Source organism: Molossus molossus, unplaced genomic scaffold, assembly GCF_014108415.1.
Source record: "Molossus molossus isolate mMolMol1 unplaced genomic scaffold, mMolMol1.p scaffold_m16_p_21, whole genome shotgun sequence".
NCBI lineage: Eukaryota > Metazoa > Chordata > Mammalia > Chiroptera > Molossidae > Molossus > Molossus molossus.
The window spans coordinates 42,873,949-43,087,894 of record NW_023425357.1 but is presented as its reverse complement, the minus strand read 5'-3'; the positions used below and the strand labels follow the sequence as shown (position 1 = coordinate 43,087,894).

The 213,946-nt window shown below is 45.9% G+C and overlaps 5 protein-coding genes, 1 long non-coding RNA gene and 1 pseudogene across 10 annotated transcripts; 6 read left to right on the top strand and 1 right to left on the bottom strand.

Moving 5' to 3' along the window:
* The first annotated feature begins 5,380 nt into the window (after positions 1 to 5,380).
* Positions 5,381 to 8,122, top strand: LOC118639159. The gene is made up of 3 exons (XR_004961151.1): positions 5,381 to 5,920; positions 6,152 to 6,217; positions 7,881 to 8,122. It is a non-coding gene; the product is annotated as an uncharacterized LOC118639159 (long non-coding RNA).
* A 9,008-nt stretch (positions 8,123 to 17,130) lies between these two features.
* On the top strand, positions 17,131 to 18,029 carry LOC118639026 (metallothionein-2A). Its single transcript, XM_036275190.1, has 3 exons — positions 17,131 to 17,276; positions 17,542 to 17,607; positions 17,796 to 18,029. Exons 1-3 carry the CDS (start codon positions 17,249 to 17,251, stop codon positions 17,885 to 17,887), a joined length of 186 nt encoding a protein of 61 aa, XP_036131083.1. The 5' UTR covers positions 17,131 to 17,248; the 3' UTR covers positions 17,888 to 18,029.
* Positions 18,030 to 22,002: 3,973 nt separating this feature from the next.
* LOC118639171 (metallothionein-1-like) lies at positions 22,003 to 23,287 on the top strand. The gene is made up of 3 exons (XM_036275432.1): positions 22,003 to 22,088; positions 22,676 to 22,741; positions 23,061 to 23,287. Exons 1-3 carry the CDS (start codon positions 22,052 to 22,054, stop codon positions 23,150 to 23,152), a joined length of 195 nt encoding a protein of 64 aa, XP_036131325.1. The 5' UTR covers positions 22,003 to 22,051; the 3' UTR covers positions 23,153 to 23,287.
* Positions 23,288 to 27,366: 4,079 nt separating this feature from the next.
* LOC118639017 (metallothionein-2A-like) lies at positions 27,367 to 29,053 on the top strand. Its single transcript, XM_036275179.1, has 3 exons — positions 27,367 to 27,477; positions 28,037 to 28,102; positions 28,817 to 29,053. Exons 1-3 carry the CDS (start codon positions 27,450 to 27,452, stop codon positions 28,906 to 28,908), a joined length of 186 nt encoding a protein of 61 aa, XP_036131072.1. The 5' UTR covers positions 27,367 to 27,449; the 3' UTR covers positions 28,909 to 29,053.
* A 3,203-nt stretch (positions 29,054 to 32,256) lies between these two features.
* Positions 32,257 to 32,693, bottom strand: LOC118639404 (annotated as a pseudogene).
* A 14,097-nt stretch (positions 32,694 to 46,790) lies between these two features.
* Positions 46,791 to 151,309, top strand: NUP93 (nucleoporin 93). Of its 3 annotated transcripts, XM_036275480.1 has the most exons (22): positions 46,791 to 46,863; positions 59,810 to 60,002; positions 66,936 to 67,053; positions 111,777 to 111,839; positions 119,182 to 119,310; positions 128,701 to 128,775; positions 130,769 to 130,858; positions 132,394 to 132,533; positions 136,000 to 136,132; positions 137,572 to 137,729; positions 138,641 to 138,806; positions 139,033 to 139,126; positions 140,300 to 140,491; positions 141,098 to 141,224; positions 141,310 to 141,382; positions 142,017 to 142,061; positions 143,808 to 143,924; positions 144,875 to 144,993; positions 145,863 to 145,980; positions 146,408 to 146,491; positions 148,269 to 148,397; positions 150,855 to 151,121. In XM_036275480.1, the coding sequence occupies exons 2-22, from the start codon at positions 59,824 to 59,826 to the stop codon at positions 150,963 to 150,965; spliced, it is 2,460 nt and encodes an 819-aa protein (XP_036131373.1). In that variant the 5' UTR covers positions 46,791 to 46,863; positions 59,810 to 59,823; the 3' UTR covers positions 150,966 to 151,121. The 3 variants fall into 3 exon arrangements, with proteins under 3 accessions (XP_036131373.1, XP_036131374.1, XP_036131375.1); XM_036275481.1 differs by lacking the exons at positions 46,791 to 46,863; positions 59,810 to 60,002; positions 66,936 to 67,053 and adding an exon at positions 93,993 to 94,371 and having other exon boundaries at positions 150,855 to 151,309; XM_036275482.1 differs by lacking the exons at positions 46,791 to 46,863; positions 59,810 to 60,002; positions 66,936 to 67,053; positions 111,777 to 111,839 and adding an exon at positions 111,870 to 111,955 and having other exon boundaries at positions 150,855 to 151,076.
* Positions 151,310 to 168,588: 17,279 nt separating this feature from the next.
* On the top strand, positions 168,589 to 213,657 carry SLC12A3 (solute carrier family 12 member 3). Of its 3 annotated transcripts, none has more exons than XM_036274466.1 (26): positions 168,589 to 168,891; positions 169,323 to 169,463; positions 170,768 to 170,843; positions 171,528 to 171,623; positions 171,933 to 172,072; positions 172,438 to 172,548; positions 173,525 to 173,636; positions 173,836 to 173,966; positions 176,469 to 176,553; positions 178,097 to 178,251; positions 178,502 to 178,609; positions 179,069 to 179,192; positions 181,240 to 181,341; positions 182,167 to 182,322; positions 182,968 to 183,067; positions 184,010 to 184,121; positions 184,321 to 184,461; positions 185,822 to 185,928; positions 187,228 to 187,310; positions 188,338 to 188,415; positions 188,951 to 189,052; positions 190,461 to 190,572; positions 192,361 to 192,447; positions 196,209 to 196,344; positions 197,647 to 197,714; positions 213,256 to 213,657. In XM_036274466.1, the coding sequence occupies exons 1-26, from the start codon at positions 168,610 to 168,612 to the stop codon at positions 213,395 to 213,397; spliced, it is 3,087 nt and encodes a 1,028-aa protein (XP_036130359.1). In that variant the 5' UTR covers positions 168,589 to 168,609; the 3' UTR covers positions 213,398 to 213,657. The 3 variants fall into 3 exon arrangements, with proteins under 3 accessions (XP_036130359.1, XP_036130360.1, XP_036130358.1); XM_036274467.1 differs by having other exon boundaries at positions 169,320 to 169,463; positions 188,338 to 188,388; XM_036274465.1 differs by having other exon boundaries at positions 169,320 to 169,463.
* Positions 213,658 to 213,946: the final 289 nt, after the last annotated feature.

The following is a 213,946-nucleotide window of genomic DNA, read 5'->3' as shown; positions in this document are numbered from 1 at the left end:
TAGCATAAGAGTCTGGCAGCAGCTAGGCAGCCATCACATCATGGAACAGTCTCTCCTCCACCGACTCCAATGCTCAGCTCTTTCATTAGTTTTTCTTTTTTTCCTCCCTGCCTTTTTAAAGTTTCTTTGGATAGATTTGAAGGAAGAAGGAACGGTAAATGCATGTTTTCAGTCTACCATCTTGAGCTGAAGTCTGGGCTAGGCTTTTTACTGGTATAATTGCTAATCTTTGTAATAATCCTGCAGGGTTATTCTACATTCTACAGGTGATGAAACAGACTCAGAGAAGACTCAGGCAGGACTAGTTCAGAGAGAAGCTTGGAGACCCTATGGGAAGATAGGGAGGTCGGGGGTAGCTAAAGTGAAAAATAAGCAGACTGGTTACAAGTGACCTTGAAGGGGTAAAACTTGAGCAGAGGAAACACCAAGGAAGCAGATGTGAGGTCAAGGAAAAAAAGAGCTTTCTCATGGCAGAGTTTCCTGGAGCAGTAAAGTGCTGTGTCAGAGGCTGGCATATCATGGATTGTGTTCCTGTGTTGCCTACGAAAGGCAATGGAGACCTCCTACAGGCTGTGACAGACTGTGCACCTGCTCAGGACATATTCCAGCTTGGATGGAGACCAGAGCTGGGCTTGGTGGGAAAGGAACGGAGCCCAGGTTCCAGGACGAGGAAGGAAGTTCCTCATGTGAACTGCAGGGGGCGCTTCAGGCCCAGAAGCAGCTGAGGCAGGAGTACCTTGAGCCCTTGGGAATTGTAGGAGGGTTGAGGAGGTTGTTCCTGCCACAGTCTGGCTGAGTTTGGGGCCCAAACATCCCAGAAAGGGCCTAGACTCCTCAGACACAAATGCTAGGATGATAAATCAAGACAAGCGTCCCAGGAGCCAATGAAGCCATAGGTATCAAAGACCTTATATGTAAACCACCCAGATTCACAGGGCATTCGGCTTTTAAAATAATCTGGCAATGCATATCACTGAACCACAGAAATGTTTCGTCCCATTTGACCCAATAGTTTCCCTTCTGGAAATCTATTTTAAGGAATTCACCACAAATTCAGGGGGGTGGGGGGAGCCTCACTCACAAAAAGATTCACTTCAGTACTATTTATGATTGTGAAAAACTGGAAACAACCTCTAGTCTAAGTCTATAAAGTTGTTCAAGTGAGCTGTGGTCTGTGCACATGATAAGCTATGACAAAGCCACTAAAAATGCACAGGAAATGATTATGGTAAAATCTTAAACAAATTATAGGCTACAAATGAGTTATACAGTAAATTTTTTCAAAAGAGAAGCCACATAGAATACAAAATGTGAAAATGAAATATACTAAAATGTTAACAATGGTTGTGTTCAAATCATAGGTATTTTTCTTTCTATTTTTTGGAATTTTCCAAATTTTACTGACATAGCCTTTATTAAAATAAATAAATACTGCTTGAAAAGAAAAAAATATGTATACTTTGAGCCAGAAATTCTCCTTTAAAAAATGTTGTCTCCTAAGGAAAAAATCATGAATTAACCCACACAAAAGCCTCTAAGATGTTTATCACAGTATGAATTATAATAGTGGAGATTTGGAAACAACAAAAAAGTCCCAGAGTAGGGGATTGGTTAAATAGACTGTGAAATGAATCTATTAAAATAAAATTGTAGAAGTGAAACGAATTTCAGGGACTGATATTTATAATCTGATAAATATTGGAAAAGGTCATTTATAAATCAGTGGGTATTATAGCCTTCTATTTTTATATTTGAAAGGATTATTTTGTATATTTTTAATTTTCCAAAAATTTATACAATAAAGAAAGAAGAGGGGGAGGGAGCTAGAACCGGGCACTTTTGAATCTGAGGCACACATGACCTGAATTGTCCAATTTACTTTTGAAGACAAGGAAAGGACAGAATACTTGAAATTGAATCCATCTTGGAAAATTTTGGCCATGTGACTACAATAGGCTAGATGGTGGTTTCCCTCCCCTCCATGCCCAGCCTCACCATCCACTTCCCCTGGCCAAGGGCTCTCGCTTTCTCAGATTTCAGGCCCCAGACACCTCTGTCAAGGAGGCAGGGCCAGCCCTGACTATCCGCTTCGCCAGACAACGAACCACAGGTCCACAGCTGCACGTTGGTGACAAGGCAGGGGCTGGAGAGCAGGCATTCTTGTTCTGGCTCTCTTCCCTACTTGTCTGAGTTGCTAAAAATCATCTTGGAGCTGTTCTAGGATAAGGTAAAACAGGGTTTCTCAACCTCAGCACTGTGGATGAAAAGGGGGTTCTATGGAAAGTAACTTCCCAGGATGATCTGATCATAAATTCCTAACTGGGCAGGTCATGTTGAGTAGCCATACCCCAGGCACATAACGTCTTTAGTAGAAGGCTTATCTTTGCCTTAAGCAAGCCCTGTCCATTGTTTCTGTACATCTAGGGTAACACACCTTTGAAATGCCCCCCTACCCCAACTCTTCCTTCTAAAGAGTGACCACCTTAAAGAGAGCACATAATCTTAGCTATTTTGTAATCTGATCCCTGCCTTGCTTTCTTTCACCTTCTTGGAACCTTCCTTACATTTGCTCCTTAATAAAAGAAACTTCAAACTGTTGTTCTAGGAAGCATTTCTTTCAGTCTGTTGAGGTCTTGCTTCCAGGCATATCCTCCATTTGGTTCAAATAAATTTGTGTAAAAATTCTCTACAGGTTTGGACATTTCTTACACCAATGGCACTTTTGACGTTTGGGGCAGACAATCCTGTCTGGAGAAGTTATCCTGTGCACTGCAGGATGTTTAACAGCATCCTTGGCCTCTACCTATCACGTGCCAGTAGCATCACTACAGCCCCCAAAACTACTTCCAGACATTGCCAAATGTCCCCCAGGGGGTAAAATCGCTCATGGCTGAGAATCCCTGAAATAAGGTGAAGTGTGAGAGAGAACTTTGATGCTAGGTAAAGCTGCCCCAGGGTCATTCCTAGAAGGGATGCAGTCTGGCCCCAGACCTGAGCAGGGTGGGGCTAATAAGGAAGGGAGCAAGCGAAGAGAGAATAGTTTATGTAAAAAGGCATGGGTGCTACCACTCTATGCATTCTCCTAGCTGCACTTATTTTACTATGTCTTGATATTTTATTAAATAACTCTGCTTCCTGGGCAAATCACTTACTCTCTCTGAGCCTCAGTTTCCTCACCTACAAAATGGGTTAATACAGACTACCATAAAGGTAATTGGAAGGAGTCAATGAGATAATATGTGAAGTGTTTAGCTCCAGATGGTGCTCAGTATGGTGCCTAGTACACAGTAAGTGCCCAGCAAGTGGTAGACGTTAACCACGTTAGCTACTAGCAGTCACCTGGTCGACCCATGTGAAACCTGGGGCACAAAGTTAGGAGAGACTCCCTTGAGTTCACAAAGCTAATTATTGGAAGAGCTGGAACTGGAAATCATGGGGTTCCTAGATCAGTGCCCCTTCTCCTACTTCCACTGCCCCGGTGAATAGAATTGCTCATTCAATATTCATTTTATGAATAAATCCAGACCCCTCCAAGAAATGACTTTATTTGCAGATAAGCATATTTGCAAACTCTTTTTGTCCACTACTGTTTACCCAGGCTTTTAAACTCCTTGCCAATTGTTCAGTCCCAGGCTAGTAAATCAGGAAACCTTTTGATGGTAACACAACAGTCTTAATCCTGCACTAGACCAATTTCAACTAGGGTGGGACTTGCTGGACTCTGCTTTTTTCTGAGATCATTTGGGGATCAGTCTATTAGCTGGTGTGACTCTGAGTGATCGCTGCCTACCTGGTCCCGCCTCCGGGCCCCAATCTAAATGAAAAGAGAAACAGTGTCTGTGTACTCCCTTCTCCCAGAGCGCACTAGGATTGGGTGTAGGATCCAGGGTGAGGACTGATGGCTGTGAATTAGCTGGTCCAACCTGACACCTGCAGTCCTGTGTCAGTCGGAGGCAGCTGCAATTCAGGGGACACAAAGCTGAGGCCAACAATGGAGCAGGGTGTCAGGTAGAAGCTATGGGGATCCCAGGCTCCCTGCAGAATTCTAATTTGATGCCGCCTCCAGGGCTCAGACTCACTTGTAAATGATTAAGAGCCAACATGGTTAGGGCCCTGCTCTGACAGCTTTCCAAGTGCCATGTCATTTAAGCCCCTGGCAAACCTATAAGGTAGGAACTACTAGTATTCCCATTTAGGAATAATAAATGAAACCCTTGAGCAACCCAAGGCATAGAAATGTTAATCAACTTGCTAGTAACTTACCACATTACTAGTAAGTGGAGAGTCAGACTGTGAACCCAGCCAGCTTGTCTTGAGAGCCATTCATTCATTCATTCATTCATTCATTCAATAAATGTGTCCTGAATGTCTCAGTGTACAGGACAGCACTCTAGGTGCTTCAGATGTGTCTGTGAACAAAGGCAATGATTCCTTATAAGATCTGGTGCTTATGTTCTAGCAGGAAAGACAGACACACATACACTTTACAAATGAAGTATTTAGTTTATCAGAAGGTGTTTTATGCTATGAAAAAAAAAAAAAGACAGAGCAAGATATGAGGGTCAGGAGTCTTGGAGGTTTCAGATGTGTGTTGCAATTTTAAATAGAGTGATCATGGTGGGCTTCACGGAGACAGTAAGATTTGAGCAAAGACATAGAAGCAAAGAAAGAAGGGAAGAGAATCACAGGCAGAGGGAACAAAGTACTTTTAGGTTGTGAGAATTAACAAGAAGTCAGAGGGGAATAAAGGTGGGGATGAGGAGGACCCTCTGGAGCAATACACCTATATGAAATGCCCTTCAGAGGTCATGGAAGCTGAGAACTGAAGGATGAGGGGCCCAGCCGTGTGAAGAATGGGGGGGGGGGCGGGTATTTCAGAAGGATGTTGTGGTTTTCAGACTCCTCAAGATCCTGGTTACCCTAGGGTGTGTGGGTTAGAGTATTAGGGTTCTCCACAGAAACAGAACCAGTAATTATATGGATCTTGATATGAGATACAGGGTGGTGTAAAATGAGTTTACAGTTGTTCGTATGGAAAATAATACAATAATTAATAAATAATAATACAAGAATAAACTGTTTTGAGCACTCACCACTGTAAAGCTACTTTTGCCTCACCGTGTGTGTGCGTGCGCGCGCGCGCCTGTATTAGCATGTATTCTAGATTTATTACAGGATTTGGCTCACATGCTTGTGGAGGCCAGGCCCCACCGTCCTCCACCTGCAAGCTGGAGAACCCTGACAGCAGGTGGTGTCATTCGGTCGGGGTTGGAACGGGAGAACCAGGAGGCGCCACTGTCGCCGGGAGAAGATGGAGGTGGCAGCTCCTGCAGAGAGGAAATTCGCCCTCCCTCAGCCTAGGCGGGCCCTCAACAGACTGGCTGTCACCCAGCCGCACTGGGGAGGCAATCTTTACCCAGACCAGCAATTCCAGTGCTAATCTCTTCTGGAAACATTCTCACCGACAGGGGCAGAAACGCTGTTTACCGGCTCTCTGGGCATCCCGCAGCCCAGTCAAATCACCCACACGGTGGGGCCCGGGGCGGGGGGTTCTGCTCCGCCAGCCCTGAAGCCCGGCTCGAGGACGCGGCCCCAGCCGTGCACACCGAGGCGTGCACCCGGGTGAGGAGTATCCTCCCCTGTGCACCCGGTGAGAAGTAGGGTGGCTGCACACCGGGAGGAGAGTGGGGAGCTCCGCGCGGGGGAGGGGGAGGGCCGCCGCCGCAATGCGCGCTTCCACCGGAACCTGCGAGCCCAGATGGAGTCAGGGCGCCGCGGGCTGTGCATGCGCGCCCCCGCCCGGGGCTATAAAAACCGCATCATCTGCTGCTACTAGAGCATCCAGTTGTCAGAAGCCAGTCACCCTCTCCTGCGGCATCTTTGCTCGACATGGACCCTGAGACCTGCCCCTGTCCTACTGGTGAGCCCCCCAACCCCATGCTGCGGCCCAGCGGCCCCCTCACTTGTAAAGAATCCCATGCCCTATGGCTTTGGTCAAGGACATTTGGCGGAAGAGACCTTTATTTCCTATTTTGAACCTCGTGAAGGGTAGGCATGGCTATATCCCAAAGGGCACTGAGGTTTGGTATCCCACCTCCTCCCTTTAGGCCTGGCCCCACCCAACCCATTCCGGTGATTTCTCCTTCTCTAGGTGGTTCCTGCACCTGTGCTGACTCCTGCAAATGCGAGGGATGCAAATGCACCTCCTGCAAGAAAAGTGAGTGTGCGGACCCCTCTGCCCTGCTCCCTCTGCTCCCCCAGTCTGTCCACGCAACATGGAGAGACCCTTAGGCCCCCTGTTCCAATGCTTCTGACTCTTGCTGGGACAGAAGCACCTGGGGAGGCCTTAAGATACAATTGCCCTGGCCCCACCCTCAGTGATTGATCCACTAGACCTGGGCAAGATGTTTTGGAAATTCCTGGAAGATTCTAATTAGCAGCTGGAACTGAGAACTATTACCCTGGTCCAACCCTTCCCCTTAAAACAACCAGTGCCTGGGGAAGCCATTGGTGAGGGTTTTAGCTCTGGAGTTCTTGTCCCTTGGTCCCCTCTCAGGCCTTTGTGGATTCCCCTCAATTTGACCTTCCTCAGATCTCCAGAGCCAGAAGCAGTGTAATGTGCATGGGGACTAGGTGGTGGGAGGAAAGCTCCCTCTTTCCATGGTGTGTAAGACTAGGGGCAGATGATCCCATAGGTCTCCTGGACCCCCACGCCTGTACCATCTCTGCTCCAAATTTATCTTTCAAAACTCTCCTCAGGGCCATTTACCCTGTGATGCTTTTTCCTTAAGGCCCAGCACTCCCCCAGCCTGGGCCTGACCCTACCATCCTGGACTCCCCTGTGTTACCAAAGGGAACTGGGCCTCTGGCCAGCTGGTAGAGTGTGGGTTCTTGACTTCCTTAAGGAAAGATTTTACGACCCAAGTCTAGGTGCTTTTGAGAGTGTGTTTATTAAAGCTGGGGACAGTGAAGCAGGAAGGGCCTCGGAGAGAAGAAGCAACAGGAGAGTCAAGGCAGGGCAGCTGGCGGCTCACTGGGAGTCAGAGAAGAGGAGCCTTGAGAACGGTCCAGGGGATTTGCCCACAATGAGCCGCTGCCCACTGCTCCTCTGGTTGCAGGTCCATGGGGACCCTCAGAGGTTAGGAGAAAGAGAATCCACTCACAAAGGAGATTTGAGTGGACATAACCCAAGGAGGGTCACACTGGCTTCTTTGTCTTGAGGGGTTTTATCTGCTTTCCAAAGGTGGGGCTTTTAGGAGAGGTCTCGGGGGAGATCTTAATAGTCCTCGGTTTTTCCAGGTGTGCCCTCTCAGGGTCATGATCTCCACTGATTGGCCAGTGCCAGGGCAGGGGGGTCATTAGTCACTGCCGCTTGGTGTTGCTGCTTTTCTGGGCCTGGAGCTGAAATTGAAACGAGGTCTAGATGCTATCTCTAAGGAGGAAAAGTCAGGGGAGGGTCTGAACCACATAACCAGTGATATGCCAGGGGAGGAAAGGCCACCATGGGTGAGGCCTGGCACGTTTTGCTTGTTGCTAGGCACCCACGGCTTTCCTCCCTCAGTGACCCGTATGTAACTGTAAAGTGCTCAGCCAGTTTGTTCAGCTATCTGTCTCAGTTTCCTCATTCCACTTGCCAAGGAATTTTCCTAGCTTCTTACCATCCTGCCTCACCTGCACTTACCTAAGGGGCTGGGGGCTAGTTGCTAGGTACCCCTCCCCTACAGGCAGCTGACACACCCTAGATGCTGAGTCAAACCAGGTGTGAGACTAGGAAGGGACAACGACCAACCTCCTGGCACCCCTCCTTTCCCTTCTCCCCTTTGATGGGAACAGATGTTGAGGGAGGCCATCAGACTGGCTGCCCCCTGTTTTATCTGCAGGCTGCTGCTCCTGCTGCCCCGCGGAGTGCGAGAAATGCGCCAAGGATTGTGTGTGCAAAGGTGGAGAGGGGGCAGAGGCTGAGGCTCAGAAGTGCAGCTGCTGCCAGTAAGATGAGGACCTGCCCCTCCTCGAACTATTGTAAATACTGCTGGGTGGTCCAGTGCCACCTCTCCCTGTGGGGAGGCTCAGCTGTGTGTCTATGATCCCTGCTAGCTACTGGCAAGTGACAATAAATTCTGTGAATGGCATAAGCCAAAGACTGGTCTCTTCTTAAAGGGGAAGGATGTGGCAGGGGGTAGGGTGAGGGGAGGGGATGCCTAACCTGAGGTGCCCAGTTGAAAAGTGAAACGTTGAGACTTGGCTGCAGTTCTATGGGGCTGAGATGGAGTGCGGAGTACATCCTCCCCACCCTCAGATGGCCCTTGAACCTCCTGCTAAGTCAAGACCAACTCTGAGGAAAGAGAGGAGACCAGACCCACATAGGTTTGTCTCCTCACCTCTCTCAACCTCACTTCATTTGTACAATGGGGTTGGGGGGAATTAAAACCAGTCCAGCCCCAAAGGATTGTAGTTTCTGGAATTTTCTAGTTGCTCCTACAAAGCTGTCTGTTTCCAGAGTCATTAAAGAAAGTCCAGGAGGCCCCAGGGCCTGTCTTGGCAACTGTCAGCTGAGTTTCCAGGGTCACAGACCTGAATAGCCTGTCTCCCTGAAACAGAGTGTTTAGCTCCTTTTTAAGTCTTCTCCTTTGGCAATTTGTCTCAGCTCCTTCTTTGTTCACAGGGAAGCAGGGCAATATGAGCTTTCATCCACAGGGGTTGTGATCCTTGGTAAACAAGACATCCAGCTCCACCTGGGTTGGCTGAGAAGGAAGAAATAGAATCTGGAGAGAAAGGTTTTCCAGTAGGAAGACGCAATGCTGTAAACACATTAGTTTTCCTCCAAGTTAGTTTTTCAGAACAGTCCATTCAAAAGTCCACCAGGGCCCTGGCCGGTTTAGCTCAGAGGTTAGAGCATCAGCCCACGGACCAGAAAGTTCCAGGTTTGGTTCCTGCTAAGGGCACGTATTTCGGTTGCAGTTTGTCCCCAGTCCCGGCCCCGGTTGGGGTCATGTGAGTGGCAACCAGTCGATGTGAGATGTTTCTCTCTTCCTCCCTCTCTCCTCTTGCTCAATCTGAAGATGAATGCAAAAATGTCCTCGGGTGAGGATAAAAAAAGTCCACCAGGATTTGTTTTTAACCTAACAGGCTGAGTTTAGAAAAAGAGTGCAAGAAAAGCCAAGCCAGTTTTGTAAAGAAACGACAAAAAAGTCTTGCTCTAACTTGCTAGCACTGCTTGTTCTAAAGCTCTAGGATGTGGTGTTGGCTCAGGAATAGATCGATTGGACAGAGAGTCCAAAACAGCCGCCTGACTACCCCCCCACCCCTCCATTTCACCCCACCACCCCACCACCACCACAACCACCATCCACCACAGTAAAAAGTTAAAAAAGAAAAAGAAAACAACAGACGCCTGTGTGGCTGGAAGATGTAGATGATCAAGTCAGTGGCAAAAGGATTCACTAGCCAGTGGAAAGTGTTGGAATAGTTGGTCACCCTTTTGTATATCATATGAAAAAAATCAAGAAGCAAAGCTCTAAAAGAATTTGGAAGAGGAGGATAGGAGAATGTTACTGTGGGGTGGAGATAATTCTTTTATTTTTATTTTATTTTTTTATAGTTTTATTTTTATTTATTTATTTTTTTTATCCTCACCCGAGGACATTTTTCCATTTTTTGTACAGATAGAGAGGAAGGGAGAGAGAGACAGAAACATCGACGTGAAGGGACACATCGAGTGGCTGCCACCCACACGACCAACCAGGGCCGGGGACAAACTGCAACCGAAGTACATGCCCTTAGCGGGAACCGAACCCGGGCCTCTCTGAACCGCAGGCCGACGCTCTACCCGCTGAGCCAAACCGGCCAGGGCGGAGATAATTCTTTTAAATAAGACACATAAAAGAAAAGATTAATAAACTTGAGATTACCTTGTGCTCATTCCCCTTAAGTACATTACCTTACTTGAGCCTTAAACTCTAGAAGATTAGTATGATTACTATAGATAGCCCTTTTATAAATGGGGCAATAGGGTAATTTGCATGAGGTCTGTTAAAAAATAAACTGAGACATAATAAAAATGTTAAGTTTATTTGAGCAAAAATCCATTAGAATTGGGCAGCTAGAAAGGAGCTCCAAGGAGCTGCACAAAATGAAAGACTTTCATAGGCAGAAAAGAGCAGGAGCAAGGACATTATAATAGGCTAAAACAAAACAAACCAAAAAAGTGGGTTGGTTATTGCCAAGTGACTTTCCCTTAGGGGGTGGCGGGGGTCAAACAGGCAGATTACCTAACTAGTGGGGCTCAGGTGATTCCTGATTGAATGGTTTAAGACCCCATTTCTGGGAGAGCCAAAACTATAATTAAGTCATTGATGAAGCCTGAGTGACTCCATTTTGGGCCTGTTGCTCGTTTTTAACAGATCACATAGCTAGAATGTGGTAAAGCCAGGATTTGAACCCAGACTGTCTGACTAAAGTCTAGGCCTTTAAACCTAGCCATGCTTGTTTTCTCTCTTCTGGCTTGCCTTATGTTACGAAAAAAAAAATATTTTAAAAAGCTAAAATCACTTTATACTTTTTTAAATGGGGGTCTTTGTACAGCTGGGCTGCCATAACAAAATATCACAGATTGGGTAGCTCATAAAAAATAGAAATTCATTTCTTATAGTTCTGGAAACTAGAAGTCTGAAATTAGAGTGCAAGCACGGTCAGAGGAAGGCCCTCCTCTAGGCTGAAGACTTACTCTGTCCTCACATGGTGGGAGGGACTAGGGAGCTCTGTGAGGTCTCTTTCATTAGGGCACTAACCCCATTTGTGAGAGCTCCACCCTGATGGCCTAAGCATCTTCCAAAGGCCCCAGGGGACACAAACATTCAGAACATAGCAGATGCCTGCTTATCAAAAACAAACAAACAAAAAAAAACAGAAAATAAGTGTTGGCAAGGATGTGAACTTGGGAACTTTGTGAAATGATGCAGCCACTCCCCAAACAGTATGGGGGTTCCTCAAAAAAATTAAAAATAGAATTACCATATCATCCAGCAATTCCACTTAGGGTACATACCCCAAAGAATTGAAAGCAAGTTCTCAGAGAGATATTTGTACACTCATGTTCATAGCAGCATTATTCACAACAGCCAAAAGGTAGAAGCAATCTAGGCATCCATTGACCAATGACTGGATACAAAATATGATCTATACCATGAGCTGGGCACTGTGCCAGGTGCCAGAGCTAGGATAATGAACACGACAGACACAGCCCACAGCCTTTGGGGAGAGGTACAGATTAAACAAAAAGCCGTACACATTGGCTATTGTCCCGGGCACCAAAAGGTTGCTGTTTCAGTTCCCAGTCAGGGCATATGCCAGGCTTGCAGGCTCGATCCCAGGAGGGGGCGTGCAGGAAGCAGCTGATCTATATTCACTCTCATACCAAACTTTCTCTCCGTCTCCCTTCTTCTCTCTCTAAAAAGCAATAAAGCCCGGCCAGTGTGGCTCAGTGGTTGAATGTCGAACCATGCACCAAGAGGTCGCTGGTTTCATTCCCAGTCAGGGCACATGCCCAGGTTGTGGACCCAATCCCCAGTGGGGGGCATGCAGTAGGCGGCCAGTTGATGTTCTCTCTCATCGATGTTTCTATATCTCTCTCTCCCTCTCCCTTCCTCTCTCTCTAAAAAGTAAAAAAATAAATAAAATAAAATAAAATAAAATATTTGAAAAGCCATACATAGCATTAGCTGCCCAGAGAGGCTGTGTAGCAGAGTGGCTAAGTGTACTAGCTCCGGAGCTAGACCGTCTGATTTGGCCCCTTACTGGCAAGTGGCTTTGAGCAATATTGCTTGACTTCTCTGAACCTCAGTTTCCCCTCTGTAAAATATGGATCATAATAGTCCCTATCTTATAGGGCTGTCAGAAGGATTAGGTGAATTCACACATGTGCTTACTGAGTTCCTGGCACAGGACATGGGCTTTGTAAGTTGAGCTGTTTAACTACTAGTAACTGTCATTGTCATAAGGGCTACAGAGAGGGGGTGCATTTACTGGTAATGGAAGGATTCAGCCTATTTTGGGGTCCAGGAAGGCTATTCTAAGGAAATGACCTTTAAACTGAGACTCAACAGAAGGGGAAGAGAAGGATGGGGAGAGTATTCTGGGCAAAGAGCCTGAAGTCAGACGACATACCATTGCCTTTACCCATGTAAATGGACTTTCAAGGTGGCCCTTAGTGATCCTGACCTCTGCTATCCATGCCCTAGTGTAACCCTTCCCCTTGAATGTGGCTTGGACCTAGTGATTTCTTCAACAAATAGAGCACTGCAAAGTGATGAGAGGCACTTCTGGGATTAGGTTACAAGCGACCGTGTCTTCTGTCTTGCTCACACTCTGTTGTTGGACTCTCTCTTGCCCTCTTGCCTGCTCACCATCAACTTGTGAGATGCTCTCTGCAGAGGCCCACGTGGTAAGGAACTGAGGGAGGCCTCTGGCCAACAACCTGGGAGGAAGCCAAGCCTCAGTGCGATGCCCACATGGACCCAAATTGTGCCAACAGCCACACGAGGGGGCTTGGAAGCAGATCATGTCCCACCCAGGTCATTCTTGCCATGACTGTAGTCCTGACTGACACCTGGCTTGTTGTGTGAGGGCCTGAGGGCCCACCTAAGCCTTATCTGGATTCCTGACCCACCGAAAATACATGAGTGTTGTCTTAGCTGCTCAGTTTTGGGGTGTTTGTTGTGCAACAATCAATAACTAATGCACCCCCTAAATTATGGCAAGGTCAGTAGGAGGAAGAATAATTAAGATCAGACAGATGATACCTGTGATGGAGACCAGAGAATCACACTCTTCTCCGAGGAAGAAAGGGCCTAACTTGTTTCTATTCCTATTACATACGTTACATTACTAATACTGGAATCCACCACCTCTGTTTTTATTGCTGTGGTGATGGGGTTATTTCTCAAGATGGTCCCCTCCAGTTGTAGCCAGCTCTAATGGCAAGAAGGGCCTTTCCAACCCAGAGCAAAATCTTTATTCCTGCAGCCCACACCCACTGGCCTGGTTCTGCCCTTGGACCACAGAGTACAAACCTAATTTTCTCTTTTCAGTGTGGCATAAATATGTAAGTGTAGAGTCAAAAAGTCCTGGGTTCAAATCCCAGAGCTGTCACTTATAGCTGTGAGATCCTGAGCAGGCCATGTAACTCTTCAGTGCCTCATCTGTAAATGGAGATAACAGCGTCTGCCTGGAGGGCTGTGCTGAAGTCTCGGGGAAATAAACTCAGAATGTCCTTAGCACAAGGCCTGGTGCATAGTAGGTGCTAAATATTATTCCCCATGACTACTGTTGCAGCTTAGAGATGGCTGCAAATTCATCAACTCCTTCCATCAAGACAGGGTGTCTTCATTCTTTCCCCTTGAATCTGGGCAGGCTCTGTGACTTCTTAACCAACAGAACGTATTTAAAGTGACCTGTGCTAGTGTCAGAGCCCAGGACTCAAGAAACTCACAGCTACCACTCCTATGCTTGGGGCTCTCACCTTTGGGGCTCTGAGCTGAATGTAAGGAGCATAATTGCCCTGAGGCCACCATGCTGAAGAGGCCACATGTGGGAGTTCTGGTCGATAGTTGCAGCTGAGCCCAGCTCTCCAGCCATTCCTGCCAGATATGGACTAAAGCTGTCTTAGATCCTCCAGACCGGCCCATCCACCTACTGAATGCCACCAAATGACCTCAGTCAATGACATATGAAACAAAAGAGTGCCCTAAATGAGCCCTGTTGGAATTCCTGACCCACAAAACCAGGAGAGACAGTAAAATGATTGTTGTTTTAAGCTTCTAAGTTTGGAGTAATTTGTTGCATAGCCACAGATAATTGGAGAAACCATGGTTGAAATATTTCAAGGTAACTATTTTTTTCCAGATTGAACCAGCCCACCCCTCTTGGCTGTTGCTCACATGATGGGGTTTCGAGTCTTAGGACTATTGTGATCAATAGTCTTCTGGAGGGTGGAAGCCCAATGATGAACACAGCCCTCAGGGTGGTCTGCCCAATTGTGCCAGTTAGGAATCTGTCCAGAATGATTTAACAAGAGGAAATGATTGACTCATAATGCCTTCAGGCATGGCTGGATCCAGATGCTCCAGCGGTGTTGTCATGCTCCATTTCCTTTGTGATGACTTTAGGTTTTCTCATGGGGATAAAAAGGCTTTAGAAATTCAACTTCACATTCTCTCAGGTTCATCTGGAAAGAGTAACTGCCATCTTCCCAGTATTCCCAGCAAAAGTTTCACTGACTCTTTGGTTTGTGGCTAGGTGACCCAATCAGAGCCAATGACTGTGGCCAAGGAGGTAGAATGGCCTGGGAGTTTACAGATGAGGCTTACTCCATCCAAATTATATGGACTAAGAATGGGGAGGAGTGATTGTCCAAAAGAAAACTAGAGTACAGTCACAGGGGAAAGGTGAATGAATCGCTGGGCAGCAGAACTATAAATATCCACCAAAGCAGTAAAAAGAGAGTAAAAAATCATCTCCTTGCCCTGGCTGGTTTGGCTCAGCGGTTAGAGCGTCAGCCTACGGTCCAGAGAGACTCTGGTTCGGTTCCCGCTAAGGGCATGTACCTCGGTTGTAGTTTGTCCCCGGCCCTGGTTGGTCATGCAGGTGGCAGCCACTCGATGTGTACCTTTCACATCGATATTTCTCTCTCTCTCTCTCTCTCTCTCTCTCTCTCTCTCTCTCTCTCTCTCCCTCTCTCTCTCCCCCTCCTGCTCTATCTGAACAAAAAATGAAAAAATGTCCTCGAGTGAGGATAAAAAAAAATCATCTCCTTGATTCCAGATAGCATACTTCTATTAATGCAGGCTAGTATTACTGCTTCACCCTGAAGAATCACATCAGATTTGCAGAGAGATGTTTTTCACCATCTAATGCTGCTTGGCTTCATCTCTCACGCCCTCTACCACGTCAGGGATGTAGACATTAGAAACTCTTCCCTCTCCATGTCTGTCCCAAGCACAGTGAAGCTTTCAGGGGTGTAGAGATGAGCAAGGCCCAGGCCCCCCTTCACCTTTGCTGATTTCTCATCCCTCTCCTTGCAGAGTCAAAATGATTCAAGAGAGATAGCTGAGTCTGGAAGCAAGTTTTACTGTTAACATGGATGGCCCAAACCCAGGGCTAGATTTAATATTTTCAGGGCAAAAACAAGCCAAATTTTCTCTTCATAGAGTTGGATTGTTTCCACTGAGTGGACAAATGGGCATCTGATTTATTAGAAAGCAGGAATTTTGCATATAATATATGTGCATATGTCAATATCAACAACACGACCGGCCCACTGCCAAAGAGCAGCCCCTCAGTACTCTCAGTCCCCAGGGCTGCCAGACACAATGAGGTTTCCAGGAACTTAGCTCTAAAATCAGAGAACATTTGCATGTGACCCTCAAATTTTAATACATTCTGACCATTTCACAGAGGAATATACTGAGGCTCAGAGGGGCCCTGGCATACAACTGACCCAGGTCACTCAGCAGAGTGACCATTAGAGTCCAGTCCCTCTGGCAGGCCAAATGTCCCTCCCTACTTGGTGTTTTCATTGGAGTTAGCACACAAGTCCCAGAGGCGTGGAAGAAAAGTTTTTACTTTAATTTTGCAATCAGCCCTAAGGCAAGGTGGAGGCTGGGAAGGGAGGAGCCCTCCAGGGAATTACCCCTAATAATTTACTTGACAAATATTATGAAGCACCTACTGCAAATGTGCTCTGTGCCGGGTGCTAGAGACACATTTCAGGGTCAATGACTGCTCTTGGAGTTTTCAATGGCACACTGGGTTGGGAAAGGACACCCATGCCAATCTGAGAACCACCCAAGTTCCTACATGTTACAGACATGGAAAGTTCCAGAGAGGAAAAGGACAGGATGTTTTCCAGCACATTCCACGGACATGGGGGTCAGGTCGGGCTCCTCAGAGAAAGTGACGTTTTGAGCTGTGATGACATTTCCACAGAATGGTACAGTGAATGCTGCAAGGACAGCCTGTTCCCTGACGCCTCCTCACTAAATTCCCTGCCCAGCAGCCAGCATCCCCTAAGCCTGCCAGGAACCCTCCAGTAACCCATTTCCTGACTCTTCCTCGTAGCATCAACTGGGGAAGAAAGCTCTTGCGGGGTTTTTCCCTTCCACGTGTTCCAGAACCTGCCAAGTTTCTAGCCGACTGCTTCCTCTGCTCCTTTTCCTCCCCTGCCTGGCAAGACCTTCTCACCCTCCTCGCCTGGCTGGCCCACTTCCTCCCAGGCTGGACTGGGCCTCCTCTCTGCTCCCCCTGCCCCAGAGGGTGCCTTCCATTCTCGCCATGACCCTGGGACCACTTTTCCCTGGACCCCTGTGACACTGCCCCTATAACCATGAGTTTCAGGAGCACAAGGCTTGAGGTTTCTTGATTTTTATTCTCCCCTGTCGTGGGTGATTCTACCCTTAGAAGGACTTCAGCATCTGCTGGGCCTTGTAATTTGAATCACTAGGTTCTGCCATTCCCTAGCTCTGTGACCTCGGGCAAGTTCCTTAACCTCCCTCTCCTCCTCTTTAAATGGGTGTAACAGACAGTCCTAACCTCACAGTGTTGATACAGAATGAAATGAAAGCTCACACACAACTCGATTACTACACTTGCTATTGCATATCAAAGCACTGTACTGTATATACAGTGGATAAGATATGCCAATAACTGACCCACGGGTTTAATTTGATGCTGCACAATTACTGAATCTTTTAAAGTACAAAGAGTTTTTTTGTAATCTGTTCTCACTTCCGGTGGATTATTTATCCCTAAGGCAGGCTTTCACCGGCTCTCTAACCATTCGGGTTCAAGTACGGAGCACGCGGGGGCGGGGGAAACTGTGCCCAAGGTCACAGCGGGAAGGCAGAGCCTGGGTGCTCGGCGCACGGCCCGACTGCGGCGAACACCTAGTCAGAGCTCTGCACCCGGCCCCACGTGCGCCGAGGTCGCCCCGAGCGCCTGTAGGGCTGCTTCTGGGAACTGTCACCCCGAGTCCGTGTGCACAGCCGGTGCGCTCGGCCCGGTGCGCCCACCCCCCGCCGCCACTGACTCATCGCCGGGCGTGTGCAGGCGGCGCCCGGCACCAGCGGGCTTTGCACTCGCGCGGCTCCTTCCCGCTATAAAGGAAGCCGCCCGCCTCCCGGCAGCACGCCTCCTCCAAGTCCTTGCGCCTGGTTTTTTCAGCTCTTCCCGGACTCCAGCTACCGCCTAGCTCGCCATGGATCCCAACTGCTCCTGCGCCACCGGTGAGTGGACCTGGTCCGGGCTGGGGACACCGTGTTGAGCTAGAGAAGCTATTTTCGAACCCTCTTGCTCTTCCCAATCACTGGGTTTCAGGGTACTAATGGCCCCGTTCTTAAAGCGTTTGGTCTAAGTTTCTCTACTGGCCTCTGTTTTAGTTGGTTGTTGAGCTGGGTTCATTGTGGATCTGGGACTCCAACCCAGGCTCCTAGCACCCCGTCACTCGTTCAGGTCTCCAGGGACTGTTCTCATCTGTCTGTCTTCTTGCAGGTGGCTCCTGCACCTGCGCCGGCTCCTGCACATGCAAAGACTGCAAATGCACCTCCTGCCAGAAGAGTGAGTGGAATCCTCTCTTCTCCCTAAGTGCCCCTCCCGCCCCTACCCTCTACTCCACCCTGAGGGGAATTTAAACAGCCCTTTAGGGAAGGTGGCACCTCCACAATGACCTCTGTCCGGTGGGACGGGATTTCTTATTAATCTTTTATGCCAAACGCTCATCACTGCCGCCTCCTCCCCTCCTCCAGGCTGCTGCTCCTGTTGCCCCGCGGGCTGTGCCAAGTGCGCCCAGGGCTGCGTCTGCAAAGGAGCATCGGACAAGTGCAGCTGCTGTGCGTGATGTGGGGGAGAGCCTGCTCCCCGGTGTAAATAGAGCAACATGTACAAACCTGCATTTTTTTGGTACCACCCTGACCAGTTTGCTACATTCCCCATCCCCCTCTTTTTTTTTCTATAAAATACATGAATGATAATAAAAGTTGTTGGCTTTATTCTGACTCTGTCTTCCTTGGTATACCCACCAGGGCTGGGATCCAGGATTGGATGGGAAATGCAGAGATCTGGGTTCCGGACTCTGAAATGTTGTTGTTCTCTAATTGAATTTAAAACTTGCAAGTAAATAAAGAGAGTGGAAAACAAACTCCCCACTTGCTTGCTTCCATCATGGGCTTTAAAATTCTAATAGTGAAGAATCAGTTTTTTGGTGTATTTTCCATATCCATCCCAGACCTAAATCTTGGTAAATGATAGTTACTATGACATGACCTAAAAGAACAATACAAGCCCACATTTAATTTTGACAATTTCAATATATAAAGAAAAAATAAGGGAGATTTAAAAATGCTGCACATGGCTCATCGGAAGTGTGTGTTGAACCCTAGAAACAATTCATAAAGCCCCCAAAGTATGAACCAAACACCTAGAGTACTACTGCCCTCAAGGACCCCATTACTCTTGGCTTGCCCAGTGACAGGCGCTACCCCTGAGAATCCCCAGTTTGAATTTGGCTATGAATCTTTGCAAGTTCTCCCTAAGGTAGGCTAAATCTGGCCCTCCTCCAAAATGCAGCTCATGGCTACTTGAACCCAGCCAAGTGCCTAGCGATTTGGAGGGAATTGCCAGGGCATTTCTCAGCAAGAGGGAGGGTGACGGAGAATTGGTTCCAGAGGAAGGACTTCCTATCAGCCTGTGCAGGAAGATGTCAGTTTCTGCAGTTTGGAGAGTTACTTGCAATTAATGACAACGGTTAGTACCCCCTGGCTTTTTGTGAAGAGGGTTGCTATTTGATGTAAAATCAAAGAGAAAGACAAGTCACTGGTGGACCAGGAGTCAGGACTATGCTTGCCCATAAGGATCTGTGTGAAGAGAGAATCAAAAAAACTAGCCTGCCCTGGCCGATTTGGCTCAGCAGTTGGAGTGTCGGCCTGCAGACCAGAGAGTCCCGGGTTTGGTTCCTGCTAGGGGCACGTACCAAAACAAACAAACAAACAAAACTTTATTTTCCCTGGCCAGTTTCGCTCAGTGGTTGGAGTGTCAGCCTGCGGACAAGAGAGTTCGGGTTTGGTTCCCGCTAGGGGCACGTACCAAAAAAAGAAAAAGAAAAAGTTAGCCTGTACCAAGTGCATGGGTTTTGGTGTCATGCATTCTGGTTCATAGCCTACTTTGCCACAAGTGGCATGTCCTGGGCAAGTCACTGAAACTCTCTGAGTCTCCATTTCCCCATTTGTAGAAAGGAGATTATATCTCTAAGTGAGGAATAAATGATGGCATCCTGGCTCCTAGCTAAGGCTTAATAAAGAGTGGCTGTTATGATTACTATGTCCACACCGACATTAGTGGGAAGAGAATCCCTTCTAGCTCCCAAGAAGTTCTTGGAGAAAAGCACATTGGTTTAGAAGCATTACTCTGGGTTGGACGTTAAAAATGGGATTGAAAATTTGCTGACTTGGTGCCAGGAAGATATAGATGACCTCCTGTAACAAGCACCCTGGGACAAGATACTGCCACAGCCTCTGGGTAGACACAAAAGCCTTCCCCACCCTTTATATTATTTTTTTCTACAAAGGAGCTAGTCAGAGTGAAAACGCAAGGGTTGAAATCATTGTGTCATTTTCCAGAGAGGTTAAAGAACCTTCCCCAGAAGTCACAGGTCTGAACCTAGGCTACAGTTGGCTTCACTCTCTGGTCACTGCCATCTGATTGTGATGGTCACTGGATGCTAAATCCTGCCTCTCACAATGAGAGCTAGAAGGGACGTTCGAGAACCATTTGTGCCCCTGGCTTGAGAGGTGGGAAACTGAAGCCCAGATAGCTCACAGAGCTGTGCAGATCGCCAGCTCTGTGTTCTTGCCACCGTAGCCTCTAAGCCAGGTTTCAGCATCCTCGTCTTCCGTGGGAAATCCGGGTGGAGGGTGGTGGGTGAGGGTGTGATGCTGCAGTCAACCTGCAGTGCATGTCCCACCTGTGTCACTTACCCTGCATTTGGCTCAGTCTTCTTCACCATAAAGGGGGGAAGTAAACCATATGGGTCATAGGAGAGGATGATCTTGTACATGTACAGAACCTACATGAGGTCTGGCACATGGTGAGTGGTCTATAATACTATTCCTTTATGATTATTCTACATTGCTGAGGGGAAATTTATTACTCTCCCAACAAATAAGCCAGGGCTGATGTGCCAGGTCGTGTGTCCTATGTTGTTCTCATCAACCCCATGAGGGTGTGACCAGCATTCACTCTTCCACCAAATTGTGACCGACACAAAAATGTCCAGTCGTGAGGAAAATGCCGTGTCTTGTCAGAAACCCAGAGAAACATGCCACTTTTCCTGCTACCTTCACCACATTGTACTTTGAAATGATTCATATTTTCCTAAATATATTTATATGGAAAGCAAACTATTTTACCAGACAGCAAGAATCTGTATTATGCAAGACATTGGAGAGAGCCAATTTTATTGTTATAACAATAATAACATTATATTACTACTATGGTTATAAATATTTATTTATATTATAATAGTTATTATATATAATTATAAATATATGTATGTTTTACTATGGTTCACTTGTATTGCCACCATGGTTGAGCTGGCAGCTTGCTCTTGTTTAAATGGCCTCAAGCAGCCCTGGCCGGTTTGGCTCAGTGGTTAGAACGTCGGCCCCGGACCAGAGAGCGGGTTTGGTTCCCGCTAAGGGCATGTACCCCGGTTGCGGTTTGTCCTGGCCCTGGTTGGGGTCGTGTGGGTGGTAACCACTTAATGTGTCTCTCTCACATTGATGTTTCTCTCTCTCTCTCCCTCCCGCTCTATCTGAGGATAAATGCAAAAATGTCCTCGGGTGAGGATAAAAATAAATAAATAAATAAATGGCCTCAAGCAGTAGAGAAGTATTGTCAACAGACCTTGGCCATAGACTGGCTATTCAGGGACTTTCTTCTCCTTCCCTTGGAAGCCTAACTGGATTCCACTGAATATACAAATTCCCAGCTATGTCACCTTGGGCAAATTTAGAGTCCTTGTGTTGAAGAGGTCCTATTAGCAAAAAGCGCTCATACATAAAAGTACTTCCCTTGTAGGGTTGTTGTCAGGGTACAAAGATCCAAAGTGATTAAAACATGACACTTACTAAATGCTATGTCATCATTAGGAGGTGAAGGGGGAAAACACTCTTCCTGCAGTGATATTCCAAACCAAGTCTTCCCATTACATAAAATGTGGCTTCCTTTGGGGTACCCCACGCTGCAGGCCCCCGCAGGCTGTGGGGAGCACTAGCATTTTCTGCAAAGGGCTCTGACAAATGTGTCCATGGATGCCGCAGGTAGATGGTGGAAGGGTGGAAGGAGGCAGGAAGGCTTGTGCAGGCCAAAGTGTGGTGTAGAGCAGAAAGGGGGCCGAAGGCCCCATGTGAGGGGACAGGGAGAAGAAATGCGGCTGGGAGGCCAAGGTCCCATTGCATCTGGTCCTCTGCACATAACTCCCTTTCCTTTCTCCCTCGTTCTTGCCAAGTCAAGGACATGAGTGGGAGGGGGAGTTGCTCCCCGGATTCTGGAAGGGGTAAACCTGAGGTCAGTGCCGCGGGTTCCAAGGTGGGAAAGATATCTAGGTCGCAGGGGCTGGGTTTCAGTAACAAGGGTCTGCAGATCAGAGTGACTGCCCTCTGTGGAAAACTGGGCAGGGTCAGGCCTGGAGCCTGGGTACCGTGTGCAACACGACACACAAGCCCTTCTGCGTCATTAGGCGCCAAAGGTGCGGCCCGCGCAGTGCGCACACAGTACAGTGGCGCTAGTGGAACAGTGCTCCCGGCCCCACCAAGGACACTGCGAGCGGCACGAATTCCGAAGGGCGAGATGCACGAGCCGAGCCCGAGTGCAAGGGCTGGGGCAGGGCCTCTGCGTCCGGGCCGCTTCCTCGGGCTATAAAGTGAGCACCCGGGTTCTCGGGCGCCACCACGCGGTGTACCAGCCCAATCGCCTCTTCTCTTGCTTTGGACCTCCTGTCTCATCTATGCTGGAGATGGACCCCGACTGCTCCTGTCCAACAGGTAGAGACCTCAGCACCCAACCTTAGGAGACCGTTTTCTAGCCCCACGGCAGTGTCCCTGGGGTGAGAAGAAAGAGTATTTTGAGCTTGAGAGAAAATGGACTTTTTAGAGAGATAGTAGATTGTGTGCTCTCTCCCTGGCCAAGGACCCTCATCCCAGGTTAGAACATTCCCAGCCTCCCAGCCATTCCTGTTGGAAGGGCTGAGGCTCAAGGCCGTCCTGCTTCACCTCATCAGGTGTGTATGTGGGGGGGTGCTGCTGGCCCAGGACTCTAAGTTGTCTGTGGTGGTTGGAGGCAGGGGACAGAGTATACTGTGCTGAGGACCTAAGATGCTGGAGCCCAGACTCAGCCTAACTGAACTGGGTCTGGAGCCTGGGACCATCCCTGGGGGGTAAATACAAGGACATGCACTGCCCTCTCCAACAGAAGAGCAGAGAAAGTGGGGTAGGCTCCCATCTGTTCTATGTGGGGACAGGGGTTCCCAGGGCTGGACCCCGCCCAGAGGAGGAGGTGTGGGGGAGCATAGTTGAGGACTGCTGTCTCTCCTGCATCACCCTCTCACTGCCTGTCTTTCTCCTCCTTGCAGAGGAATCCTGCACCTGCACCAGCTCCTGCACATGCAAAGACTGCAAATGCACCTCCTGCAAGCAGAGTGAGTGAGGGCCCTTCCTTGGAAATCTGGGGGCTTGGAAGTCAGAGGAGAAAGTGCAGTTGCGATTGTAAGTGGGTGGCTGGTCTTTTGCCCTTGGGAAACTGTCACTGCCTCTGCAGGCTCTCTGCCCTGTCCTGGGCTCAGATGGGGCAGGCCAGCCTTCTCCTGGGGAAACCGTTTTACTAGTTGTTTCACAACAGAGCATGCTGTTTCATACTAGGGGTCCTTGGGAGCTGAGGGCTTGTGCCTGGCCTGCTGTTGGGCAGGGAGGTGCCTGGTAAAGTCATCTCTGACCTCTCATTTTTCATGCTGTCCCCAGGCTGCTGCTCATGCTGCCCCGTGGGCTGTGCCGATTGTGCCCAGGGCTGCATCTGCAAGGGAGCATCGGATGAGTGCAGCTGCTGTGAGTGACGTCGGGGAGAGCCTGTTCCCAGGTGTAGAGCAACATGTTCAAACCTGCATTTTTTTCCCCATTCCACACTGACCCGTTTGCCACGTTCTTTTTTCTGTGAAATACATAAATGATAATAAAAGTTGTTGCCTTTACTCCGACTCTGGTTTCTTTCTTTCTTCTTTTTTTAATTCTCTCCCAAGGATATTTTTCCATTGATTTTCAGATAGAGAAAGAGCAAGGGAGGGTGGCAGACAGGGAGAGGGAGAGAGAGAGAGAGAGAGAGAGAGAGAGAGAGAGAGAGAGAGAAACATCCATGTGAGAGTGACACATCGATTGGCTGCCTTCTGCACTACCTCAACTAGGGCCTGGGATTAAACCGCAACCAAGGCATCGCCCTTCACCAGAATCCAACCCTTCATTCTTTGGTCTGCAGGCCATCGCTTCAACCACTGAGTCAAACCGGCCAGGGCTGACTCTGGTTTCTTTTCCAAGCATTAACTGGGCTGGAGAATGTGTAGAAGTGCAGAGAGTTGGTTTCTGCATGAAATTTTTTTTGTCCCCAAGAAACCAACTGTCTTAAGTCAAGCAGGTGACCTCACTGAGCTTCATCTTCTGTCAATTGCAAGAGCACTAGGGCATGAACTGTGAGGGTTTGCTTCTAAAACATTGGTGTTGAGAGTCCATTTTTTAGTTTCTAACATTGACAGATATCAACTATGGTAAAATAAAATTAATTATTAAGAAAGAGTTTGAGCCCTGGCTGTTTTGGCTCAGTTGTTAGAGTGTCAACCGGCAGACTGAAGGGTCTTGAGTTTGATTCCTGGTCAGGGGCACGTACCTGGGCTTCAGGTTCATTTGGGGGGGCAACCAAATGATGTGTTTCTCTCGCATCAATGTTTCTCTCTCTCTCTCTCTTCCTCCCTCCCTCCCTTCCACTCTCTCTGAAAGTCAATAGCAAAAAATATCTTTGGGTCAGGATTAACAAAACATTTGAAAGGACAGTATACAAAACCTCTTCTGAGATTCAATGCACATAATTGCAATAAGTATATGAAGGACCAATAAGAAAATTAGATATTTACAAGCGCTGTACCTATTTACATCAAAAGTGTGCACTGAGCACTTAAAACAAGTTACAAATGCCCCAGTGTATGGAGCACACAGCCTTAGAGCAATGCACACCTGAACCCCGATAACCCCAAAGGGAAATATCATTCTTGGCTTGCTCAGTGTCTCTGATGAGACACCTGCCACTCCCTGAGAGCTCCTAGCTGTGGCTTGGCTGTGAATCTCAGGAAGTTCCTCCTGAGTCAGACAGATATCTGCCCCTCCAAAATCCAGCCCTTGGCTACTTGAAACCAGCCAAGTGCATAAGGTTTTGGAGGAAATCACCTGGGCTTTTCTCATCAAGAGGGAGAGAGCCTTAGAATTTCCAGATGCAGAATTTTGAGTCTGCCCGTGCAGGATGACGGCGGGTTCTGCTGTTCGGAGGGGGTGGTGTTTATTAGACAGGAGTGAGGCCCAGAGTGAGTTGTAATTAATGACAACTGTTAGTCCCCCCTGGCTATTGTGGAAGGAGTTGCTATTTGATGTAAAATCAAAGACAAAGACAAGTACGTGGACCAGAGTCAGGACCATGCTTGCCCGCAGATGCCCTGTGTTGAAGAGGGTTTTAGCCGCCATCCTTGGCTGAGGGCATGGGTTCTGGTATTGGGCATCCTGGTTCACAGATCACACTATGCCACTTTCTGGCCATGTGACCCAAAGAAGTCCTTTTCCCCATTTGTAAAAAGGAAATTATATCTCTGTGTGAGGAATAAATGATAGTGTCCTGGCCCCAGGCTAGGGCATAATAAATAATGGCTGTTATGATCACTGTGTCCTTACTGATATTCATGTAGAGAGAATCCTTTTAACTCCCAACATGCTCTTGGTGAAGTGTTTGTTGATTTTGAGCATTACTCAAGGTCGGAGGGTAGAGATGGCATCAGAACCTTGCTGACCCAGTGCTATGGGGAGTGTGGATGACCTGCAATAAGCCTCCTGGGACATGATGTCTCTGTGTATTAAATCCTGCCTCTCATTATTCAGAGCTGGAAGGGTCCTTTGAGATAGTCCTGTTGTGCTCCCAGCTCGAGAGACTGGAGCCCAGAGAGGTCATAGGGCTACTCACAGGGATCTGGCTGCCACTTTGCTCTTCCCACTGCCTCTGGGTCAGGTGTACCGTGTCCTCCTCTTTCATGTGATGTCATGGTGCTGGGTGGTGGGTGAGGGCATGAGGCTGCAGGCAGCTGGCATGAGTGCCAATCCCACCTGTGCCACTGATAGCTGGGTGTCATTACCTGTCTGGCTCAGCCTCCTCCACTATGAAAAGGGAAAATAATAGCGTCTGGCTCTTAGGATTGCATGATTTAATACATGCAAAGAACTTAGAACAATGCCAGGCACACTGTGAGTAACCTATACTATTAGCTATTAATTTATATTTATCATTAATAGCATAGGAGACACTTTTCTACTTGCAGACAAATATACCAGGCCTAGCTCTGTGTCCTGTATTGTCCTCATCAACCATGTGAACATGACACCAGTGGCCCAGAGGTTAGTCTCTCTTCCCACCAAGAGAGATCAGCACTAGGGGGGTAAAGCATGTGCAAGACAGGCTGTGTCTCATCACAGATACAGGAGTCACCATTTCTGTTGTCACCTGCACCAGTAGTTTACGTAACAATTTTTAAACCATTCATATTTCTTTAAATATATTTATATGAAAAGCAAACTCCTTACCACTACTGAAAATGAGAGTCAGTTTACTTCCAGGCACAGAGAGTAGCCACAGAATCATACATACCTATATTCCTTTCGTAGGCATCACTTTTTCACTCCCAGGATTTAGGTGGACACAATAGAGTCGGCAAAGACATACCTCTGGGCCAAAGGGAAGGTTCTTTCTCTTTCTTTTGGGAAGTGACTGGAGTCAGACCCAGGCTACCACTTCCCAGCACCTGGCTGTGAGTTACCTATAAACTTCTTGTGTTGTGTGTAGTTCTAGGATTTCCCTTTAGAGTTGTTAGAGTTTAAAGAACCTTAAAGTGATTAACCAAGACTTTGCCCGCCAGTGTAGCTCACTGGTTGAGCATCGACCCATGCACCAAGAGGCCGCAGGTTTGATTCCCGGTCAGGTGTAGGCCAAATCCCCAGTGGGGGGCATGCAGGAGGGGGCCAATCAGTGTTCTCTCTCATGGATGTTTCTCTCTCTCCCTTCGTCTCTAAAATCAATACAGAAAGAATATTTTAGGGGGAAAAAGTGACTAACCAAGGCTAGCACAGACTAAATGTTATGTAATTGTCAGGAACACTGAAAAGGAAATAATTTCTCTTGTTTGTTATTTATGCCAGGTCAGCCTAGCGCTTACAGTGATCCCTTCCTTGGCGATTGGAAGGATTGCGTCCCAGGCTTTGGGGACCTCCATCATGGAGTGGGGTGGACCCCTAGGCTGAGGAAAGCCCTGGAAAGTTTAGGCAAAGGAGGACCAGGGCAATGTGCCCATTCATCCCTCTGGTGGTGGAAAATAGAAGAAAGGGGGAAGGGCCTCTATTCGCCTGTGTTGCTGTGAACAGGAGACAGGCAAGGACAGACATCAATGCGGGGGTGGGGGAAGGGAGTGAGGGGGTGAAGGTCACCTCTACTATTGGTCGCTGTACACAGCTCCGGGCCTCCTGTCAGGTCGGGGATGTGAGCACAAGGCTGGGCTTGCACACGGGCTCTGGTGAAGAGTGAACCTGACGACACAGACTAGGGGGCCGGGGAGTGGGGGGTGGGGGGAACTGGGCTAGGACTCAGGCACTGAGTTCCCGGAACACCCGGGAACAGGGGTGGCTGTCCCCTGGGGATAATTAGGAAGGGCCTGGGACTGGGACACCGTGTGCCGCACGGCACACAAGCTCCTCCACGCCATCAGGCGCCAAATGTGCAGCCAGCGCGGTGCGCACGGAATCCAAACCGTAGCGAAACTGCGCCCGGCGCTGCCGGCCCGCTGCGCTCAGCCCGGCAAGGGCGCTGCGGCCGGCACGGCTGCCGAGGGCGGGGTGCAAGGGCCGGGGCGGGGTGCAAGGGCCAGGGCGGGGTGCAAGGGCCGGGGCGGGGTGCAAGGGCCGGGGCGGGGTGCAAGGGCCGGGGCGGGGCCTCTGCGCCCGGGCCGCCTCCTCTGGCTATAAGTGAGCACGCGGGCTCCTGGACGCCAGCACGCAGTGGACAAGCACGAGTGTCTCTTCTTCTCTTGCTTTGGACTTCAAGCCTCACCTCTGATCGAAATGGACCCCAACTGCTCCTGCTCCACTGGTAAGGACCCCGGCGCTGGGCCTTAGGATGCCCCTTTCCTAGACGCAGGACAGAGTATCCTAGGGGTGGAGCAGGGAGTATTTTAATTATGGCTCTAGTGGACCCCTGTAGTTGGTCAGTGTGTCCTTCCTAACCAAGCTTCTGAGAGCACTTCCAGTCCCCCTTTGCCTCTGAGGCTTAGGACTATCATTCTCGAGGTCAACCGGTGGGCCAGGGGCTGCTGGACTGGGACCCAGTGCTCTGTCCAGGCCTCCGAGCTGCCAGGACTTGATGGGAGGTGGGGCATTGCCTATTTGCAGTTCAGAACATCAGACCCTGGCCCCAGCCCCAATCTGCCTGGGCTGTGACTGGAGCCTAGGACCTCCCTATGGGGTAAAGTCAGGAGGGGACCTACCTTCCTCCTACTAAAAGAGAGAAAGTGAGGCTTGTCTTGATCTGCCCTGATTGAGAAAGGAGCTCCCAGTGCCGGGTCCTGACAGGAGGTGCAGGGAGGGATTGTTGATTGACTGCTGCCTCTCCTGCATCACCCTCTTACTGCCTGTCTTTCTCCTCCTTGCAGGGGGATCCTGCACCTGCGCTGGCTCCTGCACATGCAAAGACTGCAAATGCACCTCCTGCAAGCAGAGTGAGTGAGGGCCTTCTCTACGAATGTGGGGTCGGAGCTAAGTCAGAGGAGGGAGCCCTGAGCTCAGCAGGCACCAGCAGACCAATGACCCGGTGTCTCTACCCCCCTTCCCTCAGCAACTGAGTCAGGATCAGCTGAGAGAGCCATAGAGGTGGTTCAGTCTAACCTCTCATTCTAGAACAGGGACACTAGGGTCCAGAGAAGTCACCAAACAGTGTCAAGGGTGGAGCCAGAACTAGAACCTGTCTCCTGATGCAGTGTTCTGGCCCCTCTAGTGTCCTGAGCACTTTACGCCCATGAACTTGGTTTCTGCCACCTGCTGGTGCAGTCCTTACCTATAGAATCAGCCCAAAGTTTTCTGGACCTCTTGGGCACTGCTGTGGCAGGGATTTGCCTCCCCCCCCCCCCCATCTTGACGTTCCTCACTTCATTGTATGGTTCTCGGAGGCTAGAGGCTGATTTCCATTGCCCCCGGAGGCCTTGATCCCTCCTCTTTAGACTTTCTGCCCTGTTTGGACTCAGAATGGCAGGGCAGTCTTTTCCTAGAGGGTGGAACTTTTTCCAAAGGTTCTAGCAATTGTCTCAGGACAGCACATGCTATCTCAAACTGAGGGTCGTCTGGGGTTGGTGGGGGAGCTTGTGCCAGGCCTGTTGTTGGGCAGGGAAGTGCCTGTAATGTGTGTTCTGACTTCTCCCTCTGCCCTTTCTCCTCAGGCTGCTGCACCTGCTGCCCGGTGGACTGTGCCAAGTGTGCCCAGGGCTGCATCTGCAAAGGAGCATCGGACAAGTGCAGCTGTTGTGCGTGATGTGGGGGAGAGCCTACTCCCCGTTGTAAATAGAGCAATGTCTACATACCTGCTTTTTAAAATGTTTTCGTAAACCCTGACCCGATTGCTATGTTCCTTTTTTGTATGAAATAATTTGAATGACAATAAACTTATGTAGACTCTTCTGGCTCCATGTTCCTGATGGTGTTCTGGGAATGTGGCACTTGGTTCTCCTTGGGCATAGGAGAACCTGCCCTGGGGGGTGGGGGTGGCTGGCACAGGACGTGGGGCCACAGAAACGCTTCCTGCTGTCTGGCCTGCCCTTGCCTCTCCTTTGTGAGCTTTTCCTCTACCGGCTTCTAGAATTAACTGGTCCTTGCCCTTTTTATGTATGTGTGTATTCACTTGGTACCCACCTATGCTGCACCTACTGTATGCACAGGCAGTTGCCTCTCGGTGGTGAGGTGACACGAAGCTTACAGACTGCTGGGGAGAGACAATCACCACATGGGAGAAACAGTGGCTAAGACACAATGTGTTGCGGTGAGCCTGAGTGGACAGACCTGGCACTGCAATCTGAGCTGCGTACCTGGCAGGACAGCTTGAGCGAAGGCCCTGAAGCGGAAGAGCTCGATGTGTTTAGGAAAGAGAAGGCCAGCGTGTCTGGGCCAGCGTGTGCGGGGCGTAGTTCAAGTACATTTGGAGTAGGGAGCAGAGGCTACATGCCTCACTCATCTGAATGACTCTCAACCTGGTTCGGAAGCTGAATCACTTGGTGAGGTAGGGTGCCAAGCCACCACCCCACAACCCCTCCTGGCCCCTTGTCTGATTTCTTAGGTTTAAGATGGGCCAGGGGGACCTGTATTTATAACAAGTACCTAAGTAAGGTTGCAACCCACTGTACACGATCACAAGGAATCATTTAGTAAATTGAAATGAGCTGCTAGGAAGTATTTCTACCCCAGTTGGTATTTGAAGCCAGTATCCTTTAACATGTGGCTGTCTGCACTGGTGGCTGCGGGAACCTGGAGGGACCCGGTTCCTGTCTGGCAGGCAGCCTTGCCATACAGGATGTGACAAGGGGCTTTGTAGAGAGCAAACCAGGCTGAGAAGGCAGTCCAAGCCTCCTTGGGGGTTCACACTGAAAACCACCACAGTGTTGCTGGGCTGGGTCCCAGCTGGTGTCCCAGCCACCTTTTCCTGGCGAGAGCACCTGGCATGGACCTTGTGGGGCTTGAGCAGAAGTGTGATGTGGCACTGCCCTGTTTGGTTTGGAAGTCCTGGTGCCAAGGTCATCAATGTGCCCAGTTTTTGCTCTTTCGTAGCTTTGCCCTTGGGAACTGCAGCTGCCAGAGAAGGGGACATAATGTTTTCACTGCTCTGACAAACGCTGTCACCTGACTTGCAGCTTTTTCTTTTGCAAGCCATTGTGAAGTGGCATCTTCACTCTGTCCCCGAGTCCCATCTCCCCAAGGGGAGATGACCGTTATGGATGTCTGTTGGAGAGATCAATTTATAAATAGTATTTTTTCTAATTTCACAAGGCTGCATCAGAATGCCTTGTTTAATTCCAGAAGTTAATACCCTGTTTAATTGGGAAAGCAGTTAAACGTGTCGTCTCTGGAGCCAGATTGCCTGGCTGGAACCATAGCTCCACTGCTTAGGCAAGTTCTGTGGTCTGTCTGTGCCTCGCATTTCTCCTCTGGAAAATGAGTATAATAACAGTGCCTACTTCATAGAGTTGCTGTGAGGTTACATGTGTCTAGCAGTCTCCGGCACAGTGCTTAGGGAGTGCTAGCTTCCTCTAGGCCAGGCATGGTGCCTGACCATCAGTGGGCAATCCATAAGTGCTCTGTATTTGACTCAGGGAGCATTTATTGGACCCATACTGTATGGAAATCACTGTGCTGGGCACAGAGAGGAAAGATAACATATAAATAATATCCAATCTCTTTGCTGGAGGAGGTCTTATTTCAAGGAGCATTTATTTATCACTGAGCTGGGGCAGCAAGTGACAGAGTCTGAACATTTCTATCTTCAGGAGAACAGCTCCATTTCACACCGACTCTGGGGTAGGCTGAGTGTGAGACAAGCTAAGATAGAAGTGTGGAAGCCTTGGGGAGAGGGTGTGCGTCAGTCTGTCCAGAAGGCTGGAGGCAAAAACCCTGTTCATTCATTCACATGGTCACCTCCTGGCCAGGACCGATGGGAGCACTGGTGGTGAGTGGGCTGGAAAACCGGAGGCTAACTCTTCAGGTGGAAGGGACAGTTCCCGGACAGCCCTGCCCAACGGCCGTGCTCGGATCCTCTCTCCGGAGAAGTGTCAGTTCAAGGTGCAGGTGGCAGGAACGAAGGGTACCTGGAACTCATGCTCTACCTGAAGTACGTCATGGGAACAGTAAAGAGTCCACCCTAAGTGGTAGTCACAAGGACAATTAGCCCAAGCCACAGACCTGTTTCTGAGAGAACGGTGGTGCATCCGTCTTCTAGGGACCCCCAGGGGAGGAACATCTGCTGAGCCCAGGTCCTTCCTGCCCCTTCCCTCCTCCAGGGTGGCCTTCCTCCCTCCTCTGCAGATTCTTCTATTTATCAGGGAGGGGAGGAGTTGGAGTATACTGTAAAGTTTGGCTAGTTTTGCCTTGAGGCCAGCACTAGGGACTTCTCAGGTCAGAGGTCCCTCTTCTGAGCCTGGGTTTGGACAGACTTGGTGATTCTTTACTTTTATTTTTTATAAAAATGTTAATTAGAAAAATTCTTTATTTCTGCTCCTTTCAGACACCTCACTGTCCAGGAAACATCCTCACATACACGTCTGAAATAAGGTATTGTCACACACGCTTTATTTTTTATTTTTATTTTTTGGTACGTGCCCCTGGGGGGAACCGAACCCGGGACTCTCTGGTCCGCAGGCCTTCGCTCCAACCACTGAGCCAAACCAGCCAGGGCCCACGCATGGTTTAAAGGCAAAGCACCACAGGTAATGCTGATCAGCTGTCCAGACTTCTCAGCTTATGGGATCTTGCTACCTCATTTTACATTAATTTCTCAAAGCCAGAAATGTCATCTCCAAAAAATGTTGACGGTTGTAAAAAATAATTACTTTATTCAATATTATAGGTGTAAAAATGGAGTATATTTTCTTTAAGAAATTAAAAACAGAAGAAAGTGCCACCCAGCATCATTGGTACGTCAGCAGGAAAAACACTGTGATGAGCTTGTCCCTTTGATATTCTGGTCCAAACTTTAATGCTTCCCATGTTTTCTACTACATGCTTCTCTGCTGCTTTTCATCCTTTCCATATTTTACATCAGAGGTTTGATACAGTCTTTAAAACTTCATTAGCAGGAACAAATCCAGTGTCCACAAATTTCTTCTCAAAAGGCACTCTAACCCAACAGATAGCCCAGCAATTGCATTCTCATGAATATTTAGCCATGAAAAAACTCAATAGACAAATCCAATGAATAGAAGAAGAAATCTATTGCGTTTTGGAATGTTTGGAGCATTGGATCGATCTAGGATTATGAAACCTAAACCTCCCATTGTAAATAGGAAGCTGGATGTGAGTCCTTCCATAATATATTGTCCACTTACTCTGTAGGCCAAGAAAGCCACTGGTCTTGATGCCCATGTTCATCAGTCATAGAGCCAACACTTGGAGGTTTGACAATAACATCCTAAATTATCCTTCCAGTGGTAAGGAAATGAGACACCACCAGAACGTACACCGTCATGGCTGAGGGCACGTGCACCCAGGGCGGCTCTTCAGCTTCAGGTTGGGGCATTCCAGCACTAAGAATGGGACTCAGTCCAGAGTCTCCATGTTGGTAGTGGCAGACTTGATGATTCTTGAGCTTTCCAGGGAGGGGCCTGAGACAGGGCTGGGGAGTTGGTGTTGTCATTGAGGTTTAGAGACTTGGTGCCCCTGGTATTTCAGAAGTTGCCTAGCAAATCTGGGGGATGGGATCTGGGTCCCATCACCAGACACCTGGCCTGCCTGATACATCATCACCATCACTGAGGGTAGGCGGACAGCCATAGCCAGACACCTGGATTCTGCTCTGTTGCCAAGATACCTCCCTCCCCACCTTCACCCCACCCCCAACAGCTAAGTCAGGACCTCCGCCAGCAGTTCAGTGATGTTGGCTCACCCCAGCCAGCAGAAGTTGCCAGCTTCACGCGGTCCTTCAGAGAGCAAGGGCAATGCTTCCCCCAGGGAAGTCACTCTCTGGGGGTGGGCTGCGGCTTGTGATGGGAATTAAGTTTGGCTCTCTGGCAAACATCTCTCAACTTCCTTTTTTGGGGAAGTCCCTCTGACCTCATTGTATACAGCCTTGGAGGGAGTGGGGACCCAGGGGTCCAGCTAAAAAAGCTAGAGTTTTGGACCCTTGCTTTCCAGGGAGCCTCAGCCAATCAGATGTTCCCCTTTGGAACTCAGATGTGGGCTAGAATGAGTTCCAAGGACATCTGTCACAGGCACATGCCCTGACCAGATTCTTTGGGGCCCCAAGTCCAGGCCTGTGGATCCTGCACCTCAACCCTATGCACCTCAATGCTCCTGCTCCTTTCCCATGCCCAGTCCCCCCCCCCCTCTTCCAACAAATCCTCAGCTTAATTCTGTTGCTTGTAACCAAGGAGTCTGGAGAAGATGTTGGTGGGGCAAGGGGCTTCCTTTATGGTATCATAGGACCACCCTGACGGCCTGAGACTCTGAGGGCAGAACAGGACAGCACCTGGATTTTACCTCCCATCCTGAGCCACATTTCTTTCTGCCTGGGCCCGTGAGACACACCCTTGGGTGAGGTTTTCTTTGGGTAATAAGGTGTTTCCAACGTGCCCCTACCGGGAACCTCTCTTAGGCCTGGGAAACTCACTTTCCTGGCAGGGATTCCAAGTTTGTGCCAGTCAGATAAGGGTCCCCATCACCCTGTGGATCACAGGATGTGGGATCCTGATACAGATGAAAAATCAAGGCAAAATCCCCAAAGGCCAGCTCCCCTAGAGGGAAACTGCCCAAAGAGCACATGTGCACAAGGCCCGTGGCTCCCCTGACTCTGCTTGCAGCATGCCCACCCCAAACCTGAAGGAGAGAAGACTATGAGAAAATGCTTGAGGATGGGAAAGAGCCTTGTCTGATCATTTCCCAGACAATGTGGAGCCATAGAGTGTTAAGGGGCAAGGGAACAATGATTGGGGCTGTTCATTTATTCATTCCTGGGTACCTCCACAGTGCTGGGCCTGTGATAAACACTGATTAGTAAAAATGAATTGTGCATTTATACACATGAGTACATAAACTTATGATAAATTATAATGTAGAGGACATTTAGAAAAAATGACACAATTTAGAAAGAATAACAAAATATGCAATCATCTTTATTGTACTTCTTACTGTCCCTATAGTCTATTGATTTTCACAGAATGCTCTCATTGATTTTTGCTCAACTGTTGTATCTGTAGCCGATCTATGGTTTGCAGTTGATGAATAAGCATCATTTATTTTCCTGTATTCTCATACACTTCAGTGCTGGAGCATGACTGAGTGATTCCTCCCCGCCAGACCGGGGCCAGGGGCCAGGGTGCGTGCTACCGAGAGAAGACACCCGAGGAGCCCCACCTCTCTTCATCGAGGGCAGGACTTTGGTGTTTGTTGGTTTAATCTGGGGTGTCTCAATGGTGTCTGGGCACCATTGACATTTTGGGTAAAAAACTCCTTGTCATGGGGACTGTCCTGCGTGCTCTGTAGGATATTTAGCAGCATCCCTGGCCTCTACCTACTGGGTACCAGTAGCACCCATTATTTGTGACAACCAGAAATATTTCCAGATATTGCCAAATGTCCCCAGGGTGTGGGGATAACCCCCAGTTGAGAACTGTTTTAACACATTGATTCATTTAGCTAGTAAGTGCTTTCTTAAAATCAAGATCCCAGATAAGGTGGAGAACATTGTAGGCAGGTTGAGAGATAGATCCATTTAAAAAAAAAATCAGCAGTGTAATTGAAATATGGTTACCCTTAATTCTAAGTACTCCTTCTCCCAGTGTTATAGATCCCAGCCCTCTGTTCAAATCTGCAAGCCTGAGCACTTCATATCTTTTTTATTTTTTTATCCTCACCTGAGGACATTTTTGCATTTATCTTCAGATAGAGCGGGAGAGAGAGAGAGAGGAAGAGAGAGAGCAACATTGATGTGAGAGAGACACATTGACTGGTTGTCACCCACACGACCCCAACCAGGGCCGGGGACAAACTGCAACCGAGGCACGTGCCCGTACCGGGAACCAAACCCAGGACTCTCTGGTCTGCAGGCCAACGCTCTAACCATTAAGCAAGACTGGCCAGGGCAGCACTTCATATTTTTAAAAAGATTGACTTTGCCCGCTGTTGTGGCTCAGTGGTTGAGCATTGACCTATGCACCAAGAGTTCGTTGGTTTGATTTCCGGTCAGGACACATGCCCAGGTTGTGGGCCAAATCCCCAGTGGGGGACATGCACGAGGCAGCCAGGATGTTCTCTCGCATAGATGTTTCTATTACTCTCTTCCTCTCTCTCTAAAATCAATAAAGAAGAAAAAATGAAAATAAAAAAAAATAAAAAGGTTGACTTTACTTACTGGATGTCTGCTGCTTCCTGGTGGTCATTTCATTTATTGCAAGCTACGTTTAGTTTCACTTGTCAGCCAACCAGTGTATCAGAAGGTTAGGACAACCAGCCTTGCTTTCCTCAGATGCTGGAAAGCAGTTCTAAGCTCGCGGCTACAAAAGCGACAGAGATATAGAGAGGCCCTCAGGAAAGTGGTTTGCAGTTAGCAGGAGCTGGTATTTGCAATGTTCTCCAATTTTCCTAGGGCCTTAGTTTGAATTTTTAGGGCACCAATTTTGCTCCCACCTTTTCTACCTATTCTAGGACTAAGGGTCCTGTTTGGACTGTGTTTATGATTTATGATAAAGTTTATTTGAATTCATTTTGTGGACATATTTTTGAGAATTTTGCAGTAGACTTGGGATTAATTACACACATTTAGGGTACTACAAAATGAGGGTATCTTGTATTAAAACAGTGTTTTCCAAATTTATCTGACATGAGAAATAGACAAAGTGACGCCATAGGCCTAAGGTTGGACCCCTCAGAGACTGTTCACAGCAAGGAGGACTGGGAACCTCAGTGTCACAGGGTGTCAGAGCAGTTGCTATGGTGACTTGGTGTTCTGGCTGACCTTGAGGATGGTAAATATTCCCGAGACTCAGTTTCCAGGCTCGTGCTACCTCCTGTCCTTCTGGACCCAGCCATTATATAATGGCTATTCAGAGCTCAATCTTGGGCCAAAGCCAAGCTCTGCCTCTGTTACTAATATGTGTAATATTTGATAGTAAGAACAAGGACGTTTGAAGAAACTTTGAGATAATTCAAGTGAGCCCTGGCTGGTTTGTCTCAGTGGTTAGAGCATTGGCCCTTGGACCAGAGAGACCCAGGTTTGGTTCTTGCTAAGGGCATGTACATTGGTTGGGGTTCATCCCCAGCCCCAGTTGGGGTTGTGTGGGTGGCAGCCAGTAGATGTGTTTCTCTCACATTGATGTTTCTCTCTTCCTTCCTCTCTCCCTCCATCTAAAGAAAAATGCAAAAATGTTCTCAAGTGAGGATAAAAAAATAAAAAGAGAGAATTCAAGTGAGTGCAGCCAGAACTTTGGTCTCTTCTCTACACAGCACTCAGAAGCATCCTGGTAGAATATGTCACTGCTCTGATTTAAACTTTCCAATGGCTCATTTCTCCTGGAGTAGAAGCCAAAGTCCTTATGTTGGCTCATAAGGCTGTGCATCACTCCCAGTCACCAGTACATTTGCCCAGTCCTGTTCTTCAGGATCATTAAGAATGTTTTGCCTCCGGGCCCTTGCACCTTCCAGTCCCTGTGGATACTACCAGTGGCTCCCCTCCTCGTCTCCCTCAAGTCTTCACTCAGCCCCTTCCGCTTTGGAAACTCACTCTAGCCCACTTCCCAGCTTTATTTTCTTCCTGACCACCTGTCATTATCTAACCCCCCATATTTGTGCTTGATCCTTTGTATGTCTCTCCCAACAGAATGTACATTCCATAAGGGCAGGGACTTTTTTTTAAATCCTCACCAGAGGATATTTTTACATTTTTATTAGATAGAGTGGGAAGGAGAGAGAGAGAGAAACATTGATGTGACAGGGACACATTGGTGGTTGCCTCATGCACGACCCTAGTCAGGGCCAGGGACAGATTGCAACTGAGGTATGTGCCCTTGACCGGAATCGAACCCACAACTCATTGGTCCACAGGCTGACACTCTAACAGCTGAGCAAAATTGTCCAGGGTGAGGACAGGGACTTTTTATTGAAAAAATTCTTGCTTACCACCGATGTTCAATGGCTACATAGGAAGTAAGTCAGACAAAGCAAACTTGCAAATTAAAGATTCCTCTCTTTGGAAATAGAAATATTATTTGAAGATCATTTATAAGCCATTGTGTAGTTACTATAAAATATGTCTCATAAATATGGTAAAAAATGTTCGATCATTTTTCCTTAGCCCAGGAAGCATGTAATAATCTCACATCTCGGTTTTATAGTCTCAGATGGGATCTGACCTATACTTCTTTATTTCCTCTGCTTGTTACCTTAAGTGTTCATTCAAGTCAAGGAAGAAATGAGAACAGTGAAAGGTATCTGTAGGGTATCTACCCTGGATTTCAGAACAATCACGCCGGAGAATAAGTACTGAGAAATGAACTGTGGTTGCTGTGATGGCTTTAAAAAAAACAAGAATTCAATCATTGATGGTTCTGGGTCAGTATCAGATGTGGCATCTGAAGGCCTTGGAACAAGCCCTGTCTCTACTACTTACTGGACATGTCACTATGGGCCCATCCAGTGCCCAAATAGTGCCCAGCACATAGTAGATGCTCGGTAAAGAAGCCGAAGTAGGTAATGTACCCTCGGAGGGCAGGGAGCAAAGACACTTCTTTGCCAAAATAGATTGCAGTGGGTTCTCCCTAAATGTTGCTGGCTAGTGAAATAAACAAAAACAAGGTAAGGTTTGGCCACACTACAGTTTCAGGAAAAGCTTCCAGTAATGTTACAGAACTACTCACCACCATGACAGGGCCACATATAGGAGCTGGCCCCGCCCTGCTATGCCACGTCACTGTTAACCGAGTTGGGACCAAATGCTGGGAGTGCCAATTTATTTGAGAGGTCCAGGCTCTGCCTTACAGCATAGTTGATAATTTGGGGGCTGGAACCTTCATTCTGAGAATCCCCTGGCAGGTGGGTCATGCAGGATCTTTTCCAACTAACACCGACTTAGCGCCACCTGGTGGACATAAAGCTGAACACTCCATGCCGCTGCCCTTAGGGCTTCCAACCTGGTGAAAATTTCTGAAAATTGCAATGTTTGGGGATGGGATAAGGAGTTGCTGGCAGCTTTGTTCTGATGAGTCAGAGAAGCCTCTACTCAATTCTAGAGTATTGTGGCAACAGGCCTTGCCAGAAATAAAAACAGTTAACATTTACCGAGTGTCTACTATATGCAAGACTGCTCTAAACCCTTAACGTGTATTAACTAATTTAATCCTTAGAACAACACTTTGTGGTAGGTTATCATTATTCCTACAAGAGTATCCACAATGTGAAAGAGGTAATCTCCCCAGTGTAAACAGGGGTATTCTTGGGTATAGTCACCACAAAAGGGAGAATGAATGGTGGAAAGCCCCAAAGCCACCCACGTCTATTGGCTGCCATACTTGTTTGCTGATAATTTTCTCCTGGGTTTTCAGGGAAGGGTTAAGTCCTCTGATTTCTAAGAGTGGGCATAACTAAAAATACGTTTTTGTTTTCTGCTTTCCCTCTTGAGGACACTTTTCTTGCATCGTTTAAGGTTGGGTTTATAATTTTTTCCCCTCCTGAATCTCCAGCTGCAAATACATTTAATAATCAACCACAACAGAGCCCCTGACAGATGGGCCTTGAAACAGATGGTTCCATTGAAAGTCTGCAATTGAAAACGTAGGGTAATTTGAACCAATCAAGAAGATGGGGTCTTTTGGAGGCAACGTTTCTACAGAAACTGAAGCCATATCCCCCACTCACATCCTCCACCAAGTTCCTTTGATACACTTTTCACCCGAAGATGAGCCTTCCAACTTGTTTTTTTTTTTTTAACATCTGGAACATTGAAAAGGAAGATAGAGAACCTGGGGACTTGTCAATCAAATTCACTTTTCATATGGCAGATTGAATGTCAGTGACAAATTGTGCAATTTGACATAAACAAAGTTGATAGATGTTGGTAAAGCTGTTTTTAAACAGCAGCAATGGAGAGATGTATAGCATGTGTGTGTGTGTGTGCGTGTGTGTGTGTGTTTTCACTCAATAGTCAGTTTGTTTAATAACAAATAAAACAACCAGATGTTTAAAAAATCCTACCAGCTTCACAATGTCTGATAGTTAGTTGTTGTGGATTAATAAGAACATGGGATTCACTCCAGGTCCAATTCAGAAAGTTGACAGTAAAGTTTTTTTTTAGGACTTCACAGGAGAGCTCTTATTATGGTTCATGAAGGCTTCTCAGTTCATCTCTGAGCCTTTCGTGGGCTACAGAACACTGGTCTCGATATCGGAAAGTTTGCACACAAGCCCTGGTCTGCCACCACTTTCCTGTGTCACCTTGGTAAATCATTTAATCCTCCCTAAATTTGGTTTCCTCATAGGATAAGTGGTGTTAATCAGCCCTGCCTACCTCTGGTTATTGTGGGTTCAAGTGTAAATTAGATGTGAATCACTTATTAAAAATTTGAAGTTCATTTATCTCTTTATTGAGGAATAATTTCATCTGGTAAACTGCACAAAACTTAAGTGGACATCTCAATACACTTTTACAAACACATTGCCACTCAGATCAAAATGCAGGGTATTTCTGGCACCCTGAAAAATTCCCAGTGCCTTTCTTCCCAATCAATACTTCCAAGGAACAATTATTCTCACCTCTATCACCATAGATTAGCTTTGCCTGTTATTGAACTTGATATGAATAGAATTACATAGCATGTATTCATTTATGTCTTTCCGTTGACATAGTGGTTTTCAAGATCCATTCATATTGATACAGAAATCAGTAGTTCATTCCCTTTTATTGCTGAATAGAAATCCATTGTACCGATAGATCACAGTTTATTCATTCTCCTGTTGATGGACACCTGGGCTGTTAACAGTTTTGGGTTATTCTGAATACAGCACTATGAGCATTTTTGTACAAGGGTTTTTGTGTAAATGTTTCAATTTCTCTTGGGTAAATACCTAGAAATAGAATGGCTGGGTCATAGGGTAGGTGTGTGTTTAACTTTTTTTAGAAATTGCTAGTTTTCCAAAGTGGTTGTATAAATTCATATTCCCTCTGGCAATGTATGAGAACTCTACTGCCTGTACAACCTTTGTCTTGCTTGTCACCTTTAAATTGTAGCGTCCTCTACAGTGTAGGGGGTATTAGTACTATTACCACGCAAGAGGAGACCATATAAAGCTTAGTGTAGAGTATGGGGTCTGGAGCCATATGTAAATCCTTGTTCTACACTGGGCTCACCATATAATTTTAAGTAAGCCAGTTAACCCCTCTAGCCTCATTTTCTGCATGTGTAAAATAGAACTGTCAATAGCACCTCTTTCCAGGGGTCATTATGAGGGTTAAATGAGAAAAATCTTGTAGACTTTATAATGGGGTATTGCACAGAGTGATTGCTCAGTTCATGATTGCTGTGGTCTTTGTGCATTTATTTACATATTTAGTCTACTCTTTAACAGATCCCAGTTGGAGAGACTATTATTAAATGTCACATGTCTGTCAGGAGTTCTGACAGAGCCCAAGGATTATGACCCGTTTAATAGGGTAAGAGCTATTTACCCTCTTTGACCAGAACCATCTTTATTTCCCCAAGATGATGTCTACATGGAGGATGGCAGGTCAAACAGATGGTAAGACCTGAGTCCCTGGAGGTTGTGAACTGCTGAACTTACCAACCCAACATTCTACTGCCAAACTTCTCATTAGGTTAGATAATAAAGTCCTTCTTTGTTAGGCTAATTTAGGTTACTTGGAGCTCAGACATCCTGACTGATACACCAAATGATCCCTGCATTCCTCCACTGAGCCTGGACTTGCTCTCAGCATCTTTAGCACAGGCCTGCTGGTAAACCTGACCAATGAATTGATAGTAGCTTGTGTTCTAGAGAAAGCCTGTTCGCCATCCCTGACAATGTCAAAGTCACCTTTTGTGCAGCTAAAATTAAACCCACCTGTAGTGCAAAGTAAGAAGCTTCCTTTTTAAGCTTTCAATGACTTTTAAAGAATATTGCTGATCACTCAACCGCATATCACAAAGCTTTATATAATTCGCTGCCACCCACTAAACACCCATCTCTGGCAGCAGCAGCTGAAGATAGGGGGCAATCACGGAGCTGGATTCTGTCTGTCATTTGAACTATGTCTCGCTTTCCTTCCATGTATCACATACTGGGGATTGTGGGAAAAACCAAAGAAGTACAATAGGGTTCCAGACTGCAAACAGTTGAGGGAAAAGAAGTGATATAAGTTCTGGGTAGCAAAAATATTTACTATTCCACAGTGTAGGGAATATTTTCCCCCCCCCTTTTTTTTTTAAGGAGGAAGTATATAATTTATTTTTATTTTTTAAAAATTATCTTTATTCTTGAAAATATTACAGATGTCCACCATTTTTCCCCCATTGACCCACCTCCTCCCTGCTCCCACCCCCCTTCTGCCTTCCCCATACTATTGTCTGTGTCCATTGGTTATGCATATATGCATATAAGTTCTTTGGTCTATCTCTTCCTGCACCCCCTTCTCTCTGAGGTTCATCAGTCTAACAACCAATTTGTACTTTTTAATCCCTTCAACTTTTTTGCTTATCCTCCCAACCCCCTCCCATCTGGCAACCATCAAAAAGTCCTCTGTATCTATGAGTTTGTTTCTGTTCTGCTGGTTCCTTTGGTTTATAGATTCAATTGTTGATAGATATGTATTTTATTGTTCATATTTTTTTCCTTTATTGATTTTTTTTTTTTTTTTTGTGGTACGTGCCCCTAGCAGGAACCGAACGTGGGACTCTCTAGTCCGCAGGTTGACGCTCAACCTCTGAGCCAAACTGGCCAGGGCTCTTTATTGATTTTTTTAGAGAGAGCGAGAAACATTGATGAGAGAGAACATTGACTGGCCACCTCTGCATGCCCCCACTTGGGATTGGCCCACAACCTGGGCATGTGCCCTGGCTGGGAATTGAACCAAAGACCTCTTGGTGCATGGGTCGACACTCAACCACTGAGCCACACCAGCCAGGCTGTTCAAATTTTTAATCTTCTTCTTTTTAAAAATGTTTTCTTTATTAATTTGAGAGAGAGAAGGGGAGAGAAAGAGAGAGAGAGAGAGAGAGAGAGAGAGAGAGAGAGAGAGAGAGAAACATAGATGAGAGAGAACATTGATTGGCTGCCTTCTATATGCCCCCCACTGGAGATTAAACCCACACAACCTGGGCATATGCCCTGACTGGGAATCGAACTGGTGACCTCTTGGTGTACTGAGCCACACCAGCTGGGCTTTATCTTCTTCTTCAAGAAGATCTGTCAACATTTCATATAATACTGGTTTGGTGGTGATGAACTCCTTTAGTTTTTACTTGTCTGGGAAGTTCTTTATATGCCCATCAATTCTAAATGCTAGCTCTGCAGGTAGAATAATCTTGGTTGTAGGTCCTTGCTTTCCATCTCTTTGAATATTTCTTGCTACTCCCTTCTGGCCTTCAGAGTTTCTCTTGAAAAATCAGCTGACAGTCTTATGGAAGCTCCCTTGTAGGTAACTAAATGCTTTTCTCTTGCTGCCTTTAAGATTCTCCCTTTGTCTTTAAACTTTTGCATTTTGATGATAATGTGGGCCTCTTTGGGTTCATGTTGCTTGGGACTCTCTGTACTTCCTGGACTTGTATATCTGTTTCCTTCACCAAGTTAGGGAAGTTTTCTGTCATTATTTTTTCAAAGAGATTTTCAATTTTTTTTTTCTTTTTTAAAGGGTAGGGAGATGCCTTTATTATTTATTTATTTATTTACTTGTTTTTATCCTCACCCAAGGACATTTTTCCAATTTTTGTTGTTGTTGTTGTTGTTCAGATAGACCGGGAGGGAGGGAGAGAGAGAGAGAGAGAGAGAGAGAGAGAGAGAGAGGTGAAAGGGACACATCGATGGCTGCCTCTGGCACGACCCCAACCCAGGTCTCTCTGGACTGCAGGCCAATGCTCTAACTACTGAGCAAAACTGGCCAGGGCGAGATTTTCTTGCTCTCTCTTTCTACTGGCACCCTCATGATGTTGTCCTAGAGGCTCCTGACACTATCCTCATTTTTTTTTTTTTTTTTATTCTTTTGTTTTTTTGCTGTTCTGATTGGGTGCTCTTTGCTACCTTATATTCCAAATCGATGGTTTGATTCTCGGCTTCACCTACTCTACTATTGATACCCTGTAAATTATTCTTTATTTCAGTTAGTGCATCCTTCATTTCTGACTGGTTCTTTATTATGTCCTTGAGGTCCTCACTGAGCTCCTTGAGCATCCTTATAACCAGTGTTTTGAACTCTGCATCTGTTAGATTGCTTATCTCTGTTTCGTTTAGTTCTTTTCCTGGAGTTTTGTTCTGTTCTTTCATTTGCGATATGTTTCTTTGACTCCTCATCATGGCTGCTTCCCTGTGTTTGTTTCTATGTATTAGGTAGAGTTGTTATGTCTCCTAGGCTTCCTAGAGTGTCCTATTGTAGTAGGTGTCTGATAAGGTCCAGTGGCACAGCCTCCATGATGACCCCTGCTGTGCACTCGAGGTGCAACCTTAGTGTGGACTGTCCACCCTTCTGTAATTGAGTCTTAAATGCTGTTGGCATGCCAATGGGAGAGATTTACTCAGGCTGACCAGCTGCAAGGACTGGCTGTGCCCATTGACCACTGACCTCTGACCATCTTGGAGAATCAGCTGTGCAGGGGCCCACCACACAGAGCAAGACTTACTTCAGCAGGGCTTTGGTACCCACTGAGTCCACCCTTTGAGTGTGTTGCTTGTGGAGGCGGTTGAAACATGGTTTTTTGATGTGGTCTGAAGATGTCCACTGGGGGTGTTGGCTCTGGGGCCTTCCAGGAGGCACAGGCCAAGGTCAGCCAGTGTCTATGTTCTACCCAGGGCCACCAAGCATAAGCTACAAAGCGATCTGCAGATGGTTGCTTCTTGTGCTGGGCTTGGAGGTGCCCAGGAGAGGCCAATCTGTGACCAAGGCTGGCTGCTGCTAGTGCCAGGCCCGGGGCCACTTAGAAAGAGGTATGGGGCTCACTGAAGCTAGATGCTCCTTGTTTGAGAGATTTTAGGAAAATCCAAAGCCATTCTTATGGAAAAGCCACTGGAAACAGCTTGGGTGGGCCTGGAAGTTAAGTGGGGCAGGGCCTCAGGGACTCACCAGGGCAAGGCAAACAATGTGAGCCAGGTACCGGAGTCCCAGATGCCGCCTGCCAGCGCTGTGGGGATGGGCTCACCAAAGGAACAATGGCCTCCACCAGCACCTTTGTCCAAGGGAAGGCTGCCCCTCCAGCTCCTGCTGCAATGCCAAACAGCTCAGTTCTTCCCTGTATGTCTCTGGTGCCTTTCAAGCTGCCTCCCAAGTGCTGGAGCCCTGGAGGGAGTGAGTCCGAGTAAGTCCATGAGTGGGCCCTTTAAGAGGAACTGCCTGAGACTCCAGAAACCTCAGCCTCCCTCAGCCTCAATTCCCGCTGGTTTTTTTTTTTTTTTTTTTTTTTTTGTGGTACGTGCCCCTAGCGGGAACCGAACCTGGGACTTTCTGGTCCGCAGGCCAACGGTCAACCGCTGAGCCAAACTGGCCGGGGCCCCGCTGGTTTTTATAGCCAGAAGTTGTGAGGACTTCTCTTCCTGGCACTGGAACCCTGAGCTGGGGGTTCTGGTGTGGGACAGGGATCCCTCACCCCTCAGAGAGGACCTTCCCAGTAGAGGTATTCTCCTGATTTTTATCTTCCACACGTGGATATGGGACCAGCCCAGCCTCGCCTCCCCACTCCTACCTGTCTCCAAGAGGCTGCTTCTTTCATTTTGTTGTTGTAGGACTTCCATTCAGCTTGATTTCGGGCAGTTCTTCTGAATGATGGTTGTTCTGTAGTTTAGTTGTAATTTTGATGTGGTTGTGGGAGGAGATGAGTTTGCCTATGCTGCCATCTTGACCAGAAGTATATTTTACTTTTTTATTATAGAATAATGAATAATACATGTGTAGTAAAGTGCACAAATCTTAAATGGGCAGCTCAATGAACTTTTTAAAAGTGAAAACACCCATGCACTAAGCATTCAGATTAAGAGAACATTAACAGACCTCAGAAGATTCTTACATTTCCCTACCTAGTCAACAACCCTCCCTCCCTTCAAAATAATCACTGTTCTGACATTTGTCACTACAGATTAGTTTTGTCTGATGTGAACTTGATATAAGTGGAGTTATACTTTTGTGTCTGGCTTCTTTTGCTTACCATTATGTCTATGATATTCATTCATGTCATTGTGAACATAGCCCATTGTTTTTGTTACTGAATTACTCTGTTAGATGACCACACCATAATTTATTTATCCATTCTTCTGTTAATAGATATTTGTTTTTGTTTTTGTTCTTTTCCCACTTTGGGGCTAGTATAAATAAGGGTTCTATGAACATTGTTGTACATGGGTTTTGGTAAAAATATGTACCTATTTATGCTGGAGGTAGAAAGACAGAGAGATAAAACATACACACATGCATACATGAAATTGTTGAGTCATAGAGAATGTGGGTTTTTAGCTTTAATATATTTTTCCAGTTTTCCAAAGTGGTTGTCCCTGTTTACAACCCCTTTGTAGTATGTGATGGTCCCAGTTGCTTCACAACCTTAAAAATAATTTTTTTATTGTGGCAAAATACACATTATATAAAATTCACCATCTGAACCATTTTCTTTTTTCCAATTTTATTAATTTATTTCAGTTACAGAATTTCTCCTTTCCCCCCCTAGACGCCTGAGCCATTTTCAAGTGTATATTTCAGTGGTATTAAATATTTCCATAATGTGCAACCATCACTACCATCTGTCTCCATAACTCTTTCACCAGTAAAAGTGATATTCTGTACCATTAATAACCCCCCTCCTGATCCCCAACTAGACCCTGGCAACCACCATTCTACTTTCTATAGCTATGATTTTGGCTACTCTAAGTACTTTAGGAATAAGTGGAATTGTACAGTATTTGTCTTTTTGAAACTGGCTTATTTCACTCAGTATAATGTCCTCAAGGTTCATCTATATTGCAGCATTTAACAGAATTTCTTTCTTTTTTAAGGCTAAATAAGTACACCCATTGTGTGTATATGACACATCTGCATATCCATTCGTCTGTTCATAAACACTTGGGTTGCTTCCATGTTTTGGTTGTTATGAATAATGCTGTTAGAAACATGGGTTTCCAGATAGTTTTTTGAGACCCTGCTTTCAATTCTTTGTGCTATACACTCAAGAATGGAATTGCTGGATCATACGGAAATTCAATTTTTAATTTTAAAAAATGTTTCTATCAAATTCAGAAAGTGGGAGAGGGCGAGAGATAGAAACATCCATGAGAGAGAAACATCCATCAACCGCCCCCCCTACGCCTCCCGCCTCCCGGGGAAGTGACCGCTCACTCAGCTCATCGAAGGCCCCGCCCCCGCCCCCGCCCCCGCCCCGCCCATGTCCTTGTGCTCCTCCATCGGTCTCCATAAAGTTCATTTGGCGGCGAGCTGCGCAGGGCCTTCTGGGAGCGGCGGCCCTGGGCCAATCAGGAAGCGTGGGCGAGCGGCGCGAGAAGCGGCGGCCGCGTTCTGCAGCCGGGACCTGAGCGGTGGAGACGGCTGCAGTGCCGGGTAAGGCTGTCTTGCGGCGTTCTGAGGCCCCGGGGTTTTGTCCTTGAACCCAGGCCCCGAGGCTGGGCGGAGCAGGGTCCCCACGCTCCGGAGTCATGCTGCTCACACTTCCCGTCGGCCTCGTGGCAGACGGGCTCGCCTGACTGACGCGGCCGACACAGCGCCCTGTCGAACCGCCCCCATTAGAGCGTCGGGCTGCGTCCCCGGAGGGCCTTCTGTCTGCCCTCTTTCGGAATGCGGGGCCGTGTCCTTTCAACTCACCACTCCGCCACTGGGGCGCGCCGCCGCGTCGCGCCACGCCCCCCCAGCCCAGCCCCCCCCAGCCCTTCGAGCTCACCTCCCGCGTGGGTGCCGCCTCCGCGCCACAGCTCCTCGGGTGTGCACCCTGTCGGGAGGCGTTGCCCTTCTAGAAAAGGGTCCTTGGGGCGAGGGTGACAACCCTGTGAGCCTCTCACGACCTTTGGTCTGTCTCCTCTACCGCATCTGGGGCAATTCTCCCCATCCAGGGAGGTACTAGTGATTAAAACCTGGAGATGGCTCGGATTTTCTCTGAGCTCACAGCACTCCATCCTCAGCAAGGCAATAGCAAAATTTAGGCGGTATCTAAGTTCATGGGGTCCCTTTTTCAGAATTACAGGGCCGGTCTTTGGTCCAAGTTTGGACGACCTGTTGACAGTCGGTGGTTCGGGTTCCTCTGTCAGGTGTGAGAAGGAAGTGTTTGTTTAACTGAAATGGCTTTCAGCATGCAAGGATCCCTTTTTTGTATTCCTTCTAAGAGGCGTGAGAGGGTATCCGTGGGCGTCATACGTTTTCTTTATTTCAACTATATTCTTTAAGCATTTGTGTTTGGAACATTTTCATTCATGGTAATCTCATCAGGGCTCAGTTTTTGTTTGTTTTTTTAAATTCTCACTTGAGGTTATTTTTTCATTGATTTTTTAGATAGAAGGGAAAGAGAGAGAGAGAGAGAGAAACATTCACGCGAGATACACACATTGATTGGCTGCCTACCTACCGATGGCGGGTGGGGGGTTCAAACCTGTAACAGGCACTGCCCTTGATCGTTAATAGAAAGACCTTTCCTTCTGTCAGGAGGCTGACGCTCTAACTGTTGAGCCAAACCCACCACAGTGAGGCTCAGTTTTAAATACCTATATATTAGGCTAACATCTCATGTTTATGTCTTCAGCCTGGGCCTTTCCACCTATATCCAGCTGCCTGAGATGGTTGATAGGGAACTCAGACTGAATATGTGTTGGCTTTTTTTTTTTTATCCTCACCCGAGGATATTTTTCTATTTTTTTGTACAGATAGAGTGGGAGGGAGAGAGAGGAAGGAGAGAGAGAGAGAAACATCGATGTCAAGGAACACATCGAGTGGCTGCCACCCGCACGACCAACCAGGGCTGGGGACAAACTGCAACCGAAGTACGTGCCCTTAGCGGGAACCGAACCCGGGTCTCTCCGGACCGCAGGCCGACGCTCTAACCGCTGAGCCAAACTGGCCAGGGCTGTGTTGACTTTTTAAAATATGTGTGTGTGTGTGTATATATATATATAGATAGATTTTTTTTTTTTTTTTTTTTTTTTTAGAGAGGAAGGAAGAGGGGGAGAGAGATTGAAACATCGATGAGAGAGAAACATCAATTGGCTGCCTCTTGCATGCTCCACACTGGGGATCAAGCCCAAAACCTGGGCATGTGCCCTGACCAGGAATCGAACTGGTGACCTCTTGGTGCATGGGACAACGCTCAATACACTGAGCCACACTGGCTGGGCTGAACATGGATTAAATATCAGTTCTATCTCAATAAAGCTAGAAAGAGGAAAAAATGCACAGAAGACACTGCAAAAATACAAGTATACTTTGCTATCTAAATTAGGTAATGAGAGCTTGGATAGCAAATTTGGAGAGTGAGGGGTATCATGTTCAGTGTATGATAATTTGGTTTCCTCAGTTTTTGTTAGAAAGTAGCTATAGTTTGGATAAGAAAAGTATATCTGCATCTGCTTTGTTTCTGAGGCTGGAGAGTGGAGAATACTTGTAAATGCACAGATTGGAAGGAGGTGGGTGAGTTAGGACCTGAGAGAGAAGAGCCAGGGGACAGAGGTGGAGGGAGGATTTGGGGAGTGTAGCAAACTCCAGGTTGCAGGCCGGGGGTGTGGATTTGACAGTCATTGTCTTCAAGGATTCAGGGGCAGGGGTAAAACAAACACTCTGAAGCAGAGTTTAGATTGATTTAAAAATTAACAAGTTATTGCCCTGGTTGGTTTGGCTTAGCAGTTAGAGCGTCGACCCGCTGACCAAAGAGTCATGGGTTCAATTCTGGTCAAGGGTGCATACCTCGATTGCGGTTTTGTCCTGACCCTGATCTGGGTTATGTGGGCAGCAACCAGTCGATGTGTCTCTCTCAAGTGGATGTTTCTCTCTCTCTCCCACTCTGTCTGAAGATAAATGGAAAAATATCCTCAGGTGAGGATTAAAAAAAAAATTAACAAGTTATTAAGAATTAGAAAAGGTCACATACACTCATGGAAAAGAAGTCAGACAAACGGTATAAAATGAAAACTCTCCCAACCCTTAGCTTTACTCTCCAGAGGTAATGAATGCTAAGTTAAGTTTCTTGCTATGCTAATGTTATGTTTCTAGCTATTTCTTCTAAAAACTATCTGCAAACAAACTGTAAATGTATAGTTCAGTGAATTTTTAAATATTTACTTACTCATGTGACCACCATCCATATTGGGATGTAGAACATTTCTAATACCCCTGTGTGTTAGCTCAGGCTTCCATAACAATAAACAACAGAAGTTTGTTTCTTAAACAACATAAGTTTGTCTTAAATAACTGAAGTTTGGTTTCTTACAGTTCTGGAGGTTGGAAGTTCGAGATCAGGGTGCCCTCCTGGTAGGGTTCTGGTGAAGACTTTCTTTTTGGCTTATAGATGGCCAGCATCTTACCATGTGCTCATATCTCTTTCCTCGGTGAAGGTGTGTGGGATGGGGGTCGGGAAGAGAGGAAGCAAGTTCTTCCATGTTTCTTCTTTGTAGGGCACTAATCCCATCACAAGAGTCCCATCTTCATGACCTCATCTAAACTTAATTGCCTCCCAAAGGCCTCTTCTCCAAATACCATCACCTTGGAGATCAGGGCTTCAACATATGAATTTTTTAGGACACATTTCAGTCCATAGCACCCAGAAAGTTCTGTTATACTCTATCCCAATCAATCCTCTCCCCTCCCAGAATAACCAGTGCTCTGATTTCTAGCACCATAGATCAGTATTTTTCTGTTCCTAAAATCCATATAAGTGGAATCATTCAGTATGCCCTTTTTGTATCTGGCTACTTTAACTCACAATTATGTCTGTAAAATTTATTCCTATTCCTCCATATAGCTGTAGTTTTATCTTTTCTATTGCTGTATGGGATGCCAGGGTATGAATATAATCATAAAAATCCCAGATGGGATAATACTGTATATAAAGTGGTTTTAACATTGTGTGGGGGGGGTGGGGGTGGGGGTCGTACTCAGGCTTTTGTTAGAATCTGATGAAAGCTGTAGTGCTTTTCTTATATTAAAAAAAAAAAATTGCATGTCTTTCCAGGAGTTCCTGGTGTCTTTGATGCTGGAGTCATGGCCCTCAGGACAGGAAGCCTTTCTTGGTTTACAACAGGGTTTCTCAAATTCAGCACTGTTGTTATTTGGGGCTAGATAATTATTTGTTGTGGGGTCTGTGCTGTGTATTGTGGGAAGTTAGCAACACCTTTGACCTCTATCTACTGTCTAGATATCAGGAGCACATCTTCCTCAGTTGTGACAAATAAAAATGTCTCCAGATATTACCAGTAACCCCTGGAGACAGACTTGCCCCCAATTGAGAATCATTGGTTTAAAGAGAAAAGCCAAAGCCAAAGACCTTTTGGAGGCAGACTTGGTGATCTGTTATATGCCAGGTGTAAGATGGGGTGGTTGTCACTGCTAAGGTTCTATATACAGATAGTTTCCATCACCACTAAAATGGAGCTGCTCCTTCTGAGGATACATTAAGTGAGTTTAAAGACTGAATTAAAATATCCCACATTTGCCAATTCTTCATGGTGGGCAGGCCCTTAGAAATCATCTGAGCCAACCTCCTGATCTTCATGGGTGTTGAAATGGTCCAGAGAGGGGGAAGGGCCAGCCCCAAAGTCAGAGGGCTGATGTGGGGCAAAGCCAGCCTGGCATCCATTGTTTTTCATCCCAAGCCTGGCTTCTACTAAACTGGACAGCTGAGTGATGCCAGGTTGCTTCTCTTGGCTCATTGAAGATGAAATAATACAAATGGCATTTTATGTGTCAGGAGGCTGATACTACACATTCCTTACTGCAAACATGGAGTCATCCAGGCCAGTACTAGTACTGAATCACCCAGTCTTTACTTTAAAATTTTTTTTGGTTAATCCTCACCTGAAGATACAATTTTTTAAAAAAAATGTATTCTTACTGATTTTTGAGAGAGAAAGAGAGAAAGAAAGAGAGAGAAACATCGATGTGAAAGAGAAACATTGATCAGCTACACGCCCCCTACTAAGGATTGAGCCTGCAACACAGGCATGTGCCCTGACTGGAAATCAAACCGGGACCTCTCAGTCCATGGGCCAACTCTGGGCGGAGAATACTTTTCCATTGATTTTTAAATGGAGTGGAAGGGAGGGAAGGCTAGAGAGGGAAAAACATTGATGTGAAAGAGGCAACCACATCAATTGGTTGCCTCCCACACAACTCTGACTGGGGCTGGGGAATCAAACCTGCAACCCAGGTTTGATCCCCATGCTCTTGCATGGGAATCGAACCCATGACTCTTTGGTCTGAGGGCTGATGCTCTTAACTGTTGAGCCAATTCGATCAGGGCTTAATCCCCCAGTCTTTAATTTCTCTTCTGTCTAGGGTAATTTATTTCAGTCCTTTGTTTTCTCCAGAAGTCTGCCTTCTGAATAATAATTACATCTAACTTTCTTTTTAGTCTTCAGGACTATGAAGAATTATTCAACAAATTTTTAAAAAAATTATTATTCTTGCCGTGGCCAGTTTGGCTCAGTGGTTGGAGCATTGGTCTTGGACCAGAGAGTCCCAGGTTCGGTTCCTGCTAGAAGCACGTACCCCCCCCTCCCCCCAAATCATTATTCTCTTACTGGAAGCCTCTGAAACAGTAGTATCTGTTAAGATGTAATTTTCTTTTTGGTTGTTGTAATTGACAGCTGACAGATAACAGTAAAAAGTGGGATGATATTGTCATCTAACCATAGTTTATATATTCAGAAGAAAGGACAGCAGAACCAGTCTTTGATATCCTGAGTGAGGCTTTACTCATTAATCTTTGGCATTGAATACTGAACACTGCTCTTGTTACAGTTTCATTAATAAGAAGGTTTGCAGGCAAGATTTCCACTTGAAATTATATGCTAAATTTCTTTTGAATCACACCTTCATTGTGGAAATTTGGATTCATAATAATAACCATATATATATTTTTAATGTTTTATTGATTTTTTTTTTGGAGAGAGTGGAAGGGAAAGAGAGATAGAAACATATGAGAGAGAGAATACATCGATTGGCTGCCTCCTGCATGCCCCCTACTAGGGATTGAGCCTGCAACTGGGGATGTGCCTTGACCAGGAATCAAACTGGGACCTCTCAGTCCCTGGGATGATGCTCAGTCCACTGAGCCACACTGGCCAGGCTGGATATTCTACAATTTAATTCCGTTCTGACACTAACTGGAGATAGCATCAGATCCCAAGGGTTCAGGGTTCAGTTCCACAAAATTGTACCCTCCCTCCCTCCAGAAGCCAATCACAAGTTCACATTGTTACCTTACTTCTGACCGATTGACTGTAGACCAGAAGTCCAGTTAATTTGCTAGAGCAGGATACAGAACTCAGAGAAATATTTACTTAAACTTACCAGTTTATTATAAAGGATATAGATGAACAGCAAGATAAAGAGGTACATATGTGGGCACCCTGGCCGGTTTGGCTCGGCGGTTAGAGCGTCGGCCTGCGGTCCAGAGAGACCCGGGTTCAGTTCCCGCTAAGGGTGCGTACCTTTATTGCAGTTTGTCCCTAGCCCTGGTTGGTCGTGCGGGTGGCAACTACTCGATGTGTCCCTTTCACATCGATGTTTCTCTCTCTCTCTCTCTCTCTCTCTCTTTCTTCTTCTCTCCCTCCCACTCTATCTGAACAAAAAATGTCCTCGGGTGAGGATTAAAAAAAAAAAGAGGTACATATGTGGGGTCTGGAAGGGTCCTGAGCACTGAAGCGTCTATCCCCGTGGAACTGCTGTGCACCACCCTTTTAGCATGTGGAAACATTCACCACCCAGAAGTTCATCAAATCTCATTGTTCAAGAGTTTTTATAGAGCCCAGCCAGTGTGACTCAGTGGTTGAGTGTTGACTCGTGCACGAAGAGGTCGCTGGTTCAATTCCCAGTCAGGGCACAGGCCCAGGTTGTGGGCCCAATCCCCAGTGGGGAGTGTGCAGAAGGCAGCCAATCGATGTTCTCTCTCATTGATGTTCTGTCTCTCTCTCCCTTTCCCTTCCTCTCTCTCTAAAATGAATAAAGAAAAAAAAAGTTTTTATAGATCTTAATTTGCAGCCCCTCTTCCCTTCCCAGAGGTTGGTGGGTGGGGCTGAAAGTTCAGCTTTCCAATCACTTGGTCTTTCTGGTGACCCATCCTGATCACCCTCCCCTTTCAGTCTAGCTCTGGATTTTCTCAAATTGAACAAACACACTGTTAAGCAGCACCCAGATTAAAAAAACAGACCCCTACCCCCATAGCTTCCCTTCTGTCATCCTCCTGCAAGGGTAACCAGTCTTGCCTTCTGACAGCAGTGGGGAATTCGCCCTTCATTTTAAGGCTTTCAGTTGCCTGGTAGTCAAGGAGGTCTGTGGAGGCTCAGTAGGACTTCTGCAGGGTGGCACCAGAGAGCAATTTGTTGCTCAGGGCCCTGTACCCTGCGATGCTCTCTGAAGCATCTGTCAGTGTTTCCAAAGGTCTCTCACAATCAGGCTGAGTCACTGCTGACAGAGAGGACTCCTAGTGCTGTGAGTCCATCCCTGCTGGCCTTTCCCCATCCAGTCCTGGTTTTGCTGCATTGTCTTTTCCACATCTCACTTCCAAGAGTTCTCTGGCTTCTTCCTGGCTCCTTTCTCTGTAGCTCCCTGAGGTTGCAGCTGGTGTCCAGTGTCTGCATGTGTCCTGGCCAGATTTTTGCAGCACAAATCTTGGACTTCATCCCTTTTCCACACCCATCATTTTAGTTATTTCTGTTGGACAAAGCTAGGAAGGCTAATTTCATGATAAGTTTGCAGTATGTTGGGTCAAAATTGATATTTGGTTGGCTTAACATATATTTTATGGCTAATTTGATATGTCTTCTGCATTGAGGACAAAAATTATCCTTAAATTGATTAAATTAACCACAGATTAAAACATTTTAATGAAATGGGATGATGACTACATCAGAGTACAGATTTGGAAACTTTAAAAACTTTTGTAAATTAATTTTCACTGGTCGATTTATATATAAAGCTGGATAGATCCAGTATTTCTCAAATATGGTAGTCTATACATGTATTTTCTGAGACATGGAACAAGTATATTTTCTATTCTGAAGTTATATCACAAATTTCTTTCTATATGAATATTCTTTTGGTTTGTAATTCTGTTTACCTCAAAATAGCTTTTTCTTCTAAAATACCACTGGTTTTGCCCCGGCCGGTTTGGCTCAGCGGTTATAGTGTGAGCCTGCGGACTGAAGGGTCTCGGGTTCGATTCCAGTCAAGGGCATATAACTGGGTTGCAGGTTTGATCCTGGACCTCGGTCTGGGTTGTATGAGAGGCAACCAATCGATGTGTCTCTCACATCAGTGTTTCTTTCTTTCTCTCTCTCTCTCTCTCTCTCTCCCCCCCCCCTTACCTCCCTCTCTTCCTTCCATTCTATCTTAAAAAATTCATGGAAAAATACCCTCGGGTGAGGATTAACAAAAAAATAAATAAAATACCACTGGTGTTTGTCTGGGTATATAGAGGGAAAGCATTAGTCTGGACCAAGTGTGATCTGAAATCATGCCATTTATACTGTCACTGCCTTATGCTCTGCAGCCTCAGAAATGTTAAGTATCAGTTGGTCGTCAGAAGGAGATGTTTTTGCTCTGGTCTTTGCTTGTCAGTGAGTGCCGATTTGGCAGGGGAGTGCAGGAAGCCTTTGAGAAGAACAGACCCACATACGGAAGGATAAAACTCCCTGTTCGTTCAACATATGATTACTTAACAATGTGCCAGGCACTGTCCTAGTAGCCTGGGGAACATCATTGAACAAAGCAGACAAATCTCTGTCCTTGTGCAACTTACATTTAGCTGGGGTGGCAAACAGTAAGAGAGATGGGGAAGTGTTAGGGGGGGTTGCAGGTTGCACTCTTAAGTATTTTGCTCTAGGTTGTCATCAAAGACAAGGTGACAGTTTAGCTGAAACCAAGATAGGGAATCTTCATGAGCATATCTGGGAGAGGAGCAATCCAAGTACACTCGTCCTTCGCCACTTCGCGCTTGAACTTTCTCGGCTTCACTCTATCGCGTTTTTTTCAAATACTATATAGATACTATACTATATCTGAAAAAACTGCGATAGAGTGAAGCCGGGAAAGTCGAAGCACGAAGTGGCGAGGGACGACTGTATTTAAATAAAGAATCCTACTTCGTGGAAATTCATTTATCGCGGTAGAGTCTGGAACTGACTAACCGTGATAAATGAGGGCTGACTGTAGAGGAAAAAGGGAGTACAAAGACTCTAGAGTGGGAATGTGCCTGACCGTTGGGGGCCCACAAGGAGGCTCCATAGTGGCTGGAGCTCAGGAAAGGAAGAGGGACAGGGTGAGAGTGAGGTAAGGAGAGTCTGGGAGGTAAGGGGAGGTGGGGCTGCTTCTATAGGGCTTCATTCTGTACTATAAGAGATTTAAGCAGAAGAGGGATGTGACCCGACTTTCAAAGGAGCGCTGGTTGCTGGGTTGAGAATAGATTGTAGGTGGCGAGGGCTGAAGCAGGGAGGTCAGGGAAGAGGTGATAGTGACTCAGATGGGTGGAAGTGGTGGGAAGAGATATTCTGGATGCATTTTGAAGGTAGATTTGAAAGGCTTGGTTGGCCTATTGGATATGAGGTGTGTGTCATGCAGGCCTCAAAAGATTCTGGCCAAAAACTGAGTGACGGTGTCTCTACACTGAGAAGGCCAAGGAACAAGTTTTGTAGACAAAGGTTAGAGCTCAGTTTGGGTCGAATTAAATTTAGGATGTTGTTTAGAGATTCAGGCTTTATTTTTACCATGGTCAAAAGAATTCTTTAAGTTTTAAAAGTCTTATTTATTGGACCATATTAAAGTAAATCATGACTTTTATTGGCCTTTATTATTTATACTCAAATCTATCACTCTAAATCTTTGTATGGGTAGGTCATTTGAGAAGTCGAGCATTTCCTTTGTCTGAATTTCTCTTACATGAATGTGAAATGTTATTTTTTTTTTCCTTTTTTAAACATAGAAAAGTTTTATTTCATTCAGTTCTTTATTCAGGAAGTTCCAAAATTTTCCTTATGAAAGAAAAATTGTATTTCCTTTGCCTTGGTGCTCTGTTAGACAAATTATTTTTATCTAAGAGTGAAAAAAACTATGGGGAAGAGGCAGCATATTACTTTTCTTTCCTCTTTCTGGCAAGCGACCATGTTTCTGTAGTAGAATGTCAATGTCACTGACCTTGTAGGTTTCTGAGGAAAAGCATTTCTCCATCAGGCAGAGCTGTTGTTTAAAAATACTCTTCTTCTTCTTGTCCTGGCCGGCTTGGCTCAGCAGTTAGAGCATTGGCCTGTGGTCTGGAGAGACCCGGGTTCGGTTCCCGCTAAGGGCACGTACCTCTGTTGCAGTTTGTCTTCGGCCCTGGTTGGGTCATGCGGGTGGCAGCCACTTGATGTGTCCCTTTCACATCAGTGTTTCTCTCTCTCTCTTCCTCTCCCTCCCACTCTATCTGAACAAAAATGGAAAGAATGTTCTCAGGTGAGGATAAAAATAATAAATAAATAAAAATAAAAATACTCTTCTTCTTCTGTTCCTGAGAATACCTCCTTCTTTTGCCATCCCCGTTTTCCCACAGGTAGAGATGGCCAGTTAGAGCCTGATTCTCTTGGGTCAAAAAAAAGAGATGATTATCTAGAAACTTTAGGTAAAAAGTTATTGTGTATATGACTTTTTGTCTAAAGATTGAACTCAGTTTATTTATTTATTTTCCTTTATTGATTTTAGAGAGAGGAAGTGAAAGGGAGAGAGAGATAGAAACATCGATGAGAGAGAACATCGATTGGCCGCCTCCCGCATGCCCCCCACTGGGGGTTGGGCCCACAACCTGAGCATGTGTCCTGACTGGGAATTGGACCAGTGACCTCTCTTTTTTCTTTTTAATCCTCAGCCGAGGACATTTTTCCATATTTTGTTCAGATAGAGTGGAAGGGAGGGAGGGAGGGAGGGAGGGAGGGAGAGAGAGAGAGAGAGAGAGAGAGAGAGAGAGAGAGAGAGAGAGAAACATCGACGTGAAAGGGACACATCGAGTGGTTGCCACCCACATGACCCAACCAGGACTGGGGACAAACTGCAACCGAAGTACATGCCCTTAGCGGGAACTGAACCCGGGTCTCTCTGGACTGCAGGCCGACGCTCTAATCGTTGAGCCAAACCGGCCGGACTGAACTCAGTTTAGCACTTCATAAAGAATACCAGTGTTTTCATGATTACTCCAGCTGAGCTATTTTTGTTTTAACCTTGTGCCCTTGCCTTTAAAGTTAATGTTCTTTAATGTTCACTTTTATTTTTTTATTTTTTATTTTTTTTTATCCTCACCCGAGGATATTTTTCCATTTTTTGTACAGATAGAGTGGGATGAGAGAGAGGAAGGGGGAGAGAGAGAGAGAGAGAGAGAGAGAGAGAGAAACATCGACGTGAAGGGACACATCAAGTGGCTGCCACCCGCACAACCAACCAGGGCCGGGGACAAACTGCAACCGAAGTACGTGCCCTTAGCGGGAACCGAACCCGGGTCTCTCCGGACCGCAGGCTGACGCTCTAACCGCTGAGCCAAACTGGCCAGGGCTAATGTTCACTTTTAAAAGTTCTTATTCTCCTGCCGTAGATTTATGGTGGTAATCATGCCCTTTTAACATTAACTGGTACTGAACAACTGAGATGTATATTTCATTAATGTTGTAACCACAATTCTAGACCAGTGGGATTTCAAAAGTGCAGTAGAAGCCCTGGGTTTAAAACAAAGTAGAAAAGTAAAATCAACAAGAGCTATTATGTGAGGAATTTTGTTGTATTTTAAATAAATAATTTTGTTATCCTTTAGCAATGCAAAATTTTTTTCTAATGATGGTGATACTATTTATCTTCTGCTCATTTAAATAGTGGTAGGAGTTAACATTGGCTTGGTCAAGAACCTTATACAGGGATAGTACAATATATATATAATTTATAAATATATTAATATCCATTAAATATCAACATTGTTCATAGGACTTTTCTTGATCACTTGGTGGAGAAACAGGTGGTCTTGTTAATAATAGCATGATCTAGAAACCAGTTGCTATTTATATTATTATAATTACTGTTAGCAATCGTATTTCTAAAAGTAGTAGGTATGTTACCCAGCCGCTGTGGCTCAGTAGTTGAGTGTTGACCCATGCACTAAGATGTCGCTGGTTCGATTGCCTGTCAGGGCACATGCCCAGGGCACATCCCTAGTGGGGGGCATGCAGGAGGGAGCCAATTGATGTTCTCTCTTTGATGTTTCTATCTCTCTCTTCCTCTCCCTCCCTCTCTCTCTAAAATCAATAAAGAAAAAAATTTTTTAAAAAGTAGTAGGTATATTAACAATTAAGTTTAATAGCCCTGGCTGGTTTGGTTCAGCGGTTAGAGTGTTGACCTGCGGTCCAGAGATACCCGGGTACGTACCTCTCGGTTGCAGTTTGTCCCCGGCCCTGGTTGGGTTGTGTGGGTGGCAACCACTGGATGTGTCCCTTTCACAATGTTTCTCTTCTCTTTCTCTCTCTCTCTCCCCCTCCCTCCCACTCTATCAACAACAACAAAAAATAATAAAAAGATGTCCTGGGGTGAGGATAAAAATAAATATGAAGTAATATTTTTAAAATAAAAAAATAAAGTTTAATATTTGAACATCATAACAAATAGACCTGGATCTCTGCTCTCAGTAAGCGAAAGAACATGTGAGTAGAGACTTGGACATGAATTTGAAGAGATGTCTTTTATGTTAGTGGAGGAGCAGGTGTGTGAAAAGAACATGAATTTAGTCAGAAGACCTGTCTTCTGGTCTTGGTTCAACGACTTTGTAGCAGAGGGTATTCTGGGCACTGAGCTGAGCTCTGTGGACTGGAATTGCTTCTCCTGTCTGCTCAGGAGTCTCACAGTTACTGAGAATCATGAGATAAGGGCCTTATAAGTTGCCCAGCACTCTGTGAGTAGTGGTAGTTTACTAAGACAGGCAGAGAAATAGGAGGTAGAGGGTGGTGGTTCTTTGAATCTCCCAGAGGTTGCCACCAGGGCTTCCATTTCCTTGTCGGCTTTGAGTCATAGAAGGAGGCAGGAATCCTGGTCTGTGGCTTAGTATCTCTGCATTTGTTCTGGTGGCCGAAGTCAATCTTGGGACTGTCAGTATGCACAGAAATGATCTATTTTTTCACAGTCTGACTTATTTGCTCTGTCAGGCCTATTCTTTGGGTATGGTCAGGAACAAATCCATTTGTCTGTTTATAAAAAGTCCTAATGTTTCATTAAGCTTGTAACACATTCAAGTAGTATTTGAAGCCAGTCTTTTCTTTGATTGAGGTCTCCTTTTTTCTCCCTCCTGTAGGATCTGTGTCTCCAATGGATACCGAGGGATTTGGTGAGCTCCTTCAACAAGCTGAACAGCTTGCTGCTGAGACTGAGGGCATCTCAGAGCTTCCCCATGTGGAACGGAACCTGCAGGAGATCCAGCAGGCAGGCGAGCGCCTGCGTTCCCGTACTCTCACACGCACGTCCCAGGAGACAGCAGATGTCAAGGCGTGAGTACTGGTGGGGAGGCAGCGTTGGTGCTGGGTGGCTGGGGACAGGATCCGTTTCTTTTTTCCTGTCTTGAATTTGGATGCAGGCTGTAAATGACACAAGACAGATTTTTGGGAACTCAGAGAAGTTTTGTAAACAGGTCAGCAGCCTTGTTTTGTCTCCCCGCCCGGATTTTCCAGCCTGTCTTTGTGACCAAGCTGTGAGCCCATATCACAAGCAAAGATGATCAGGATGGGAAGGGGTGAAGAATTTTGTCATGCAGAAACCAATAATAGTAATTCCTGCTTGGGTTCACTGACTGTGGGGTCATAATGGTTCCCTTTAAGTATATTAGCCACTGTGGGCCACACAGATAAGTGTTACCTCTGTGCCAGAGAGCACTCAGCAATGAGCAGTGTTTTTAAGAGCACTTGAAGAAATTGAAGCGCAGTCAGTGGCAAGAAGCCATCCAAGTGAGGAGTGATTCTGCCTGCTTATTGTCAGTGACCCCATAGGCTGCCTCTGAAAGACCTTGGCAATGCAGTGTCTGCCAGTGGATTGTAGAACAGGAAAGTGGGTGAGCGCCAGAGCGCGCAGCTGCACTAAAATGCTGACTGATGGCTGGACAGTGGCTGCTGCTGCTGCACAACATTGATTGGGCTCCCCACTGTGCCAGGCCTGGGCCTTCTGTGGGGCTCCAACCATTAATTAGACATAGTCCTTGCCCTCAAGAGCTTATAATTTTGGGAGGCAGAAAAGATCTTGCTGCTTTCCATAAGAAGTGTGATTTATTGATTACTTATTATGCATCAGAAACTTGGCTAGACTTAAGATTTTGCTTAATCCTTACAAGGCATATTAGTTCTGTTGTCCCCTTATTACAGTTAAGCAGCTGAGGCTCAGAGAGGGCAAGTAATTTTCAGATCACACAACTGCTGATTGGTGAGTCAGGATTCAAACCCAGACAGGCTGACTCTAGAGCGCATGTGAAGGTGGAGGGGTGTTGTTATTTGTGACCTTGGTGGGTCTGAAAAGTCATAGATTCTGTGTGGGAGATGTGGGAAAATAATCAGTTTCTGAATTGAACTTGAGAGAGACCTAAGTGCTGATGTACATTGTTTTGGGTACGTAATACAATGGCCCAGGAGTGAGTATAAGGGCTACATTCTGTTTCAACTAATCTTGAGAGCTGAATGTTTTAGCTGCTCTTCCAAGTCAGTTGTTATAGAGATTCTTCTGTAGGCCTCCCCAGAAATGTGTTTTTATTTATTTATTTATTTTATCCTCACCCAAGGACATTTTTCCATTTTTTGTTCAGGTAGAGTGGGAGGGAGAGAGAGGAACAGAGAGAGAGAGAGAAACATCGATGTGAAAGGAACACATCGAGTGGCTGCCACCCGCACAACCGACCAGGGCCGGGGACAAACTGCAACCGAAGTACGCGCCCTTAGCGGGAACCGAACCCGGGTCTCTCAGGACTGCAGGCCAACGCTCTAATCGCTGAGCCAAACTGGCCAGGGCCAGAAATGTGTTTTTAAAAATAATACTAGTGCCCTGGCCGGTTTGGCTCAGCATTGGCCCATGGACCAGAGTCCCAGGTTCGGTTTCCGCTAAGGGCATGTACCTGGGTTGCAGGTTTTCCCTGGCCCCGGTTGGGGTTGTGTGGGTGGCAACCACTCGATGTGTCTCTCTCACATGGATGTTTCTCTCTCTCTCCCCCCCTTCCCTATCTCCCTCCCGCTCTATCTGAAGATAAATGCAAAAATGTCCTTGGGTAAGGATAAAAAAAAATACTAGTTAGTTTTGGTTCTGTTGGTATTGGTAAAGGCAAGTCAGAGGAACCCTGGCAGGGATATTGAACTATCCAACCTTGCAACTACATGCAGCCAACTGCTCCCCTACACTGTTCCCCAATACCCCAGCCAGCTGTTAGACATTTCTTCTAACTTCCCCTCCCTGCAAGCTCCTTACTGCTGCTCCCCGTTGCCTGCAGTTCCCCCGGTCTTCAGTGTACAGACTCTGTGCTGCTGTGCAAGGATGCTGCTGGAGCCAAAGGACCGTGATGCCAACTGAGTTGCTATAGTTATAATTTAATTGCATCAACTTTATAGCCTATTAAGAGCAAAAAGGGAAAATGTTTTCTTGGTAACAATTATCAGTCATCGTCTCTTTCTTGTAAATTTCCATTCTTCCTCATCTCTTTCTACCTTAAATTCATTATTTTAGGGAGGAGGAAGTTAGAATATTGAAAGAATGGGTAGAGGGTGGGGCAGGTACTTAAAAAGAAACCAAAGGACCGATGACTGTATTTTTCCATCTTCTTGACAGACAATGATATAAAGCATACTGTGAATATTTTAGGACAGGAAGAGGGTAGAGGAGAGAACTGAGTAGGAAATTTTTCTTACATGAAATTAATTTTTGTTGTTAATCTTCACCTGAGAATATTTTTCCATTGATTTTTAGATAGAGTGGAAGGAAAGAAGGGAGGGAGGGAGGGAGAGAGTAACATCAGTGTGAGAGAGACACATCGATTGGTTGCCTCCTGCGTGACCCTGGCTAGGGCTGGGGATCTAACCTGCAACCCAGGTACATGCCCTTGACTGGGAATTGAACCCGAGACCCTTCGGTTTGCAGGCCGACTCTAACCACAGAGCCAAACTGACCAGGGCATGAAATAAATTTTGAAAGAGAATTCTGTCTTAAAGATTTTAGTTAAAATTAGATTATAGCCCAGTCAGGGCACATGCCCAGGTTTCAGGCCCAATCCCTAGTGCAGGGGTGTGCAGTAGTTAGCTGATCTATGTATCTTTCTCACATTGCTCTTTCTATCCCTCTCTCTAAAAAATTAATAAACACATTAAAAATATTGTTTTAATTAGATTATAGGTTTGAGATTGAATTGTTTGGTTCTAAATTCATTTGTTTAAATATACTTGGTTGGATTTTTTATTTTAGGGAACAGATTTGATAGCTTTTTGCTTCTGTTTAATATTTTTAAATTGTTGAATTTCTTCACACACGAAGAAGAATATGCATAACATATATAAAGGTGTTCATCAGGTGGGCAGGCTGTGACCTAGGAGCCATAGCCAGCACTGATTGTTGAATTTGTATTGGAACACAGCCATGCTTGTTTATGTGTTGTCTGTGCTGCTTTTATGCTACAGTTGCAGAGCTGAGTAGTTATGACAGAGGCTGTATGGCCTGCAAAGCCTGAAATATTTACTGTCGGCCTTTTAAAAATAAGCTGGCTGACTCTTGGTGTAAATAATAAAATGAATGAATACCCATGTGCGAATTGCACAGTGGAGATGTAGAACACCATCAGTAGCTGTGACGCCCTCCTTGGGTACCTGTCATCAATTGTATTCCCCCTGCCTCGCTTCTCTTCTCCAATCAGAGATGCCTCTCAGTGGATTTTTCCTTTCAAACTCCAAACAACCTAGAAGTGTACAAAGAAAAAGCCAGCAATCACTCTCCCTAATATTATACTCCAAGGTAACCAACATTATTAATTTACTTATTCTTTCACACTTTTCTCTATGTTTGTGCAAAGCATATAGAAACATTCCCAGAGTTACATAGCAAATTATAACTTTGCTTATGATACTACTACTAAGCTAGCATTTTAAGCACTTACTATTTCTGTGGCACTTTACATGCCTTATATAATTTTTTCTTAAAATAACCCTGTGAAATAAGTGTTATTATCTCCCTTTTATAATTGAGCAACAGCAGATAGCAAGTGGCCAAGCCAGAATTCAAATCCACCTTGGTCAGTAAGACTCCCTCATAGTCTCAGGGTACTTTTCAGTATTCAAAGGATTGTCATAGGCCTTCTTCTGGCTGACTGGTCTTCACAAGCCTGAGAGGTGGGAGAGGCAGGGGTTTTTGTCCCCATTTAACAGGAGAAATAAAGCTCGGAAAGGTGATGTGTCTCCGATTTTCAGGCAGTAAATGACAGGTGGAGCTTGAATGCAGGCCTTCTGACTTTTTTTCTGCTTTCCATGTATATGTGTGTGACTATCCTCTGTGGCTTTTTGATCAGGAGAAACTGCCTGGTTTATAGAAATTGGGTCATGTAAGGGGGTAGGAAACCTTTGGGTTTTTCTGCTCTTAGAATCTGAAAGTTTCTGGTACCTACCTTGGACTCCCTGGCTCCTTCATCAATCCTCCCCTCTCTTCCCATCAGGAATACACTGCACAGTTCTTGCAGGCACCACCCACTTAGATGGCCTTTCTCTTCTAACAATTCTAATAGCTAAATTTTAAATACCAAGGTTTTCAACACTGGTACACCTTAAAATCATCTGGGCACTGGGTACATTCTCACCTATCACTGGGGGAGATATAGTGCCTGTGGGACAGAATTTGGCTATAGCTGGCAAATTTTCCCTAAACCCAGCAATCACACTTCTGAGGATCTATCCTAAAGATATATTGGCAAAAGTATGGCAGGATGTGTAGACAAGGATATTTGTTGCAGCATTATTTGTAATAGCAAAAACCGAAAGACAGCCCTGGCCAGTTTGGCTCAGCGGTTAGAGCGTCGGCCTGCGGTCCGGAGAGACCCGGGTTCGGTTCCCGCTAGGGGCACGTACCTTGGTTGCAGTTTGTCCCCAGCCCTGGTTGGGTCGTGTGGGTGGCAGCCACTCGATGTGTCGCTTTCACGTCGATGTTTCTCTCTCTCTCTCTCCCTCTCACTCTATCTGAACAAAATATCGAAAAATGTCCTCGGGTGAGGATAAAAACACAAAAAACCGAAAGACAAACATTCATCAAAGGGAGCCGGTTGACTAATGTGGCATATCCATACAATGGAATACTATTTGGCAATAAAAAAGAACGAATTACTAAGACATGATGCAACATGGATGAACCTTGAAAACATTTGCTAAGTTGAAGAAACCTGACACCAAAAAGTACTTATTGTATAGTACCATTTATATGCAATGTTCAGAAAAGGTACATTTATACAAATAGAAAGTAGTGGGAGTGGGTTGATGGGGCGACGTGGGGAGTGACTGCTGATGGGTAGGGGGTTTATTTTGGAGGGTGATGAAAATGTTCTAAAATTGTGGTGATGGTTGTACAACTCTATGAATACACTAAAACCCATTGAATTGTACACTTTAAATGGATGAATTGTGTTGTATGTGAATTATATCTCAGTAAAGCTGTCATAAAAAGGGAAAGAGGGCATTATATCCTTGAGAGGAAAGTTGTCTAGGTGATTCTAATGAGCAACCAGAGCAGGAAATCACTGTATTAGAAAGTTAGCTGTTAAGGATTGTTAGGAGAGAGAAGCAAGATTATCTGTCTGACATGGTTACCTGGAGGGGAAGGCCCAGGGATGGCATTACAGATGACCTGTCTGCATGCAGGAGACAAATATCTACAGTGGGGAGTCCTCTGGGTGTGCATCATCTATTTCTGTAGTACTTATTAGAATAGAAATAAACACAAGAAGTCCTTTCTCTTCTCTATTAAGTCTGTTTAGGATTGGAAATTTTAGTTGTCCCACCCAAAGTGTTAGGTTACATATACTGCTAATGGTCTGGCACAGTCCTAAGTTACTCAGAATGCACACACATTTTGTCAGTGAGATTTTGGGTACTAAATCATAATCCAAAAGCAATAGTCTAAACAATTGATCTAATTCTTCTAAGTTTCTTTCTTTCAGAAAGTGTTCTAGATATCAATGAGAATCTGTGATTTTTAAAAAATTCTTTTATTGTTACATTGCCCCAATAAGTAAAAATAAAGCTAACTGTATTATTTTCATCTCTCTTCAAAAACATTTATTAATCAGGTGACAGCCTCCTATATTATTAGACTGGGCGGCAGAGAGAGAACTTGAAAACGTATGGCATGTGATTGGTTTTTGAAGAGAAGCTATGGAGAGCTGGTCTTGGATTCTGGTTTGACTGCCCTTTGTCAGTTATTGGTTGCCCTGGACTTTTAGTTTCCTCAATTAATGAATAAAGTTTAGACTAGGTTACTCCTGAATCTTCTAAAATTTTGTGGTTCACTGTTATGTCTTCACAGAAGAAATGTAGGAACTAGTGGTTAAGAGTTGTGCTCAGGAGCTTGACTGGCTCTGCTCTTTCCTGGCTCTGTCTGTGACTTTGGATTAGTTGGTTAACCTCTTTGCACCTTAGTTCCCGCATCTCTAAAATGGGGATTGAGAATATCATCTGTCTCATGATCATTTTTTTTAACTTTAATATTTTTTCTTTATTGATTTTAGAGGGAGAGGGAGAGAATAGAGACATTGATGAGAAAGAACATCAATTGGCCAACTCCCGAATGCCTCCCACCGGGGATTGGGTCCACAACCTGGGCATGTGCCCTGACTGGGAATCAAACCAGTGACCTCTTGGTGCAACAGAGGTTGGTGCTCAACCACTGAGCCATACCAGCTGGGCTCTCATGATCTTCTTTTTTTCCTTTATTGATTTTAGAGAGAGAGGAAGAGAGAGAGAACATGGAGGCCGCCTCCTGAATGCCCCCCACTGGGGATTTGGCCCACAACCTGGGCATGTGCTCAAACCGGGAATTGAACCAGTGACCTCTTGGTGCATTAGTCGACACTCAACCAGTAAGCCACACCGGCTAGGCTCATGATCTTTGCTGGAAAATGTTTGGAGCAGTCTGACCTATTTATTTATATATACACACACACACACTCTCTCTCTCTCTCATGTTATTCTCGACAGGTACCTTACTCTAGTTCAAGCACAGTCAAAACGAACTTTCCTGCTACCAAATGCAATGTTGTGTCTGTTACTTCAAGTGATAGATCTTTATAGAAGGGTATAAAACAACCGTGTAAAAGTGTCTAGGCAGTATATAGGAAGCTTTGGATAAAAAATTATCTCTTGTATTTTATGAAGGTTACTAGGTGTCTTAATCCTACTTTTTCCTCCCTGTCCTGTGTTCTCACATAGGTCAGTTCTCCTTGGGTCTCGGGGACTTGACATATCCCACATCTCCCAGCGCTTGGAGAGCCTGAGTGCAGCCACCACCTTCGAACCTCTCGAGCCTGTGAAGGACACAGACATTCAGGTAACAACTGCTAGGTGCCTGGAATGGTGCAGGTGGAACCCTTAGCATGCAACCCAGACTGAAGGTCCTGCCCTTTGTTGACCAGCTGATTTAGGAATTCCAGATTTCTTTGTTAAATCTCTTCTTCCTCGGATGTTCAGAGAATAGGAGACTCAGCTTTGGAGGTTTAGTGGGGAACATTGGGTTATTTTCAGAGTTCTCTTCAAGGCTGAATTTAAGGAAGCAATTCTGACCTGCACTTTTAGATTATTGTAATTGTGAGAACAGATTTCTCTTCCTTTCTTGGGCTTAATCCAAGGCACAGAGACATTAGTTGTATGTTTTTGTTGCTTTCTTTGCTAGATTTTAAGTAATTTTACTATTTGTCTTCCACATTTGTTTTCTACATCTTCCTTGCATTGGTTGGCAAAGACCTGGGGAAACTTATATACTAAAACCTACTTGTCAATTACTAGGAAGTATTTGGCTACATTAGTGGCACCAGGAAATTGTCTAGTAGAGCACTCCAGTCTCATTTAACCTAACATGCCACTGGTACAGTTGATTGCTATTTTCACCTAATCAGAAATGTGTGTGTGCGCGCACCAAAAATTGTTAAAGAAACAACTTGTGGTCCATTTAGTTTTGAGGAATTGGAACACTGCATTTGTGTTAGAGTAAAGGGACAGCAGGATACCATTTTTATTACTAATTTACCTTTGAATTGAATGGACCGAGGTCACCTGGCCAGTGTGGTTCAGTGGATTGAGCATCATCCCATGGACTAAGGTCCCAGTTCGATTCCTGGTCAGGGCACATGCCCGGATTATGGGCTCGATCCTCAGTGACGGGTGTACAGGAGGCAGCTGATCGATGTTTCTGTCTCACATCAATGTTTCTTTTTTTATTAATTAATTTTTGTTACAGATGTTTCTCTTTTTTTCCCCATTGACACCCTTCTCCTGATCTTGCCCCTCACATCGATGTTTCTCTCTCTCTCCTTTCCTTTCTCTAAAAAATCAATAAAAATTATATATATTAAAAAAAAGAAAGAAAGGACCCAGGTCCTACAAAGGCAAATCCAAGTACAAGTGGTTACTAATTGTGTTATTGTTTGGGTCCAATTTGAATTAATACTCTCTACTCTACTACCCTTTGTAAGAACTGTTTTACTCCATCTAATGGCCACAATTCTGTATTTATTCCACTTGAGAAACCTAAAATCCTGTTCTTTGAGTTGAGAATTGAATAGCTACATATTCATTATTTTTCCTGTTATTGATATGTTCCCAGAGTGTGGAAATCCAGTTTTTTCCAGTTTTATGTACTAAATCACATTTCCCTGTCACTTTATAAATACCTTCTTTCCATATAATCTTAAAATGCCATGTATACATACTTAACTTGTTTATTTTTTTTTTAGTTTAGCTCTTCCCCTCCCCTCCTTCTATTTCAACTGCTTGACGCTTTATAAACAAATACTTATAATAGGGATGAAATGGATGAATGGGATAGAGCTCAAATATTTTGGATAATCACCATATATTTTGGGGAGTACCCCAGTAGTTTGGAAAGATGTGCTGAAAAGTTGTTTTTTATTTGAGTGTTTTTGATATTTAAAATAACAAAAGTTTTTTTTTTAATACCTACTTTATTTTTAATATTTTTTTCTTTATTGATTTTAAAAAGAGAGGAAGGGAGAGGGAGAGATAGAAACATTGATGAGAGAGAAAATCAGTTGGCCGCCTCGTGCACACCTTGCTCGGGGGATCTAGCCCACGACCTGGGCATGTGCCCTGAACCGGAATTGAACCGACAACCTCTTGGTGCATGGGTAATGCTCAACCACTGAGCCACACAGGCAGGGCAAAAAGTTGTTTTTTTTTAAACTAGCTGCTCTTTAAGTTTCTTTGGCATATTTGCAATCTATATTTGGGATGCTCGGCTACATTTACTGATGTACTTTATGAATTCGCACTGATGTGGCACTCCATTTTTTCCTTTGAGATATGAATGGCAGACTCCTGCATGCATTGAGTCATAATGATAATTTTGATCTTTTACTTAATGCATGAACACAACCCTTCAATCCCCCCCCCCCATCAGATGGTTTTCTTTCTTTTTTTTTTATTCTCACCTGAGGACATTTTTCCATTTTTTGTTCAGATGGCGGGGGGGGGGGGGGGGGAGAGAAACATCGACGTGAAAGGGACACATCAAGTGGCTGCCACCTGCACGACCAACCAGGGCTGGGGACAAACTGCAACCGAGGTACGTGCCCTTAGCGGGAACCAAACCCGGATCTCTCTGGACCGCAGGCTGACGCTCTAACCGCTGAACCAAACCGACCAGGACCCATCAGATTGTTTTCTAGCAGTGCATACTTGGTCACATTAATGTTTCTTGATTTCAAATGAGCATGGCTAAGTGTTTTGGTCCTGACTACTGGGGAATCTTTGGATTTTGAGAGGAAGGTTGCTTCCATTTCAAAATTTTACCTCTCTTTTGGACTTTTCTGGAATATCTTCAGAAATGCAAAATGTCATTTCAAGTTAATTTTTTATTAATTGGGAATTGAGCATCTAGACCTGAAATAAAGACTTACTAATTTTGAAATAAGTCCTCTATTGACTTCTTCTTCTTGCCAGAAAGGCTTTAAGGGAGAAAATTTAACTTTTAAAGGGCTGAGGCTTTGACTTGATCTGAGATGGCTTTAGTTACTAGTACAGATTATAAGCTTTACATTGCATTGTGTGGCTCAGCTGGCCTATGCTCAAACTTCCTGCGTGCACAGTAGTGTCATGTCCTTGTCTGACTTTTTTTTTTAATCCTCACTCGAGGATATTTTTATATTTATCTTCAGACAGAGTGGGAGGGAGAGAGAGAGAGAGAGAAACATCGGTATGAGAGAGACATGTCAACTGATTGCCACCTGCACAACTCCAGCTGGGGCCGAGGATGAACTGCAACCGAGGTATGTGCCCTTGGCTGGAATCAGACCCAGGTCTCTCTGGTTCATGGGCTGATGCTCTAACCATTGAGCCAAACCGGCCAGGGCTATCTGACTTCTTTAGTAGTCAAATATAAGAAGAACCAAGCCAGCTTTCACCCTTAGTATGTAGTGGTCTTCCTTTTAATTCTTCTCATAATATGTTTGTTATCCAAGAAGAGTTGAAAATTTTCAGTGTTTTGTTTTTAGAAAGTCCAGATATACTTTTTGATGGACATATTTTTCTCATTTATTTTAACAGCTTTATTGAGCTGTAATTCACATACCAGAAATCTGATGGATCTTTGTGTATGAACTTTTGTTTTCTAGCCAATGCGGTTTTTAGGATGAGAGTGTATCTTAATCCCATGTGCTGAGTACCACTCAGAGTGAATTTATTATGTCAGTTCATAAATTCACAAAAGGAAATGCTGGAGGATCCTTTGACAGATGCTGTCCAAGACTTTATACCATCTATTGTTTGCATACTTATAGGTTTGCTTCTATAGACACGTGGATAGTTCTTTTCTGTTGATAAACATTAGTTATATTTATTTCTTTTTCTAATGGAACTTGAAATTAATGTGGGCTTTTTGTTCCTTTTTTGTTTATCATAATCAGTGATGTTGGTTGGCATGCACTGAGAATACATTTTTAAAAGACTGCTATGGCTAACCAAGGTAAATATTTCAAAAATCCACTTAAATATATGTATGGCTGATGCCAGTAGAATTTTTAAAAATGTTATTGATTTTATTTTTTGGAAATGGTCATAAAGAAGGCCTACACATTTGTGTAATAGAGGCAAAGAGCAAGAACTATTAACAGAACATGGTACCAAAATGACTATCCTGCTGTATTATAAGTGACATCAAGGTGCTTGCAAGCACAAGATCTCTCACAAAGACCTACTTGCTCACTTCTGTCTTTGGGAAAAATATTGAGGGCAGATTGCACATCTGTATTATGATCCAAACAGACCTAATATACCATGCCTGACGTGTACTGAATAGTAATAAAGTGCAGATTTACATAGTTCAGTTATATTCTGGGCTTTTTCACTAGGTTACATGTATTTTTCAAGAAGGTCAAGCAGAAGTAGCCTGAGTTGGTCATAAAAAGGGAGCTGCAGTTTCTCAGCATTAGGCCACAATATTTCCTAATGACATTAGATCAAAATATAATAATATTATTGCTAAACTTATTGCATTAGATTCCTAGGGCTGCCATAACAAATTACCACAAACTTAGTGGCTTAAACATTAGAAATTTACCTCTCACAGTTCTGGAATCAGAGTTTGAAATTAAGGTGTTGTCAGTGCTCTCTCTGAAGGCTCTAGAGCATTGGTTTGTGGCAGCATAACTCCAACCTCTGCCTCCATCTTCCCAGCTTTTTCCTTGGATTGTTCAAATCTACCCCTTCTTTCTTTTGTAAGGGCTCTACTAGTCACTGGTTTAGGGCCTACCCTAAATCCAGGATGATAGTGTGTTCAAGAGATTTCTGTAGAGACGCTTTTTTTTTTTATCCTCACCTGAGGACATTTTTGCATTTATCTTCAGATAGAGCGGGAGGGAGAGAGAGAGAAACATCCATGTGTCAGAGACGCATCGAGTGGTTGCCACCCATGCGACCCCAACCAGGGCCGGGGACAAACTGCAACCGAGGTACGTGCCCTTAGCAGGAACCGAACCCCGGACTCTCTGGTCCGTGGGCCGACACTAACCACTGAACCAAACCGGCCAGGGCTGTAGAGACACTTTTCAACTAGAAACAGTCTGCTTTGTAAAAGTATTAAATACCTAGTTTTTAGGGTAAATATAAGTAGGATTAAATCATACTTTTCTAAGGTAGGAAGAGCTAATATGCGCTGGTGCGCGTGAGCGCACGTGTGTATTTCTGCTTTAGCCAATCAGATGGTCTAACCTTTTCTCTTTTCTTTGATACATTAGGCCTTGGCTTACCATCTTCCTTTAGCTCCTTTGAAATGTCCAAGCCCTGATTTCAGTCTAACACTCTTAAGGCTTTCCTTAGATGCCACCCCTTTAATGGTCTTCTCAGATCTCTTTTCCCCATGACCAAATTTAGTATGTTGGTTTTACTGCTTAAGAAAAAAGCAAAACTTTTTGAATGTTCCCCCACAAAGTAAACAGAAATTTAGAATTTGTTTTTGGAATTGATTTAGCAGCCAGTTCAGATCTTAGATAAGTGAAAATTTAGCCTGTTCTTAAAAAAAAGATCTTATACCAAAGGTCTTCATAGTCTGTCTAAATTTCCAGATGGAAATCAATCCTGTGTGAGTAAAGAGAAAATGAAGTCTTAAACAGAGAATAAAATAACTGTAAGAAAATTGAAGTCAATCTATCACACGTAAGACTAATGGTGCAATAATAATTGACTTGTTAAAACCTTGCTTTGCTTACCACACCATGTCTATAATAAAATATTCATTATTTCCTTCCTTTTTCTGTTCTTGGCCTTGGAAATGTAGAACCTTGGAAATGTTCAAACCACTCTTAGCTTATCTTTTAAATAATCAGAAGAAACTAAATGGCTTTGGTAAGTATAAAAATGAATCACACTGGTAGCATAACCCCTTATTGTTATATAACCTAAATTGTTATTTTCACAGTTTATCTTTTAACTTTTTATCTTTGGAAATAAGATGCTTCTGCTTAAATGCAATTATAATAACAGCTATGAAGAAAAATGGTTGTGTTGCTTGCTAATTGTGTGTTTGTGGCACTGGCAAGTTTTTGGTGGGAATTAGTTTCAGAAATCCTGTGGCATTTTGTTGCCCAGAATGATTAGAGCGTGCTAATAGCAGGTCTTCAGGAAGATTACTGGCAAAATGTTAATATCGAGGAAAAAGCTCAGGAAACTTTCCCTTGCTTGAATCAGTTGAGGGAAAGTGCAGTCTGCATTGGTGAATGATAGCTTAATTCTCGGATTATTTTAAAAGAAATGTAGTTGTCATTTTTATCTGTTTCTAGAAATTGCAACTGCTAAGCATGTATGTGTACCAAGGAGAGGTCTTACCAGAGCTGTAAATTTAAGGAAGAGATGAGGTTCATTCATTCATAAGAGTTGCATCTATTTGCATACTGATAATTTGTACAACAATTCTGAGAAATGGTCTAAGTAGGAAAAACGTAGCTATCGTCCATATTGTTTCTGCTGTTAATATGCTTGAGCTGAATATTCTGCACTTAATGGTGACCAAGGCCAAATGACTATTAGAAATTAATGAATTGATGGACTCTGAAGGAATAAGACTTTGCTTTTTAAATGTTTTCACATAATGAAAAGATTAAGAGACAATTGCATGGTATCTAATAGTGTGAAGGTTTTTATTTAAGCAGGTGTGTTTATTGACTTCCTTTGTTATATTCCTCTTGCCCTAAGGGAACTTCATGGTAACCTTTCTCTTGAGGTTTTAAAGGACTTTATTGGATATTTGAATCTTGCCCTTTCCCAGCTTATAACAGCTACCTGTTCTGGACTTAACCCATAGTAAATGCTCTTGGGTTCACTAGCAGATGAATCCAGTTGTCACTGTATCCAGATTCTGTTAGAGAGAAACCCTTTCCTGGAACAAACACCAAGTACATTTTAGGCCAAGATTCCATTTTAGGCCAAGATTCCATTGTAGAAGTGCATGTGGAAAAGACACATCTTGCTGTGCCCGGTGTTCTTGCTAGGGCAGTAGTTGTGCCAGGCTTTGCCTCTTGTGTGAACACCACAGTGTCCACACTGTCCCCACATAATAAACATATTTGCTATTCCTTGTCATTAAATTCTGATCCAGTGTAAATCTCAGTGCTGGTTAATGTGCCATCCTGTTCTGTGTTTGTAATTAGGTAGTCTAATGCTGATTGCTGTTGTGAGTACTGAAATGATTTAAATTTTCTGCCTGTTTGTGATAAGGAAAAAGGTAGGTACTGTGGTCTGGTGGCAAAGTGTGCAATTACTTTAAAGTCTCTTTTGAATGGAATTAAAAATGGTATCTCTGAAAATAAAATGGGTGTTAAAGGCATTGTCTGTGGAAAATGTGAAAACCTGCTTTTAAGTGAGCCAAAGATATAAGATTTCAGTTTTTAACTTGTCCATTTACTCTTATCCTGAATGCAGGGCTCCCACAAAGCAAATAAATGGATGCTGAATGCATTTGAAACAAGTAGGAAATGATAGGCTGTTTTGTCTTCTCAGAGGTTTCTAATATCCTGTAGTGAGCAAGGGAGTTTCAATTACCAGCTTAAAGAACTTGGAATGGTTCTGTAAGAGTTTTTTTGGAGAAGCCCAGGGCTAAAGTATTTATCTAATAATTTAATAAAGCGCTTCAAATATTGGCCAGGCCCTGGTGCCTTTGAACTGGAGCTGAGTCATCCTGCCACTTTCACAAGGTGTCTCCTAACCTGCTGATATCTATTGATGCCCCAGCACTCCCGAGATGGAGAACATATGCTGTCATCTTCAGTCTGGTATCTTTAAATTGCTTGGTTTCAGGAAACCAGGAATGAGCATGTCTTTTTTTATCTGTGGGACTGTTTGAAACTGGAGTAGGTGTGATTTAAGTGAGGGTTAAAACCTCCATTGAATGCATTGCTGTAGACCAGTCTCTCATTCCGATGGCAGCCCTTGACCCTTTGTGCTACTTTGATCTGCTTGCCACAGTGCCCTGTGAACTATTTCCATTTTGGAATGTTCGATCCAAGCTTTTTAGACCTGCAACCTGATGTGGCTTCTTCCATTGGTGGTGGTTGCAAAGTGGCTCCTCAGTTACAAAACTTTGGGACCCAGGTTCCCACTATCTTCACTAAAAATCCACAATCTGTGAAGGAACTGAGAGAAGGGCTCCAACAGGGCAGGCTCTTGGTTTTGCTTTTTGGTTAGTTTGTGTGGTGGGGATTGGGAAAAGCAGCTGGGAGGTAGGATGGGCAGCATCCTCTACTGACAAGACCCGTGCTTAGAATTTTTCTTGCTGCAGAGCTCTCAGCCCCAGTGTGTATTGCTTTCTTTTTAAGTGTTTTCCTGTTTCACAAATGCTTGCTTCCATTTTGCACTCCAGACATGGAGAGGTTGAGCAAGTCCCCCAAGCTCAGGTTGCTGGCAGCCCCTGGTCTGCAGCACTAATGATAGGCAGCAATCCTTAGCCATGCATGCACCACCTTAATTATCTTGGAAGATGGAAGGGTGGGTCCTCACTTTTTCTGTAGGGTGGGCGTGAGGCGGGTGGGCGTGAGGCTGAGATGCCATCAGCAAAACCCTGCCTGTGCTTTCTAGAAAACATCAGCACTTGAAGCACTGCAGCCGGATCTGCAGAGCACGGCTGGGTGTGACACAGCTCCCAAAAAATTGTACAGAAAGAACCCTTGTCTTAGAAAACATCTTCACAACCAGGACTGGGCTATTTCATTTATAAAACAAAGGGGAGGATTAGGTCAGCAGAACATACGTGGGTAGTGTGGATTTACTGGCTGATTTTATTTTTACTACCCAATTTGGTTTATTTCTTTGAATGGCAAGAGCAAAAGGATATGGGGAGACAGACAGTAAGTATCCTCTACTCCTCTCTTTTCTTTAAAAAAAAAGTATTTATCTGTTTTTAAATGTTGTCACTATCTTAGGGACGGGTAGAAATGTCTGTGGAAGGTTAGAATATGCTTGATTTGCTCTAGTTACCAAAACACACTGGTGTGATATTATCTGGAAATACTTTCTCCTTTCTTATTAGGTCTCTCTTATCCACAGTGCATATCAGTCTGTCAGGGCCTGGCAGATCCTTGAAGGTTTACGGGCATTCAAAGTAGCACTTGATTGTGTGATGAGATCTCAAACTGTCCAGGTGTCTTCATGAAAGAGTGTGGTGCTGGGTGGTGTTCATTCAAAAAGTGTTTACTGAATTAGTGCTTCTCAAACAAGCTTCCCCCCCTCCCCCAATTTTATGTCAAACTGAGAAATAACTTTTATAAAATATAATAAAAAGTTAACCGGGAAAAAATGAAATAAATGACATGTAAAATCCAAGCCCTATTTTTTAAAATTAAATTCAATAGATGGTAAATTACTCTTTCAGATTGGGAGCAAGCTATTTGCAGACCGGTACTCCTTCAACCATATTTTGAGTAGCACTAGTTTATATAGCTGTTTTCTTCCTCCCTCCCTCCCCTTCTCCTTCTTTTGTTTAGTTTAAGTGTTCCCTTGCTGCTACAGTGAAACATGACACCAAAGACAAGTTTGAATTCCTGTCTTCTGTTTTATGGCAGCTAAAATCAGGGGGCAAAGCTTTACCGAGCATTGATTTTTATGTCCAGACACTGTACCAAACACTTTCTGGGGTTCCTCCTTTAATCCTTTCAGTGACCACTTGAGGCAGATACTAGTGTTAACTGCATTTCACTGACGAGGATCCTAAGGCTTCAGAGCCTTGGTGTGCCAGACTGGAACACCCTTCTGTTGATATGAATTTAGCCCCCTAGGTTTTAAATTTCATTTGTAGATTAAGAGTCTTTTAGTAAAGGAGTGAATTTTCAGAATGTATTTGAAGGAGAAAGGTAGTAGAAGTATGAGATATAAGTATAATTGAGTGTTCATTTAGAGCAAAATGGAGAGTAGAAAGCCCTCTCTGGGTGTGATAGACATTGCTCTTAATTCCATAAGCTTAGTAATGAAACAGTGTTGATTAGGGAAGAAGCTGGGCCATGCTTTTCAAACCTTGGTACAAACCCTTGTTGGTTTGGGGTGTCAGGGATGAGTTTTACTGGAAGGCCAAGCCTGCTTCATCCATTTACCTTCTCCAGTGCTTGCTTTTCTGCTATACTTTTCTGCTTTCTGAGCTGTCAGTTTAATTTACTGTCTAAAGCTCAGCCTGTTATGTCTCAGGTTTGCTGCCCTACAGGTACACAGTAAAGGATTTCTGTGGAATCCTGGAGCAGCTTTTAGTTTTGAAATACCAAGGCTTTGTGCTTTGAAAATAGGTTGTGTTCTGCTTCTGCTTGATCATATTTGTTTTGTTTTGCTTCTGAAGCTGAGCTTGAGTTAGAAGGATGATGCTAGAAGCAATTTAAAGGGCACATCAAATTTTTACTGTAATCCTGAACTATTGATTGTTGACTTATTTGTAGGTTTAATGCAGACCCATTTCCTTACTTAGCGTCTGACTGGCCATTAAGCTCTGGCAGTGTGCCGGAATGCTGAAATCTTGCATCTTATAATATGATTTGGTTGTCTAAGGGTATTATGTGTGTTTGGTTTTTAAAGATACAGACAAATCCCTCAACTTTGTGTTTGCCTAGAATACAGGAAAGACTTTTCCTATACAGCAAAATTAATTCATTTCTAGGAAACAGCATAGAAGTGAAGAGTTGACTTCCAACAGAATGCTAACACCTGAAGTCATACAAATTGGTACCCTTTGGATTAACTGGCTTTTTAAAATAAATGCCAACAGGCATAACAGAATTGCAAAGAGAAGACCAAGCAGGGAACCAAAAAGTCATGGTGGTTCTGGACTAGGTCCCAGTTAAGCACTCCTGCATAAGTGGCCCTCGTGTATCTGATGCCACTCTCCTAGCATGACATTGACAATAGAATCTAGTTGAGGGGCAGTACAGTGTGCTGCTTTCGGAGGGAGCTGGGCTCAGAGTGGTTGGAGGAGAAGTAATCATTGTCTATAACAGACTTTCAGCCTCTTTATTCACAGTCTGGATACCTCTTGTCCAGAACAGGGTGAGCTTCACTTCTTTCTTTTTCACATTTAAAAATGATATGTTTTTATTGATTTCAGAGAGAGGAAGGGAGAGGGAGAGAGAGAGCGAGCAAAACATCAATGAGAGAGAAATATTGATCTGCTGCCTCCTGCATGCCCCCTATTGGGGATTGATCCTGCAACCCAGGCATGTGCCTTGACTGAGAATTGAACTGGTAACCTCCTGGTGCACAGGATGGTGCTCAGTCAGCTGCGCCATACCACCAGGCGAACCTCACTTCTTGAGTGAGGGCTGAGGGAGTTAGATGGCAAGGAAACATTACATTTGGCATTTTGAGAGTGTGAATGAGGACTGAATGGCTTTAGGAGTAAAATTCATTTTTCTCCCTAATTACAAAACTAAGACATGCTTAAGTTAGAGAACTTGGATAATGGCTCCGTAGTGCTTTCTTGATGGCTATATTGCCCATCGGAGTTGCTGGACAGCTACCATTTTGGGAGTGTTAAATTGTATGGACTAGGTACTTGAGACTACAGAACATCTGTTTGATATGATAAGGAAGAGAGATTTATTTTTTATTTATTTTTTATTTTTATTTTTTTTCATAATTTTATTTTATTTATTTATTTTTTTTAAATCTTTACTGTTGGATGTAAAATGTATTACAGATGTTCCACATTTTTCCCCCATTGACCCCCTCCTCTCCACTCCCGCCCCCCTCCCACCTTTTCCCACACTATTGTCTGTGTCCATTGGTTATGCATATAAGTTCTTTGGTTTATTTCTTCCCACCCCCCCAACCCCTTTCCCTTTGAGTTTTGTCAGTCTAGCTATGAATTTGTACTTCTTAATCCCTTCACCTTTTTCACCCATTCCCCCAACCCCCCTCCCAACTGGCAACCAACAAAATGTTCTCTGTATCTATGAGAATGTTTCTGTTCTGCCTGTTCATTTTGTTTGTAGATTCCATTGTCGATAGATATGTATTCATTGCCATTTTGTTTGTTCATATATTTTATCTTTTTCTTCAAAAAGACCCTTCATCATTTCATATAATAACGGTTTGGTGGTGATGAACTCCTTTAACTTTTTCTTGTCTGGGAAAGTCTTTATATGTCCATCGATTCTAAATGACATGTTTGCAGGATAGAGTAATCTTGGTTGTGGGTTCTTGCTTTTCATCACTCTGAATATTTCTTGCCACTCCCTTCTGGCCTGCAAAGTTTCTTTTGAGAAATCAGCTGACAGCCTAATGGGAACTCCCTTGTAGGTAACTAGCTGCCTTTCTCTTGCTGCTTTTAAGGTTCTCTCTTTGTCTTGAACCTTTTGCATTTTGATGATGATGTGTCTTGGTGTGGGCCTCTTGGGGTTCATCTTGTTTGGGACTCTCTGTGCTTCCTAGACTTGTATGTCTGTTTCCTTCAACAAGTTAGGAAAGTTTTCTGCCATTATTGTTTCAAACAGGTTTTTGATTTCTTGTTCTCTCTCTTCTCCTTCTGGCACCCCCAAGATGCGAATGTTGGCACGCTTGAAGTTGTCCCAGAGGCTCCTTTTACACTATCCTCATTCTTTTGGATTCTTTTTTCTTTTTGCTGTTCTGATTGGGCATTTTTTGCTTCCTTATATTCCAAATAAATGGTTTGCTCCTTGGATTTACGTACTCTATTATTGAAGCTGTGTAAATTATTCTTTATTTCAGTTAATGCCTCCTTCAATTCTAACTGTGTATCCATGATTTCTGACTGGTCCTTTTTTATGCTCTTGAGGCCCTCCCTAAGTTCCCTGAGGTTCTCACTAAGTTCATTGAGCATCCTTATAAGCAGTATTTTGAACTCAGTATCTGTTAGGTTGCTTATCTCCATTTCGGTTAGTTCTTTTATTCGGATTTTGTTCTGTTCTTTCATTTGGGACCTGTTTCTTTGTCTTCTCATTTTGGCTGCCTCCTTGTGTTTGTTTCAGTGTATTACTTAATGAGAGGTATGGGGCTCGCTGAGACCATATGCTACTCATTTGAAAGAATTTAGGAAAAACCTGAAGCAGGATCCAAGACAGGCCAATCCCATGGTTAAGCAAGTGGCAACAGCTGGGGTGGGCTTGAAAGTTGGGTGGGGTGGGGCGGGGCCTCAGGGAGTCAGCAGGGCGGGGCTACCAGTGTGAGCCAGGTTGCTGGAGTCCCAGATATGGCGACTGTCTGCCGCCCCCGGGAAGGGCTCACCAAAGGAGCAAAGGCCTCTGACAGCACATTTGTCCTGGAGAAAGCCCCCTCTCCAGCCCTCGCTCCAGTGCCAAACAGCTCAGTTCTTCCCTGTGTGTCTCTGGTGCCCCTTGAGCTGCCTCCCCTCGAAGCTTAGAGGGAGAGAGTCCAATAAGTCCGTGCACGGGCCCTTTAGGGAGCTGCCTGGGGCTCCAGCCGCGTCAGCTTCTCTGAGCCTCAGTTCCCGCTGGTTTTTCCAGCCAGAAGTTATGGGGACTTCTCTTCCTGGCACTGGAACCCTGAGTGGGGCACCTGGTGTGGGACGGGGACCCCTCAGTCCTCAGGGAGGACCTTCCCAGCCGAGGTGTCCTCCTGATTTTTATCTGCCACACTTGGGTGTGGGACCTGCCCATCCGCCCCTCCTACCAGTCTGGATGTGGCTGCTGCTTTAATTTCATAGTTGTAGGACTTCCATTCAGCTTGATTTCAGGCGGTTTTGAATTATGGTTGTTCTGTAGTTTAGTTGTAACTTTGATGTGGTTGTGGGAGGACGAGATACTGCGTTTACCTACACCATCTTGACCGGAAGTCAGAGAGATTTATTTTAAAAGAGAGGTAAGGAATTAGTCCAAGAAGCATGTGTTAGAGATAGACTATAAAAGTGGCTGTTATTGTTCAGAATTGGTCAATTCCTATAAATGAAACTGCCTTTTCCTTTATTTTGTAATGGAGAAGCTTCCTAACATGTGAAAAGGGATCTGAGACATGCAGATTCTGTGAGCAGTCATTACATTATTTCACTATCCCCCTCAAACCATTTGGAAGAATGGTTATTGAGAAAGTTCTGTGATTTTGTCCTAATTTGGAATATTTAGGGGGAAGTAAGCAACAAGCTAAGAATTTTATGTGAAATAATGAGGGGCACACTATTATAATCCTTCCATTTGTCCATCACCATCTGCTTCCTCACTGCAGTGCCTGAGGTGGGTTGAAGGGGTTGTCATCATCTTTATTAGAAGGGGAAGAAGTTGAGACCAAGATAGAGAGATTAGTTACTAACTAAGGTGGAAATTGAACCCAGATAGTTCTAGTACCTTGCCCTATATCCTTATTATCATGCCTTGCTGCAGAAGACATCAAGGGGTGGACTAGTAGGGTAAATGCCACATTATTATTTTTTTGCAAAGGTAGTTTTTTGGCCACTGGTCAAGGTTCTTAATGTTTGGGTCCTTTTCTTTTCTCTCGGACCTTTTCTTACCTGTTTTCTTACAACTGACATTTCCATTTATTCCTTTCCACGTGAAAGGTTTGTTGGTTAATGAAAACAATTGAAGGGATGAAAATTCTACTTAGAAGAGTATTACTATAAACTGAGTAGTGACAGACCTCATTTTTTCCATTTCAGATACACTTTGAAACAATATGTGGTGCTGATGTGTGTTGCTGCTGCTGACATAGTTTACAGATGCTCTTTATGTGAAGGGGCCCAGGGCTTCCCGAGATTTGTCACCCTAGAGCCTTTCAGCTTGGTTTATGTTGTCTGAGTAGGTCATTGGTGCCAAGCAAATGCAAAGTGGCAAACCAGAACAAATGTCATATTTGAAATTTTAGATGAACTACACTGTCATGGTCTAGAGCAGATTTGTGGAGGGAGATTTTTTATTTGGTTTTGTTTTTGCCAGTTTTTTGCTTTCTATTTCACCTTCCCTGTTTTTCTTTCTCTGGCTATCCTCTCTTCTTCCATTTTTTTGGTCATTTCTCCTTTCTTCCTTTTATTCTTGTTTTCTGCATCTTTCTTTCTCTGCCTCTCTCTCCCAGCCTTTTAGACTGACTGTCATCCAGAGCAGCCATTGCTAATGGGAGTGTACCTCCTTTTTTCTGATCAGGTGTTAGCTGTGAAACCATAGCTGTTGGGATGATTCCTGCAGCCTGGCAGCATGTACCACTGAAGCTATCTTTGTAGAGTGAGCACTGTGTAGATGTAAGTTGTACTGATTCTGTGGGAGCCTGGCCTTGCTGGCTGCCAGAGGTGGACCTCTTCCTCATGTGCCCTCATTATTTGTGTTTTTTGCATTTGTGAATCCCAAAGAAGTAGAATTTAGTTTCTCCATCTAGCTAACCTGCTCAAGTTGGGCTCTTTTTAATGGTTGCCCTGAAGTTGCATTTCCTTGTTTTTGGCCCTTGCCCACAGCTTTTGCTTATACTCTACTTTTGTGTTTTTGGTGCCTGACTCAGCTTGATATTGAAGGTGTACAAGAGTTTTCTGTTATAGTACATAGCAAAAAGATCGATTATACATTAAAGACAAATCCTAAGTAGAGAGGATGATGGGGAAGAAAATGACCAAGGGATATTTAATTTTGTTTCTCATGTTTTAGGAATGAATTTATAAATTAATCTAGCTTCCAGCTTTATATTTGTTCTTTACCATTTGTTAACTATTCATCCTACTAGCTCATTTAGGGGACGAGGGGGTGTGTGATGGACTGGGGTTTATTTTGGAGCAGCAGACATATTGCAGAGCCCTTCAGGCATCTCAGTTGTTCTTTGGGAGTTCAGAAGGGAAAGGAGCTGCAAATCTCATCTGTCTTTGTATTAGCTTTCTACTTCTGGTTGGTTTTAATTTCCTTCTCCATTCTCCTCGTGCCCTCAATACCTTTGGCTACTGGAAAGAGGTTCTTTCTCAGTGATTCCAAAGTGTGGTGTCCAGACCAGCTTCAGCATCACTGGGGAACTTGTTAGAAATGCAGATTCTCAGGCTTCACACCAGACCTACTGGATCTAAATCTCTGGAGGGTGGGGTCCCAGAATCTGTGTTTTAACAAGCCCTGCAGTATGAGATCCACTAGATTAAGTGCTTATAGAAGTCTCGTGTAGATAAACTCTACTTTTCTAGCTGTCTGCCCACTTTTAAACTTACTCCACCCGTGTGTCTACACTGAACTTTCAGTCTGCAAAACAGTGTATTTATTGTTTGTTTGAGTCCATAAAGAATTTGTTACCATCCTTGTTTTTATCTTTGCTTCATCAAGGACACAGTGGACAATAAAATACATGTTTAAAACATATATATATATATATATATATATATATATGTATATATATTAAAAACTTATGACTTATAATTGGTCATTGATTATTTTTCACTATGGAGGTATTGACTCTGGTACTGAGACTGTAGCTCAAAATACACTGCCTAAAAAGCAGTCAGAGCCCAGAGGGGAATGAAGAGAGGGAGACAGAGGAAAGGGAAGTAGAGGGATTAATAATCTCATCGTCATTATCCTCTCTGATAACTGTGAGCGGATGTGCTGTTGCTTCTGCAAACATTAATAATTCATGGATGGACTATGCCAAAAGGAGGCCTTAAATCTGGTCTCTCAGCAGATTAAATATATCGTCTGCCATCAGTAGGAGCCAGGAGAGATGAAAGATGGACTTGTTTTTCTTCACTAACCCGATTTTCTTGGCCTTTCTCCTTGATTCCAAAGTGAGCTCCACTCATCCTCATTTTGATTCCCTTTTCATTACTTCTCTCTATAGTCCCCCGACTCCCACCCCTATTAAGTGAGTGCTGAGAATCTGGGGTCTATTGTTAATGACATTAGATTTTACTTTTCCTTAGCTGCTAGTAACAGCAGATGCCATGAGAGAAAGCAGAAAGGCAGAATCTAAGTATCTCCTTGGAAATGTCTAAATCAGCTTGCATATTTGGAAAATGTATTAAAATGTGCAGTCTATGTTTTATAAATCATTTGAAATGACTTCTCTTTGCTTTGAAGAGTAGTCCTGTTGTAGATACAGTCTTCATATATGTGTGATGACATTTTTACATTTTACAGATGAGAAAACTGAGGCATGAGGTGCCTGCTTTGTGTAGGGTTACCTAGAACTGAGTTCTTTTGACTCCAGCTTCAGTGTACTTTCCACTAGACTCGATTACCTCTTGCTTTTAGAAATCATATATAGGTAGCCTTATGAGGCATAATAGAATTTACTTAGATTAGACTCAAATAATATGTAGGTAGCTACACAGGAACACGCAGATTAAATGTAAATTTGCCAAGAAGCACCAGAGTCAGAGAAGGCTGATAACAATCTAATTGTGTAGACATTTCTACAGCTTCTGAATAAAAACCTTCAATAATTTATAGGTTAATCAATAAATATATGTTGACACTTAATCCTAGGCATGATGCTTGGTTAGGCACCCTAAGTGGGTATAATATAGTCCTACCTTCATTAGATTTTTCAGTGTTTTAGGTTTATCTGAGGGGATTCAGCTATTTGACATGCCCAGGATCTGAGATGGCAAAGTAGTAGAATGTTTGTTTTAGTCACCTCAGTAGTTTGCTGGGGGATGTAGTGGTAAGAAGCATGTTATTTTTTATTTTTTTTTATTTTTTATCCTCACCTGAGGACATTTTTCCATTTTTTGTACAGAGTGGGAGGGAGAGAGAGGAAAAGAGAGAGAGGGAAACATCGATGTGAAAGGGACACATTGAGTGGCTGCCACCCGCACGACCAACCAGGGCCGGGGACAAACTGCAACCAAGGTACATGCCCTTAGCGGGAACCGAACCCGGGTCTCTCCGGACCGCAGGTGGATGCTCTAACCGCTGAGCCAAACCAGCCAGGGCGGTAAGAAGCATGTTAATCAGACTGAACCACTGGTTTAGCCCTGGCCTGTTTGGCTCAGAGGTTAGAGCATCAGCCCATGAACTGAAGAGTCTCGGGTTCAATTCCGGGTCAAGGGCACGTACCTGGGTTGTAGGTTTGATCCCTGGCCCAGGTTAGGGCTGTGGGGGAAGCAACCAACCAATGTGTCTCTCTCTCTTCTTCCCTCCTCTCCACTCTATCTAAAAATCAGCGGAGCCCTGGCTGATTTGGCTCAGTGGGAAAAATATCCTCAGGTGAGGATTAACAAAAAAAAAAAAAAGATTTCTGCCCAAGTCACGGCTGGAAGACTGGCAGAAAGAAGAATGATGTGGGAGAAGCAGATTTAAAAATCAGCCTAATTTTCAAAAAACTGTTGTAGAATCGCAGATCCTTGTGTTCCAATTCTAAAGATGAGAAGGGTGCAGTACAGAGATGAAGGCCTGACCTGGTGTTTTATTATAAGGCAGCATAAGCTCCTGGGTTTAGACAAGGCCCCCCACCTCACTTGCCTTGGCTGTGAGGCCTGACCTGAGTGGTGGCTGATGCAAGGCTCTGCCTCCTCTCTCCTCTCTCCCCACTTCAGTAGGAGCAGCATCCTTTGGGCACTGCCATGTTTTCTGTTTCAAATTCACTTTGTTTTTATTTCTCATATAATTTTTACTTTTGTTCTTTTTTTAAGGCTGCATCCTTGAATATAATTTTATTATATTTTGATTTCAAATTTTATTTATTGCTTTGAGTAATGCCATATTCAACTTTATAATAGAGATTATTGAGAAAATAGAACCCTGCCTACAATTTTTCTTCATAGAAAATTTTCAGGTACCCATGTTTTGTATGTCAGTGAATCCGAAATTCTGACCAGATAACCGGACACAGATCCCCCTTCTTTTTTTAATTCATCTTTATTGTTGAATGTATCACAGATGTCCCCCTTTTTTCCACCATTGACCACCTCCGCCCCAATCCTGCCCCCCTCCTGCTTTCCCCACACTACTGTCAGTGTACTACTGGTTATGCATATATGCGTAGTTCTTTAGTTTATCTCATCCCACCTTCCCTCCCTCCCCCCTTCCCTTTGAGGTTCATCAGTCTAACAACCAATTTGTACTTCTTAATTTCTTCATCTTTTTCACCTATCCCTCCCGCCCCCGCCCATCTGGCAAGCAACAAAAAGTTCTCTGTATCTATGAGTCTGTTTCTATTCTGCTTGCTCATTTTGTTTATGGATTCATTTGTTGATAGATATGTATTAATTGCCAAAGACCCTTCAACATTTCATATAATACTGGTTTGGTGGCGATGAACTCCTTTAGCTTTTTCTTGTCTGGGAAACTCTTAATGTGGCCATCAATTCTAAATAATAGCTTTGCAGGATAGAGTAATCTTGGTTGTAGGTCGTTGGCTTTTCAATACCTTGAATATCTCTTACCACTCCTTTCTGGCCTGCAAAGTTTCTTTTGAGAAATCAGCTGACTGTCTTATGGGAGCTCCTTTGTAGGTAACGAACTGCTTTTCTCTTGCTGCTTTTAAGATTCTCTCTTTGTATTTAACCTTTGGCATTTTGATGATGATGTGTCTTGGTGTGGACCTCTTTGGGTTCATGTTGTTTGGGACTCTTTGTGCTTCCTGGACTTGTATGTCAGTTTCCTTCACCAACTTAGGGAAGTTTTCTGATATTATTTTTTTCAAATAGGTCTTCAAGTTCTTGCACGCTTCTCTTCTCCTTCTGGCACTCCTATGATGCAAATGTTGGCATGCTTGAAGTTGTCCCAGAGGCTCCTTACACCATCCTCATTTTTTTGGATTCTTTTTACTTTTTGTTGTTCTGATTGGAAATTTTTTGCTTCCTTATATTCCAAAATGATGACTTGCTTCTTGGCTTTACCTACTCTACTATTGAATTCCTGTAAATTATTCTTTATTTCAGTTAGTGTATCCTTCATTTCTAACTGGTCCTTTTTTATGTTGTTGATATTCTAAGTACCTTAGAGGTCTCCTTAAGTTCCTTGAAGGTCTCACTAAGTTCTTTGAATGTCTCTTTAAGTTCCTTGAGCATCCTTATAACCAGTGTTTTGAACTCTGCATCTGATTGATTGCTTATCTCCATTTTGTTTAGTTCTTTTCCTGAAGTTTTGTTCTTTTCTTTCATTTGGGACGTGTTTCTTTGTCTCCTCATTTTGGCTGCTTCCCTCTGATTGTTTCTGTGTATTAGGTGTTGCTATGTCTCCTAGGCTTCGTAGGGTGGCCTGTTGTTGTAGGTGTCCTGTAGGGTCCAGTGGCACTGCCTCCCTGATCAACCCAGCTGGGCCCTCGAGGTGCATCCCTAGTGTGGACTGTATACCCTTCTGTTGTAATTGAGTCTTGATTGCTTTTGGCACGTCAGTGGGAGGGATTTACTCAGGCTGATCAACTGCAGGGAAGGGCTGTGCCCACTCACCACTGGCCTCTGACTCCCTTGGAGGATCAGTGGTGTAGGGGCCACCACACAGAGCAAGACTTACTTCATCAGGGCTTTGGTACCCACTGAGTCCACTCATTGAGTGTGTCACTTATGGAGGTGGTTGGGTGGTGGTGTTTTGATGTGGTCTGAAACTGTCCACTAGGTGTGCTGGCTCTGGGGCAAGGTCAGCCACTGCTTGTGTTCTCTTCCGGGCCACCCGGCATAAACTACAAAGTGCTATGCTGATGGTTGTCTCTTGTGCTGGGTTTGGAGGTGCCCAGGAAAAGCCAAGTTTTGAATCAAGGCTGTCTACTTCTAGTGCCAGGCCTGGGGCCACTTAACGAGAGGTTTGGGGCTTGCTGAGACCAGATGCTGCTTGTTTGAAAGATTTTAGGAAACTCTGAAGCAGGATCCAAAACAGGCCAATCCTATAGTAAAGCCTTTGGGAACAGCTGGGGTAGGCCTAAAAGTTGGGTGGGGCGGTGCCTCAGGGAATCACCAGAGCAGGGCAAACAGTGTGAGCCAGGTGGCTGGAATCCCAGATATGGCGCCCGTCTGCTGCCCAGGGAAGGGCTCACCAAAGGATCGAAGGCCTCCACCAGCATGTCTGTCTAAGAGAAAGCTGCCTCTCCAGCTCTGGTCCCAAGGCCAAACAGCTCAGTCCTTCCCTGTATGTCTTTGGTGCCTTTCAAGCTGCCTCCCCTCCGAGCTTAGAGGGAGCAGCAAGTTCAAGTAAGTCCTGGTGTGGGCCCTTTAAGAGGAGCTGCCTGGGGCTCCAGCAGCCGCAGCCTCCCTTAGCCTCAGTTCCCACTGGTTTTTACAGCTAGAAATGATGGGGATTCTCTTCCTGGCACTGGAACCCTGAGCTGGGAGGTTGGTGTGGGACAGAGACCCCTCACTTCTCAGGGAGGACCTTCACAGCTGATTTTTATCTGCCACTCGTGGGTGTGGAACCAGCCTGTCTGTTCCTCTGCCCCTCCTATCAGTCTTGATGTGGCTACTTCTTTAATGTCGTAGTTGTAGGACTTCCATTCAGCTCGATTTCCAGGTGGTTCTGAATGATGGTTGTTCGGTAGTTTAGTTGTAATTTTGATGTAGTTGTGGGAGGAGATGAGTACCGTGTTTACCTACACCGCCGTCTTCCAGTTTTCCCCTTGTTTAAATCATTGAGGGTTAGATGATTTTAGCATTTTTTTCTTTCTATTGAGGAGTCCTTTTTTTAAATCAATTTTTTGCCACATCAGTGTTTTCTAGCCAGTAGCAGAAATAGTAAATATGTGCAGCAAAAAAATTACATGAAAAGTAAGGTTTTAAAGTTTTTAATCTAAAATAATGGTAATAAAAATAATACAATGGAGCCTGCTTTAATAAGCAAATCCAAACTCTCAATATCTGCATTTATAAAAGAAATCTTAAGGCCATATTGAGCTTTTGTACTCCTTCAAGTAACAGCTCCCTGCTCAGTTTAAAATAGAATTTGTTTAAAAGAATTCTATTTACAATCAACCTGGTAATAAATACATCTGTTGTGTAAAGTACATTGGTAACAAGAATTAGCAAGCTAGAAGCTGTTGTATTGTGTCCACATCCCTTTCTTCATGTAATAACTTAAGATTCCATGAAATTTGGGCTCAGGCGTCCACCGAAGCGGCTTTTCTTGGTACAGTGTCCTGTCGTGCTATGCCAAGAACCCTGTAAGCAGAAAACCCAGATCCCTCATGACCTTGACCAGAATCTGAGTTTCTCTGTGCCTTATTTTCTTAATCTATGCCACAAGGGAAATGAATTGCTCCTGAAAATTTATGGCTCTCTGATAAGTCTTCATATACTTTATTATTTTATTTATATTTATTAAAGTAGAACTTTATATAGTCTACAAGTTTTTGCCAAAATTATTTGTTTCCTCTATCTAAATATTAAGGCTTGATAGATTGTGTGTGTGAGAGAGAGTGTGTGCTCTAGCACTCTCTCCTCATTCTGAGTTTCTGAAACCTGGGACTGCAGTATGAATTACCCTGGAGGAATATTTGAGGATCCTCCTCCTCCTTTAGTCTGTTCCCATTAGTAACTGCATTTCCTGGGGAACTACTTTTTGAAAACATGTTCAAAGTGGAAACTTTACTTCTGAAATGACTTTTATCCACGTATGTTAAGCTTCTGGCCCACCTCTAAACCCTGCTCCCACCCTTTTTGGTTTGTGGGCGTACCTGGAGCAGAACCCTGCTCTGGGACAGCAGAAACTTCTCAGCTTCTCTGTGCAGAGAGAGCTTTCCTTTCCTGTTGTTTCTTGACCCCTGGATAGAGAAGTTTGCATATGAGCAACAAAGAATGACCATAATTTGCTTTTCTGCCAAATAAAGGCATGCAGAAATCGCTTGATTTTTACTGCTTGCCTAAGTCTAGTGGTCCTCACTTAAAACAGCACTCAAGGTGAAATGTCACTGATAAAATTAGCAGATTGCTTTTTCATTCTCAGCTGATTTTTCAGGACATATCAGCTATGACAAACACATTATTGACTTTGAGCCAGGACCATTTCGTTTTCCCTGAAACTCCTTGGCTCTAGATGCAACTGAGAAGGAAGCCGACTTTGAGAATTTAATACTATTGGTAATGATGCTTAGTCACAAAGAAGAGTTTGGTCTCTCTGCACATTGGCCAAGGACCACATCAGCATTTGTCTTACTACCTAAGGCTGCACTTATCTCAGGGAGTTGAAGAGATTTGGAAGAACAAACAACAAGCAAAAGTAATCTTTATATTTAGCTCCCCTTTAAGTAATTGCCTGCATCTGCCTTGGGTGGGGCCTGATGAACACTAATAAAAATCAATGAAGTGGTTTTGTTGAGTGCCCATAAGGACAGCACTGTGGTAGGCACTGATGATGATTAGAATAAACATACATTTTGGATACTACCTTCTGAAAGCTCATTGTCTTCTACCCGGAGAGCCAAGGCTAACATTCCTATAACTGGCTTAAACTGCCCAAGACCATGTAAAGTGACAGGCAGAATTGAATGGGGATGACATGAGACTTTAAATACTATGGGAGTTCAGGGAAGAGGGAGAGAGTGATGATAAGTGAATTTTGGGGTAGTTGAGGAAGACCCCCTGGAGTAGACAGGATCTGAATAGGCCTTAAAAGATTAAATGGGTTTAGCCTGTAGGAAGTGAACGAGGATATGAGAGTAATAACCTGACCAAAGGCAGGTTGTATACTAAGAAATAAAATCTATCAGGGAGGGGGCATCATATGTGGAAGGAGTGACTGCCAAGCAGTGGAGTGTAGGCAGTACTTACTCTTAAAAATTTTGGAGCAGATAAATGTCAAAAGGAAGGAGGGCGGGTGTAGAAACACTTATGGAAGTGGCTTGGTCAGTGGAAAGATACCCACTGAGGTGTCGTTCAGAGGCATTGTAGTAATCCAAGTACAATGATGATGGCCAGGACCAGGTTAATGGCCGAGGAAACTGAGAAAGCAACAGTGGTATGAGGGATGTTTGGAATAAAATATCTGTCACCCTTGGTGGGCTTAAGAAGGATGTTCAGAAACAACTCAAAGAGGAGGGTTGGTGTTACTGGTCAAGGCTGAGAAATTACGAAGATTAACTAGATTGAGGGTTGAGAGTTCATATCAGTTTGAGAGATGAGCTAAGAAACACTGTTCAGAGAGTAGCTCCAGAATTTTTCAGAGCCACTGGTCTAAAGGTAAGAGTTGTGGCAGTAAAAATTAATATATGGGTGAAGTCTATAGCATGGGGCAAGGGAGCCAGGTCTCAGCAAGGAGAGAGGAGCCAGGAGGAGGAGGAGGATGGTGGGCTGGGAAGGTAGCCAGAATCCAGCTATGCCTCTGAAGGCTAGAGACTAGGGGACGGTAATTGCCCAACCTCACATGGCCTCTCATTCTTACCTCTTAAAAGCACTTTCCCACCAGTGATATTACTTGATCTTCCCAGCAGCTCAGCAAACCTGGCAGAAGGCAGAACAGAGCTCACCAGGGATCTGTAAAAGTTTGGTTTCTGGGTAAAGCCTTGCATATTGTCAGTGCACTTTATAGCTTTACAGTTGTTCACTTGAACATAATTTCACTGGTGATTATTATAATTCTACTTGAACCACAGAATTTCAGTGGCTTTCTTTTTCTATTCTGTATTCTTGTGTATTCATGGTAACAGGTAAAAAAGGGGGGATATTAATGCCACACCTTCAAAAATGTCTTCTCATTCTTGTTGTGTTGTACAAGTTAACTGCTGTTATAGTTCAGAATGGTGTAGCACACGGAGGATTTAAAAAAGCTGGTATCGATCCCCTTGGGTAGAAAGGATTAGACGTCATCTCTGCAAGCCCATTTTTATTCTTTATATTAATAAATGCTGTCTCCACTAGTTCTCTCCCTTTTCTCTTTTAGTTTTTGGTGCTTAGGGCTGTATAACACAAAACTCAACAAGGGCCTACCAAATAGACATTTAGGAATGGACCACTTTGTGTTCAGCTGGGGATAAAACAAGTGGAGAGGCCCTGGCCGGTATGGCTCAGTGGTTGAGCTTCAGGCCACTGCACACAAAAGGGTTGGGGGTTGGATTACCAGTCAAGGGCATGTACTTGGGTTGCACATTCAATCCCATCCCTGGTTGGAGCGCTGGAGGCATCTAATCGATGTGTCTCTAAAAACACTAAAAAAAAAAGTGGAGGGGTACCTCCTTTGTAAGGTGGCTGCTTTTCAGCGTATTTATGACCTTCACATACATATTTAGGTATCTGGGTCTGAGGCAGGTTAACACTTATTAGTACCCTCTATTCCGAGGTCCTTTCAGCGAGAATCTGGTTTCCTTACTCATAGATTGGGGGAAGATGGAGTCTGAGCTGGTATACAATTTATTCTAGCATAAATATCATTTTAATTTATTTGTCGGCCATATGATGAAGAAAAATGTCTTAATAGTGAGTGATTCAACGAGCTATTTTTTGTTTTGTTTCTTAGTAACTAAAGGGGGTTTCTCATTCACCTATAATGAACTTCACAAGGCTCCCTCAGAGAATAGGTTTTAACCATTGGTGAAATGGTTTGATTGTAACCGCACTGGGGTCTGTGGGTTCTTTTTTCTTCTTGCTCCTTCCAGGCAGAGACTCTTATTGCTGCATATCCACTATGCTCCAATGCAGTATTTATTTGATCCCAAACAAGAGTTTGCTTCTTGGACTGGTTCAGAGACAGGTCCCTCAGAATTGTCTTTTATTGGAGCATAAACCAAGCCTGGTTAATTTCAAAGCTACCCCCAAAACACAGTTTTTCCCTCTTTGTGCAGTTTCTGAGCTGCTAGTGGTACCTCGTATTGGGTCTGGAACAAAAAAAAAAGCTTGAATTGTTGACTGTTTGGTTCAACTACTGTGACATCGAATAGCACTGTTGGTGCTGTTAATTTTAAGTTAGGGGAACAAACCAAAGTAGAAAGCTCTTGAGCTCAAAGCGCTTGTTAACACATGCTCCTCCAAATTATGCGTTTGGTGCTATTGCAATGAATAAAACAAAAGAAATCATGAGCTGATTTTTATGTTAGTAACATAAATTCTTTCATTGTTACTTTCAGACACCAATGTGTTCCTATGTTCATTTTCTTTCATACAGTTTTCTCTTTCTCTCTCTTTTTTTTTTTTTTTTTTTTATAAAACAAAAGTCTGAAACATCTCAACTCTCTGCACTTAATTGGCAAAAGTTCTGTTATAAGATATAAAGGTTAATAGCTTTTTCTTTTAAAGCAATGAAATCTGTAGCTTGGTTCTGCTTTAAATACCAAATCTATGATTGTACATGAATAAGAACCGTAAGTAGCCAAATTCTAGAAGCTAAGTAGCCAAGTTAATATTTGTATAAAATATTTTATGAAATTGGCAAACATCATGTGTAGGTGTTGGTTTTGCAACCATCAGATTGCAATTACAGGGTTTGTGGATTTTGTTTTTAAAGATGAAAAAGTCTTTCTCTTGATTTTTCTTTTGCAGTCTGCCCCATAATGACAGTCCACTACCTGCCTGGCTTGACTTGAGTCATATGGTGTCTGTTTCTTAGTGTGGTTTCGTCTTTGCTTCTTCACAAGCTTCCCTGTAATTACATAGTTATTTGCTGCACTGAATTCTTTTAGCGACAATGAAAAACACATGTTTGTATTTTAATGTAGTCTTTAATTTTCAGGTTGTACATTAAAACATGGAGAGAAAAACCTTTCTGAGGAATACTTTTAAAAACCATTATGGTATAATGGGAGTATTCACTACTTACACATAATATATTTTTCCTCTAAACATTGTACAAAGAAGTGACAGTTGAGCTGAGCATATGTTAATAAAAGGTCTGCATTTTCCTGTGTCACTGACAGTTTCATTGGCTGTATATTCCTGAGATGCAAATAACCTTGGTTCTGTTCAAAGCTGTAATTAATCTGAATAGTTATTTTAACTGTATCACAATCTTTTAACTACTGAGAAGCTAAACATTTAAGATGGTGAATTTACTGTTCTGTGTGAAGGATGGTGCAATTGACGAGGGCACAGTCATCTGAGATGCTTGTGTGTGTTGGAGCTACACATTCTGTAGGCTAAAAATGGCAGAATCTATTTGCTGCTGTGTAAAATCTTTTAACTACCATTTATTTTAGCATCATGGCATGTGCAAATTCTTGCTGCTCAGTTAAGGGACCAGCTTCACAACTGGAGTTACAGTCTGCTTACAGCACTGCATCACAATGCAGCAAATACATTTTCCACATTAACCAAACATGACAGCTGAAGCGATTTCTAACCATGCAAGATGTCGGAAGTCATCAAAAATTCACATCAGAGTAATTGCAGTAGCTTGGGTCAGGGAAAAAAGTATCATAGCATTCCTTGTCTACATGTTGTCTCTCCCCCTCTTAAATCTTAACTTGGTACAGTCCGTTAACAATAAAATACCCTTCTGTAACCTATAAACTGTTACTCCCATCAGTTTGTGCCTTCAAACTGATGGCTGACTTCTCTGAATTTGTGTAGTGCAGCAGGAATGGTGATGCTGTGCCCTGGGGGCTGCAAGGCACCCTTTTTCAGGGGGCCCTGCAATTTCATTGTCTAATTGGGACTCTTTAGTGCATCAGTCATATCAACATTTGCAGGGTGTTCTCTTTTCCTTTTTCTTTTCTCTCTCTCTCTCTCTCTCCTCTTTTCCTACCCATTTCTCCCCACTTCTGGCTGTTTGGAGTGGGAAAAACTTGAGCACTGGTTCTAACAGAGCTCATCCCATGTGGAAGGTATGGAAGAACTGCAGTGACCAACAGCATCCACCGGTCTGAAACTACCTAAATTTGAGAGCTGCAGGTAGGATTGCCTTTGCCTGTGTTTGCCTGTGTTTTGTAAAGAAATTAAGATAAATGCCGCTAGTAAATAGAATGGCAGTGTGTTGTTGCAGTACCTCTTACAGATGGGGTCTTGGGTTGTTTAAAATGTTGAGACAAATTCAGAGGCATTTAACTCGTTTGATAGAAAAAGTACTTGATTCTCCTGAGAATTGTTCAAATTTGTGCCTTGTCATTCTAATATTTTTCTTAAAATACAAAACAAAACTGTTGGGTAGGTCAGAGAGATATTTGCTTAAAGATTTAAATGTTTTTTTTAGGATTTTTGCAGACTTCTTTTAGTAGTACGTAGTGTGGACTTTCTTTAGGATTCTTTTAAAAAGATGCATATGAAGTGCAATTCTTATTTGAGGTAAAATATTAAAGTAGAATTTTTCTTTGCTAAAACCAGATCAGATGACTGTGTGTGTGTGTGTGTTTTTATTTGTGTATGTGTGTATGTAGCATACCTTACCAAATAATTCAGTCATTTATATTTTGTTACAGGGAAAAAGTACTATTAGAGATAACTGGAATTATCTCCCAGGAAATGCTTTCGCATAAGGCTTTACATGAAAAAGAACTAAATAGTAACACCAAAGACGTGGACTCTTAAAGTTTCTTTTCTTTTTAAAATTCATCCTCAAAAGAGTATGCTAGGAGTCCTTTAAGTGTATTTTAAATTTTTGGTGTGGAAAATGTGATTTGTATAAGTGAAATGAAAACTTCTAAGTCATGCAAGTGTTATCTGGAGGGTAATAAAATTGTAAATGTTGCCTATAACAATTCTTTTAATTCAGCATTAAAAAGCAGCTTACTAGTTGTATATGCTGCTTACAATGCTGTATAGCTTTTTATCCCAAGGAATGCATTTGTATCAGGAGACCCGTAGAGTCTGGACTTTTTCCTCAGTGGGGACTTGGAAATTGCTCACCTAGTTAAAAGATATAGCTCACTTCAGAGGTGTGGGACTTTTTGTACCCTTAACAATAGGAAGACTTGAGGAGCTGTCAAGTGGGAAATGGAGGAGGGCTGCTCAGGGAAGTGAGAGGAACTGTGAGAATTTCACTTGTCTAGGCATTAGAGGTCTGGATTTTCCCAAGACAAGGATTCCTTTAAAACTCTGACCCAGTGCAGCATTGCAAAGAATTGATTTCTGAGATGAGACAATGAGCTGTGGTTTGCATTTTGTAAAGATGGAGGAAACCTCTAACACTGACCCTGCATGGGAGATGACTCAATTATCCGTGCCTGGTACAGTTGCAAATTATTTTCCTTTGTCTGAAGTGGGTGGATGCCAGCGCCTTCATCAGAGCTCCTTAATTTAATGTATGGAAACTGTCTCAGCCACCATTTTTAACAATTAGCTGTATCACTGCTGAGGTGAGCTAGGTTCTGAAGGCAGCTGCAAGGCCATTTCATTTATATTAGGTTCTGAGGCATGAGAGCTTTGTTACTGTAAAACTCAGAAATGAATTTGCACACTGCATGCAAGAGTTCTCTAGGAGGGTGGAGAACATTCCCAGAAAGAAAATGGAATCCTTTTGTCTACAGTAAGTATTTCTCATACTCATATAGCGGTGAGAGGTTTGTCTTTGGTTGAATGGGCAAAAAAGACTTTAAAATGAGTGCTGCAAATGTTAAAGGCGTAACAAAGGTTCTTAGGTATGTATTTTTTATGTATGTGTTAGAAACCAAGTGTGTTATATATATGTGTATGTGTGTGTGTGTGTGTGTGTGTGTGTGTATATATATATATATATATATACTTGAACTATAGGTTTTGTGAATGATTTTAACACATGCTTTTAATTAATTTTGCATTTTTAATTTAAGGTAATGAGAGGTATGAATTTATCACTAGTCAGATTAAAATGACACTTGAGAGGAAAAAATAAATCTAAATATGGTATATTTGAAAGAGTCTTCTTTTCACTGTCTTTTCCAATCAGTTTATTTTCCATTTCTAAAGAAAATTGCCAGATTCTAGGTGTTTTTTTTTTTTTTTAGAAAGCACTTTCATGATCTGTAATAGCTGATTAAAATATATAAGAAAAAATGTTTTAACAAAACAAGATTTTGCCCTAAAAGATCAATATATTGGTTCTTTCACTCATTAATGAGGATAATTTTTAGTGCCTTCTGATTAATTAATAGTTGTGACTTCAAAGTTACTTGTGGAAAACTCTTGTTTGTGATTGTAAGCTTAGAAATCTTGATTCTTAAAATGAATTGGATTTGACTGAGCTAATTCCTTTGTTCCTTTATGCTGTTACTTAGAGGAAACAAGTGGATTTTAACTTTGATTTGTGTTTATCTTTTTAAAGGCACTTAACCCTGAAGAATTTATAGTAAGTGCATTTTACAGTAAACTGTACCATGAAGAATTTGCTCAAAATGCTTTAGTAGCCGTTCCAGGAGATGATTCTTCACAGAACTGGGTGCTGGGAAATCCTTTTTAACTTGGTATCAAATTTATAAAGCCAGCCCTTCTTCCAGGTCTGGATGTACTAGCTGTTGGCCATCCAATTCACTGAGCGTTGGTTTTTAATTAATAGATATTTTTGAAATTAGAGGAGAGGAGGATTTTCACATCAGTCTTTTCATTGAAATAGTTTCCTGTTTAGAATCCAAAAAGATTCCATAAAGCTTACAGAAATCTTATTTATGTTTGCAGCATATAAAAATCTAGATCTCTGTATAATATTTTTAATCCCGAGAAGAACATTTAATATATTAATTGCTTAGATATATGGTATATAGGTACATAGAATGCAAAGGGAGTCTTTTCCCTTCAGTTTTATAAGGCTTGTACTTGGAAATAAAAGAGTGTTAGGGCAGCAAATTAGAACTCCATTTTACTTGCAGCTTTGTGTGCACAAAATGTTTGGTTGGATGACATGAAATATGTCAGCCTTCCTTTGAAATGTTTACACTGAAACTGGGTTGAAGATTCTGGTCTGATTTTCTTTCTCTGGCTTTGTGTAAACTGTGTAGTAGGTACTCAGGGGAGACAGCAGAGGCCCAGTTGCTTCTCATTTTCTTTGCCTCCACCATGGTCTACTCAAGTTGGGCTACTGGGAAGAGACTCTCCTTTCTGATACTTGTAGGGGATTCTCAAATCTCTTCATTCTGAAATCTCTTCAGTTTTCTCATGAAATTTTAGTCTGACTGGAGGTAAAGAGTCGGGGGCTGGTTATTTTTGCTACAAAAAAAAAAAATGTATTCATGTCAAATGTTTGAATGCTCTGGCAGTGGGTGTCATAATGTAGATAAGCACGTCCGCCGGCCTGCTGGAATGCTTCTGCGGTGGCACTAAGATGGCAGTGAGGAGGAAGGGAAATGGCGGCACCAGGAGCTCTGTGATAAGAGGTGACCGCATGTGAGTTATTTTTTCCTTCAGTCAAGTTTGAAGTCACCCTAGTAACACTGTCGTGCCAGTTTACAATTCTTTTTTCCCCGTTAGAAGATAGACATTGTAAGATGTTCCTGAAGTAAAGACTTAATTAGCATTTATATCTAGATAGCTTCTGATTGATGCTTTTAAAAAATTGTTGACAAACACGAAAAATTTTAAATAGATACTTTATATCAATACTTCTGAAATTCCTTGCTTTGTGCTTCCTCCTTCCTTTTTTTAAATGTAGAAACTTACTCCTTCCAGTATAAGATGGATATTTAGAAAACAGAAGACAATATGCTTCTCCTTTATGGAAAGATGAAACTGGCATTGCTATGAGAATTTGTTCTTTGCATATTTGGTTCTGATTTTCATTCTTGTTCTTGTGGGCTTTGGTTATTTTATACATAAAATATGTCAGCTGCCTTCAGAAACATATCGTTTATTGTATTTCTTTTGTGGTTCAAGGTACGGGTTGTTTTGGAAGTGATCTACAGTTATAGTGATAGTGACTATGTTACTTTCTTACCTGTTCCCACCTGTCATGGAGTTAGAATTTCTGGAGCTGGCTTTTGAGTTTATGTAATACAGTCAGCTCATCTTACAGCTAAGCAGGGTTTACTGTAGTTAAACAACTTTCTCAAGGTCATACATGTAGAAAGCAGTCAATTTTGCTTTAAATCCAGGCCACCTGATTCCTGATCTGTGCTATGCCTTTATCTGCATTTGACCCCATCTCTTTTTTTTTTTTGTGGGCTTATTGGTGACTGATGGATCTAATAGGTTGAGCTTTTGGCAAAATTTTACCCAAAATGACTTAATTGAGCTGTGCATGGAGTCTTCCTAGGCCTGTATTATAGTAGATGGTATACATTTATAAATGTATTACTCATAAACAAACGTTTAAACATAAGATACATCCTGGAAAGCAAGCTTTTAGGTCCATTGTGTTGACTCGGTGTGAAGGGTGAAGACTCCTAGAATGGTTGCGGGCATCACATTCATCTCTTCTGAGCCAGGATGGAACTGGGTATTCTGACGGGTCTTTTAACTCTAGGTGTGAGGGGTCCCACAGTGCAAGGTTTCCCCTTCTCCTCTTGTATGTATGGGTGTGCTGGGTGAAAGATCTTAGCTCCCTGTAGGTTTGGGGCAATTTGTATTTGAAAAATGGTCTTGCCCTGGCTGGTTTGGCTCAGCTGTTAGAGCGTTGGCCTGCGGACCAGAGAGTCCTGGGTTCGGTTTCCACTAAGGGCACGTACCTCAGTTGCAGTTTTTCTCTGGCTCCGGTAGGTGTCGTATGGGTGGCAGCCACTCAGTGTGTCTCTCTCACGTCGATGTTTCTCTCTCTGTCTTCCTCCCCCTCTCCCTCCCGCTCTGTCTGAAGATAAGTGCAAAAATGTCCTCAGGTGAGGATAAAAAAAGAAAAAGAAAAATGGTCTTGCCCTGGCTGGTTTGGCTTAGCGTTTAGAGCATCGGCCTGCAGTCCAGAGAGACCCAGGTTCGGTTCCTGCTAAGGGCACGTCCCTCGGTTACAGTTTGTCCCTGGCCCTAGTTGGGTCGTGCGGGAGGCAGCCACTTGATGTGTCTCTTTCACGTTGATGTTTCTCTTTTCCTCTCTCTCCTTCCCACTCTATCTGAACAAAAAATGGAAAAATGTCCTCGAGTGAGGATTAAAAAAAGAAATGGTCTTTCTCTCTCCTCCTGTTGCTTGTATTTGTCACTCCAGCTAAGCAGTGTTTTTTGTTTTCTGTACCTATGGTGACAGTGGTGAGTGGTGCATCCTGCAATATGACACAGGGTAAAGTCAGCTCTGACAGGGTGAAGTCCCAATGTTTTCAAACTTAATTAAGGTTTTAGAGTGTGAAATCCCAAGTACTGTTAGCAGAGGAGTACCGTGACAAATTCCATTTAAGACAATGGGAAGTTATAAAAGAAGGTCTCTTGCTTGTTTTTCTTGTTTGTTTTACTGGTCTCCAGACAAATACACTTTTAAAAAAAAGAATTTCTAAACTAGAAGAAACTGCAGGAAAACCAAAGTGCCCTTTTCTGTGACAGCCATGATGATCAGTGCTCCAATCCCATCAGCATAAGCTGTGCTGCATAGCGGGAGGAACTGTGATTTTCGACTGCAGTGTACATGACTGACACCATGTACCAGCAGGGAATTAATATGGCACGTGGTGCCCAAACGTCATCTTGACTAATAGCGCTCCTTGTGCTTGCTAAATAGAACTTGAGCCTTAATCCTGAGCTCTGTAGAAAGCAGCCTGGCAAAAACCATTCAGCTCCCACCTGGTGGGCTCAGAGACACACCCTCTTTTATTTGTCCTTCTTACAGCCCCCAAATCTTGCTTTTGTTTCTTCTTTCCAAGGGGAAAGACATTAGATCTGACAAATCAGGGGATCTATGGGTTTGGTTTTGTTGTTTTTTTTAAATACAGGGTTGTTTTAATGGGTTGTGTTAGAGTGGGTTTGGGGAGCCGATGGGAAGGGATGTTAGCCATGATAAAGGCCATTGATGGATTTCCATTTTTTTAATACTGCAATGTGGTTTTAGTACCCAAAGTTCTTTGAATATGGACCAGTCCGTCTCCAAGATGGAAATCAGTTCCCCAAAGACATTTAAAGCATTTTTTATTGTCCCTTAATGTATCCTCCTTATCTTATCTTTCCATCACCTTAGAGTGGCTATGGCATTAATGTTTTTTTAGATCTGTTTATACCTTTGGGTGAGGAGAGGGTTCTGCTGCTGCCTTTTGAAGCCAAGCATACTTTGGCACACTGCCGTGTTCCATTTGCAAAGCTAGATCAGAAAGTTTTCTCTTCAGAATCTTTCCTCTTCTTGTGTCCCCAAAGGTTAGCCCTAGCAAATGTGCCAGGTTTGGGTGGGGGATGAGGTGGGGAGGAGATAAAATGCACGGAGTTGCTGTCCTTGCTTTCTCCCATGGGGCCACCTCAGCAGTCTGGGAGCAGTTGGCTAGCTGCCCTCCCTCTCCCTTTCTTGGTTTCTAGTGTTCCTGTCCACCGCACACCTCCCTTCTAGGAGTGGTGAGAGAGGATGGCCGGTACAGGCCCAGCCATTGCAGCCTGGTGCATCTGCTACATCACGGCCCCTCTCACTAGGGTGCAGGCTCTGGTTAATTTCTTATGGAAGTGGTGAGGTATCAGCATTGAGCATGTCTCATCCTCTCCCAGACCTGTGACCAACAGCGGAGAGCTGCTTACACAACCCTGGAAGGTTATTTCAGGGCTTCTGGGATTTAAGAGGATGAGAATTCTGCTGGAAAGCATTTTTTCTCACTAGTGCCTAAATGGCCATCATTTATTATTTTATTCATTTATACTGTGCCCTTACTACTTGCTCTTTCTCTATATGGATTCTCCTACCCAGTGACTGAGCTGAGCAGATTGCTTTTTTTTCCTGCATGGCCAAGGATAGGTAGCAGATAACAGGAATGCCCTGGGCCCCTTAAAAGGGCTTTGCAGCTTTAGCACAAGAGACTTAAATGTACCTCCCAGGGATGCAACCCTTGACCTTACTTTCCGAGTACAGCAACCTGGTGTGCTAAGCAGCCTTAGTTTGATGCCTTGGTGTAGAAATAGGAAGAGGCACCTAGTAGTTATGTGCCCACATTGTGTTGACAAGGAGGTGTGTCACCCACCCTTGCACCCCTTCCTACTGCACCGCAGGAATGGCATGTCCCCATTCTCAAAGATTACTTTCCCTTCTGGGTTATGGTGAGGTCTACCTCTTATATTCTTTATCCAATGCTGAAAACCTTGGAAGTTGGGGTTTTTTGTTTTATGATTCCTTCCTTCCTTCCTTCCTTCCTTCCTTCCTTCCTTCCTTCCTTCCTTCCTTCCTTCCTTCCTTCCTTCCTTCCGGTGAGGTCTACCTCTTATATTCTTTGTCCAATGCTGAAAACCTTGGAAGTTGGGGTTTTTTGTTTTATGATTCCTTCCTTCCTTCCTTCCTTCCTTCCTTCCTTCCTTCCTTCCTTCCTTCCTTCCATCCATCCATCCATCCATCCATCCATCCTTTTTTTTGGTGGGATCAGGAAGGGTTTGCAAAAGGCAGTTAGATAGACTTATACGAATAGCTGTCTCAAAGGCTGGTGGTCTTTCCAGAAGGCACAGGTGATATGGAATTGTATCATGGCTATATTGGCAGGTCCTTGAAGAGAACAGATGTGTTAGAATGCTGCCCATAAGGCCATAGGCAGGTCCCAGAAGAGGCATGGCTTGGAGCTGTGCATTCTATTTATTTATTTATTTATTTATTTATTTATTTATTTATTTTTATGGGTGCCTTTTTTTTTTTCTAAGAGAGAGAGAAGAGCATCGATTTGAGAGAAAAACATTGGTTAGCTGCCTTTTGCACACTCCCTACCAGGGATTGAGCCCACAACCTGGGCATGTACCCAGACCAAGAATCGAACCGGGACCTCTCAGTCCATGGGATGTTGCTCAGTCCACTGAGCCATACCTGCCAGGCAGGAGCTGTGTAATCTTGGGTGTAGAATCTTCTTGCACACTTTGAGTCCTCTTCAATCTATGAGAATTTGTAGACCATCCTGTAAACCAGTTTGAGTTATGGGAGCAAGTGATTTGTTTTGCCTTAATGGACCAAATACATCACATAATTGTGTGACCCTTTGTTTAGCCCAGTAGCAAAAATCATGTACAAAATGGGACCCTGCAGCCTGGCAGTGACAGATGGCCTGGTGCCCGTGCAGTGCCATTTTAGAGCCAAGGTATGCCACCTGTGGCTTCAGAGATGCCTGAAGGCCGATGGATGTACAGAGCTGGCAAATAGTGGGACTCCACAGCCACTCTCGCAGGGTCAGCTGCCACCTGCTGCATTGAGAGCAGCTAGGTTTTTGCATAAATGCACAGTGGGAAATCATACAACAGCATTAAAAATGGATTACAATGGGCGATGTCAGCTCTGCCGGCTTAACACTGCTTTCCATGGGGTAGTTTTTGAAGTGATATATATATATATATATATATATATATATATATATATATATATATATATATAATTTTTTAATGTAATCTATGAACAAATATTAAAATTATTGCAGAAAACAAGCAGTGGAACTTATTGTAAATATAAGTGGGAGAATAAAGCCTCCATTTGCTGTTTAGTCTGTATTCCTTGCAAAAGGAGATTCAGTCTCATTTTTTGTCTAAGAAAACAACCAAACATGCTATAAACAAAAGTTTGAAATTTCCTAATCCTGAAAATGTCCCAGTTTAAAAGTTTCTGTCTTCATCTTTTGGGTTTATCAATAATGTACATCTCTTTCGCTTGAGAAACTCCTCGAGGTACTCTCTGTAGGCACCACAAAGGGAGCTAATGAAGAGTGTTCACACCATCTGATAAGCCAAGGGGTCCAAGTACTGGCAGGATTTCTGTGTCCTCATCTGAAAACAGCATCTTGCTTTGTCCTTACTCACTTTCTCCTTAAGTAGCAGTTTTACCTTTATAAAAATTTCACCCAGGAGAAGGTTGCAGAAGAGGTCATTCATTCATTCAGAAATTGGGAAGGAGGTTTGGGGGAGGTTAAGAGAGTAGGTATTTTCCTCAGAAGGAGCTGAAGCAAAATAATGGGTACAGCTTACACTGTCTTGATAGAAATTGGACACTTCTCCATTCACCAACTAAAGTTCTAACAAGTACTTGCAGCACTTATTGGAATTCTTGTTTCCTCTTGGAGGAGACCCTTTTCATTATTTATTTATTTAAAAATTTTTTTTCTCCATTGATTTTAAGAGAGAGAGGAAGGGAAAAAGAGAGAGAAACATCAATGAGAGAGAACATTGATTCGCCGCCTCCTGCATGCCCCCCACTGGGGATCGGGCCCACAACCCAGGCATGTGCTCCAACTGGTAATTGAACCAGTGACCTCTTGGTGCATGGGTCGATGCTCAACCACTGAGTCACACTGACCAGGCCCCTCTTGATTATTTTTAAATTTAGTTTTTTAATCTGCTTATTTTTTGTTCCATCTTCATTGCCTTCCTAGCTATTGCTTGTATCTCAGCAAGGTTATTTTCAACCACTGTGATCATTGTCTACTGTTACTGCATTCATTTGTTAATATTATTTGATTTGGAATATTGGTTACAAGGTTCCTGTTTTTGTATATAGTTTATGTATTAAATAAAAGGATACGAGATTTTTATTGCACCCACCACGTGTTTTTGTCCTATGTCAGATTTCTTCTGGTACAAAGATGGTCTCTGGGTGCCTCACTTTCTGTTTTGACAGAGTGGATTGCCAGTTGGTCTGTTGAAGAGGAAAAGACATGAGATAGCCTTTTGTTTTTTGAGGGCCATGTAAACAGTGGCTTTTGCTTTGTGGGGCCACCTTAGACTAATTATTTTATCTTTTTTTATTTTATTACTTAACAATTAGGAAATGTGTCTTCTTCAATTTAAACCATTTGTGTAACTAACAAATCACTTATTTGTAGTAGGTGGGAAGCAAAGACCTGTGAAAGATCAGTTTCAGCTCTTTTTTTGTCATGTTACTTTCCTTACCAAAGTATATACTGAATTTTTCTCACAGAGACCCTTATTTCTTACAGTTTTTAGTTTGGAAAGCAAATAAGATAATTTGGTCCAGCCGGTGTGGCTCAGTGGTTGAGCATCGACATGCACCAAGAGGTCACAGGTTTGATTCCCGGTCAGGGCACATGCCCAGGTTGTGGACCAACTCCCCAGTGGGGGGCATGTAGGAAGTGGCCAGTTGATATTCTCTCATTGATGTTTCTATCTCTCTCTCTCTCTCCCTTTCCTTTCCTCTCTCTCTAAAATCAGTAAAGAAAAAAAAAAAGATAATTTGGCCATTTGACAAAAACAAATATCCCTTTGCTCATTCTCTTCTTCTATAGTAGGCATTAGCTGCTACTTGTATTCTGGAACCCAGAGTTGGCAAGATAATAAAAAATTGCATTTTCATGCCCATCTTTCTCAACCTGAGCCATTTAAAAGCCAGTTTGGTTGCCTGTGACCCATAGAAATACATTTTATACCATCACCTACTTCATACATACACATAAGTACATATAATTGAAAGAAAAGTTCCACAAAACATTTACCCATACCAAATATCTGTTTTATTGTATTTCACTTTTTAAAAATTGCTGGTTGATTTCATGACCCAAGTATGGGTTCTGACCCACATTTTGAAAAAACACAGTTCTAAATGAATGCCAAAAACTTGATATTTATTGTCTCATTCTTCCCCCACTAAGTGAAGTAGGGGGAAGAAAGGAATAAACATGCAAGCATAACATATCTGTTTATCCCTCTTTGAAAGGGGGCTAGTCTGAACTTTACTGCTTAAAAACCAGGTAACCTTAATATGGAATCTCAATATGAAGGTCTAGATGAAGGTCTAGCCCTGGCCAGTTTTGTTCAGTGGTTAGAGCATTGGCCCGCAGACCAGAGAGTCCCAGATTCGGTTCCCGCTAAGGGCACATACTTTGGTTGCAGTTTGTCCCCAGCCCTGGTTGAGGTCGTGTGGGTGGCAGCCACTCGATGTGTCTCTTTCATGTCGATGTTTCTCTCTCTCTCTCTTCTTCCCTCTCTCCCTCCAGCTCTATCTGAAGATAAATGCAAAAAATGTCCTCAGATGAGGATTCAAAAAAAAAAAGGAGTTGGTAGAAGGTCTAGAAACCAACTTGTACAACTTTTAAAATATTTAACCTATTTTAAATTTTTTAATTTTTCAGTTACAGTTGACATACAATATTTATTCGTTTCAGATGTACAATGTATTGATCAGACATTTTATAACTTACAAATTGATCACTCTGATAAATCTAGTGCGAACCTGTATTAAGAACACACTTTGAAATATGGTCCAGTTAACTAGTATTGGGAGAGTCTAGAATTGGTTTAAAAGTGAGGACTAGAACCAGATGTGTGTAATAAAGATGTAGAACACAGTAATCATCATACCCATGTGCAGTAGCTCGTATTAGTACTGGTTTAAGGATTAGTATTCTCTGAGCCTTTAACTTATATCATCATTAAAGGGGAACTAACATTAAACTTGATGAAGAAAACAAATTTAAAGATATTTTACTCCCCTCCTGGACTCTCCATTTAGAGATAAAAGGAGATTTTTCCTTTATTTCTTGATTTAGAAGTTTATTCCCTGAGTATCTCAGAAACAGTTGATCTCTTGAGAGTTAGAACTGTGTGTAATGAATTCTGCCTCTGCCTCGTCCTGGTGAGGAACCCTTGGTCCCATCAGTTAAATGCTGAAATCTGTTTTGTACCTATGAAATGGGGTGGAGATGGATGGGGGAGAAGTGGGAGTGATCATGTCAACTCTTACATATTTGTAAAAGATTAGCAATAATGTCTTTGAATTGCTTAAAGCCGTGTCTGGCCCTTAATTGCTTTCTGAGTGGGAGCTGTTATATGCTAGAGAAACCTCGAAACCATAACCCATTCAAGGAGCCAGCTAGAAGAGGGTCTGTTTCCAGGACTCTGGCAGTGAGGAACAGTATACAGATGGGGACGTCAGGAGTAGTTCTTTCACCTCCTAGGCCTATAGATATTTATGGAATGTTCCTTATTGTGTAGCAGGATGGGGTGGAAGCCTGTGAGCAATTAAAAAGTACTGTTAGCAAGAAGAAGGGGGATATTAGTGATGAGGAGCTCTGAGGGTCACAGACTCCTGGCATCTCTGAATGTAAGGTGAGTTGTTGGGCTTTCTCCATGACCAGGGGCCTTTAAGGTGGCAGGGAGCCCCAACCAAAGAGAGAAGGCACTACCCTTCCTGCCTAGCTCACCTCTCCAGAAAACCTATTTTCTAATAAGCTCTAAAAGTGTTTATCTGAAACAGAGAGCCCAAAAATTGACCCAAGACAATATGCCCAATTAATATCTGACAAAGGTGGCAAGAGCATAGGGTGGAGTCAAGACAGTCTCTTCAATAAATGGTGTTCGGAAAATTGGACAGCTACTTGCAAAAAAAATGAAGCTAGACCACCAACTTACACCATACACAAGAATAAACTCAAAATGGATAAAAGACTTAAATGTAACTCGTGAATCCATAAAAATTCTAGAAGAAAATGTAGGCAGCAAAATTTCAGACATATGCAGCAGAATTTTCTCTAATACCACACCTAAGGCAAGAGAAACAAAAGATAAAATGAACACATGGGACTACATCAAACTAAAAAGCTTCTGCACAGCAAAAGAAACAATCATCAAAATGGAAGGGGAATCCACCTTATGGGAGACCATAATTGCCAATGATGCGTCAGATAAGGGATTAATTTCCAAAATATATAGAGTACTCATACAGTTCAACAAAAGGAAGACACAGAACCCAGTCAAAAAATGGGCAGAGGACCTAAATAGAAACCTCTCCAAACAGGACATTCAAATGGCCAAGAGACATATGAAAACATGCTCAATGTTACTAATCATCCGAGAGATGCAAATTAAAACAACAATGAGGTGGTATCACCTCACACCTGTCAGAATGGCTGCCATCAACAAATCATCAAACAAGTGCTGGCGAGGGTGTGGAGAAAAGGGGACTCGACTACACTGCTGGTGGGAATGCAGACTGGTGCAGCCACTATGGAAAACACTATGGTGTTACCTTAAAAAGTTAAAAATTGAACTGCCATTTGACCCAATGATCCCACTTCTAGGAATATACCCCAAGAAGCCTGAAACCCCAATCAGAAAGAATATATATACTCCTATGTTCATAGCAGCACTGTTTATAATAGCTAAGATCTGGAAACAACCCATCAGTAAGTGAGTGGATAAAAAAGCAGTGGTACATGTACACAGTGGAATACTATGCAGCTGTAAGAAAGAAAGAAAGATCTCTTATCATTTGAGATGACATGGAGGGACCTGGAGAGTATTATGCTAAGCGAAACAAGCCAAGCAGGGAAAGACAAATATCATATGATCTCATTTATTTGTGGAATATAATGAACTAAACAAACTGATGAACAAAATTGACCCAGAGACATAGAGGTAGGGTACAGACTGACAAACCCCAGAAGGGATGGGGTGGGGGGTGAGATAAACCACAGAACGTATATGCATGTATGCTTAACCAGTGGACATAGACAACAGAGCTGGGGAATGGGTGGGGGAGATGGGGAGGAGGGTGTCAATGGGGGGGGGGACATCTGTAACAAAAACAAATTAATAAAAATAATTAATACAGCCCTGGCCGGTTTGGCTCAGCGGTTAGAGCGTCGGCCTGCGGTCCGGAGAGACCCGGGTTCGGTTCCCGCTAAGGGCACGTACTTCGGTTGCAGTTTGTCCCCAGCCCTGGTTGGTCGTGCGGGTGGCAGCCACTCGATGTGTCCCTTCACGTCGATGTTTCTCTCTCTCTCTCCCTCCCTCTCTATCTGTACAAAAAATGGAAAAATATCCTCGGGTGAGGATAAAAAAAAAAAAAATTAATACATATAACCAATGGACATGGACAACAAAGCTGGGGACAGGGCAGGGAGGGAGGGGGAGGAGGGTGTCAGTGAGGGAAAAAGGAGAAACATCTGTAACAAAAATAAATAAATAATAATTTAATAAATAAATAAAAGTATCTCTCTGGGATGAGAAGTGTCTCACAGGAAAGTTGGAAGGAAACACACACTCGGAAAAGGGAAGTCGAGGAAGAGATCCATGGGAAACTTGGGCTGAAGCAGGTATTTTTCTGCCCGACTTTTTATTTAATTTGTTATTTTTTCTTGCGTGTCCTTGAAAAGAAACTAACTGCCACTAGATGGCACACAGATCCAGCACTATTCTGACTGGATCCAGCACTAATCTATTGTTTCAAAGATTCTTTTCGAAAGATAGATCACCAGTAATATGTTGTTTTTAAAAATAAAATGTGACTGTAGCCCTAGTGCTTAATTTTTAGAAAAGAATAAAGGATGAAAATTCAAATTTAAAATCTGTATATTTTGTGGGCTCAGTTTGTGCTGTAGAGAAAGCCCAATTGTTGAAGTACATAATGGCAATAAATATTTTGAAGAAGAAAATAATCTGCTCAGAGCAATATTTTTTTCTTCTTTCTCTTTAACTATTGCTTGAAATTTTATTTTCTAAAAATTTTTTAGAATTGTATTTCTTAAAGAACAAGTAACATACTGTTACTTGTGTCTTCATCAATGTTTCTGTCTCCCTCTCCTTTCCACTCTATCTAAAAAGTTAATGGAAAATATCCTCAGGTGAGGATTAACAAAAAATAAAAAAAAAATTTTTTTAATGTGTTATTATTGCTTTGCATTTGGGCTTTAATTGTGTGTATGTGTATGTGAGTTATATGTAGACATGGGTACAGTCAAAAGAATGGGATAGGCTGGTCATTGATTGGAAAGAGCAGAGAAAGCCCAGTGAGGGGGTGGGGCACTTGGCACAGCCCCTCCTACCCAAACCAAAAAGAAAAAATAAGACAGGCATTGTCAGGTCCTGGCTATCACCCTCCTGGTGCCTTCCTCCAATGTGACAATCACTTCCCATAGCAGCAGCCATGAAAAGGTTCAACACAGCATTTGTATGCCCTTTGTTCAGGACCAGCATTCAAAGATAATAGCTCCATAGCTTTGTTTATAAACTGTGACACTAAAGCCTTTGCTTTAGCCATTGAAGACCACTCAAGAAAGGAAATTCATAATAAAGGTTTGTTGACTTGGTGTAATCATGTGCTATGAAGGGTATAAACAAAGTCCATTAAAATCCCTCCCATCACTTTGTGTCTGGTTCCCCTGCCATGGCCAGAAGCAGGCATTTGTTAATAAGCTGCCACCTTCTGCATGGACACATGGGGTCCTAGGTTTATGTGCTCTGGTTTATTGAGGCCATTGCAATAGTAAGCAAGTGACCAGTGCCACTCCCCACCCTACTTTATCACAAGTTACAGGTATTGGAGGAGTCTTCATGTGTGTCCTCAGCAACTGCCCTGGAGGAGCCTATTTCCTGGGCTGCTGCCACTGTCCCTGTCCATCTCAGTGTACCACCCAGGTTGGGATGTGACAGTGGGTGTGGGAAAATTGTGGGCCAATACATAAGAGATCCGGGGAATGTGTAATGATTAGTAATAGTGTATTTAAATTTGTATCCCCAGTCTTATCCAGACCTCCACCTGTTATCTCTCTTTTTTTTTTATCCTCACCCGAGGACATTTTTCCATTTTTTGTTCAGATAGAGTGGGAGGGAGAGAGAGGACGAGAGAGCGAAACATCGATGTGAAAGGGACACATCGAGTGGCTGCCACCCGCACAACCAACCAGGGCCGGGGACAAACTACAACAGAGGTACGCGCCCTTAGCGGGAACCGAACCTGGGTCTCTCTGGACCGCAGGCTGACGCTCTAACCGCTGAGCCAAACCAGCCAGGGCTCACCTGTTATCTCTTAACCAGCAGCCTCATATCTGGGACTGTTTGAACTAAATATACTAAAATGTACAGCTGGTAAATGTTAATAAATGATCAAAAATGAATTCTTTAACCATGATAGTAAGTTTTCAAGAAAACTGTCAAATAATGTTTTTGAGTTCAGCATGCCATTTTAAAAGCTTTATCCTAATTCTGTTTTGGATTACCTTCCCCAAAGAGTTTCTGAAAAAGAAAAAAGAGCAAAAACATGATTCTGGCAAAACAAGTCATTTTGGACAAATGCAACAGTACTGTGCTTGACATGCTTACCTTACATTACAGCGTATATAGGTGGATCTAATATATAGGGCAACTTAAATTCTTTCGTATTATGACTAAGACTTTGATCTTTACCTATTAGCAGATCATCTTCCTTTTTCCTTCTTGGGTCCCTTGTCTCAGCTATGCAAAAGAAACGTCACCCATGTGTGAGGGGCAAGGAGTTGGCATGGAGGCAGACCCCCAAAGCCCGCTCTGTCTGCATCTGTGGCCAGCTGTCAAGATGCCATCAGGACACAGACCTTCTCCTGCCTCCCCAAGACCTCAGCTTCAACAATGAGGACAGTGAATAGCAACAAAGAGATCATCCTGGGCATCTCTTTCTTTAATGTCACAAACAGATCTAAATCTAATTGATTCTAATAGTAAAGCTACATGTATTGAACCTTGGGCCAAGCACTTCAATACATTATCTCACTTAATACTCATTTTGCATATGAGTAAACTAAGGTTTAGAGAGTTTGGGTGTCTTGGCTAAAATCATGCCATTAGTAAATGGAGGCACTGTGATTTGAAATTAGGTCTGTCATTGTGTTATTGTATAGTTGCATTTTGATGTATTTAACCCTGTGCATATTAAACCAGACTGTGGACTGTCTCCTCCTCACCCCACCTGCATTAAACAAGTAGCAGATGTCATTAGGCCTGATATAGGCAGTGCATGTGGCAAAACCCCAGAAGCAGTGTATAAAGAAATGGGTTTTTTTACACATTGACAGCCATTGACAAACAGGTGAGAAATACCCAGACAAGTAGATGGCAATGGCGATGGTTTCCTGAATATCAGGAAGAAATTGAAGAATTCATTGAAAGCAACAGAGAAATAAGTAAAAAATAAATGTCCCAGCCATGAAATAAATGGCCTATTTGTTGAAAAAGAAAGCAACAGAGAAATAATAGACTAAGGAACAGTTTGAGGCTCTGTGACTGGCCACGTAGCCAAAGCTATATCTGTGTCTATAATATGAGCCATTTAGGAATTGAAGGGCTGTCCTGACTTCACTTTTTATGTCTATAAGACATGAGATTTTACTGCTTCCTGGTGACTTTACCTTCTGACAATCATCATGTGCTCCCAGAATGAAAGAAAATAGAACACGTTTATAATAACTATCTATTTTGATATTTTCAGGTTGAGAGTGTTTTGTGAGGGTGACGGTGGGCAGGGTAGAAGATATCCTTATGGTTTTTTCCCTACAGTGTACTTTTGATGTTTTGATGGTTAATTTGAACCTAAGTTGTGTCATTTCTCCCCCCTTTCTTAGGGCTTCCTAAAGAATGAGAAGGACAATGCCCTGCTGTCTGCTATCGAAGAGTCCCGGAAGAGGGTAAGAAACAAGCCTAGGTGTAGGTGTACAACCACGGTGAGGGCGGCCTTAGGGACCGGGAGCACAGGTTCTGGAAGCGAGCCTGTGCCCAAGGCCCAGCTCTCCTGCCTAGACAAGTGAGTTTACCAGAGGGAGTTCTGCAGGAACTTTTTCTGAGGAAAACATCCTGCTTATAACTATATGTTTGTTTAGTGACTGAAATGCATCTGAAACACTGGGCTGATCAACTAATTGTTAAATTATTAAAATGGAAGGGCCAGACAATCCTTTGGTTTCATTGTTATAGGTAAAAGTGGTATTTTGGTTTCTGAATCAGCAGTTCAGAGAGCAATTATGATCATTGATAATTTTCCTCAGTTTCTTTTTATCACCCAGGTTGACTTTCTATGCTACCTTTTATTTATTTATTTTATTTATTCCTCACCCAAAGATATTTTTCTGTTTATCATTAGATAGAGTGGGAGGAAGGGAGAGAGAGAAAAACATCAATGTGATAGAGCCACATTGACTGGTTGCCTCCTGCATGACCTGATCAGGGCCGGGGACGAACCACAGCTGAGATACCCACCCTTGACTGAAATCGAACCTGAGACTCATTGGTCCGTGGGCAGACGCTCTAACCACTGAGCAAAACCGGCCAGGGCTATTATTATTTTTTTATTAAAGTATAGGTGACATATATTATGTTAGTTTCAGGTATACAACCTAGTGATTCAACATTTATATTCCTTATTATGTGATCACCACAATAAATCTAGTAATCTGTCATCATACAAAATTATTATGGGTAGTGTTGACTATTTTCCCTGTGCTGTGCATTAACATCCTATGAGGTTTTTTATGTTTTTGTTTTTTTTAATAACTGGAGGTTTGTACCCTGTTCTCTGTGTCTGTGAGTCTGTTTTTATTTTGTTTCATTTGTTCATTTGTTTTGTTTTCTTAGATTCCACATATAAGTGAAATCATGTGGTATTTCTATATCTCTGCCTGACTTACTTTACTTAGTGTAATACCCTCTAGATCCATTCATGTTCTTGCAAATGGCAAGATCTCATTCTTTTTTTTTTTTTCTTTATTGATTTTAGAGAGAGAGGAAGGGAGAGGGAGAGAGAGATAGAAACATCGATGAGAGAGAACATCAATTGGCCGCCTCCTGCGTGCTCTTGACTGGGGATTGGGCCCACAACCTGGGCATGTGCTCTGACTGGGAATCGAACCAGCAGCCTCTTGGTGCATGGGTTGATGCTCAACCACTGAGCCACACCAGCCGGGCAAGATCTTATTCTTTATGCTGCCTTTTACATTAATAATTTCTCAAGCTCTTGAAGAAAACAAAAACAAGCTAGCTTGACCCTTAAAAGGGTAGTAAGTCAGCCAGAGCAGCTGTTATATGTGTAGCAATTCTTCCAAGAAAATCAAAGATCGCTTATTTTAATAATGTGAGTTATTGCTATTTGTTACAAGGATTAAAAAATCAAAATCTTTCCAAAACTTCCCATTATGGAGTAAGAGATTTTCAGGCCACCGGAGTCTTTGGAGGAGGAAGGTTAGCAATCATGTGGATTTGACTCTAAAAAGGCAGCTACTCTCCCAGCATCTGTAAAGGCCAGTAGGGGGTGAAGGGAGACCTCTGTTTTGCTGTTTACTTATATAATCTTGATATCAAGTGAAATATATTTCTATATTATTTATGTAAAAAATAATAAAGTATAAAAAAATGCTTTTCAGTGTGCTTTATTAGAATGTTCCATGCAGGTAGAAATGTCTCAGTAAGGCAGCAGGAGGCGTGTCAGCTCTAATTTATAAGAAAATGTTCCAAAGGACTGACATGTTTAATTCAGAGTAAAATGCCCTAAAATTTTATTAATTATATTTTTGGCAACAGTACTTATTTCTAGATGTAAAGAAATACACTTGATTCAGATTTGAAAATATTTTTTAAAAATATTTTTTGTTGTTCACACTTTGAATAAGTTACCAACTTTGATTCTCCTGCTGTAAAGGACTGATGAAATTAAATTAGGACTGTCGAATGCCACCAAGTCTTATTAATCCACTTACCCTTTGGAATGTGTTCTGGAATTGGCAGTCTCTGAACATTGTGCCATACTGAGACGAAATGTGCAGCCAGCCAAAACATTTAAGTGACATATCACAGTGCAAAATGTGTGCATATGTGTTTGAGGGAGGTATTCCAGTGTTGGGAGCCAGCCTGGGGGAGACCTTTCACCTGACCGGACACCAAGAGATTGCCACTGAGCAGGAGTCATTTTCAAACAAAGACTGAGTAGCTTCCTGGCATTTTGGTGGTAATTTTATGTTTGAATAACTTGCCAGTGTCCTGCTGAAATGCCAAGAAAAGCTACAAAACCACAAATGTGTCCTATCTTTCCCCATTTGGTGCCTCCCAGCAAAAACAGAACAACATTATCAGAACATATGTAGAGCTTCTAAATGCCAGCAACAGCTCAGTAATAAGCCGGTGTGAAGTCAAGGCATATTGCCCTCTTCCCTTTATGAAAACGGGGTTTGTTCTCAATACAGTTGCCCAGTTCGCTCCTTGCTTTCCTTTCTTAACTGTGTTCAAAGAACTATATTTCCACACATAATTTGAACGATTTTTATTTAATTTGTAAGTTTCTCCACTGCTTTGTCATTTTCTGTGGTTTGCCCTGTCTTTTCATTTTAGTCCTTCTCACCCTTACAGGTCATCTCTTCCTCTTCCCTTGGGTTTCTTTCCTTCTTTTTCCTACTATTCCCTGCCTCCCACCTCGCCTCCAACCCCTATCTGTACTCTTCTCATAGCTTTTAGTTGAGTAGCTGTGTTGACTCTTCATGAGCTCCTCTAGTTGACATCCTCCTCTGCACCTAATCTATCATGTGGGTCTAAAGGGAATAGACTGGAATAGGGCAGATGGGTGGGTGATCATTCCTGATTAGCCCACAAATTGGATGTTCCATTATCTCTAATGTAATTAAGATAAACTGGGGGTGGCATGGTCAAGGGAAGAGAATTTTAATGTTGGGCCATTCATTTGTATTTGAAGCTCCTTTTCACACTAATGATGAATGGAACCACAGTGCTGTTTATTCAGGTTGTGGGGTTGTTTCTAAATGAGTAGATGGCATAATTCTCAGATCTGTCTGAGGATTTGAGCCCAGAAAGCTGCCAGTTTCTTGGCGCACAGATAGACAGCCTGATTAACAAAATGGTTAATCCTCACTTCCTGTCACTCTGACCCTTACATAGTGCTGGAAGTCTGCCCCCACCGTCCTCAATCATCAATGTATCTGGATGGTATATTGTTTGTTTTATTCAATTTCCTGTGGTACTCTGCCACTCTTGTCCTTGAGAAAAACTTGGGACACTGTAGTGTCCTGGGTCAGTGCCCCAGCGCAGTGCCTCACTGGCTGTTGCAAGCTTAGAAAGCCTTGCCCATGGGCTCCTTATTTCTATATACCCTAGTCTTCATGCCACATAGCCCTTCATTTTCCCTTGCTGGGAGAGGCTCAAGGCTGAGGAGGTGGTTGGTCTGATCACTAAATAGGGAGAGTATTAGAAGAAATTGTTGTTCACTTGTATACTGTTTCTGGATACCTTCTAGGGAACTTCCCTGCCCCACCTTTCTGTTCTAACATACCTCTCTCTATTAAAAATGCATAGCTTGTTATTAATTTTTTAAAAACAATTACATAGCTTTCACATATAAGTTCACTAATATAACAAAAGAAACTTATTTTTCTCTAGGTACTTTTTCATTCCAGGCTAACTGACTGGAGTGGTCCATTCTGCCTGCCTCTCAGAAGAAAACTAGGTGGAAAATTGTTTTTAAAGTTTGTGATTGTAATTTTTCCTGTGTCTTTAGAATACATATTAAAAAAGGGATCCATTGATAGATGGACCAAAATCAGACTTGCAAGATGTGCCAGCCTTCTTCCTAATCATTTTTGTGTGTGTTTCATGTCTCTCTTTTTCACATTTTAGTAAGTATTGGTCCATAGTGAAACATCCCATTTGTAGGATGGGTATGTGATTTTTCTAAGAGTTTTCCAAAGCTCACTTGTATGGTTATTATCAGTATAAATTATCTGCATTGCCAAAAATAAAGCAGGCATTACTAATACTCATTCCCTTGGTGCTGCCTAATTAGATGCCAATCTGATTGTAATCAGATTGTAAATGAAAGGGCTTTTGAAAAGTGGGATTAAGCTGATGGAAACCTGGTCTGCCAGTTAAAGAATAATAGGCCAAGAATGGTCATGATTCAGTATATCTTTGTAAGTTTCTTTAATTTCTTCCTCAGGGGTTTTGTTTCTTTTCCCTCCTCCTCTCCTTTCCTCCCTCCCCCACTACTTTCCTCCCTTCCCCCTCCCTTCCTTTCTCCCTCCCTTCTTTCCTTTCTTTTCTCTTCCTTCTGTGTGCCTTTGTTTTGGTAGCAACTGTAGTCACCAGTAGACAGGAGTGAAGTTTGTCAGATATTTCAGTAGTGACTTTGAGTTAGACAGGTAGTAAACCTAACCATACAAGGCTCTGTTTTTCTTTTACTGATTTGCTTCTTCTATGAAAATATCACCTACTTAAAAAAATAAAGACAACCCAGCTGGTGTGGTTCAGTGGTTGAATGTCGACCCATGCACCAAAAGGTCACTGGTTTGATCCCAGTCAAGACACATGCCTAGGTTGTGGGCCTGATCCCCAGTGGGGGGCATGCAGGAGGCAGCCAGTCGATGTTCTCTCTCACTGGTGTTTCTATCTATCTGTCTCTCTCTAAAAAAAAAAAATTAATAAAGAAAAAAATTGGAAAATAAAGATACTGGGAGAACATTTGTTTTTCTGTTTTCTTAGATGCTTATTAAATCTTAAGATACCATTGATTTTATAATCCATCATTATTTTATGTACTGCAAAGAATAAACTGACATGCTGTCAGTTGTAATATGTAGCCTAATTTCAGAGGTTTTAAAAATAAACAGGGTGAGGCAAAAGTAGGTTTACAATTATGAGTACATGAAACACAGAGTTTATTGTATTGTATTATTTTTCACCCTGTATTTGTCTTTTTTTTTTTTTTGTTACAGATATTTTACCTTTTTACCCCATTGGCACCCCCACCCCACCCCCCCTCCACCCTTTCCCCGGCTTAGTTGTCCATGTCCATTGGTCATGCATACATGCATATAAGTTCTGTGGTTTATCTCTTCCCACCCCCCCACCTCCCATCCCCTCTTCTGAGGGATGTCAGTCTGTGCCCCACTTCCATGTGTCTGGGTCTACTGTATTCCTCAGACTGTTATGTTCATTATATTCCGTATATAAGTGAGATCATGTGGTATTTGTCTTTTTCTGCTTGGCTTCTTTCACTTAGGATAATACTTTCCAGGACCCTCCATGTCGTCTCAAAGGATAAGAGATCTTTCTTTCTTACCGCTGCATAGTACTCCATTGTGTATATGTACCACAACTTTTTTATCCATTCGTCTACTGGTGGACACTTGGGCTGTTTCCAGATCTTAGCTATTGTAAAAGTGCTGCTATGAACATGGGGGTACATATATTCTTCCTGATTGGTGTTTCAGGCTTCTTAGGGTATACTCCCAGCAGTGGGATCACTGGGTCAAATGGAAGTTCAATTTTTAATTTTTTGAGGTAGCACCACCCTGTATTTGTCTTAATAGGCACATGAAAAGATGTTCAACATCACTAATCATTAGGGAAATAAAAATTAAAACCACGCAATATCACCTAACACCCATTTAGGATGGCAGCTATTTAAAAAACACAAAACAACAAAATAGTAAGTATTGGAGAGGAGGTAGAGAAATTGGAACCTTTGTTCACTTTTTTTTTTCCCTCACCCGAGGACATTTTTTTATTTTTATTTTCAGATAGAGCAGGAGGGATAGAGGGAGGAAGAGAGAGAAAGAAACATCCACATGAGAGAGAGACACATCAACTGGTTGCCACTGCACGACCCCAAACGATTGCTGGGGACAAACTGCAATTGAGGTATGTGCCCTTAGCAGGAACCAAACCCAGGACTCTCTGGTCCACAGGCCGACGCTCTAACCACTGAGCAAAACTGGCCAGGGCCCTTTGTTCACTATTGATGGAATTGTAAAATGGTACAGTCTTGGTGGAAACAGTCCCTCAAAAATTAAGCAGAACTACCATGTGATCCAGCAATTCCACTCTGAATATATACCCCAAAGAACTGAAAGTAGGAACTTGAGATATTTGCATACCCATGTTTATAGCAGCATTATTCATAATAACCAGAAGGTAGAAGTAACTCAGGTGTCTATGGGTAGATAAGTGGATAAATACAATATGGTATATACATACAATGGAATATTATTATTCAGCCTGAAAAAGGAAGGAAATCTGTATATGCTACAACATGGATGATATTATGCTAAGTGAAATAAGCCAGTCACAAATGTTATATGATTCCACTTCTGTGAGGTAGCTAGAGTAGTCAGTCATAGAGAGAGAAAATAGAATGGTGGTTGCCAGGGGCTAGGGAGAAGAAGTAATGGCAAGTTATGGTTTAGTGGGTACAGAATTTCATTTTCGCAAGATGAAAAGAGTTATGGTGATGGTTGGTGGTGATGGTTGCACAACAGTGTACATGTACTTAATACCACTGACTGTACACTAAAAAATGGTTAAGATAGTATATTTTGTTAGGTGTATTTTACCACAATTAAATGTTAGATTTGCCCAGCCAGTGTGGTTTAGTGCTTGAGCGTTGACCCACACACCAAGAGGTCGCTGGTTTGGTTCCCAATCAGGGCACACGCCCACATTGTGGGCCCAATCCCCAGTGGGGGGCATGCTGGAGGCAGCTAATTGATGTTCTCTCTCATCAATGTTTCTCTCTCCCTCTCCCTTCCTCTCTAAAAAAAAATTTTTTTTTCTTTGCATTTATTTTCAGACAGAGCAGGAGGAAGAGAGAGAGAGAGACACATCAACCGGTTGGTATCCACACGACCCCAGCCAGGGCCAGGGACAAACTGCAACCGAGTTACATGCCCCCAGTGGGAACCAAACTCAGGACTCCATGGGCCATGGGCCGACGCTCTAACTGCTGAGCCAAACCGGCCAGGGCAAAAAAAATTTTTTTAAGAAAATAATATCCTCGGGTTAACAAAAATAAAAAAGTTAGACTTGATGAACTATGGTATGTTGTGAACAGTTGTCAGTGAATTCTTTAAGGATAATTTTTAAGTTGATTGCTTTTTCTCTACTTATAGAAAGATGGTAGATTTGGGGGGCTTAAAGGAAACCGTTTTCTTTGTGTGTTTTTCATTTGGGTCATCTCTTTCTGCTCTTCTCTGACAGACCTTTGGCATGGCTGAGGAGTACCATCGAGAGTCAATGCTGGTGGAGTGGGAGCAAGTGAAACAGCGAATTCTCCATACACTGCTGGCATCAGGAGAAGATGCCCTTGACTTTACTCAAGAAAATGAGGTAGGTTGAGTCCAAAAAATAAACCACTGTTAATAAAAATGTGAGGTCAAAGAATGCTTACCTTTTTGACTGCTGGCTCTCTTGGCACAGTTGATCACTCTCTTCCCCTTGGCTTCTAGGATGCCCACACTGCCTGAATTTTCTCCCAACATGTTGCTGCTTCTGCTCAGCCTCCTTTGCTGAATTTTCCTCATACTCCTTGACTTCCAGATGTTTGAGTGTCCTAGGGCTCCATCCTTAACCTATTGTTATTTTTCCCTCAGTCACTGCCCTGTTGCTCTTATCTGAGCTTGTGGCTTTAAATATTATCTATCTGCTGAAGACTCAAATACACATTGCAGCACCAAGCTCCAGATTCATTTATCTAATGGCTTCTTGGCTCTACTTGGACGCCTCAGAGCCATCTCAAACTACATATGTACAGAATTGGGTCAAGATAGCAACTGCCCCCTATGCCCTTGTCCTGGAGCCAGCCTTCTCTTCTAGAGTTAATCATCTTTATAAATGGCAGTTCCAGTTTTTCACTTGCTCAGATTAAAAAATACAGATTCATTTTTCTCCTCTCTTTCTACTTTGTCTCTCACACGCACATGTTGGTAAATGCAGTTAGCCCTACTTTCAAAATATACCCAGAATCCAACCATGTCTTACTACCTCCACTGTTAGCACTCATCCAAACCACCATTAGCTCTTGCTCCGATTATTGAACTCCCCTAAGTGGTGGTTTCAGTTATCTCTTGCCATGTAACTAATCTCTTCAAAATATAGTGGCTGAAAACAAGCATTAATTAAGCTTAGCTGGATAATTCTGGCTCAGGGTCTCTTGGGGCTGCCGTCAAGGTGTTGACTGGGGCTACACTCCTCTCAAGGCTTATTTCAGGACAGAGCCACTCCCAAGCTCACTCATGTGATTCTTGGCAAGCCTCAGGTTCTCTTTGGCTCTTGGATTAGGGATATCAGTTTCCTGTCATATGGGTCTCTTAATTGTACTAGTCACAACATAACTCGCTTCCCCAGAGCAAGAGTGAGGGATCCAAGGGAGAGCTAAAGTGACCCCAACACAAAAACCAGTGTTTATATAACAATCTTGAAAGTAATATTCTGTCTATCCCCTTTGTTCAAAGTAAGTCACTAAATCCAGCTACATTCAAGGGAAGAGGATTATACAAGGGCTTGACTCCCAGGAGGAGGGGATTATTGGGGACCATCTTAGAGGTAGTCGACCACACTGGTCTTCCTGCTTTTGCCCTTGTACAATCTCTTAACACAGCAGCCAGAGTAACACTATTAAAACACAGATTAGATTGAGTCTCTTCTCTGCTCAGGACCCTCACATCTCACTTGGAGTGAAAACCAGAGTCTTCACCATGGCCTGTAAGTCCCCACGGGACCCGGTCTTCTTGCTTCTCCAAGCTCCCCTTCTACTTCTCTCCCCTTCTACTTCTCTCCCCTTCTACTTCTCTTCCCGTTGCTCTCGCTGCTCCAACCACATGAGCTCCTTACAGGTGCCTGAACAAACCTGGCAGGCTTGCTCCTGCCTCGGGTGCTTTCTGTTCCTTCTGCCTAGAATGCTCTTCCCCCAAATACCTGCATGACGGTTTCCCTCAAATAGTTATTCCTTCAAATATTTACCCAGTGCCATTTCATTGAGGCCATCCAAGGTCTTGCTATCTGAAATCCAAGTCAGCCACTCCCCATTCATCACTTCTTATACCCCTTTTTTCCAGCACTTCTTCCCACATACCACTGTACATGTTTTATGTCTTTATATTGCTTATTGCCTGTTTCTCTCATTAAAGTGTATTTTGATGGTAGTACTAAGTTGAGGGTTTTCTCCTCTTGAAAATCTAATTTTTAAAATGGCAATGTATTTACATGATTCAAGAATTGAAGTACCCTGTCCCCAAAAATCTGTTCTCTCCCCCTTCTCCCTCTCCCGTAGGCATTCACTGTTATTACTTTCTTGTGCATATTTCTAAGATTTCTTTATATAAATACAAGTATGTAAGACTATAAATCTTATTCCCTCCCTTTATACAAAAGTTAGGTTACTCTATGCTCTGTTCTGTATTTTGCTTTTTTCACTTAATATATTCTGAGGGGAATTTTGAGGCTGCACCTTGGGATCAGCAGGAAGAGTGTCTTGCTTGATTAGTAATGTCTGCCCTGTGCTGGGAAACTGTCTTGCCACACATTCGCTGCTCTGCTGTTGAGGAGAGCACAGCCCTGAGTTCGAATTCTACCTCCACCGCTGACTAGTTCTGAGACCTTGTCCAAGTTATTTAATCCTGCAGACCTTCAGTGTCTCACTGGTGAAATATGTTTATTGGGAAGATTCATAATAATATAAAGCACCTGACCCATAATGGCCATTCCTTACTGTTATTTAAAACAGTTTCAAATATTTTAGAGTTGTAGATTAAAAATTATAATGTTATAAAATGTGTATTGTTAGACATTTTAAATACTTTTACCAGTGCTTCCCAATGAGTCTTTTGCTTTAAGTAGCTTTATGGTTAGCTAGCATTCTTTTCCCACGAGAGAGAGAACAACTGAGCTCAGAGAGACACTGATGACATCCAGGACTTTTGGCTTCTGGATCATTGTTCTGTTGAAGTCTGGGTCAAGGGTGGGTAGCTTGGCAGTTTGTCATGCCTGGAGGACAACTTGACACATCTCATATCTATAAATTTACTCCTGATTTAAAAGCCAGTTTTTCTAGTAAGTTAGCCCCCAAATAAATAGGTGCTAAAGTCATTTGATTAGGAAATTACTCTTTAAGCCTCCTGTTCCACATTTCTTAGACTCAAAGACTCAGATCAGAGTCTTTGGGAAAGAAGAACTAATGTATAATGTTTGGTCAGCCTAATGTTTTTTTCTCAATTTCTTGTGAGTCTGGGCAGGTAAATAGAACAGCTCGTGGTTTTATAAACTTCACTTTTTAAGATGGTGTTAATAGGTTGTGGTCTGTATTGGGATTTGGAAGTAATTATAAGCTGCTAATGAGATATTCTTTCTTGATTGTTCTCTTAAAAATAGACTAGTCTATTTAGCAGACTCTTCTTCCTTGACCTCGAATCCCCTTGGAAGGGAGTTACCAACACTGTTACTATTCTCTGTATGACACCTAGCAGAGTGGATAGCTTGGCTGTGAAAGCCAGTGACTGATACAGTGGTTCTCTCCAGGTTATCCAGGGAGTTCCCAGTTTATCGACCCCTGTGGATTTTGTTGTTTGTTGCTATTGTTTTGAACTTTTATTCCTGAAGTACAATGGGCACTGAAAAGCCCACGTCATAAGTATACAACGCAATGAATGATCACAGATGGAACACACCCAGAGGCAGAAACATTACCAGCAAACAGCCCTCCTTGTACACCTTTCTAGTCACTGCCCCTCACCACCTCCAACAAGGGAACACTCTTGTGACTTCTAATATCATAGATTAATTTTGCCTGTTTTTAATCCTTACCCGAGGATATTTTTCCATTGATTTTTAGAGTAGTGGGGGTGGATATCGATGTGTCTCACATTGATTGGTTGCCTCCCTCATGATCCCAGCTGGGCCAGGGATCAAACCTGCAACCCAGGTATATACCCTTGACTGGAACAGAACCAGTGCTCTTGGGTCCGAGGGCCGACACTTAAACTGCTGAGCCAAACTGGCCAGGGCAATTTTGCCTGTTTTTGAACTTTATGTAAATGGAGTCATCCAACATGTATTCTTGTTTCTGCTTAACACTCTTACATCGTTGCATGTAGTTGTAGGCCCGTTCATTCTCCTGACTGCACGGTGTGACTGCAATCTGTGCATCCATTCTGGTGTTGATGGACACTTGGACAGTTCCCAGTTTTGGGCTTTTATAAATAGCGCTATTGTGAACATTCTTGTACGTTTCTTTTCATGAACGTATGTTTGCCTCTCCGTTGGGGACATCTGAGAGGGGATTGCTGGGTCAGAGGGCATGCATATGTTCAGCTTTAGCAGCTACTGCCAAGTACTTGTCCAAAGTACCCTCCCACAGGCAGGATGTGAGAATTCCATTTGTTCCAAGTTGTTGCCACACTTGGTATTTTTTATCTTTAAATTTAACCATTCTGGTGGATGTGTGGAACAATGTGATTTTACAGGCTTTTCCCTTATAATTTTCTTCAAAGTGATATTACCTCCACTTGGGCAGGCACTTTCTCTACCCTCTTTATAGGAAACAGCGTAGTGTGCAGGCCAGAGACAGATTTTGAAATTCAGCAGGCCGAGACTCCCAGGCTGGGCTCACGCTGTAAAGGCCTGTCTTGAAGAGCTGTCGGAAGGGACGTAGGATGTGTGTCAAGCGCCTCGCCCAGTGCTGGCACAGAGCACACACTCAGCACAGCCTCGCGGCACTGATGGTGGCCGTTACTCTTCGGTGAGCTCCACACTGTTAAGTTTATTTTAGTCATCTGAATAGAATCTGTCCCTTTTTTAAGTGTGTTTTCTTTTTAATTTGTCAGGAATAAGGTTGGGAGTCCAAAGAGTCATTAGTTAGAAAGGAGGCTTCTAATCATTTTGAGCTGACCTTATATTTGAAGGAAAATATCCAAATTTGGATAATGTAATATAAAGAGAAGCTTGAGGCCTTTTTTTAAAATTTTAAAACATTTTTTTATTGATTTTTTTTTTTTTCTTTTTTTTAGAGGAAGGGAAAGGGAGAGAGAGACAGAAACATCGATGAGCGAGAACATGGATTGGCTGCATCCTGCATGCCCCGCACTGGGGATAGAGCCCACAACCTGGGCATGTGCCCTGACCGGGAATCAAACTGGCGATCTCTTGGTGCGTGGGTCGACACTTAACCAGTGAGTCACACCGGCAGGGTGAGGAGATATAGATAGAGAGATATATATATATATATATATATATATATTTTTTTTTTTAATCCTCACCCAAGGACATTTTTTCGATATTTTGTTCAGATAGAGTGGGAGAGAGAGAAACATCGAAGTGAAAGGGACACATCGACTGGTTGCCACCCACACACCCCAACCAGGGCCGGGGACAAGCTGCAGCTGAGGTACGCGCCCTTAGTGGGAACCCAACCCGGGTCTCTCCAGACCGCAGGCCAATGCTCCAACCGCTGAGCCAAACTGGCCAGGGCTGAGGCTATATTTTTAAAAGCAAAAATGAACTAGGATATGGTGGTTCGTGAAACACACCCCCCCCCCCCAAGCCTTCTTATACTAGAAGAGCAGTGACACATTGCTCATCTCTGTTCCCAGCAAGTTTTAATAGAGGAATGCTGTTTCAGTGGCATAAATTCAATTTGGGAAATTAATTTCCTTAGGATATCATTGAAGAAAGAAGTATAATTTTTAAAGGAAGGCAGGGATTGGAAGATTATTAATAATTTTCAGGTTGTGGGCAGAATAAAAATGATATGCTTTGAAACAAGAAAGACACTCCTGGCAAAGAACCCTTGTGCCCTACCTAGTCCTGCCTCCGGTTAGTGTGGTGCTGTTGGCGTGACAGCATGTGGGGTACAAGCAGTGTTTGGGAATCGATATTTCTTAGCCAATTTTAAAAACAGCATTGAGGGCAACTCACTTAGGTCCCCGCCCCGCTGCAGGGAGTCTGTCTGTTTTTCAAATAAATTTTGCTTTCACTTGGGGGTAGGGGTGGAGGGGAGCAACAACCAGCATTGAAAGGTAAATTTATCTCACCTTAGTGGAGTCTAGTGGCTGTTGGTATTGGACATAGTCAGTGGATAGTTCTTTAATGTATTGTCTGGAAAATGACTTAGCCTAGCAAGTAACAGGCTCAGTAGAGTAGCTAAATTGTAGCTTAAAAGTTATAGATAATGATGGTCACATTCCACACTGTGATGTGTGGACAGCATACATGGGCATAGTTTCTAATTTTTATAGCGGACTTAATGCCACTCTGGTTCAGTCTGGGCCCCATGCAGAGAAACCCAGAGGTCCGAGGAGTTTGGAATGTTATTCTCACAAAGTATACTGGTTTCCCAGCCCTCAAGCAGCCCCTGGCTTTGAAATTCCAGCAAACATTTGCTAGTTCCTCTGCTCAGGAATGTGCATGTACACATCCTGTTGATGGATAATTGACTTTATATGTGGTTATGTAGAAGCTTGGCCAAGGGCAAATGAAGGAAAGGTACTTTTGAAAACAAGAACATTAAGCAAAATTAATTTAAATGGAAATCTAGAGCCTGAAAACCAACTACTTTCTAAATGGATAATTTTAAAAATTGGGTTTTTAGTACTGGAAATTACTTCTCAAGGCTGTGTATGTATATTTAGCTGAAACATCTGTGTCCTTGCAGAAATGTTTTAGTGCTGTTCCCCTTTTCATCTCCCTATTCATTCCCCCCAATTAGGTTACATGAATTAAAAATAGGCCTAGTGCTCTATTCTTTAAAAAGACTTTGGGACCATCAGCTTTCAATGGTTAGTTCTGTTCCAGAAAGGTGGTAGTCTTATCGAACAGTCCTCAACTCAATGTTACTAGGAACTTTCTGAATTCATCTGAATATCGAAAATGAACTGATGGGGTGTCTATTCATATAGGAATGTATGTTTATTGTACAAAAATGAGATGAGACTTTCCAGCCAACACAAAAGAAAATATTTTAAGTTATGTCTCTGTACTTTCCATATCTGTCTATTGTTGTTCAATGTAGGATTTATTTCTGTGTTTGTTATGGTTGTTTATTTTTTGTTTAAAAAGTCATAACAGCTGGCTTTTATTGGCCAAGTGTTGGGCACTATGCTGAATTCTTTCTACTTATTCCCCACAATAGTGTTGTAAAAATGCATACTATTTTTCTCCCCATTTAATCTTCATCTCAGACCTATGAAATGCATCTCATCACTGCCCCTATTTTACAGCTTAAGAAACTGAAACTCAAAAGAAGCAATATAGCCCTGGCTGGTTTGGCTCAGTGGTTTGTGCATTGGCCCACAGACCAATGAGTCGCAGGTTTGATTTCAGTCAAGGGCACGTACCTCAATTGCGATTCATCCCCGGCCCTGGTCGGGTCATGTGGGAGGCAACCAATCGATGTGGCTCTATCACATCGATGTTTCTCTCTGTCTCTTTCTCTTTCTCTCTGTCCCTCCCATTCTATCTGGTGATAAATGGAAAAATCTCCTTGAGTGAGGAATGGAAAAAAAAAAAAAGGCAATATAGCCCCGCTGGTGTGGCTCAGTGGTTGAGCATTGACCCATGCACCAAAAGGTTGCTGGTTTGATCCCTGGTCAGGGCACATGCCCAGGTTGTGGGGGGCGCGCAGGAGGCAGATGATCCATCGATGTTCTCTCTTATCAATCTCTCCCTCTCCCTTCCTCTCTCCCTAAAATCAGTGAAATATATATTAAAAAACAAACAAACAAAGAAACACCTTAGCCAGTTTGACTCAATAGTTAGAGCATTGGCCCGCAGACCAAAGAATCACGGATTGGATAATGGTCAAGGGCACGCGTGCCTCAGTTGTGGTTCAGTCCCTGGCCCTGGTCGGGTCGTGCGAGAGACAACCAGTTGATGTGTGCCTCTCACATTAATGTTCCTCTCTTCCTCTCTCTCTCCCTCTCCCTCTCTCCACTCTATCTGAATATAAATAGAAAATTATCCTCAGGTGAGGATTAAAAAAAAAGAAGCAGCAGCAGCAATATACTTAATCAAGGTCACACAGCTAGTGAGTGGTGGAGCCAGGATTTCTAACTACTACTCTCTGTTCTTTGATGGCTGTCCTTGGAAAGTTGTCCCAAGCTGCCCTGAGAGCCAGTATGCTGTCGACTTTGGATCCAAACCATGGCTCCAATGCTTCGTATCAGAGTGACCTTGGGCAAGTTGCTTTCTGTGTGCTTTGGTGTCTTCCTCTGGTAAAATCGATACGGTGGAAGTACCTGTCTCATAGGGTTGTGGAGTTAATATATGGACATTAAGACATTGCTTGGCATACAGTAAGTGTTCAGTGAATGTAGGTATTATTATTATTATTATTGTAACCTGGCGGTTTTCAGTAATTCTTTGTTTCAGGTAGGAGTGACCATTGGGTATGTGTTTAACTCCATACGCCAGACTGAAAGGCAGCAGGAGGTAGAGATGACAGGTAGGGATTTGGAACAGTCATTGGGTCAGCCATCCAGCAGCATCTACCAAGGTTAGGAAAGTGTTTAAAGCTCTTTTAATACCAGTGCCTGCAGAAGGTGAGAGCTGAGGAGGACCTCTTAAGATAGTCTGGGACTGCCCTTCATTCTGCTGATGGGAACCAGAGGCTCCAAGAGAATGTGCCAGTTCCCAAAGCCAGGGAGAAAGTGGCTCTCCTCGAACCCAGGTGTCCTGACTGCGGTTCAGCCCCTCTTTCCTCTCTACCCTACTAGTGCAAGCTCACGCTTGTCTTCCTTTTACTAGCTTTGCTGGTACTAGGAAGTTTGTTGCTATTTTCCACTGGTTTCCTGGGAAGCCTAATTTATACTGCTTTGTTTTAGATTTTAGAGACTAGAGCATTGATTTTTTTTTTTGAAAACGAGAGTAGTGTATAAAAAATTTGGTTTCTGCTATAGTACAGTACAAACTAATATATTGGAAATTTAAGAATATACCTATAGGATACACCTAATTTTGATCCATATTTGTTTATAGTAGGGAATAAGCTTAGCTAAAGATTAACTTTAGTTTTTCTTTTAAAAAAAAGTACTACTAAACTTTTCCATGTATTTGGGACTAACTCTCTCCAATAGATGGTAAGGTCTTTGAATACAGACTCTGTGGCCTGGCTTGTTGTCATCCCTGTGGGGACAGATGTGCATACAGCTATGTGTGTGGCAGGCAGGCATTTAGATGTTTACTGAATGATTGAAGAACTGCCCAACCTAGACTGGCTTCATATCTTCAGATGCAGAAAACGAATCAGAGCTATTGTCTTAGTGTGAACTCTAGACTGGAAATGTCTGAATCCCAGTCCTGTGACTCTGTAAACTCCATTCCCTCTGCCATGGGATATGATTGCTGGAAACAGGGGGCCACACATAACAGTGATGGCCTCACTTCTGTGAAGCTATGGAGAGGGACGGCAAGGTGGAGAGGGGCCTTGGGATTGAAACCAAATGTTGGAGAAATGTGCATTTCTGGAATCGGTCATTGAGATCTCCTTATAGCTTATCCCGCCTCCCATTATTTTTTAGTTACTTGAGTCCCATGCCTGCCCCCTTCTCATGTTCATGGTAAGAAAGTTGCTTTCCAATGAAACCCCTGGAGTCATCATTTGGAAAAAGTCTGACTAGGAAGCAAACTCCTCAAAGCTTTGTTAAAGACAAGCATGTGTTTACATGATTTTTTTTGTTTATATGACTGAATACTGTTCATCACCAGTTCTGAATGTGTATTTATCTACAGCCAAGTTATATCAGTGATGTGGGACCCCCTGGTCGAAGCTCTCTGGATAGCATCGAGATGGCCTATGCCCGACAGGTGAGCACGCTTTGAGGAAGATCGCATCCAGGAAAGTCCTATGTGAGCCTCCTAGGGAGTGAAAGAGAACAATGACTTCATATGAAAGTCAAACCCTGAAAGCAAGTTGGGTTTTCATTCTGAGGACTAGTTAATATTTTACCATCTAAGTCACTGGAGAATTCCATCAAATTGGCTAATAGACTGACTTTGATTTGATTTAGGGAAATTGAACTCAGTCTCTACACTGACCGAGGCATCTCATTTTGCATTTGGCAATAGCCCATATACAGTAAAGCCTTGAGTAACTGCACTGCCTAGCAAATGAAGTTCTGTATTAACTGAATTACCTGGTAGGCTGATGGTATTCTCAGAAATCCTGAACCTTGTTGTTGAGAAATTTTCTAAATGCTTTTCTGCTTGGTAAGCATCATGTACTCAACACTACCTAATATTGTTGCCCTGGGTAAGCTCACCCTGTGTGGGGACTGTGGTTCTGCTTGTGTGTCATGACCATGGAATTGTATGGGTATGGACTGAGGTACTTTGCTGTGAGCACAGGGACTCATTGGACTGAAAAGGCCCTGAGAACAGTACGTACCTTGAACTGACTTTTTGAGTAAAGCAATGCTTGGCCACCTGTGTGTTTTATTCTAATTTGCCACTTCCCTGTACAAAGTATCAAGAAGGAAAAATGATCTTGCTTCGTGAATTGAGGGTGGCAGGCTTCCATCCCTCTTACACCTCTTGTTGAAAAGAACTCTAAACACTTTTAAAGTCTAACCAGGCAGCCAAAGCCAGCAACATCAGCTTCCTGCACACGAGTCTCCCTCCTTCGAAATCTCTCGGGCTTGCTTTACTACTGGACCTTCATTTCTTTTCCTCCACTCCAATTTTGAGGTCTCTCCCACACTACATCTATATTCTTTAAATTTCACCTTTCTTGTATAGCTGACTTCTTTCATTGCCACAGCCACCACCAGAGTTCAGGCCTAATAAATAAGGAGAGAAACTAGATGTCTTTTGTATGTGTGAAGACTAAGTCTTCATAAACTTAACATTTTCTAGTACTAAGGACGCCACAATGTCAGGCAGCTGTTTATTTGGCTGCCCCCTCCAGTGGAGAGTGAATCTTTATATCCCATGTTGAACATAGTACCTTGCGAAGAGAAGGCCCGGAAATGCTCATTGAATGAGTAAAGACCACCTTAGAGTTTAAAAACCTATTTTTATTTAATCTTTATAAAAGATTAATGTTACATGGTAACATTCCCTATTTATAGTAGAGGGAAGTAAGATTTGGTGGGTTCCAGGTTTGTCTGACATCACCACTACCTCGTTCAGTCCCTGGTAGAGCAAGGACTCCAGATGTAAAGACTAGAACTTAGTTTTTATTATTATTTTAGTTTTTTAAAATACAGTTCAAAGTAATAGTAGTTTTTCCATACCTTAAACATGACATAGTTCTTTTCTCTTAGGAACATTCACAAAGAGAAATGGGCACGCCAAACATGCAGCAACTGCTCTTCTACCAGCAATTGAGGGCTGGGACCACGTCCTCCTCACTCAGACCACAAGCCCTGGACCTGGCCCATTCCATCCATTTGCTGAAAGATTACCAGACTTTGCCTCGGGTTCTTAGGAAACAGCCACAGGAGTTCTTTTATTGTTCATCTCCCCCTTGCTCACTGGGCCTGAGGGTCTGCTGGGCAGAGAGGTGCAGAACGGCCTGTGGTACTCCCCCAAGACCACCCTGCTGCCATTCGTTAGGTGTCAGGAAGGCCGGGGTAGTAGTAAGCATTGGTGTGTTGATGCTGCTACACAAAGCTTAACCACAGACTTAGAAAGCGGGCCAGAGGTCTTGTCCACCAGGCAGTACAGATAGGAAGAAGGAAAGGTTGGCTGAAGCTCTTCTGACCACGAGGCAGGAGCTGGCCTCGGCACTACTTCAAGAGGTTTTAAAAAGGAGATGAAAGTAGAATCGTGCCATTGACTTTGCTTTTCGTTATTTCAGATTTATATCTATAATGAGAAGATTGTGAATGGGCACCTGCAGCCTAACCTCGTGGACCTCTGTGCTTCTGTCGCAGAGCTGGATGATAAGGTAGGGCCCAGAGCCAACCCCAGTAGAAACCTTGTGTCTGGTGTTCGGATGGGATTAGCAGCTTGCTGACTTGGCAGAAATGAGCTGAAGAGACACTCTGTCCCATGGAATAAAATGTTAACTGTTCTTCAGAGTTTAATTGTAAAAATTTTGGGGTGGTGTTTTGATGATGATGCTATGCATGTATTTTTAATGCATCTTCAGAAGGTTTAGCCAGGATCAATTATAGGCCACGAGAGGTGAACTTCAGCTGTATTCACTTTGAAGTCCTGTCAGGCTCCAACTCCTCCCTCACCGGTTTCCCTCCTGAGACAGACTCACGGGCCCTTTAATGGGAGCTGAGTTGTGAAGGTGATGTTTTCACACCCAAGAGCCCCTTGGACTTTATTCTGGTGGCGTCTTTATGAGCATTCTTCGTACACTGCTGGTTCTGTTACTCTCTGATTTCTCATCTTTATTCCCATCCCTCAGTTCTTACCCCTGGCCAGTTTTCTCCTCCAGGGGGAAATATAAGTTAAAAAGTAGACGGATGGATTGGTAGGTGGCCAGGAGGAAGGGGAAAAGAGGGAAGGGTATGAAAGAAGCAAGCACTCATACACAGATTTTTTTTTTTCTTCAAAAAATGTATCCACCTTTTTTTTACAATAGTAAAATATAAAGCAATACAAACAGATCTAGAAAGAAAGTAAGAATTCACCTACCATCTTACCAGCTAGAGTCACATTTGGATGGATTTTCTACAGTTTTAATTTTTGAGGGGACACTGAAAATAGGATTTTCTCTTTTCCGTTGGAAAAAGTGTAAACCTGCTTTTCTCTAATCGGTGCTGTTTTCCAAGGATTCTTAACTTTAGAACAGTGCAGAGGTCCGGGGAATACATTTTTAAGGAGGGATTCCCTGCCAGGAGGATTCTGGGGAAAAGGAGTCCCAGTTGTATGGTGGTAACAAAGGAGAGAATGCTCATTCCTGTCCTGGGTGGGAGGCCATCCCGGGAGGCAGCTTTTGAAGAGACTGAGTGGGAAGGAAAATGGGAGGCTCTGACACTATGAAAATGGGGTAAGAGCAGTGGCCCCTGGGAGGACAAAACATATCATTTAGGTTAAACTTTCATTTTAAGCCTTAAAAAATTGAAATGACCTTGTAAGGACTGAAATGCAGCTACTTGAGTTCAAACTTCTAGTGTGTTGGACGATTATAAATGTATTCACTCTCTCAAGGGATAACCCACTGAGATTCAGTGTTCTTGTTACTTCTGTGGTCTTAATTATGTAGGTGGTTATGTGAGACCTGGAATAGTCAATGATGTGAAAACCAGCTTGGGATGGGGTGCTTGTTGGAAGATGGAAGACTGGCAGGTAGCAGGGCAGAGATTCATCTTCTGTGCTGGGCATAGCCTGGGAACCTCAGACAGGAGACATTAACCTCTTCCCACCCCCACTCCGCCCCAACATCCTGCCTACCTGTGAGGCTGGAGTACCACGAAGAAGTTTCTCCAACCCCACAGCATTGTCACGTGCCGTCTCATTTATGTGCAGAACATCTCTGACATGTGGACCATGGTAAAACAAATGACAGACGTGCTGTTGGCACCAGCGACAGATGCCCTGAAGAGCCGCAGCAGTGTGGAAGTACGCATGGAGCTGGTCAGGCAGGCCCTGGGGTACCTGGAGCAGAGGTGAGGCAGCAACAGCACAGGGGGGCTGGCTTTAAAGTGCCCCGAAGTCACTTGTTTCTTCTGTGTCAAGTTGTCCTCAAGCTAAGTGCTCCATCGCTGGTACAATTTTAAAAAGCTCGAGCAAGTCCGAGAGGTGTGATCCTGTTGCAGAAGCACTTACCAGGACAAGTTCTGCAGCAATGTAAAATCGTGGTCAGTGGGGGCACTGTTAGACTTCTCTCTTTGTATCTACTCTCTGTCCCTCAGTATGGAGACAACATTATTAGACCACATTACCTTAGGTTAGGATCCTGTTCATGATGCACTTCAGCCATTACTTAGGCTCTTTTGTTTTCACTCAGCATTTTAATTTTTACTCCTGGCAATCTTGCCACCTTTAAACCATAGGAAGGCCCCTTGATTCTTTATTTTCCTTCTGGCTCTGTTCGGTTAATCCCGTGAATCCGATTCTTCCCAGCTGCTAATGCCTGTGATTTGTGCCTGGGTTTCTTTGCCACCCCCTTACTAATTGGTCTTGGTCACTGTGAGGGGGTTGTGGCTGTGTCCTTGTGCCTTGTTGTCCCCTCGGTTGTTAGGGCAGGGGCCATTCATCCCTCCCTGTGGACACTCCTGAATTGGCCAGCAGGGGTTACCATGAGTGTGCAACAGACCCTCTTTAGTTTAGAGACAGGGTGCTGGGCCTCTGCAGGCTTGAAGAAAAAAGCCACACTGAATATAGTTGCTCAATTCTTTGCCACTGGGTCTGTGCAGCTGCCGGTGGCCTTGCAGTGTGGTTTCCCTTAATCAACAAAATTATACTTCAGTAGGAACTCATAAGACTTCCTGTGTGTAACAGGTAATTCAGACTTGGTACAGCAGAGAGTAGATTTTTATACCAAGTACTGTATTAATTATACAGTAGCTACACGAGATGAACACCATCAGACATATTAAACTCACTAACCTCCATTCTCTTGTTAAGTAAAATCTGGAACTTCAGCTGGTTAGTTATCCCTCTGGCATGGGCCCAGAGAGTTTATAAAATATTTCATCAAGCTCTAGCTAAATTTTTGTAACATAGTTATTGAGTGTATTGCTCTAAAGTCATAAAGAACCTAATGTATTTAGTAGTATTTATTTGCTTTAAGTCCGCAAAATACAGGTCCGAATTTCTTACTATATAGGATTTTTTTAAATGGGTATATGAATATGACTGCTTGTGACTGCTTTTTTCTTAAACCTTATTCTTAACATTGGTGCTTGGCTTCACAAATGGTACCTGGCTTCATTCCTTGTTTTTTTTACCTGGTAAGCCATCCCTTTTATTTTTTTTAATTCATTTATTTATTTTTTAAAATTATTTTGTCCCATCAATTCCTTAAGCAGCACTTGGAGCTATTTGGGAGTTTCCTGTTCACAATTATTGTAACCTTATGTTCTTTTTCACTCAGTGGCATTGTTCCTTGCTGGCATTCTTTTTAAGGATTCACTGTCATCTTTTGATAAAAATGAATATTTTAGAATAATTATGCTCACTTTTAAAGTATTTTTGCTGATGTTAATCCACTGACAGTGGGGGATGGGGAGATGGATAAAATGGGTGAAGGGGGTCAAAAGGTACAAATTTCCAGTTATACAGTAAATAAGTCCTAGGATGTAATATATAGCACAATGACTCTAGTTAATAATAATGCCTATATATTTGAAAGTTGCTACGAGAGTAGAATCTTCAAAGTTCTCTTCACAATGCTCAGCCAGTGTGGCTCAGTGAATTGAGTGTTATCCATGAACTGAGAGATCCCGGTTCGATTCCCAGTTGGGGCACAAGCCTGGGTTGTGGGCTCGATCCCCAGTGGGGGGCATGCAAGAGGCAGCTGATCAGTGTTTCTCACTCACATTGATGTTTCTATCTCTCTTTCCCCCTTCCTCTCTCTAAAAAATTAGTAAAAACATAACATGTGTTTTAAAAGTTCTCATCACAAAAAATTCTGTAAGTATGGTGATGGATGTTAACTAGACTTATCAGTGATCATTTCGCGATATATACAAACATCGAATCATTATGTTGTACACCTAAAAGTAGTGTCATGTATATCAGTTATACCACAATTTTAAAAAGTTTGAATATGGCTTATATTTTTGATACTAACAGTTATTAATGTTGAATTTCTTGGTATCATAATAATATTGAGGTTAAGGAAGAGAATATCCTGGTTCTTAGGAGATACATGGTGAAATATTTACAGATATTCTATATTTCTAATAACATTTAAAAATAGTTCAACCTGGCTAGTGTGGCTCAGTGGATTGAGCATCGTCCCAGGGACTGAGAAGTCTCTGTTCGATTCCCCGTCAGGGCACTTGCCTGGGTTGTGGGCTCGATCCCCAGGGTGGGGCATGCAGGAAGCAGCCGATCAATGTTTCTCATGTCAATGTTTCTATCTCTCTCTCCCCCTCTCTCTCTAAAAAAAATCAATTAAAAAAAATATATATTATATATATAAGCAATAATAAGCAATTATTATTCTGCACATTAGCCCTAATGCATTTGAAGTCCACAGTTATATTCCTCCAGGGATTCTTTTGAGTATCTGCAGTGATGAGAAATCGTTACAACGATCCGCTGCCCACTGAATAATATATATATATATTTATATATATAAAAATATAAATTTTATATAAAAATATATATACACATATATATATATATTTTTTTTTATCCTCACCCAAGGACATTTTTGCATTTATCTTGAGCTAGAGCAGGAGGGGGAGAGGGAGGAAGAGAAAGAGAAACATTGATGTGAGACACGAGTGGTCACCACCCATACAACCCCAACCAGGGCCCGGGACAAACTGCAACTGAGGTATGTGCCCCTAGCAGGAACCGAACCTGGGACTCTCCGGTCTGTGGGCCAACGCTCTAACCGCTGAGCCAAACCGACCAGGGCAATAAAAATATATTTAAAAAATAAATAGAAATAGCTCAGAAAATATATGTATGTATATTTACATATATAAGTGTGTGTTTGTATATATTGAATGAGAGAAAACATTCCCATAGATTTAACAGTATATGAATCTAGATAAAAGGTGTATGAGCATTCTTTGGACTATTCTTTTAATTTTTCTGTAGGTTGAAATTTTTCCAAAAAAAAAAAGTTTAAAAGGAGTCCACTAAAACATTAAACTGTGAGCTGGAACAATTATTATTCTGCACATTAGCCCTAATGCATTTGAAGTCCACAGTTATATCCCCCCAGGGATTCTTTTGAGTATCTGCAGTGATGAGAAATCGTTACAGCGATCCACTGCCCACTGAATAAGTAATGCAGTTTGCTTCATTAAATATGCACTGTTTCCTCTTCTGTGCCAGGTCTGAAGTCCAGGTCCTGCCCTGCAGAGTTCACAATCTAATGCCATGGATATGAACATATATGTGTAATACGTGTTTTCAACCTCCTTCAGTTTTTCTTTTAATTTTTTTCAGTTATAAGAAGTACACCCTTGTGACTGTCTTTGGAAATTTGCATCAGGCCCAGCTGGGTGGCGTGCCTGGGACTTACCAGTTGGTTAGAAGTTTCCTGAACATTAAACTTCCAGCTCCCTTGCCTGGACTTCAGGTATTAGCAATTTTCTCTGTGTGATCATTTATACCTCCAGGTTTTTTGTTGTTGTTGTTTAAATGAGGTTATGTGTAGAAACTGCTGTGTAGAAAAGAGACCAGAGGGACAGAGGGGGAGAGGAAAGAAGCTGGGAGGCTAGTAGTACAGAAAGGATTACAGCTGATGATGTCACTAGCTCAGCTCAGTATGTGGGGGAGGCGGGTGTCTGGGTCCCGGACTTGTTTTGAAAGTACAGCCAATTGGACTTGTTGAAGCACCAGAAGTGGGTTTGAGAGGCAGTCAGGGATGACTTCTGAGATTGTTGGCTCTGATAACTGGAAGAATGGAGTTAGATAGGGTTCTTAGGATGTGGCCTCTCTTCTCAGCTCACAAACCAGTTGGGGAAATACAGTCATTTATCATACTGTGTGCAAAGGCCTGACGAGTGGTGGGGATGTATAGGAGGCTGGCTTCATTAAGGAGGTGAAGTTTATGTTGTGCTAGAAAAACGGGCTCACTAGCCTGAGACCTTGGAAAACAGTATTCCACAGGGAGGAAACAGCATGAACAAATGCATGGAGGGAGAAAAAAGTATGTAGAGTATTGGCTGTGTGGTAGGTCTAGGCAAGCTTGCAGCCAGCTGGTGAAGGCCTCTAGTGCCAGGCTAAGATTTAAACAGCTCAAAGGAGTTTAGGGCAGAGACATGATCAGATCTGGGTTTTAGAAAGAGTCCTAGGAGGTGATGAGAGGAGCCAGAAAGGAGGTCTGCAGTCCACTTCTCTGAAGGAGTTTTGCAAAAGCAGAGAAGAGTAACCACAGTAGTGCTCTGCAGATGAATGACAAAGCCAGATTCAGGGTAGATAAACTCCAGTTCTGGGAGAGTGGGAACAACTGCCTTCTCAGATCCCCAGCACCCAGCCCAGTGTCTGAAACAAAGATACTCAGTAAGTGTTTGAATGAATAACAAAAGAATGAATGAAAATGCCAGTATCTATTTGGTTAATCATTGGTAGTTAATGTTTTATAAATGGGAGAATGATAATGATGGTCTTTTATTGGTCAGTGACAGTCTTTAGCCCTCGCCTTGTGGGGGGGTTTCAGGAAATCATGTCTAAGTTGTCACAGAAGAGCATGTTAAGTGATTTCTGCAGACTACTGGGGTTCCGTGGAGAAACCACTGGCTGGCTCTGAATCGGGTGGGGCACACAGTGATTTGGAGGAAAAGCTTCAGAGCTAGGCTGCCAGCTTACCTTGAACAGATACTTAATGTTTCCATGCTCCAGTTTTTTCATTTGTAAAACAGGGAGGAGGAGGCCATTAATGGTCCCTGCCTAATGGGGTTGTGGTGAATACTAAGTGACTTAATACAAGAGAGAATTTAGCTGAGGATTAGCATATCAGAAAGCCATCGGTGGGCTTTTGTTTGTGTGTTTATTTGAGCATGTTTCCTCATTTAGGATGGAGAAGTGGAAGGCCATCCTGTGTGGGCATTAATTTATTACTGCATGCGCTGTGGAGACCTTCTTGCCGCTTCACAGGTGGTTAACCTCGCCCAGCACCAGCTGGGAGAGTTTAAAACCTGGTTCCAGGAATACATGAACAGCAAGGACAGAAGGTACAGTGAAAGAGATGGCACATCCAGAAGCATCACTCTCTTTTCTCTGCACATGGCTCAAAATATGTTTCTACTAGGGAAAAATAAAGTTTAGAGAACAAGTAGAAGTCTCTTGAGTATAAGAGTTGAAAACTTAGGTGAGCCCCATTCTGACATTAATGTCGAGACTGAAACTCATCTGTGTTTGGGGAAGTTTCTGTTCCAGTGTGGGAGAGGCTGTGGTGGGAACATGATTTGACTTATTCTGTAAATCCCAGGCACATCAGGATGCTTATAAAATGAAACTTTGTTGTACTACACTTTACTGATTAACATTTATTGCTTTTCTGGTCATGCTCTCCATAGCTCAAGGCTAGAATTAGAAGTTAGTTTAAATATACATACATATGGAGAAGAATGATCGTGAGCACCTAGTATTACCTATGAAGAGTAGGGATAATTTGTTTGGCAATGTTCCTGATTGTATCAGAGTCAAGCAGGTTAATGTCCTTGAGTTTCCCTCAGTGGGAGACTCCGAGGCAAGGATTTGCATGTAGGTGTTTATCTGGGATGTGATCCCACAAGGATAAGGGAGGGGGAGCCCAGCAGGAGGCCAGACAGTTAAAGGAAAGATCCACTCTTGTCAATATATCACTGCTTGAGGGATGCTGGAGAGTAGGAGGAGTATCAACTCCCCAGCCTTTCTGACCTGACCTGAAAACCTCTACTAGGGGAAGCTGGCAGACACGGAGGTGCTGGTGGTAGCCATCAGATTAAAGTGGTGGTACCTAGGGGGAATGGGCAGGACTGTGTCTGTTGCCCTCCGTGAAGGAAGGCTTCCTAACTCTGTTATGTCATTGGGGCTGGGTGCTTTCAGATGCCCTTAAGGATCTTTAGTGAGTCTAATTTCTGTTGTTCCCTTGTGTCTTTAGATTGTCCCCAGCTACAGAGAACAAGCTCCGACTGCATTACCGCAGGGCCCTCAGGAACAACACAGACCCCTACAAGCGGGCCGTGTACTGTATCATCGGCAGGTGCGATGTCACCGACAACCAGAGCGAAGTGGCTGACAAAACTGAGGACTACCTGTGGCTAAAGGCAGGCGCTGCTTTTCTTGCCTACACAAGGCTTTAACCTGTTCCCTCTGCTCACAGATTTTACCTGCTTACTGTATGACACCAATAAGGCAACTAGGCTAGTGGATTTATTGTGTAATTCCCAACCAGTAACCACAGCCATTAGCACAGCTGCTGAACAGCTACCTCTGCATGCCTGGCTCAGGATATACTTTGTACTAATGCACATGTTTCTCTTGGGGGTTTAGTTGAACCAAGTGTGTTTCGATGACGATGGCACCAGCTCCCCACAAGACAGACTTACTCTCTCACAGTTCCAGAAACAGCTGTTAGAAGACTATGGTAAGATACCCTGAACATAACCACCTTCCCTCTTGTTCACCTAAGGCAGCGGTTCTCAACCTGTGGGTCGCGACCCCTTTGGGGGTCGAACAAGCCTTTCACAGGGGTCGCCTAAGACATAACAGTAGCAAAATTATAGTTATGAAGTAGCAACGAAAATACTTTTATGGTTGGGGGTCACCACAACATGAGGAGCTGTATTACAGGGTCACGACATTAGGAAGGTTGAGAACCACTGACCTAAGGTCACTACTTACCTTTCCTCTGGGAAAATCCTTCACTTCTGAGCTCTGTGTCTCCTTCACAGCCCTGTGGATCTTCGAAACACAGCACACTACAACAGAGATTCAGATTTGAGTAGAGGTCATGTGGCCTTGGGCACTGTATATGACTTATGGTAAACTGTTTTCTTTGAACTGCTCTGATTGACATTTGCTCAGGGAGAGACGTAGAGGACTTGCCTATTGCTTCCTCATAGATCTCACAATGAATGTATCAGAGCACAAATGAGGGAAAAATAGCTCCCGCCACACATTGTTTAAGAATGCTGGGAAGAGCCCGGCCAGTGTGGCTCAGTGGTTGAGTGTCGACCCGTGCACCAAGAGGTCGCCAGTTTGATTCCCGGTCAGGGCACATGCCCAGGTTGTGGGCCCGATCCCCAGTGGGGAGCGTGCAGGAGGCGGCCAATCGATGTTCTCTCTCATCGATGTTTCTGTCTCTCCTTCTCACTTCCTCTCTCTAAAATCAATAAAGGAAGGGAAAAAAAGAAAAATATTTTTTAAAGAATTCTGGGAGGAAAAGATTCCAACTAGTGGTCAGCAGTTGTTGAATTCAGGTATCTGCAATTCTGAACCTAAGCACCTTTGAAATCTTTATTCCTCTCCTTACTGAGTGACTTTATCAGGATAAGGAGATCAACAGCCCCTTCTGTACTCTGTTTCAAGGTCCTGAACTCTGTTTCTCTCCCACCTAATGCAGTTTGGATTTTACAACGTGACTCCCTAGTTGCCAGTAGTGTTGTAAGCTCTAGAGAATGTTATGGAACCAGGTCAGGTTCATGTGGCAGTTCTCTGTATCTAAGGCCCCTCCATCCCACCAGCACACAGGGCTTCTGCCTGGGGTTAGGCGGCCAGAGGGCTGACCCCTCTGAGTGGGCTCTGTCTCCTCCCCTAGGCGAGTCCCACTTCACAGTGAACCAGCAGCCCTTCCTCTACTTCCAAGTGCTGTTCCTGACGGCACAGTTCGAGGCGGCCATTGCCTTTCTCTTCCGCATGGAGCGGCTGCGCTGCCACGCCATCCACGTGGCCCTGGTGCTCTTCGAGTTGAAGCTGCTTTTAAAGTCCTCGGGACAGAGTGCTCAACTTCGTGAGTATCTGTTGGTAGTAGCATAACCATGACTCATCCCCCATCGGGTGGCTATGGACACATCCCTGTAACCAATGAGGATGCGGGCAGATGGTACCAATCATGGTAACAGTGCCATGCAAGCAGTCGTTTTGTGACCAGTCAGGTAGCCTGGAGAATGGTGCAGGAGAAGCAGTCCCTCGAGTCATGAGTCTGGTTCGCATTTGGGCTCTAATTGGAAACCGCAGCCAGTCATCGTATGTGCAACCTGCATGAGGGTGGGAGAGTCAGAAGAGGGAGAGAAGATGAGTGTAGGTGAGTGACTGCAGCTTCCTTAGTAGTAAGTACAGCACAGTCACCCAGAGCACATCCCATAATGGTCATTTGTCTCCATATTTTCATTCAAAGACCAGCATACTAGTACTTTACCACAGAATGCCGTTATCTCCACTCTGTGCTTAGAAAGAAATTGAGGACAGGGTGGTGAAGGGGTTGACCAAAGGTGGCTGACCTTGCTGGGCTGCAGGACTAGGTGCTGCTGGGTCTTTGGACTCAGCCCCCAAGTTCCTGGTTGCGTGGGTCAGAAGAGCATTGTGGTTGTGACCATTTCTGTCCCCCATGGTGCAGTCAGCCATGAGCCTGGCGACCCCCCCTGCATGCGGCGGCTAAACTTTGTGCGGCTCCTCATGCTCTACACCCGGAAGTTCGAGTCCACAGACCCGAGGGAGGCCCTCCAGTACTTTTACTTCCTCAGGTAAAACTTGCTTTTGACCCTTCACTTCAGCTGGTTTTGACCGCCACTCTACACCAGAAACCACGTTGCCTTTGTCCCCATACAGGGACGAGAAAGATAGCCAAGGAGAAAACATGTTTTTACGCTGTGTGAGTGAGCTTGTGATAGAAAGTCGAGAGGTATGTCGATTTTCTTTTTTCTCCCACCTGTGATTGTCAGTATATGTGTTCTCATACTAACGGAATACCGTATGTCCCCTCAATATGGGTGGGCATGACCTAGGGGATTTTTTTTTTTTTAATTTTTTTTAAGCTTTAATATATTTTATTGAATTTATTGGGGTTTTACTAGTTACTGGTTTCAGGTGCCCAGTTCCACAACACATCATCTGTATACTGTATTGTGTGTTCACCATTCAAAGTCAATGACCTAGGGCAGTGGTTCTCAACCTTCCTGATGCCGCGACCCTTTAATACCGTTCCTCATGTTGTGATGACCCCCAACCATAAAATTATTTTCATTGCTTCTTCATAACTGTAATTTTGCTACTGTTATGTCTTAGGCGACCCCTGTGAAAGGGGTGTTCAACCCCCAAAGGGGTTGCGACCCACAGGTTGAGAACTGCTGATCTAGGGGATTTTTAGAGTTTTCTTTGGTTTCTGACAATGAGAGTGTTGATTCAGTGTATTTCCTAGTTGATGTTAAACTTCTCCCACCTCCCTTGTTTTCTTCCCTTCTTTTGTCCCCAAAGAATTGTGGATTATGGGTATATCTTGTCCAGTAAATTGTGTAAACTTTTTTTTGTCTCCACAGTTTGACATGATTCTTGGGAAACTAGAGAATGATGGAAGTAGAAAGGTGGGTTAGACACACCCCTAGAGATGTGTTAGTTTGCAGTTGGAGATTTATAATTGTCCAAAGATTACAGTTAGGTTTTAGGATTCAAGGTACTAAAGATACAAATATGAATGAAGTTGCTCAGTTTAAAACACAAAGAATGAATATTACAGGTCCCACATAATGACCTTGATTTTACATACATTTCTGTTTCTCCTTGAAATATGTAAATTGGTGAGTAGGTAACTTTTGCGATTTTGGAGCTGAGAAGGCTGCATTTCTATCATTCTTGGCCCAGAAAATATGCAAGAAAATAAATAGATTACTGAACCTACTCTCCCGAGATGGAAAAGTTAGAAATATGCTGACCTCTCTCACAAGGTAGTTTCTGAGGGCTCAGAACTTCACACTGACCCCGGAGATGCAGCTGTTTCCATGAGCCTTAGCAATTTCCTGAGACTAATCGTGTAGGAGAAGGGATAGAGGCTCTGGCATTAGAGACCAATCCTGAACCCACTCAAGCACATTTCCTATGGCTTTGAGAAAGTCACTTGCTTCTCTCTGAGACTCACTTTTCTCACTTGTAAAAATGGTGGCTTGGACCCAGTGATCTCAAGATGAACTCATACTGTTCACACCATCCAGCTTAGAAGTGAGGCCAGTGACAGTGCTGATGACAATGGCCATGCTTACTGAGCAATGACAATTGCCAGGCACTGTGCTGAATGCATTATATGTTTGTTTGTTTTATCTAATTGCCACAATAACTCAACAAGTTGGAATTATTGTTATCTGTTTTCAAGTGAGGAAATGGAGACAAGAGAGGTTAATTGTTTTCCTCAAGATCACACAGCTATAGTAAGAAGGAGAGCCCGGCCAGTGTAGCTCAACAGTTGAGTGTCGACCTATACACCAAGAGGTCACCAGTTTGATTCCCAGTCAGGGCACATGCCCAGGTTGTGGGCCCGATCCCTAGTGGGGAGCATGCAGAAGGCGGCCAATTGATGTTCTCTGTCATCAGTGTTTCTATTTCTCTCTCCCTCTCCCTTCCTCTCTCTCTAAAATCAATAAAGAAAAAAAAAAAAGAAGGAGAGCTGAAATTTGAACCCAGTCCTTCTTAACCCCAGAGCTCCTGCTCTTCACTGGTCTATGCTGCCTCTAGGGTGGCAGATGCAGGTCCCCTGATTTGGTCCAGTGTTGATGGAGAATCAAAACAGCCAATCACATGTCATTCCATCCACCCTAGCTCTTCCTAAGGCCTCTTTCATACTCTCTTGACCATTTGGTTGCCATTGAGTGATGATGGTGATTTTTAAAAAAATATTCTGTGTATATTTTGAGTACTTAGTTTCTTTTGCCATCTGTCTTAGAAAGCAAATCTAAAATCTCTCAAATATTTTTTCTAAGTTTCCTGATCCCCCGTCCCCCCCCTGTGCCTACTCATCAGCAAAGTTAAAATCATTGATGTTTTCACCCATGATCTGGGTCATCTTGGAAGATTAGAAAGCGCAGTCTTTCTGTTGACCCCCCCTGAACTGCCATCTCCCTCTGCATGTAGTTTCCTTGGTCCCTTTCATATGTTTAATAAACCTTTATATTTTCAAGAAAGCCAGAGCCTAGCCAATGAAATATATGCATTGCCCAGGGCAAGCATTTCAGTTAAAGTAGTTTTCAGATCCCAGTTGCTGCTCTGACTTTAAAATAATAGCTCTGTGCACCCATCTCTCTTTCTCTGTCTCCCTCCCTGTCCATAATTTGTCTTGTCAGCCTGGAGTCATAGATAAGTTTACTAGTGACACAAAGCCTATTATCAACAAAGTTGCGAACGTGGCCGAAAATAAAGGACTGTTCGAGGAAGCAGCAAAGCTTTACGACCTCGCCAAGGTAAAGTGCCCTCTTCCTGCACTTCATAGATCATTTCCTTTGGCATTAAATGAAAACATTCCGGGGATGCTGTGGTGGTGTGCTCCCCCTGCTGAGGCACCTTCCCCTGGTGCTTAGGCAGTCAGTGGTCCAGTCAGGGTCAAGCGCACGTTCTATAGAATTACTTCTGCCTGTGATGTGTTTCTGGCCAAACAACAGTGGCATACTATAAGGATATCCTGTGGGCATTGAGCAGTAGTCTCACTTGGCAGCTGAATAAGCATCCGTCACATTTTGATGGCGAAGCTGCTGGTTAAAAGGCCTGGTCTGCCCCTCTGGGCAGCCGCAGACATGCCAGTGATCAGAGTATGGCAGGAAATAGGCTGGCAGCTGAGGCATTCCGAGAGCTGGAATAAGCATTTCTACCGAAGAACATACGACAGCTGCTGCTGACCGCAGCCTTAAAAAGATTACATTCTCCCCTTTTATCAACTGAGAAGAGTGGACAAAAAGAGGGTTAAACTTCATTTTTTAAATTTAAAAATGTTTTTATTGAGATTTAATTAAGATGTAGAACATGCAGATATTAAGTGTACAGCTTGAAGAGTGTTCTGTAGATATAACCACCCCCCCAGATCAAGTTATAGAGTATCGACCCACGCATCAAGAGGTCACCAGTTTGATTCCCGGTCAGGGCACATGCCCAGGTTATGGGCCCGGTCCCCAGTGGAGACATGCGGGAGGCGGCCAATCCATGTTCTCTCTCAGTGATGTTTCTACCTCTCTCTCCCTCTCCCTTCCTCTCTCTCTCCCTCTCCCTTCCTCTCTCTCTAACATCAATAAAGGGAGGGAAAAAAAAGACACAGAGTGTTTCCACCCATCACCTTAGAAAGTCTCCTGTTTTGTTGGGTTATTTAGTTTCTCCTTTTACTGATTATTTGACTCCTTCATTAATTTATAATATCAAACAGAATGCTGACAAGGTGCTGGAACTGATGAACAAACTGCTCAGCCCAGTCGTCCCCCAGATCAGCGCCCCACAGTCCAACAAGGAGAGGCTGAAGAACATGGCCCTGTCCATCGCGGAACGGTAAGGTCGGACGCAGGCGCCAAGGCCAGACCCCCATTGCCCACCAAACGCGTCTTCTTCAGCTTTACTAGTAACAGTAGCCCCACTGACTCACCATCCCACCAGCCTCAGGGCTCCTCTTTCCTGCACCAGCACCAGCACTTGGTAACAGCAGACTTAATATTATTTCCCAAAAAGAAAGGTATGAATAGGTATCTCAGCATTTGAATCCTGCACATTAGGTTTAATTGTAGGCATTGTGTTCACCTCTCTACTGTTCTCAGCCATCTCAACAAGTTGATTGTTGGAACATATTTGGGAACAAAGCTAGTGATGTCTGGATGGGGTAATTCTTGAAGGGTAGTGGCCAGTGTTTTAGAATCCACCTTCCTTTATGTGAGCTAACTGAGTTATCAGATTAATCAGTCTAATTTCCAGGCTGAGGCCACAGCCATTACTTTTTGTGCCCTCTGCAGATGCTCCTGATAAAGTGCCCCAGAGAAAACAGAGCTGGAGGTGCTTTCCTGGGGCCGCACAAAAGGACATTCTCTGGCAAATAAAATAATCTGTACTTAAAAAACAATCCCCAGTGGTGGCTGCTGGGCTTTCAGCCCACCAGGACCTTCCATCCTTTCTGGATATTTAGATGCTGAGTTGGTGGCTGAGACTAGAGAACATTGCTTTGTGCAAAATACCTGTAGAAGGATTCATATCAAATTCACCATCAAAAGCTCGGTCATTTCAAATGAAACACTATTTTCTACTCCTTAATTCATTTCATGTGGAGAGTTCAAGAGGTTTTGACATTTCTCAAATGCTATCCTAAAGTTCCAGATTGCACAGAAATTCATAATATGCCCCTGACCCTTTCCCTGTCTTTTGTCTTTCAGGTACAGGGCTCAGGGAATCAGTGCAAATAAATTTGTGGATTCCACGTTCTATCTTCTGTTGGACTTGATTACCTTTTTTGATGAATATCACAGTGGTCATATTGACAGAGCCTTTGATGTGAGTGTCAGGAGGGGTGTTTGAAGTGCAGATTAATGTATGCCCTTGAAAAATTCAGAACACTTCATGGGCGTCCTTTAAAACAAAAATGTTACCAGTATGCCTGTTACATGAAGAAGGACAAGTATGAAACCAGAAATTTAAAGGGGATATCTGTTAACTTTTTTTTTCTTTTTTCTATTCCTTTCCACTTTAGTCTGAAAACAGGTTTCTCAAAGTAATTTGAAATCTCTTGAGTTTTAAAATGGCCTCAGAAAATGAGGATAGGAATTAAGTTAGTTGGAATCAAAACCTTTGTGTGTGTGAGGGGAGGTGGTGTTTTCTGTTAAGAAACCCTTTGTGAACTTGTTAGGTGCTGACTGTTTAAGGAGAGGAAATGACTGTGATGCTTGTATCATGTGTGCTGATGGGTTTTTCTTTTAAACAGATAATTGATCGCTTGAAGCTGGTGCCCCTGAATCAGGAAAGTGTGGAAGAGAGAGTGGCCGCCTTCAGAAATTTCAGTGATGAAGTGAGTCTTTTTCTTCCTAAGCCATGGAATTCTTTTTCCCCACTTCCATTGAAAGCTTTTGTTTTAATGTAGCTAATAACTTCAAGAGTCATAGTACAGTACCATCCAGACTGAGTTTTCTGAGTCGAGTTCTCTTTCCAGTATCCTGGATTGGTTATTCTGGGAGTACACATGTCGCCATCACATTATTATCTGAATTTCTGACTCAGAAAATATAGTTGTTTCAGTGATCAGACATATTCTTGGGGAAAACAGGACTCTGGTTGAACCTGTGAGGTCGGTTTTAATTCTTTATTATCTACTCGTTCTAGAAGATGTTAGTGCTTAACTGTCATCTTCTCTAAGAAGTTCCATTGGGTGCTTAAACATGTATCACAATTCACTTCCTCCCTTCCCCTCTCTGGATTGTTTTGTCTTGAGAAGCAAGTGCTGGCAACAAATGGACCAGTTGCCAGCCTCTGAGCCACAGAGCCAATGTCTCTGCAGCGTTGCTGCCAAGTAGCCCAAGGACAGTCGGCTCATCTGCACACTGGAATTACTAGGAGAGCTTTAAAAAGTCTTCATGTCCTGGCTGGTTTGGCTTAACGGTTAGAGTGTCGGCCCGCGGACCAGAGAGACCCGGGTTCAGTTCCTGCTAAGGGCACATACCTCTGTTGCGGTTCATCCCTGGCCCTGATTGGGGTTGTGTGGGTAGCAACCAGTCAATGTGTCTTCTCTCACATCGATGTTTCTCTCTCTCCCATCCTTTCTCCCTCCCTCCTGCTCTATCTGAAGATGAATGTGAAAATGTCCTTGGGTGAGGATTAAAAAAATTTTTTTTAAATAAAAATGTCTTCATGCTCGGGACCTATGCCTAAAACCTCTGGCTCCCCTGATCCGGGCTTTGGCCCCGAACTCTCCTGTCCATTTCACATGCAGCAGGGTAGGAGTCTTCTCTAGAACCACAGACACTCAGGACCAGCTGCCTGTCCTGGGATGTCACTAATCACGTTTCAATTTAAAATTGTTACTCAGCTCCAGCCGGTTTTGCTCACCAGTTGGAGTGTCGGCCTGTGGACCAGAGAGTCCCGGGTTCGGTTCCCACTAGGAGCACGTACCAAAAAAAATAAAATTGTTACTCGTTAACAAGTACCTTTTATAAAAAACATGTTTCTGTTTTAGAGGAGGAAGGAAGGCCAGCTTCTGTACACGTGGTGGGTGGTTGCCTGCTGTGGTTCACATAGCTCAGAAAGTCTCGCCACTCACCAGGTTTCCTTCCCTTCATACCCACTGTCATTTCGCCCGAGCCACTTGGTCTTTTGTTTCTTGCCTTCTCTGGATGTATCATTCATTGCGTTGTGGATGAAGTAGTGCACCAGCACCTCTCCCTGTAGACACTCCCAAGGGCTCTGCTAGGGTTGTGAGGGTCCAGGGGAGACAATCTGGTGGGTCTGAGACAGGAGTATCCCACCTTCTGATATTCAAATCCATGCTTTTCTTGGTAATCACTGCCGGCAGTCCAAGCCTATGCGCTGGTCAGGTGTGGTCCACCTGCCTTTGGCTCGCTGCTCCTGCCGGGAGGAATGGCACGAAGGAGGCAGCAGAAGAGCAGCGCTGCCTGGGCTTTGCTCTCATACTTGACATTTCAGTGCCATCAGCTACTTTGGGTGACTGTGTAGCTCTGCGCCTGGCAGGTGTGGGCATGTGGTGTGACCAGGCCTGCCTGGAGGCCCCTGCTTTTGACGTCGGCCCTACACTTGGTTCTTTTTCCTAACTTCATGTGTTTCTCTCTGTGCAGATCAGGCACAACCTCTCAGAAGTGCTTCTCGCCACCATGAACATCTTATTCACACAGTTTAAGAGGTTAAAGGGAACGAGTCCTTCCTCAGCATCCAGGCCCCAGCGAGTCATCGAGGATCGTGACTCTGTAAGATCCCAGCGTCGGCCAGAACCATCGCTGAGAAGCACCTTTCTGGTTTGCCATCTAATGCGCCTCATGAGACGATGCTCATGATCCCAGACTGCTCTTTCCCATACTGCCTGGCAGCTGGGTAACCTATGTCAGGAAGCTCCCAGAAGGAATCACACATCAGTGGGATTACTGTTTATTCTTTTCAAGCTAAAAACACAACAACAATAACAAAAAAAGACGTGCCAAGTCTGCGAATATCACCTTTTCAGTCTAATGCTCTCCCAATTGAGCTATTTTGGCAAGCTTCAAATATCACCTTTTAAAAAATTCAAAACAGAATGCTTTTTTATAGTGATTGCACAATAATTTCCTGCATTTTAATATATAAGGTTATTTTGTGAGTCTCAGCTCAGCGCTTTCATCAAAACCGTACTTTTGGTCAGCACATTCATTTGACTCAACCCACGTTTCTGCTCTCACCAGCCTCCCAGTGACTCCAGAGCTGAGAGTAGTCACTGTTATCCCCATTACACAGCAGAGGGAACTGAGGCCTGGAGTCAGGAAGCAACTTGCTTGTGGGCCCTCAGGAGGTAGGGAAGGAGCCATGTCTGGAAGCCACATCAGTCTGACACCCGGGCCAGTCTTTCCGCTGCTGTGGGGCTGCAGCATGAAGCCGGTCAGGCAGCGTCCAGGTTGATAGAATCCTGGGACTCACACAGCGTGTACTGTCCAGTGTATTTGACAAAAGGGCAGAGGCATTTGACCCAGTTAAACCATTAATACTGTTAGTGTTTTAATATTACCTTTTCCTTAACTTCTCTAATGTTTGATGAGACTCTCAGTATGGTGTATAATAGCCATGCCTGATTTTGGCAGTCAAGAAGCTAGAACTTTGAAGACCCTATCTTCTGCCTCTCCAGGGATATCTGGGCTCTGTCTGCTATGACTCCCACAGGCACTGTCATTGACAGACCTGCCCAGAGAGTGGTGGTGGGATTTTCGCCTTGAGCCACCACCAGAGAGTGGTTGTGGGATTTTAGCAGTGCTCGGAGTGGTGCACTGACTGGTGGGCCATCGTGTGTGCACCAGAGGCAGCTGCTGGCCTGCCTCTGCTCTTGGATGGCGAGAGCCTACACGGCATCAGAAGTAATGTCAGGAGGTGTGCAGTGTGGGCTCACTGTGCTGGGGCCATGGCCACAGTCTGTGTTTATGATGAAAGAAACCAGTGCAGTGCTGCTGTGGGTACAGGAATGAAGAGGCAGGTGGTGCTGGTGCTCTGGGTACTGCTTACAGGTCAGCAGAGGACTTGCCACAAAGTGGAGCTGGTAATCTGGCAGGCAGAACTCACATTCTGTGTGTTTTAGTCTCTTTTTTTAGGCACTTAGTTTTTGCATATCATGAGTAAAACCATTCTCTTGTCTTCCTCTTGCCCATTGCTCTCTTTTTTTTTTTTTAATGAGAGGTAGAGATGGGTAGGATCAAGGAGAGACTTATATGACAAGAAGGGGCTTCAGGGTTCATGTGCAGTGCTGCCCAGCCAGGGGATGGGGCCCTTTGCCCGAACACCCCTAGGGCTCATTTAAAGTAGCTTCAAGTCAACCATGAGAGCCCATGCACTTTTATGAACTTTGAAAGTAAATTTAACAGGTATTCTCATCATAAGGTTTTCTTTGGTTTGGACATTAGTTATGGCATATACTTGCCAATTTATTTTACATATCAGGTAAAAACACTTGCCTTTCAGCTTTCTTCTTTAATGGTCATTGAGAAGCCTAGTAAATGAACCTTGAGTTTTCCTTAAAAGTCTAGTTACTGGTGAAAAAGATGTTTGTAGACTCCGTTTCTCTTTCGGATATGGTTTCCTTTCTTGCTGGTATAAACATCTCAACTTGGGGCCACATGAAGCTGTGGTCCAAAGTTTCTGTATTCCTTAATTAGTTGATCACTTAGAAATCAGAGTGGTGGTTGTCCTTTTAATGTTTTTAGAAACAACTGAGTTAAAATCCTTCCCTCCTGGAACAGTCCAGAGATCCTGTAATGTTGTTGCATGGGAAATGAGGGCCAAGCACTTATGACAGGAAGGAAGAGTAGCAGGAATGGAAAGAAGGGAACGGGAAGAAGCGGGAGAGAACTGGCCTGGGGCTACACTCAGTGACAGCCACTATCTCTGTTGTTGCTGGTCCCCAGGGAAGCAGTGGACAGAACCAGCCAGGGCTGGTCACAGGTGTCAGGCAAGGCAGCGTGCCTTGCAGACCCATCTATCTTTTGCTTAGTCAGAGGGCTTTGGAGCTGGGGCCCCCGTGGACTGGCTGTGCTAACCCTGTACATGCCGGAGGAACATGGCTGTCACCCACCCCCAGGAATCTGCTCCTGGCACCTAGGAGTAGAAAATGGAAGACCCTCGTGGTGGTTCTGGCACAGCGCCCCCAGCTGAAAAGTTAACTAGCTCTCCTCTCTTCCCCTTTCTCTCAGCAACTCCGAAGTCAAGCCCGAGCCCTGATTACCTTTGCCGGGATGATACCCTACCGGACGTCTGGGGACACCAATGCAAGGCTGGTGCAGATGGAGGTCCTCATGAACTAGTGCGATGCCCTGAGGGGCTCCCGGGACTGCACGCTGTCAGTACCTCGGGCGCGTGGGCCTGCCGGGTGGGGTTCCTGGTTTTGTTTCTGTTGCGTTGTGTTTTGTTTTTTTGTATTATGTATTTTTGTCAACACCAATAAATTTCTTTGATTTGTATTTCTTTTCACATTCTTTTATTTTCTTTTTTCTTTTTTCTTTTAAATTTTGTTTAAATTTTTATTTGTGCGGGAGGAAATGTCTTCAGTAGTGCTTGGGCCAGAGAATGACAGACTTACATAGGCATCTGTGATTTGGTTAAAGTTGACCTTAAATGATTAAAAGTTTACCCAACATGAGCAAGGAAATGAAGGCTTTGGCAGTTAGTTTTATTTAATTTCATATAGCAGAGCCAAGGTTTGTTTTTCACTTTTTATTTTACTGTGAAAGCCAGCCTCAGCCTTGGGTGTATGAAATATCAGGCACTTCGTGTCCCCTTTCTTCTCTGGTGTGCCTTGAGGTCAGGTGTCTAAGACCATCCTCCAGATCATTCGCTCTGATCCCAGGATCAGTTAGTGTGCTGTTCTCTCTCGCTGGAGGTGGAAACATAGGCTTAGAAAAAGATAGCCTTCCAAACAGATGTTGTAGGTGCCCAGCTTGGGCAGAGGAAGGGCAGCCCTCCCTGCTGCAGCTGCCCAGTGAGAGGTGCCACCTGACCTTGTTCGCTCCCCTCTCAAGAGGACTGTGAGCCCCTTATTCCCTTCTCTGGTGCTCAGTGCCTCTGCTCGGACAATGAAGCCGATTGTCTGGGCAAATTCACGAGTCACATTCTGAGTGTCTGACACCACTGGGCATCGGCACTGCGGGTATGTGGTCCCTGAGCAGAGGTTGTCCCTCGTTATTGGCTCTTTCTCCTGCCACCAGTCCTGAAGGCCTGGACTGGACTGGAGAGGAAATGAGGGTGAGTGCCTGTTCCTGAATGGCCAGCTGGGGCTGCAAGAGATTAGGCAGTGGTTGGCTCCACTGGTTTTATGGACTGTGTCTGAGACGTACTCTCCCAAGAGGATGTTAAGATCCCTGGAGTCGAGCGTTGGTAGTATAGTGGTGAGCATAGCTGCCTTCCAAGATCCCTGGAGTCTCCAGAGATGCTCTTTGCTTCTAGGGAGACATCTCTCTCTTGTCCCAGGGCATGGTGACCCTTGGCATCCTCTGGTGATTAAAATAATTGTTAGCTTTCCTTTGGGAAAAACTAACATAGATAATGAGACCATGGGACTGTCTGCTGTTCGTCTGTTGGATTCCATCTGTCCATCATGGGTGAGCCTCAGGGTCAGCAGGGACTGCTTCTGTCTTCCTCCTTCAGTCCCATCACCCCGGGAGCTCTCCCCTGTCACTGAGCTTTGCTAAGAAAATCTCGGAAGATGAACCCGGCAGGGACCTTAACTGGACCAATCATACCCTGTTTGTACTGACTGATATTTTAAGCAAGTCAAATGATTTACTTTAACAGTGCTCTAAAAAACAACGGTACTCTGAATTTTTCATAAAGTGTGATGCTTTATGAAATTAATGAAGCAAAGCTTTGTGAAAGTAATGAAGCAAAGCTTCATTAATGCTTTGTCTTTTTAATATTAGGTCTTATTTGTAGATAGAAATGTAACAGTGCTCTAAACGAGAGATGGCTCACGTTGTTTGAAGATGCATTTGCTCCCTGGCTTGCCTCTTGCTCGTCATTCTGAACAGGAAGATTCATCGTGTGTTTCCCTTTCCTTGCATCATGTAGTTCAGCCAGCTCCAAAGAGGTGAACAGCATGCGAGTTCTGCATAGGGGATGAGGTGCTTTGAGCAGTAGATGAGACAAAGTCGAAGGGAAAGAAAAGCCACCATACCCTGAGCTGCCCTGATGGGGAACTGTGGGGTTGAGAGGAAAGCCATCCCTGATTAGCATTTGAGGACTTGCCCAGAGAGGGACAACTGTAGGAGAAATAAGATAACAATTCATGCCGGAAGGGCCAGGTTCACTGAGCAAGTCCCAGTGCTTGACCTGTCTGTTGGCTGGCTCTGTGGTAAAGCAGGGCCTACTGAGTCTAGACACTAGGAGAGGCAGGTTCCTGTGTCCCCGTGGCGACACTGCCCCAGATCATGATTCAGCGACAGGTTATTAGCTTCAGAACCATCCTCACCTCACTTGTTTGGGGAACTAAATCTTGTCCTCTGACATTGGTCCATGATGTTACCTTTCACCCAGAGAGGCCGAGACTGGCACTGAGTGTCTCATCTTCCAGGGATGAGTCCATCTGTCCAACAGAATTGGGCACTTAGAGACACAGGGTTCATGCCAGCCTCAGGGTGGCTCATAAACTCACCAAGACAGCGAAAGGGAGGTACTGACTCGAGCTGTGTCCTTTTCAAAGGCCTCGAAATTTGATTTCGAGGAATCTGTTCCTTTGATTTTTCTTTTTTTTTTTAAACAACTCTGGCTGCCTAACTTCAAAGGAAAAACTTGAGTGAGTGCTTTCAGAGCTGGTCCTTCAGTTTCGTCATTCAAAGAGCAGAAGGTGCCCGTTCCCACTGGGGCCAGGATGCAGGCCCTGCCCGTGCCCTCCAAGAACATACAGTCTAATTAGAGACTTCACCGGCAATACGGCAGCCACAGTGGTTATTCCTTTGATGCATCATTTAAATTCTAGGGCTTAGGTTACTTTAAGCACAGTGCTCTCTACTCCTACCCACAGTATCCAGCATTTGCTGATTTTTTTAAAACGGGACTATTTGCTCTGCATTCCCACTCCTGCCTGCTCTATTTGAGCAAACTCCTGATCAAACCCTTCATACTAAATTTAGCAATTACGTGATGCGCCAATGTCCTGCTGCTTTAGACTGAATTCCACAATCCTTATTTCTTTGTTAGGCATTAGAACCTTTGTCTAACTTATTAGGTAGTTCTATCACTGCCAAATTTCTAGCATGCCACTCAGGAAGTGACTGCCGAATGCTGCCTAACCCCCAGCCTGGTGCTGGCAGGCCCACACTGACTGGACTCTCAGCCTCAGTCAGCCACAGAAATTGATTGAGCCCTGTGTCCAGCAAACTGGGAGGTGTTACATATAACATTTTTAATGGACATGTACAATTTATGGCATTCAAGGTGTTCATTTTACATCAGTAAATATGGTTTTTACACCTGCATTTCAGGAATATCAGGAAGAAGTCAGCAAGATGAGGTTGTTTTTGAGGTCCTGAGAGTCCCCCATTCTAGGCTGAATTCAGAAGTCATAGCCCCCAGCCTATCTTCTGACAGTTTCATAGTACATTAGTACCGCACAGATGGGGAGGGCGGGAAGAGAACCTCTCTTTTTGCCACTTGTTTCTTACTGCAAAGGTTGGAAGGAAAAGGGTGAAAACCACCAACAAACATTTTGAAAAGAAATTTCAAATAATCTGCTCTTTTCCTTGCCTTGCTATGCACCTAACTGTTGTGATCGGCGGTCATCCAGGCCTCGCTGACCAAGCCCCGTGTGTTAGTGTATCAGTTCAGCCGCAATAAAGCCACTGCATGTGCCGAGCCGTGCATGTATGTAGCTGGAGATAGCCAGGTAGTAAGTCTTCATCCCAGAGTTGTTAAGTAAAAAAAAAAAAGGGGGGGGGCGACTCTTTCCTCTAGTCCTCTTTTTGCCAGGATCACCTAAGTGGAAATACTGGTGGTGCTAAGTTGCTAAAGCAGGAAAAGAGAATTTTCTGTCCTAACTTTGATATTTTGATTTTTGGAATAGCTTTTGTGTGCCCTGCCCCAGGCATCTAGCCCACAATGGATGCTCAGCAAGTGACTGAATGAGCAGATGCTTTGCTTTGGCCTCCTATGCCAGCCGCCACCCCACATCCTCTGTTCAGACTCAGTTTCAGCTTGGGGTCCTTAAGAGGACCTTTGGAAAGCCACTGTGAAGGAAGGCAGAGGAGTGTCTCCCGGGGTCAGATAAAACGGTGGGTCCTTCAAAGAAGACAGCTTACAGAGCTGCACAATCTGCAAGGAAACAGGAAGGGGATGGAAATGTGATTTACTGTAAACAATAAAGGCCAGGGGGGGGGGGGGTGCAGGGAGGCTGGCAGAAGCCCAGCATTGCATGGGTGGCCTCTGTTCTTGGGGTCCTTGAGAATCTTTTTCTTGGGAATAGGGAGGGAAAAAGAGTTTGCCTCAGAGCAGGAAGTAGGGGACCCAGTGATCCCAGAGGAGGCTTCTAACAGAGAAACAGACAAACCCCAGTCCCTTTGGTGGCCCCAGCAGATTGGCCTAGACAGGCTCTCAGGTGACATCCAGGGCTGCAAGGCATGTAGGTAAGGCCCCTTCATCTGGGCCAGATTGAGCAAGTAAAAATACAGGACACAAGTTAAATGGCAATTTCAAATAAATTCTTAGAATGAGCATGTCTTGGTTTTATCCCGCTGCCTTCTGCTGGCTTGCCTCTGGGGGCAGGCGTGGCTCAGGAGTTAGCTCTCCTGCTAAATTGGATCACCCTGATGGGCTGTGTCTGCGGGCGTGGAAATGACAGCGAGGGGGGAGTCACCCGAGAGAGCAGTAACTGTAACTGGAATTCCGTTTTGGAGAGCCAGGCGGCCTCAGCCGACCTCAGTGCTATTACCTCCCAGGTATGTTTCCGTCAGGAATTTCAAATGTGCCTTTTACAAAGATGAAGGAAGCTAAGTACAGTCTTTTCTCACTCGATTAGTAACTTTTATTAGAAACACAGTGGAGAGTTCTTTGCTTTATTCAGTTGACACATTATTTTCTTTTCATCTTTGCTTTCCTGACATTGTCGCTCTGTGTGGTGTTTGTGGGGAGAAGGGACGGGGTGGGAGAGTGTACCTGTTCTTCGTGTTCCTTTCTGTACAGTAACTTCTGCATTTACTCTGTTTAGGATGGTCCCCTCACCACCACCCTTGTCTGTAGCCAGTAAATTTCTGGAATGTTCTTCAAAGTGCCATGTGCCCCTTTTGTTCAGTCCTTCAGTGGAGGCTTCCTTTCCTGGGAATGTCCTTAGCACAGCCTGGGCTCCTCTGAAGGCAGCAGAAGCACCTCTTCCCAGCCTCTGGGTACCTGAGCCAGGCCCCTTCTCCACTCCCTGCAAGGAAGGCTAAGCCCTGCCCGGTCTCTGGGTCCGAGAAGTCCCCACGGGTCTCTGTAAGTACAGGACTCCCATCCCAGCTCTGACGTCTTGCTCTCCCCCACCAGCCTCGGAATGCAGTCCCCGAACAGGGGCCTGAGGAGAGTCAGGGTCTGGCAAACCCAACGTCCTGGGACTGGGAGCTGTGAACAGTCTGTGGGCGTTTATTTTGGACACTTACAGTAAAGCATCTTAAATGGGGGTTGAGAGCCAGTTGTTGGCCTTGGGGAAGGGGAGGCAGGATTGGAGGACTATGATTCGGTCAGGTGGTGGGAGAGACTTGGGCCTAGTCACAGGACAAGTGTCTGCTGCTCTCTTGGACAGCATCTGCCTGTTTCTGACAGGGGTGGTGGTGCAGGGGGCTTTTCAGGGTCTGGGCACGAGATTGTGCTCGGGGATATACAACTGGCTGAGTAAGGCGGTGTTCATTTCTCTCCACCTGCGAGCCCTAATGAGAAGCTCTGAAATGACCTGGTGGCCTGAGTGGGTGACATGGAAGCATTTTGGCCCATTCCCTCCGCTTGGGAGTCCTCAGCTTGTTTTGGTCCCTGGGGCCCTGGGGAGGCCATTTCCTGGTGAATCACCTGAAATCTGGGCCTCGTACAGTGCCCCACACCCTATCATAGGGCCGGACGGTCTTTTCTGGGACTCTGCAGCACCCTGGGGGCGCGGGCAGGCGAGCCTGTGGCCGGTGAGGGCAAACCACTGAGGGGCAGGGGCAGGTGGCGCGATGGCCGCCGTGGTGAAGTGTGGCCAGTTTATCCAGGTTTCTGAGCTGGGGGCCTTCCAGTGGTGTCCTCGGGTAAAACCTTTAAAAATGCCAACCAGGTGGTCAGCCCAGCACAAGGGATACTGCAGTTCTTCCCAGGAAAGGCCAAACAGCCATGGAGAAGTGTGAGGACCAGTGGTGGGCAGTGAGGCCCCAGAGCCTGGGGCAGCTTCATGCCGGCTGGGGAAAGACATCTTCCTTGGGGAAGGCAGCTGGAAACTCTTTTCCTGGGTTGCTGCCAATGCCTTCATCCCAAAAGCACCAGCCTGGAGGAATCGGTCACCCTCACTACCCAGCGGGCCCTCCTGCACTCAGTGTGGGTCTCTGGGCTGAGTTTCCGTGCTGATCAGCCTGATGGGTCAGCTGGCTTGTATTTTTAGGAAAATTAAACCAAACCAAAAAGGGCAGTTTGATTCTCAAATGCAGCCCAGACGTTTGAGGACGAGACCCTCTAGTGGTGGAAAGCAGTGACCATTAGCATGAGAAAGCACTGGGCCCAGAAGGATTTTGAGACTTCTTTGAAAAAGAAATTCTGAAAGCAAAGTTCAGCACCACTGGGGCGGGGGTAGAAGGGCAGGGACCAGCCGGAGACCTAGGCTCTCAGAGCACAGAGCCCTGGATGAAATCAGAGGCTTCAGGGCTGGGCTTTTCTGACCAGAGCGGGGGACAAACCGCAACCAAGGTAAACGCCCTTAGCGGGAACTGAACCCGGGTCTCTCAGGACCGCAGGCCAGCGCTCTAACCGCTGAGCCAAACCGGCCAGGGCCAGGGCTGGGCTTTTCTAAGAGGAAGCCACAAACCCTGAAGCTGGGCTGGAAGTGGGGTTAAAAAAACCTCCTTTGCCATTGGTCATCGTGTGGCTGAGGGCAAGTTATTTGACCTCTCAGAACCAGTTTGATCAGGTATGAGGCAGGATGCCCTTTCCTGTTCCATCTTCCTATTGGAAGATTGAGTTAATTTCTAGAAATCACCTACCTATTACCTGTCACACCGTGAGCCCTCAATAAAAGATAATTTTGGTCACCCTGTTCCCAGCCTTGTTTAGATAGGTCTCCAGAGCTATAGGTATGTCCTCTACCATTTGGCTTCTGTCCTTCACCGTAGGTCTTTCACATGAGTGCAGGGTGGAATCAATTACCCCTACTCCAGGGATGGCCTTTTTTTTCCCAAGAGACAAAATGAAGTCAAAGTCTAAAAATTTGCTATTGGGGGGCAACATTAATATGTCAAGTTCAACTTGTGATTCCTGTTGATTCAGTGACTGCTAGATGGAGAATACAGTTCAGCACATGTTCGAGCATCCACCCTGTGCCGGGCGTTGCTCCAGGCACTGGACACAGCGGTGAAAAGAACCCAACCTCCTTCCCTGAAGGAGCTTCCGTTTCACTGGTGAGACTGGGCAGCCTCAGGCCTCTGTCTGACAAGTGGACCTCTCTCCACAGGCTGACGTGAGAGCTTCACCGCTCCGCGCCCCCCAGAGGCTGTGGGGCTAAGGGCTGTGGGGTGATTTTGAGACTGAGGCGCCGTCCCTGCTTTCTTAAGTTTAGATGTGGTTGGAGAAGAGAGATAAGCAGGTGTATGTGCACAGGTGCATACACAAACCATAATAAAATAGGAAGCCTTAAGAAATGGAAGAAAGGGCTGGGTAAGATCAAAGGCAGGATTTTTTTGGGGGGAGGATAAGGGAGCCATGATCAAATGACCGGGATTCAGACCTGCAAAGGTGGGGGGCATGGTGTGGGTGTGGCTGTCCCGCCAGCCCGGATACAGTGAGCCCAGCTCTGCTCTTGGCCTGGCCCTGTGGTGTCAAGCAGCTGTTGATCTTGCCTATGACCTTGAAGCTGGAGAGACAGCAGCACTCAGGTGAGTTGAGGGGCCCTAGAGCAAGGGGAAGACCTGCCGGGGATCAAAGGCCTCATGCGCAGCCCTTCTTGGTCATGCAGAAGCCTGACTGTGCGGTATCCACCTTGCTCAAGAGGTGAGTATGTGGGGAGGGGGTACCTGGGGGGTGCAGTCTGTAAAGCAGAGAGGAGGGGTGGTCCAATCTGGAGGGCACACTCTTGTCCATACAAATCAATAATTAAAGGCTGCCTGTTGGTTTTGGGCAAAGAATCCAGCACAAAGGGCTGGTGGTCAGCTATGAATTCATGTGTCCGACGCAGGTGAGATAAGCTCTTCCGAAACCATTTACAAATGAAAGATAGTGTTTACGAAACTCTAAATCAGCATCACCGTTATGAAGAGCCAGGCTGTGCGCAGACTCGAGGACACACCTTCCCTTCAGCTATGGCTCCAGCGCAGCCCCAGCCCGGCTCCACGTCAGACAGCCCGGAGGGAGCTCCGAGACCCGATTGCCAAGCCCCTGCCCCCGAACTTCTCCTTCAATTGGCCTGGGGAGAGGCCCAGGAACTAATTGTTATTTTGGGGGCGGGGGCTTGCAGGGGAGGAGGGCGGGGTGGGGGTTCTTGTTTTTTTTTAAAGCTCTCCAGGTGACCTTTCATGCCCTGGGTCAAGAACAGGGTCAAGCTCTGGCCAGTTTTGCTCAGTGGTTAGAGCGTCCACCTGCGGTCCAGACAGACCTGGGTTCGGTTCCTGCTAAGGGCATGTACCTCGGTTGCAGTTTGTCCCCGGCCCTGGTTGGTCGTGAGGGTGGCAGCTGCTCGATGTGTCCCTTTCTTTTTTTTTTATCCTCACCCGAAGACATTTTTTCATTTTTTTGTTCAGATAGAGTGGATGGAGGAAGAGAGAGAGAGAAACATCGACGTGAAAGGGACACATCGAGTGGCTGCCACCCGCATGACCCAATCAGGGCTGGGGACAAACTGCAATCCAGGTACATGCCCTTAGCGGGAACTGAACCCGGGTCTCTCTGGACCGCAGGCCGACGTTCTAACCGCTGAGCCAAACCGGCCAGGGCCGATGTGTCCCTTTCACGTCAATGTTTCTTTCTCTCTCTTCCTTTCTCTCCCTCCCACTCTATCTGAACAAAAAGTGGAAAAATGTCCTTGGGTGAGGATTAAAAAAAAAAAAGAACAGGGTCAAGATTCCTTGTTCTGACTGGAAGCAGGGAGTGAGGTGGGCCTTGGGCCTCTTTAAATGGGCCTTCCCACTCCTCAACAGGTTTTCAACAAACCATGGAGGGACTGAGATGCACTCAATAGGAAGATGAAAATTCTAACTGGTTAGGAAAAATAGGCACCATACCCAGGCCTACTGGGTGCACTTACCCATTTTGTACCCACCAAGGTCAAAGCCAGCTGTCCAGCATGGTCTTTGATGTTGGTGGTTAACTAGTAAAAATGGTATCAGAGAAAGAGCATCACTGTGTGTATGTTGTGGGGAGGGTAGTGTCACATTGCCCAGGAGATCACCACCTCTGACAACTCTGGTTGAATCCCTGGCCCCTCATTTAGAATGTTCTTTCCTTGCATCCAAGCATCCAACTGCCCCAGCCTTCCTGTGTCCGCCATTGGCAGACTCGTGCCTTGATGGGCTTGACCCGAGCCTCTTTGGTGCATATGCTCAGTGCTCTGTGCTACTGCTAATGGAGCTCCCTGGGGGTCGGACCCGCTTCCACTCCTGCTGCGGGGCGCTGCAACCCGCCAGAGCAACCCAGTCACGAGGGTAGGCTCCCCTTGGATCCAGCCGCCTCCCCCACTTCAGCACAAATGCAGCCTGAATGGCAAGTGTCATCTTGCAACTGAACCCTGGGGTGCTGGGTGGCCACCAGCAGGAGGTCCTCTGGGGTGCTGCGTTGGGATATTAAGGAGGTCAGCAGCTTATTCCAAGTATCTGGTAAAGGGGAAACCAGTGGGAAAGCCCTTCTGCGCATCTAGGGTCCACTGAAGGTTTGTTTCTGTCAGAAGCCTGAGCTCTGACTACGACAAAGGGCCAAGGCCAACTCGCTCTGGGTTTCTGCTTTCTGCTCCTGAGCAACTTTCCCCTACTCCCCATGCCCCAACTCTTCTGTTTGTTTTAATGTTAGCACCTGCCCTTAAAATAAAGCATTGCCTCCAACAGGTGAGGGTGGGTTGGTTTCCTCCCACCTTTTTTGGTAGCTAGAGAACTGGGACCAAAATCATACCATTTACATATAAATGTATATTACTGCATATGTTTGCATACATATGTATGTATCACATGCATTTGTTAATATATTATTTGAAGAGCACTGTCAATGTCCTCTGAAACACTTCTTCCACAAGTGTCCTCTCTTGAGCATCAAAAATCCCATTAACTGGGAGGAGTTATTCATTTGACAGATGATGAAACTAAGGTGCACAGGGACATGCCTGAGGCCATAAGGTAGGTGGTGCAGAGCCAGGTCCAGGCCTCCTTTGGCTCACATGCTCCCTACCCAGTCCCAGTGTCTAGGGCTGGGCCTGGTCTAAGGGAGGGAGTGTGGGAGCTAAGATTTTATTTATTTTATTAAATGTTTTTATTGATTTTTTTTTTTGAGAGAGAGAGGAAGGGAGAGAGAGATAGAAACATCGATGTGAGAGAGAAACATTGATCAACCACCTCCGGCAGCCCCCCAAGCCCCGGCATGTGCCCTGACCTGGAATTGAACCAGGACTTCTCAGTCCATGGGGCAATGCTCAATCTACTGAGCCACACAGGCCCGGTGGGAGCTAAGCTAGTAGAAGCAGTTACGAGTTTCTAGCCCCCTGGTCTCTGCTGCGAAGCCTGTCAGAGGTTCCTGGGTTCTAAAATAGCCCATTAAAGTATATTCTGGTCAGAAATGCACCGTGGAATTCAAAATCAAGCAGAATGACCACGTTTCCCCTATTGCTTTCAAGACCAGAAGGTTTGCAATAAAGTTAAAAAAGCTAAAGTTGTATTTTGAAAATGAAAGGCTAGGCTCCATAGCTCAGGGTTTAGAGCACTGGTCTTATAAAAATGAAAGGCTGTGCCCTGCCCGCGTGGCCCAGTGGATTGAGCATTGTCCCGTGGACTAAGAGGTCCTAGTTAGATTACCAGTCAGGGCACATGCCCAGGTTGCAGGCTCGATCCCAGTAGGGGAAGTGTGGGAGGTGGCTGATCAATGTTTCTCTCTAAAAAACTCAATAAAAACATATATATAGATATATATATATTTTTTTTTTTTGAATGAAGGGCTGGGTAGGAGAGACAATGGGTTTGGCTGCTTGGTCTCTTGGAGAACATGTGGGCAAAGCCATCAGTGTGGGAGAACATGTAGTCATATCTGTTATTACAGGACAGATTTTTACTAGCATTCCTGCTTCAACTGGGTTGATGTGGCAGGACCGAACTCAGGCCACCCCGTATTAGAAATCTTGTCAGCTAAGCCTGGGTGGAGGGATGAAGGGTTGGTGGAGATTTCTTTATCAGAAGAGTAAGAAGGGAGAAAATGAAATCTCACTCTTATATCAGATAGAGTCTACTGATCATGATTCGACTTTTTGCCTTGGCTGCCAGGAAGCTCCAAGTTAGCATTTGACCTTCTCCCTCATTAAATGATTGCTTATTTCTTTTTGCCTTTATTCTACCTGTGCTGTTTCATGCACCCCAATCCACCATTGCCCCAGCTAGAGGAATCATCTCTTTTCTGAACCTGGATACAATGTAGGATTCATGCCTTTATGCCTTGGGTCATGGCTCTTGTTGGCTCCCACCTCTGATGAACTAGATGCTCCTTGAGGAGAGTGATTGTGCTTGTCCTTCTGTGTACCCTCCAGAACAGCCAGACTGCTCAGTACATTATTATTATTATTATTTTTTTATCGTTACCCGAGGACATTTTTTTTGATATTTTGTTCAGATAGAGTGGTGGTGGGGGGGCGAGAAACATCGACGTGAAAGGGACACATCGAGTGGTTGCCACCCACACAACCCAACCAGGGCTGAGACAAACTGCAACCGAGGTACGTGCCCTTAGCGGGAATCAAACCCGGGTCTCTCCGGACCGCAGGCTGACGCTCTAACCACTGAGCCAAACAGGCCAGGGCTCAGTCCATTATTAATACCTACATTTACTTGTGGAATGAATGTTGGCTAAACAGGTTTCCAAAAAAGCAAGTTTGACCATGAAGAAAACAACAGGAGTCCTTCCTTTAACAATGAAAATGTTAGGTCATCGAGCACATTTTCCTTTTCGCTTTAGCTGCCGGTAGCTTCCAGGTCCTTCAGTGTCCAGCTGCTCTAACATCGGGCCAGGAGTGCCATAGACACACTTCTGTGGTCACAGGCTCAGGAGAAACCCATTTCTCGGTCCTGGTTGTTGGACAGGTTGCAATCTAGCCCTGGCTCCCCAGGCCTTCCCCGTGCCCGGTCCCTCGTGTTGCCTTCCCCTGCCGCCCCGCACAGGGTTTTGTGTTTGCTCTCCTCTTCCCGGACCATCAAGTCTGTGAGCCCTGTGGGCAGGGACCCAGCCTCCACCGTTCAGCCCTACGCCCTGGCACCGTGCTGGTCCAGGGCAGCCATGGGCGGGGGAGGACGTTAGCCAGGCTGGTTGCTGCCTCCAAGCCAGGAAGCCACGTCCAGAGGAGGAAGCCGGCGGAGTTCTGGTATTTCTGGTATCGTTGCTGCAGCTGGTGTTGTGAATCAGGCCGACGAGCAGCGCATCCTCTTACCCGGCTATTTCACGACACCAGGGTTGCATCATACCCATCCTCTCCAGGAGAGCCTCGTGGGACCTATCAGACATGGACCTGCGGATGCTGTGGGGTGGGGAGTCTGTGTGAAAGAGTGTTCTTTTTAGTGAGCAGGATCTCGGTGGGACTGTTCCTTAGGATCTGCTGAGGAGCTTTCCAAAAATGCTGCTGCTGACCCTGGGCTCCCCTCTGCCCCGGGTCCGTAGAAGTTCCTGCGTGCGTGGGGCGGGGGTCAGCATGTGTTAGAGGTGCCGTGTCATGCTCAAATCCGTGTGCAGCAGGGGCTGAGCCCCAGGGCTCCTAGCTGGCTGGTGTCCTTGCTGACTGTTGCCCTAGCCCCTCCTGGGCCTCCCGGCCCTGCTCTGCTCACCACACCACTGCTGACTCCCAGCAGCTTTCCAGGGGCAGAAGGGGCCCGACACCCAAGGCCTGGCTCCTTCCCGTGGTGTTCACGGCCCTTCTGTCCAGGTTCCCTACTCAGAAATGACACCATCGCTTCCCCCAGGGAGTCTTCCCTGTTCCCTGCTTCTCTGGAACCCTTGGAATTCAGGGTCTGGTTCTGTTAGCTCCGCCCTCAGAAGGTATCTCCACGCCCTCCGATTCTCAGCGTCCTGCCACCCACAGCTGCTCCCCTGGCCTGACACCACCATCACGCGCCTGCACCGGCCCCTACCAGTCTTGCCTTGACCTTGCCTCCCTCAGTCCATTCCCCCCACAATGCCAGAGAGATCTAGAAAAATATAAATCTGACCATCACACAATAGGACATGGAACCTCTAACCCTGGCTTAGAAGGCACGATGTTCTCCCTTCCATGTCTCAGACCCCATCTCCTCCATCCCTCTGCTCCAGCCATACCTGAACCCTTGCTGTCATGAAGCCCCAACCACCCACACCCCTATACCAGGGCCTTTGCACCTGCTCTTTCCTCTGCCTGGAGTCCCTGTGCTCATACCTGCGTGCACGTGAGTGGCTTCTTCTCATGGTTGGAGCTAGGCTCATATTTCTCATTCTCAGAGGGGCCTAAATGCCCCTCCTAAAAAAACAAACCCCAAAACCTTTGTTTTCTTCATAGCACTTATCACTAAATGTATTATAATGATTGCTCGTTTATCTATTGTCTGTCTCTTCCACTAGAATGTGAGCTCCAGGAGGGCAGGGCCTTTGTCTTGTTATTCCTGGTGCCTCTGTTGCCTAGCACAGGGCATGCATGGTATACAGCAGGCACTCAATAAACGTGTCAATGAAGAAACAATCAATCGGACCCTTTCAGCCTCATCTCCCACCATTTCTTCCCTCCTCTCCCCATCTCCCCCCACCTCTCCCCATCTCTTCCTTTGCACTGACACGCCTTTCCCAAACCCCATGCTCCAGAATGCCCTCCATTCACGCCCACGCTCTCCCCTCCCAGCTCCCCTCTCTCTCCTGGGAAGCCTCGCTGCTCCGCTGGTTTGTCTGCTGGGCGAGGTTGTGAGTTCCAGCGCCTGAATACAGGAGGGGCACCATCAATGCTTAGGTGCCTCTGTGGCCCTGAGATTCGGAGGTTGCAGCAGGTCCCCTGTCCTCAACATTTTAGCACCCTGTGTCCAGGGTTTTGACTTCTAGGGAGTTTCCTGACTGCTGAGTCTTTTCATTTCCTTTGCTGCCCCTGTTCTCTGTCCTTCTGAGAACCGGGAGATGAGGAAGGGACCCTCAGATGCTCAGCCGGGTGCTGACACTGGACAGGTGAGCCCTAACTGACACAGGAGTGGGTGACATTTCCATTTTACTGCTGAGAAAGCTGAGGCCCACTGGGGTCAGGTGACTTACTCAAAGTCCCACAGAAACAGCTGAGACGGAGCCTGAAACCCACTGCGTCCCTATCACAGTGCTTTGTCACAGGTACATTCGATTCTGAGTCCCGGCCCTCACACCTGAAAGGCTCTGAGGGCCACCTGGAAGTCCTGGGGGGCAGGACTTGCATCTGACCTGGCATTGTGTCCCCATCAAGAAGAGGGCCTCCGTGAGCAATTCTCAAATGAGTGAGATTCCACCCAGGTGTAGGAGTCCCCTTTCTTGGAGTCCCTTCTGCTTGTTCTATGGATGAGCCCTTGGAGGGGTCCTGCTTATAGCCCTTCCCACCCCAGAGAGGGGTGGGGGTGGGGTGGGCCCGGCTCCTTGAAGCAGGGGATGTTCCCCTCCAGGCTGGAAGGGACCTTGGAGCTGACCCAGCCTGGGTATTGCAGAGGGAGGAAGAAGAGGTCACCAGGGTCACCCAGCCAGTCCACAGCCTGGCCCTTTGGGCCGCTGCCTCTGCTGAGATCTTAATCAGGAATTTTCCACAGCTTCTGCAGGGACTGGGTGTGCAGGAATGGTGTGAGGGCATGTTGGCAGCTGTGATCTCCGCCAGGCAGGTGGCAGTTTAAGAGGGAGAGGGTGATAAGATCTGCCCCGAGGCCCTGGAAGGGAATGAGTAACTCGCAGGCTCTTCCCGCCACCCACCCATCGGAGTGGGGGCTGAAAGGTGGAACATTGACCGTAATTGGGGTCCTTGCCCTGGAGTCACCACCTCTGCCCTCACCCCACTGGCATCTGTCATGAGGGTTGGGGACACACTCCTGCAGAAGCCTCTCTGAGGAGGGGCTGGAACTCCTGGGAAGGGGGCAGGCAAGCTGGGGGTCCTGAAGGGGAGCCCGTAAGTCTTTTGTAAAAATTAACACATAAGGTGAATATATAAACTTTGCAGATAGTTTCATAGTGATCATAACCTTTTGGGTTTGTCACCCGAGTCCTGTCATTCTGAGCTCATCTCCAGGCCCAGCTCAACTAGGAGCACCCCGAGGAGCTGCCCTTGCACTGACCCCCTCGTGGAGTAATTCTGTCCCCAAGGGCTCCTGTGGCGGCTGCTCTCTGCCCTCTTTGTCTGGTCCCCTTGGTTATTCACTGAGCAAACAGTGTACTGAGGACCTACGCTGCGCTCTCTGGGTGCTTGGGATCATCAGTGAACATGATAGGCCCAGATCCATGCCCGTCCACATGATAAACATTCAAACCTGTAAAGAATTTTTGTGAATTATTTGAGCCAAAACTGTCAACAATTGTGGGAAAGCAAAACCTCAACAAATTGAGATAATTCTCCAGAGAATGACACTTTTGCAGCTTATTTTATACATTATAATAAAAACTGGGTTACATGAAATCCATTGGTGATAGATTAGGGAGGCGGCAGAAAGCAAAGGGGGTGGGGAAAGGGCTTTTGGGATTGGATAAAAAGTAAAATGATAGGCTCAGCCGGTGTGGCTCATTGGTTGAGCGTCGACCCATGCACCAAGAGGTTGCCAGTTTGATTCCCAGTCAGGGCACATGCCCAGGTTGTGGGCCCGATCCCTGGTGTGTGGGGCACGCAGGAGGCAGCCAACTGATGTTCTCTCATCAACGTTTCTCTCTCTCTCTCACACTCCCTTCCTCTCTCTCTAAAACCAATAAAGAAAAAACATTAAAAAGAAAAAATGTCTATAAAAAAAGTAAAATGATAGATATGCTTCTTTTACATAGGTGGGTACAGGAATAATTAACAGTCAACAATTAACATGATCATACTAACAAAGAAGGATTTGTGGTCTCTGCCCTGGTGTAGTGGTTGTGCCCTGAGGGGTCTGGAAAAAGATAAGTTTCTCTGACATTCCAAAGGTATGTTGAGGTAGATGCAAAAAGACAACAGTCTTAATTAAGGTGAAATGTTGACCTTTGTCATGGAAGATACTGGCCTAGGACATGACTACACACTGTAAACTGCTTTTAGTTTAAAAAGTTTTCACTTCAGACCATCTTTTGTGGTTATTTTAGGTCTTTGAGTTTGCAAGCCTGCCACACAGGCTTGTCAAGTTAGCACGTGGCCCTTTTCATCCTCACCCCTGTGGGCCGGCCTTCTAGCAAATTGGATGAAATGTATGTCCCCCTTCCCAGAAAAATGCACTTAGGTGTAAGAACTTGTCCGCAGTCTTGTGGGGCTCCGGGCTCCAGTTTAAACACCTCACCTTGGAGGGTAACTTCCTACCACAGCTGCTACTCTCCCCGTCTGAGCATCCACCTGCCCCTGCGGCCTGGCCCTCCAGCTGGGCACCGTCCCGGGGCCTCTGGGCCCGGAGCGAGGGGAACAGCACGAGCCAGCCAGGGCCCTGTCAAAGTTCTAAGTCCACAGTGCTGACTTGCTGTTGGAGACCATGAAGTCCCAAGAACTCTGAGTGTCTCAGAGCTGGTCTGGGGACCTATGTGAGCTCCAGGAATCCAGGTCTGAGAGGAAAAGTAGGGAGGGAGAGAAAATGTGTCCCTCCGAGTCCCTGCCAAGGATGGCTGGAGCCTGAGCATCAGCCCAGCCCGGTGCCTGGAGCTGGTGGTGGCCTTGAGGAGTCTGTTCATCCCCTACCTCATACTCCAAGACTCTGGTCAGGGGTTGGCCTGTCCCTGACTGTCCCCACCTGACCCTGTCCCAGAGTGCCCTCTCCCACTGCTGCCCTCCCGGCACAGCTCGCCGGGTCTGTTTCCACGTCCATTTCCCCTCTAACGCAGCAGCACCAGGAGCATAGTTGCAGTGCTTGCTGTTGATGTTCCTGGCTCCTGTCGCCAGCCATGGCGTGGTGGGTGGGCGTTCCAGTTTGTTGGGTGAATGGCTGAAAGATGCAAAATGCTGATCACCAGGGGTGAGGAGGAGCTCGGTGGTTTGTTGTGAACCAAGAGGCCACCCACACCCAGGAAGCAGAGACAGAGTGAGCATGCAGAGCGTTGGCCAGAGAGGGCTCCTGGGGTCGGTACCTCTGGGGAGAAGGGGAGGAAGCAGGACGAGCAGGAGAGGAGTGGGCTGCTGTGTAGACACAAAGCCACAGGTGACCTGGGGAGCTGTGGCGCTGGGTGGCCCTTCACAACTGGGGCGGGGCAGCAGGCCTTTACACCCAGCTCTCCCGTCCCAGGTGGGCGCTATCTCAGCGATCACATGGTGGGCAGGACAGCTTGGCCACGTGCTCTGCCTCCCACCCTCTCCAGAGCGGTTTGAGCCAACCTCCCCGCCTCCTCCCACTGCAGGCCCAGCCTATAAAACCACCCTGCATGTCCCCACCGACCCTGGGCCCCTCCCCTGACACCCGAGCCACCATGGCAGAGCTGTCGGCATCTGAGGCGCCTGGAGATCCCACTCTGTGCAGTGGGCGCTTTACCATCAGCACGCTGCTGGGGGGCGATGAGCCCCCACCACCAACGGCCTATGACAGCAGCCACCCTAGCCACCTGACCCATGGCAGCACCTTATACATGCGAACCTTTGGCTACAACACTATTGATGTGGTACCAGCCTACGAGCACTATGCCGACAGCGCCCTGCCCGGTGAGCCCCGGAAGGTCCGGCCCACACTGGCTGACTTGCACTCTTTCCTTAAGGTAAGCACTGGACTAGCCGCTTCCCTGCTGTGTGGCTTTGACCCAGTTACCTAGCCCCTCTGAGCCTCTCCTCTGTCATTTATGCCATGAGGATAAGTGTCTTCCTTATGGGTCGAGAGGCCCAAATGAAGTGTGGAATGGGAGCTGCGAAGCTCTGGGCACATGCTGTGATGTTCATTGTCCAGTCCCTGGCAACCCAACCAAGCAAACTAGGGCTGCCTAGAGAGGTCATGAGCTCCCAGTCAGTGGAAGCGTGCAAACAGGTTGCGCACCCCTGAAAGAGATGGAGGGAGGACGGGAAGAAGGTCTGCACCAGAGAAGAGGCTGCTGGGTTTGCTGCCTGGGAGGCTGGGCTGCGGAGGGTGGAGGGCTGGGACCCGCACTGTCATGACTCCTGCCTGCCTTACCCGCGGTCTCGGGGCTCCCAGCAGGAAGGCAGCCACCTGCACACCCTGGCCTTTGACAGCCGGCCCAGCCATGAGATGACCGATGGGCTGGTGGAGGACGAGGCAGGTGCCAACAGCAAGAACCTTGGGGAGCCCGTGCGCTTTGGCTGGGTCAAGGGGGTGATGGTGAGTGGGGTATACATAGAATGTTCGGGAATGAGAGTGGGGGGACAGCTCCATCCAGCCTCAGCTCTGACTCTCAGGCCTTAGTGGCCAGAGCAGACCGAAGGCCCACCCTGGGCCTCAGTTTCCGTATCTGCATAATGATCTCAAATTTTCTCTGGTTTTGTACTTCCTGAGCCCCATTTACCCCCCAGATCGAGACCTGGCCCTGGGGCAGGTCTGTTTTTTGGCTACTCACTTGTCCTGTGACCTTGGACAAGTTACTTATCCTGTGCCTCAGTTTCCTCACCTGTGAAATGATGAGCATTAAATCAGTTAATGGATGTAAAGTGCTTGGAGAAATGCCTGCTTCGGAGTTATTAGAAGAAACTGCATTTCCCCCAAAAGACCACTAGGAGACAGCACTAAATGCACAAATCCACAAATGTGTTTTTCGCATGTTCCATGGTGGGAAGGGGGAAGGTATGCTGTAGTGTAAAGCACCAGTAAGTCTTCAGACAGCAAAGAATCAAGTGAACTTGGCTTTGGAAGACATTATGGAACTTGACAGAGGGGGTTGCGTGAGATTTAAGGGAAAGCTTAGTCTGGCTCTGGGAGGCAGTAGGCCTGGGTTCTGACCTTGACTCTGCCAAACTGCCTGCTGGCTGTGCCTTCGTTTTTCTCCGTCTGACCGCTGAGCCCCCTCCACCCTCAGGGCTCACATTGAGATTCTGGACTTCCCTCCTGGACTGTGGTGGCCAGAGCCCAGCATGGCCTGTTCAGCATCTCAGAGCAGGTGGGGGGCCTTAGAAATCTCTCCCAAGCCGTTGTCCCATCCCCAGACTTGGCTGGGGCAGTACCTTCCCACTGGGAATTTCAGCCTCAGCAGAGGCCTCTGGCTCTGCTTTCAAATTGGGAGCTGAAGTCACCGCAGCCCGAGGCCTGACTTCTGCCGTATGTGGGGCATTGGCTCCCCTGGCATTTGCAGAGCTCCCCCTAAATGCCCGGCCCTGGGCCAACAGCTGCCACTGGGGCCGTGGCTGGGCCTGCCAGACACAGGATCCTGGGCTTGGAGTAGGGGAGAGGTGAGGATGTTGCAGCACCCTCAGGCCTCAAGGAGAGGTCAGGAAACTGGGTGGGAGGCAGGTGGGTCTCTGGGTCCCCTCCCCTTCCTGCCCCACAAAACCAGAGGAGCATTGATGTGGGTAAAGCACAAGAAAGGACCCAGGTGTCCCCGATGCCATGCCATGACTGGGGACAGGGACTTGTGTATTTGGCCTTGGGGTATCTGCCCCCCCAGGCGGCCTCTGACCCCCTTCTCCTCCCAGATCCGCTGCATGCTCAATATCTGGGGTGTGATCCTCTACCTGCGGCTCCCGTGGATTACAGCCCAGGCAGGCATTGGTGAGTGCTGCCTTTGGTGGGGAGGGAAGGTGTGCTTGAACTTGGGCTGCAAAGCCCTGGTCCCCTGCAGTGACAGGTCAGGGTGGAGCACAGGACATGGAGGCAGCAGGCCTGAGGGCTCTCTTGGCTCTGTTTGCCCTCAGCAAGTCACTTAACCTTTTGGAGCCAGTTTCTGCTACAGAGCATCCAGGTTAGAAACTCACACTCTGGCAGACCAGTGTGCAGACGCTAGCTCTGTACCACGCTGTGTGGCTTTGGACAAGCTCCTTAACCTCTCTGAGCCTTGGTTTCCTCATCAGTAAAAGGGAGGGTGATAATCATCTCTTCCTCACAGACCTACTGTGGAGTTTCTATGATATATGTAAACAGCACAGGACTTGGCACCCAGAGGTGCTCACCAAGTGGTAATTATTACCTTATTTTTATTATTAAAGGAGGGTACCTTCCGTTCCATACCGAATGGTTCTTTACATGTTGGCTCATCAGCTCCCTGATTGTTCAGGGTAGAGTAGGAGGTTGACAGAGACCCATTTTTCAGATGAGCCAACAAGAGGCTTAGAGAAGGGAAGTGATTTAAGTTATAGGGCGAGTCAGTCGGTTGACTCAAGTTTCTCACGTGGCTCCTTACCTGGGAAATGCCTTGACTGAATTTTGGGGTGATCACATCCCCATCCACTCCCACAGTCCTGACCTGGATCATCATCCTGCTCTCGGTCACGGTGACCTCCATCACGGGCCTCTCCATCTCTGCCATCTCCACCAACGGCAAGGTCAAATCAGGTGGGCCCCGCACTACTGCCTTTCCCCTCCTCACCTCCTCTTGTCGGCCCCTGGTCTTCCAGTCTTCACCATGGGAAAGGGTCCCTGAACCGCTCCCCACACCCCACCCCACCCAAACTGGCTGCTCCTGGTTCCAGGTGAGGGCTCTGGGCAGCCCCCCAAACACACACGGGATGGCAGGGTTCTTGCCTGCACTGTTGGCCCCACGGAGCCCGTGGTCACCCTTCCCCAGCCTCAGCTCTGCCTGCCCTAGTCCACCCAGCCAGCTGACTCCTCTGGTTTCATGGCTCCTTGCTCTGTCCCCAATAGGTGGCACCTACTTTCTCATCTCCCGGAGTCTTGGCCCAGAGCTGGGGGGCTCCATCGGCCTCATTTTTGCTTTCGCCAACGCTGTGGGTGTGGCCATGCACACGGTGGGCTTTGCAGAGACTGTGCGGGACCTGCTCCAGGTGAGGCCAGGGCTGACTCGGGGCAGAGCCCGCTGCCAACCTCTGTCTCCTTCACCCCGTCTGGTCTGGGTCTTCCTTGGTCCGATGTGTCCATCAGGGACCAAGGCCACTGATCTTTGTGTGTGACCGTGACAATCTCATTAAGAAAGACCATTGCCAGAAGTCCCCTTCAGGGGTATGTGTTACCTTTAAGGCCTAATTGTCCAGGCCCTGCGGTAGCTGTTTGGGAGGATCTATTGGCAGGGAGGGTGTTTGGGTCTGTGTTCTCCTGCGAGAGGGCACCCAGAAATGGTGTGGATCCAGGCGGAGGAGTCTGGGGACCCGTTCAGGGGCAGCATGCTGCCTGGCCTGTTCCCCTCCCTCAGGAGTACGGGACGCCCATCGTGGACCCCACCAACGACATCCGAATCATCGGCGTGGTCACTGTCACCGTGCTGCTGGCCATCTCCCTGGCTGGCATGGAGTGGGAGTCCAAAGTGAGGAGAGGGTGTTGGAGAGGGGATGTGGGAGTGTCGAGTGGGGAAGTGGGAGTCGTGAGACGGGGCCCTGCCTGGTCCTGCCTCCTCTTGTCGGTATTGGCTCCGAGATCTGCTGCTGTGACCGGGACCCCGAGACAGGGGCCTTGAGCAAGAATCACTCATTTCTCTCTCCTGTAACAGTCCAGGTGTCCCTGGTTCCTGGGGCTCGGGTACCGTCTCCCTTCATCCTGTGGCGTCTCCAACCCCGGGCTGTGACCCTTATCTACCTGGTCGACAGCCACCACCACCATGTCCGCAGTTCAGTCGGCAGGAAGGGAAATATCCCTTTGCTCATATCCCATCTGCCAGAACTTAGTCTCATGGCCACGCCTAGCGGCAGGGGAGCTGGGGGAACATGGTCTTCATCTGAACCCACATCCAGCCAACAGTTAGAGGGCTGGCACTATGAAATGGGGGAAGGACAGATGTTGGGCTACAGCTGGCAGCCCTGGCCAGATCTGGCCCCCACCATCTCCTCTCCCTCTCACTCTGACCTCCAGCTACACCAGCCTCCGAGCCGCCCCTCGAGTACTCCAAGCTTCTATCCCCGTCATTCTGCTGTTCACTCATCTTCCTCCTTTAGGACCACAAAGACACCTTTCCAGGCCACCCTGCTCAAGTAGCCCCCAACCCAGTCCCCATCACAGCCCTGTTCTTACTCTAGATTCATGGTCCCTGTCTATCAGCAAGACAAGAGCCTTGTGATAGCATCAGCTCTTAAAACAGAGCTTGCAGCATGATGGGGGATGGGTGGATGGATAGATGGATGGAGGATGGATGGATGGAGGATGGATGGATGGATGGATGGATGATGGATGGATGGATGGATGGGTGGATGGATGGGAGAGTGAGGGACCCTGGGCAGGTTCTTCCTGCTGGGGTGCCCTGGAGAGGTGGGGCCAGTCCATCTGACCACTAGGTCCTTTGCCTCCAGGCCCAGGTGCTCTTCTTCCTGGTCATCATGGTCTCTTTTGCCAACTACTTGGTGGGAACACTGATTCCTCCATCTGAGGACAAGGCCTCCAAAGGCTTCTTCAGCTACCGGGGTACGTGCAGGTTGGGGCCACCCCCTAGGAGGACAAGGACAGTCTGCCCACAAATCTGGCCTATTTGGTGGGCACCGAAAGGATGGGACCCCCCACTCGATGGCCAGGAGCTGCCATCAGAGTCACCTTGCCTGCCCGGCTGGGCCCAGTGAGGGGAAAAGCCCTCCAGGCAGCCCTGACTCAGGCCTTGGTTTTCTAGGGGACATTTTTGTTCAGAATTTGGTGCCTGACTGGCGGGGCCCAGACGGCAGCTTCTTTGGGATGTTCTCCATTTTCTTCCCCTCGGCCACAGGCATCCTGGCAGGGGCCAACATCTCTGGGGACCTGAAGGTGAGCAGCACACCTGTCCCTCCCGCTTCCTGGCCCCACTTCCCAGGGCCAGTCACTGGGCACTGAGCTTGACACCACGGAACAGAGCTTCTAGAATCCAGTCCAGTCCGACTCAACTCAGTCAATGCCATTCACTCCACTTGGCTCTCAGGCTGTGGGTTGGCACCAGCAGCACTTGGGCCTTGAGGGCCACCCCCAAAATGGGCTAGTTTTTTCCCCAGTTTCTGTGAGTCTCAGCCTAAGGGAAAGCCTGACTCAGCTTGAACTTTCAAAACAGACTAGCCCGGCCAGTGTGTCTCACTCGACTGAGCGTCGTCCCGTGGACTGAGAGGTCCGGGTTCGATTCCTGGACAGGGCACATGCCCAGGTCGTGGGCTCGGTCCCCAGTGGGGATGTGCAGGAAGCAGTTGATTGATGTATCTCTCTCACATCGATGTTTCTATCTCTCCCTTCCTCTATCTCTAAAAAAAGCCCAACCATATTTATTTATTTATTTATTTTTATTCCTCACCTGAGGATATTTTTCTACTTATTATTAGATAGAGTGAGAGGGACGGAGAGAGAGAGAAAGTAAACATCGCTGTGATAGAGCCACATTGACTGGTTGCTTCCCACACAACCCGACCAGGGCCAGGACGAACTGCAACCGAGGTACGCGCCCTTGACCAGAATCAAACCCGCAACTTATTGGTCTTTGCTCTAACCACTGAGCAAAGCAGGCCAGGGCAGAAACCAACCACATTTAAAACTCAGACGAGATCACACACATTTTTGCTGGGCTGCCACCCTCCCAGCACCCTCCATGTCGTGCAGGCTCCTCACTCGGCGTTCAAGGCCCAACCGCTGTCGTCACAACCACGACCCTTGCCCCAGCCCGGGGTCTCCTGCTTTGCTGCGTTGCCCGTCCCCCCTCCTCACCTTTGCCTCCTCTCTGGAACTCCCTACCCTTGTTTCTTTACCTCGAAAGTTCTGTTCCTCTTTCAAATAACACCTCCATCCTTACATCTCTCCCAGTGCCCCCTTCGGCATCACCGTCCCCAGCAGAATGGTGTCAGGACTTTTATGTTTCTGTCCCCCTGCATCTGGAGAATGGAGGCCTACCTCTGTGTCTCTGTGTCCAGCTAAGAGTCGGGCACATACAAGATGCTCAGTACAAGTTTGTTGAATGAATAGTGATGAAACATAGCGAATGAGAAGTGTGGGAGCAGACGTACAGAGTGCGGTAAGGGGTGTGTGGGGGGACCAGGGCAGGGGCTCCACTGGACTCCCTGGTGGAGGTGGGGCTGGAGCTAGACCTTGAAAGACAAGAAAGCGGGAAGAGCCTTCGCTGGAGGCGATCAAAGGAGACCCCAGCGGGGTGGGAGTCCTTCTGCCTCCAGGGCTGCTCCAGAGGTGCTCCTCGATGAGGATGCATTTCCTTACGTGAACTGCTAACTGCACACTGGAGACAGTCTCGAACCTTAGCCCTAGAAATGCACAGTGAGGCCTGGAAATCAGACAGCGGCCACCTTTGCCCAGCTCCTCTCCCGTCTCTGGAGAAGGGCCAGCGGAGGCCTAGTCCACCTGTCCTGAGGTCCCTGCAGGGGTCAGGCTGTGCTCAGACAGCCGAGTTCCCCTCTCAGCCCTGTTATAGAGCATTGTAGCTGGGGCTTTATCTAGATGCTTCGGCAAACTTCTTAAGTTACAACTGGCCCAGTGTGCTCGTGTTGGAGCCAGGCTGCTGTCTCGGAGCTGGGTGGCAGGGGCACCTTGGCTTTGTCCTAAATGCCCTCAAGCCCCCCCACCCCCACTACTGGACCTGGCCCTCTGCCATTCCAGTGGACAGTGTGTCCCCAGAAGAGCAGCTCCTCCCATTCATGGAGACTTGATGCAAGTTTCTGAAAAACCTTTCTGGGCCTCAGTTTCCCTAACGGTAACATGGAGCTGGCACAGCCCCTGCTTCACAGGAGAGGAAGTGAGAATTCAACGTGCTAATTTACATAAAGTCCTTAGGACAGAGCAAGTGCTAGAGACTAGCTGTCAAGGTCATCACTATGGTTACCATATGTCCTACGTGGCGCCTCCTTTACAAATAAGTCCTCGGGCAGCTGTGAGGGCTCATGCCACCATCAACCCCCATGTTGCAGAGGAGCCATCCAAACTCAGAGGGTCAGGGGCTGGTGCGAGGCCACACACACAGAGGGCAGAGGGTACCCATTTCTAGAAGAAAGAAGCCTCAACTTGATCATAACAATGTTGTCATTCAGTGGACATTTCTTGAACACCTGCTTTATGCCAGTGTCTGGCTACAGCAGTATGTAAAACAGACCAGGTATGGAGCTGGTTGAGTGTCTCTCCCTGCTTTGGGCTTCCAGAGCCCTGGATGTGGTCTTAGCCCTTTGACCTTGGTCTGGCCTGTCCTCTCTAAGTCCTCAATTACAAAGTCCTCTTTTCTCTGTGCCCCACCCTGAGCCTCAGACTAGGGCCTGGGATCCCTGATGCTTTCTCTTCCTCCCTCCTCAGGACCCTGCTATAGCCATCCCCAAGGGAACACTCATGGCCATTTTCTGGACCACCGTCTCCTACCTGGCCATCTCGGCCACCATTGGTAAGTAACCACTCAGACCGATGAAGGGGGTCACAGGGTGGGGGTTCGGCTCTCTAACAGGGAGAGCTGGGCTGGGAGGACTTTGCAACCCAGGAAGGAAAGCCTTGGACCTTATTTTTAGGGCACCTTGGTGGTGACCAGAATGTCTTCATGGTGTTGGGGGTGGGGTGTTCCTTCAAATCTGAGGGTCTAGATTCAAGGGTGTGAATAATCCTATAAGACAGATCATGTTCCAACTACAAAAATAATAATAATGTTACTGGGAGACAACATTCAGTTCTTGTGTTCTTGGAGGAAAGATTTCAATCAAGAGATGAAGTGCAGCAAAGAGAGCGATTCATTGGCTGCAGCAAACACGCACTCAGGACAGTGACAGGAGGAAGGGCACAGACGAGGCGGCAGGAGAGCCGACGTCGGGCTGCTTTGCTCGCTGGGAAGTTAGAGAACAGGGGGCCTCGGGGACAGGTTCAGGGGGTTAGCCGGGGACAAGCTGCCGCTGCCCATTGCTCCCCTGGCTGCAAGTCTCATGGGGTCTCTTGGAGGTTAGGAGGTGCTTACCTGTTGGGGGAGGAGAGAAGGGAGGGGATGGCACAGGTATGGTCTCTGGAGGGAGAGCACACTGACACCTTCAATTTCAGGAGATCTGAAGGCTGGGCGTTTAGGGGAGGGTTAGGGGAGGATCGGTAGAATAGTCATCAGCTTTATTAGGTGGCTACAAACTGCTGTGTCACTGTCTTAGTTTCCCTATTCTGCTTGTCCTGGGATTTTCTTTGCTTCTTATTATTCTGTAACAATAACAATGATGATGATGATGATGATGATGATGATGATGATGAAGATGACACTAGCAACTGATTGCCCAGCCCTGACCAGGCCAAGGATCAAACCTGCAACCCAGGCACATGCCCTTGACCAGAAATCAAACCCAGGCTGGACTCTAACCACTGAGCCACACCGGCCTGGCTTGCCTTGTCACATTTAATCTGGGTACTGTCATTTCCACCATTTTACAGAGGAAAAAGCAGGGCTCAGAGAGGTTCAGTGACCTGCTCAAGGTCACACAGCCACTGAGTGGTAGAGCCAGGCCTAAGCTGTTGACACATGTCTCTCACTGAGATCTTCACAAGTGTTCTTGCTCCTTGTGTGGTAAGGTATTCACAGATGACCAAGGGATGTGGCCCATGTCATAGCCAGTCAGGGTCTGAGACCCAGGTCTCCACTAAGGAGGACATCGTGACCTTAAATAGGTCACCGGAGCTCACGGTGCCTCTGTAACAAGACAGCAAAAGTAATAGTAATACCTGCTTCCCAGGGTTGTGACTAGCACATCATAAGTGCTCCTGTGTGTTAGCTAATATCATTGTCTTTATCATCATCATTATTATTACATTGTCATATAATAACAAGAATAACAATAATAATAATAATCGTTATTACATCTGCAGCATCTCCCCCTCTGCAGAAGTGACCAGCATTTTGTGGGTGGGACCGGATGGGAGGAGGGGAGGGAGACGGGCCTCCCCATGCCCTCCTTCCTCATCAGGCTCCTGTGTGGTTCGTGATGCCTCTGGGGACCTGAACGACACGGTGACTCTGGGCCTGGGTGCCTGTGAGGGGCTGGCCTGCGGCTATGGCTGGAACTTCACGGAGTGCGCCCAGCAGCACAGCTGCCGCTACGGCCTCATCAACTACTACCAGGTGCACGGCCTCGCCGGGTTCAGCCCCACCACGGGGAGGGCTGGGTCCCAGGCTTGGGGGAAAGAGGTGTGGGCTCAGGTGGGGGCGCCTGGGCCCAGTCCCTGTCTCAGTGGCACTGGGATCCCCAGGTGATGGTTGTGGACTCAGATGGAGGCCCAACTCTTGCCCGCAGAGGGGACTGGGGTGCCCCTGGGAGGGGCTCTAGGCCCATCCCCCCACCATGCTGGCCCTGAACCCCATGTCCTTGCAGAGCATGAGCATGGTGTCAGGCTTTGCACCCCTGATCACAGCTGGCATCTTTGGAGCCACCCTCTCCTCTGCCCTGGCCTGCCTCGTCTCTGCCGCCAAAGTCTTCCAGGTGAGGTGGCAGAAGGGGCGTGAATATCTAGGCCTAGGTGCAAGGGTCCCCAGGAGGCTGCTACAGAGGCCTGGGGGTGTCTAGACTGGAGGAAAAAGGGGCTGGTGAGCCAATTCCTGCAGGAAGCAGCCGCCTTCCCATGGGGTGTTTGAATAGCACCCAAATTTCCCACCCAAACTCCCGTGTGCAGCCTGGTACCCTTCTGCCATCCCACGGTCAGGTATCACCCCGATGCCATCCACCCATCTCATTTTCCCTTTCACTGTCTTCCTGGTGAGGTGGGGAGGGTGGGTGGATCACTCCCACTTAAAAGAGACAGAAGCTGGGACCAAGGTTGAGCAGTGTCCTGCTGAGGTCAGGAGAGAGCAAGCAGGGCCTGGGGTCCAGGTGGCTGCAGGGGAGGTTAGGGGAGGGGAGGGAGCCCAGCCAGGGACCAAACACTGTGTCCTGTGCCCACAGTGCCTGTGTGAGGACCACCTATACCCTCTGATCGGCTTCTTCGGCAAGGGCTATGGCAAGAACAAGGAGCCAGTGCGCGGCTACTTGCTGGCCTACGCCATCGCGGTGGCCTTCATCATCATTGGTGAGAGGCTGCACAGGGCCTGGCGGCCCTGAGGGCCATGGAGGAGGGGCTCCTTCAGTTAAACGAAATCCTTTGGTGATAGATAAGGGAGACCTGAGAAAGCAAAGCCAGGAAACTATCAGTTTACATTTTATCTAATCTCAGAAGACACAAACTTCTTTTACATAGGTGGGTACAGGATAGTTAACAGTCAAGAAAGAATGCAATAACAATAACAATGAGGTTTTGGGTCTCTCTGGTGCATTGATTGTGCCCTGAGGGTCTGAAAAAAGGGGAATTATCTTAGATGCCAAAAGACAATAGACAGGTTCAATTAAGGTGAAAGTTGACTTTTGTCATGGGAGGATTCTAGCCGAGGACATGACTACCCACCATAAACTGCTTTTAATGAAAAAGTTTTAATTTCATATCATCCTTCGTGGTTACTTTAATTCTCTGAGTTTGTCAGGTTAGCATGTGGCCCCTGTTCGTCCAGTTGATGGGTAATTAGCCCTAGCCGGATGGAGACTTCCAGAGGTCATGTGGTCCCTCCCCTTCTCCCTCCCTTGGATAGGGTACCTCCCACACTGTGGGCAGGTGGACCATCCCATTATGTTAGGAGGGACCCTTTCTGCTTTGCCTGGTTCTGCATTCCTGTGTCCTGGCAGCTGGGACCTCCTACCCCACTTCAGGTCAGAATTAGCCCTCAGGATACCTTTGGAGCATCGGACAAGCTGATGGTCCCTCCTTGGAGCTAAAGCAAACAGGGGGATCAATATCTCTGTAGGTGTGTTAACTAGACAAACCTCATTTCTCAGACCTGGCTGTTAGATCCTTTGGGCTTCAAGGTAGGATGCCCTAGGGGAAGGATCCCAGTTCATCAGTGAGTCAGATTGACCTTCTATCCTGTTTTTGCTGCATGCCAGCCATCTGACCTTGGACAAATCATTTCACCTCTCTGAGCCTCAGTTTCCTCATGTGCAAAATGGGAGCAATAGTGCATAGCACGTGTGTCCCAGAAGGGCAGGAAGAGCTCGTAATATACGTGTACACAAAAGTGCACACATGCACACACACACACACACATTCATATATTATGTACACATCATGCGTGCACACTCCCCAATATTTCCTCATTACTTAGCCAACGAGGCAGAACTTGCTAGGAGAGAGGTGGCCACTGAGGGTAAGGGCAGTGGTGGTGCCATGGCATGGTGACTCGCTGGCCCTGCTCCCTGTGCGGGGATGGGGCAGGGGCGGCTGCTGGTGGTCCTGTGTTCCTGCCACAGCCGAGTCCCTGCTTCTCAGCCAGCATCACCAACCCATGAGACTCACCCTAACAGTCTAGTCACTTCCACTCAGGGGACCTTCCCACTGGACACTCCTGGATCCTGAGCCAGATTGGAGGCAACACTCATGGGATGGAAACGTCTAGTCAGGCCTCGCGACCCTGACCCATCCCCGTTTCCCACTCACCTTGCAGCCCACCCCAACTGGACTTGATGTCTTTGTATCTGGGGGGTTTGACCAGACCTCGGACTGAGGACACGACCTCAGAAGCTGGTGGCCATTCAGTGAAATCATGTACAGACAGGAGGTGCATGTCTTGTTTGGGGATCCCCAGAAGCAGGCCCCAATACAAGGATTTACATGCAAAAGTTTGTCTGGGATGCAGCGGGCAGTGAGTCAGGGCAGGGAAGGAGCCAGTTCTTACGTGGGTTTCGGGGGGGGCGGGGACTGTGATGTGGTCTCAGGGTTTCAGAGCAAAGATGACGTGTGTCCCGCATCACGCTGTGAAATGTATCTCTTACTGTGGTACACAAAGCCGTGATGGCCCCTGTCCGTGGTGGCCCGCCCCCAGATGGGGTCTGCCCTCACATCGCTCTGTCTCCTTAGAAGCTGCCAGTCTGTAGTTTGCAAAACACCAGCCTTTGAGATTTCAAGGAGAAGGTTGAGACTCACTGAGCCTCAGAGGCCTGTCTGGGGTCTCCCACCCTTTGAGGGACACACCAGGTGGCTCCTTGGCAGAGTTGCCCAACAGACTGTTCTCTCTCCCTGGGCCCTGAAGCTGAGCTTAACACCATCGCCCCCATCATCTCCAACTTCTTCCTGTGCTCCTACGCCCTCATCAACTTCAGCTGCTTCCATGCCTCCATCACCAACTCGCCAGGTGAGCCCCCCTCACCCCTCCACAGGGGGCAGCACTGGGGCTGGGGGATGAAGGGTGGTGGGGGGCATGGATGCAGGTGGGCAGACCAAGGTCACCTCTTGAATCGAAACCAATGAAAGGCACCATTTAAATAATAATAGTAGCTGTCCTTTATCAAGCACTTACAGTGTACACTGTACATGGATCCATACTGCTTACAGTAGGCAGAGATTTTTCTAGTGCCTCCCTTAACCAGTGTTATAGGCGCCAACAGTCTGATTCCCCAGAAAAGGAAGAGAATCGCCCAAAGTCACAGACAGGGTTGCTACAGGTTGGACGTGGCACAGCTCTGGGGGCACCACTCTCAGATGTCGTAGACTTGTATGTTACTATGAAAGTTTTCTGGCAGATGGCAGTAAAGAGTCTCGAGGAGGACTTTTTCTAATTAGCCCCAAATTGCTGATGGGCTGGCCGCCGGGCTGCCTTTTCCATACACCGTGGATCATGGTGCCCCAAAGTGGCCCCAGGGGGCGGCTGTCCCTAGTGGTGGCCCTGGCAGAGCCATACCCTTGCCTTGGCGCTGCGCCGCCCGCGTCATTGCTGACATTGGAAGCCTTTGGCCCTCTTTGGCTGGAGCTGGATGTCTCCTCCTTGGTGTCGCCTGTGGACAGGGCAAGACGGGCGTGTGTCCTCCCAGAGCCTCCAGGCCAGGCAGGTGGGTGGGCACAGCTGGGACCCCAGCTCTGGGCACTGTTGGCATTGCCACACAGGCCCTGCCCAGCAGTGCTGGCTCAGGAAGAAGCTCCAGAGTGCTAAGCATGACCACTGACCTGCGTCCCCACCCAGGGTGGAGACCCTCCTTCCGATACTACAGCAAGTGGGCAGCACTGTTTGGGGCGGTCATCTCCGTGGTCATCATGTTCCTGCTCACCTGGTGGGCAGCCCTCATCGCCATCGGCGTTGTGCTCTTCCTGCTGCTCTACGTGATCTACAAGAAGCCAGGTGTGTGGTGTCGGCTGCCGAGGGGCTAGGCGTCCCCTTCTCGCCCCGAGGCCACCAAGCTGGCCGTGTTACCCTTCAGCCAGAGGGCCTGCGTCGGGCTCTGGGCTCCCCAGGCGGGAGGAACCTGTGGGAACGTGCCCACTCGAAGCCCCCACCTCTACTTCTAGACCACCCGCTGAGCACCCAGGACCCTAGAACTGCCTGCCCAGGTCTGTCCTGAGAGTGGCCAGCCCCTGCAGTACACCCCTGGGCCTGAGGGATGGCCAAGGGCTGGCTGACTGCAGGGCAGGGGACGCAGCGAGACGCATGGGCAGGGGTGTCTACATGCATGCAGGCAAGGATACTGGGGTAACAGTGATCGGGGGATGGGATGCAGAACTCCAGGGACCCTAGAATTCTACATTTGAACTTGGCCTTCCAGGTCATTGCAAAGGTCTGTTTGTCAAGGGAGGAGAATATTCGGTTGAGTTTAATACCTTGATGTATAACTTTAAAATATGCAGCCATATGGTGTATGAAAACGTTGAGAACAGGCTGTCCCCGCAACAGGCGGCCCTGCTCCCAGGCGCTCGGCTCCTAGGGAATGCCAGCGCTCTCTCCCTCGCACGTCTGGTTTCTAATCTTTCGCTCTCCTCCACGCCCCAGAGGTGAACTGGGGCTCGTCGGTACAGGCCGGCTCCTACAACCTGGCCCTGAGCTACTCGGTGGGCCTCAACGAGGTGGAGGAGCACATCAAGAACTACCGGTGAGCACAGCTTCCGGGCAGCCTGCCCCAGGGCCACCGTGCCCTGCTCTGGGAGGCTCCAGGCCAAGACCGGATGTGGGCAGACCCAGGGTGGGCACAGCCCCGCCAGAGAGGGAACAGGTGGAAGAGCACCACCTGGCGGTCAGGGGACGGGGTTGACATTGCCCGACCACGGGGGCCAAACAAGTGGAGTGACCCCTCTGTACCTCCGTTTCCACGGCAGAAGATGCTCTTAGAGGTGCAAAGGCTCCGTCGGGGCGGCTGGTGTAATGTCCACCACGGGATCTGTGGGGCTGGCTGTGATGAGCCTCTCCTGGGTGCTCTTCAAAGCTGATTCCCTCCTTAGTGAGAAAGACCGTGTGCCCAGGACCCCTTCCCTTCAGACCTAATGCCAGCAGTCGTTCTATTTGTGTTGCATCGCTGCGCAAAGTGCCCTATACCATCCCTCTACAATCTCTGAGGTGTATGAAATTACCAACCCCATTCGCAGATGAGACTGTTGAGGTACAGAGTGGTTAAGTAACTGGCCCCAGGTCACACAGCTGAGTGGCCAATCTTGTCTGGTTCTAACTGATTCTGGTAGTGACGCTTGACCACGACCCTTGGCTGCTTCTCCACCCAGGGGCTGAGTCAGACACCCAGGTGACACAGTGAGCTTGTAAGTGCTGGGCTGGGCAGGAGCGCCAGGTGTAGTAGTGAGCATTTGGTGGCCTGAAGCAGGAAGGACAAAGGAGACTAAGTTTGGTGGCCACCACGAGATCTGGAAGGGCCCCGAAGTCACCCATAAGTCACAGATGGGAAGATGATGCCCAAAGTATGCAGAGTCCTACCAGAGAAGGGAGACCAGGAGGCGATGGAAATCCTGGGCACTTGTGTTGGCATCCAGACCCCCCCATGGGCTCTGTCCCCATGGCTCATGCCCTTTTTCTTTCCCCTCCTCAGCCCCCAGTGCCTGGTGCTCACAGGGCCCCCCAACTTCCGCCCGGCCCTGGTGGACTTTGTGGGCACCTTCACTCGGAACCTCAGTCTGATGATCTGTGGCCACGTGCTCATCGTGAGTGCCCCCTGGAGGTGGGGTGGGCTGCACTCCTTTTGGGGAATGGAGTGAGATATCAACCCAGGGGACATCCCTCCCTCCCTCCGCTTTCTCCCATGTCCGGAAACTGGTACTGTGGAGCCTGGGGGCCGCCTCCAGGACAGGAAAGGCCAGAGGGCAAAGGCACCCCCTGATGTCACCTGCCCCCCACCCACAGGGACCCAGCAAACAGAGGATGCCTGAGCTCCGGGCCATCGCCAATGGGCACACCAAGTGGCTGAACAAGAGGAAGATCAAGGCCTTCTACTCAGACGTCATCGCCGAGGACCTCCGCAGTGGGGTCCAGATTCTCATGCAGGTGCCTGGGTTGGGGGCTTCCCTGCAGGACTCACTACTTGGCACGACAGCCTGGAAGGCAGGACACCCTGAGGGTCTGGTCGAAGTCCCTTGTACTGCAACAGGAAGTCCCACCTTTCTTGCCTCTCCAGATAGGACCTGGGGCAACTGACTAGGAAGCCTGTGCGGTGGTGCGACCTTGGGCTTGTTTTTTTTAAAGATATAATTTACCAATAGCAAAGTGAAAAAAATGTTAAGCATATAGTTTGATAAATGTTCACATACACAGATGCTGCTTGGTGATATGAAACCACCACTCAGATCAAATTCTAGAACATGCCACTGGGTAATTCATTGTATTGCTCAGTTTTCGCATCTGTAAAATAGGATGCATGGATAACACGACAGTTGTTACTTCTGGGTCAACATATGGGAATCCTTTTTTGAAAATTTTTTTTTTCTTTATTGATTTTACAGAGGGAGAGAGAGAGAGAGAGAGAAATATCAATGAGAGAGAACATCGATTGGCTGCCTCCTGCATGCCCCCTACTGGGGATTTGGCCCCCAACCTGGGCATGCACCCTGACTGGGAATCAAACTGGTGACCTTTGGTACATGGGTCGATGCTCAACCACTGAGCCGCACCAGCTGTGCGGGAATCCCTTTTAATAGTTTTAAATATTTCTCAAAAATTTAAAAAGAACATACAGGGACTCCTTTTGGGGTTATAAAAATATTTGGGGAGTAGCCCTGGCCGGTTTGGCTCAGCGGCCCGTGGTCCAGAGAGACCCAGGTTTGGTTCCCGCTAAGGGGGCACGTACCTCGGGTTGGGTAGTGCGGGTGGCAACCACTAGATGTGTCCCTTTCACGTTGATGTTTCTCTCTCTCTCTCTCTCTCTCTCTCTCTCTCTCTCTCTCACCACTGAGCCAAACTGGCCAGGACTGAATTATACACTCTAAAATGGTTAATTTTGTTACATGAATTTCACCTCAATATATTAAATAATATTGTAAACATTTTAAAAAGGGAGAACTATCAAAGATGTATGGATTAGATGGCCCAGGAACACTCCAAGGTTGACATCAAAGTTCAAGTCCCTTATTTTGAGAAATAATTTGAGAGAGAAGCAAGAATTGAGATAATCCAGAACAAATGGGACAGTCCAGTCACCGGCCCGGGCTTGGACAGGCCACAGGGACGGCTTTGGTTGTAGTTTCACCTTTCTTATGGGTGTGTCCAGGCAGACAGGACCCTGGACGTGGATGTATTTCCTGTCTTTGCCACGTGGTAGAGAGGGCACTGGGCTGAGAGAGCAGCACCTGGTCACAGAGAAGGGCCCGTGGGGTGTGAGGCCTGGTCCTCACCTGTCCCACGCCTGCAGGCCACAGGTCTCGGGAGAATGAAGCCCAACATTCTGGTGGTTGGGTTCAAGAAGAACTGGCAGTCGGCTCACCCGGCCACCGTGGAGGACTACATCGGCATCCTGCAGTGAGTGAGCACGCGGGTCTGTCCCTTTGGGCCCTTGGGGTCTCCGGGCCGTGGGAAGTGGAGGGAAGCAGTGGTGACATAAGATGCTGAGTCACTGGCTCAAAGCTGAGAAGGGGATCAAGCAGGTAGCACAAAGAGCAAACTTGCCCAGGTGTGGGACCACAGGGAGCAGTGGGGACTGTGGCAAACGGGAGACAGCTGCTTGACTCGACTATTGTGACTGGGAGGAAATGTGGGTCAGTTTTACAGAGAAGTTGAAAATATGGGTGTTCAGGTGAAAATCTTGTGCCCTCCTGTGGGCTGCAGAATACCTGTGGCTAGCCAGCTGGGGAGCGTAAGATGTACCTCTGAGCAAGAAGAGAAACCAGGCCTCTGTGCAGGCGACAAGCATGGGGAGTGGGACTAGAGTGAACTTCCTGGGGAGTTCAGGGTTAACTCCAAACCCTTTCTCATGTAGCCCTTGCTGCAAGGTCCACAGAATGCACGTCTGAGTTGCTTGTCTGCATTGACGAGGCACCGAGAGGCAGTGTGCAGTGGGGGGCAGGCTGAGTGCTGGGGATCCGGATGGCTTCCTGGCCCTCTGAGAACCAGCTGTATGCCTGAGGGCGCCTCTCAGCTGCCTCTCTCCAAATTACCGCAGGAGTTAGTGGGACACCTGCTCTCCGCTCCCCCAGCTCCACATTCCCACTCCAACACCTGAAGGTCCCTGTCCCAGAGACGCGCAATCACAGGCATCCAGAGAGGGCGGCACTTGGCACTTAGATGAGCCCTAACGGTGGGCGCCTTGAGCCCTGGTCAACCTGGCAGTAAATATGCTCTGATACATGTTCTACAGACAGCCTGCCGCCTTCGCGACAACGCGGTGCTGAGCCGCCTGCCCTTGGGCGGGGCTCACGTCTCAGCTTTGAATTTTAACCCCAGTGGCCGCTTCTTTAGAGTGTGACCATGGAAAGGTTACACCTCAGCTCTCAGCATTTGTGTCTGTAAAATGAGGGCACTAATTCCCATCCCCACCTCTGTTGGCAGAATTGTGAAGATTATTTAAATGTATCAGGAGGACAGGGCCTGTCTCTAAGACTGGTCTGACTCAGTTTCCCTCTGAGTACAGGGTCCATGGCATCCACAGTGCACAAACCGCAGAGCTAGAGGGTCTTAGGGACTCTCCAGTTCTGCCTGCACATTTCACAGATGGAAAGACTGAGGCACTGAGAGGAGGAAGGGGATGGTGGGAGCCAGGGCCAGCTCTAGGCAGCTGTTCTGGGGCTGAGAGGAGCCTGACCCCGCCTTCTCCCGTTCCAGTGATGCCTTTGATCTCAACTACGGAGTGTGTGTCGTGCGGATGCGTGAGGGGCTCAACATCTCAGAGGTGATGCAGGCACACAGTGAGTGCACACCCCACCTGCTCGGCACCCCCTCAAAACCCAGAACAGGATCCCAGAAAATTCTAGAAGCCACTTTGTTCAAGTGGTAGAGGAAAGAGAGGGGAAATGAGTAAAGACTGAAGGTCATAGACTTCTAAAAAGTCAGCTTTTGATGGTCCGTTAGAGCTCACCAGGTTTCCAATGGGATAAACTGAGGCCCAGGAAAGGGAAGTGACTAGTTCAAGGCCACGCTTCCAGCTGGGGACAGCCCTGAACTCACAGCCCCCAGAATCACAGTCTGTGCTTTTGCCGCCAAATGGACTAAAGAGGACCTAACAGACGAGAAGGGAAGCGGGGGAGGAATGCCCGCATAAAGTCGCCGGGATATGAAAATACACACATAGGGCCCTGAAAACTGGACGTTTGATCTCCAAGACCATTGCTAGGGCTCAGGGTAGGGATATGTTTAGCATTTAAAGTCACGTATGAATCTGCAGACTCTGAATTAATGTGAAATAACATACGTGAAAACAAATGGGGTGCTGGGGAACCGGAAGCTGTGGACGCCTCTCTTGCGGGCAGGGCCTGGGTCTCCTTACTGGTGCCCAGCACGCCTGGCGCAGGGCAGTCGATGAATACTAAGGCAAACGGCCTGTTCTAGGCGCCGGGGGTGCAGAAGGGAACAAAACTAAGTCCGCCCTTGGGAAGCTAATGTTCTGGTGAGAAGCTTAGTGGACCCATGAGTCACTTCAGACAGTGTCACCAACACAGGGCCCGAGCCAAGAAGCTTCTCTTTGCTGAGAGGACAGCACTGGGAGGTCGCTCCTGGCTCCAAACACCGCCCAGGACTGCAGTGAATGAGGTGGCCGGTTGGAGGACAGAAGGAAGCCAGTGGGGCTGAGCGGAAGGCAGGTCAGGGAGGTTAGGCCAGATCAGTGGAAGGTGAGGGGTCGGGACTTCGTTCCTCCGGTGAGGGGGTCCGAAGAGGAGGGACTGAGTGCCCAGGTACGCGCAGGCCGAGAACACAGCTGTTGTCCCTCTCTTGCAGTTAGCCCTGTGTTTGACCCAGCGGAGGACAGCAAGGAAGCCAGTGCCAGCAGCGCCAGACCATCTGTCTCTGGCACATGTCAGTCCCTACCCCCTCAGAGGCTCAGGACACTCACCCTGTGTGGCAGCTAATGGGAGCCACATGGGTGCTTGGTCAAGAGCAGGAGACACCTGAGACCTTTAGGGTCATAATTCTGGGGGTGGGATGATGGCTTGGATAGTTTAAAGACTGCAGACCTTCGGGGAAATCCAGTGTCTGGGTATCATGGGAACCCACCCAGCGGGCTCTGGGGCCCATGCCCCGCACCCCCCCCAGGCTCTCTGGCCATGCTGAAATGTCAGGGGAGGGGCAGGGTTCTCCTTCAGTCTTTCCCCTCCATGCCCGGGAGCAAGGGACATCCTGCGGGTATCTGCGAGGGGCAAACCAAAGTCTCGGAGTCAGAGGGGCCCTTGGTGGTGCTCTGAGCCACTCCTTCACCCCCATGCATGCCCTCGGCAGGGTGCACAGCCCCCGTGACAGCCAGCCCACCTCCCAGGGCAGCTGGCTGTTTGCAGACAGACTCAGCCTTTGAATGTGCTCTGCCTCTTGGTGACCGGCCCCTCTTCTCCTGCAGTGGACCCTGAGGCCCTGGTGCGGGAGGAGCAGGCCAGCACCATCTTCCAGTCGGAACAGGGCAAGAAGACCATTGACATCTACTGGCTGTTCGATGATGGAGGTCGGTGCCCCTCAAACACTGGCTCCTCCCCCTGGCCATCTTCCCCCATGTCCCTCCTGGCCTGCCCTTCCTGTCTGCTCTGGACAAAGCTTCTCGTAAAATCTCAGAGTCCCACAAAGGGGGACAGGGACCCTGGGTCCACCAGTAGGCCCCTCTCTTGGCCCCTGGTGTTTCATCTGGCAAATGGCGACTTATGGGGAGGAGCTGATGTTAACAGGAGATGGAACCTTCAGACTTGATGGGCCTCAGGGGTCACAGCACATTGACATGAATGGGGAAGATGGGCTGGTGCACAGGAAAGCATAGGAGTATTCTTTACTTCCCAAAGAAATGCGCTCTCTCTCATTTTTCTTAAAACAGATGACTCTCGGCTTTATTGTCCAACCTCTGGTAGAGTACTAGAGAGAGAATGTTTCTGCTTGATAGAATGTATTCCATGAACAGCTACTATGACTGAGCACTTACTATACACTTGACACTAACTACTTCACATGGGCTCACCTAATGCAATCCCCAGGTAGAAAGTACTATTAACCCCCTTTACAAATAAGGAAACTGAGGTACAGAGTGGTGAAATAATTAAAAAAAATTTTTTTTTCTTTATTGATTTTAGAGAGAAAGGGAGAGGGAGAGAGAAACATCGATGAGAGAGAACATCGATTGGCCGCCTCCTACATGCTCCCCAGTGGGGATCGAGCCCACTACCTGGGCATGTGCTCTGACCAGGAATCGAACTGGCGACCTCTTGGTGCATGGGTTGACACTCAGCCACTGAGCCACACCAGCCGGACGAGTGGTGAAATAATTTGATCAAGTTTACACAGTTATAAATAACATCAGTCCTTGGTCTTGTGTGGAGAGATGACAGGGAAGAATGAGGGCTCCCACCCACTGGTCAAATTTTCAATCTTCAAGAAATGCCAGAGATCCTAATTTTCATATGAAATCCCCCAATTATTAAATGCCAACTCACTTACTTAAAAACATGGTGCAGGCCCTGGCCTGTTTGGCTCAGTGATTTGAGTATCAGCCCACAGACCAGAGGGTCTCAGATTCTATTCCCAGTCAAGGGCATGAACCTGGGTTGCAGGTTCGATCCCCAGCCCTGGTTGAGGACATGCAGGAGGCAACCAATCTCTCTCTCTCTCTCTCTCTCTACCTCCCTCCCACTCTATCTAAAAATCAATGGAAAAATATCCTCAGGTGAGGATTAACAACCAAAAACAAAACATGGTTCAGGCCAAATAAACCCAAGCCCACAGAGTCCTGTGTGCCACTCTGGTTTAGTTTGACGTGCTCATCATACAGATGGGCAAACTGAGGTCCGGAGAGGGGAAGGGGTGAGAACCCAGAGAGTGCTTTACCCTGAAACATTTTCCTCTTGATTCCCGGGGACCCTCCTTACCAGGCCTCACCCTCCTCATCCCCTACCTCCTCGGCCGCAAGAAGAGATGGAGCAAGTGCAGAATCCGAGTATTCGTGGGTGGCCAGATCAACAGGATGGACCAGGAGAGGAAGGCGTAAGTGGGGAGGGCCCCCCAGCTCCCCTCACTCTCCACCCCTGTCCCCAGGTGGCTCAGGTCTGTCCTGGTCACAGCAGTGGTGAGGGGCTCTGGGCAGGAGAGGGCTCTCTCCATATCAGACGTTGTTTTGGTGTCCTGTCCCCCCTTTGATAAGATGCAGACACCCCAGTCCTGGCCATGACAAGGAGAGGTGTTGCATTTTAAAATCACACATCTGTTCAAGGAGAAACCTGTGTAAAAAGAAGGATAGAGCAGACCCCTCCTCCTGAGAAATGAGGCAGAGTTTAGAATGCTCAGGGTAATGTCTCTGTCAGCCTTGGGTTGCCATCCCTAATGAGACAAGAGGTGACTTTAGTGGCCAGGAGATGGGGCAGCAAATCCCACCAAATAGAGACAATTCTCCGACTGTGGCTGACTCTGCAGAAGGCTCTGTGCTCGGGAGCCACGCTCCTCTCCTAGCGAGGCTGGGTCTGGCTGGGGGCTTGGCAGGCGATGGCAGCCAGACGGAATTTAGTGACATTGGGTTATTTGCTTGGGTTTTATTGGTCACCCCTTTCTGGCAAGAGATGCTGGGTTTCTGTTTAAAGTTGTGATATGAACTTTCCTTTTGACATGAATCTAAGTGAGAATGTGAGTTGACTTGAGCTGGAAAGAAACAATAGGTGAGGCAGGTGCATGTGGTGGAGGTGATAGGGTCAGGCAGGTGGCACACATATGCCTAGAACTGGGCAAGTGTTGCTTCAGAGTAAGGTCAAGTGAGGTCGAAAGTGGTAGGATGGAAGACCTCAGGGTGCAGGGGTAGGCAGGTTGGGGAAGATGGGGTGGCTTGCCCAAGGTCATGCAGTTACTTAGCCAAAGAGGAGAAACTCTGCCCAGCCTCTAGTCAGGACCCCGTGGCCTGTGCCACCCTAGCCCTATGGCAGGGCCATATCCCCACGACCGCCACAGTCACCCTCTGCATGAGGTAAGGATGACCCAGAGGTCCGATCTCGTCATCCTCCCCATACCTTCGCTCCTTTGGACTCCTGTCCTGGGATGCTTGCTTCCCGCCATCTGGAAATGGTGTATCTCCAAAGCCAGGACCCAGGGATTCTGACACAATGAGAGGCTAGCGCCAAGGCAGATGTATTATTTACAAGCCCCTTGGATGATTTCATATGTGCACCCCTGCCTCATACCCTTTGGCATATAATAGTCTCACCCACCATGCACCATCCAGCCAGATTGCTACCTTCTCTGTGAAGCCCTCCCTGATTGCTTCAAACCACAGTTGCATCTCTTCCCCTGTTGGATGCAGAGTCAGCTCCGTCTGACTTGCTACTTCTGGTTCTGTACTTCATGCGTGTTATCTTCGTTTCCTCAGCCTGTAATGTCCTGTAGTTCACCTTCCCATCCCTTAGACCCTTGTTTCTCAAAGTGTGATCCATGGACCAGCAGCATCGCACCACCTAGGAGCTCGTCAGAAGTGCCGAATCCCAGGCCCTGCCCCAGACCAGCTCAATCAGAATCTACTGTAACAAGATCAGATGTGTAGACACATTAAGATGTGAGGTGTGTTAGCCCAGAGCTGGTCACCAGGTACTTACCGGTCAATTACTTTACCATGTCGCTTGTCATCAGCTGGCCTGCCTTATCAGAATTCATTTATTGTCTGCCCCAGGTTAGAATGTAAACTCCATGAGGGCAGGATTTAATTTGTTTTGCTCACTGCTATATACTCAGGGGGTAAGCAATAAAAATTCATGGAATGAATAGATGCATTCCCAAAATATCTCCATCTTCCAGGATCATTTCTCTTCTGAGCAAGTTCCGACTGGGATTCCACGAAGTTCACGTCCTTCCCGACATCAACCAGAAGCCGCGGGCTGAGCAGTGAGTTCTGTGTGGTGGGTGGTTCCAGGCAGAAGGGCCCTCTGTGCTCTGTGGACAGCCTGTGCCCACTGCTCTCTGGTGAGCCGAGGGCAGAGGTGGCAGAGGTGCTGTTCTTCCCTCCCCCACCTGGACTGGGCCCACGGGAGGGAAGAGGAACGGTCGGAGTTTGCAGCCGTTATTTACGTGTTTGTGTTTCTTCCTTTGCAAGTCAAAGCTCTGGTCTTTGCCAGAAACACACCTGGTCTGGAGGCTAATGCTGTTGACGCTAATGCTTTTCTTAGAACAACTGTTTTTTGTTTTGTTTTGTTTTATTTTCATAGTGGGAGGAACAGAGGGAGAGAGAGAGAAATATCAATCTGTTGCCTCCTTTATGTATCCTGAGCAGGGATTGAACTTCCCACCTTTTGGTGTACAGGAAGGTGCTCAACCTCTGAGCCACTCAGCCAGGGCAGCAGAGCACGTGTCTGTAAGCTCTTCCCGGGGCAGGTCAGGGCTGTCTGCCACTTGAGCAGAAGCTGGAGTTTCATCCACAAGCGACCCCCACCCGTAGACCTGGGGGCCGAGGTGACCTCCTACACACTTCACCAGCCTGGGTCTCTAACTATTTATAAAAGGCTTATTTCACTGTCACAGGGGACCAGTCTCTAGATTTTCTCCAGCCCCTGGAGTGTTTTCCTAAAGCAGTGGCTGTCGAACTTTGGCTTGCACCAGAGTGACCGGAGGGCGCGTGCAAACCCAGCTCCTGGGCCCTACCCCCAAGGTCCTGCATCAGGGGGCCTGGGGTAGAGTCTAAGAACCTGTGTTGCTAACAAGTTCTCAGTGCTGGTCTAGCCACCCCACTTCGGAACCACTGTCTTAGCAACAAGCCCTGTCAAGTACTTAACAGAGTGCACAGCCTAGAGTCAGTGTTCAATAAATGCTGAATTTGTGGCTTTTGCCTACTCATGGGGCTTCGGGGCCTGGTACCTTGACCTTTCTGTGCAATCAAACTGCCCCCTTCTCCAGGTACTGCCTAACTTAAGTTTCTGAAAAAGGAACATGACTAGCCCAGCTTACCCCTTCCTGCCAGGCCAAGGTAGAGTTACTGGAAACCCCATTTCTTGGTACCTTTGGTCCAATTGGCATCAGCCAAGGGTGGCAGAGTTACATGCTCCAAAACACATGGCTGGAGGGCAGCTCCCTCTGCAGAGGCTGCAGCAGATGCACTTCCTGTCTCTCTGGAGAGAAAGGAATGTGCAAAGGCTCTGAGGCAGCAGCAGGCAGCTCCAGCTCCCTGTTATGTCAACACACTGGTGGTCCGAGTGGAGAAAATGTTGAGTGATCTGGGCAGAAACTCCCCCTGCCCCTATGCAATGGCAAGTGCTCAGATTTTGAGCAAATCCCAGTGTGAATTGTATGTAGCAAGGCTATGGAGTCATAAGGGATAATGTACTTTCCCAATCATTCAATTTCATATTCTTTGAAAAAAATTTTATTTATTTTTTTAATCCTCACCTGAGGACACTGTTACTTTAATCTTCAGAAAGAGTTGGAGAAAGAGAGGGAGGAAAAGAGAGAGAGAGAAACATCGATGTGAGAGAGACACATCGATTGGCTGCCACTCGCACAACCCAAACCGGGGTTGGGGATGAACTGCAACCAAAGCACGTGCCCTTGGCCGAAATCGAACCCAGGACTCTTTGGTCCATGGGCGACGCTCTTACCACTGAGCCATACCAGCCAGGGCTCCATTGATTTCTTTAGGTAGAGTGGGAAGGAAGGAGGGAGGGAGAGAGAGAGAGAAACATCGGTGTCAGAGAGACACATCAGTTGGCTGCCTCCTGCATGACTTTGACTGGCTGGGGATCGAACCTGCAAACAAAGCATGTGCCCTTGACTGGGAATCAGACCCACAGCTGTTTGGACCCTCTAACTACTGAACCAAAATGGCCAGGGCTCAATTTCATATTCTTTTTTTTTTAATTCTTTTTTTCTTTATTGATTTGAGAGAGAAAGGAAGGGAGAAGGAGAACATCGATTGGCCGCCTCCTACATGCCCCCGACTGGGGATCAGGCCCACAACCTAGCTAGTGCCCTGACTGGGAATCCAACCAGTGACCTCTTGGTACATGGGTTGATGCTCAACCATTGAGCCACACTGGCTGGGCTCAATATCATATTCTTAAAATAAGGTATTTACAATAGGATTTGCTTCATGTAAATCAATTTACTTGAGGTTTTCCAGGACTTGATCCCCTCAATGAAGTAAGGTCCATCCTGATCTCGTTGTCCTTACTTCTCCCTTCTATCTCCCATTACCCGGAGAGGGGAGGAAATAAAGTTGGAAAGGAAGGAACTATTTAATGGTGATGGATATACTGACTCCTCCCGTTTGCTCAGGGCTGTGCTGGGAGCTGCAGGAGCAGAGATGGGTAATTCTCTGCCCTGTCCTCTAGAGTTTACCCAGCTCAGTGCAGACTGGAGGACATCAAGAGCCATCAGAATGCTGCAGAGACGAGCCAGAACGTAAAAGAGAATTGGGTCGTCTCTGTTGGCAGAGGAGCAAAGCCTTGGGGAAGGCCATGAACACAGAGACAGGGAAGACCTCCCGGTGGGAGGACAGCTAGAGCAAGCTCGTGGGCCCCACCCAGCATCTCAGCGCCTTACAATCCCTTTCTTTGCCCCTGCGTCTGCCTCCACCTCCCGGCTGTTTTCTCTCCTTCCCTGCACAGCCAAACTTCTCTAAAGAGAGGGTGTACTCTGTCGCCTCTTCCTCCTCCCCACTCCTTCTCCGCCCTACTGCAGTCTGGCTTCCACCCCGCTGATCCACCGAAGCCTCTCTCGCCAGCGCCGACAGTGACCTCCGCGCTGCCAGGCCCACAGAGCCACTTCTGACTCATCTTTATCTCTCAGAGGCATTCGACAGGGATTCTTCTCGAAACAGTTCTTTTGGCTTCCAAGACGCCGCCATCTACTGGTTTCCTCATACCTCAGGTCTTTCCGTTTTGTTTGCTGCCTCTCCCTTCTTTATCTGAGTGACACTTGTTGGCAGCCTTGGGGTTTGGCCTTGGACTCTCTTCTCTGCCTTTACTCTGTCCCCAGGTGAGCTCATCCATCCACATGGCTGCACATGGCTTCATCTGCCCACCAGTCTCAATTTCTATCTTAATGATGGAAGTTAGAGCACCCAGAACACTACAACAGCTTCCTGTCTGACTCAGGGCCAATGACAAAGGCCCCTCACACCTGTCTGTCCCGCTTCGCCCCTCTCCCCTGCATTCACCCTGCTCTCCCACAAGGCCCCTCTCTGCTCCTCAAGCAGACCAAGCACGCTTCTGCCTAGGGCCTTTGCACCTTCCATTCTGCTTGCTCTAGCGCCCCTGCCTGTGCCTCGCTGGCGTTGGAAGGACGGCATCCTCAGGTCCAGAGGCCCCCGCCCCTGTGAGTCCCCATCCCGGCACTCAGTTGGTCCTCCACAGGGCTGCTGATCCTCTTTATCACCCAGCCGAGCGTGAGACCCGAGAGGAAGCAATGTTGTCAAGTTTGTGCCAAGCCTGGCACAGAACAGTGCTCAGTAAACGCCTGGGAACGGTTGGGTGGGTGGCGGTGGCAGGTCGGAAGTACCACCAGTGCTGAGTTCAACACGGAAACTGCTTCGACGTCAACGGCAGTGTCAGAACGGGGTTTGGCCTGAAAAGTATGGCCCTGGGCACCCTCCAGGGCTCTGGTTTTCCTGGAAACCGGGCCGTCTTACCTGGCCTCTCTGCACTCTCTGTCCCCAGCACCAAGCGGTTTGAAGACATGATTGCACCCTTCCGCCTGAACGACGGCTTCAAGGATGAGGCCACTGTCACCGAGATGAGGCGGGACTGCCCCTGGAAGATCTCAGATGAGGAGATGAATAAGAATAGAGTCAAGGTGCGGGAGGGCCTTGCGGGGGGCGGGGGCTTTCCTGGGTCAGGACCCTGTACCCATCTGTCCTGAGCTTCCTTGATGCCCTCCCCCTACCCCCAGCCCTGCTCCCCCCTGACACCCAGTCTCCTCAAGGCACAATCACTCAGGTGAGCCGTTGTGGGTTGTGGAACTCAGGGCCGTCCTTGGCATGAAAGCCTGTTTCTCCTGCCCACTTTGAGTCACCCTGGCCATGGCAATAGACTGCCCAGAGTCTGTCTCCCTCTCCTCCCTCATTCTTCTGTGCCTGGTGGGGACTCATGAGACAAGTGGCAAAGGCTGAGGGATAGTTTGTCCTGTGGGCCCATGAAGCTGCCTGTAGACCCTGCTCCAGATGCAGCCAAAGCCGTGGCCACCCTCTCCCCAGATAGCACCTTCAGGACCTTGATAAGGGCTAAAGGCGTATGGTGGCTGCCTTGTTCATTTTGAGGTTAGGGGGTTGGGGGATCGCAGTTTGTCACCCCTGGGATGGGACTGCTATCGTCACTTGGTGACTAGAGGGCTGGGATGCTGCTACAACCCACAGGACAGTTCCCACGCGGAGGTGCTTCCTCCCAAATGCCAGCAGTGTGAGGTCGGGGAGCCCTCACCTGGGCTAATTCACTTCCTCTCGGTTCGCCATGCTCTCAGACAAGGTCTGTCCACCACCGCACCCCCAGTGCCAACCATTTCTGAACAGCTTGAAGACAGGCCTTGGGGTGGGAAGGAGTCTCCTTCACAACCCAGCCCCACATAGGCTTTGGGGATTCCTTGGCCTGTCAGAGGGCACACCCAGCTCCTTGGAAAAAGCTCAATAAAGCATAGTGTCCAATCAAGGCTCTTGCCGACCCTATTATGGAGGATCATCCCACCCCTGCTGGAGTCCACCTTATCAAGTGCCTTCTGCACGCCAGGCCCTCTGCTCATGGGTTATATCGCTCCATCTTCCCCAGACTCCCCTGGGGGTGGGTATCATTTCACAGATGAAGACAGTGGAGCTCGGGCAGTCCGTGTGCTTTGCTCAGTTCTCTCTGTTCTGAGCTACCAGCTCTCCGGTACCACATAAGGTGCCCCGCCCCCACTGTCCTGTTGGTCATGCAAGGAAAAATCCAGGGCTTCTTGTAAACTGTTACTATGAGGGTCCCCTTCCTTCTCAGAGGCAAGAGAATCGGTAATGACTTAGGGGGACAATGCGTGCCTCCTGTCTAAAATGTTAAAAGAGGCCCCTGGGCTGGGCGGGGACTGCTTCTGAAGAGTGAGAAGTGACCGCGTGGTTTTTCCTCGCCCCAGTCCCTGCGGCAGGTGAGGCTGAATGAGATCCTGTTGGATTATTCCCGAGACGCTGCTCTGGTCCTCATGTAAGTAGCAGGGGGAGAAGCCTGGCGCACAGGCTCTGGAAGGGTGGCCACTGCTGGGACCCTTATCCCCCAGGAGACAGAGGGCCCGCATCAGCCCCACGTTCTCACCTGAGTGCCATTAAACACAAATCCTAAATTCTAGGGCTCAGCTCAAAGTCTTTTTTCTTTATAATATGTTTTTATTGATTTTAGGAAGGGAAAAAGGGAGAGGGAGAGAGAAACATCAACATTGATTGGCTGCCAACCGCACACACCCTGCTGGGGATCAAGCCCAAAACCAGGGAATGTGCCCTGACCAGGACTGGAACCGGTGACCACTTGGTGCATGGGATGACGCTCAACCATTGAGTGACACTGGCCAAGTTGAAACTCTTTTTATTTATTTATTTTATTAATTAATTTATTTTTGTTACAGATGTTTCTCCTTTTTCCCCCATTGACACCCTCCTCCCAATCCCCCCTCCCCCATAGCATTGTTGTCTATGTCCATTGGTTACGTATATATGCATGTAAGTTCTTTGCTTTAGCTCTTCCCTTCCCCCAGTCCCCCCACCCCCCTCCTCTGAGGTTTGTCAGTCTGTTCCCTACTTCTATGTCTCTGGGTCTATTTTGTTCATCAGTTTGTTTGTTCATTATATTCCACAAATAAGTGAGATCGTGTGATATTTGTCTTTCTCTGATTGGCTTATTTCGCTTAGCATAATACTCTCCAGGTTTCTCCACGTCATCTCAAAAGATAAGAAATCTTTCTTACAGCTGTATAGTATTCCACTGTGTATATGTACAATAGCTTTTTTATCCACTCATCTATTGTTGAACACTTGGGCTGTTTCCAGATCTTAGCAATTGTAAATAGAGCTGCTATGAACATAGGGGTATATATATTCTTTTTGATTGGTGTTTCAGTCTTCTTAGAATATATTCTTAGAAGTGGGATCACAGGGTCAAATGGCAGTTCAATTTTTAATTTTTTGAGGAAACACCATATTGTTTTCCATAGTGGCTGCACCAGTCTGCATTCCCACCAGCAGTGTATAAGAGCACCCTTTTCTCCACACCCTCGCCAGCACTTGTTGTTTGATGATTCATTGATGGCGGCCATTCTGACAGGTGTGAGGTCATACCTCATAGTCGTTTTAATTTGCTTCTCTCTGATGATTAGTGACGAGCATTTTTTCGTATGTCTCTTGGCCATTTGTATGTCCTGTTTGGAGAGGTGTCTATTTAGGTCCTTCACCCATTTTTTAATTGGGTTCTTTGTCTTCCTTTTGTTGAGTTGTATGAGCACTCTGATGCATTGTTGGCAATTATGCTCTCCCATATAGTAGGTTCCCTTTCCATTTTGGTGCTTGTTTCTTTTGCTGTGCACAAGCTTTTAAGTTTGATGTAGTCCCATGTGTTCATTTTTTCCTTTGTTTCTCTTGACCTAGGTGTTGTATCAGTAAAAATTCTACCGTATGTGATGTCTGAAATTTTGTTGCCTACATTTTCTTCTAGGATTTATATGGATTCATGAGTCACATTTATCTTTTATCCATTTTGAGTTTATTCTTGTGTATGGTGTAAGTTGGTGGTCTAGCTTCATTTTTTTGCATGTAGCTGTCCAATTTTCCCAACACCATTTATTGAAGAGGCTGTCTTGACTCCACTGTATGCTCTTGCCACCTTTGTCAAATATTAATTGAGCATAATGTCTTGGGTCTATTTCCAGATTCTCTGTTCTGTTCCATTGATCTATATGCCTATTTTTGTGCCAGTACCAGGCTGTTTTGATTACAATGGCTTTATAGTATAACCTGATATCTGGTATTGTGATCCTTCGTACTTTGTCCTTCTTTTTCAAGATTGTTGTGACTATTTGGGGTCTTTTTTGGTTCCTTATAAACTTTTGAAGTTTTTGTTCAAGTTCCGTGAAATATGTTGTTGGTATTTTAATGGGGATTGCATTGAATCTATAGATTGCTTTGGGTAGTATGGATATTATAATGATGTTAATTCTTCCAATCCATAAACAAGGTATATGCTTCCACTTCTTTTATATCTTCCTCTATTTTTTTTTCAATGTCCCGTAGTTTTCTGCAAATAGGTCCTATACTTCTTTGGTTAAGTTATTTTCTAGGTATTTTAATTTTTTTTACTGCAATGGTAAATGGGATTTTTTTTCAGCTTCTCTTTCAGTGAGCTCATTATTGGTGTATAAGAATGCCGTCGACTTCTTTATGTTAATTTTGTATCCTGCTGCCTTGCCAAATTTGTTTATTAAATCTAGTAGATTTTTGATGGAGTCTTTAGGGTTTTCTCTCTTTTTAAAAAAAATTAATTAATTTTTGTTACAGATGTTTCTCCTTTTTCCCCCACTGATACCCCCTCCCCACCCTATCCCCAGCTTTGTTGTCCATGTCCATTGTTCATGCATACATGCATATAAGTTCTGTGGTTTATCTGTCCCCCCCACCTCTTCTTCTGGGGATTGTCAGTCTGTACCCCACTTCCATGTCTCTAGGACTACCCTGTTCCTCAGACTGTTATGTTCATTATATTCCATAAATAAGTGAGATCATATGATACTTGTCTTTCTCTGTTTGGCTTGTTTTGCTTAGGATAATACTTTCCAGGTCCCTCCATGTCGTCGCAAAGAATAAGAGATCTTTCTTTCTTACAGCTGCATAGTACTCCATTGTGTATATGTACCACAGCTTTTTTATCCATTCGTCTACTGATGGACATTTGGGCTGTTTCCAGATCTTAGCTATTGTAAATAGTGCTGCTATGAACATGGGGGTACATATATTCTTTGTGATTGGTGTTTTAGGCTTCTTAGGGTATATTCCTAGAAGTGGGATCACTGGGTCAAATGGCAGTTCAATTGGCAGTTCAATTTTTAATTTTTTGAGGTAACACCATACTGTTTTCCATAGAATCTTTAGGGTTTTCTATATACAATATCATGTCATCTGCAAATAATGACAGTTTCACTTCCTTCTTTCCAATTTGGATCCCTTTTATTTTTTCTTCATGTCTAATTGCTGTGGCTAAGACTTCCAGTATTATGTTAAATAAGAGTGGCAAAAGTGGGCATCCCTGTCTGTTCCTGTTCTTAAGGGAAATGCTTTTAGTTTTTGCCCATTGAGTATAATGTTAGCTGTAGGTCTTTCATATATGGCCTTTATTATGTCGAGATATGATCCCTCTATTCCCACATTGCTGAGCATTTTTGTCATAAATGGGTGCTGGATTTTGTCGAATGCTTTTCCAGCATCTATTGATATGATCATATGGTTTTTATCTATCATTTTGTTTATGTGGTGTATCACATTTATTGATTTGAGAATATTGTAGCAGCCTTGCATCACTAGGGTGTATCCCACTTGGTCATAGTGAATAATTTTTTTAATGTATTGCTGGATCTGATTTGCTAATATTTTGTTAAGGATTTTGGCATCTATGTTCATCAGGGATACTGGCCTGTAGTTTTCTTTCTTTGTAGTGTCTTTATCTGGTTTTGGAATTAGAATTATATTGGTCTCATAAAATGAGTTTTTGGATTTTTTTTTTTTTTAAAGAGGCCATTTTAATGTTCTTCACAATAGAATAAATAGTTGATGACTGCAGACTTGTAAGCTGTGAGATAGTACTAAGAAACATCACAGTAAAGGAGTTTTCCTGATTGGTGCATAGTCGTCAGTAATTATAAGGAGTTACTTGTATGAAACTGCTTTCAAACAGCAGGACTGCATTTATGCACCCATCATTTTCAGGATTGTTGGTAACCTGGGCATATTTTCCCCAAATAACCTTGCCTTTTTGTGTCAGAAGGCCCAACTCGCTCACGTTCACATCGATGATAGTACCTTTGGTAATAACACCCAAAGGTGTATAAAGTGGGGATGAGGGATACTTCTTTACACCGAGTATTGGCAGGCAAAAGATGGCTTTCAGTTCAGGATGTTACATGGGCCTTCTTGAAACGTGAATATGAATCTTTCATATTCAGGTGGTTTTTGAGTAAAGCCATCTCCAACAAAGCAGACGTTAGTAACCATTCTATTCCATACTTTTTTTTTTCTCTTTCTTGTTCGAATAACTTTAAAAAAAAAATTTTATTGTTGAATGTATTACAGATGTTCCTCATTTTTCCCCCATTGACCCCTTGCTCTCCACTCCCCGCCTCCTGCCTTCTCCCACACTATTGTCTGTGTCCATTGGTTATGCATATAAGTTCTTTGGTTTATTTCTTCCCATCCCCAACCCCTTTCCCTTTGAGGTTTGTCAGTCTAGCAATGAATTTGTACTTCTTAATCCCTTCACCTTTTTCACCTATTCCCCTAACCCACCTTCCATCTGGCAACCAACAAAATGTTCTCTGTATCTACATTCTATGAGAATGTTTCTGTTCTGCCTGTTCATTTTGTTTGTAGATTCCATTGTCGATAGATATGTATTCATTGCCATTTTGTTTGTTCATATATTTTATCTTTTTCTTCAAAAAAACCCTTCAACATTTCATATAATAATGGTTTGGTGGTGATGAACTCCTTTAGCATTTTCTTGCCTGGGAAACTCTTTTTATGGCCATCGATTCTAAATGACAGCTTTGCAGGATAGAGTAATCTTGGTTGCAAGTTCTTGCTTTTCATCACTCTGAATATTTCTTGCCACTCCCTTCTGGCCTGCAAAGTTTCTTTTGAGAAATCAGCTGACAGCCTTATGGGAACTCCCTTGTAGGTAACTAACTACTTTTCTCTTGCTGCTTTTAAGATTCTCTCTTTGTCTTGAACCTTTTGCATTTTGATGATGATGTGTCTTGGTGTGGGTCTCTTGGGGTTCATCTTTTTTGGGACTCTCTATGCTTCCTGGACTTGTATGTCTGTTTCCTTCACCAAGTTAGGAAAGTTTTCTGCCATTATTGTTTCAAACAGGTTTTCGATTTCTTGTTCTCTCTCTTCTCCTTCCGGCACCCCCAAGATGCGAATGTTGGCACGCTTGAAGTTGTCCCAGAGGCTCCTTATACTATCTTTATTTATTTGGATTCTTTTTTCTTTTTGCTGTTCTGATTGGGTGTTTTTTGCTTCCTTATATTCCAAATCGATGGTTTGCTTCTTGGCTTTATGTACTCTACTATTGAATCTGAGTAAATTATTCTTTATTTTAGTTAATGTCTCCTTCATTTCTGACTGTGCATCGATCATTTCTGACTGGTCCTTTTTTATGCTCTTGAGGCCCTCACTAAGTTCACTGAGGTTCTCACTAAGTTCATTGAGCAGCCTTATAAGCAGTATTTTGAACTCAGCATCTATTAGGCTGCTTCTCCCCATTTCACTTAGTTCTTTTCTTGGGGTTTTGTTCTGTTCTTTCATTTGGGACCTGTTTCTTTGTCTCCTCATTTTGGCTGCCTCCCTGTGTTTATTTCTGTGTATTACTTAACGAGCGGAATGGGGCTAGCTGAGACAAAAGAATTTAGGAAAAACCTGAAGCAGGATCCAAGACAGGCCAATCCTATGGTTAAGCAAGTGGCAACAGCTTGGGTGGGCCTGAAAGTTGGGTGGGGCGGGACAGGGCCTCAGGGAGTCACCAGGGTGGGGCTACCAGTGTGAGCCAGGTTGCTGGAGTCCCAGATATGGTGACTGTCTGCCGCCCCAGGGAAGGGCTCACCAAAGGAACAAAGGCCTCTGACAGCATGTTTGTCCCAGAGAAAGCCCCCTCTTCAGCCCTCGCTCCAGGGCAAAACAGCTCAGTTCTTCCCTGTATGTCTCTGGTGCCCCTCGAGCTGCCTCCCCTCCAAGCTTAGAGGGAGAGAGTCTGATAAGTCCGTGCGCGGGCCCTTTAAGGAGCTGACTGGGGTTCCAGCCGCATCAGCTTCCCTGAGCCTCAGTTCCTGCTGGTTTTCCCAGCCAGAAGTCATGGGGATTCTCTTCCTGGCACTGGAACCCTGAGCGGGGCACCTGGTGTGGGACGGGGACCCCTCAGTCCTCAGGGAGGACCTTCCCAGCCGAGGTGTCCTCCTGATTTTTATCCACCACACGCGGGTGTGGGACCAGCCCGTCCCCCTCCGCCCCTCCTACCAGTCTGGATGTGGCTGCTGCTTTAATTCCGTAGTTGTAGGACTTCCATTCAGCTCTATTTCAGGTGGTTTTGAATGATGGTTGCTCTGTAGTTTAGTTGTAACTTTGATGTGGTTGTGGGAGGACGCGATACCGCGTTTACCTACCTGCCATCTTCACCAGAAGTCTGTTCAAGTTTTCTATCTCTTCCTGGTTCAGTTTTGGGAGACTATGTGTTTCTAGAAATTTGTTCATTTTGCCTAGATTGTCCGATTTGTTGGTGTATAATTGTTCATAGTGTTTGTTAACGATCCTTTGTATTTCTGTGATGTCAGTTGTTACTTCTCTTTTGTTTCTGATTTTATTTAGGCCTCTCTCTTTGTTTCTTGGTGAGTCTAGCTAAGGGTCTATCAAAATCGTTTATCTTTTCAAAGAACCAGCTCTTTGTTTCATTGATCTTTTGAATTGTTATTTTAGTCTCTGTCATTTATTTCTGCTCTGATCTTCACTATTTCTTTCCTTCTACTTGCTCTAGGTTTTTCTTTTTGTTTGCTTTCTAGTTCTTTAAGTTGTGAGGTTAGATAGTCAATTAGAAATTTTTCTTTTTTCCTGAGGTAGGCCTGTAGTGCTATCAACTTCCCTATCAGGACTGCTCTTGCTGTGTCCCATAGATTTTGTGTTGCTGTGTGTTCATTTTCACTGGTTTCCAGGAAGTTTTTTTATTTCTTCCTTGATCTCCTTGGTAACCCTCATTGTTTAATAACATGCTATTTAGCTTTCATGTGTCTAAATGTTTTTGCTGTAACTGATTTCTAGTTTTATGCCATTGTGATCTAGATGCTTGAAATGGCTTCAATCTTGTTGAATTTGTAGAGACTTACTTTGTGTCCTAACATGTGGTCTATCTTTGAGAATGTTCCATGTGCACTTGAGAAGAATGTGAATTTTGCAGTTTGGGGTGTAATTCTCTGTAGATATCTATTAAATCCATTTGATCTAGTGCATCATTTAGAGTATCTGTATCCTTATTAATTTCTTTTTTTATCCTCACTTGAGGACATTTTCCCATTTTTTATTCAGATAGAGTGAGAGGGAGAGAGAGGAAGAGAGAGAGAGAGAGAAACATCGACATGAAAGGGACACATTGAGTGGCTGCCACCCACATGACCCAACCAGGGCCAGGGACAAACTGCAACCGAGGTACATGCCCTTAGCGGGAACCGAACCCCGGGCCTCTCCGGACCGCAGGCTGACACTCTAACTGCTGAGCCAAACTGGCCAGGGAGTTAATTTTTGTCTAGAGGATCTATCCAGTGAGGTCAGTGAGGTGTTGAAGTCCCCTGCTATGATTGTATTGCTGTCAATTTCTCCTTTGAAGTCCTCCAGAAGTTTTTAAATATATTTTGGTGCTCCTATGTTGGGTGCATGTATATTTACCAAGGCATATCTTCCTGTTGGATAGATACTTTCAATATTATGTAGTAACCTTCTTTATCTTTAGTTATGGCCTTCATTTTGAAGTCCATTTTATCAGATATGAGTGTTGTTATTCCAGCTCTTTTTTCCTTTCCATTTGCTTGGAAGATTTTTTTCCCATCCCTTCACTTTCAACCTATGTGAGTCTTTTGTTGTGAGGTGGGTCTCTTGTAAACAATATATATATATATATATGAGTCATGCTTTCTTATCCAATCACCTACTCTGTGTTTTTACCAGCATCTTCAATCCATTTACATTTAAGGTAATTATTGATATGTACTTATTTATTGCCATTTTTATTTAGTGTGGTTCTGTTTTTCTTCCTATTTCTTCTACTAATTACAGCAGTCCTTTCATCATATCTTGCAGTGCTGGTTTGGTGTTAATATATTCCCTTAGCCTTTTTTGACCTGTTTTGAATGATAGCCTTGCTGGATAGTCTTGGATTCAGATCTTTGTTTTTCATGACCTTGATTACTTAATGCCACTCCCTTCTGGCCTGTAGTGTTTCTTGTGAGAAGTCAGATGAGAGCCTTATGGGGTTTCCTTTGTAGGTAACCGGTTGCTTATCTCGTGCTGGCTTTAGGATTCTCTCTTTGTCTTTAATTTTTGGCATTTTAATTGTTATGTGTCTTGGTGTGGGCCTGTTTGGGTTCTTTTTACTTGGAACTCTCTGTGCTTCTTATTCTTGTATGCCTTTTTCCTTCACCAATGTAGGGAAGTTTTCTGTCACTATTTCTTCAAATATATTCTCTAACCATTGCTCATTTTCTTCTTTTTCTGGAATTCCTATAATGCGGATGTTGTTACATTTCAAATTGTCCCACAGTTCTCTTAGGCTGTCTTCCTGTTTTTTATTTTTTATTTGTCTGGGTTTTTTTGATTCTCTGATTGATGATTTTTTCTACCCTGTCTTCTAATTCACTGATCTGATCCTTGGCCTCCTCTACTCTGCTGGAAGCAATGTGTTCCTTATTTCTGCTATGTCATTCTTCATTTCCAGTTGGTTGGTTTTCAGTGCTTCTATCTCTTTACTCATGCTGTTGAGCTTCCTCATGATTATTTCTCTGAACTTGCCCTCTGATATCTTGCTCAATTCCCTTTCATTCATTTCATCTTCTGTCCAATTATCTTGTTCTTTCATTTGGGATTTGTTTCTTTGTTTCACCATTTTGGTTGCCCCAGTGGGTTTTGAAGCCTACAGAATTTTCCCTGTGGGTATTGGTGTTCTGTTGGTTGTGGCTCCCTCTACTGGGTTTGGATGAGTGTGGCAGGACCCATGTTAAACACCACTGTCAAGTCTTACTTTCCTGGGTATATTCGCAAGCCTAGGAAAGGTTCAGTTATCCTCTAGCTTTTTGCCTGGAGGCTATTAGTTTCAGTTACTTGATGAGCCTTGGATTGTAGTCTTCAGCTGAATAAAAAAATCCCCTAGGTGTTCAGGGTAAGAGGATTTTCAGAGGGTAGGGCAGGTGCTTGCTGGCTCTTAATGAGCCTCAATTTGCATTTCTTTGGCCTGGCCGGGTGGTGTTAAATTCCTGAGAGAGGGGCTGTTGCTTCTCCCTGGGGCTCTTAGACAGGGCTCTTTGAGCAAAATTTCTACTGTCCCACAAGGGAGTGATTCAGCAAAAAAAAAAAAAACTCCCACCGCTGCCCCAGCTATCCCAACTCCTGAGCGTCCATACAATTCCAAACCACTCTGCCCTCTTTCTGCCGGAGCCCAAGGCTGTAGCTAGTTTAGTGCTCTGCCCTGGCCCTCTGTGCTGTGGTGCCGGCTTGGGATTTCAAACCAGAGGGAGCTACTCACAGCTAAGACAGCTGCTGTCCATGAACTCCCAGCCTGCCCTCTTACCTCTGGCACCTCCACAGTTTCTACCAGGCTCAATTTCGTGTCCTCTTTCTGACCATGGTTATATGGGTCCTCTCCAGATGCTTTTCTGTTGTTTTTTTCCTGATGATTTGTCTTTATTTTAGTTGTAATTCAGTTTGATCCTGGGAGATGGTCGGTGTAGCTTCCATTCACTCCACTGCCATTTTGGATCCTCTCCTCAGGCTTGGGAGAGAGCAGGTTCAGTTCCCTTTCCATTTTGATACTTGTTTCTTTTGCTGTGCAGAAGCTTTTTAGTTTGATGTAGTCCCATTTATTAATTTTTTCCTTCGTTTCTTTTGCCTTAGGTGTTGTTTTTTATTTTTGTCTTAATCCTCACTGGAGGATTTTTTTCCATTTATTTTCAGACAGAGTGGGAGGGAGAGATAGAGAGAAACAGATATGAGAGAGACACATTGAGTGGTTGCCTCTTGCACGGCCCCGACCAGGCTGGAGACTGAAACAAAACCAGGGTACATGCCCTTGACCAGAATTGAACCTGTGACTCTTTGGTCTGCAAGTCAACGCTCTAACCACTGAGCAGGGCAGGCTTTGGCCGCCTCCTGTGTGTACCCTACTGGGGATCAAGCCCACAATCTGGGCATGTGCTCTGACCAGGAATCAAACTGAGACCTCTCAGTCCATGGGACAGTGCTCAATCCACTGAGCCACACTGGCCCAGGCTGAAAGTCTTTTTGCTTTTATTTATTTTTTTAATCCTCATCTGAGGATATTTTTCTATTTATCTTCAGATTAAGTGGGAGGGAAGGAGGGAGGAGGGGGAGACACACAGACAGACAGACAGACATCAACATTGACTGGTTGCCTCCTGCATGACCCTGACCTGGGGATGAACCACAGCTGAGGTACGTGCCCTTGACCAGAATCAAACCTGCGACTCTTTGGTCTGTGGGCCGACATTCTAACTGCTGAGCCAAACTGGCCAGGGCTGAAAGTTGTTTTAAAAGAAAAGGTTTATTGGGCCACTGCTAGCAAAAAAAAAAAAAAGAGAAAAGAAGACCAGGTCCTGGGGCAGGGAATCTAAACCCCCACAGCTATTCTTGGCAAAAAAAAGCTTGCTTGTCCGAATCCTGGAGTTATTGAGCATTTTATACATCAAGTAGAGAAGGCAGAAATCTCAGTTGTGTCTAAAGAATTGTGAAGTGGGTGCAGAGTCCTCGGGAAGACGTGTCTGCTCCGTGGACTGGCCATGGGCACAGATTGGGAAGTTCATATGTAAGTGAGCAGAGGCTCCTGGGCTTCCGTGGCGCCTGGCAGCTCCTTCTTTTAGATACTTGTGGGAATGGCCACCTGGAAGTTAGGCCAAGTTCCAGTACACACTCAGGGGTGTGAGGTCTTTTGTTGGTTTTGCTCTTCAGTTAACTGATTAACCCCTTCTTCTGTCTTCCTCCCAGCCTGCTGTAATTAACTTAGGACATCTCAGAACCGTCTCCTTGTCTGTGGCAGCGGGCCGAGCTCTAGGGCCTCGCATTTCCCAGGCCTCACTGATGCCCCTTACCACTGCTTTTCCGTTGTCTGTCGCCTTTCCCTGCCAAACGGCTTGGCAAAGGGGACCCAGGTCATTCCAGAAGAAAATTGATTCTCGTTTGTTTGGGAATCACCCAGCCATCTTTGGCCATCAGCCACCCCTAACTGATGTCGGTGCCAAGTCTGGGCAGCAGAAGCAGAGGCCGCGCCAGCCCACTGTTCAGCCTCCATGTGGGTCAGACCCTCAGGCTTCCGTTGCTGCTGCCCATGTCCAGTACTGTGCCGCCTCCTGTGGGTATTGGCCAAGGCTGAGTAAGTGGAAGGTGACAGTAGCACAGAGAAGGTCTCATGGTGGCTCTACTCTCTCGCAGGCCAGGAGGAAGACATGGCCAGCGATGCCACCCGAGTCCCTCCTTCCAGAGAGGGAACGAGGGTAGTTGCCAAGGCAAATACAGGCCTTTCTTACACATCCTGGGGGCTAAGCACCTGGGAATTCCACAGGACAGCCAACAAGCCTGCAGAGCCTGTTTTTTTCCTATCAGGATCCTGGGCACAATTTGTGAGGCATGGTGCAGAATGAAACTGTGGGGGCCCTTTGTTCAAAACTTACAAGGAATCTCAAGATGGTATTGGTGGGCATTAAACCCAGCGTGAGGCCCTTCGAAGTGCTGGGCTGTGCCAATGTGCACTTTGCTCACCTCTGAAACTGGCTCTGCCTGAAACCATGTTTCCTGGGGCTGTTAGATTGTTTTTTGTTGGTTTTTTTTTTTGCACAAGGAAAATGCTTTTTTTGAAGTGGAAACTGATGAGGAGGAGGGCTGGACTTATCTCCAAGCCTCTGGCCAGTGCCTTGCAGAGAATGTCCCTAGGGCAAGGTTGGCCTGGGTGAAGACTGAGTCACAGTGCAAGGGCGTGGGACTGGCTTCATCCTGAAATGGCTCCCCAGCCTTTCCTTGGGTGTGGTACCTGGTGTGTGCCACCTGGGTGCGTGGGCATGCCACACCACCCCCTCGTGAGTGCCGCCTCTGTTCAGAGAAGCAAGCTTGTATTTTGTCTCTGCAGGCAGCCTACTGTGTGGCCTTGGCAGGCAGCCCTGCTTCTGTGAGCCTCAGTTTCCCTGATTATAGAAAAAAGTTAAACCAAATGATTTCCAAGATTCTCCTCCACTCTAACATGTTATGGTTCTAAGTTTATTTGCTACTAAAATGAGTCAGGCTCTCAGCAGGTGGGAGGTGACACCTGCTGGCACCTCTTCCCTCCCACTCCCACCCCCAAGCCCCAGGCCCCACAGAAAAAGCCACCTGCCTGCCCACCAGCCTTTGTGGGATTAGCCCATATGAATAAGACTGAGTCCAGTCGCCCTGGAGGAGCCGCCTGCACACAGGGATCCGCCCCCCCCCCCCCCCCCCCCCCCCCCCCCGCCAGCTGTTGCTGTGGGCAGCTCCTTGGGGAGGGCAGTAGCTGCATTTTTGCATCACTAATCTGCAACCAAGACTGCCCGCCCCTGCTTGTAAAAGTTCACTCTGGGGTCACCTGTGGGGACTGTGGAAAATGAAAAATTCCTCCATTCCTTCCAGATCAGGGTCTGGGGTGGAATCCAGAAACCTGTATTCCCCAGAAATTCTGAGGAAACAAACCCTTTTAAGTCTCATTAAAATGACAAAAGCACATTTCCCAGCATTTTGGGAGCCTACAGGACCATTCTCCAGAGCAGGTTTGAGGCAGAATTTGGTGATTGCTTCTGGGTTTCAGTTCAGCTAAACCTGTGCTGCTGGTAAACCAGCCTGGAACCAGCCCGACAAGCTTTGCTTGAGTCAACAACCTTATTTCTGCTCTAATTTGGGGGCCTAGACCTCTCTCTCTCTCTCTCTTTTTTAAAAAGACTTCCTCCTCATAGCCAAATAGTAATAAGATAATAATTAACATTGCATTTTATTGATTGAGCCTGCCTGACACTCAAGGTATTGGGCCTTATTAATTTTCAAAACTCAATGTAGTGGTTCTGTTTTAACCCCACCCCTACTTCTGCCCCCCCCCCCCACACACACACTCACACACTCACACACTCACACACTTTGGAGATGAGGAAATTGAGCCTCAGGAGTTAAGCGACTTGCCCAGGACCTCACCGCAAAGCAGGGATTGGGTTCCGACACGTGGTCACCGTTTTGCATCTAGGTTAGATCCAAGGCTGCCTTTCTTTGTGATTGGAACAGAAAGCCCCTGTGCCAGAGTGGCTTCTTCCCCAAAGAGGAGTGGCCCGAAGCGCACACAGCCCGTGAGCTGGAAGTGTCTGTGATGGGCACCGGGCACCGGGCACCCGGGTGAGCAGAGAGGGAGCCGTTCCTCTCGGGGTGGACAGGCTCGAAAGGCATGGCAGGAGTGATGGGTGTCCCGGCCCCGACAACGCAGCCTCAGGGCCTTTCCCCTCGTGGCCTTGGAAGTTTCTGAATTCAGTCCCTAAGAAATGATGTGGTAGTTCCCAGAGGGCATTTCCAGGCTTTGGCATAACTGTTAAATCAGGAAGTTCAGCTTCAATGTGCCCAGAAAAGTTCCCAGGCAAAGTTCCCAGGCACAGATTCATTCTAACTAAGGTCACACTCAGTTAATGGAATGTCCTTGTTCCCGCCTGCCTTCCCCAATCTTGGGGACCTTGCTTTTTAATAGAGGATAGTGTTGTCACAAGTGAAGCTCTGAGGGTGGAATTTTATTTTATTTTTAGTTAATCCTCACCCAAGGATCTTTTTCCATTGATTTTTAGAGAGGGTGGAAGGGAGAGAGAGAGAGAAACATCCGTGTGAGACACATCGGCTGGTTGCCTTCCGCACGACTGGGGCCGGGGATTGAACCTGCAGCCCAGGTACATGCCCTTGACTGGAACCAGACCAGCAACCCCACGGTCCACAGGCTGACGCTCTAATCGTCGAGCCAAACCACCAGGGTGAGGGTGGGATTTGAAACAAAGGGCAGCTGTTTAGGGGCCTTAATTCGCCTTCTCAGCGGAAGTGGGGGTTGCAGTGAGCAGAGGCGGCGGGGATGGGCAAGCCCAGGACCTTGGGTGAAGTCCCAGCTCGGCCACTCACCAGCTTGGTAAATAGTGAGTGATGAGAACAGCTGCTGGTGTGGCGAACCGCTGCTGGGGGCCCTCGTGTGCTTGTCTTCTTCAGAGCTCACGGAACCCTGGGGGAGAACTAGTGTGTCCCAGCTCTAGGGAAGAGAAAACGGGCTCGGGACAGTGAACCATCCGGTAAAGCCACGTGGCTGAAGACGTGGCAAAGCCACGACTCAGGTGGCTTCTCTGACCCAAAGCAATGCTCTGAAGCCCAGCGTCCCACAACACTGTCCTTTCTGCCTGGGTTTCTCTAGCTCGGGGACAGGGCGGTGTTTTGAGGTTCAGATAAATAATACCGGCAGACCTACTTTGGAAAAACAAACAAGGTGCAGTCCTATGTAAGGTACCGGCCCCAACTTCCTGTAGACTGAACTGGCTCTGAGACGCTGGCGTCTCCGGAAGCCAAGAGCTGGGCAACTGTGGTCATCAAGATACATGTGTGGAATCTCAAGACGGTGAAAAGGTTTCTGCCTGAAATAGCCACGAAAGTATGGCTGAGCAGCCTCCCAGGGCAGCTGGCTATGTGCACAGCAATGCAGTTCAGACAAGGGACCTCCCACGGCAAGGGCGGAGACCTGTTCCCAGGGCCTTACATACAGGGCAGGACAAGGACACTCATCTGAACTGTGTGCGCATGTCACGTGGCCACAGGCAGGCGTGTAGCTGGAGGGCAAGGCTGGCATGATTGGAGTGGCCTGATGGGTGCCATCACCCACTTAATATTCCAACTGTATCAGACTACGTTCTAGGTATGGGGGAAAGGGTAGTAAATAAGACAGACCTGCCTGCTCGTGAGTGAACGTACATTCTAGTGCGAGGAGACGGACAACAAACGAATGAAAAGAGGATTTTGAGAGTGTGAAATACACTTGAGCCAAGATCTGAGTGATTCAAAGGAGCCAACCAACCAGGTAAAGAGCTAGGGGTGCTACCTCTGGGTGGAGAGAGCACCAAGTGCAAAGGCCCTGAGGCAGGAGCAAACTTACCATTTTTTTTCAGGGATAGTAAGAAAGCCACTGTGGCTGCAGGGCTGTGGGCAAGGCTGAGGGTGGTAGGAGGTGAGATTGGGAAGGCTGGTGGCAACCAGATCATGGGGGCCTGACAGGCCATGGCTTTGTTCAGAAAATGCTTCATGGCTGAAGGGACATTTGGAGTCATGCTTTTAGGGAGAGTCAGAGCTCGTTGTTTTTTGGGTTTTATTTTGTAATTTATTTTCCCTTCATGGATTTTAGAGAAAGGAAGGGAGAGGGAGAGAGAGAGAGAAACATTAATGAGAGAATATCAACTGGCCGCCTCCTGCATACCCCACTGGGGATCGGGCCCACCACCTGGGCATGTACCCTGACCAGGAATTGAACCGGTGACCTCTTGGTGCATGGGTTGATGCTCAACCACTGAGCTACACTGGCCAGGTGAGAGGTCATTCTTAAGGTGGCCCGGAACAAGGGCTCTGAGGGGTCACTAAACAGAGTTGCTGCTCAGAAAGCAAACCACAAGCTGGGCCGTGTGCGGAAGACCCCGGGGTAATTTCTTGTCTCCCTTCCTGTCTTGCAGCACCTTGCCCATCGGGAGGAAGGGGAAGTGCCCGAGCTCGCTGTACATGGCCTGGCTGGAGACACTGTCCCAGGACCTCAGACCTCCTGTCATCCTGGTCCGAGGAAACCAGGAAAACGTGCTCACCTTTTACTGCCAGTAACTCCACGCTTGGCCGTGCCTGCCTAAAGCTGAGGGTGCTTGGGACATCCACCCCACACAGGGACGATACCCATGTTCTGTCACACCTGGCGGTAGCATCCGATGATCCAACTGAAGAAGCTGGCAAATTTCCAAACTTTGGTCGGACCCCACATCCAACATGGCCTCTGGGTTTTGTTTTATGGATGGAAAAGTATCAATGGAAGTTGGATAGGATATTCTCTGGAAGATCCACAGTCTTGTTAAGTTATTTTGATTTTGATTACAACAAATTACAATTTCAGCCTGATTTCTAGACAAGTTTGAGTCAGTGCTGGGTGGGCATCTTGGCCATTTCTACAGACGTTATTCATAGTGGGTGTATCAAGAAAGAGCTTCAGCCCTGGCCGGTTTTGCTCAGTGGTTAGAGCATTGGCCTGCGGACCAGAGAGTCCCGGGTTCGGTTCCCGCTAAGGGCACGTACTTCGGTTGCAGTTTGTCCACGGCCCCAGATGGGGTTGTGTGAGTGGCAGCCACTTGATGTCTCTCTCTCTCTCTCTCTCTCTCTTCC

Coding starts and splice junctions, on each gene's coding strand:
- LOC118639026 (XM_036275190.1), top strand. CDS start 17,249: ATGGATCCCAACTGCTCCTGCGCCACCG. Junction 17,277..17,541: donor CAACTGCTCCTGCGCCACCG/GTGAGTGGACCT, acceptor GTCTTCTTGCAG/GTGGCTCCTGCACCTGCGCC. Junction 17,608..17,795: donor ATGCACCTCCTGCCAGAAGA/GTGAGTGGAATC, acceptor CCCCTCCTCCAG/GCTGCTGCTCCTGTTGCCCC.
- LOC118639171 (XM_036275432.1), top strand. CDS start 22,052: ATGCTGGAGATGGACCCCGACTGCTCCTGTCCAACAG. Junction 22,089..22,675: donor CGACTGCTCCTGTCCAACAG/GTAGAGACCTCA, acceptor TCCTCCTTGCAG/AGGAATCCTGCACCTGCACC. Junction 22,742..23,060: donor ATGCACCTCCTGCAAGCAGA/GTGAGTGAGGGC, acceptor TGCTGTCCCCAG/GCTGCTGCTCATGCTGCCCC.
- LOC118639017 (XM_036275179.1), top strand. CDS start 27,450: ATGGACCCCAACTGCTCCTGCTCCACTG. Junction 27,478..28,036: donor CAACTGCTCCTGCTCCACTG/GTAAGGACCCCG, acceptor TCCTCCTTGCAG/GGGGATCCTGCACCTGCGCT. Junction 28,103..28,816: donor ATGCACCTCCTGCAAGCAGA/GTGAGTGAGGGC, acceptor CTTTCTCCTCAG/GCTGCTGCACCTGCTGCCCG.
- NUP93 (XM_036275480.1), top strand. CDS start 59,824: ATGGATACCGAGGGATTTGGTGAGCTCCTTCAACAAGCTGAACAGCTT. Junction 60,003..66,935: donor GAGACAGCAGATGTCAAGGC/GTGAGTACTGGT, acceptor GTTCTCACATAG/GTCAGTTCTCCTTGGGTCTC. Junction 138,807..139,032: donor AGGACTACCTGTGGCTAAAG/GCAGGCGCTGCT, acceptor TTGGGGGTTTAG/TTGAACCAAGTGTGTTTCGA.
- SLC12A3 (XM_036274465.1), top strand. CDS start 168,610: ATGGCAGAGCTGTCGGCATCTGAGGCGCCTGGAGATCCCACTCTGTGC. Junction 168,892..169,319: donor ACTTGCACTCTTTCCTTAAG/GTAAGCACTGGA, acceptor CGGGGCTCCCAG/CAGGAAGGCAGCCACCTGCA. Junction 183,068..184,009: donor GAGCACATCAAGAACTACCG/GTGAGCACAGCT, acceptor TCCCCTCCTCAG/CCCCCAGTGCCTGGTGCTCA.